Source organism: Pteronotus mesoamericanus, unplaced genomic scaffold (assembly GCF_021234165.1).
Source record: "Pteronotus mesoamericanus isolate MK-2021 breed Mesoamerican mustached bat unplaced genomic scaffold, CSHL_Meso_final contig_20, whole genome shotgun sequence".
NCBI classification, from domain to species: domain Eukaryota; kingdom Metazoa; phylum Chordata; class Mammalia; order Chiroptera; family Mormoopidae; genus Pteronotus; species Pteronotus mesoamericanus.
Genome location: NW_026555085.1, coordinates 89,568,742 through 89,798,399, shown reverse-complemented (window position 1 = coordinate 89,798,399; position 229,658 = coordinate 89,568,742). Strand labels below are relative to the sequence as shown.

The 229,658-nt window shown below is 40.1% G+C and overlaps 3 protein-coding genes across 5 annotated transcripts; all 3 read right to left on the bottom strand.

Annotated features, from left to right (window-relative positions):
• Positions 1 to 2,485: 2,485 nt before the first annotated feature.
• Positions 2,486 to 36,647, bottom strand: ZC2HC1B (zinc finger C2HC-type containing 1B). The gene is made up of 7 exons (XM_054568966.1): positions 36,620 to 36,647; positions 26,670 to 26,731; positions 24,237 to 24,356; positions 23,557 to 23,695; positions 11,829 to 11,968; positions 8,432 to 8,540; positions 2,486 to 2,556 (listed from the first exon to the last, which is right to left on the bottom strand). The coding sequence occupies exons 1-7, from the start codon at positions 36,645 to 36,647 to the stop codon at positions 2,486 to 2,488; spliced, it is 669 nt and encodes a 222-aa protein (XP_054424941.1).
• A 719-nt stretch (positions 36,648 to 37,366) lies between these two features.
• LTV1 (LTV1 ribosome biogenesis factor) lies at positions 37,367 to 48,665 on the bottom strand. The gene is made up of 11 exons (XM_054568964.1): positions 48,474 to 48,665; positions 47,352 to 47,483; positions 46,284 to 46,457; positions 43,479 to 43,566; positions 41,341 to 41,482; positions 40,724 to 40,982; positions 39,640 to 39,767; positions 38,567 to 38,706; positions 38,239 to 38,291; positions 37,846 to 38,046; positions 37,367 to 37,715 (listed from the first exon to the last, which is right to left on the bottom strand). The coding sequence occupies exons 1-11, from the start codon at positions 48,474 to 48,476 to the stop codon at positions 37,605 to 37,607; spliced, it is 1,431 nt and encodes a 476-aa protein (XP_054424939.1). The 5' UTR covers positions 48,477 to 48,665; the 3' UTR covers positions 37,367 to 37,604.
• Positions 48,666 to 63,839: 15,174 nt separating this feature from the next.
• Positions 63,840 to 220,776, bottom strand: PHACTR2 (phosphatase and actin regulator 2). 3 transcript variants are annotated; one of them, XM_054570060.1, is made up of 13 exons: positions 220,669 to 220,776; positions 132,580 to 132,747; positions 110,597 to 110,677; positions 106,205 to 106,363; positions 100,514 to 100,753; positions 96,241 to 96,772; positions 90,407 to 90,612; positions 89,010 to 89,166; positions 86,760 to 86,815; positions 81,576 to 81,637; positions 79,028 to 79,165; positions 75,692 to 75,768; positions 63,840 to 65,311 (listed from the first exon to the last, which is right to left on the bottom strand). In XM_054570060.1, the coding sequence occupies exons 1-13, from the start codon at positions 220,679 to 220,681 to the stop codon at positions 65,296 to 65,298; spliced, it is 1,905 nt and encodes a 634-aa protein (XP_054426035.1). In that variant the 5' UTR covers positions 220,682 to 220,776; the 3' UTR covers positions 63,840 to 65,295. The 3 variants fall into 3 exon arrangements, with proteins under 3 accessions (XP_054426035.1, XP_054426034.1, XP_054426036.1); XM_054570059.1 differs by lacking the exon at positions 220,669 to 220,776 and adding an exon at positions 162,527 to 162,768; XM_054570061.1 differs by lacking the exons at positions 100,514 to 100,753; positions 220,669 to 220,776 and adding an exon at positions 162,527 to 162,768.
• Positions 220,777 to 229,658: the final 8,882 nt, after the last annotated feature.

The window sequence follows — 229,658 nt, the reverse complement described above, 5'->3', positions numbered from 1 at the left end:
TATCGTACATATAATAAACTCTACAAATCCTGACTGTGGCTTGTTCAGTTTTTCATACAGCCCCACTGTCTCACCGCCCAAACGGGACACACAGCGTCCCCAGCTCCCTCGCCGGCTCCCTCATGCCCCCTCCTGGCCATTACGGCCCCCACAGAAACTACTAGTCTGACCTCTATTCAGCATCCACTTGAGACTTTTTTTTTTTTTTTGAGTAATATTTTCAATTAAGGTAGAAGCTTAAACGCTCCAGTTAAATTCATAGCGCTGAGCTTATTTCTTAACATTACTATATAAAATTCTGAATCCTTCTATATTATGAATTTATTTCTGATGGATAGGGCAGAATGCTAGCTACTGAGGTTTAGACTACCCTGGGCCAGTTATACAGTGGTGTTCACCATTAGTTTCCAGCATAAATTAGAAATTTACTCATTCCTTTGTGGGATTTCTTCACAAAGTATTCTCCACCCTCCTCCCTACCCCCGGTCTGTCAAGCCTGTTTACTTTGTCTGTTTTGCCTCTAAATAGGGTAGGGGTAGGTAGGGAAAAGGAAGCCATGAGTTCATTTGCCCCAATGTGAGAAACCTTGGCACACAGCCCTCGCCAGTGGCACCGATTGCAGGAGAAGCTGCCTGGGGTGGGGCTGGCCCTGTACAACCGACTTGGTAGGTTCTTAAACTTCCGCTAACCGGGAGGGAGGAAATAAGGGACACAGGTTACCCCATCGATAGGAACCCGCTGCTCTGCGCTGTCCCAGCCAGCGCCCGCAGCCCCTCACCTCCCCAAGGGAAGGCAGCCTCCCAGAGCAAGGGGAGAGGAGCCGCGGCTCACCCCGGCTGGGTCCTCCCGAGGCCCGTTTACAGAGCTTCCGAAACTGCTTTCCCATGGCCTACTAGTCTTCAGTCAGTTCCAGGACATAGACCTGATTTTCCTGAGCACAGAACCTAGTGTTTGATCCTTAAAGACAGATCTGAAGTGGTGTCGGTGGTGTGCTTGCTGCACTACACGTGGGAGTAGCTTGGGGTTCCCCTACTGAAATTTAGGTAGGAAAATGGCTTCTAATTCCTAACTGAAGTTCCCCGAGTTTAAGAAAAATAAAAATCAGTAGCCCTGGCTGGGTGGCTCCGTTGGGTGGAGCATCATCTCATCCACCAAAAGGTTGTGGGTTGGATCCCGGTGCGGGCACTGGCGGGAGGCGATGGATCGATGTTTCTCTCCCCTACTCCCACCACCTCTCCTCAAATCAATGGAAATATCCTCGGGTGAGGATTAAAATAAATTAAAAATTAAAAGTATTAGATTAAAAACATGAGCTAAGTATAAATGACTCTACAAAAAGAGTTTATTGACCCTTAAGGCAACAACAAACATGGAGTTGAACTGCCGCCTTCCCACTGAGCTCTATAAACCAATGATGAGAGGAACGCTCGCCCCTGATTTGGCCGTGACGGCTTCAGGCCACGAGGAGCATCTTGCCCACCGTGTGAGAAGATTGCTGCAATTGGTCCCCTCCACTGCCCAGTGTCTCCCCCCAAACCAACTGAGCACACGTGTGTATGTGAGACAAAGCTACGCGGGATACAGACGGACATTTAAAATAGGAGTTACTAATTACAGTTTAATGCTTATTAGAAGCAAATGTCAAAGCCAGCATTTCATGACTGTAGAACGAAGCTGGGGCTGGGGGGAGGATTTTCCTAGTCAGTAAATAATGCTAGTACTGCAAAAACCGTTTCACTGAAAGTTTCTACTATCAAAGCAACATTTTTTAAAAAGCCCATTAAATGTGCAATTTAAAAAATGCTTCAAGTGAATCTTTAAATCAAGCGTTGTACAGGTTAATGTGGTGTTTAATGATTTTGTTTTGAATATGTTGAAGGGAGCAAATAAGAAAATTGGAGAAGCTAAAGATTTTACTTGTTCTACGAGATGTCTCGAGAGGAATCATAGGCACTTAAGCAGACATCCGCTGTCCCTTCCTTTTGGGTGGCATTCCTGGGAACACACAGGCGCGTGGGCATCAGGAAGGCAGTCTGGAAGCAGAAAGGAAAGATATTTACTAGAACTTCACTGTTTCCACACTGAGAATGTTAGATAATATAAGCCTCTTTAAATTTTTTACTGTTTTTAACAAATGATTCACAATATGAAACATGTCTCCAGCTTCATACCAACCCTACGCTGTGTCAGTCTTAGGAACTATCTTTTCGGGGGCAATGCCAAAATGAAGAACCATTCCTTCTTCCTGGTAGATCAAGCATCAAACGGAATATCATTTTCAAACGATAGGTCTAGCACAAGAGTAACTCAGTTTGAAGAGCACACATTTTGCTAACCTAACTTAGGGCTTGCCCCTGTTTCCCTTCAGCTTGCTGGCTATGGGGTCATTCCCTTAAAGGCTCAATAACTGTATGTTGCATATTAGATGATCAGCGGCACCTGGATCAGAGTTGAAATCTTTCTTTTCTTACCTGGCCTCTAGGAGTTAATCTTTTTTAGAAGATTTAGTAAATCCTTGTTTGAGTTTTGCTCCAGAAGCAGGGTCCACTGCTAATCCTTTACAGACATAAACAGATTTGTTATTATGTAAAAGCAAACATTAGCAAGAAAAAAAAAAAAAGGATTGTGAAATCCTCACATTGGATCAAAGTCTCTGTTCCATTTTGTTTTGTTCTGTAGCTATAGACAAATACTCCGTTTCTATCCTGGGCCAAATAGTAAAGGAAGCCAGGGCCTGCGGCAGGGTTCCTCTCCCCCTGCCCCCAGCCTCCCCTGACCCGCGGATGGGCCCTTTGGCCGGCCGCCTGCGGGGCTCACCGTGTACACACGCCGGCTCTCGAGGCCTCTCCCCGCCACTGCTCTGGGTCTCAACACGCACCCTGAGGAGTTCACACCTTCCCAATTCTTCAGCGGCTCTCGTGCTCGGAAGGGTCCGAAGAGCCTTGTGAAAGCATGAGACGCCTCCCCCAGCCCCACAGCCCCTCCTCCCAGGTTATCATATGGCAGTGGACTCACTTCACAGATAGGATTCTTCCCTTTGCGTCCAGAAGCTCTCCTAGGTACGGAGAGGTAGAAGTTTATGGACATGGGCACACCCCAGTCTGTTTTAGACCACAGAGTATGAGGCAGGATTCTCAGAGAAACCATTTTTTGTAAAAAGGAAGAAGTCCCCTCTGTCCTAGAGGCCTCGAGGGTTTTATGAAGGGGGAGTAACCAAACCACCCAAGGAAACTGGGAATCAAAGGACATGGGAATAGAAAGAGCTTTAGTGTCATTTATCCGAAGATCTCCAAGTTTTATTTCTTCCAAAGGATCAGCAACTGACCCTCAGATACTCATTACATTTGCTCAACTATGAACCTAGGAGAGGGCGGGGTGGGGGCGGGGTTGATGCTGGTACAGGGAAGCCGCTTAATGGGAGCACCTGGCTGCAGATAGAAAAGCGGAGCACACGCAACGAAGTTACAAAGTGCAGTCCACTGAATATGTGAAGCAGCACAGCTCTAGAACCCAGCACTGAGATCCCATTTTCATGGCGATCTTAGTCTCTCCCTATAGAGGTAGTGGAGCAGCTGATGCTCAGAGGTACCTCCCCCACAAATCAGTCGCCCTTATGTTAAAGCCTTTAATAGCCACCGAGAGAGTGTGATGTTACATGAACTTTGCTGACTAGGCTATAACCTCACTTCCAACCTGAACTATGTATCTCCTTAATGTCAATATTTTTTTGACCCAGTTTCCCCAAAGCAAAGATTAGGTTGGCTCTGCCATTTCTTATTAAATCCCTTGTGCAAGTTGCTTTACCTCTCTGTGCTTCTCCCGTCTATTAACTAGGGATGTGAATAGTCATTTATTCCCTTGTGCGGATTAAGTGAGGAATAATATGTGAAGTGCATAGCAGAGTGTACAATTAAGTATGGACTATTGTCCATGAAGAAGGGAGTTATTTAGTATAGCAAAAAAGTAGACACAATTTACCTGTTCAACATCAGGAAAACAGCTAAATAGAGGACATTGTGTTTTTGTGATAGGATACTATGTTTTTACGAAAACTCTTTTGCCACAGGGAAGTGTTCAAAATTTCTTAGTGAAAAAAATCACCAAGGATGTATACACGGACAATGATCCTAACTTTGATAAAAGGAAAACAGAAAAAAAGAAGGATTATAAATAGAAAAATCTTTGAAAAAATATCAGTGTTAACAACAGTCATGTCGGGATGTGGAATTATGGATGATTTTTTTCTTTAGACTTTTCCTCCATTTTCCATTTTTTTCAGTAAGCATTAATATCTGACATGATAATTTTTGAAAAGCTCTTTCTCAAAACATTCTCACAGGCTACCTTAAAGTGGCCAGACATGAAAAGTCCCTCGGCTGTCGTCACTGCCTGACGTGCACAGCGTCACCGCTTGTGACACGGAGCCCTCCTTGCGCTAGAGCCGGCCTTCCCCCTAAGATTACCTCTCTTCACACCCCAACTCTTCTCTATGCCTTAGCCAAACGGGCCATGTATTTCCCTTGCTTGCCCTCTGCAATTCTCACATTCAGATCTTTGTTCATTCTTTTTGCAACTTTTCTCCACTGGTCAAAATCGAGCTCATCCCAAAAGTTCATTGCAAATGCCTCCACCTCCTTGGAGCTTCCTCTCTTAGGCTGACCCCTCCTCTGTAAACCCTCCTGGTAAAGTTGATCTCTTCAGACCTTTACATCCCATGGTTAAATATTAGTTTACATCCCACTGTTAAATATTGACTGCTATCCTCCTAGACTTTTAAGAATCCACAAGCATAAGGAACAACCATGCATAATAATTATGTGTTGAATGAATCTTCTTAAACATCCATGGCAGTTGTGTACCAAGTTCATGTAACATCACTTGATTCACAATTCAAGCGATGCACAAAAATGCTCTCGTGCATCAGATTCTCTTGCACACGCATTTTTTTCTCGTAAGACTCTAGGATGGTTAAGGATTGTAATTTACACACATGTGACTCTCCTAACTGTGAATTTAGAACGAAATGTTCTAAATGAGAGATGCTAAATGCATATTCCACTCAAGAAAGTTGAAGAATGGAAGCCAGAGTTTTAAGGGGTTAACTACCAGCTAGATGAAAGGACAATAATAGGATTTATGGGAAAGGCAAGGGACACCAAGTGGCCTGAACTGCTGATTATCAATCTAGATATAGCAAAGCTCAACAACAACAATTTTTAAGAGACCATCATATTACAAATAGATTAATACTGACCAAAATAAACAGTGGAGAGTAGATGTGAATCTGATTTACACACTGGCCTGTTTACATTAGCAAAAAGCACTCAGCGCTTTTCTCTGAGCCTTAAACATTTTCTAAAATCCATCCCCCATTCCCAAATACACTTCTGCTTCCTTCCCAGAACAGCTCTGAAGGAAACGTGACTAATTCAAAGGTACACTAACTGCAGTGATTTTTGTTTTAAATGTAAGCAGGCGAGGCCACAGGAAAGAATAAGAAATTAAACAGAAAATGCGTCTTAAGTCCACCCATCTCCTGCACAGGTGGACCATCAACCATCATTGTAAATTGTTTGAGCCTTAGCCAGCCATTCAAGCTAAAACAACGCATGCGTAATCTCTGGTCAGGGCACCCGAAACAATGAAGTCACCCTGATCCAACCATTCTCGTGTGTATTCCTCGGGTTTTTTGTCAACAAAAATTGTCAAAATCTTGGGGGAAAATGCATCTTATATAGCTATACTATATAAATATATCGAAATGCTCTCTCTTAAAGCTAATTAACATAACAATCCTATGCATAGGCCAATAACTGAAGTGAGAAATTATAGAATCAAGATATCTACTTTTTCTCATACAGTTCATTCAAAAAGCATTTACTGAGCACCTCCCATGTTCCACGAGCACTTCTAACAGGTAGGGGCCTAACAGTAAAATAAAAAATAGATAAAATAGACAGATCCATGCCTTCTTAAAACTTACATTCCTTTTTGGGTGGGGGATGGGGGAAACAAATACATATACATTGATAAATGCTATTTTCAAAAATTACAGAGGGAACTGTGGCGGGATTAATTAATTTTAAATATAGAGGTTGGGGTCCTCACTGTGAACGTGACACTCGGCAAAGAACTGGAGGGAGCGAGAGGGTGAGCAGCGCAGGTCGGTGGGGGAGTGTTTTGGTTTTAAGGAGCAGCAGCCAGTGCGAAGGCCCTGGAGCAGGGGTGAGCAGGCCTGTTATGCTCAAGGAATAGCACAGAAGCCACAGGCGCTGGATCAAGAGGAAATAGTGGAAAGTGAGGTCAGGGGGTGGTATGGAACCCAGTGTGAGCCATGGTAAAAACTTTGCCTTCTACTTAGCAACATTTTGGTGGTTCTAAACCACCACCAACCAGTCAAAAGTAAGTATAATACCATTTTGCCTAGATCTACTGGCCTACTAGTCTATTTTCTAATGTATCCAAATGGTGTTTTAATAATGTTCTGCTTAATGTACTCAGAGACCGGACTTCTGAGGCTTCACTTGGGCCTTGCTGCTGATTTTAAAAAATGACCTAGTTCCAGGAAGGAAATTCTTTTCTTATTTTCAACACTACACCTAACATGCTGTCCTCTCCCATTCCTAATCTCTTTCCAAGGTTACTAGACTAGGGAATGAAGGTCCTAGGCTCTGTTGCTGTACTTGGATTTGACTTTGCACATTGTCAGAGTTCTCTAATCCTGATGAATTAAGAAATATTCCCTCTTGGCAAATAAGCTTTGACCTCAAACTCAAAGGAGTGCTTTTTACTGGAAAGGAAGCATTGTAACATATTCTTTGAGAAAATAAGAAAAGCAACCATAAAATAGAAAAACTGTCTTTTTTGAAGGACATTAGTCCTTTTACTTTTTTTAAAAAGCTTGTTAGTGAAAGTTTTACCAAACAAGAGTGTGTGAGTGTGTGTGTGTGTGTGTGTGTGTGTGTGTGTGTGTGTGTGAAATCTAAAGTCTCCCTCATTGTTAAGTTTTCACAGATCAGGAAAAATCTAATGACTTGGGTTTACCAGGCTATGGGGAAATTTTAAAATATTAACTCACTTTTTAGCCCATGATAAGCAACACATGAAGAATTTAAAAACTAATAATAAACTTCCTTGTGCTGTTCATGAACTGTAAGGCTGGCAGTTCTGATGATGCCTCCAAAATAAGACCTCTGGCCAGAGAGGCCACACGGCCACGCACCAATTCGCATTGCTTTCGTAGTACACGCTGATTGGAAAGAGGAATGCCCGCTTACTAATGTAACTCGAAGAAGGGGGAGAGTGTAGCAGGTGTTTAATCCAGCTCTGTTGTTTACACTTGTGTGCTTAGAACAAATAACCAATCTTCTGAGCCTCAGTTTCCCTTTGAACAGATGAAAACGTTTGGAGGACTGCTGTGAGGATTAAATGAAAGGGGTCTGGCATATAGCTGAGTACCGTAATGGTGGTTATGTCTTTGTTATTCAGTTCTAGAAAGAAAACTCTTCCCTTTTTCTTTTTTCCAGCTTTAAGATATAATGGAATAGAACATTGTGTAAATTTAAGATGTACAGTGTGATGATTTGATACACGAATATATTGTGAAATGATTACCACAGTGACGTTAGTTAATACCCATCAGCTCACATAGTTAACTTTTGTGCCTGTGGTTGTGACAGCATTTAAGATTTGCTCTCTTGGCAACTTTCAAGTATGTGACACAGTATTGCTAACTATAGTAACCATGCTGTGCATTAGATCCCCAGAACTTATTCATCATATAATGGGAAGACTGTATCCTCTGACCAACATCTCCCCATTTCTCCCACCCCATCCCCACTGCTGGCAACCATCATTCTATTCTGTTTTTATGAATTTAACTTAGCATAATGGCCTCAATGTCCAATCATGTTGTTAGAGATGGCAGGACTCTCTTCTTTTTTTAATGATTGAATAGCATTTCATTGGGTATGTTATATATAATCTTTATCCATTCATTGGTCAAAGGATATTTAAGTTGTTCTGTATCTTGGCTATTTGAAAAACACTGTAATCAATGTGGGAGTACAGATTGGCTCTCTGAGAGAGTGATTTTACTGTCTTCCCTTATTCTCAACACAGCTGATCAGCTGTTACCTCCCATTCTTTATTTTTTTTTTCAATTTTACTAGTCAGAGAGTGATGGTTCTAGACCCTGCTGCTGTAACTGGGTCTGACTTTGTATTTTGTCAGAGGTATCTAAACCTGATACATCAGGAAATGTTCCCCCTTGGCAAATAAGCTTAAACCTCAAACACACCCTTGTAGCTTTGTATCGGATCATCGGAACATCAGATATCACAGCTTTTGCAGACTGCCCACAAATCCCAAAGCCAACAGTGGTCACCTCTGACCCAGTCCATTGAGAGTTGAGATGCTTACGCTGACTTACCTGGCCTGGTTGGGGCCACTCTTGTAGCCTCGAGGGCCCTGTTCTGTAGCAGAGCTCCCACAGCACTGGTAACAGTAGGTTCTTTTTTGGTACTCATCTGGGCCCTGCCCTAGGGAGAGAGAGAGAAGGAGGGAGGGAGGGAGGGAACAGGTCTCTAACCTCAGGGAGCACACACACAGGCAAAGCTTCCCACTTAACCAGCAGTGATGGGAATCCTATCTGGGGGACCTGCTGCACTTGGGGGGAAGGGGGCGCACACCCCCTGCCCCTCAGGTAGCCGGGGCCCTAACCTCCCTGCTGGGGCTCGAAGCCACCTCAGGGCTTAGGAGCTTTTACCCCATAATCGAGCCTTTAGGGGAATTGTGATATGCTGATCCTGTAAAATTAGCTGTATAGAGACATAAGAAATCGCTTCATGTCAAAAAGGATAGTTATGGAACATTCTAGTTTTTTATTACACTTGAACATGCCTTTGTTTTTAAATACATGAACAGAGAAGAAAAACAGACATTGGCAGGCAGCAAATGTTTTAAACATGGAATTCCAACATCCCCACACTGCACCCCTCCCTCCTGAGTGGCAGGAGCAGAATAGTTACATTAATGCAGCATGAGGAGCCAAACGTTCCTTGCTCGCTCCTCTTTACCCCGCTACCGGGCCCACCGACATCTCCATGGAAACTACATAAAGATAACCTGTTACTCCAAGTGAGAATTCTCACTTGGGCAAGGCTTGCTGTGAGATGATGGCAGGCAGTTCATCCCCAGCCAAACAAACAGAGCTATTTTCAGAGGGTAGAACACTTTTTTAAAGTTGATTTTATTTAAAATAGAAACACATTTCAGCGGTGCTGTTAACAGCCCTTCCAAACTGAAACCAGCCCTCCCTCTCTGCCCCACTTCTGAATAAGCCTCACTATGAGGCCGGGCCCCAGCGTGGCGAGGCTGGCATCGGGAAAACAAGCACGGCTGTTCAGACACACTCGACAGTGAGTTTACTCAGAGAGCAAGCAATTTTTCTTCTGTGTTCCCAATCACCACTTAGCTCTGCAAAACAAGGCAAGGAACGGGGCCAAGTCACTGGTTACAGTCAGGACGGCCAGCTGGCCTCCTTCAGGAATAAAAAGCACTTCCGTAGCTGCTTCCCAGTGCTCCCTTTGGCCCCACTAAACCCCGACTCACTTCGTGAACTGGCCAGAAGAACCGTTCGAAGAAATGTACCGCGCCCTGTACTGCTTTAGAAAGTGGAGGCAGGGTTATACTGAGAAAACCTTTCCAAAGCGAAGTTGAATTCAAGCCCAAAGCAGTCATGTTCCCTCAAAATCGGGGTGTCTTTCCCACCCACAGGAAAGGACTCCCAGAGAGGGGAAGGAGGGTGGGGTGAGGGGGACAGAGGACAGCTGGGGGAACCCCTACGTGAAGGTGCTTCACTTATATTATCTATAGTCCTCCCAATAACTTGGCAAGGTAAGGATGAAAGTGAGTCTCAAAGAATTTAAGTAACTTCTCCAAGTTTACCTGCAGATGGTGATTTATAGAACTGGCAGTCGAACCCTGACTACTGATTGCAGAATCCGGGCTCTTTCTACACTGCACTGCCTCCCATACTATTTCAGGGGTAAAGATTGAATCTCTACAACTATATTTATCATAACCACCCCGCCTGCTCCACCAACACACCTGCCTCCTCCTTCCCGTGCTCCCTTATCTAGATGTACAGTATTATTATCTGCAGAGGCTCTGGAGCTAAAAGCCTTCTTGTCAACCCTTATCCTCTTTTACCCAAAATCCAATCACCTTCTCAGTCCCATCCATTATTCCTTAAACTCTCTCCACACACCTACCCCCATTAGTCTTCTTATTCCAGTCTATGGTTCTTTCCCTGTTGTGTGGCTTTTAACTGGTCTCCTGCCAATCCACCTAGAACACTAATTGCAAGGGCGATCTTTCTAAAAAAAATAATTCCATGTCCCTCCAGCCTATACTGTCAACCAGTCAACACTGCCTGTGGAACGACACACAAGGCTAGTAAAAGACAATTAGACAGAAAAGCCAAGAAGGTCAGAGAGAAGAGGGAGCCGAAGCATAGTAGGCACAGGCGAGACAGGGAGATGGAAGAGGCCTTCCCCAGAACCCTGGGGACCTTACAGTTCCTGCTTCCAGGTCCCTGGGCTGGCTGGCCTCAGATTGCAGGGCATCCATCCACTTAATTCCGCTTCTCCTTTCCGAACCAGCTTGACTTGATGCCTTTCTAGATCTGACCCCGGCCCAGTCTGTCCCATCCCGTCACCCTCCCATAGACAATTGTGCTTTAACCTCCTGAGCTGGGCTCTTCGGGCCACAAGCTGGGCATTTGTGAAAAATGGCCTCCTTAGCCCCAACTCTACACTGCTGAACCCATTTGATATTTGAGGGGGAAATGTTGCTCCTCTTTGAAGCCATCCATGAATCCTAGTGGCTTCTTCCTGGCCTTGTGCTCCTATATATGGAAGCCACCACACGTTACTACTGCATCGTGTCCAAGTCCTCCTCTTCCTCGGAATGACAAACCCTTGATCAGTCAGCACCTAGCACAGTGCTGGACACAGAGAGGACATTCAACGCCTGACGGATATACCAGCGACGGAGCTCGAGGCCATAGGCGTGGGATAAGCAGTTGTTGGAGAGGGTCCCACCCCCATTAAGTACTGGATTTCATGGAAATGCTTCTAAACATTATTTCATACTTTTAAGTGTTCATGCCAATTTAATCTGTTCTTGGTGTCTGAGCCATGTCTCTAAACGAACAGTTTTCATGCTGTGCAGTAAGTTATGTCCCTGGGCGCTGTCATCTGTACAGAGCTGTTTGCTGGCTCTGGTTCCTTCTGTTTTTCTAAATCTATTGTCTTCCTGGGCAAGTGGTCATTTTACTTATTTGTATCTGTAACTGTTGCTTCCCTTTCTCCCCTTTAACTTGCTGAGTCTGTGGCTTTTAGAAAAGGCTGAACACCTTCCTCCCCGGAGCAGAGCACCCGGCCGGAGGGGGGGCCTCCTTGGACAGCCTCTCCCGCCCAGTCCTGCTTCACTTCAGGTTCGCAGTTCTTTCCTGCGTGGTCAAGGCGGATGACCACCGTCGGATAGGCAGTTTTACTGTAACACTACAGAAATACTACTTATATACTCAAGTCTTCATCCTGAGGAGCTACAAACACTATAGAAATAATTGTTCTACAACACCCAAAGGCATGGTAAGCTGGCAACTCAAAAGGAGGCCCCTCCCATGAGGATGAGGCACAGCGATCGGCGGCGGGGATCCTTATATTTCTCAGGATGTGTAACCTAGGGTCCTTATCAAACTTGACCCGCCTGTCCCAGGCAAGCAAGGGCACAAGGGCCAGCACCCAGGGAGGGATGTTTACCTGTGCTCTGGATGCCAGTTTGGCTGCTGTCTGGGCTGGATCAAAGACTCGGCGGGAAGACTGATCCTTGCAGAAATTAATATGCCGACTGGCTGCATTTTCATTAAACCTCCTCATACAATATGGGCACTGAATATAGTCTGAATGTAAAGATAACAACAAAAGACGATGAGCGTTGCAAAAATATTATCTCTTAAATGGACTATAGGAAGTGAAATAAATAGGATATGAACTCTGCTCCAACACAAAAGAACAAGGTCCCAAACGCTGGTGTGAGACAGCCTATTCCAGAAGGGAGGCTTGCAAGGACTCAAACGAAGGACATGAGAGGGAAAATTGTTCTGCTTGCGCACTAATTTCCATTAAGACTGTACCCTTAAAATGTTCACACTAATTAGACCTAGGAACTTCCCAAGTAAATGAATCATTTAGTGGAACTTTATGCAAAAAGCCATCCTGAAATCACAGATTGTTAGTATTGATGATTCCAAAGGGCATTGAAGATTCAAAAGCCCAGGGCACAGTACTGGCTGTGACAGAGGGACACACAAGAGCTATGGAGCTGCTCAGGGAGATAAGACGCTTCAGAACGCGGGTCTCAGGATGGGGTTCGAAGCCAGCGTCACTGGCAGAAAGACACCACTTCTGCAGTGGCTAGATTTTTTTCACTGAACTCTGCAGCGAGGAGGCCACCGTCCCAGGCAGCTCAGTGGGCAGCAGATCCTGTGTGAGTCTGTGGGGAATACCCACTCGTCTCAGCATGGCCCTCGTCTGCGATTACTAGACAATGAGAGAAATGGGAGGTGAGAAAGACGCCAGGTCTTCCTAGAATGTGGAGATGCTCATAGCAAAGCCAGGTTGGACCCCACCCCTCCCTAAAGCAAGCAGAGAGAGATGTGGGGTTTTGTTTTCTTTTAGGTACCTATCCTTAAGGGATGACAGAGTGGATATGAGCAACATAGGAGAATAACTCCCCCGGCCCCGCAACCCCAGAAAGCATCTGAGACAGCGTGGACCTTAACCTCTGCATGGAGGTTTGGGCTGGTCAAAATTCTCACATGTGTGGAAGGTATTTTAAGGCAGTGATGTCTTCAAAGTTAAGAGTCTTTTGAAGGCAACTTTTAAAGTACGTTGGGGAGCTTTCTATTTTAACAAGTCATTTCCTAAAGTGAATACTCATAAAATGCAAGAATTGGAAGAACTTGGAAGGAAATAAAAGATGAGCACTTATCCTAGCTCTTCATTTCGCACCCTGGAAGTCAGCACCTAATTATTAATTCAGTACATATTGAACACCTATTCCGTGCCAGGTGCTGTTCTATACTTGGCCGTTCAACGTGTCTGTAATCAAGGACTAGGCATTCCAATACAGAAGCAAAATTTTCCCACAGTGATAAATTCCTTGAAAAAAAGAAAATAGGGCAGCGTTGGGAAACGGTGGAGGCTCTGCGACCTGCTGGACTGGTTTCAGCCCCAGCCCTTCACTTGCTGTGTGTGAACATGGGCGAGTTACTCAACCTCCTTAAGCTTCAATTTCTCCAGTAACTGCGTATCACCTACTTCATCAGGTTGTTGTGAAAGTTAACTAAAATAATCCGCAGGAGGGCTTGGCAGGGTGGGCGGGGCAGAGCATGCTATTACCATAGGGAAACAAGCCCAGCAAGGTTCTGTTTCCAACCACCAAGCAAGAGCAAAACTGTTTAGAAAAGGTAAAACACAAAGTTCCATGATCATGCAGAGCTCACAATGGTGTAGAAAACCCCCTGGAACTTGGCTCTTGCCTGGGAGTGTATTTCTTCATTTTCACCAGCTGTAAAGTCAAGACCTAGAGCAGCAGCGCGGCTACCATGGACCGACCGGGCCTCGGACACAGGCAACGATTGCAGCAATGACTGTGCTGCTTGCTTAATTTCACTTCGTTCATTCATTGCTGCCCTTCTGTATGTTTGGCACATGGAGACAACCGAGCTGAAGTGTATTTCCCTGCCAACAAAAGCTCAGAGGGGACTGGAGGACTGGGCAAAGGGGCAGACAGTCACCATTCCAGGCGGTGGCGAGGAGGCACCGCGTCCTCCGGGAGCGCCAGGAGGAACATGAAGCCCGGACTTTGGGGGCAGAGAAAGGGAGCCTCAGATCTTCTGAGAACAGAACCAGTATTTCTCAGGAACAATAATCTGAGCACAGCGTGACTGGCTACATGCTCTACTCTCGTTTCAGATTCAATTCTTTATCAATCATAGTGTCACAAAAATCACTAGACTATTTTAATAGATGGTGGTTTTAAGTCTGACTACAAATGGATTTTTTTTTAATCCTTACTCAAGGACACTTTATTCATTGCTTTGAGAGAGAGAGAGAGAGAGAGAGAGAGAGAGAGAGAAACACCGATGTGAGAGAGAAGCTTGGGTTGGTTGCCTTCCGCGGGTGTCCAGACCTTGGATCACGAGCGCTTGGACCCACCACCTTTCCTTACAGGACAATCCTCCAACTGAGCTGCACCAGCCAGGGCAAAATGGATTCTTATGAGGACTATGGGGCGCGGGGGGGGGCGGGGGGGATGGTTAGATCTCATTGAAAAAGAAATAAAAATAGAAAAGCAAGTATCATTTAAAAGTGCAAACATTTTGTTGAGTACCCCTGTCTATGTAACCCTGTGAAATGGTGACCGAATGTCCCAGGCCTCACCGAAAATCCCAGTGATAAATATTTAATATCATTGTACCTATAAACTCTCACAACATCCTGGAAAGTTGAATGGTTGGCAGACTCACTTAACTGAGTAAGACCTAGAATGCATATATACATGTCACAAAAACGGAGTCATGAAACAGGGAATCATGCTGAAAAAAAGAGAAAATTACTTGCAAACTCATGCATGCTAGGCTGTATTCTATATAATTATGGTTACGGTTCTATGCATTTTCTACTATTTAAGCCTGAGAATATATGGGCTAATATAAAATTCCTGAACAATCAAAATAATTTTATACTAATTAAACTGTTCTATTGTATATAATTTTGTTTGGTGCATATGAGAGTACAGAAAATAATTTAATTATGAAACTGTATTTAAGCATGAAACTGATAGAAGCAGAGAAATAATTTTATGTTTGATGAGGTCTTACAAAGGAAATTATTTATTTAAAAAACAATAATCCCCGCATTTTAAGTTCAACATAGAAAATAATAGAAATTCACATGTCTGACATGGTTTCACTTATTCAGCTAAAGAACCATAGGGTAGTAATTCAACTGTAGTTTCTGTTATTGAAATAAAGTATTTCTCATAAGAGATGTTGTTGTTATATGAATCTTGTTGCCAAAGTATTATCAAAATCACAGTCATAGTATCTCTTTCTATGGAACATCTTAAGACAACACATTATTTTAACGACATCTTCATTAGCTCGCAGCAAAAGAAGCACTTACTAAAATTATTATCTAGTAAAGAAGATCAGATGATTTACTTTTCAAATGATTTTTATTTCATGATTATACAGTGGAATTTTGGTTTTTGTTGTTTTTTTACATTCAAAAATAAACTTTGAGAAATAATCTACATGCAATAAAAGCCATCCTTTTTAAATGTCCAGTTCAATTAGTTCTGATGAACGCATACTTTCATGTAACTACCACAATTAAATATAGCACCCAAAAAAGTTCCCTTGTGCACCTTTCAGTCAATAACCCCAGTCTCAAGCAACCAAAGATGTATTTTCATGTCACTAAAGGTGTTATAATTCATTTAATAGAACAACCATGATGTTTCACGTGTAGTAGAAATTTCTTACTGTTGAATTGTGTTCCATTTTAGAAATATTCCACAATTTGTTTATCCATTCACTTGTTGATGAACATTTTCAGAATGTTTACAGTTTATGCTGTATAAAGTTGCTATGACCATTAATTTTACAAGGCTATGTTTTGAGTTTTTTGCATTAATACTTTGGATTGGAGTTGCTGTATAGTTAAGTCTATGTTTAAGAAAATATCAGTGCAAAGTGCCTGTACTACTTTATATTCCCATGAGAGGTGTATGAGATTTGCCCATTACTCCACATCTAACCATCATTTATATCGTCAGTCTTTAATTTTAGCCATTCAAGTGGATATGTAGTGGTAGTGCATTGTGGTTTTAATTTACACTTCCCTGACAAAAATAATATTGAATATCTGTTAATGTGCTTTTGTTCATTATTTTTTTGTTTTTTTGTTTTTTTAATTTAATTTTATTTTTTCAAATACATTTGTCTCTGCCTCCCCCCCCCCACCACTTTCCCTTGCCCCCTCCCTCCTTCCCTCCCTCAGCTCTTCCCCTTTGGTTTTGTCCATGAGTCCTTGCTATATGTTCCTTGACTTTCCCCTTCCCTTCCCTTTCCCTGCCCCCCCCTTCCCTCTTGTCTCTCTTGATTTCTTTTCCTTTCAGTGTTGCTGGTCTTATTTTCCTTGCATCTTTGTATTGTTCATTATTTTTTGATGTGTTGGTTCAAATATATCTCTTGCCTTTTCCCTCTTGGTTTGTTTGTCTTATTATTGAGTTGTATGAGTTCTTTATATATTCTCGATGCGAGTCCTTTGACAGATACATATATTATAAATATTTGCGGCTTACCTTTGCATTCTCTTAATGGTATCTCTCAAGACTACAATTTTTAATTTTGGTGATGCCCAATTTATCAATTTTCTTTAAAAAAAGTTTTGGTGTCTAAGAAATCTTGACCCTGAGATCAAAGATTTTTTTTCTAGGAATTTTATAGTTGTTGGAATTGTGTTAGGTCAATGATCCATTCTGAGTTAATTTTTGTACATGGTATAAGGGTCAAGGTCCATTTTTCCCATATTGATATCCAGCTATTCCAGCATCATTTGTTAATAATACTTTCCTTTTCCACATTGAATTATGTTTGCCAAAAAGGTAGGGGAGGAGGCGTTTATATCTAGATTCCCTTTTATGTTCAATCGATACACCAATTGCAAATTGTAATGATCACTGTAACTTTATAGTATATCTTGACATAAGGTAGTCTAAGTTCTCCAATTGTATTCTTTTTCACAAACTGTCTTGGCTATTCAGACCCTTTGAATTTCCATGTAATTTTAGAATCAGCCAGTCAATTCCTACTTGGAAAAGAAAACTTGCAGGGATTTTTATTGGAATCACCCCAAGGTCCCAGATCAATATGAACAGAACTGACATCAAAACAAAATACTGAATCATCCAAACCATGAAAATGGGAAATCTCTACATACTTTCTGTTCCCCTTTGAGCTCTTGCTAAGCAACATTATAAGGTTTTCATTTTACAGGTCTAACATTTTAAAAAATATGTATCTAAGTATTTAATTTTTTTAATATTATTATAGGGTGGTATTTTTAATTTCATTTTTCAATTGTGTGTGCCTAGAATATGGAAACACACTCAGGTGTGTATATTTACCTTATATCCTGAGAGCTTGTTAATTCACTTTAATTTCAGTGGCTTTTTTTGTATTTTCCAAAGATTTTCTACATTTACCTGTTCATGATTTTGTTGTCTGTGAATAAAGATAGTTTTATTTCTTCCTTTTCAGTCTTTAAATGATACGTGTATATATCATTTATATCTAGTATATTTTTATGAATTATATATATATAATTTTTCCCTTGTTACACCGGGTACTATCTTCAGTACAGTGTTGCAGAGAAGTGACATTAAAGGACATTCTTTTTTTTTTCCATTTCTCAGTAAGAAAGTGTTCAGCTTTCACCATTAAACGTGATGTTAGCTATAGATTTTCAAAGACGTCTTTTATTAAGGAAGTTTCCTTCTATTTCTACCTAAGTACTGTTTTAAACATTTATGGGTATTACATTTTGCCATAGGCTTTGCCTGTATCTATTGAGATGATCATGTGCTTTTAAAAATAAAAATATTTTAAAATATTTTAACAAAATTAATGCGATGAATTGCATTTACTATTATCTTGTGTGTAATGTGCTGTTGAGTCAGTTCTGACTTCTGGTGACCCTCTGATGAGGGAGGTCCACAATATCCTGTCCCCTGTAGCCCTGCTGAGCTCCTATAGGCTCATACCTACAGCTTCTTTTATGGTATCAGCTCAGCTCCTATTTGGTCTTCCTCTTTTCCTGCTGCCTTCTATTTTTCACCAGCATTTTGTCTTTTCCAAAGAGCCCTGCCTTCCTATGATGTGCCCAAAGTAGGACAACTTCAGTCTTGTCATGTTTGCCTCCACTGGTATTTCAGGCTTAATTTGCCCTGGAACCCACCTGCTCACCTTTCTTGTGGTCCAGGGGACCCATACAGCTCTCTTCCAAAACCGCATTTCAAATGAATCCATTTTTGTCCTATCAGTCTCTTCACTAAACAACGTTCATATTTATACATAGTAACTGAGAATATGAGAGTGTAGATGATCTTAGTCTTGGTCTCTAAAAACATCTTTGCTCTGGGCGATCCTTTCTAATTCTTCCATTGCTGCCTCTCTGAGTCTCTGGCCTTCTCTAAATTTCTCAGCTGCAGCGTCCACTTGAATCGATGACTGAGCCAAGGTAAGCAAAATCTTTATTTCATTATCTATGCGATGTCTTTGTTAAAGTTGTGTATTTCTTCTGTGGTCATGATTTTTGTCTTCTTGATGTTTAAATGCAGTTCTGCTTTGGCACTTCTTTCACTTTCGTCAGCAGTTGTTTCAAATCATTAAGACTTTCTGCCAGTAAGATGGTATTATCTGCACATCTTAAGTTATTGATATTTCTCCCACCAACTTTTCACTCCTCCTTTCTGAGCCTAGCCCAGTTTTTTATATATGCTCCGTGTACAGAGTAAATAAATAGGGAGATAAAATGCACCCTAGTTTGACGCCTTTGGCAATAGGAAACTATTTTCTTCCTCTACTTAAAACTATATTCTTCCCCCTAGTTAATTTAGGTGTAATTTGTTCTTTTTTTTTTTTTTTTTTTTTACCTTTTTAAAGAGAAAATTTTAGGTAATTGACTTAAAGCTTTTTACTTTTCCAATATAAGCATTAAAGCTATAAAGTTCCTTCCAGTCATTGATTTAGCTGAATCCCACAAATGTTGATATGTTTTCTATTACCATTCAGTTCAAAATATTTTCTAATTACTATAGTGATTTCTTTTTAGATCCGTGGGTTTTTTAGAAATGAGTTGTTAATTTCCAGATATTCAGGAGTTTTCTAGGTATATTTTCATCATTAATTATTTTTATTTTATTTATTTTTATTGTACTTTTTGTTACCATTTATCCCCCTTATACCCGCTTCCACTTCCACCCATGCCCTCCCCACTCGCACAATCACCACACCGCTGTCCATGTCCAGGAGCCCTTTTTCTTACTCCAATATGGTCAAATAACACAGTCTGTATGATTTTATCCTTTTAGATTTAATTCTTTCACTTTTTTTAGTATTGTTCAATTACAGTTGTCCCAGTTTCCCCCGCACTGCCCCCCTCTGTCCTGTCCGCCCCACACGCCCACTCTCTCAGCCACTCCCCGCGCTGTTGCCCATCACCGCAGGCCCTTTATGCATGTTCCTTGACTAGACCCTTCACCTTCTTTCCCCCGTTATCCCTCTACCCCCAACCCTCTGGTCACTGTTTCTTTTAATCCTTTTAGACCCACTTTGTGGTCCTGCACACTGTCTATGGGTGAATGTTCTATATGTACTTGAGGAAAATTATATTCTGCTCTTCCTGTGCGTCACATTGTGGTTATAGATGTCAGTTGGGTCAAACTGGTTGATACTGCTGTTCAAGTTTTCTATTATCCCTACTGATTTTCCTGCTGCTTATTTCATCAGTTATTAAAAGGTCAATGATAAAATCTATAATTGTAAAATTGTCTGCTTCTCCTCCCGGTTTTGCCAGTTCTGTTTCATGTTCTTGGAAACTCTATTACTAGGTACATAAACATTTAGGACTCATGGTCTTCTTGAGGAATATACCTTTTAATCATTTTTTCTGCTAATAATACTTGCCCTGAAGTTTACGTTGCCTGATACTAACATTAGCCACTGCAGTGTTATGATTATTATTTGATGTATATCTTTTCCATGTTTTAAACATGCCAGTCAAAGGTCATTTGCTGAAAAAACATGCTGGTGTTTATTTCTCTTTTTTCCTTTTAATCTAAGAGGAAAGGCACAAATCATAAATGTATGGCTCTATGAAATATTCACAAACAGCACACAGCCATGTAACCAGTCCAGATTAAGATACAGAATGTCCCTAACAGTCTCCCGTGTGTCCTCTTCTGGTCATCCCCACCTCTTCAAGAAAACTACAATCTGACTTCTCAACTGAGATTCAGATTTGAACATGCTAAGAAATTGAGTCTCCAATCAGCTGTTCCTTAGCAAGTTCAGTGCCTCTCCTGGCCCATGGAGCTACCGATTCGTTCTGTCACTTGCCCAGTCCACTTGTTTGGGTCTTTATATTTAAAATGAATTTCTTGTAGAAGCATATAATCGGACCTTGCTTTATTATTCAGTTGGACGATCTCTGTCTTTCATCTAAGTTTTAGGTCATGTCTATGCAACTATCCATGTAATTAGATTTAAGTCTACCATCTAGCTATTTTTCTTTATCCCATCTGTTTTCTGTTCCTTTTTTCCTATCTTCTTTTGTGAATGATTTTCTTTTCATTTTATTTCCACTCCAGATATTGTCATATTAGCTATATGTCAATATTTTGGGGGTGTTCAGGGTTTATAATAGGCATCTTTACAATATAATGCTCTACCTTCAAATAATACTATGTCTAGTCATGTATAATGTGAACCTTTAAACAATATACGAGGTCTTTCTGGAAAAAATCCTGCCATTTTTAATATAATGAGAATGGTTTGCACAACACCTATGTAACTTGGCAGCCAACGAGAGTGGACTGGAATATGCAGGTGTGAACAATGACTACTTCACTATACTGGCCAGGGGGGGCAGTAGGTGTCATAGAGTGAGCATGTGTACTGTGTGGCCATCACATTCAAAATGACTGAGCAAGCTGTAGAACAAAGCATCTACAACAAATTTTGTGTTAAGCTTGAACATTCCTCCTCAGAAACTATTCAGATGATTCAGAAGGTTTTCAGGGACGATGCAATGAGTACAGTGCAAATAAAATTGTGGCACAAACACTTCAACGATGGTTGAGAATATGCTGAAAGTGATCCACGTTCTGGAAGGCCTGCAACAGGCAGAACACCTGAGGATGTTGAATATGGACAAAGCTGATCTGGGGATTCCAGAAACTACTATGTCTGAGGATTTTGATGCAGGATCTTGGGATGAAATGTGCTGTGGGCAAAATTCATTCCATGGCTCCTGCTACCACAACAGAAGGAACGTCGAGCTGCAGTTGCTAATGACTTGATTCAAACCACTACCAATGAAACAGATTTCCTCAAGAAGGTCATAACTGTAGATGAGTTCCCAAGGTGCCTACTTTGAAGGGGACTAAGGCGTCATTTTCCTATGTACCACATTTCTTGTATCTTGTATCTTCTTTAATAAATGTCTCTATTTTTCACAGTACATGGCTGGATGTGGTCTGGACAGGTCAATGTCCATTTTCCTCAACCTTGCCCTACTGTTTTCATACATTTCACTTTCACATGTTATAATCCCTTCAATATGCTATTATTTATGCTTAAATAGTCCATTACAACCCTCAGCTAACATTATATTCAATGGAAAACAAGAAATGGATGTCTACTTTTGCCAGTGTTATTTAACATAGTATTGGAAGTCCTAGCCATAAGATTAAGACACAAGAAATAAAAGGCATACAAATTGGAGAGAAAGAAGTAAAATTATCTCTATTCACAAAGACATAATCTTGTATGTAGAAAACCCTAAGATTCCACACCAGAAAAAAAAAACCCCAAAAAACAAACACCTGTTCACGTTAATAAACAAATTTCAGTATACAAAATCAACACAAAAATCAATTCTATTTCTATACATTAGCAATGAACAATCTAAAAAGAAAGTTAACAATTCTATTTACAATAACATCAAAAAGAATAAAATACTTAGGAATAAATTTAACCAAGGGTGTGAAAGACACATGCAGTGAATCTATAAAACATTGCCAACAGAAATTAAAGAAAATGTAAATAAATGGAAAGACATCACATGTTCATGGAATGGATGACAATATGGTTAAGATGACAATAGCACCTGAACAATGTAATCCCTATAAAAACTACCATGGCATTTTTAGAAATTAAAAAAAAAATTCTAAAAATTCATATGAAATCTCAAAGTTTGCCAAATAGCCAAAACAATCTTGGGGAACTCACACTTCCTGCTTTTAAAACTTACTACAAAGCTATGCTAATAAAAACAGTGTGGTACTACCATAAGAGAGGCAGACGTATAGACAAATGGAATAGCATAGAGATCCCAGAAGCAAACCCTCTCATGTATGGCCAATTGATTTTTGATAAAGGTGCCAAGATCATTCAATGGGGAAAGAATAGTCTTTTAAACAATTAGTGCTGAGGAGACTAGATAATCACATGTAATACTAGATATCCAACTTTCAATAAAGTTGGGATCTTACTTTACACCACATACAAAAATTAACTCAACCCGATCAAAGATCTAAGCGTAAGAGCTAAAACTATGAAACTCTTAGAAGAAAACATGGGGGAAAGGCTTCAGGACATGGAATTATGTGATGATTTTTTGGGGGTTTGACACCAACAGCTAGAAAACGAGAAAGATTAATTGGATTGGACTTTTATCAAAATTAAAACCTTTTTTGTATTAAAAGTTACCATCAAGAGAGTGAAAAGACACACCAAATGGGAGAAAATATTGGAAAATCCTGTATCTGAGAAAGGATTAATATCAATACTAATCTAATCAGGCTTCTGGCCTTAATTTCCAATTTACAGAAAGATGGGGGATAGAAGAACAAGTTAAACACTAATATGACTGAAAAAAAGAGCCAACTCTAGAACATGAGAAATGCTAAAATGTAATTGGCCTGGTAGAGGTGTTGTGCAGGATTAGAAGAGACTAAACAGACAACAACAGACAATACATGAACCTCGACTAAGTCTTGGATTGTGGTGCGGGGAAGAGGAGAGAGCGTTAAAAGATATTAAGATAATTGAGAAAATGTGAGCCTATATGTTAAGTGCAGTAATAGTATTGTGGTTATGCAGGAAAGTGTACTTATATTAACAAATGCATACTGACATATTGAAAGTGTTATACATTTTGAAACTTACTATTAAATAATAAGTTTAGTGTAAAAAAAGCTGTGGGACACTAAATGTCACAACTTAAAGTGGTTAAAATGGTGAAGTTTTAACTTCATATTATGGGAATTATATCTCAAAAAATAAAAGTGAAAAAGAGCTGTAGGTTGCTGCCACCGGGGAGCTACCGCAGAGCTGCTTCAATGGCTCCGCACGGCGCCCTCTCACCAGCCTCGATGCCATGCATCTCCTGCGGTTATGCGACGCCATGACACCGGGTGTGGCGGTGTTCTCATACTGAGATAGAGTCAGAAGGGAGCACAGAATCCTTAGGCACAAGTGAAAGAAAAGTACGAATTTATCATAAAATTACTTTTATAAAATTTAATTGCTATTGTTAGTTTTAGAGTGTACAGGAGGAATGGTTGCTTGGCCAAAAATCAAGCACCGCCTCCACTGGTTGAGAAGGTCAAAAGCAAACCAAAGTGGCCACACACCTGGGTTGATGGACGGAGGCGGAGGAGGTGGGAGAGGCCGGCCTTCCTTAATGGCTAGGGTGCACTGTTTTGCTGATCGAATTGCATTAATGAAGTCTTCATGTTGTTGTCTCCAGTTAGCTTTCCTCACGGGGGGAGGCTATAAAAAAATAAAATAAAACCGACAGATGCTAACCTATACAATTTATTTCTCCATTATAATTTTTTTTTTCAGCTGGGATTTGGATTTCCAGGAAACAGGACTGAGAAAATTTGGAAAGGAAAGGAGAATTTGTTTTTTCAGAAGTACTGAAAGAGGTTTGGAAAATACAGTAATAAAATTCACAAGTGACAGTAGTGAGGGAAAACACAAACTAATAATCAGAAAAAAAAAGAAACTACAAAAATTTAAAGAAGATTTAAATGTAAGATTAAAAGTGACTTCCTTCCAAGTTAATTGCTAGATTTAATGCTACTCTAATGAAAGTATAAACAAGATTCTTTTTTGCCACATCTGGAAAGTATCTGAAATACATTTGGAAATCTTAGTGAGCATGATTAAAAAGAAAACAGTAAAGGTGGATTATACTTACATGACATTACACTGCTCTATCAAGTAAAAATGAAGCCAGAGAGCCAGAAAGAGGCTTTAACGTACTTAAGGATGTAATCAAGAACAATAAGGAAGATACTGATAATACCTTGGATTGAGGAGTGGTCCTCACAGTGAAAATGTCAGTGCCCTGCAATCTTTGTTTCAAGGAATTGAAAGGTTTACGTTTTTTGTTGAAGAGTTTTTTACATATTGGTCCATGCCTTTCCTAGAAAAGAAAGAACATGGATTAAAAGTTTTTTAAATGTACAATCACCGAGTTTGTAACGCTGCAGTGTACTCAGGCAGCTCCCACTACAGTGACTGAGTTGCACCTTCAGAGCCAAGTTCATTCTCTAACTCTCAAATCACAGCAGAGCAAATCCATCTGGCTCCCCTCACCCATGTTACACATAACTAGATATTATGTTTGGTCAAGGTCAAAGAAAGGCCTCCAGAGCTAGAGAGACTTCCTTCAAATTTGGTTTTATACATTTAACTACACCACTTGGGCTGTATGAACGGTCTTAAGCATTAAATAATGTTGAAAAGACAAACTTTGTAGTTGAAACTGAAATAAATATTCCTGATAATTGAGCTGTTTTTAGTTACTCACTGAAACCAACAAAGTTTTGTTGACTACTTCTTCTATTCTGTTTCCTGCCTTCACTGTTACTGAATTTCAAAAGCAAGTCATCCAGTAATAAAACAGGAAATTTGAGTCCCAACAACTTTAATATTCAGTTTTACCATTCTTTTGAAATAGCCCTTTGCATAGAGCAAGGGGAAACGTAGTTTCCTATCAATAGAACCTTCTCAGAAAAACACTTCTTACCATTTAGTATTTCAAAATTAGTTTAAATGGGCCACTTTTCTACATACAGCAAATTAAACCACTTAACTCCTGAATAGGAGCAGAGTGGTTTCAAAGAAATAGCTGAGAACATCTGCAAAAGACAACTGGAACAACCATAAAATAAATGAAGAACACACCAGTTCCATTTAACTTATAAAGACATTTTCCTTGAATTTACCCAAACATTCCACGTGATTAGTGAAGTCATTTATTTCAGAACAAACCTAAGCTTATCATATTCAATTTAAAAATATTACAGTATTTGTAAGACATTCAGCAGGGAAAGCATTCTTTATTCCAACCAGGAGTCCTTAGCATTTCTGGTATAAAAACCAGGGAACCAACACATATTGCTCTACCCATGTACCAGCTTTATGAAGTCTGTTACTGCACCACCATGAGATTATACCAACATCTTTGCCTTCCACTCTAAATCCCCTTCCTTGGTGGATATGACACTCATAACAGCTATCACTTACATGGTTGCTTTGTGCAGACCCAACAAAATACAAGCGCTATGAAAATCACCGTACCTGTCTATAAACAAGCCATATCTTTTTAAACTAAGGAAAAGAGAGATAGCAGATCCGTTGATCAGATGCTCTCTGTAGTCTAGAGATAGGCCTAGGAAATAAAACTCAAGAAGACCCAAGACGCACTTCACACTTAGTGATCCCTCTCAGAGGGCACCTCGTGGGTCTCAAACCTTTTCCCATGGGCGTGGCCTGGGCTGGCCAGGCAAGGGCCGCGCTCTGGGGGCTGCCAGGCCACCGGGCCCTGAGAGTTTCCCTTCCAGATTCAGGAAGCTCTGGCTGCAGTTAATTAAAATAACAGACACTTTGTTTTTGAAATTCCCTAGAGAAATAAAACCTACAACTACAACCTCATTTTGTAGTCTTCTGCCTCAAATGCAGTCAGGTCTGTAGTCCAAATCCTGGTAGCTCCGTGTGAGTCTCCGTGATCTAAAATGTCCCCACTAACAACTGAATTATCATCATTTTTTTAAAATCATTTTTTCTTGGGAATATTTTTATAACTTGGGGGTCTAATACCTGTTTGATTCCCTAACATTGAAATAAATAAGGCTTTATTTCACTTCATAGGCATCAATCAGGAAACATGATATGCAGTTAGCTTGAAATTAGTTTAACAATTAAATCTTGGAAAAGGCCTCACATCCATTTTGTTCAAATTACACAAAACCCCTGAAATTGGAGGTTTCTGTCTGTATACGTGGCAAAGCAGGAAACAGAGGGAGGTTAAAGGACTTGTCAGAATTAGTGACAAATTTGAGGCTAAAAGCCAAGTTTCCAGATGCTCTAAATTCAATGTTCATTCCTCTTGACTAGCTAATTTCCCTGGTGCTTTGGCCTTAAAATTTGGATTTCTGATGCTTATAGAAAAGGCGAAAGAGCCAAAAGCTCTCAAGAGACAATCGGCTGTGCCAAGATGCTTTCATCTGGCATTCTTTCCGTTCAGGGACCCAGTTTAAGGGGCTCCTCTATGAATGGGGCAGCATCGGGCAGCCTTGGTGTCCTCCCGGCCTGCCAGCCATAGGTTATGCACTGCTCTTCCCTTGCTTTCCCTCCACATCTGTCTTTAATCTTTGCCACTGCGGCCTCCTCACTAACTTGACAGTTCATTTAACTCCAATGAAACACATCTACAAAATGTCTTTATGTTTACCAGAACATCTGCTGCAAAGCGTCTTCCACAGACTTCACAGGGAAATAATTCCTGATTGCCATCTGTATAAGATCCAAGAGCACATTATGTTAGTTTCATGGAATTGCCTGCCTGAGAAGAAATGACTAACTGGAGACCTCAATAGCTTGATATCCTCACTCTTTATTTTTTTTTTCCCTCCCCACCAACTACTTCCTTCGCCTAGAAAGATCCTCTGTAAACTCACCCGTGTTTTTCTCTCACTTCACGAAACAGGTAAATTCCGTATCCTTCAGGCCACCAGTATATAGTTATAATGATTTAACATTTAATATAGTCTTAAATAAAGCACCTAATAGCTTTGCTTTAGACATAAGTACAAAGTTAATACCTTAGTATGAAGTCATAAATAATCCAATGGCGATGTCTTGACGGTTGCTACTAGAACGGAAGGTGTATGTGTGTGCTAAGTGAAAGTGTGCCCATTTATCAGGGACTGCATGAAAAGGTCGCCTAATCATTGGATTCAAGGTAAACTTTCCTGGGAATGGCTTTCTCTCTCCTGATAAACTCTCTTTGCTGTAAAAAAACTCCTACCTGTGAGGAAGGAAGTAGGAGAGACTGACAAAATGGACCAAGTAAACTGGTGGACATTTTTTTTTTTAATCCTCACCCGAGGATATGTTTTTATTGATGGTGGTGGGGTGGCAAGTAGAGAAATAGAGAGAGAGAGAGAGAAACATCAATCGGTTGCCTCAACCATGCATCTTAACTGGGGTTGAACTGGCAACGTAGGTTTGAACCTGCGACCTAAGTATGTGCAATGACTGGGAATCAAACCTGTAACCTTTTGGTATATTGGTCAATGCTCCAACCAACTGAGCCCCCCTGCGAGAGCAGAACTGGTAGACTTTCATAGAAATCAGGAAAGAGGTGCCATTACCATGAAGAAGCATATGAGAGCAATGAACATCATCCTAGGGATCGTGTTCAGGGTCAGACCTCCTGATGGGGACCGTGAATAATATTCTGTACTGGTATTTTAAATGCAGTGGTGAATGAGTGAAGGATTATAATCATAATATGTTTAACTACTAGCTGTTGTTTCTATTTTAATATTTAACCATATAAGTATTTTAAAAGTTAAATGAGAAATAAACGCAATATAAAAGGAAAAAAAAGCTGAAACCGTGCCCACCATGTCCCAGCGCCTCAGAGTACCTGACCCATAGTAAAATGCTCAATAAATACTTGCTGGATGCATGGGCCAAACAAGAATTGAGTTTCTACCACAGGACCAATCATTCATTCGATAAATATCTGCTACATGCAACTCTGTGGGGATACTGAGAGAAACCATACGTGGGTCCAGCATAGGAAAGGAAAGTATGCACATAAATTAAGTGAAGTTAGAGACGTGTCACGAGAAAAGGAAAACATTATGGAATTCTGAAAGAAAAAAAGAGTTCACTTCATATTACTTCCTTTCTGTTCATCTGGAGTTGAGTATATAAAGATTTAAAAAGCAGTTTGATCATGGAGGAGACTTTATATTAGAATAAAAATCTGGGCTTTTTTTCTATAAACAAGGGGAGCAATCAGAAACATTGAATAGGACCCCCTGGCTGGGTGGCTCAGATGGTTGGAGTATTGTCCTGTACACCAAAAGTTTGTGGGTTTGATTCCTGGTCGGGGCACATATCTAGGCTGTGGGTTCGATCCCCTCATTGGGGCACATAAGGGAGGTAACCAATTTCTCTCTCTCTCTAAAATCAGTAAACATGTGCTCAGGTAAGGATTTAAAAATTTAAAAAAAAAAAAAAGCAAACAATGAGTAGGAAGAACCTGAACTGCAGAAGGCTCATGTGACAGGAGGCAGGAGGGATGAATGGTTGGTGGGAAGAAAAGATAGGATTTTAGTTAAAAAGGTAAAGTTGTAGTCCTGATATGGAAAGGAAAGAGGAAACGGAAGTTGCTGAGGTCAAAGAATTGACAACATGACTAGATTAGTGGGGAATCAGGGAGCCAGGCGGTGGCAGAGAGAGCATGCCCCAGGACAGGGAAGATGGTAGGGCTGTGGATAGTAAAGGAGAATTTGAAAAGTAGGGCCCTCTTAGTTAGAAAAATGACCTCAGCTTTGGAAATACTGAGTTTGAAAAGGAGTCAGCCAGCCAGCAGGATGGAAAGGAGGGAGGTCAGGGCTAGAGACACAGATGGAGGCTTTGTTTGGAGAGTGATGTAAAGGCATGATACTGCCAGAGAAGAGGTCGTGGAAAGAGAAGTACAGGGATGATCTCGAGGGAACTCCGTACTTAAGGGCCAAGAAGATGATGATGATAAGCCAAAAGGAGAAGCAGGAGAGAACAGGGTCATGGAAACCAAGGGAAGACAGTTTTAAAAAGGAAGGCCTGATTAACAGGAATCAGATGGTAGCTCATTACACACATTGTTGATTTAAATAATTTCTTCTCACATCTGCCAGATGGTATTGTATTTGTAACACAGGTTATCCATTACAGCATACAGAAATACCACTTATCCTCTCTGTTCTGTGGCCTCTAGCTCTGTAAAACAGGGTCGTTTTTTGTTGTTTTTTTTTTTTTAGCAACGATAGCCTACTCCTCCACATACTTGCTTGTTAACAAAAACTACTCATTCTAATTATAAAACTGCTGCTTCGTCTAAAACACTAATGAAGATTTATTGTATAAATATTACTTTAACATTTTATACTGTTTTCCTGTTCCCCAAATGCTTTTCCTATGTAATCTCATGTGCTAATCACAGCAATCCTATGAGGCAGGGCTGGTATTATTATCATCATCATTATTATTATTAGATAAGAAAACAGGTTCAAGTTTAGGTGATTTCTCTAAGATCACAGGTAATAAGTGTAACACTGACACTTGAACCTGATGCAAGTACTAAGACTATTTATTCAACTGTCACCATAAATACAGGGTCTGGTAGGAGTGACGCCTGGGTAAGTGTATTTGGTGGGGTAATAATATAGGTATAATAATTTATAGTTTTAATTTGAACATTTCACCTAAGATTTCATATAGTATGTTTAAGTGTGACATTGTTATGTTACAGAATTATATGCTTATGACTTACAATAAAAGATTTTGTCATAAAAAAAAGGTGTGCTATTTGTGCTGGGCCCTGTGTATGTCAGTACTAACCTGCAAAACAAATGAGTAGTCTCTGGAGAGACAATAGACTTTGGCTGAAGTCAGTGAGTTTTAAAGAGTTCAGTGAATTTAAAATAATGATACAATATGATCCAATTGAAAAACTAAAATACATGGACTACCACATTCTGAATGACATTCAACTTGGAAGCTTGATTACAAGGAAAGAAAGGGAAAAAACCTGCCTAAGTCAGTTGAACCAAACACGGAGACTAATGAGGTCTGTAGTGTTTGTTACAGAACGCTAAATCACACGGAATGGATGATCACTAGAACCTTAAAGGAATTCTTTGAAATAACCAAAACACCCTTCGCTGGCTGAATGGTTAAGTAAACAGTTATGCATACCCTGGAATATTACTCATCTGTAAAAAGAGAAACTGTTGATACATGCAACAACCTGGATGAATCTCAATGCTGAGTAATAGAAGTCAATTTCAAAAGGTCACATATTGTATGATTCACTTGTATTACATTTTCAAAATGACAAGATTATGGAGTGATTGCCGAGAGGTAGGGATGATTGCGGAAGGAGATGTTGTGATTATACAGGGTAGAATGACGAAGACCTTCAGGTGATGGAATAGTTCTGGATATTGTGATGGTTACACACATATAAAATGGCACAGAATGATAAACACATGTATATTTCTTGGTTTTGATATTGTACCGTAGTTATTTAAGATAACACTTGGGGGAAACTGCATAGAGGGTACATAGGATCTCTTGTAAGATTGTGAAACTTTGTAAACTATAATTATGTCAAAATTAAAAGTTTTAAAAATATCTAGCAGTTGATAAATTGTGGCCTATGGTCCATATCTGGGGCTGCCTGTTTTTGAAGATAAATTTTAGTAGTAAAGAGTCATGCCCATTTATTTGTTTATATAATATATATTGCTGCTTTCACACTACAAAAGCAGAGTTGAGTAGTTGTAACAGAGACCATATGGCTTGCAAAGTCAAAAATTATACTCCTTGGCCTTTACAAAAAAAGATCAGTAAATTTGAATGTAGTAATTAAAAATGATCTTGGGAGAATGCATGGAAAATGCTAATGATACATTATATTTAAAAATAAAGACTATATAGATCTATGTATATATATCTGCAGTAATTACCTCTGAGTTATATGAATAAAAGTGATTCTTTTTCCCACATTTTCAATTTTTCTACAAAGATTATACATTACTCTTTTAAAAATCAGAATAAAAGATTAAAAAAAACCTTGAGCTCCTTTCCCCAGGTGCCAGCTGCCAGTTGGGTGCTCAGTCCTTCCGAGGAAGCTAAGGTTGCGCGAGGGTGAGGCCCTCACTTCCACAGGAGACAGACTAGCACCTACCCACAACGCGGCCTCCAGCGGGGAGTTCACGTGTAGGACCTCGGCCCTCATCCTGCATGACAATGCGGTGACCGTGACGGAGGCTAAGGTCAACGCCCTCATTAAAGCAGCCGGTGTAAATGTTGACCCTTTCTGCCCAGGCGTGTTTGCAAAGGCCCTGGCCAATGTCGACATCGGGGGCCTCCTGCTCGAGGTAGGGCCCCCGGCATGGCGGCCGCCCAGGCAGGGAAAGAAGGCTGTCAGCAGCCTGCCGGTCTCGTGGGCTTCGGGCTGTCTGACTTTTGCAACATGTTCAATAAAAAGCTAAACTCTGAAAAAAAACAAAACAAAACAAAACAAACCCTTTTGATAGAAAAGATCCTAAAACAATGAGTATCAATGTAACCACTGGTATCTTTCCCCCCTCCAACTGGAGTCTTAGTCGATTTTTAAAGTAGCTATTACCTTTCTACATTGGTTTATAATCGTAGAGAGTTTGAAAATGAGGAAAAGAAAGTGATCTGGAAGTGATCAACAGTTTTGTTTAGCATGCGAACAGTGAAAAATAAGCATTCAGAATCTCAGCTCAAAAATTTTATAAGAAGCCTGGAGAGGATTATAGCTGTAATGAAATTGGAAAAAATGTCTACTTCTGACTAGACATTCTCTTTCTCAGCTGGAAGAATGCTTTATAAAAACACCTACTAATTCACATTTCCTTATAAAGGCATGGTAGAGCAGGAAAAAGGAAGATGTTTTTTTCATTCCCTTGTTAGCAAGTCAAAGAACTCTTAAATCCTTTACAATCCAGAACATGCAAACATTAGCAATTTCGACATCTTCCAAGGCCATATGGCAAAGGTGGTGGCATACTGATCTCAACTTATTAACTTATCTCAGGAACATGACTTATGACACGAGAAAAGGAATGAATTAGGATGGCAGAGAGAACACCCCATCAATATTTGTTTTCTCCCAAAGCCCCAAAATACTAAAGTAAACGGACAGGACATAGAGAAACATAAGGACAGGGCAAAGGACAACAATAAAAAAAATCGGAATCTGGAAAGCTGATGGACATGGTAACCAGCTCAGAGGGCTTAAAGGCACAACAAAATCCACTTCCTGGGCAGACAGGAGGAAGCAGCGAGGACCACCCAGCCTGGCCCTGCAGAACCGTTCGAAGTGGCAGGAGCCCCAGTGCAGCACACGCATCTGGGGCTGAGGCGGGGTGGATGGGGAGGAAGAAGAGACTGCGAACATGTGGAGGGTCAGGCGGCAAGTCTCCTCAGAAGATTCTTCAATGGCCTCACTCACTCCAACGCCTGCTGGCTGATGGCCTCTCCCCACCTCGAGCACACGTCTACCCTCCAGCAAGGGCACAAGAGGAGGTCTGTGCAGGAGTGAACACGGGGCACAGCTGAAGGTGCGGGGAGGTAGATGTAGGTACGGGCACACCTGTGGCCGATTCTCAGTATTTGCGGTAGTTACAGTCCAGGACGTCTTTGTGAGCATTAAGGGAGAAAACCCTGGACTTAAGACGACAAGGGGAAACACAGGATTAGATTCCTGTGAGCCTCTGGTCGCAAATCATTACCCATCTATCCATACATACTTTGTTTTATGTTTTTCTGTTTAAAGACGCCTTATTTAAATAAAGATTGTTGATTCAGTAACACTGATGTCTTGGCCAACACTGTACAACTCGTGCCTGAATGCAGCTTATCTAACAGGCCCATTTTCTCCATAAGACATGTCACAGCCTTCCTGGGCTCAGAAACACCTGGTAAGTTCAACAGTGTGCTTGGGGGCCATTTGAAACACTGAAATCACCAAGAGAGAAGTGCAAAAACATGAAAAATGTGACACCCAGGAGACTGAAAAGGACACCTGTTTACAGTAGGAGCTGAAACTAGAAGGCAGAGCATCACTTTGTTCTGCCTGGGCTGGGACCACGCACATCAGGCTGCTCAACGTTTAACTGCACGTCTGTGAACGAATGGCCAAGCAAGCGCCGTGAGCTTCGCTTTGAGCATTATAACCTTTAGTGAGGAGACATATTTGCAAAGAGTGACTCCATGATTAATGAGAATTACCTGCGTATGTACACATACGCGCATATACACATACACGCATATGTATGCATACAATCTAGTGATTAATCTCATAAAGAGTGATGCTGAGAGCAGAGAATACCCCACACCTACCTTCCTCTACTTGACTCACAGGACCCTGCCTCTAGTCCCTCACTGCCAAGGCTGAATAAAGTCTCTGGGAATATATGACTATTCCATGAGGACAGAGCAGACACTGACATTGGGAAGATTCCCAAAGAGCTCATCCAGACCATCCTAATAAAGCTCAGCATCATCAGATGCTACTCATCTGTTTGCGAGTTCTCAGTGGTTTCTTCCTCCAACCTTAATCATGGCCAGAAATGAGTTCCTCAAGATCCGAGGACAGTATCTAGCATGTGAGCCCAAAACAAAGAAAAGCAATCTGAAGGAAAATTAAACTTCTTGGAAAGACTTACAGGAGACATCAAAACCTCAAAGCAAGGTTGAGAGATGAAATTAGGGAACTCTCCCAGAAAGTAAAGGAAAATGACACAGAAATGGGAGAGAAACATAAGCAAGTTGGAGTACCTGTCCAAAAGGTTCTACTCTGAATAATAGGGATTCAAGAGAGATAATGAGAAAACACAAAAAAGGAAATAAAAATAATTTTTAACCATTTCCAGAAGTGAGAAGACATGAGCCCCCTGGTTGAAAGGATGAAAATAGGTCTATAACAATAAACATTACCGTAAAATTTTCAAACAGTGGAGACTAGACATTCTACCAACTTAGAGGAAAAAAAAGTAACATACAAAGTATCAGGGATCGGAACGGTTTCAGTTCCAAAGAGCAAAAATGGAAATGGGACAAATCCTTTAAACTTCTAAGGAAAAATAATCTACAACCCAGAATGTTATACCCAGCCACACCATCCATCAAGTATGGAGGTAGAACACATATATTTCCGGACATGCCAAAGTTTCAAAAAGTTTACATCCCGTGTAACCTACAAGAATTACTAGAGGACGTGCTCCACAAGGTGAGCAAACAGGCAATTCAAGACGGGAGGGAGAAGGGAACCCCCAGGATAACAGCTAGGCACTAGAACAAGCAAGCTGGCAGTCCAGGGTGGAGGTGTGTGATCGAAGACACAGACATGTTGAAAACTGTCATGCCCCAAGATATTCAGCGTCTTTGTAAGTGGAGAACAGTTAGGTCCTCATGTATCTGGCTCCCATTGTTCCACGCTGGACTTGTTTGAGCATGTCCCAATGAAATGCTTGCTCTCTACTTCACATTCTGATGTCTCCATTAGCTGAGGATACTCATTTCACTCCACGGGAAGGTTCTACATTGATCTCTTGAGAGATGGAGGTAGGTGATCTTAGAGGCAGAAAATATAAACAAGCATACAACCTTCACAATGTTTCTACAGGAGAATGAGGATGCTCCAACTGTGGTGACCTTTATTCCTTAGGGTTCCCTTATCACTTCGCTCATCAACATCTCCACATGGAGCTCTTGCAAACTCTAGAAGCTGACATCAGACTCAGAGACTATTGTGCCCACCTTCTCAAGGATGCCTTCATCAAATGGTGGCAAACATTGCCTTCACAGAGCTAGATTTACACTTCTCAGGCGTTCAAAACGGAACAAAAGACTGTGTTTAGGGAACACCATATAAGTGAGGTAGTCTACACAGTACATAAGAGAAGAGTGGAATGAAATTGAGGATGGACCCACATGGGACCTGTATATTCTATTTCTTAACTTGAATAGTACATGTTCACTATAAATTCTCCCCTAAGTTTCACAATTAAAATGTGAGGCCATTACAATTGTTACCTTCTCCTGTGTTATCTGGAACAAACAAACAGGAAGAACATAGTAATGCCAACACACAGGAAGAAGCAACACAAGTACTGAAGTATTGACAATGTAACAGTAAAGTTACAAGATGCTAGACAGAATCCTGTCCTTCACTTCAGGTGATTTGATGACATCACAATGGAGGTGTGGATACAATTGTTTATCTCAGGTCATATAAAAATAATGGTCATTGTTTTTGATACTTGTTTTGATTTGTAAAATAACAGTTCTAAAATATATGAAAAAGTGACTTTATACCACTCGTGGTTGGTGCTTAGTCCTTAAGGTAAAGCAAGAAAACTCACTTTGCCCCCTGCCCTTCTTTCTCCTTGCTAATAGTAAGGCTCTTGCCCATTGTGCCCTCTAAGTTAAAGCAATTCTTCTCTGAAAAGTCTTTCCCAGCTATCCCTTCATGTTATATACTACTTACTGATCCTTTACCAAAAGCCAGGCACCATTCTAGCCCCTGGGGATCAAGTGGTAACACAAATTCCCTGCCCCCAGTTTTAGCGAGACTGAAAAAATCTCTCAGATGCCAATAGGTAAGATGAAAAACATAAAGCAGGAAGGAGCATGAAGAATACAGGGGAGGGAGGTGTGTGTTACTTTAAAGCACATGGTCAGGGCCAAGTTTATGGGAAGGTGATAACGGAGTACGACTCGGGGCGTTTCTTTGCAGTAAGAGCACTTCAGGGGGAACAGCAAGTATCCAGAGTCCCATTTCAAGTGATACTTTTATCAGCGACTTGGCATTGGTAGTTGCCTTTTGCTGCACACACTGGCCCCTTCAGCTGATGCAGCCTTGCAGGCACACTCCCCTTGATCACTCTGAACTTCCAGTATTTAGTGCAGAGCTTATGTTAGGTTCCCAACCACTGTTTGTAGATGACTCAAATCATAAAAATTCCAAAATGTTATGAAAGAAATCAAAGTATTGTGTAAGAATTTGATCCCAAGAATAAAGTTAAAAATCTTTAAATCTGGAGGATAACCGACCTAAAGCACAATGTTTCACCAAGACTTGTGGCTTAGTCACATTCTCTTAATTCCAAAAAATGTGATGTGCTAATTTAAACCCTCTGGGTAATGTGCAGCAAAATGACAAGCTCCTGAGGTGAAATTTGAATAGCACCACGTCAAAGTAACATTCCATGTCTGTAAGATTCTTGCGGGTTTTGAGAAACTTCAGTTGACAGAGCTACCAAAATAATGGTCCCTTCTTTTAGGATTTAACACATTCCCAATACTATCATAAACCATCCGACCCCTCCTTTCTTCAGGTTAGCATTTAAATATATTCTCCAGCGTTCCACAATGCTGGGGAGTGTGTATTTAAAGCACTTGTAATGACAAGCTCTTCAGCCAAGTGTTTTCTGTCAATGTTGGTAGAGCACCTGATGCTACTGTTCTTCACAACTTTTAAAACTCCTGCAATGATTACTTAGATTTAAAATTGGTAACATAGAGAACGAGAAAACTCCAACTTTGGAAATGCCATAATCAAACGAATCACAGATGAAGACAGCTCACCTGCTAAAAATGGTTCTGGCCTAGCCATTCTGTTCCCAACTCAGACCAACAGTGCTCACAGATTTCTGTTCCAGAATAGTCCAGATAACATATTAGTCATGGACACATGAACAACTTGACTACTAACAACTTGTCTACTGCAAGGAAGTCACAGTTTACCAAACAATTAACAATTGTGATGGTGTCATTGCTTTAGCCCTGAAAATGTGTAAAGGAAAAAAAGAAAAACCCAACTCATTAAAAAAGCTGGGAGTTTTCAATTATGTATTTTAACCAAGTATAAATAGTTCCAAGCATTAAATAATGTTTAAAAGACAAACTTTCTAATTTAAACGGAATTAACTATTTCCTATTATGAGCCAGGTACTCACTGAAGGCACGGAAGTTTTCTTGATTATTTCTTCTGTTTCCTGTCTTCATTGTCCCTAAATTTCAAAAGCAAGTTATCCAGTAATTAAGGCCTAACAACCTATTCAGTTTTCCCATCCTTTTGAAATAACCTTTGCACCAGCGTCCTACCAGTGGAAACTCCTCAGAAAAACTCTTCCCAATCAGCATTTCAAAATTAGTTTAAATGGGCCACTTTTCTACATACAGCAAATTAAACCACTTAACTACTGAAAAGGAGTGATTTCAAAGAAATAGTTGAGAACATCTGCAAAAGGCAATTGGTACAACCATACAAATAAATGAAAAAGACAACAATTCCACTTAAATGATGAAGACATTTTTATTTAATTTGTCCATACATTTCACTTTCATAAAGTCATTTATTTCACAGCGAATCTAAGCTTATCATATTAAATTTTAAAATATTACAATATTTACAAACTTGCTGGCATAAATACACGTACTGTGCTGTTTTCTTTTCAGTCCATGCCAGTGAAAATGGCAGGCCAGTCCTGTCTCCCTGGAGACCCTCGCTCGCTCTTGAGCACAGTCAGGAGCCCCCAGGGGAGCGCGCCTTACCCTAGACGTTCCGCTGTCATAGCTTCAGACCCTCAACATTCTTCTTCAGGTTCAGCAGCTCCTTTTCCTGCCTTCTTTTCTCCAGTTTGAAGGCTAATTTGTTAGCTTTCTTCTCTACTCTCCGTTCCTGCACGAGAATACATTCATGTTATTCAAATCTTCAAACTGATGCAGACTAATTTTACAAGAGAACATTCCCATGCCTTCCTGCCACCAGCTCTTTATAAATCTCTCGTCTGAGAAAAGTATTTTCTTACCTTGCGCTCTTCTTTTATCGCTTGCTTTCTTGCTCTTTTATCTTCTCTGCTTTCATTTTTAGAGCGTGGCTGCACTGACACTTTGGGCAGATCGCTGTCATTAATCATCTGCATGCGTTCAACTTGCTTTGCTGTGAATCCTTTCTTAGGTAAGACATTGAGAGGTATTCCTGTTTTAGAAGATATTTGGATTTGTTTGGGCTGAAATAAAGATAAAATGGCATTAGCCTTATTCCCCATTCCTATTAAAAAACAGCTCACTTATGACACATTATCGCTGTTTTTCCTAGTGGTGTTGGTAGTCACCAGAGATAAAGTCACTGTGAGGAAATAATCTGCATGCTTCCTGGCCTGCACGGCCTGTTTCAAACAGCTCAGGGCATCAGAACTTACCTTTGGTTCATACTTGATAAGCTGTGGATGGTTATATAAATTTGAGTATGTACCTAAAAAAAAAAAAGAAAAAAAAAATCCTGTATCAAGTAAGTGCACTTTCAAGCTCAGCAAAATAAGAGTTCCTACTGTATTCCCAGCTTTAGTGTTTTTAAAGTTCAAATTAACACTGAAGTCTGTTATAAAGTTTTATATTCTTTATAACTAAGAAATATTTTTCCAAATTATTTTCACAAAATATATATCCTTTCAAAAAGTGTATGTACTTATTAATACTTTAAAATTACTGTTAAACTTTTAGCAGTGAAATGGACCCTAAGATACTTACTACAAATGGATTCACAATCCCACTTCTCCTTGCCTTCTTCAAGAACTACAGTGACAATCTCTTCCTCCTCGGACCCATCAAGTTCATTCACTGGTAGGTCCTGATCCTCGAATGGTTCAAGAGTACTCAATTTCACACAACTTTGGCCAAGTTTTCAAAACCGAAGATAAGGGGGAAACAAAGAACGCCACCCATTATTATACTGTATGCTACTAAACCTGCACTTCAGAAACTATGGATGTAAACAGCATTTTTACAAATCCACATACTCAAGTGTCCTGTTTGTCATTTCCTGTCAAAATTAGCTTTATCTAGCCCTGCCTCTCCCTTCCAGCAGGTTCTGGACATTTACTCTGCTGACAGGAAGGGAAAAATATATCTGCATCTTTGCAATGATGTAACACATTAAACAAAATAGCTGCTTTCCTAAAACATAATCCTTTTTAAAGCCGTGAAAAGCATTAGCCCATCTGTCCCTCTTAAGTATTCAAATAACTCACTCAAAGTATGTAGCTCCTATCCTGCTGCAGAGCTGCATCATGATAGCTGCCACGCGATATCAGACTTTTCTCACACATGTGAACGTCCCATTAGTTTTTCTCAGAGAAATCACCAAATGTGGATGCTGATTCACCAAATACTTGGCTGGAAATTTCTACTAATCCAGCTGGACAGATAAACTCTTATCTTTCTATAAGCCATAAATCTCTACTTCTCAGAACGCCTGGCACATCAGAAAGATTAAGAGTATATATACTTAGAAGTCAAAGAATTCTTCAAAGAGACTAGAAACACCATCCCATTTTCAAGGGGAATGTGACCTTGGACATCCCACTCAAACTGTTTTCCATCTTTACTCTTAGGACAAGTTACAGGGAACGTGGTTCTCAGTATGTTCCCGCCCATCGTTACGTTCACCTTCAGAACTCTTAACATTAAAATGGAGCCAAAGGTTATGGAACATGTTCCATCTTCTTAATATGGAGTCTGACTGGGTGATATTCGATTCACATGTACAATTAGACTTTATTTGAAAATGAAAAAAGGAGGCAAACCAAGAAAAGTCACCGTACTTCTCTGCCTTCTCTTTATAGTAGTCGTTCAAAACTTCCTCTAAGCGATTGCTGTCAACTTGAATGGAACCTTCCAATTCAGCATTATCCAGAGCTCCAATTTCATCATCATCATATTGCTCATAAAACTTGAATATAAAGAGAAAAGATACCAAGATGAATGTATTCAGTAAGAATATAGCACTTAATGCTATTTTTTTACATTAATTTTATTCCTCCCATGAGATCACTACTACCATTAAAATATTAGCAGGGATTCGGCACCCTAAGAGTATGACGGGAGGACGTTCCACCGCCCCGCCCGCCCCCTGCCGGCACTTCGAGGCTGCAAACAGGATGCCGTGGAAGGTGACACTGGAGGAAGGCAGTCACTTCATTTTGCTTGGCGAGCAAAACCCCAGGCAGAAACCTTTACCTCAGAATAGTTTACAGATACTTTCGAATTCATTACTCATGCAAACTACTATACAAATTCACTTCTTTTAAGTTTAGATGATGTTTTCTGTATTATTCAAATGCTGGTCACACTGTCAGGCTTTGTAAGAGAGTAATAAGCAGAGGGTGATGTAACTCCTGAACTGAGGTTACTGCAGTAACAGTTTGCCTATTTCGTTGAGGAAGGATGGAAACCAGTACTAAGCGAAATGTAGTAAAGTTAGAATCTTTGTCTTAGGAAGCCATTTATTCATTCCTCCATCAATCATTTACTGAACAGTTCAAAGTTAAAACTCCGACCACATGTCAGATAATACTTGAGGCCTTGGGATATATTGGTGAGCAAAAACACACACATACAAAAAACTGAAAGAAATGGAATGTTGTTTATGCTCAGGCTAAGGCTTGAGGAAGTAGCATAATCTTGGGGATTGTGATTGAAGAGGTTTGGAATCAAAATGTCAGCATTCTAAGAGGAAAGTCAGGAGTTCTGATGAGCCATCTTCTGACCTATGTGCATTCGTTCCAAAATTAAAGGGGGTCTGTTTTAATAAAAGTTACAGACTGTTTCTGAAGCTGCAACGTTCTAGCTTTGGGTTCCAGTATCATATATTAAAAGCAGTAAAAGATCCTTAATTGGGGACCTTACCTTCTCAAATCTTTCGTCATGTAGGGTCAGCTGTTCATTTCTCCTCATGACTGAGGATGTCATAGAATAGTCAGTAAAGCGACTTTTCGTTTCCTCTTCCCAGAACAAGTGATTTTCTAGGGCCCCGAGAGGCGTTCCCGGGGCTGATGCAGCCTCATCCGACAACGAGCCTACGGAGTCACAGTCCCTGCCATCGCTGCCTCCTGCCTTCTCATCATACACGTCTTCCCACTCGCTGCCATCTTCAACCTCAGGTTTCCTAGAGTCAGAGTCATAAATGCTCTGTCAAAACAACTTGAAAAACAACAGAACCAAATGACTTTACACAAATAAAATTTGAGAGGTTTCAGGGAGGAGTCTTGTTTAGGTGGAACAGCTGTACTGCTTGACCAGTCTGGCATGACTGGAAATATAATGAACTAGCAATCAGGCATCTTAGACTTTAGCCCCACCTACTGATGGTTTGTAAAGAACTGTAGTCTCACACTGTCTGCTCTGAAATACAGAATTCTCAGACTCAAGTCCTGAGATCCTTTTCAAATGTAACATTCTATGGTTTCTATCCTATTAAACCAGCGGCAGTCAGGTTATCCTGCTTTGAAATAAACCACACATACTGTATATCCATTCCCTCTTCCTCTTCTGTTGGTTGATTAGCCTGAAGAATAAAATCATCTTCAAGCAGGTTATCTGGATTATCAAAGTCAAAATCATCATCAAGAGCTGCAACAATGTCAGGATCAAAATCCAGCCGAGGTCCTGCATAAGAAACAAAAATTAAGTTGTAATTCCTAAGAAATCATCAGTCCTTTAACTTAACATAATCTGAGTTCCTATAGTACACCAAAGCATAAAACAATGATTAAGAACTCTAAGAAATTCAGTCTACAGAGGGAAACAGAGATGGATGAATGCAAGAAAATAAAAAAGGGGAAAAAAACCCCTTCCATTACAGATCTACAATATTAAACTCTCTACCTAGCAAAATTCAAAGCATTGACCTGCAGGAAGAAACTGGACTTTAAATTCACCTGTTAGAAATAACGCTCATCTATAAGAAGTCACTCAACAATGTTTAGCCTATTGAACTTTGTCTTTTCAGACTGTGAGATTTTACTAAATTGCAACTTGTTTCTTCAGCTATGTTCTTCTATAAGTAAAACACTACAGAGTTCAAGAGAAAGCTCTGAGTTCAAACTTGTAAACTGACATGGCTTCCAGCACTCCTCAGAATGTGGCTACTGATTCTCCAGCCACATTTCACAGTAACCCTTACCCTTTATTTTAGGCACGCGACATGCGTGCATTACCTACATCCATGCTGTTTTACTTTTGCAGTTTCCTCTGCCCAGAGTGTCCTCTCTTCACCACCCCACCCTTTGTCTGTCTGCTTAACGTATACCTAAGAAATCACCTTAGAATGATTTCCTCTGGGATGCCTTGCCCAACACCCCAAGGCTTATTTGGTGTTCCACCATTTGTTCATTTGTATTGTAATCGTGATTTCACATTTATTGTCTACCTTTACCAACTGATGGCAAATTCGCTGTGGTCAGGGATTATGCTTTATATTGGTTTAACCCAAGACACTGTCAAATAGTGGCAACTCAAAAATCAGTAGGGTAGATTAATAAATTAATGCTACATGGCAAGTGTTGAGGGACTGAGTGAAAGATGGAGAGGGTCAGGGGGTGAAAAAGTACAAATCGGTAGTTACAGAATAGCTATGGGGATGCAAAGTACAGCCAAGGGAATATAATAGTATTGCAATCACTATGTATGGTGTCAGATAGGTACTAGATCTATCGGTGTAATCACTTAGTAAGTTATATAAGACCCAATCACTGGGTTATATACCTGAAACTAATATAATACTGTATGCCAACTGTAACTGAAAAATAAAAAATTAAAGTAAAAAAAAGCTCTCATCACAAGAAAAAAATTCCGTTAACTATGTGTGGTGGTGATGTTAACTAGACTTATTGTGGTAATCACTTCACAATATATACAAATATCAAATTATTATGTTGTATATCTGAAATTAGTGGAATGCTATTATGTCAACTGTATCTCAATAAAAATATTAATCATTGAAAAAAAATCAAGGCAATTTAGAAGAAAATACCAAACATCACTTCTGTGGACTTCTGTGCTTGTTCTAAAGTACAATGTTGGTATTACAAACCAACCAAGAAACATGGCAATTTTTCAGTGTATTTGGAATAGATGGGTAAATGGGACTTCTGTAAAATACTTCCATGCTCTTCGGAGAACTTTCAAAAGCTAACAAATTAAGTAGTTTCAAGATTATACTATATGTATGTAAGGGTAATTGAATATCACTGTTCCCTTTGTAAGAGGTTAGGCCAAGGTTAAAATTCCCCCACTAGATCACCAAAAATAATTTTCCCAGCTACATCTCCCAACTGGGACTTCAAAGCTAGGAATTTGATGGTAATGAAAGAAAAGAGCACTGATCACATGCATCCCTTCCTAATGATCTCTAATCTGAATTCAGACCATCTCACTTGTTTCAACACTATCAGGAACAGAAAAACTCTGTGTTACTATACAGTGGTGGGCAAAAGCAGGTTTACAGTTGCAATACAATAAGCAATACAATAATTGATAAATAAAAATGCAAGAATAACTGTTCCGCATACTGAGAACTATAAACCTACTTTTGCCCACCCATGTGTTTCTTTTTGTAAAACATGGCTCTATCCACCTGGAGGGGTAAAGAAATTATACACACCTGAAACAGGAGCTGCTTTATTTAACAATCCAACGTCTTCCTCAAACTCTGATGCAAACACTGAAGAAGGCAGCTTAATTCCGGTGCTCTTGACAAAGAAAGTACACAAATGGTTAGGTTTACTTAGCAATACCTCTGGACTACTATACAGTTCAAATGTGTTACTCCAAAGTTCATGCCTACCCAGAAGCTCAGAATGTGACCTTACTTGGAAACAGACTCCTTGCAGGTAAAATTAGTTAAGGCGAGGTGATAATGGAGTATGGTGAGCCCTAATCCAAAGACTGGCCTGTTCTTACAAGAAGGCTGTATGAACACGGAGACACACAGGGCAGGACGCCGTGTGAAGGAGGAGAAGACTAGAGTGATGCCGGCGCTTAGTTTCTGACTAGTCATTATGTTTTAATCCATCTTTTCGACCAAAAGGTTAATAACGGGAGGGTGACCACCGCATGTTTTCTGTCTCCAAGCACCTCACCATCTACTCAGTCCTGAGCTGAGCAGCAGCACGAGCTGAGACGCACGCGGTGCCTGGCTCGAGGTCGGCGCGCTGCACCGGGAGCCTCCGAGGAGCCCTGAGCACAGCTGCACACAGCAGCGCACACCTAGCGGGCTGGCATGGCTTCCACACTCAGTTTCTCTGTGGCAGAGATCTGGCCTTCTGCGCAGAGTACTTCTGTACAAGACCGACTTACTAGATATAATTCACATACCATGCAACCCACCCATTTAAAGTGCACAATTTAATGACTTTTGGCATATTACATTACTAATTTTTAAAAAGTGCAGCAAAATACATATGTGGTCTTTTAAAAAGATACTCTCTGTGATTATTTATTCCTGAAATTTAGGGGTTTCAAAAAAGGGAGGATCACCTTGTTTTTTAGTGAATTTACCTTTGGAGACTGTTTTCAAATCTTGAGAAACAGTCAAAGAACCATATCCATAATTAGAGTTTAGGTAGTGATTAAAAACAGGAGTGGAATTCTTTTTATTGGTTGCAGTGATTCCTACATACAGCGGTGGGCAAAAGGAGGTTAAATTACAGCCATTACCAGAAAGATAAATCGTAAGTAAGGACACAAAATAATAAGCCAAAACACTACAAGAATAAATCAACTTGAGAATAAACTGTTTCACGCACTCACAGCTGTAAGCCTCCTTTTGCCCGCCCCGCACAGGGAGTTTGCCCAGCTGCTTTCTACCGCAGCAGACATGTGAAAATCAGGGGTGGCTGACGCAGTACCGATCTTTTGTACTGCCTTTCTGCAATGCCTTACTTTCTGTTATTAGGGCTTCTTCAAGATTTCTAGTTTACTCAATTTTGGTGGCTGGTTACAAATTACTTTAAGGTTAAAAAGAGCACATGGGACTCATCTATTTTTTTACATTGTGCTACAGAAAATCAATGGCAATTTTGTTTTTAAACATGCACTTAACCTTGCAAACATTACTGAAGTGTCCATTTAAGAGCTTTACTCTATTAAAAAGCCAATTAGATGGTGGTTACTTTAATACAACATGAAATAGGGAATAAAAGCTAATCCTGTAGTTGTCAATAGAGTCATCCAGAATAATGTTGGAACTTTTCTCCATTAGACAGAGAACTTGAGCCACTACTGGACGCTCCCTCCTCACTCAGTGCTTTGTAGAAGGAAGTCAGTAAGTACCCTATTATTTATCCAACAGCCCTGGGGAAGAAGAAGGTAAGCTGGTTTACAGGTTTCTGGTTTAGCAGAAATGAATAAACTAGAAATCTTGAAGAAGTCCTAAGTTAGAACAGAAAGTACGGCACTGCAGAAAGGCAGTGCAAACACTGGTACTGCTTAAGCAGCCCTGGATTTGCACATGCAGGGTGTGCAGCCTTACGAGAGAGCCGTGACCTAAGGGGCGGGCGAACAGCTGCAGTTGTCCCCTCTTTCTTTGGGGTGCTGCCCTGAAATCTAATCCTTCGGACTCTTTAAGCAAGAGGCTACAGAATGAAGGAGCTATGATCACATCTCCCCTGAGGGAAAAAGTGCTCAGACCATGACAGAATTACAGAATGAGAAGGAAAAAAATTGGTGTCCCTCTCCCCTTTGAAAATCTCTTCTTTTTTTGTTAATACCTAATAAGGGGATTCTTCTTTTTAAAGTTCCGGTGATATAAAAGTTTCACAGAGAGATGTATGCTAATATGAAATAAAAACAAGCCAACAAAGCCATGCAATGAGGGTATCCTTAATGTAAATAGGAGGAAAAAAACTCAAATTGGTAGCACTAATTTCACATAAATATGTGCTCTCAATTGTATTTATTTTTTAAAAAAGAGTTTATTTGTTTATTTTTAGAGAGGGGAAGAGAGGGAGAGAAAAATCAATGTGTGGTCGCATTCTGCATACCCCCTGCTGGGGACCTGGCCTGCCACCCAGGCACGTGCCCTGACTAGGAATTGAACCAGCAACCCTTTGGTTCGCACACCAGCGTTCAATCCACTGAGCCACACCAGCTGGGGCTCAATTGCATTTAAAAGATAAACTATTAAAGTGCTATCTAACATCACCACACCCATCAAAAGTTCTAACCCTGTCAATAGCTGTCACTTTTAACTGCCACCAGGAAAGAGATGCCCTCCTATCTGCTGACTGCACATCTGTGTACACACACAGACACACACCACTTTCGGTGAGGGCATGGCCTGCCTTTGTGCTCTTCAGATTGACGCCATTTCTAGCCCCAAACAGTTTCGGTGACTTTAAAATGGCGTTTCCCCTCACTCACCCACGTCCCCACTCTCTCTCTCATGTAAATTGTTGAAAAGCCTTACTGAAATTATTGAAGTCTCTTCGTTTTCATTTCTCCTGTTGGGTACGCTGACGGTACTTGTGGGAATAAGCTCCGAGGGCCCAGATGGTTCCTTCAGGTGCTGCAGGTAGTCATAGTCATCATCAAAGAACACTCCATACTTCCTCTGTTCTGCTCGTCTCTCTTCATCATTTATCTAGAATAATAAACACAATGGAATAGTACCTCTTCCAGATTAAGGCACCGGAACCTTCTAATGGGCACAGCTTTCAGAACAGGAGATAGATACCACATGGACATTTTGGCTGATAGGAATGAGACAACGAAGTTTTGACAAATCCAGGAAGCAGAAAACTTGTTAACCAGTGTGCCACATAAAATTAAAATGTAATGAAACAATTCCTCCTTTCACTAGACATTTCTGTGCAACAATTCAAGCCAAGAAACATAAAAACACACAGCAACTTGTTTTATCATGTACTTAGATGATTAGGGAAAGAGTCTAGGAGTTCCTGAAAGATTAAGTACAATTTCTTGTACTTTTATATGCAGAGACACTTCTCAATGTACAACACAGACTTTACTTTAAAGCTGAACAGGCCCAATGTTCCCCAACACTTCTTTTTACATCACCCACACTTAACAAATACACTGACTGATAATCACTAAATCAACCTTTTAAAGGCTCCCTGGCATCTTCTAAAGCTAAAAGGAGTCCCAATGTTTTACGCTGCATGAGATGAGTGACAAGGAGGCAAAATACAGTTCATGGTTATGAAATGAAAGGATGTCAGGGAAAGCAGATAGTGAATACTTGGCTGGGCCCTAAGTAATATCATGCAGTATTGTAGCTGACAGCTTACTAAATATTTACCATTACTCTACAGGATTTGCTTATTGAAACATCTCAAATGAAGATGCTTTATCCTCTTAATAAAAATAAATATGCACAATGTAAAAACCAGCACATTTGCTAAAAATTAAGTCACAGACTTTGTTTCCCTGAAGATCAGTTATCTGAGAATAGCAGCTAGCTAAAAAATTACCAACAGCCCAACTACAAACTTACTGGCTAAAGATCAGCACCTACTTTCTGGGTAGGCAGCAGAACTCTCTGCGGTGCAGTCTCGTCTGCCGCCAAAGGATCTCGCTGGCTCCGATGGACCAGGTGAAAAGACACAGCTTTCTTCTTTTCTATAAAGGGCTTTTTCTTCCTGTGAGGCTTCAAAGGAGAGAATCAGAACAAGCCATTAAAACAGAACCAAAACACCAGTGAATAATAACCATAGGCCACATAGGCACCTTCAGTAAGTTATGTGAAGGATGAATAGATTTTTTTTTGAAACTTACACGTCTAGGGCAGGCAATATCAACTATGTTCTCTAAAATGTATACTTACCTTCCTCCAATAACCATTTATTGGCACCTACTCTGTAGGCAGACCTTGTTATGGGTGCTGGGGACCCAGCATTGGGAAGTCAGACAAGCCCCCATTCCTCTTTTGATAAGCAAATTACCAAGAAAAATGATTTCACATAAAGAAAATAAAACATGATGACATGCAGATGAAGAGTTACTTAAATTGGGTGCTCAGAGAAGGTCCCCGACAGGTCGGCCCAGAATGACAACGAGCCTGCCACAAGAAAATCTGGGGAAGGCAGCTGCAAGCAGGGTACACACTTCATGTCTTAACTAGTACGTGAAACGACAACACAACAGCTGAAGTTAATAAGACTCATCATTCATTTCTATATTTTTATTTCAGTACCCAACCTTGATTTTCTAAAATGAGAAAGCATCATCCCAGTTGAGTAAGTCGCCTTACTTTGGGCAGAACCTCCCTCTCCAAGTTCCCCTCCCCAGAGTAAACTGATGGACAGAAACCGCCCTCTCCGCCCGACCCCGTGAAATCACAGGGTGGTAGGTTTGTGTTCTATGTCACACAGGTTTTCGGACCCCTTGGGGTAAAGGGGAGGACGTTCTCTGATTTCCATTCCCCAGGAAGACTCTTGGCCATGGGAAACACGCTCTAAACTTCAAGGTATGACCGAGCTGGTGGCTATGACCCACACCCGGGCCCTGCGCCGCGAACCGCCTCCCTGCACCTTCGGACCAGCCCGCCCAGGCCCAGGGTGCAGGGACTACTGACACCAGAGACACCGGCTCAGCACACCCAGAGGGCCCCGCCCCCTAGGAAGCCGGGCTCGCTCACCATGTTGCAGCCGCACGGCGCTCACACCGAAGAGCAGCGACTACACTCTCCGAGTCCCTCGGGTGGTGACACGCTACCTCCGAGCTGCCGTCAAGGGCCAGCTCTCAGCGGCGTCTTCAGGCCTAAACACACGTGCAAGCCCAGGAACCGGACGGGAAGTCACGCAGCAGGCCGTGGACATGGGCCAATCGCCGAAGAGCTGAAGGGTCGTGGCCGGTAGTTACGTAGCGCGCCCTCCTCCCAAAGATCGCGAGAAGCTCTTGGGAGGTGGGCTAGTCCCACCCCTGGGGAGGCGGGGCTTTTCTGGCCCAGAAGTAAGGCTGAGATGGGGGAAAGAAATTGGAGGCGCCTCCTCGGCGGTGAGGTGCGAAAGGGGGTTTCTATTTTGGTGAGAACTTGGCTTTTATAGCGCCCTCTACCGAAAACAGAGGCGACGCATTCAGCATCTCCGTCCGTTGTATTCCTTGCCTATTTACCACCGTAAAAAACAGAACAATGAACCGTGTACACAGAAGGTGACTACCCTCTTGGGTATCCGAGTTTTCAGGTTCCCTCTTTGGGCTGGCGCGGAGTCTGTTGCCTTAGCAACAGAGGATCCCAGGGCCTTGCTCTTTTAGGCTGCCCCTGGCATCATGAGGTCTTTATTTTACACCGTTCATGAACTGCATTAAAACGTTCAGTTAATCAAACCCCCAAGACTGTTGACAGTAGAGGCATTTGAATTAATAAAATATATTTAGAATCTCTCGGGTATTTGCACACCTTCTCTTATAAAATGGAAGTAGTTATTGTCTTCCAAGCCCTTCCTCAAATGTTTTAACGTGGTTTAAGCAACAGGCTAGAAGCACGCCCCAGGAGGATTCAGGCAGGTACTGGGGTACTCTCGGAGCTTTTCCTGGGCAAAAGGGAGTGGTAATGCATTCGAAGCAGACCTCTTTTCAAATTGGTGTTTCCCCGTCTCAGTATATAGAGTCTTGCCAATGTCTGAGTTATCTTGGATTGTGTCTTTATGTCCTAACTATTACCATTATATTTATGGACAATTACTCTTCTACAATAAGAATTATAGAAACAATTTAGATTAGGGCCACAGAACTTGTCTTGAGAGAATGCTTTGTAATGGAAATAAATACATGACACACTTTCATGTACCAGACATTCATTACAATTAAGCTTCATGAGAGCAGGTTTAATTCTAATTTGACCTGTTTTTATTTACTACTTTTGTCTATTCTCAGGGCCTAGAATTGTGCCTGGCACATATACTCAATAAATACTATTTGTTTAAATGAAGTAACGTTCTAGTACTGTATCTGAATTATTTTGCTCCTTCCTTACTACAATGTTATGAGAGAGGTGCTATTATCTTCATTATTTTACAAATACTAAAACTCAGGCATAAGAAAGTTAAGTAACTTTCTCAAGGTCACACAGCTAGTCAGATGGCAGAGCAGGGATATAAACTCAAGTCTAAAGACTGGCCACTGAACTGCATTGCTTGATTTTTTTTTAAATAATAGTCTGTTACTTTATATATATTTTTATATATCTAATATTAATACTAAATACATTGTGCTATGCACTTTGTGTACGTGATGTCACTTAATTCCTTTGATAAGCCTGTAAAGTACAGTTAGTTAACACTTAAACTACCTTACAAATGTAGAGTCTGAGGTGCAGAGAATTGAAGTGACTTGCCTAAGATTACATAGTAAGTGAAAGAGCCTAAATGTGTAGCCCATCAGTCTGGGTCGGAAGAGCCACACTACCTTGCTAAGGCAGTCAGCCAGCAGTTCCTGTCCATTCTGCCTTCTGAATAACCAAATGTATCACGTTATTACTCTTTTAATCATATTTATCCTTTTTAATACTTGAATCCAGTTGTGCAATTTCTCTGTATAAAATTTTCAATGTCTATCCTCTGGCCTCAGGATAAAGTCCAAACTCTTTTGTATGGTAGCCAAGGCTGTATCATCAGATCTCTACTCATCACTTTAGCATCTTGTCCCCTTATGACCCTACATATGATAATGGGGTGCAAAGCGGGGGTCCCAGAATATAGGAGAAATTCCCCACAGCCCAGAGTTGGGGGAAGGGGGAGCAGATGATATGGCAGTTAAGATACTTTTTCTAACAATGACAAGTTGATAGCCGTGTCCTTCCTGAACGGAAGTGGACTGCTGCCTAGGGCAAAAGGAGCTTGTGGTTCTGAGAGTGTCTAGTGCCTCGTGACATAGCCAGGGGACATGACTGCCCACCCTGGATCTCTCTGTGTCATGGGGAAGTCTTGCCCTGACTAAAGATGGCAACCAAAAGAAGATAAAAGATATGGGGGAACTGACATAAGTAGCACATTATAGGAGGGGCCAGATAGGAGGTCATGTAGGAAGTTCCAAGCATTTTAAAGTAAGGGTGGGCTGAGAGAGGAGAGGCAGCCATGAGGAAGGAGGCATGAAGTAGGGAGATTTGGCCATGAGGTCTGAGAGAGGAAGCAGCAAGCAGCTGTGCAATTCATAGTGAAGCGGTCTGCCATGAGGGCTAGTGTGTAAGGTGGAAGCCATGCAGGCCTGGAGTGAGAATTCTGCCATGCGGCCTGGGGTAATGAGGAAGGCAGCCATGGGGGCTGAGGAAAGGGTATAAGTAGAGAGCTGATGAAGCTGTGCGGGAACCTGCCTAACCAAGCACAGATTCACAGGAGATGCTCTGAAACTGAACTGTGACCGGGAACGTAGACTTCTGCTTCTCTGAAGGTCATTTAGAGAAGCCACCCTGTTGGGACGTGTGCCTCCCTGGACTCCAACATGATCCAGTGTAACACAGCACATTTTACTGAAAAACTACATGGAGGCTGAGGACAATGTACCCCAGATCCTGAAGGAGCGAGCTGCTGTAAGAGGATGCTGATTTTGAAACCACAGGATATGAGGAACTTCTGGGCATGGTTTTGGCTTATAGTCTTGGGGGGGGGGGTAGCAAGGGAAGTCCTGGATCTCGTGGGAGAACAGGGCTCTGAGGAAGAGTCTTCTCAGCACCCCCAAGGTTGGGATCCTGTAAATAAAAACCTGTTTCCTTCAACACTGATTGCTGGGTTGCGTATCAAGATGACACGTGGATGGGCCCTGTTTGCTTGGTTACAGTACCACTCTATGACCCAGCCTATCAAACTCTTTGCAGTTCTGAAATGTACCTAAAAGAGATTGGCTTTCTCATGCTCATATAAAAGGCTCTTCCTCTTCACTCCCTGTTCAAGTGTTAGCTTAGTTATTTCTGCCACGAGGATACTTATACAGGCATACCTTGAAGATGCTGTGGATTTGTTCCAGACCACTTTAATAAAATGAATATTGTAATAAAGTGAGTTGTAATCATTTTGCTGGTGGAGTGTCTTGCCTTTGCTTTGTGAAAAACACAACACTTGTGAAGCACAGTAAAACAAAGTGCAACAAAGGGAGGTATGCCTGTATTCTTCAAAACTAGGGCCCATCTCAAATGTTTTCACTGTATCCCTTAATTACACTATTCTACTCAGTTACACTAAATTGTAAATCTTTAGAATTAGACTGCAGTAACCTAGGTGAGGGCAAGAATTTTTGTCTTGATAATTGTACTTCCCCAGGATAGAATATAGTAAGGACTCAATAACAATTACTCTGTTCAAAGCCCTTTACATACATTTACTCATTAAATTCCTACAGGAGGACTTAAGGAGACACACTATTATTATCCATTTATTTTACAGATTAGAGATTGAGGAACAGAAAGTCAAGTGACTTTTGCCCATGGCCATGAAGTCAAAATGTGAACTCAGGTGCAGCTAGAGAATCACAGCCTTTATCATTATAATACCCCATTTCAAAAAGCCAACACTTGTGGTGAGTTTACAGGTGTCTGAGACTGTTCTGGGCTCTCTCTCTCTCTTACCTCATTTAATATTTTGGTGAATGCAATATCTAGCACTGTGCATTCATTAAAATGGTTATACATAAAACTCTGGCTTGTTTCAACACAATGTTATTTCCTACCATTAAAATCACCTAGAACTGAACTATTGTAGATGACCTGGAACTGAAATATTATACCAATGATAATCTATACCATACTTCTACTCTCTTATTAGCATGTTCTAATTAATGGCATCTATTTCAACAGGGTTATGCACAATTTCTCGCTTGGTTAAGGCTTTGAAAATTTTCTTATTTTTTCCACATAAAATCAGCTTGCCTGTTGAGATTGTGCTTATCATCTTAGCCTCCATTACATCACATTCAGCGGGGGTTCTCCATCAGCATCATTCAAGGGTCCCAAAGCATCAGGAAACCAATGTACCCCACAGTGGAGAAAATTTGCTAGACCTTGAAGCACAGACTTTAGGAATTATAAATGACATGCTTGAAAATATTAATAGAGCTTATGGACGTACTTAGTTATAAAAAGGAGATATCTATCAAGATGGATGTACCAGGATCGTCGCTGTAGCACTATTTGTAATAGAGAAAAAAAAATTGAAATTTCATTAGTAAGGGATTAATTGAAAAAAACCCACAGTCACATTGCAGTCTATTGTGAAGCTGTTAGGAAAGAGGCAGATCAATATGAATAGCTACTTACTAAGTTGGGAGAAAAGCAGGTTGCAAAACGTCATAGTAGATGGCATTTTTTTGTTAAGAAAATAGGAAAACATTTTACACAGAAAAATCATAGTGCATGCCTAGACAAATACCTGACTATGTATCAAACTGCCCACAGCAATTATCCACAAGGAGCTGGGATTGCAGGAAAACTTCAATTTCTACTTAAGGTATTTCTTCATTTTTTACAAGTTTGTAATGACAATTTGAGTTACTGCATTTGTATATAAAACAGTGAAGATAAAAAACCAAATGGCAGGTTAGACACTAATATAATTTGCTTTAACAAATATTGTTAAAGGATATTTTAAAATGGTCAAATCATGATATGTGTATATATGTGCATATATACACACACATATATGCATGTGTGGAGAGAGAGAGAGAGAATGTTAAAGATTTTAAAACATCAAGAGGGGGGAACAGGCAAGATGTTTCAATTAGTTCAGAAGACAATCCGAAGAATAGAAACATTTATAGAGCAGGAATGTTGAAAAGAATGTGCAAATAGAGACAAACCTGGCTTCTTCCCTGGTGATCTAGGGAAGACAGTTGAAACTCCACTAGCCAGAATTTACATACATGTCTAGAGACAAGAGTTATTGTCATTACTATCAGCTTTCTACAAATTACAAAATTGCAAAGTAGCTCAAAGGCAAGGAAAGGTGCAAAGCCCACATAAAGTCAGCATTGGAGTGCTTATCTAAAAAGTGCATCATTTTTCCTGAAGCACAGATTTTTCCCTCTAATATTAAATAACAGTCGTATGCGTGGTGTGCTCCTGAAATTAGTTTCTGGTGTTTGTTTCACTCTTAATGTATGACCTGGGGCAAGGGGCCTTCCATTACTCACCTTGGTGTAAAATGGGAATAATAGTCATCTCATAGGGTTTTGTTGAATTAAGTGAGAAGTTGTGTGTTAAATGCTTGGATCTGTGCCTGGTTGGTGGTCAGGGCTCAATGGAATGAGCAATTATCCTCTTCCCAGCTAAGTGTATTCACCTATCTTCACTGTAGCCTTAGGATGGCCCACTCCTGAAACCTGGGCCTGCCCCAGCATCTGGAATTTGTCAGGAAACACATGCTTTGCCTCAAACCAAGTCATCTTGGGACTCTGTTAGCTTGCATCTTGATCCAACTTGTTAAGCTTCCCCGCAACCCAGTCCTTTTGTTTCTCCTCAATTTCTGGTGTCTTTCAGGTCCTTCATATTATATGTTTACCTTCTTTTACTTGCTTCTGGACCCTAGTAATTGCATGTCCTTTAGGCTCCCCAAACTTGATATTGGTTGGCTTTCTATTTACTGACTCCTGTTCTCAGAGACAAAAGTGTGTGTTTCATTGGTGAATACTCTTTGGAAATATTAATTCAAATTAACTTTCTTTCCCATGACTTTTAAATTATAAAACATACTTTGAGTATTCTCGGATATGTTTGTGGTTGCACTCATTCTAGCTTTAGGCTATAAAAAGCTCAGAAATCATTATCCGTCCCCTTTCTCTTAAGTGACAGATGAAAACTTTTTACAGATATGGGGTAGTTAGATCATGCTTGCCTACAATTATAAATTTAACTCTATGCTTTCAGAAAATGAGAGAGTACCACGATTACCATTGCGGGGTTGCATTGCTATTGAGGGATTCTGCCCATCAGCGTCAATACATGGATGAGCACGTACTCAGACCGAGGGTGAGCTGAGACGTTTGCCTGCTTTTCCTTCATCACGCTCTTGCGCTTGCAGTGTGAGCCTCACTGTGTTGAGTGTAATTCTTATGCTTAAAGGTAAGTTATTTTTTTTAAAGACAACACAATATAGCACTAAATGTAAACCATCTTCTTCATCTGTGGCTTAATTAAAGAACCAGCCACACATTCCAATGATAAAGTAAAAAAAAAAAGAGCTATGTTGGACTTACTGAGATAGTATATCTATATATTGTATCTGGGGCATCGTAAGGTATTTGAAAATATAATTTTTCCTTTACAACTTAATCCTCTCCATAAGGTGCCTGCTATTCCATTTTATTTAAAATTAAGCTAACTGGTAAAACCCAGTTAAACTAAAAATTTCTAGTATCATCAAAGGCACTCAGATGACATGTAAATGACTTTTATGATTTAGAGACAAACTCAGGCAACAAAAATATAGTTTACTAAATTTTCATTGTAGTAATTTCTTCACAGTCTTAAGCTGCATCATTAAGGGTTTTGTAAATTTCCACAGCTTCCTCTCAGTCACCAAGAGGTTTCCTTTGACTTTCAGACTCATATCCAATGGACCATTCACATGAGGATGTCCCACCAGGCAGGTAACTCAAACACATGGAATTTTACGCCCACAACTGAATACCTCACCCCTCAACCCCTCTCCTGCCCCCGTCCCTGCCCCCCATTCCCATCTGACAACAACCCGCTGTTTTCCATTTCAGCAAGGGCATCACCACTCTCCATCTAGTTGCCCAAGCCAGACACATGGGTGTAGGCTTTACTCGTTTCCCATATGCAGTGATCACTTCAGCTGTCCCTTGATTCATTATATCTCTTCATTTCATAGTATTGGTTGAGGCCACCATCACCTCCCAGCAAAATTATAGCAACAGTAGTGGTCTGCACTGTGGTGTCAGGTGGGATCTAGACTTCTCAGGGGAGATCACTGCATATGTTTTATAAATATCTAACCATTATGCTGTACACCAGAAACAAATATAATATCAAATGTCAACTGTTACCAAAAAATAAAAAAAAAGTTAAAAGGAATAGTAAGGGTCTCCATGTTTCCAATAATACTTCTCCAATCTAGTCTCTACATTGTGGCCAGAATAATTAGGGTAAATCTGAGGATGGTATCTGAATTCAAAATGCTTCAGTGGGCCCCTCTTTCCTTAAGGATAAACTCCAGACTCCTTTACGAGTTTTACAAGGACCTTCAAGGTTTAACCATTGTTACGATCTTTAGCTTTCTGTCCCTTTACCTGCCATCTTCAGCTCATTTTTCATACTTAATTGCATCACCCTGAGCACAACTATAGAGTTCTGGCCTCAGGGACAGAGAAGATAAGACTTTGGTATGGAACAGGCACATATGTAATTGGATGTCACTTAAATGAGTTGTGTCTAGTCGGAGAGAAAGAATATTTTAAAAAATGCAAAATTTCAAGCAGGCCAGTAAAACAGTGCTGCAGAGAGTGATCTGCAATACTGGAGTACAGACTTCATTCTACCTCTCAGACAAAAGAATTTTGTCTGGGGTGCAGTTTTAATCTGGCTTAACCAAAGTCCATTGTTTCCATAGGCTGTGGATTTGGAGACCTCTAAAGGTATAGGGATTGAAAAATGGTTCTGAATATGTCTCTGTGGTTCAAGCAGATTCTTCCCAGAAGCTTGAGGCCCATAAAAGGTACTTCTCAGTCATAGGTTTTTGACCATTAAGCAAAAGGTGAATCGTCAACCCAGTAATTTCAGCTTGCCCAAGGTTTTAAAATCTGCTTTTCCTTAGTATTTCTGGAAGCCTGGGAAGGTTTAGAAATGTGGACACTAAATCAAAGCCCAAAGTATTATGCTTTGTAATTATGGAAGCAATCTATATGAACTTAGTATTAAAGTATTTATAATTAAAAAAAATTGGAATGTTGTAGAATCTGACTAGTTAGCCATGCAATTCCAATTTAAACTGGATAACTTATTTTAGACTTGTAAAACTGAAAAGGATCAGAATATTTTCAATTTGTAAATAATACTGAAATGTTTAAGAAAATTTGATTTACTATATTTATAATGAATTAGATTGGAAAGTGTTAACATGATCACATAGTCACATTTGGACATTCAAAGTGCTTATTAAAAAAAAGAAAAGAAAACCTGTTAAATTATTATACCCTATTTAACACTTTAAAGAAACTATAATGCAACAGCTGGAGCAGACATTTGAAACCTTCCTAGAAGGATGGGTGGGATGTTAATAAATAAAATTCCAGTTGGAGGGAAAGGCATGAGAAAAGTTGTAAAAGAGTGCCTAACGTATCCGAGGAATCTTGAGTTTCATTTGACTTGGCCCAAGTGAGCAATAAAAGGAGAGTAATTTGGAACTGTGGCAGTGTGCAACTACAGAAGACCTTGAGGCTTGATTGAGTACCTGGGAGTTTTTCAGTAGGCAGACGGGACTCACTGGAAAATTCTGAGTAGGAATAATATGAGTGGTCTGTTAGGAAGAATAATGAGGGAGCAGAGTAAAGAATAAATAGGTTGGAGGAGACTCAGAGAAGTTGTGGCCAAGATTTCAGGGGTAATCAGGGACTGAACTAAAGGCATGACAGACTTAAACGCACTGTGGGGACTGATGATGTACAGCTTAGGTCTGAGCTGCTGAGTATGCCTATCTCTTCCCAATGTTGAGCGTTTTTTACTCCACGTTGTCTGACTTGGGCCAACCAAAGTCAAAAGTCTATCCAGGGATAAATCCTTAGGCCAACGAGTATTGAAAATGTCAATTGTCTCCTCCCTAGAATATTTGTCTAATGACGGAAAGTGAGCACTGAACAGATTTTTTCCTCCTTAAAATCTCTAGTAATGCTACCTGTTTTAACAAAGGAGCAGAGAACACCACATCCTTTAGGTCCTTAGCCTTTCTCTAGAATTTTATGTGTTCATTATAGTCACCATCCTTTAAAGGGCAAAGAGTTCCAAACTCATGCACTGAGCAGGATTTGTCTTCTCTGTGGACAGCACTGTGGAAGGAGTGACACCATGCAGATGTCTCATCGGAGGCCCAGTGAAGCCTTCAATAAAAACAACTCCTATGCCATCGAAGCAGTAGAAAATGAAAACATTATCCATTTCTTACCCTCACTGGGTTTTAGGAAGTAATGTTTCAATGTAGAAGCTGCTTTAGTGTGAACAAAATTTAAAAGCAGTTGTTGAACTACTATACCTACCTTAGGGATGTACCACTAATTTTTGGTAGCGTACTTGGGGCCAGTTTCTCGAACACACTTTTTAACTTTTTGTTCCTAATCTCCTCATCATATGTCTTCTGTCTAGAATAATGGCACACAAATTGCTTTTCAACTTCCCCCTCATGCCTCTACCCTTGTCCTGGAGCTGAGGGAGAATAAATGACTATTTGTAACCAGTGTTGAAAAACACGAAAAGCATATTCCAATTCCTTGTTCTGCTCAAAATATGTTCCCAACCTCTCTCCTTGCTTATAGTACATTAAATAGTAAGCATAATGAGGAAGTTTATTTTCTATATTATAAGCTCTAAAGGGACTACCTTTTATTTTTATATATGTCATTAAAAACATCAATATAAAATATCCTGAGATATAAAAAGACAGCCAGTTTAAAAAATATACTGTAAGTTGTTTATAGTAGTAATTTTTAGACAGATTATTTTAAGTAAAAAATACAAGTCACAGCCCTTACATACAAAAATTTTTCAGTTAGGTGGAGTTGAAACAATATGCTATTAGAAAAGCTGTCTTATTCTTGCTTTACAGGTGAGAACTCTGCGAGCTTTTAAAGTAAAAAGACCGAGCATTGTCTGAATACAATAGAAATTGGAACAAACTAAAGCTGGGTATTTCCCAATGATTTTATTGAGGTAACTTTTCCCAATTTTATACATATATGCATTTTTATATACTTAAGAAAGCTAAACAATGTTCTAAGGCACTTGGAATTGTGCACAGCAAGGTATCCTAGAATATTATACAACTAAATAGAGCATAATTTTGCCTTTTAAATAACACAAACACCAGTACAGAATAAAAAAAGATAATACATAGTCTTTCTTTCAGGTTATGATAGTGGAATACATATACATATGTGTGTATACTTGTAGATATTTATACCCACATACTATAATACAGTACAGATCAAGAACAACAACAAAAAAGAGAAACTGTCATGTTAATCGGTGTACAGTTCCAGTTATTTACACTCACAGATAGTATACCTGTGCAATATGTAGGATTAGATCACTCAGTGGAAATCAGGAATCAGTCAGTCAGTCTGATAGTGATCACAGTTTACCACCCTCATCGCTTTAACCAAAGCTTGCAATAACAAAAGAACAACTATAGTTCTTGATTTAAAAATGACTGTTACATAGACAAAAAAATGACTACCTTGAGTTTTTGGTAGGTACTAAGTCTGGTGAAATTGGTGCAGAATGTTGTGAACATATTGGCACATTTCTAAGCCACAGAAGAAATATTTAAAAATATATAAAAATATGAGTGCCTATATTTTAAGTAATGAAAGTGGTTTGACCCCAGATTCATGCAGATTGTTTTTGAACCCTAGTTAGCATTGCAATGGCGACTTCTCCTTGTGGAGGCGCTCTAAGTGATGGAATGGAATAGTCAAACTATAACAAAAGCATCCAGTAAGGGAAAAGCCCCCCATATTGGCAAGTGGCACAAATATTATTGGCATTTTAATATACCATAACCTTGACCTGAGGGTGGAATGGCATTTTGCCTCATTTACTCCCTTCAATTTATTATTAAAAAAAAAATACTGGTATTTAATAGGATACAAATTCTTAAGCACCATCTAAAAGTTCACAATATTACCACCTTTATCAATTCTGAGTTGCTCTTTCTCAAAAAAGATTTTTAGAAATTTTAATAGTTAAAAAAAATTATAGTGGCTGAATTAATTTCATTCCATTAGCCACGACTCATCCAAAACATTTTAAGACACATTTACCATTCAGGTTTGGTGATAAAAAGCAACAAAGAGAATAAGTATATTTAGGTATTGGTAGTATAGTGTGATAATGTTTCCTTACGTAAAACTCATCCTGTTTAGGGCATGATCATCAATGAAGTATAAACAATGTACATGCAACCCACAGTTAATCCACATTTCCTTCATAATTCAATATTCACAAATCTTAGAACAGCTGAACCACACGACTGTATTTATACAGGGGCAATTCAAACATTGCATGCGGATTAAATGATTCCTTAATGGGATAAACAGGTGATTGTTTTGGAACACATGGGATGCAGCTTCCCAGGGAAAATCTAACAGTGATGTTCATGGGCCACGGGCTTTGTTCATGTGGCTTATCAGCCATCATGTTTGTGGCTAAGCCATGCAACGATCCTCATGACCTTCACAAGGATTATGAGCAAAGTGTTATTCTGAAGTACAATTCTGAGGTTGAAAAATGACAAAGTTTGCTTCACATGAAACCACTCCTTATACTATAGCATGAAAGTATGTACAGGGACTGTCCAAATGAACGTGCCCGTTAGAACCACCACGACTGCCCAGTAACCTCCTCCCTGAAGAACTGGCAAATTAAAGCTGCACTGAAGCAGAAGGTTTGAAAAATGAATGGTGACAAAATGATTCAGGGCCTGAAAAAATGGAGGGCGGCCGAGACGATGTTTAGAGACAGACACTTTGCCTGTGTGCCCTGACCTGAAGTAGGTAGTGGTACTCAGGGGAGGCGCAATCACCTTCCTGGGAGGGCATCTGAACATGGGAGCGGCCTGTTTGTTTGGTTTTAATAACTGGACATGCTACTGGCATTTAGTCAGCGGGGGCCTGGGATAGTGAACAGCTTATAACGTGTGGGATGTTCCTGTACAGCAGAGAATCACCCAGCGCCAAATGCCAACAGCGCCCCCACTGAGAAACATCAATCCACAGCGCTTTGCTCATATGCACAGCTGTGCTAGCAATGCGACACGAGAATTGCTTTTTTTTTTTCTTCCTGGTGTGTGTATGTGCAGGAAGTCCCAGCATAGCTAAAAATGAGCCTTGTCTGCAGGGTTGGCTTTTGGTGGGAATAACTGCCATAGGATTCTCCATTTTTTTTCTTTTTGCCAGAAATCTTACAGCCTATACAATGGCATTTGCTAATTTGGGATGACTCTGCCTTTGGAAAAGCTTAAGTGGACTATGTTTCTGTTGATTTCTAGAAATACTAATGGTGGCTCACGTTTCCATTCAGAGCTCAAGTTTAATGATTATAAAAAACAAAAAAGAGTGGTTTGGGGGTATTTACCTTTGTTCCTACCACCTTTTGGCAAATGCCAAATTATAGTAGAGCCCCATGCTACTCTGAAATTTGAGTTTGAACTGTTTGGAGATGTGCTCTCTCTTAGAAAAAGGGCCCTATTAATTTGTTGATTTTCCCCTCTAGGACATATTTCAGTTCTAGAAGCTCATTCTGCTTTGTCAAATAAAACAAGGTGATATAGCCCACCTATTAGTAGAGAGCAAATACTCAGTAGTGGAAGATTAACTCTTTCAAGAGGCCAAGAGAGAATTTTGTAATGAATTACATCCTAGTGGTTCCTTAGTGTTCACAGCATACTCTAAGGATGTGAAGAACTTAGCTTTTGTTTCAAAGGACATACTTTTACTAGTAAGGTTAGGCTTGAAAATGTAACTGGAATTTAGGAATGCTTGAGCTACCAGACTGATGAAATGTCACAAATTTATGTATCTTATACGAGTTTAATTCCCTCTCACCTGCTCTGAAGATTTCTCACACTAGTGAAATGTGCTGCTGGGACCACTTAAAAACAGTAACAGATGCAAGAAAATTTTGAGCAAGAAAGGAAGAAAAGAAACCTTCCTTGTTCAAATGTGGGCATACTACTAGGCGGTAGACAAGACTGCCCTTTTCTATTGTGAATACAGCATAATTTTCGAAAGTTGTGTCTGCCTAACTCCATTAAGTATAAATACAGCACCTGTTATGTGGTAAAATGTGGTACCTAATCAGGATAGGTAGTATTAATGCAGATTTTTCTCTTTTAAATGTAAGCTACTGTATTTTTTTTAAAGTGCCAGTGCAGCACTGAATTGCAGGGTATAAAATCTGAATTATGGGTTTTAAAGACTTATCTCTCATTTTCAATATTAGATAATTTTTGAAGGGTGTTTGCAAGTCTTCTACTTCCTTAAATAGATTTTCACTTAAATTTCAGAACTTACTACTTACAGAATATATTTACTAACATTAGAAAAAGATAAGTAAAAAATCAGTGTGCTAATAAAGGATATAAAATGAAACAGAAAGTCAGGTTTTCTGGGTAAATCAGAGAGAGAGGAGTTTGCCTTTTCCTCCATTTAAAAGTTATTAAAATACCCCAAATGGTTCTCTGAATATTATTCATTTCATTTAAAGCATTTAAGGGGTTAACATAATGTCTCGACTGTAAAAAATACGAGACATTTCACACACACAGGAAATGATCAGGCAGGGCCACTTTAAATTAATGCTGTTCACCAGAGATCTAATTTGTCAGATTGATTGATAATGGCCACAAAGATGCTGATAAAGCCCATGGAAAGAGCCACTAACAGTCTGTCTCGTTCTTTCCTGCCTGGAGCCTTCCTAGAGATGAGTTTGTTTTTTTCCTTAATCATATCCTGGGGACTCAGGAAAACCCATGCACTTCCTCTATGTCAGCCTAATGTTGCACTTTAAATAGGGGAAAACCTGGAGCTGTTACAACATGATCCACACACACATTAATCTTCTTTCTAGAACTGTAGCTTACTGGGTAGATTGCAGATATGCTGAAATTGCAGAAATGCTCAGGTAGAGGCTTAATTATGGGGGGCGGGGGGGGGTGCATTTCACACCTTCACAGCCATTCAGGGCTACCAAGCAAAAGACCTCTAGATGGGTTGCTGGGGTGGAAATGAATTGTTTCTGCCTTTTAGAATCAGCTATTAAAATGGAGCCTATCCTGCAAGATATAGCTTAGTTCACAATCCTTCAATTCTCTCCACAGCTTTTTATTTAAAGAATCAATCTAGTGAAGTAATTGATGGTTCCAATTCTTAAATATTAGACTAGCAGTGGTTAAGTTTTTGGACTTTAACACTTGTCGCTTTTAAAGGTTTATCTAATCATGTAAACCAGGATAAAGAAAAAGTGTGGGTAGGTCACAAATCTGATCTATCATACAAGAAAAACAGTATCTTGAGGTGCCAGATTCTCATTTTTGTTTTGGGTACTTCTCGTTGTAGGGAATAAAAAAAATTGCATCACATGCACCACCAATGGGAAAAAAACTGTTCCTTTTATCAACCAATTAGGGATTTTCTATGATACATATATTGAGTGATAAAACAGAGATGTCTTATATTTACCATTTTTATGGAGGTGAGGTCTTTTTTGATTAGAAATCAAAACCATGTTCAAAAATCATAAGTATAGAAAATTAAAATAACATTACAGTCCTTGGTATTTTCCCCAAGACAATAAAATAAGGAAGAGGATAGCTTCAACAGAAAATTACAACATAGATAATGTCTATGGCTGTAAACACTATGAAATGAACAAAACCTCAGCCAGACAAGGACATGCGGGAATGCAGAAACACTTTTCCAGAGCAAAATATGTCTTATCCTATTAATGAAATAACACCAGTGCGGAAATCTACGTTTATTTCATTAACGCACATGGCCAAGTGCAGTGAGGGGTGCAATAATGCTGGTCACTTTTCCTAGTTATTAATGGTCCTGGTTTTTTGTAATAGACTGATGGGGGCCAAATTAGTTTTACTTTTAAGCAAAATCATCCCAATTTCAAGTGTGTCTTTAAAACATCAATAAGAGGCAGGATCCAAATTTATCCTCCAGATGAAATGTTTGCTTTTTTGGTGGAAATAGAAAATGATGGTCTTCCATAGTAGGAATCAGAATCATTTCAGAAAATTCTAGTCCAAGCTCTGAGAATAAAATTAAGTCTCTTTAGGTCTTGTCTTGTTATACAAATCATGTGTTTTTAATAAAAGGGGAACAAAATAACTGTGGGGAAAAAAACAATTAAATGAAAGGGAACATTTACATATGGTCATATGGATTTGCGAGCAGAAGCCATGCTTTGCCGGTGGCTCCATGGAAAACAGCGAGATAACGGTGGAGGGTCTGTGAATGTAAACAATACTGACTGTAGGCTCATAGGGAAACTTCCACAACTCTAAAGTCACCTGTTTTTTGCACTGAAACTCAATGTTGTACTTATGGATGCAACCTGCAGACTCTTAATACACAAAATGAGATTCTCCTCACTCTCAACTTAGCAAAAATCTTCTGTGTTCTTTTTATGTCTTTGAGTGCTTTGTTGATCCACATGCTTAATCTTTTTAAATAGCAGCAATCCAACTTAATGCAGCATGGAAAATAAGTAGTCCTTTGCAGTCCTATTAAGAGCTAACTGCTGGCAGAACACTTACATTTTGCTTAAGTTTTAATTCTGGAATCAGATTTTTAAAAAAGATGTGATTGTCGATACTATCTTCCTTCGATCAAACATGGTTGTTTCAACTTTGGAGATAAGCTAGGGAAAGACCAAAATATTTATTTCTAAAGCTTGCTACAGTTTAATAGGGTCACATCTCATCTGACTTTATTCCCAGTCCTGTTATCCTTGTGGTAAGGAGTATTAAAAAAAAAGTAAAGTATGTATATCTATGCTACTTAAAGCATGCAACAGAATTTGGGTAAGCATGCTTGTTAAGAGTCCATAAAAGCCTCTTGCATTTAAGAAAAAGATGCATGAAAACACTCAGACTTATTTCTGGCAACTGGATTCACTGGCACAACATAAAATAATGGTACTACACAGTACCAACATAATGGTGAAAAGATATTCCTCTAGGATTAGGTCTCTAAGGAATCCACTCTGGGTGATTAGATCCCCAAATCCCTTAATAACTTCTTAGCTATCAAAAGCCTACTTCAAAAATACATTTATGCTTCAATTTTTTCTTTGCTTCATTAACATAATGAAATTTTTCTCTTTCTTTCTGGTTTTCAACCCCCACCCACCCTCTTCCAGTGCCCAGCCATTCCATTCCCCATTTTTCTTTTTTTTTAAACCCGCACTCTAAACTTTGGCTTTCTGGTAACAGGGAGCCAGTGATTGTCTTCTGCTGATCTTCTTTGATTAAAACCCTGATGAAGAATAACTGGTGTAACCATTGTGTCCCTTGCCATCAATACACATGCTGGACAGCAAGGTCACTATACCCGTCCCTTCGCTTGTTGGCCCCGTCTGGGCTGTACAGGTGGGGAGCAGTCTCCACACGCTTCTTCTCCGCCAGTTAAATGGAAACACACATCATCAAATCCCAGTGCAATATCAGGTGTTCAGGAAGCAAGACTTCCCCCAAAGATGATCAGTCTATGTTTCCAAAGAGTCTCACACCTCATTACGGACGATGAAACCTGAAATAAGAAGATGGAAACTCTGAGTCTGTTATATAGAAGCACAGACTGCATTCAGTGAACTGAATAAGGTATGGTGATGTCTGCACTCAGAAGTGCTCTAGATATCTCCCAGCTGAATTACTGTCATAACAGAACACTGTTACAAATGTTATGTTGGAAATTAGAGGCAGACCTTGTACAAAAGACGCTGGTTATATCATCTGGGATATAGAGCAATTAGTACACAAAGCATCACGATCCTTCAGCGTCATGTTCTGACCTGTACTGAGCAGAATGAGATGTTTCATGAAGGTTTTGGTTACACCTGGTTTGTAGCGATACAAGAAAAACATCAACAAATAGTCACTATTTCATTAGCTTCAGCCTGTCATCACCTCTCGCTAAGGACTCCAAATCTACTTTCTACACCTGAATTGCCAATTGCCTGCTGGGAATTTTCTTCCAAATGTTCCACAAGCATGTCCACAGCCACACAGATGATCTTTTCTTGTAAAACTGCCTTTGCACTTTCTATCTTGACATTTTACCTTTTAAAATGTCTTTAGTCTAAAACCTCAGATTTGCAACTCATATCTCTCCTTCACCTTCCGTTTCCCATTAGTCACCCAATTCTGCCTCCATTGCCTGTCTCGGAATTCATGACAGGCCTCACCCCCTTCTGCTGGCACACTTTAGCAGCATGCCAGATAGCTGGCTGGCTTCATTGCCCTCCATGCGAGTTCCTGAACATTCCTTGTGACTTTGCAGATTGTGCTTTGAACATGCTGTTCCCTAATAATGCAATACCCTCCCTTCATTTTTCATCTGTGTTTTCACAATCAAGACCAAGGTCAAGGCCATTTTCTCCATAGGCCTTATCTGATCTGCCTCTTCAGCCTGTTTCTGTGAGTACACATTTTTTTGTTTGTCTTATATAATCTAATGTGCTTCTGCCCCAGTAAACTAGTCTCCTAATTCATTCCCTGTCCAGACCCATAGATTTGGAGATAAAATCTGTGTTTCACATAGTCACTAGCATTATCATCATCAATATTCATCTGATTATTCTAGTTCTTTGTTAATACCATTGTATTATTCTTCATTCCCTACAAAATATTATTTAAATTTCTTAGAGTAGTGATTGAGGTCTTTTAGGATGTGGGCCATCTTTCTAGATATTTGGGGGGGACCTCCCAAAACTGGTTTATTTACAGAAAAGTGTGTATTTATTCTTACATGTGTAAACTTCAGTTACTTTCAAAGTACTCTTCATCTGATGCAATACACCTATTAAGGGATTTTTCCTGCTGCCCAAAACAGTATTTGAACTTGTTGATTTTGATGCCTTTTAGTGCTTCTGCCATTTTTTGTTTTACCTCTTCCACATCAGCAAAATGCTTCCCCTTGAGGACTTTTTTCATCTGGGGAAACAAAAAAAAGTCACTCGGGGCAAGACTGGGGATGAATAGGGAAGGTGGGGCACGGGGGTCATGCCATTTTCGTCAAAAACTTTGGAACTCTCAGCGCTTTGTGGGCCAGGTGAGCTCGTAAATCATCCATCATGAAATGGGCAAACGCAACAAAAGACTCTTAAAAAAAATTCACTAAAGCTGAACGCAGCCTCTCACAGTGTATGCCAGCTGGTCCACCGATACAGTTGGATTCCTAGAACACTCGCCTAGCAGGGGGAAGCCTGTACTGCAAGAGGCCTGCTCTTCAGAAGATAATTCCGGTTTTTGGGGGGGATAATCCCTCGTATCTCCATCACTACCCCTAAAATACCCTGTTTCAATCCGTTGCCCTCAAATGCTCCTCAATCTTGTGCTCATGCATAACAACAGATGAAACAAGATTGGCCATAAACTGACATTTGGAGAAGGTGCATGATGGATGCATAGGGCTTGTTATATTACTTTTTCATGTTTGACTATCCAACAGTCAAAATAAAAATAAGATATATCAAGGTTTCCAAAACATGTTGTGACTAAAGTAGAAAGGCGTCCACTTTGAGTTCTATTCTTAACTCTACCCCGAACATAACCTCGGGCAGGTGTGTGAACTTTGATGGTCTACATTTGTTAAATGGCGACAGTATTACTGTTTCAGTCACAGGGGTCTTCTTTTTACCCTCAGATCATGCAAAATTCTTCCCCAGGCCCTTTGTCCTAGCTCTTCCCTTAACCTTCGTTGATCCGTTTTGGGGGTTGAATGTTTTCCTCTCTTCCAAAAGTGCTGATGGCTCTCTCCTGTCACTTAAATCACAAAATAACTTTTATTTCCTCAGTATACCCCTGTCCTCACCATCATGTCTATACTCACCCGTGCCCCTCCCACAGAATCCTGTCACATTTTCATCATAGTACCTAACACAGTCTGATATTATCATATTTGTTTGTTTGCTTGTTAATGGTTTGTCTTCCTCATTAGACAATAACCACGTGAGATCAAGGAGCTGAGAGTGAGCACCTTATCTGACTTGCCCTAAATTCCCAGGGTCCAGAACAGAGTCTGGTTCACGCTATGTGCTCAGTAAATGTCTGGTGAATGCATAAACAACTGAATACATATATACAGGGGCACTTAGAAAGTTATTGATAACTCTTTGTATAATTCTCTATAATTGAAGAATCCAATTATGAAGCCCCTAAAATCAATTATAATTAAATGTATGTTAAGCCATGATAACCTATCTGGTCAGACATTGTGTCATGCTTTCCAGGAAATCGACCATAACCTGAAGAAAAATATAAAAATTCTATAAAAATAGTACAAAAGAATAATTGAAAACCTCTTAAATCAAACTACTCTATAAAATATGAGGCAGGTAATTAAAATGACAGTTCAAGTTTAGATCTATATCTCTATCTATCTCCTAATTGAATCCTGAAAACAATCTTACGAGGTATGTATTCCTGTATCCCTTCTGTACAGGTGTGGAAACTGAGGCACAGGGATGCTAAGGCACGCACCCAAGGTGGAGAGCTGGTAAGCAGGGATGCCAGGCTCCAGATTCTGTGTCCTAACCTACACCAGACAATGAGATCAAAACACACCTTCATCCCTACTTCCATTCCAAGGGTTTTTAAATTAGTTTGGTGCTCTGTGGGTGTAATGGAATAAAAAAGGTGATCAGTTGGATTTCTACATCCATCAGTCAGTTTTGATCCATTCTGACCACAGTCCTGTTCCGCCATAGCTACAGTTTGATGGTACAGTTGTCTCAAAGGCCTCTGCCTTTTGTCACGTAGAAAGCTACATGAGAATGGGCCCAGCACAAACTTCTCGCAATTACCAGAGAAGCAAGTCCAGTGAGGTCCCTGTTTGAAACCAGCAGCATCAGTTCCCTCCATGCGGGAAACAGAAGTGCTGCCCTCGCCACACAGAGGAGCAGGGGCCCCAGGGGCTCCGTCAGTACAGACAGACGCACACCCTGCAGCATCTTTACACCACGAGCCTCCAAAGGTTTCCCTCTGTCAGGTTCAGCTTTACAGGAATTACATACTCCTGCAATTTAGCAATTATTTTAGCCCTCTCCTTATTTGCTGGGCTTCATACAACAAACCCTCCACCGTGTCCTAATCTTTTGGCCCTGGATTCAAAGGACACGTTTGGGGACACGTGACAGGAGAGGTTTTCTCTTTCCATCGATGTCTGTGGGATGAAAAAGGTAAAATAAAAATTGGGTTGGGGAACAAAGTGAGTAGTCAGTGGACCAGGAGAGATTTAGAGCCTTCTAAAGTCCAGCATTTTTCTGGAATGTGTCCTGTAAAAACATTTCTAAAAATTGGCAGGACACTCTAAGATTTTTTGTTTTTTGGGTTTTTTTTTTTCTGCAGACACAATTGGCCCATGGATCCCATTAGAGAGTGAGTTCCACAGTCTGGATCGCATGGAAGGTCACAGGCCATTAGCGCTGCTTCAAGGGCTGGCTAAGAGAGGGAGGTGACCAACTAACAGCGGGAATGCTCTAACACGCTGACAAAGCCGGGGGTCAGAATTGTGCCCTCTCTTTGTATGGGCTGCCCAGATCTGGCCCAAAAAAGTGTATATTTTCTTGTACTATCCAATCAGAGAAGGGTATTTATACATCCTTTTTCAAGTAGGCATCCTGTCTTCAAATTCAGCTCTAAAACCTCATGTTAGAGGTACTGAAATTGTTCTGAAGTTTGTTAACGCAGTGGTTTGTGTTCATTTTGAAACGTAAGAGGTGTAGCTTTGCCTACTGAGAAGTCTGCCTGCCTGATGGAATGACAGTTTGGGCTTTGGGTTTCTGGGTGATGGAGCAATAAATACATCTCCTGTTCCCTAAGAATACTGAGGTTTTTCTGGCTGCTCTTTATTCCCCAGAACTATCCAGAGACTCACATGTGAAGTTATCTATATTTTCTTCCTCTTGTTAAAATTGCAATACATTTTTCTTATTTCCATGCTGTTGAGAGGGAGTAAATGGGGGGAAAGCTATTTTTAAGTTATGGGATTAAGGAAAAAATAATTCTTTTCCATTAAAATTCTTTTCCATATGGTTCCTCCATAATTTATTTTTAAAAAGGCACTCATATAAATTCATTCAGATAATACAAAGTATAAAATTACTCACGAATGTAAAATATAAACTTTCCTATACTTGCCTATTTGTTATATACAGAAATCCTGCAATATTTCATTTCCCCTTTATTTAAAATGGTTTGTTTGTCCGGGCATACACACTTAGGGTAAACAAATATGGAGAGTCTCCTAAACAATCGCTCCTTGCTCTTTCCCAGAAAACAGACCACAGGTTAGGTGGGATTTCGTTATTTTGAATGCTGAGCCATGGTTTCAATCCTGGTGCTTATGTAGCATTTTGCCACTCTTTTAAGTTTTTGTCCAGGTAGCAAGAAGTGGAGAACCCCTGAAAGAAAGTGCCTCTGCGGAGCACCGTTCATTTTTATTTTGGTTCCAGGTTGTAGTTTCTGCCATGTCACATTTTGATAAGCATATCTAGAAGCTGAAAGAGTGGTTTACTTTATCAGTAAATACACATAAGATAGTAGTACCAAGAGATGGAATAGAATGACATAATTGCTTTAAAAGCATATACATATACACAGACAAACACATACACATCTCAACCTAGCTACATTAAGAAAACACCTGATTGGTGTTGCTCCGTGGGTCAGGTGTTGTCCCACCAAAAGCACCAGGTCACTGGTTCAGTTCTTGGTCATGGCACACGGTGGGTTGTGGGTTTGGTCCCCAGCTGGGGGATTGTGAGAGGCAACTGATCGAAGACGTCTCTCACATCGATGTTTCTCTCCCTCCATTTCTCCCTCCCTACCCTCTCTCTAAAAATAAGTAAACGAAATCTTTCAAAAAGAACATTTGGAAGGAGAATAAAACTTATAACCTTACTCTGTAACAAACCATTAAGAGTTTTTGATTTTTTTCCCTATGCATTCTATTTTTTTTCTTTGCATCTGAATTTTAAATAAAATATGCCATTGCTATATGTGTTTAGTCAGTATCTTGATCTTCCCACTTAACATTATGCCAATAATCCCTTGAGGCCCATTTTCATTCTAAGAGCATCAATTCAAAGATCCTATGAGTCTTTCACAATATCCCCTAATATAAGTACTACATTGCACACACTAAAAAAGTCCTTATTTACAAAACTTAAATAAGGACTTAAGTATTATTTTAAAAAATAATACTCCCTTGATTACAAATCTGATATATATTGACACAAAATAATTGGAAAACAGAATTTCCAGAAGAAAAATACAATTGTTCATAATCTTATACTTAGCTGTAACCATTTTCAAATTTAGTTTTTAAATAAAATTTGACCTTTCATACAATTTGCCTTTATCATTTAGAGAATGATTTTGAATTGTAGAAATTCCATTTACTATGGAATGGGAAGTGGCTTCTCTTTGGCATGGCACTCTCCTTCCAGAACACAATGGCCCTGCACATGGTCTTTGAGATTTTGAACAGTGGTCCAGGTGGGCTGTTGCTGCGCCGAGGAAATGCAGGTCATGGCCAGATAAGCAGCAAGTATTCTAAGGCCCAAGGTTAAGGCCTGGCACCTAGCAGGACACAGAATGAATCCTCACGGGGCCCACTTGTCCTCACCCTTGTTATGTGGCCCTAGAATGCACTCCCGTTCCAGACAGCTATCTGCAAAATCCTGGGAGAATCTTGGGGAATTAGATGAAAGAGTGGATCACTATGATTCTTCACCACTACAGATCAAACATGCCTCAGAACATATTCCATGATGGGGGGCTCCAGAGTCGCCTTGTTGGCACACCAATGACAAGAGTGTCACAATTAATGCCGGCACTTGCAGCACATTATTCAAGGAAAGTCATCCTGATGAAATTCTTACTTACAGAAACAGTAGGGAACAGATCCTTTATGTTTCTTTAAAGTGTTTTTTTTTTTTGACTAGATAATAAATTTTTATGTTTCAAAAATTCAAAAGGTTCAAAGGGTGGGTAGTGAAAAGAATCCCTTCTATGCCTGCTCCTAGTCACCCTATTCCCCTTGCCAGCGGCACCCAAAGTAATCAGCTTTTTGTGTCTCTATGCAGAGATGCAGACGCAAACGAAGCTGTATACAAGGACAGATACTTCCAGTGTTGGCTGGTAGATACATCATTGTGTGGCAGATTATCTCTGGATAAAGAGGTACCTTGGCAGAGAGAGCACGGCTGTCTCAAACCTTTTAACATGCCCAAATGCCCAGGGAGTTAATAGATTTAGGTTTTAAAGAAAGACTTCCTTGCTATAAGGAGGTAATGTCTGACACTAATAAGAAGAGCTAATAAGCGAGCTGTTCTGTATCTGCGTTGCACTTAAGAGGCTGGGTAATGATCAACAGCATGTTTATTTTCTCCAAGGGTGACTGGTGCTAAGAGCACCACTATCTTCTACATGAGCAATTTTCTAAATGTAAAACATTATCGTATTCTTGTATTATTTGGATTAGACACAGCAGTGTTTGCCAAAACATTTCCTCTTAAAAGATATATGGAGAAAAAGGGGCGGGGGGAGGTAGGAGAGAGTAAAGGGAGATAAAGGGTGATGGAAGGAGATTTGACTTGGGGTGGTGAACATTCAATACAAGATACAGATGATGTATTACAGAATGTACACCTGAAGCCTAAATACTTTTATTAATCAATTTCACCACAATAAATTCAATAAAAAATAAGAAACACTGAAATCAATTTGAAAATCGTAAGCATGATTTTTATAAGCTTCTAAGCCAAAAAACATTTCGGTACCAAAAAACAAGTCTAATGATGTAATATAAATTAATGGAAAAACAGCAGTAGACGTTTGCTTTACTGCCAAGTTTTTAAGAATACTTAAGCAAGCCATCTTTATTTTAGTGATATGAATATTTAATTTTTCCTTATCTGGAAAGGCATTTGAAATAGTGTTAATCAATATATTTTTTGGAAAACTTTTAAAGCTTACTGGTGATATCAGCTATTACCAAAAAAAGTCTATAGTTTTCTTTTGAAATTCAGCTCATCCCTATTTGCATCTATTAATATTTACTTAAACAATGAAGATATCAGTAGACTATTTTATGGAAAACAGGAGGCATACTCTAAAAGTCTGTAGATGAGCAAATACAGAAAAATAGCCAAGAGAATTTTCAAGGTGAGAAAATACTCCACCAGATTAACCTATCCTAATTAACAGTGTGACACAGTGCAAGGACAGACAACAGCTCGCTAGAGCACGTTCCAGAATCTGGAAATTGACCTGTGTGTACATTAAAAGAAGAATTTCACATTGAGGGGATGACAAGTGGCAGTGGGACAATTGACTATTGATTTAGAGCAAAGTAAAGTTAGTTTAATCTCTTGAATCACACACCCAAATAAATGCCCAATGGATGAAAGATCTAAGCGTAAAAAAAAAGCATATGTAAAAATTAAAGGTAATATTTTTATAATCTTTGTCTTCCTCCATAGGACACAAAGCAATGGATTAAAAAATTACAATACAGATAAATTTAAATAGGCAGATACTTAAACAAAAGGCCATAAAAATTAAAATGTTAGCAAGAAATTGGGGGAAAGTATTGTGACATGTAGCAAATGACAGATATCTACAATGCCTGAGTTTTTACTAATCCATAAGAAAAAGATAAACAATGCAAATGAAAATTGATCAAAACAAATCAAAGAATAAAAAATGAACTGTCAATACAGGGAAGTAAAGATGCCCAACTTTACAGAAATCAGTTAAATAGGATATTCATGTTCATTCTATAGAATATAGACCCCTCACCACCATCATCCACCCCAAATGCTGAATAGACCAGGCATGCTTGTCAACTTAGGTCACAGACCACATCTTACAAAATGTAAAAACTAGACCGAGTGACCTAGCAAATCCATTTATGGGACTAATACAGAAATACTGGTGTGTGCGCGCAAAGGTACATTTATAAAGAAATTGTCAAGACAGCATTGTTTTACTAAGGGAAAACTGAAAATTTCATAAACATCTATCAATAGAAGAAACTGTTCAATAACTTATGATATATATTATCTATGAAATACCATAGAGTCATGAATGAGACATATACTAATATGGAAAGATTTTCTAAATGCTGTTTTGCGTGTGACTGAGAAGGTGTACTTATATACAGATGCATATACACAGATGTTTCTAAATACATGAAAAAAATGTCCAGAATGTAGAATACTCACACCAAACTCTCACCAGTGGTTGCCGGTGAGAGTGGGAACGAAATTGGGGAGGGAGTAGAGGGAGTTTTCATTTTTTCTTGATAAGTTTTTAAACTGTTTGAATATTTATTTAGACTATACTATTTGTTTACATTAAAAATACATACCTAAAAAAGAAACAACTTTTACTTTCCCCTGCCTATTTTATTTGTTTATTGTGTCCAACAGAAGAGAAAGAAACTCTTTTGGTATAAATGCTTATTTTTCATAAAATGAGGACTTCTATAAGAAGGCATTTTAAAACTTTAATTATTTTTTATCATAACGTATTATTTATATAATGCAATCAAAAGAAATGAGGTGATCAAACACTACAATTTCTAGGAAAACTACAAAGTCTGGGTTGATGCAGTCGCTACATCTCAGGGGTCAGGATTCAATGAGACAAAAATATGCCATCTTCCCAGTTGCCTGGAGGTGCCAGCCAGCTCAATGTAACCATAAATATCCAGCCACCTTATTATGATCAACTTTACTAGAGAAGCGTGACCACTGGTGTCAGATATGAGCATGAACGTTTTCTGACTCCAGGAGTGGAAGGGAGAAAAAGAGAGGACACAGGTTTGGCTTGGTATTGACATGTGACATGTCTGTGTGTAGATTAGGATAGGAGAAAAGTCCTATACATTAGGGATGTCTGAAAGTCCTACGTGTGTTCACACACACACACACACACACACACTAAATAAATAAATACTATTCGAGAAAACAAAAGAAATATCACTAGAAGAAAGGGGAGTTTCTTCTGCCTACCAGGCATTATTGTTACAGGAGCAATATCTATGAAGCAAGGCAGGCCCCACGCACTTCAGGCAAGAGGCTCGCTGCTAAACCCTACTGCCATCCTGTGACACACTCCCTGACATGGAAATCCCCCATCAACAGGAGCCACTGCAGCGACCGTGGCACCACGATGTATGGCTGCCCTCCAGAGGCTGTTTGTAGCCTAGAGGATCAGTACATGTTTTCCAGAAAGAATTCTTCATATGATTATCTGTCCTGGTATGCTTTTTAACAACACAATTTTTAAAGATTTGATTGGTATGCAAATCTTTAGGAACACACCTGTTATGTAAAGCAAAGCACATAAATCCGTGAGAGAGAAACACAAAGAACACCTGTGAATTGTGGGGGGGTCAGACTACATGGTCACTTAGGGCTTATTAAAATGAAGGGTGCTGGGAGGAAAAATGGTGGGATTATAGCGGGCTTCTGTGGCACCAATAAAAGCTGGACTCCTACTTTAAGTTATTGTGCATATTCTGAAGTTTGAGGTTCTATCCTAAGTTATATCTATGGTGAGTCCAAAGCAGACACACACATGTCCACACTGGCTCTCATCAGCATCTGTCCTGGACATAAAACTTTAACTGAGTCTCTTCAAAAGCAGAGTCACAGATCCTGGTGCTTGACTTCTGGCCCAGAAAATAAAACTACAAAGAAATCAAAATGTAGCTCTTTGGAATGATTCAGACTTCTTTGGGAAAAAAAAAAAAGCACCTTAATTTTAGAAATGTTCATTAGATGGTGTTATGCTAAACCGTATATTTTTAAAAATGTAACTGTGGTAAAATACACATAACATAAAATTTACCATTGTAATCACTTTTAATATGCTAAACTGAATTTTGTCTACCAACCTTGTAAACTGTCGACTCTCTTCGTGAACTTCCATTTCTGTGCTTTTAAATTCATTTAGTTCTTTCCTTATTGCTGCCTAGATAGGAAAAAAATAGATAAACAAAATTGTTACTTAGGACACATCTTTCCTTAGCATATACTGCATCAACAAAGCAGGGGATTCCTAGTTTCTACTAAGTAACGGTACGACGAATATAATGTCATGCTAACTAACAGCAGCATAGATTTCTTTCAAGTGTCCTTGACCAGGTGGAGGAAGAGGGCTTTTCCTAAACTCGTCCTGGGGTCTGATCTATGAGTTACACACATCCCCCACCGCCGATGACCACAAGGAAGTGCAGGTCATGAGACTGTCTGAGATACAAATCATTTCCCTATGAAAGTTCTGCATTTCATTACACACAGTGACATGGCTCTGGTCAGAGCTGCCACAGAGCTACTGAGAAGGCAGTTGTCATTTATTCTTTAATATTGAAAGTTAAGACAATTTCAGCACAGCACTTTAAAACTACTCAAATAAAATAGAACGCTATTACTATTGACTATTGAATGAACACATAATCCAAGCCATCTAAATACTGGGGTTCTTCAGGTTGAAAAGCTGACATACTAACCAAAATGTTGACATTAGTTGTCTATTGACAATAGTGGCTGGATCACAAATGGGTTTTGGTTTCAACTTTGTGCGTATCTTTATATCTTCATTTTTCTACAAAGAATAGTGTCCTCATGTAACTGTATATTTATTAATAAAAACAGCTCCATAGTCTCTTTGTAAAATGGACTCTTCAGCCACAACACGGGATGACTTTACAAACCACAGAGAGTCACGTCACTGACGGAAAGGAAAATCTACTTCGTGGTGGGAAAAGGGGGCCTCTCTCCGGCTTTCCCCTGCCACCGTCACTCAGCAATACACACATTTTTCTCCCTGCGCCCCTTCCAAGGTGATAGCTGAATCCTGTTGCCCCAAACTGCCTCGTCTCCTCAAATATGTTCCTCAGCCCCTAGTTTCTAAGGGGAGCCTGTAGCTGGGAGGTGATGGCCGGAGTGACTTTTTTTTTTTTTAAACAATTCTTGCTACTGACTTTTGGAAGGGATGAAGCAAGCAGAGCTATTTGTGGGCCTGAGTCCCCTGTGATAAGACTGCACGTCTGGCTGCCCAGGTGAGAGCAACAGCAAGGATACTTTGTTTTCCTCACTGAAAATCTTGGTACCTAATACCAGGAATGAGATAGTCAAGATGCTCTGTACGACTCGTCAATTCATGTCTATCAAAAAGTCTTCCTGGAAAGGAGGTATTTTAATATGGATAGTGGCAGAGAATCCTGTCCCTAAGTTCATCTAAAATTTATCCTCTGAATGTTCTAGCATCAGTGGAGGAAATGGAAAGGAGTCCGCTCAGGGTCGGAAGTCATGGATTCTAGTCTAACCTATGCCTTCAATAGCAGTGTGATCCTTAGCGAGGTACTCTACTCCAAACCTGCTGTCTCATCTGGGAAGTGGGGATGAGAATTCCTCACAATGTTATGAGAATCAATTAAGAGCATATTTGAAAGTGCCTTGTATATTGTAAGTATTCGATAAAATGTCATTATGGTGATATTTTCAAAAAATGAGTTAAATTTTAGTTTGTGATTGTGATGAACAATTATTCCATTTTATTTTATAGAGAGTCTACTATGGGAAAGAAGATAATGTCATTGAAGGAGTCTCAAGGACAATTAAGGCAAAGTCCTTATTCTCAATGGCAGGTTGGCTACTAATGGAAGAGTCTGGCAAAAATCAATGCAAACATTCTTTGAGAATCAACTGGGATGTAGAAGCTACAAAAATAGTACAGTTTATTTTTAATTGTAAGTTGTGTGCTACACATTCTTTATATTTGTAACATAATTCACTTATGACCATATACATAGAAAGCCAATTCAATACTTATAGGCATATCCCACATGCTCATCTGCAATGTGACCTTGCCATTCCCTCATCAAGAGGTGGAGTTTATCTCTCCAGCCATGCATCTGGGTAAGACCTGTAGCTTCTTTAACAACAGAAGTAAGCAGAGGTAACACAGCAGAAGTCACACAGCAGAGGTAAGGCTGTGCCAGTCCGGGATATAGCCCTTAACTAGCCCAGTATCTTTTGCTTCCTCCTTTTTGTAAGGCAGCTGCCATGTAAAAAAAAAAATGCCCACACTCAGGAAACCACACTGAGAAACCCAAGGTTGAAGCAGAGGTGCTGGAGGATGCGATGCCACATGTATACAGAAAGAGGTCAATGAGCAACAAGGAGCAAGGCAATGATGAGCTAGTGGAGACTCCATCTCGGAAGTGGATTCTGTAATCCCAGACACCACCTTACATGATGCCACATGGATCAGAAACAAACTGCTAAGCTGACCCCTTCCCAAATTCCTAACTCACAAAACTGAGCGAAATAGGATGGTTGTATCAAGTCACCAAGTTTTGTGGTGGTTTGTTACAAAGCAGTTGATACTCCGAAAACTCCTTTAAGACTTTCATCTCACAAGTGATGAAATGGAGATCAAGTCACTTGCTAGATACAGAAGGGACATTAAGGGACGGAGATGAGGCTCGTGCATCTGCCTTCTCACCTCAGGTCCTCTGCTCTTCCCAATAAAAGGAGCTTCAGAGCCTAACACATCCAGACAGTTGCCTCAGATCTCCATGTTGTGTGTGCTCATTTGAATTTGAAATGATGAGTCAGTTCCAGGCAATGAATGTGATGTGAAATTATAGGAACTGGCTGCTTGAAAAAAAAATATGTCAGCAAGTTCTGACTACAGCCAATTAAAGAAATGTAATACTCATTTTAAAAAGTCCACTAACGAATGACCATACTTTTACTCCAAGAGTTACTTCCTCTTACTATCTAAAGAGATTTCCTGAGATTGTTATGAGAAGGGGAGAAAAGCAATCGGGACACTCTATATTAGTGAAACACATCTACAATAATCTTAACTCTCTTCTGTGCAAAGAAGACCAGAGTTTAGGCCTAATAACTCTTCGCATTAGTGTAAATGGGGCTTGTTTTGTTGAAAGACATGGGACAGAGAGAGGTGGGTTGATGTAGTGGGACTGAAACCTGAATGGTGCTGGGTTGGACCATCAATGGAAAGGGACTGAGTTGAAACTAGGTATTTTTAAGACTGAAAAAAACAAGCCCCAGGAGACACTACTGAGGCCAAACATGTAGTCATTTTTGATACTATGAAAATTATAGGTTTTCCTGAGGCAAAGTTGAAAGAACTTCATTGATATTACTAATCGGATCATAAATAAGGGAAATCATGGTTAAGCCACTGGAGTTCTTGCCTTGTCCGCAGGTGTCAACCTGGCCCAGGGCTTGTCTGCCCGGCGATCATAGTCGGGAGAATCGGTGACTTCCACATACTCGTTGAACCGCAGGATCCGTCGAGCTTGCAGCTCTGCCACTGTGGGTCTCAGGCTGAGCTGCAGGAGAATAGGGACAAAGGATGAGTTCAGTAAACCATTTACAGCCCCAGGGTGGCACGTTTTCTATACAGAACTGCAAAATTATGGTTAAATAAGGTCACTTTCAGATATCAAAAGAAAAGAAAAAAAAAGGCGGCAGCATCTTGGGAGTTTCTAATAAGAACTAGAAAGCAGTGTGCCCTAATTTTGAGACTATAAAAATCGTCACTGTTAGATAGGTCACAGTCTTTGGCAACCGTCTGCATTATGCTATTTTCTCCAACTTGCTTGGCATTGTGATAAAGGCGCCTGTCATCCCTGACACAGGAAACATGAAGCAACACAGGCACAATAAAAATCCAGATATGGGACGGCTGATTTGGGGATGGAATGATCAAGACCAAAGCCCTGCAGCTTCGGGACATGAGAAGAAAAGGCCTGGTTCCTATTTTATTAAACCCGTATATTCAGAAATACACAAAGTTATGACAAAGAAATGGTCCAGTGAAGGGTCTGCCTACGGGCACTCTTCCATGAGAGGCTAAGCACCCAGGCCCAGACTTGGCATTTACAAGGTCTTGGCCACAAAAGCTGATACGCAGGAACAAGGCGGGGGGACTCGCTGGAGAACTGCACTCAGTGGGGCGCTCACTACTTAAAATCAGCTGCAGCCTTTAGGACACTTGTAATAGTGCGGGTCCCTCCTGTGGCCTTCATCAGATTTGAATTTAGAGTTGTATGTAATCTACCCGGCCCTGTGTGCATTTGCTTTCTTCTTCGGGTCCTTTCTCAAGCCCCCAAATAAGGCAGAGATGGTTCTGAGACTCAAGAGACACGGCCCCTTGGCCAACAGACACCACCAACTCTCTGCCGCTGTGGTTAAAAACATCCCCTTCTCTGGGCTATTGTTTCCTCTTGAGTAAAATCAGAGGCTGAGTTCAGTCAATGCTCTAACCTTTGAGGCATTCAAAGACCCGTAGAAGGCCTGGGTCTACCCCGAGCCCACCTGAGCTGGGATATGACACCTTCAGCCCCCTCTAGTTCATAACGCCCTGGTGGGCCAGGGACAAAGGAAGGAATGATCTGAGTGGTTCTATGATGCTCTCAGTTACTATATCATCTATACATTCTTGCTGCCTCTCCAGGGATGTGGGGTTAAGGAGGTGGAGAAACCCTTGCCTCTGGGGACTGCCCAAAAGCCAAGTGACCAATGGCCTTGCAGGTTAGAAATTCTCCATCCAGTCTTGCCCTTCAGGATTGTGCCAGTGATAGGGCAGTGATAGTCCATTAGTGATATGGACTGTCCTGCCCCATGACAAGGAGCTCTGTATAGTGGAGGCGCATGGGGACAGGGGTTAAGGGCAGGCTCTGTGGCTTCCTGGAAGGGCCCAACTGGACTGAGAGGACTACAGGGGTGAACCTGGAGCAAGGAAGAGGGGCTACTTTTTATCTGGAGCTGCCACCTACCGACCGCTGAATGCTGGAAAAGCCATCTCTAGAAACTCAGTTTACAGCCTTTTTCAGCTAGATGATTATTTGAGAGAAAAAAAAAGAGGTGAAGAAAGGATCTTTCCCCCTAAAAATCAAAACCAAAACCTCTCAAAATACAGTCCCTAACTTTTCCATGGGGATGGGGTGTTTTGTCCAACTGTCTTAGGATGCTTTTGTTGGGACTTGCCAGCCAGCGCAGAGAGATGTGGGTGAGGTCGCACACTTCACCGGGCACGTCCTGCTTTGCTCCTCAGGCCTTCTGCCGGGGGCGGCGAGGGAACGACACACCCGAACCAAACAGAGGTTCAAAATGAAATCAGAGCTCTGATAGTGCTTGTTTTTTCCAGAGACTGTTATTATTTTAACACACAGAAAAAAGCGGTAGCCCTGGTATCAGTTTTAGGTTTTGATAAATGGTGGAAACAATGGCCCAGGGTAAGTCATTTGTCAATTTGGGTAGCGCTGCAGTCGGCAGGCTGGAGGATCAAGTCCACTTACAAAAATTACTCACGGAGCTCAGGTATGGAACAGTGTCAACTTTCAGTAGTAACAAAATATTTATTTAATATTTTCAAGACTGCATGGGAAGTGTGAGCATTTTAAAAAACTAAACATTAAATGGTTAATAATGATTATCTCTAAATGGATGAAGTTTGTGTTTTTTTTTCCTTTTGGAATTGAAATTTTTTCACAGAATATATGTTTCATAATCATTAAATGTACTTTAAAACTTTCGATTAACATCAAAATTAACATATCATGCTATTGTAAATGTAAAGATAATCATATTGTACTCTTTGCATTGATTTTCATTTCTATGATCAGTTAGTCAACTATAGGGAATAATTATTCCTAAATCATGTAGAAAACTGATTTGCATTTAAAAAGTGAAGCAAATCTCAAAACACACAATCATTAATGGTCATAGTTTCATCACCTTTCTGCTGAGTCTGCGCTTAAGTTCCATTTTTGCTTCTTGTTCTTCTTCTTCATTCTTTTCTGTTTATTAATGGAGAGGGAGGCATGGAGACTTAGTTACTATAAATGACTTTACAATCAGAAAAGTAGATCAGGTCATAATTATTTGACTTTAACAGAAATTAATCCAACACTCCAACATTTTACAAACCTTGTCAAAAGATTTTGCAGAAAGAGCAATCATTTAGATATATAAAATTACATTAATTAATGTAAAGAAAATTACATTAATTAATGTATACATATATATTATTTTTTTCCTTAAAGGACTGGCTTATTTACTAATTGTAAACCTTTTGGCTTCTCGATTTCTTATTCTACTCCAACAGAACCACAAGAGTACCCATATTCTGGTGAAAGTCTCTCATTGCTGATCATCTCGTGGGCTTATAAGCACAGATGATCAGAGTTCGGATAAACATGTGCTTCTAGATCTGGTCTTCATGTGAAAATCTGAGATATATCCAAAGAACAAATTAGAACCATCTGATGCATGTATGAGTTGCTGATTTCCAATCAAATCCAACTAAAATACTCAGTTTCTCTGCTTTGATTTCCACAGGGGCAAAATGTAGTCATTTCTTTGGACTCTGCCCTCGACCCAGAATGTTCTGAATGGGACCGCAGTGTACTGTTGGTGGAGATGATTTTTTTCTCTCATGACTTTGCCTGTCCCAAGTCTTCTCTTTTTCTAGTACTTCATAAAGTAGTATAATTTAATGGCCAACTTAATGAAAGCTGTCTAACATATAGGATTAAGAGAAAAATATCCAGAACTTTTAAAGAAATAAATACCATTCAGGTTTTAATGGTTGCTTATTTGATGAACTTCTCTCTATTGCTTCCTGTAGCTCATTATTTGTTCAATAAATGAGCATGGATTTTACACATTGACTATTAATACTTACAAAAAATTACCTTTTAGAAAGTGCTATTATGAATTCAATTGAAGGAAAACACTGTGTAAAATCTCAATTAAAAGGGTGAACAAGAAGTCTCCTTTCCGAAAAGATAATTATACTTATTTTTAAAATGCATATAGGCCTCTTACCACTAAGAAGCCTATAGGCACTAAATGCATATAGGCCTCTTACCACTAAGAAGCCTATAGGCACTAAATGCATATAGGCTTCTTACCATTTAATGATTATTTTTATCGTTAATAAACTATTAGAATTCAATATTTGCAACATCTGTATTTGTTGGTTGAACATGCTAAATCTCTACTAGTTTTCCTTATCTTGACAGGGAAAAGTTTCTACATATTTCTGAAATACTAATTTTAATTATAAGAAAGAGAATGATTAGTCTGATTTTTTAGACAAAGAGTGAACATGAACTGAAATCACTGGGCAAGACAAGAAACAACCAGTTAGCATGCTTTTATTAGGTGTCTGAGAAGTGTCAAACAAATCTGATTATAACTCAGATTTCTTGCTATGAAAATACTCTTGGTATCATTAAAATACATCCTTAGGATCAAATAATTATTTTTGTGAGTTGGATAAAGCATGTGGGTTGTACAATCCAAACACCAAACTTATGGTTCATGTCATTCAAACTAGGGTTTCACAAGATCAGGCCTCTAATGATATTAATAATAAAAATATATATCTTTGAAAACACTTTAATCGATTATTCCTATACAGTGATTATGCTATATTTTTAAAGGTACTTTTCAAAGACAAAAATATTAGATATCTAATACAACTCAAAACTAATGCTCCAATTTTTGTGAAATACATAAAATGTCATTTTTTTGAAGGGAATATTAGAAAAAATAGCCTATTGGGCATATTGTATGTCTATGTGACAGCCAGTCAATTTTTTTTTTTTTTAAAGAAAGGCTAATTACAGTTAGGGGAGTTAAATAAACATGATTTTACCATTTGGGAATTCTTTCTTAACATCAGGAGCTGACTTTCTTTCATTTCCCATATTTGAAATTATGCTTCTAACAAAGTTAGAGGAAGAGGGTTATAGGTGGAGGGAAGTCAGCGCAACGGTTCTTCTGAGTCTCATTAAATAGTCACTGTAAAATCTCTTACAAAGACTCAAGGTTAAACCTTAAACTTAGTTTTAAAAAATTCACTGAGGTTGTTTGATGTTTCCTCCTTTTTTTTTTTTATTTATTAGAGGGCTAATTATAAAGTAGGATGTAAATAAACCTTTCTGGTCCCTCCAAACAGACTGGAGGAATATTCATGAAGGAAGTGATGTGGCTCATTGACAAATCTTGCCCTTAGTAACTCTCACCAGAGCAGAGAGCGGCGGATATTTCAGAAGAGCCACAGGAAGCATTTGCCATAAACACACAGGCCATACAGGAGGTTTAACAGGGCAGGCACCACGGGGGAGGTGCCTAGTGCAAGGGTTGCCCACAGCATTTTGTGGATGAGTGAAAGAACAAAGAAAAACAATGAAACACCAGCAACTGAAGCATTATATTCTTGAGGCATCAATTCAGATAAAATGGATATTAAAAGGCCATTTTTGTGGGTTTGTTTCTCTTTTGGCTTTTTAACATGTTTCTGTATGGGTGTTTTTAGCAAATGAAAATATACTTATAAACCTACTTGAAATACATCCAAAAAAAAAAAAAAAAGAGAGAGAGAGAGTGATAGAACACAATGTGATAGAGCAGATGTCAATGGCAGAATATAAATGGTAGATACACGGGTGTTTACTGTAAAATTCTTTTAACTTTTCTGTATGATTAAAAATTTTAATATAAAATGTTATATGCATAACTCAATGGGCTTTAATACATTTTTTTCCCTATAGAAGATATAGCTGGAATTACAATCGCAGCTACTTAGCATAAGAGGATTTTTATCTTTCATCCCTGCCCTGTAAAAGGTGCTCCATCTATATCACTTTTCTTGATAGGCAAGAGTTGACCTTTTAAGCATCAAAACTTGCCTTCTATTTTAACAAGTTTAAGGAACTGGTTCTAAAGTGTACAGCTAAATATAACTTTACATGTATTTTAAAATGCTAGATGCACTAAAATAGGAAAGAAATAAAAATAATAGGTTGTGATACAAGGAATGATATTAAGACATAAAATTTGTCCTGTGTCACCAGAGTTACCAGCTTTTACTGTCATCTGACTTATGTTTACTGAACTAGTGATGGACTTGAATTCGAAAACTGCTGAATGTTTTATTCTGTGAATTTGTTCCCTAATTTGTCAAGAAAAGATGACCTAGTTAAACTAAGTGTCCTTAAAAACCACACCATGTCACACAAAGACTTTTCTCCAAATAAGACAATCATACTGCGTTGGAACAAAAGCTGGCAATGAGACATACAAACAAATGAAAGAACTGAAAGGCAAGCAGGGCTGAAATAAAGTGTCCTCAGCTCTGCCCTGGATGGCCTCCACCAGGTCTCTTTTCTGCTTCCCTTGGCCATACAATATTATGTCAGGAGATCTTCAGCCAGTTATCGGCCTCTCCAGACTGCAAATGTGTCTTTTGTTTCCAGAAAAAGCATGCTTAAACAAACTGAAAAGGAAGTAAATAAGGGCTGAAGTCAAATCTGAAGTTGACTTTGGCATTTCACTCTTTCCCGAACCTCCAGGAAAATGGGAGATAAAAGCCAACACAGCACTTAAGATCAATGTGCGATAAATTTCTAGATCCATGATACAGTTCCTTAAAAAACCACGCACCAACGTGGTTTGGCACTATTTGTCTCACAGGAGCAAGAAAAAGTTACCCATAATTCATTCTTCCTTTTTGTCTAGGTATTAAATCAGGCATCCAATAAAAATAATCTGTGTTTTAAGAGCTCATGATCTGCACTTGAGCTTACCTAAAAGTTAATTCAAATATTTTCTGGGAACCTATTATCAAATGCCATGAGCTTTTTGCATTTGGTTTTGTTAATTAGATATTGCTTTCATCCTATTTGAGAAAGCTAAAACATTTTTTTTTCTTTTCTAGCCATGACGTTTTCCCTCTCCAAACTGGCTCTTGTATACATTGATGGTCATTTAAGTCCTTTCTTGGGTTCTATCCCAGTTATGCTCGCAAACGGCCAGACAAAAAACATTCCAAGGAAAAAATTCCCATACACTGGCAATTCCTCTAACTCTTCAGTCCTTGTTGAATTGTTTTAGTAATAGTAACTGCGGTATAACTGTGCTATTAAAACCCTTCTTTCCTTGAGGAGAGAAAACAACTCAGATTGGAAAATAGGGATCATCCAGGCAGGCCACCTCGACTCTAAAGCCTGGTTGAAGATTTACTGCGTATCAGTAGCTCTTTACTATGGTGTTACTATCTGGAGTTCTGCCCATTCCTGCTTTTTGATATTTCATACAACAAAAAGCTCCCTTGAAACTGGATTAATAATATATAAAACTACAGTAGCCCAATTTAAAAATACCCATTACTTAACTCTCTGTACTTAGTAACCACATCGATACACTACTACGCAACAAACTGTGCTTCCATTCATTTTATAGCTTTAACATATGAACTTTAATAACTTAAATATGACTGGACTGGTGAGTGAAAAGACAAATCAAACAAAATAGAGGGAAAAATCAAATGGGAAAATGAAGCGGGAAAATGAATGGAGAACTCCGTAAGAGCTGAAAAATTATAAATAACTCAAGAGGGAAACAGTTATCATAACAAAGGAAAATGAAATGGATTGAAATGAAATGGATTGAAAAATTGCTTTTACCACGATTCTGTTTTAAATTGAGTCATCTGTTAAACCTGGCAACAAACTGTATTATTAATAATAATATAGGAATGTTTGATTCATTTCCTTGTGGAATCTCTGGCCTTTTCTTTGACATGTATTTGCAAGCCGACTAGAGCATTTTCTTTTACTTAATAGTTGGGTGAAAGAATACACGGAATATATTTCATTGTCCTTAGAAACAATTGTCACAAGCATGACTCTGGTCTGGTGGATATCAGGCTCAAAGCCATGAAATGAAATGCAAACTTCAAGAATCTATTTTGAAAATTATATAAATAATGACACATAAATGTGATATGAATGGGCCATTTCAATCATTTGTGAATAAATATACTAAGGTTTCCTATTGATAAATGGATTGTCTCTGGAGGACGCTTGTTAATGGCTTACAAGGAATCACTGCCTAGTACAGGATACTCACGTTTTAGGATATTTCTTTGCTCTAATTCTTCAGTTGTAGGCCTCTGGCTAAGTCTCCTATGATGACAAAAACGATAGACTGCAGGTTACAACAAGGCCCCCCTTAGCAGGAGACACAAAATAAGACAATCAACAAAGCTAATTTTTTTTCATGTTTTGAGAAACAAAAATCAATTTTTACACTTATAAAAGTGTCCTTTCTGTTAATTTGGAGACTAGGGAGTGTGGCTGAGACTGCTAACTATGCCCCGTTATCCATTATCCCTCATCCTTTCAGGAACAGAAGCCCCTGAGCTTTGGCTCCCCCAGCTGCAGCCCTCCGCCTCCCGAGCAGCAAGCTGTGCCTATAGGACCAAGTTCTTCCAATGGGGTATGAGTAGAAATGGTGTTTGTAATTTCTACTTTTTGCCTTTAAAATTACTGTGTGTGTGTTCCCTTCTTTATCTCTTCTTTTTCTAAAGGCTACAACTTAAACGAGGTCAGTGAGCCAGCTTGTCTCATGTAGATGAGAATATCCAAGAGGAGGGAAAAGCAACACGAGAGCAGAAACCTGGGTACCTGGCTTACTGCAAGGAGCAATTCTCCCCAGCCATGCTGGACAGCCCACCTACCTCTAGATGGTTATATAAATAAGAAATAAACATGTGGAAGTGCCTTGTTTGGACCACTGCATGTTTTCATCTCTGTTAAAACAGCTTAGCATTTCCCTAATTCATGTACAGTCATTTGGATATAAAAAAGGCTGCTGCTTGAGTTCACATCAACTTGGGAGATGATCAATCTACACTGCATAGTGTTTCAAGCGAAATACTGCTTTTGTGACCTGAAATGAATTTCTAGCACAGTTATCTTGAGATATGTAGGTCCTTCCCGTCTGCCTTCAAGACAAGCTGGGCTCATTTGTGATTAGTAGCTATTTGTATGGAGGAGCTGAATGTCCTATGAGCCCTTTCTCACTTTGCCCTTGGTCTTGTTTCCATTACTAATTTGTTGTTAATCACAGACAAAAACTTCCTCTGGATGTAGTCTGAGTTTGTGCAAATTAAACTAATAATATACATGAAAAGGTAATTTTAATGTAGATACTATCAATTCTAAATTTTTATGGCTGTGACAGAGAGGTTAGGAAGAATTGGAATCAATAACATTTTAAATATCTCTTAAAATTTTGTTAAAGTTTAATCTTCATCTGAGCTCCCTTGAAATTAACTTAAGTAATTGAGAGCATAAAAACCTAGTGACCATCTCTGCCAGACAGAAGTCATACCATCCATGTACCCATGTATCCTGTACAACATCTGTCCGGTGTCACCCCCAAACACATCATCCTTCCTTTATTGTAGAGTTTCCTCCCTCTAGGATGACCTTCTTTCCTCCAACTTCTGATATCTTATAACTGATTAAAATGGTAACTTGAAGGTGGGTGTTAGATTTCTCCTGAAAGAGTGAATTAAAGACTCCTGGTTCTTTACCCCTCTACGACATTATACAAATCCTACTCTGGTCTTCCAGACTGTTCCCTTCTCCCAATTTATGCACCCTGTTGTGAGAGAAGTCAGAACAATACCCCATACTGAAACATGCTTAAACTGGTCATAAAAACGAGAGCTTCCACACTCATTTCTATTTAAACTGCCAGTGAAACAGACTTCCAGCTTCACTAGTAGCGAAAGCAGATACCATCCAAGAGCTGGAGGCAGGAAGAGAAGTCAGATGTCCATTATCTGAAGTTAAAAGAGGGAAGTTTTGATACCGAGGCTGTGGCTACCTGACTTGGCTGGAGCTTGCCATCGAAGCTAACTACTACTTTCCAGTCTCCTGGCCCACTGGACAGAACTGCCGGGACAGGAATGCTGGTAAGTCCTTGAACGAGGCCTGCCGCCTGTCTGGATGAATAACATTTCAGTGGAACGCAGCCACACTCGTTTGTTCATGTATTGTTTATGGCGGCTTTTGTTGAGTAGCTGCAACAGAGGCCCTCTGGCCAGCAAAGCCTAAAATATTTATGAACTAGCCCTTTATAGAAAAAGTGTGTCAGCACTTGGATCAGGCCTTGGCAACCTCAGAGGCACTGACTAGCTGGACGGAAGGGCAGGTCCTTTGAGTGGTTTGCCATCGAGGGCCAACTTTAAAAGACCAGATAGGCCATGTGTGTCCTTACACAAGAAATTCACAATGACCTCAGGTTGGAAACTACTGGAGGGGGAAAAGTATGCGTTAGTCAGCGCCGTACTGGAATTTCAGCAATTACCTGACTAGTTTGGTTCCAATTTGTTGTCGGATTTCCTGCCTCTCTTCTTCAGAGGTACACTGCAAGATGTTCTTGTCCTCTAGTTCTTTTTTGGATGGTCTGTTACCAAGTTTGATAGCAAGGGTGTCCCGTCGTCGGATTTTACTTGCCAGAGCACCTGAGGATTAAAAAAGGCAGAAAGGCAGAGACAGAGGATTTTAGCAAGTGGCACTCAAGTTACAAGTGGCATGGACTTTAAACTGAGTCCAGACCAACTTCTTTGTCCACATGTGTGAGGGGAATTTTAATTAGCTCAAGGGGAAAAAATAGTTTTGAGTTGGATGTAGTTCATCTTGAAAAACTGAAGAACTATTTTTAAAAACGTTCTGGAAAATGTTGGGGCACCATGAAAAACTTGGAAATATCGCCACATCATTTGGAAAGTGATATTTGAAGTCTATTTTGCTGAGGTGGCGCACCCTGGAAACTACTGATTGCACAGTGCCTTTTTTTTCTTTTCTTTTTCGGGTCTTAAAAATTTAGTCCCTTTACTTACGCTGTACAGGAAATTCCTGTCTTCCCTTTTCCTCTGCCCAGAAACCACACTGGCACAAGTCTACCTTTGATACTCAAGTTTTAATCCTAAATTACCCAGAGATCCCAGACATCTCTACAAATGACAGTTAATACCAGATGGATGATAATTTTTGGTGTTGTTCAGTAGAAACTGAAAGAAATTTGACAAACTGATGTTTAATCATTAATATGCTAATAACTTTTCAGAATCTATAAATTTAACTCTACAATGAATCCCTCCAAAGTCATCCTGCTTAGAAGATGATGATGATGTGTGTGTGTGTGTGTGTGTGTGTGTATAATTTTCTAGTTCCCTAATTTACTCATAAATGGTTGGCTTTACCTTCTTTACTATCATTTCTTACTAGAAAGCATACTATCTTATTTATGTGGATGAGTGTTTTTAATTTGTAAAGAGTATTTGTCACTTTTGACTTATTCCTCCCTCCCCTCTCTTTAAACCCCAGCATAAGAATAACTGAAACTCTCAAAACATTTCCAATGAGTAATCCAGGGAATCCAGCACTGATGCTTTTTATTCAAGAAAAGTCCCCAGGAAGGGCTGTCTTAGACCATCCTGAGAGAGGACTCTGTTATTAGGAAGCTTTGCCTCTTTGGACAAACACAAATGTGCCTCTCACCGCCCACAGAATCATCGTTTAGAAAGGCCTTTTATCAAAAGCTAAACCTTGGGATACACACGTTTCTAATTTGAGAAAGGAGTACAAGGGGAAAGCGAATGTCAGAAGTCTAGCTCCCGATAAGGCTTTTATTCTTTACAAAACAAAGCTGCTCCTGCCCACCACCCACTTCCCTCCCTGCCTCCTGAGAAAAAGTCTTACTTTCACCACTGCCATCCTCGTCTTCATCCTCTTCGTCGTCGTCATCATCGGTGTACAGGATAGGCCCATCCGAGTCTGAGTCATTGGCCCGGTACTCCCTTTGGCTTTCATCCTCCAGGGCACAGAAGGATTCTGAAGATTCTCCCATCAGCCCTGGAGCCAGCAGCTGAGGTGCTGCCTTTCCCAGCTCATCTTTGGTTGTGAAACTGTTAAAGGCACAGAAACACAGGGGTGGTGTGAAGCTGGGGGCAGCCTCAGGGCCACTGCCCAGACCGTAAGAAGGAGTGCTGGTTTTAAGAGCATCCTTCCGGCTGGCGAAAGGCGAAAAGCAGACATTGGGCAGCTAAGCCACTGAAATGGAAGACCAGTACGTATGACTTAATTCTCAAAGTTTTAGATTTTTCACCTGTAAAATGAAAAGGATTGACTGGTGGTGTCTGATATAGTTAGTACATGGATATGGTAAAACTATATTTTGCAAATTAAGTTTTCCGTAGCAATGGGGGTTGAGAAAGACCAACAGGCCGGAAGCTCCTGAAGAGCTGACTTAGGGTATCCTTTTTCTGTGACCTCTACCTCCTACTTATCCTTCAAGGCTCCGCGAAAGCCTCAGCTCTGCTGGGCCTCTGTCACTGGCTGTCAGACTAGGTCCTTGCCCTTCCCCGCTGCTTCCACGGTGACCAGAGGACAGCCCCACTGCAGCAGCGGGCGCACTGCACCGCAGTCACCATTTGCTTGCCTTCCCAGCCTGCAAAGTTCCTGTACAAGTAGGACTCACATTGTTTTGCAGGCCAACACCTAGAAATGTAGTGACACAGAAAAGTCCATCTTCTTTATTTGCCGTATGAATTAATCCTATTTTCCTCACAGCCAGTGTGTCAACAATGAAATAATCATGCATCTCTCTGTGCTTAGCTTCTCCATTTATAAACTTACTTTAGTAAAGCTGAGTTAAAGTTTATCAACTTTATAGTCTTAGGACTATATTAATAATATGAAGTGGAAAGTGTGGACGTTAAACCTGTAGAAGCTAAAATTTCTTTAGAAGAAGTTTAGGTTAAGGATGCAATCATTTTCTATTATTTAGCTTGGTAAGAGCCTCTGGTTTAAAGTACATACACACAATGGAATATTACTTGGCCATAAATAAGAATGAAATCTTACTGGATGGACCTAGGAGGTATTATGTTACATAAAATAAGCTAGCCAGAGAAAGACAAATACCATATGATTTCACTTATATGTGGGATCTAAAAAACAAAATAAATGAACAAACATAAGAGAAACAGACTCATAGATCCAGGGGAAAACTGAGGGTTGCCAGAGGGGCGAGGTTTGGGGAACAGGTGAAAAGGTGAAAGGATTAAGAAAGACAAATTGGCAGTTATAGAATAGTCACAGGGATGTAAAGTACCGCATAGGAAACATAGTCAATAATATTTAATAACTATGTATGGTGTCAGATGGGCACTTGAAATATTTGGGGAACACTTTGTAAAGTATATGCTCATCTAACCACTATGCTGTGCACCTGACACTAGTATAATATTGAATGCCGACTGTATATGAAAAGTAAAATTAAAATATAAAGTTACTATAAATATGCAAAGCTTGCCACTTTTCATAGACTAGTATACAAATATATACTTTATATAAAAAATCATATAGAAAACAATGTAATCTTCATTTTAAGACACAGAAGATCCTCAAATTGCTCTCTGATATAAACAGAAGAATCCAAATTTGGATGCCACAATTCTGAAAGACCAGTCAGTGCAAAACATGTGCTTGCTGTTCTCACTAACTAAGAAAGACAAAACCAGTTTTTTGTATAATTAAAAGTCACTTTGTCAGAATCCAAGGTGCTGCAAATTCTTTGTGGTTACAAGCCCAAGTGCTTTCAAAATTCTCTATTTTTCACATTAGAAAAATCCTACAACCAGAATACTTGTTTTCAAGGAGAAAATACAAAATTTCATTTTGATTGTGTAAAATGTACATGGCGAAAAAATGAACATTTTAGCCATTTTTCAGGGCATAGTTCAGTGGCATTAAGTACATTCACACTGTTGTGCAACCATCGCCACCATCGGTCTCCAGAACTTTTTCACTTTTCCAAACTGAACCTCTGTACCCGGTAAATAAAAACTTCCTATTCCTCTCCACACAGCCCCTGGCCGCTACCCTTCTACTTTCTGCCTTTATGGATTTTACTATTCTAGGTGCTTCATATAATTGAAACTGTACATTTGTCCTTTTGTGTCTGACCTACTTCACTTAGTATGTCTTCAAGGTTCAGCCATGTTGTAGCATGTGTCAGAATTTCCTTCCTTTTTCGTTGACTAATATTCCATTGTATGTATATGCCACATTTTATTTATCTGTTTATCAGTCAACAGACATTTAGGTTGTTTCTACTTTTTAGTTATTGTGAAGTATGCTGCTATGAACACTGGTGTTCAAATATCTGAGTACTTGCTTTCATTTTTTTTGGCAATATACACAGGAGAATTACAGGATCAGATGGTAATTCTGCATTTAATTTTTTGAGGAACTGCTATCCTGTTTCCACAGTATGAATCTCATTTTAAATGAGAAAAGATCTATTTTATGGGAAAACTTCTCCTCTGTCTGGATTTCCAGTCGATTGCCGCTGGAGGCCATTCTTGTTTGCCACTGTGGGTGACTCCAGCGCATTTAGAAGGTGTGCTTGTTAATTAACACATTCTGAAGAGCAGAACAAAGATACCTCAGGGGTGAGCCCTGGTATGTGTCTTGCCACGATTCACTAATTTATTATAATGTTATCTATTGTTATTTTAACCTCACTTTTATAATATTCAGTTTTCAAAGACTTCTGCGTACATTAACAACTTACAACTGCCCTATAAAGCAGGCAGGTAATTTATAATTCATGGAACCCAGGAAGGCAATGAGTCCTTTTCCCTGCCATGGAAGCAAGTCCAGTCTGGAACCCAGACTTAAGTCTCTTTGTCTACCTATGAAATATTATGCTATTATTATACTTTGTTTATACTTATTATAAATTATGTTAGGGTTTATATTTAATGTTAAGTATTATACTTCAAATTTATATCAATCAACTCATGACTTGGCTCTCCTACTTCTCGAATGTTTCTGGGTACACTGAACAATACAGTGCACTCCTCCAATGTTTGTGGAAATGGACTAAAAAGACTCAAGTCCCTTTTGAATATGGGCTCCAGATGGGCTTATTAGTTTCTGCCTTCAATTATACCAGACGCACACGTTACTGATGAAGCTGCCAGTGAATAGAAAATCTACCAAATAGTTACTACCCTGTAATATGTGAACAGAGGCAGATATTTTTACACATGGCCATGTGTCTTCTTTAAAGTTCTGATACTGGGATTCCAAACAGAAGCCTCTTCATAAGATGACAGGATTTTCACACATTCGTTGACTAAACATAACTGGGGGAAAGTTCTGAGTAAAGCGAGTAACTGAGAGCCAGAAATTCTAATTCAGATATCCACTTAAAAACAGAAGAAAGAATTTGGATGGAAATTTGAGAGACTACTTATTTCAGGCTCATTAACTCAAGAGCAAACACAAACCATCCCTGTGGGATGGACTGTAATTTAACTTCTTTATTTTGAAGAATATACAGAGAAGAAAAATCTCTATGCTCTCTTCTAGGGAAGCATGCTAGTTACCTTGAGTGACAGGAAAATCTATTATAAAAACCTCGATGTCTAATTATGTCCTAAGCTTGCTCTCTCTGATCATAGTCCCAGTGGAAATGGAGAACAGATGCTCTGCTCTTTTGTCTGACAGTCCTGCGAATACTTGGGCTGAAGGCTGATATTAAGCCCCCAGTGCGGTGCTTAGCACAATATAGTGTCTTCCCTAAATGTCTGTGGAGATGGGCTGGACACTCAGGTCACCTTTGGATACTGGCTCTCTCAGTGCTTAAGGCAAGGGAATCACTTCACATGCTGTACCTTGTTCTTCAGTATATTGAAAAATAAATCCATATACTCAATCTATTTCCCTAAATACAGGCCTATCTTAAATATTTATACTTCATGGTCATGTTAGATGTTATTTTGGTAAGAAATAATGTTAACTATAATGTCTTTCTCACTTTAGTATCTTTGGTGCTTGGTACACTGCCCAGCACACAGAGAGTGAGCGAAAATATATGCTGAAAGAATGTCTGTTTGGATCTAAAGGTTGGAATTGATTGCAATGCTGGAAAACACTCATTATAAATAAATGAAGACATTTGCTAAGTGCTCGAAGTGTTAGGGATACCATAACCATTCATTTCAAAATCACCTTTTCCCATAGCATTTATTAAAATGCCAAACAAAGTAATTTGCATTTTAACATCATTTATCACTCCTTGGCTTTCCTTCAAATGATGGTGCTCAAGATGATAACCGCGCCCCCCCCCCCCCCCCAAAAAAAAGCAAGAAACGAACACACACACACAAATAGCAGAAGTGGAGGCAATTGCTTTGGAAACTTATACAATTAAATGTGGCACGAACTTCCGTGTGTGGCTCTGGATTTGCTTTCTGGCTCTGCCGCTCCTGCCTGGGGCAATCTTAGGCAAACTATTTTGCTTCTCTCACCATCAGTTCTCTAACCCATTAACAGGAAATAGTTCAGGGAAGACTTACATGAATTAAATATCTGACAGTTCCTGACATTAAATAAGCATTCAATAAGTGAAGGTTATTATTATCAGTAATTGAACCAAGTTAATATTGTAGTCTATTGCTCCCAATCAACTTAAATCAATGTACAACATTTTTTTTTTTTACCATGACTAAGATTATTTTCCTTTGAAAGAGGAAATATTAAATTAAGTGATTTGAAGAGTGAATTTGGTTTTATTCTTAGAAACAAGAGAAGAGAGGCTGGAATTAAGAGGTCAAAGTCTTGCCTGCACAGGATTGGTTATGGCGTCTATACTGTGGCAGCCCTTCCTTCATACCTGTGGGACAGGGGAGCCGGCGTGGTTTACTTACCTTTAAGTAGAACACATACAACATACAGTACTCTGTAACTAGAGGCAATGAACAAAGGAGAATGAAAACCCTAGGATGAACGGGAATTGATTGGGCTTGGGTGCTAGGTGACGGCACGCCTGCGGCATACCAGCTTCCGTACTGGTTGTTGGGGATAAAGAGGTAAATGTGACATGTTGGTTAATTCTGTCCCACAGGCAGGAGAAAGGGCTCTCAGAGCAGAATAGATGCAATAACAAATTCTGTCTGGATGAGCATCCTTAGGCTTCACAGAGCAGGTAACATATAAGTTGGGTGGGGAATTATGGAAGAAAGAAATGGAGCCACTCTCAAGTGGGAGGAAAAGGAGATGGAATTTGATACAGTTCTTCCCTGATAATTTTTATTTTCTTGGAGAAGAAGGCTAAATAACTTGTTGAAATGAAGGTAGGCAAGAGTAGGTGAGCCACTTACACAAGTGGTAAAGATTTAAAACGACCACTGCAAGGAAGGAGAAGGGAACGAGTTAAGGAAAAGAAAAAGGACTGCTGAGCAGCGGTGAGGTAGGCTCTAAAAGCACTTGAAAGGCATAGATCTGAAGTGTATATGTCAGGAGGACCAATGTCATTGTCTCCAGCAGCCCATGGCATTCCTGAGGCAGGGCTATGAAAAACCAATGGCTGGATGACATGTGTGTTGATCTAACAATCACTAGGTTGAATTAGAAAAGAAAACAAAGTGAGCTCCTCCATCTCCAACAGAAGGGCTTAGTGCCCGTTAGTACTCAGCCGCACAGGGAGCGCAGGCGGAATGTGGGGCTGGGCCCCGACTCACCATTTTGCATTTTCTCGGCTAACACTTAAGCCAGTGCCTGAGTGGACAGTGGTTCTGCTTGTCGGCTCTTCAGTCCAGAGAAGCTGGCTGGGGTCTAAGGCAGGGATGGGCAGGTCGGCTCCATTGGTGACCAGGACAACTGGAGTGTCTGAGGCAAAAATGCACTGTTCCTCCAGAACAAGGAGAGGGGCGGGGGGCAGCGGGGGAGGGGCCACCGGGGGTGGAGGGACTGCGGACTTGGATTTGCCCGGGGTCGGCTCCGGCTCCTCGGTCCCAGGGACAGTCCGCTCAGTCTCCACCTTGGTCTCTGAAGGCTCTCCTTTAAGGTCGCAGGTTCCAGAAGTGGTTGCGTCTGAGGCGGGTTGAGGCGTTGGCTGCTTGCCAGTTTTTTTCTTGCCCTTAGTGATTCCCACTGTCCCTGTTTTGCTAGAAACTGTCTCCTTTGAAGTCTTGCGAGAAGATGAGGTGGAGGAAGTAGATGGTGAAGCTGAGGCTTTGGAGCCAGTTGTTTTTTTTGAATGAGAGGAGCCAGCTAAAATAGAGAGGTTTTGTATTAAAAGTCAAAGAAGATGACACTTTCAGACTAAACTAATCGAGTTGCAATGGTCGACAACAACACTCCCTGTAACATTTTTAAATGTGGTGAATAAGTGAATAAAATAAAATAGGCCAATAATAATAACGGTTTTGTTTTCTGCCCCTTCCCTGCCTCCAGTCCAGGGGGGTACATGATGCTTGAGGCAAAACCCGAAGGGACAAGAGTCCTCAGCCCTCTCTCTCCTCTAGGCTTTATCTGGGCCAGCCAAAGAGAAATCCTCAGCTCCTTCTCCTATGGGTCACCTGAAAAAGTCCCCTCCTGCTGCAAAGTAGGGACATTATCGTGTGTACAGGACAGACACCGGCAGCTGTCTGTCTGGGGATGATACAAGGTTGAGCTCATCACAAGTTAAACATATTCCACGGTGTCTCCCTGGGCACAGCGTGGCCGACATTCAGGGAGGCTGGGGTATGTACCACCAGCTCCTTTCTGGGCCTAAAGCAATTGTACTCATCCTAGTGCTAAGAGAGAGCTCTAACTCGGCTCTCAGCGTGGCTCCCGGGAGAAGCCTGCCAAGCCGGCCCGTACCTCCATGGGCAGTGGTGATGGGGCAGAGGGCAAGCACAGGGCCACAGAAAAGACAAGTCCCTGCAAAGCATCAAAATTCAGAAAAAATTCTTTTCTACAAAAAAATGTCTAAGTGATATTGTTGACTAGTTAGAAGGAAGAGAGTATCATTGTCAGAACTTCTGACAACTGCTTAGGCTCCTCAAGGGGCTGGCTGCATGGCAGCAGGTTTGTTGCTTCGGGAGAGGCCTGCCTCTAACCAAGCCATTGGCCAGCCCCCCTTTTCTTTATATATCACCTTAGGACATATATTTAAACTCCTATGAGAACACACACATGTTCTGCAACCTTTGTGACCTCCTTATTTCTCCTAATTGCTTTTTCTGTTATAATGTTGTATGTTCCTTTTTTTTTTTTTTTTTTTTATGAGCAGTAAACTGTCTTCCACAGAGCTATCAGAAAATATCTTGTTAGTATTTTGAGGCTAATCTGCATTGCATATGCATGTTATTCTAACTTACCTCTGATAACCTTAATGAAGTCAATTGGCAGGGTCAAGCGATGAAGAACAAGTAAGACTAGACAACAGACATAAGACTTCACCAACTCTGATATATAAGAAGCCAGTCTCACTTGGTGACAAGATCCAGGCTTACAAGAAGTCTCTATAGCTAGGGGCTTTATTATTTTATATACGCACAATCACTAGAATGACCCTCGTCCAAGTCTGGGTCTGTTAATACTATTTTTTCCATAGTTAGTTCTCTCTTTATAGACTCTGGCCCTAGGAACAGGTTGCCTGGAGCCAGCCAGCCCTGAGGTTAATACTATTTTTTTGAAGTTAACAATCTTCATTTGCTTATAAGACAGGTATATTAAGCAAACTCCTACAACCTAAGTCGATTCTAAATTTATTTTTCACAACAGAGATGCTAATGGTTTGATGTCTACACATGCTTAATTATTTTCTTAGGTAAACTGAGCATAATCTCTTCCACATATCAATTCCAATAAATTTTTTTAAAGAAAATTTTTCCTTTTCTAACAACAAAGTTGACTTTAACCTGACTTAAAGGGGAAAAAACCTTTTTTTTAAATGTCTGGAGAGCAGATCCAAGCCATATTACATTTTTATTCTAAAATGACCTTTGCTGAAGTCAATGATGTTGCTTAAGTCATTCTAAGATTATGACTAAAAAAGTGCCACCTCTCCTCAGTAAACTACTTTTGTTGTTAATACAGTGCCTAACACTGTATGAGAAAGAAAAAAACAGGACATTTTGTCTTATTACACTGGTAAAGCAGCTGAATATGCCAAACAGATACCTGCTCATCTGGAGATGTATACTGATTAAGCAATGAGGCGGAATCTTAACTGATACCTTTCGTTAAGAACTTAAAAACATCTGACTGAAAATCAAGAGCATTTGCAATAACTTCCCAAAAGGTCAACATCCGAATGAAACATTACCATGTAGAAAGTTCTAAATGGTTACAAATGGAATACCAGTTGGTTTCTGATGGAGTGTTATCAATATTTGATAAAAAGATTCTTGTGCGACGGATGGCCTGTTAGTGCACTTCAATGCAACCCGTTTCATGAACAGCAACATTCTTATATATATACTGTGGACGAATCAGGCCTCTTAATACAATGGATAACATGACCATACTATTCTCTTAGGAACATCATGAGTCTGTAAAAAAATCTTCAAGCAAAATATCTGGAAATAGCTCAAAAATCTTTCATGGAAGCTGTCCCCTGTCCTGACATTCATTGGCTTGCTTTGGAGAGAAGGCAGAGTCCAGGCTGAGCCAATAGCGAGCTGCTATCATGTGGGGCACGAGGAGAGGGCAGGCATGTATAGGCGGGGTCTTAATTCCTAAGGATGGGGCAACAGTTTGGGGCTTTTCTTTACGAAGTGAGTCAGAAGCTGCCTCACTTCAAGCACCAGTACTAGGGTGCGCTAGGAAGAACTCAGACACCCACAGGAATGGACGCTGACATAGAAAAGCATCTGCTCCTGAGGAAATGGCCTGAGCACACTGTTGGCACAGCGTTCTGAGACATTTCCGATTTGCCCTTTTTAGAAGAGACCCAGACACACAAGGTCAAAAGCAGAAGAGAGGGGCACGGAGAGAGAGACATCCATTTACACACAGAGGTCCGTCATAACGTCCACTAAGCCATTCTCTAAATTTGAGCCTTAAGGGTTATGGATTACACAGGGGAAAAGATCAATACCAAGGCAAATCCTGGTAGCCAACTGTGAGAAAGTTGCTGATTTTAGGGAAAACAAGGTTTGCTATAACACAGGAGGATTTTTATGTATGTGTTAATGGAAGAAAAAAAAACACCCAGCAGGTGTACTTAATTCATGTCTTTTTGAAGCTGGATGGCATGGTAGGCGTCTTCATTCCACTTCACTAGGGACTCCCTCTGGGTTAAGCATATCTGATTTAAATGGAAAGCAGATACTGTAGGTCACCGAGCAGTCCAGTCCTGGTGATTGGTAACGACGACTTGTAACCACACCACTAGGATGCTTTCCTTCTAACAAATTGAAGTCTTTTGTCTGGGGAAGCGGGGACCCTGAGCATTAACTTTCAACTCTGCTGAAATGATAATGACTCAATATAGAGTGGTGGGCTGGAGCTGAACCAACCTTTGTCATTTATGGATAGAGAAATGACTAGGCATGCGGAGAGACTTAAGACATTATGATACAGCAAATATGTCAAAGATATGTGTCATATTCTTATGTGCAAACTTAAGACATTTTGAAAGAAAATCCAAGCCAGAAGTCCCCCCCATCAACTCAAACAGGCAGAAGGCCAGTCGATGTCTAAATAATGGCCTGTCAGATCTTTGCCATTCATCAGGCACACTTCTCCATTTCCTTCTAATGCTCCTTGTGCCGATAGTGGCTACTCAGGATGAAAGAGGTCTATTCACCCCCAAACTAATGAGGTCAACTGATCAACTGGTTGACTTTCTTTTGATGGAGAGCACAACAAAGGAATCTCCTGAGCTTTCTCTGTGTCAAAGCTGAATCCACTGGTGCTATATCCTAAGAGAGGAGACATCAAAAAGGCCATCATCCCTAGAAAATTAGCCCCACCCAGAGCCAAGCACCCTAGACTCAACCCCACCAGGGGCATACTCACCAGCCTCTCGGGTCGTGTTTCGGCTTGTTGGCTTGGGTGGAGGGATGGGGGCCTGCTTACCAGGAGCCTTGGTATGTTTTTTAATAGGAGGCACTTCATCACCCTTGGGGCTGGACCCAGCAGCAGCCCCTTTTGGAGGCACAGATGTTTTGGGGGGCTTAGGTTTGGGTTTAGGCTTAGGAAGAGTTGAAGGAGGTGGAGCAGGAGCTGCCGGTGTCTCAGAGTGGTTTGCAGTATTCTCTACAAATGAGAAAGTGAACAGAAGCAGACTGATGCAGACACACACCACATACACAGAAGAGGCAAGACACGCAGTGACAGCAATACAAACAGGTGCTGCTTGGCCCTCGGAAACCAGTGTGACGTTCTGCGCCGGAGAGAGCAACGTTTGAGGTCAAAACAAAGGCCGAAAGCCAAACCAGGTACTGCCAGGGGACACTAATCTCTCCTGTGATAGCTCAGGGTTGCACTTGTCACCCTGATGACGTTATGGCGAGGACGAATACAAATGTCCGCCATCGGGGCCAACACCAGCCTGGACTCGTGAGCATGAGCACTATCTTGAATTTAACAAAACGGAAGGGCTTCTGAAAATGGCAGATCAGTGCGTCACACACGCTGCCATGGGGTGAGGACCGACTGCATGGCGATGGCCGGACTCAGTTACCTCCGTCCCATCCACAGAGAAACTGGCTCTCAGGAGAACTCAAGCCCTGTCAATAGAAAGGGACTTGTGCTCTGTCTCTCTGTGGTCAAAACCCAACATTTTTCTCAGCTAAGGGAGCCTCTGTCGCACCCTTTGCAGGAAGTTCAGTGCACTGAAGAATAAACCATTTTCTACTGGTATAAAGTTTTCTCAAGCTCTCCTGGTGCAGTCGGGAGAACTGTTTTACAGTAACTCCCCTGGACCTTTCCTAACAGTGCCACAAGTAGAGGTACAGAATTAAAAAAAAAAAAATCAAACCAGTTTTGTAATGTGAACATGGGAAACAATTTTGAAAAGACAAAGGTTAAAATTCATTTCTTAAAAATTCATATCTTAGAATATGAAACTGTCACCAGGTTTTGCCTAATTAAAGGAGAAATAATATTTGCCTCTTGTTACGGCAAGTGGAGATAGCTGAATGTTTATTCATATAGCCACATCTGCATTTTTTTCTAATAGTGGCTGATTGAAATTAAAATACAGTTCTGGTCCAAAGAGCTAAGCAACATTTCTTTAAACATAGAGCACAATAAAAAAACATAAGACAGTGTTAAGACAAGACTAAGCCTTCACTGGCTATAACCTCTCATTGCTGAATGACCAAGAAAGTCTTTTAATATTAGAATGCATCACATTTTATTATTTCCTTTGTTTCATTTCTTGTCCTAGTCAGTGTGAAGTGATGACTTAGCCTTCCCCCTTTTTTCTACATCCCCTTCAATCTACATATATAATGACCGAGTCATGGTAGGTAATCAGTAAAACTTTTCTTTCTTCCTCCCTCAGCCATGAAGCCCACCCAGTCACTGTAGCCCAAATTGACCCCTCCTGCATCTGAACTTCATTATAGCTACTGATTCAACATTTATCAGAGGCTACCTTGTGTTTGCCTTTCTGTTTATATATTATGTCTCCCCAGCTAAGCAGTGACTCTCCTAACCTACCTGGCCTGAACCAGGAGGCCACTTAATCACAAAAGTCAGTTAGATTGAGAGCACAAGTTTGCACACCTCAACATTTTAACATAAAACATATAAATACAACAGACATTGACTTGCCGGTTTTTTGACATGGGGCAGCAGCCTATTCTTTAAATACTTCTTTAAGGTTAGCCCCTAGCATAACACTACCCATGATATTCAAGCCCAATAGTATTGTCTGGTGAGAGTCCTCTGTCACACTACCAAGCCTCACAATCTTTTCCTCTGCCTTCAAGGCATATGACTGAAGGATCTCTTTTCTTTCTGCCTAAAGTTTTAAAATCTAAAGTTATACCCCAAAGAATCCAGCTTCACGGTTTGGGGAGGAGGAGATGTTTTGCTCTGTGACATCTGGGAGTGACAACCCTTACTGGCTTGAAAATGAACACGCTGTGTGCAAACTGTCAGCTGGCTCCTGGGGAGGGCTGGTCCGCTCCCTCCCCCGCGAACTCTGCCAACTCCCGGTGGGTGCTGCCCCATGGCCATGCTTGTGTCTTCTCTGTGGTGACTCCTGAGGGGCGTGTGCGCACACACAGTATGCTTTTCTGACTATACTATGAACTTCTTTTATTTAACACTTTATATCCCATCAAGCCTAATGCTTTAAACAGTATGTCTATTCAAAGAATGTGACCGATTGGCCGATAGTATTAACAACACACATTAATAGAAAATAAACTCTTCCTTTTATCTTGGAGGCAGTGAATTCAGTCGAGTTATGTATTTTTTATGATTGCCATATGACCTGAAGACATGATTAAATTGATGGTGTCTATGAGGATTATTACCTTTTCTGGAGGAGGTTAATCTATACAGGGCTGCCTATTCACTCTGGCTTGACAAGGACACCTTTTTCACACAAGAGTCTGGGGCATGGCTGTTTATTATACTTCTACATTTGGCTCCTTCCATCCCATGGAGAGTTTAGTTCAACAACACTCAGAGCAAACCTGAGATCTGCATATGCCTTAGCCTTGCCTAGAATACATTTCTGCCCTCACCCCTCTCCTTCTCCTGACTGCCTCCTTCTTGCCCCCTTTAAATCTTAGCTTAGAAATACATATCTTCCTCTAAGGACCAATGTTGGTCCCACTGGAGGCTCCCCTGACTTGCCACATTCACAAAGGCACTAAATCGTGTTACTTCATTGAAAGTCCTCTATAATAACTCAACAGAAATAACATCAAATGATTGTCAGCTTTCTCATGTTTAATACTAAGCTATGCTTAAGAGATTGCAGACAGGCAGTTTTTCTGCCTCTTCTATGTTGAAGGGCACTTGCTGAGGGAATAATGGGACACTAGGTCCTAAAGGCCTTAAGGGAAAAGTCTCCAGGGTGGGGCACAGGCGGCCCAAGGCCATTTAGCAACTCCAGGGGCAGGTGCCTTTGGGAGCCTCAGGAACACCCAGTGGGTCTTAGGTGAAACCCATCCACAGAGCAGTGTGAGGCTACCTGTTACTTATTTTGTTTTCTTTGACACCCATGTTTCAAATACTCAAGTACTGACACATGGTCTTAAAAAGACATACAAGCAGCTGGGACTTTAAGGGTATGTGATGTGGTTCTATACACATAACCAATTAATAAGAGGAATTAATGCTCTTGGATAAGCTGGATAGATACTGTTCTTTCAACAGGGAAGGGAGCACTGCATCCCCAAATCAAGGGTGAATTAAGCCCATGGGGTGGTGGATTTGCAGAGCAGTGAGCTCAGATAAGGAGTGAGATCAGAAGAGGAGAGGACGTAAAAGTGAATCTCGTGGTGTTTTTAAAATTAGAGGATTCTTTACAGAGAAATGAGTATCTTCATAAGGTTCCTATTCAACATAATTACGTGTGATATGAGAAGTGACACCCATTGTCCTCCCTGGAAGTGGCTTCCATGTTGACTGCTTCCTCCGCTCTAAGAGAGGCAGTGGTAGGGAGAGGGGTGTGCCATCCGCACAGTGGGCGGAAAGCTCTCTGTCTTAGTAGTGGTGGGGCGGCAGGTCCAGCGTTGCACCTCCTTACATACAGACCAGCCAAGCAGGACGCTATCTTGGACCTTATTTGACCAAAAGGAACTGAATGTACTAACTCTAAGTAAAGAATAAGAAAACAAAAACATCTCTCAATGCCTTTTTAGAACATCAAGGCCTGCTGGATTAATTAACATAAAACTGTCAGCAACTTCTTATTAGGTTGATAAGGGACACACTTCCTTTGAAGTCGGGTCCATGCACTGACTGACACCCCACATGCACCACACAAACACTGGAGATGGTACTGCTACATGATAAAGGCGGTGATTCTTCAATGCAGAAGGCTGAACAAGGTACAAACCACAGATGGGTTTGAAATGTAACAGACCGGTGAGAGAGGGCAGTTGGAATAAAAAAGTAAAAATGAAAGAAATCGCTACTTGCATTAACATTTTCAATTGACTCCCCTTAACACCTATTTAGGTCTGTTTCTCTTTATGTTCCAGGAATAGTAATAGGAATTAATATCATGAAAATTTTAATTTCTTGTAATCAGTATTCATAAGCTTAACCAAAGTTTTTCAATGAAACAAGACTAAGTAAACCCCCACACTGTACTTAACATTGGCTAAAGCAAAATAATAAACTTCTAAAAGATTGTTAATAGAGCCCTAGCTGGTGTGGCTCAGTGGACTAAGCACCGGCCTGCGAACCAGAGGGTCACCAGTTCGATCCCCAGTGTAGGGCACATGCCTGGGTTGTGGGCCAGGTCCCCAGCAGGAGGTGCATGAAATGCAACCACACACTGATGTTTCTCTCCCTCTCTCTCTCCCTCCCTTCTCCTCTCTAAAAATAAATAAAGTTTTTTTAAAAAATAGGAAAAGATTATTAATAGAGGGTTCTAAAATTTTTAAAGGTTAATTTACATGCAAATAATAGGGGCTATGGACTTACAGAGTAGATGATTTTAAGTTGCAATGTCTGTAAATTGCTCTTTTGTTCCCTTTGTCTTTGAAGGATTTGGATCAAGAACAGAGAAAGGGAAGTCTGCTTCCAGGAGATTCTGAGTTCCCAAAATGCCCACAGAACCTAAACTAGGTTTGACAAATTTTTGCCATCCACCAACTCAGAGGCAGACATTCTAGGAGAGGAAATAGCCTATTTCCTGAGGATTCATTTTTATGCTGTGTGGAATCATCTAGAATTTCCCAACAACGCCTTATGTGGTGGGAGTTTCCATTCATGTTCCCATGAGTCTGAGGCTTGGAGATTCCTGCATGTATAGCAGTGGTATTGAGAGGCAATCAGTCAGTGCCCAGGAATTTGTGAATGTTCTGGGGTCCTTGACAGTCTACCAGAGCGCAGCCACTCTAGAAAGTGAGGTCTCTAAAGAAGCTTTCAGGGAATGTCATAATTGCCTCTGGCATACTTTGAAATTTCCAACCTTACAGACACCTCATGGAACAGAGCCTATGGCCAGTACAGTAACCAAAATGCTGGGGAGCATCTCTGGGAGCTCTTCTTGGGTCTCTCTTAGAAATGTCTAAACCCTGGACTAGAACCTACAGTGTTGGGTGTGTGGATGCCACCAGCTAAGCTCCCACTCACTGCTGGAGTCAGTGCTGGGCTGGAAGGGCCGCCTTGTTTGACACTGCTCCAAGCTGAGATGCTTACAGGGGCCACTTCCAAGCAGCAGAGGAAAATGTTCAGACTGCTGGCATTTTATTTTTAAAAATACTGCAAAAAAGCTCCCAAGGACAAGAGAATATTTCCAGACAACTCCAAAGGCTGAAAGGGCCAGCCCAATCTTACCAATAATTAGACTTTTTTAATAAAAAAAAAATTAAATGATGTGTTTATAAAATGGATGCATCTACTTGAGGAAATTATCGAATTTCTCTTCTCTAGTTATCGTTTCTCTCCTCTTCGTGTTTGCAAATTTCTTCTCTGCTGGTCTTAAGGTCACTCTTTGGAGCCTAAGACCTGATTCTCGACATTGAGCTGTGCTGAAGTAAAAGAAAAAGGGGTTTCTCTTGATTTTACCTGTCTTATCTTCTGCCTTTTCCTCCAGAGGTGGCGTTTTTTCAGCTACAGAGCCATTACCTTCTTCAGATTTGACTACATTTTCCTCTCGGGTAGATTCCTCTCCGATGGGTATCATGTGCCCGTTTGAATTTTCAAAGTTAACTGTTACATCTCCATCTAAAATAGGGAAAGAAACACCTGGATGTCTAATTTGATGGCTTTCTTAAAACCCAGTTTTCCATTTAATAGGACTGGAGGGTTCAGGTTTCAGGCCCTGGGAACCCAATCCATCCTGTACTGTTTCACCATGTTTTACTAAATAATTAATTCACACGAAAGAACTACAAAATCCTGAGTCATGGGTGAAAGCAGCTATGGACAGGGCATCCAGGAGCCATTTCAAGACAGTAGAATAATTATTCCTAATTATAGAATATCCTGGGGCAGCAGAATCCCTCTCTTCTTGTGCTTAGGTTGTGTTGACGTCAATACTAGGAGTCTCTTTGTCATTCAGAAACTGAACCTAAAAAGGTGTGATCTGAAAAATGGAATAAACATTTTAACAAGCACCAAAAACACAAGGTGAATGTGAATACACAGTAACATGAAATGTAATTACACATACAAACAATTAGTGAGAGAATATGAAATTTTCCAAGCACCTCCGTCTCCAAAATATCACCTTTATGATGTTAACTTTGCACAGTAGTACAACTACTACTCTGCACTCAAGGAATGATGGTAGCAAGGCTAGTTGTAGTTTCATTTTCTTATTTATGAGAATATTAAAATGAACTCAGGTAATTTGATCAACGAGTCTTTAAATTGGCCTATTAATAGCTTGAAAACATTAGGGGAAAATGAAAAAAAAAGTACAGACAATTTTTTAAAAAATAGTACTTGTTATCTAAATCATAAAAAAACAATATTAACCCCTGAGCATTCACAATTCCTAGGAGTTTCTAAAGTGAAAGAGATTTTTCCAGAAACTCTTAATTCAACAACCAAAATGCTTGAATAGATTACCCCTAGTTCATACCTGGAAAATTTTAAGAGGCTTTGCTACCATTGTAAAAGAAAAATTAATGAACTGAAGTTTTTACTTAGAAAACTTGAAGAAAAGCATAATCAGAGGTGACTTATGCAATTTTGATTAATCTTATTTTGAAAACCATTATAAAACAGAGACCATCTGCCAAATTTTCATGAAATATGAGTGAGTGGCTTTGGCTCCACAATAAAATCTTCTGGCCTTATTAACAAAAACAAACATGACATTTTAATAAGTAAAAAAAATTCATATCATTAAATTACATCATGTTCAAATTAAAAAGTACCTCTAATCTCACTTGTGTATAAAAATAAAACAGACAATAATTGAAGGCAATGTCACTGCTAGTAAATCTTAACTATTTCAATAAAATTAAGGCAATAAATTGTTAAAGAATATATGTAAAACTGAAAAGAAACCGAAGGATTCTTAATTATTATTACAAGAAAATACTGGATTATCACATGACAGAGGGAAATAGTTGCCAATGTGAAAGGATACTCACTTTGAGATATGAAATAAAGTTAGTACTTGTAAAAAACTGTAGAAAAAGGAAAACTATCTGTAATAAATATGGAAATTAAGAATAAAACAGAGGAGATTGAAGTTACTAATAACTGGTGTATGATTGAGGTTTTCTAGTTTTGTATTTTATTTTAAAATTAAAACAAGTTAAGTCCTTGATATAGTTTATGTATGCAAGTAAAATATAAGCTCAGCAAACGATGCTAAGCTAGACTGCAGGTTACAGTCAGAGAACCTTGCCAAGTCTTATAGGAACATCTGCAAGCCAGAGAGAGAGAAAACTCAGAAAAGATTTGTGAGATTAAAGTAAACCAAGAGCTAAAGCACACACAGAAATAAGTGGTTAAGTAAGGAGCATGAGAAAGTTTGAGGGCTTTCCCTCTTTCTGGTAAGCAAGCGTATGTGAGATATAGTTAATAAAGAAACAGAGACCAGGAGAAAATCATCTATGAACAAAAGGTGAGTGAATCATTAGAAGGTCAGAAAGCAAACGATGAGAGAAAAGGAAAGGAGGTTGGCAGGCAAGCAAACACTTCTACATGCCCTCATGTTAAAGCTAAGGGAAAAGATGGAAGGAAAGACCAGAAGGTGAGGACAGAACTTGGACTTAGACCATGAAATTCTCAGGAGAGAAGATCTACTGCTCAACTTTTAGACTGAAGTTAGATCTTGGTGTAAAAAAATAATTTAAAAGGAATAATAATAATAGCTGGGAGGGAGGGTAAGGGCTGAGATGGGACAAGGTCAAACCCAGGGTAGCTAGACAGACTTTAAAATTCTATCTGGATCACTGAATAAAGGGCCTAATTGGCAAGCACTGTCAAGAGCTAAGGCAAGGTCAAGAAGATCAGGGCAGAGAATGAGTCTTCATTGGCAGAAGAGAGCAGGTTGTCACCAAGAGCAGCAGCCTCTAGTCTCAGGCTAGAGCTGAAAACAGACTGAAATTCTCAAGGTAATTGTTTATGGAAAATTGGCAGAATTTTTTCCAGCTTTTGGCAGAAGATGGGAAGGACTCTATTTCAAATAGGCATCACTGGGAACTTCCAAGTATTAGGTAATTTCTATAGTTGTATATAGGGATGGTGCAAGAGGTGGAATGTGAAATTCAGTAATTTATAACTTCCCAAATATTAAACCTAAGACATTATGTTTTGGTTAAAAATTGTTTTGCTCTTTTGTTCTTGTGTTTTAAAACTGTTAATGTTCAGTATGTAAAAGTTAAATGAAGGGTCAGATAGGTCAGATATTTTAGGAACTAAGCATATCAAATTATAATCCATCATGCAAATAATTTAACAGATTAGGAAGAATAAAAATGAAGCAATATTAAGCATTTCTTTAGGTGGACAAATGTCACTTGTGTTTAGAGAAAATAACCTCTTCCTTAGCTATAATTTTTAATTGGATAAAAAAGGGGACTTTAACACGTATCTTCAATACTCATTAACAGTTTCGATTATAAGTTTTCCTTTTCCCCGTTCTTTAAAATATCTAAATAGAGGTGACTGTGCAGAGTTCATCTTTTAGTGGATTTGTAACTTCTTTACTGCCTCCAGAGAGATTAGAGAGGAGATAAATTTTGATATTGTAAATTGACCTTGAAAGAAAAAAAGGTTAGAGATGTGCATTTTTTTATTTTTAAAAGTATCAGGCAGGAAATAAATAGCTTGACGGTAATAGAAAATTGAGGAAGACAAAATTCATTCATAAAATGGAGTGAGTAATGTGTAACGGGGCAGAAATCAAAGTAAAATACTTAAAATTGTGAGGGCTAAAAAAAAAAAAAGGTAGTACCTTTGAAGCAGGAGTAATATAGTAAAGTGCTTCCTAGCTCCACTGGGATTATTCAGATGTTGGAAACAGTGTTGTCATTTGGATTTATGAATAATGAATGCCAAAAGATATTAAGTTCTTTGCAAGGAACACATATCAGGAAAAGAGAAGTACTATTTTTTCAATTCCAATTTATCACTTTTTATATGTTCTCATAAAAGTACAATAATAATTTACTCTAGTAAATGTTTGGGGGAAGACAGGAGGTAAACCAACAATGTTGCAACAAATATTTTCTTTAGTTTCAATAGTAGTGGGAGCAATGAAAATTATTCAGTATTATTTATTTGGAGAAATAACCCAACTTGGTGTCTTCTTTTGAGGGTCTATCTCAGTTTCCATCTAACCCTTGACTTTTTTTTAGTAAGATTCCCCTTTGGGAGGATAGAGAAAAAAAAAAGAAGTGGATTAGGAGTAGGGGAAAAAAAGATACTTGGAAATAATTGTTAGTGGAAAGATGAGAGACATAGATCCAGAGAAATGAAAACAGAACACTGGGAAAATTACTTGAGAGGATGATAAAGCAAATTAATTTAATTTGCCCATTCATACCTTACTGATTGTACATTTGAGTGTTCTTTTACTGGAAGGCTTAAGAAACCAAAAGCATGAGCCAAGCTAAAACTCTGCAGTTATGTTAACAATTGAGTTAACGTGTATGGAAAGATTGAAGCTCAAGAGTAAAGATGAGAAAGGAGTCACGTAAGAATTTGTATCTTATCTCTATCTTGAGCTACAGTGTACCTTTGCAGAGCTTTAGGTTGAAAGAGTGACATATGGTGAAAGACTCACCAAAAAGGTCACTGAATTTCTTTTCTGGAAGAACTCAGATTCTCTGCAGCCCACAAAGGCATGCTGAAATAAAGCAAGATTCTCCGAGTGAGGTGCTTACTGCTTTTATCTCCCAAAGACCATGATCATTTTAAATTTCAAAAGAAAATGAATGAAAGACCAAAGAATGAAGGATCAAATTATTTTAAATGTATGATTAATTTCCTCACCTTGATCAGGCAATTCCTTAAGAACTCCCCTTCTTATCAGCTCCTCTCTACTTTGTCGTGTGGATATCTTCCTTTCTAATACTTTTAAAAAGAATAAGCACAAGTAAGAATCAAGTCATTGCTTAAAATAATTACGAAAAACATTCCAAGTAGAATTGAGCACACTCATACTGTTCACTGGAGGGCCCAAACCCCAGTTTTTCTAGGTGTCTAGCAAAACATGTGATTGGAGTCCATATAATTAGACCACTGTGCCTGGTCTTTCACATGATGATGGTTTGCCAAGAATCCAGACAAATTATTTCATACCAACAATGCCTCACTTGAAAATATTCCTTTCTTTGGTAACAATGCATTCGAAAACATAGGTTTCTACGAATATGCAAGGTATGCAGAAAATATGTATACGTATAGTAAAAAAAAACAAATAAACTTTCAGTAAATATTCAAGTAAACCACAGAGAATAGACTACTTTTTCCGTGTTTTCTCTCTCTCACATGGTCTATTAGGAGAGTGACACATCCGATTCCTATAATTCTTTTTCATACCGTACTCAAAAATTATCAAAACGGAGGAGGATGGAGTCAATTCATGCTTTCACAAAAGGCATGGCAAGGGACGGGAATCATGACACTGCTTTTTCCTTCTTCTGGAAGAATCTAAATTCCAGTTCCAACTTCAGAGTGGAGCCGAGGAGCTCAGAGTGCTGCTTCGCTGTTCACCTTACACATGTATAATGTTTGTTCCCCAACCCCACGTGTCTATGTAACTGCAAACCCCGTTGCCCACTTCAGGGTCCAGGAAGGTGAGCAAGTTAACACGTGGTCATGTTAACCAATCCTCTAAGCCTACATTCCCCAAAGTATATTCCACAGAACTCTCTTCCCTCCGGATACCCTGTTCCAAAAAGGAACTTGACATAGTATAAAAGGGCCAGAGACGGGGCATAGGGCTCTTTGGGGAGAAGGAAAGGTGCATAAGTGGGGCCTGGGGAGCCACGGCAGGACTGGATTCTGACCCTCCCTGCAATTCCAGTTCTTGTCCTTAGAATCTGCAAATCCCAGAGACACCCTGGACAACATAATTTTGTGACCCAAACTACACGCCATTATTCCAAGCCACACCCTGACACATACAAAGAACCAAGGATAATGTTAAGAATATGGTTTTCATTTTTGCGTGGGGGGTGGGGGGACACCGCTCCAGGCGGCCTAAAGCAAGGACCCTTTGAAGAGGGAGAGGGAGGGAGGGAGGGGTGTCCTTGGGCTCAGCGTTCTGTATTAAGCACCAGAACGTCCTCATCAAGTGTTTAGCAACACCGCCGAGCCCCAGAATAGCAACACTTCGTCTCTCTTGAAGAAACTGTATTTTTTTCCTCTTTCTGATAACTAGGATTTGTGTATTTCTTTTTTATCTGGGTTGCCAGAAAGGCCAGAGTAAAACTTGATATTTACAACAGATTCCATATGACAGTTAAGGGGTGAAATCTGTTTCCCCCTCCTCGGCGACCTGCCTTCCTTTATATTCTATTGACTGCATATGTGCTCTTTGTTTTCGGTTTTGTCAAACATTTTTTTTTTTTTTAAATAGAATCAGAATGTAAACCCACAAGGAAATCAATGACGAAGTGAATAAAGGAATAGTAAAAAAAAAAAATATGGTAATTAACATCTTCTTGGTCCAAATGGAGACACACACAGAAGCATCCCCTCCTCCTTTAGGTGACCCCTGCCTCCCACCCTGACCCTCCCTTCTAGCAGGAAGGAACAAGAGCTCACTTAAATGCTGGAGATTTCAAAGGACAAAGTTACCTGGGCGTGGGGACCAGCAGGAGCCGTTCCTTCCTGGGAGTTCTTTCATGTAAAAAGTGTGATTATTTATTTAAATAATAAATAGCTTCAATGTGTTCGGGGTTCTGTTCAAGAGGAGGGAAGCCCTGTCCGCAAGGAAGACAAACAACAACACCCACAATGATATTGTGGGACGCTGCTGGGATTGCGCAGGCGGTTGGAAGGACCTGACCACGCAGCCTCCCCAGGACTGTACAAACCCGCGCATGCTCGGCTGGGACGCAGGCCTTGAAGGCCTCTTACAGCCCGGTCTCAGCCCCCCTGCTCCTGGGGTCAGGGACAGAGACCCCAGGCTGTGCTGCTAAGTGGGAGGGACAACCTGGGCCTAGGGGACAGCGGTGGGGGTGGCGGAGGAGGGCGGGGGGGCGGGGGGAGGGTCATGGCACGTCCTAGGAAACCAAAGGCACCGTGGATGCAGAATACAGTCTGAATTGTATTCTGTGGCTGTCTGCTCCTTGCTCTTAGGAAACAACTTTCAATTGTTTGCCACTTCTGTAAAGTGGCCAAAAACACAAAATGGTCATCAAGAGTCCTGGATTCTAGGACCCGCACTTGGGCAACCGGTCATGTGACAGCGGGGGGGGGGGGGGGCTCTCTTCAAATTCCAGGGCTTTTGATCCGCTATCTGTAAACTGAGGGATGGAATGATCCCTAAAGGGCGACTTATACAGCTCTAATGCTGTGTGATCTTGTATCGTTAATCAAGGCTATTCTGTAATCTCTGCTGGAAGCACCTTGAAAAGCTTTCATTCTTGCTCTAAAAAGTCATCTGAGAGCCCAGAATGCTTCTGCCTTTCCATCACGGATTCCAGAGCATGCTTTAATTTGAGTTTTAAGCTTTCTGTTGCTTTAATTCTAACTTAATCTCAGCTCAAAATCCCTCCTCTTTCTTCCTTGTAAATCCTAGAGCTTTGAAGCAGCCAGCTTGGCTTCCTGCCAAGACTCAAATCCAACAGCTTTGTTCTTTGGCTCTACCTCCTACCAACAGGGCCCCGATAGGAAAATGCCTTTGGCTATTTGTTTGGTCTTTGGCTGAGCACATTTTTAACACATAAAGCAGATAACTGTGTACGGGGCCAATGAGAACAAACTGCAGGCACCCGAGCGTGGAAGGTATGTTGTTAGGGCACTAAGTTCCAACCACTGCTCTCCCAGAACAAGTATTTCACTCTTCATCTTTTACAATATTTGCCTCCTGTTTATATAGTGCCTGTATGTTTGCAGAGCACATTCACTGGACACTTTTCATAGGCTCAGAAAGGTTTTGCATTGGAATAAATCTGAGAGTTCATTCTAGTCCAACAGGCCACACAAAGCAAGAGCCATTTCAGGAACATTCCTGAGATGTGCTCACCTGATTGCAAACATTTGGAAGCAGGATGGCGCTATGGCGTAGCCCACTCTAGCTATCCATTTTTAGGAAGAGAGTCCTCAAAAGGAGTCGAAATCACTCTAACCAAGCCCATGTTCTCCATAGCTCTAGACCAGACTAAGTCCTCTCGGAGGGGAAAACAGCTTGAGGTAGCTCTGTGTTCACTGAGAGCAGAGCAGGTCACTGAAGCGCCCCAGAATCTGATCCCAAATATCCTACCAGCTGCTCTTTGACGCTGAAGCTCACACTAATCTTTGCAAGAACAGCAACAGTGTTGTGGTGTGGGGTGGGGGTGGGGGGATATCATCCTTCCTCACAGCTGTAGCAGGGTACTCATCACTGGATGTAGTAGCTAGGTCTGTCCATGGAAGTATTCTCTCCAGCTGAGTAAATGGCTTGTGGTTACTTTTATCCCAATTTAAAAAGGATGTGTGGTTTTTATACAAAGGTCAAGCAAAACTAGGATTTCTGTTTCGCTGTGCACTGGGCGAACTGAAGTTCTAACATTCCAATCCCAATGACGACAGCCCACATTTTCTTCTCTAAGACACGATGGGTGCATGGCCCTCATTTTCCTGACCTCATGGCCACTCTGGTTTTTCAAGTGTCTGAAAAGGGTCAACTTTCCAAAAACTTCCAATGGCCGTCCACCGCACTTTGCGTAATATCTCAGGTCCTTGGCATGGTCTCTAGGTGACCCCTCGGCTAGCCCTCCACACCTGCCTCCTCTCTTTACCACGCCCTCCTGGCTTCCTCTGCTCCAGCCCCTCCAGCCCCTGCTTCTCACCTGACACATGCCCCTGCATGGTGGCCCTTGTCCTTATCTGGGATGCCATCTCCGTAGAACCCTCACGGTTTAACTGTGTCTCTCTCTTCAAGTCCCTGCTCTAAGTTCGCCTTATTACAAATCTATTTTCTGCACCCCATTGCAGAATCGCTTGTACCCCTTCCTGTCTTAATTCATCTTCTTAATCTGCAAAATATGTCATCACCTCCTGACACAGAACCTATTACTTTGTGACAGTGTAGTGTTGGGGAGAATCAAAACCTTGTTTAGTTTACTCCTGTATCCCCAACATGCGGGTTGCTGGCACTCAGAAAATGTGCATTTGTTGAATAAATGAATATAAGAAAATAGGCTAAGAATGATAATGGCCTTCTTGTTTTCTGTCCCTTCTCTACCTCCAATCTAAGAAAGCGAGTTAAGCTCGTGGCAAAACTCAAAGAACAAGAGTCTTCTGTCGTCTCCCCCCTCTCCTCCTTGACTGGGCCAGCCAAGGGGAAAATCCTCAGCTCGCTGTCTATGGCTCATCTGAAAAAGTCCCTGTATGCTCTGAAGAAGGGAGGTTATAGTGTGAAGAGGACATCGGCCAACTAGTAGGGTGTAACACACGAGTGGGCTCATCATAAATTACAAGTGATTTATGATGTCCTCTGGGCACAGAGCCTGCGTTTGGGGGCAGGAGGCGGGGGGCTGGGGCACATGCCACCCGCTCCTTTCTGCAGATGCATGGCCAGGATTTTCTAATCCTCTGCAAGTATCTGTGTGAGTAAATCTTTCAGTCCACAAACCACTTGTGTTTTCATTTGGCCAGCAAAAGGAGTCCTAATTTTCAATTCTAACACCGTTTAATGACGGAACAAACCAGGAGAGCAAATAGAAAACGATTAACTAAGCGTGCCATGTTATCTTCTTGGGTCCAAGTCCTGAATGGCCTTACTGTAAAACTGTGGCAGGAACAGAGAACTGCTTGTCCTGCGTTGAAAGCATTCTATAAGCCAGGCTTTGCTTTACCTCTCCTCAACAGCAGTGACAGAAAACAGAATGTCAAGAAATGGCCTCCTTTTTCAAAGGCCTTTCACTGAGGTGCATGTAAATCATTTAAAGAAACTACCACCAAAATGCCACCCTACAGGACATTTGCAAAAACCTTCCAAAACATCTCAAGAATGTAAGGCAGAGAAAGAAAGCCAACATCCCCACCTACACGCCCTCAGGGGTCTGGCCATTTTCTTGTTTATCCACGCCACTCCCCTACTCCCAGATCCACAGGCTACGTTTGCTTAAGTCAAACTCCTCGGCACAGCAGCCAAGCTTCACAACCGATCCCCTCAAACCGTTCTTCTGCTCACTTTGCTTTTCCATCTCTTTTTCACAAGGCCAATACTGAAGTCACACTTCACTTCTTGGCATTTCCTAAATACCTCCTGTACCTCCTGGGCTCCGTTCCTTCCTTTATTGTTTCTCCTTTCTACAACTGGACCGTTTCTCTATCCCCCTTGGGTGAAAGTTGTCCATAGGATTTTTAGGTCCTCCTCATACAGCACCCTATGTTGGGTCTCACTCTCAGTACTGGCAACAATGAAGAACTCTTTACGTTCCTAAAGCCATTTTAAATAACTTCTCTGCCTCAGCATCCTCATCTACAAAGTGGAATAGCTGCGCCCTTTCTGGTTCTTTTGGAGATTAAATGAGTTAAAACAAGGAAAGTGTTTAGACTGGTATGTAGAATCTGGAAAGGGTTCAGTAATGTTCGCTATTACTATTATTTCTGTTATAGCACTTGCTACATTTTTCATTGCTGCATGTGTACATAGTTGCATGGCTCTAGTCTAAGTGCTATGAGGGATGCCTTCTTTATTATTCCATTCTCATAATACCAAAAATAGTTTACTGCAGAGGAGATAGTGTGCACTTAAGTGTACTGTGGGTGGGGAACCCTGGGAGAGAAGGCATGTCTCGTGTTCTTCTCTACTTCTTTTAGCAACAGCCCTCCCGAGTTTTAGCCTTTGAGGAACAACCTTCCCTCTCTCTTGGTCCCTGTCAACTGTGTGAGGCTAGCCCCACCCCTGGGCTCCAGGGCTCCCGGGCTTATCCGTTTGGAGCCCAGTTATTTCCCTGGCCTTGGTACTTGCCTGAGAGGGGGTCATGTGCCCAAGTGGCACTGAGATCGAGGCCCAAGTATTTTGCCACAACAATAGGAAGGGAAGGCTTCTTCTCTTTTCTGGAGCTGTTAAAACTAGCTGAATATAAGCTTAGACTTGCTCGTAGTTATTTTGCATCCACAAAGGAGAGCCCAACTTAAAAAAAGAAAGAAAGGAAAAAAGGCAAATACAGAAGGACACAGACTCAAAAGGAAAATACAGATTCTTAAACATAGCTTCTAAGCACCTGGGTCCAAGCACATGTGGAGGTCATTTGTCCCTGGCTTTTCGCTTACATGAAGCAATGAATTTCCCCTTTGTTAAGTCTGTTATCATCCTTTACCAGAAGTGAAGAGGTCTGATTAATCAAAAAAAGGTGTTAAGTAGATGCTTTTTAAAAAATGGACATGTTTTCCAGCAGAGGTTAAAGATTTTCTAGGTTTTCAAGGCAGAAGTATGAAAGAAGAGCTACATAGGCCCTCTTTTTCCCCTCAAGAGTTTGAAACCTGACCAGGCCTTAAGCAAGAGGAAGATGGAAAGATCTACACCCCCCTCTTGGGAAACCTGTGTCACAACGTCCTCTAGCACCCTGATAGTCATCGTCATTCACTTGCTGCTTAGATAGCATTTTAATATTTATTTTCTCATCAGTCCTTCCATTATTCTTGAAAGAGAGGCTAGGCAATTATTTTTATTTCCTTAGGACAGAGAAGAATATTGAGATTTTAAGGTTTTCCAGTCACCTACTCAGAGCCTGGTTGAACCCAGATGAGTCTAACCAGAACCCTACCACGTGCATTCTCCAATGCAAGATGACAATTACAAAGCCTTCAACTTTCCCAGGAGAGGTACAATGCTTTCCAATTTTCCTTCAAGATGTGAGACAGGACAGCTTTTCAAAGTTACTTCTAAATGGTTGATTTTTAGATGGTAGTACATTCCCACAGTTCAAATTCTAAAAGGATACGGTAAAAATTCTGACTCTCACTCTGCCCCGCCCTCGCCGGCTCTCACCCTGTCCACCACCTATTCAAAATGAACCTTGCCCTTACTCCATTAGCAGATAACCACTTGGATTCATGCCTTGTTACTCCTTAGACAAATTCGATGATTCTTTTTAATTTTCCCCTGTTCTTCATAAAAGGTAGATGTTTTACAAACTATCTGGCATCATGCTTTTTCATCAATGTATGTAATATGTTGAAAATTTCAGGTGACAGTAAACGAGGTGATGATCTTTGTGCCGTGCAAACAGCCGGAGCTGAAATCACTGTTTCCAGATGGGGTGAGCTGGGAACGGCCCTGGCAGACCAGCCCCGGGGAACTCGTGGTTGTTACTCCCAAGGGATGCTCAGCACTAGAACAATGGGCAAGTCCCTGACCCCAGATGGGCCTGGAGGTAGAAGTAATCACAGGAGAGTGATTAGAGGCCAAAATGCGTGAGCTACGTGAAATGCTGCTTGTCCTTCCTTCTTCTAGTCTGACTCTAATAAACTCATGAAAAACGCACATGCGTAAGACTGGTGCTTTCAGATTCATCTAGTTGGATGAAAAGTGTCCATTTCTTGCGTGCTTCCATTTCTTGTTTCCTCACATTAAAAGACAGTAAACCTGCCCTGGCTGGGTTGCTCAGTTGCTTGGAGCATCGCCCCATGCACCAGAGGGTCACAGGTTTGATTCCCGGTCAGGGCACATACCTAGGTTGCAGGGTTCAAACCCTGGCTGGGGCACGTACCAGAGGCAACCAACCAATGTTTCCCACTCACAATGATGTTTCTCTCTTTATTTCTCTCTCTTTCTTCTTTCTCTCAAGCCAATGGACATACCCTCAGGTGAGGATAAAAAAAGAAAAAAAAGATAGCAAACCCAAGATAGGATGAGACCACAAAAGGGACAGATATTTAAAATTAAGATAATGACAACCATCCTTAGAGTAATTAAATTCTAACTTCACACTAAGGACAGGCTAAAGAGCTGATATTACAATGAATCCCAGCTCTGAATTGTGAAGAATTTTTCCAAGTACAAGATCACAAACAATACCCTTTCAGAAAAGAAACTCCTGATTCTGATACACTTCCTTCTAATTCAGATACCCTTCCCTCCTCATGATCTACTCTAAGGCAGCCTCACACATTTCACTCAACAATGCTGACTGGCAGGGCATAATGTCCCATTTCACCACTGCTCAGGCAGCCAAGTGACAAGCAAGAGGGGATATGGAAGAAATTTCCGTAATACTAAACTCTCCTAAATCATGACATCCTCGTGCATTTAAACAAGTTCTATTGTCCATAATTGAAGGTCTCTGAAATTATTCATATCTTAGGCCAATTTTGTTTGAGGTGGTTAATTTATCATCTTTAACAGCCTATTTTATTTAGTTAACCTATGAACAATACATACGAAAACACCACCAACCCAAGCTAATAGGCTGAGTAACCAGTCTTAGTAAGACAGTTGAGTGGGCATTTTCCAAATCCACGTTTCTTACTTTCACATACATACCTAAACACAACAGGTTTCTTCAGATGGTTAAAAAGTTTGTTTTCTTGAGCATTTTAAACATTCCTTTTCTCTACCTATGATCTTGCCTACACAAGAGAATATACAGTATTTGTTTAAAACAAAACAAAACAAAAAAAATAAACAGTCTTTCTTTGGTAAAACTGGCCCCGGAGGAATAACTGACACTTGATTCCCGCTTGACCCTGCAGTAAGGAAACCAAAGGCAACTGCAACCGAAGTTTATATTTTCCAAGACAAAACACCAAAACAAAATGTCGGTGCACCTGACACTACGGTGCGTAAGGTGCGACGGCAATGCCCACTTTCCGCTTCGACGCAGTGCCCCTCTTCGGTCTCCCGTTCCACTCTGTTTCAACATTCCTGGTTATTAAGGTGGCATCAGCGTCTCATAATTCTTCTTGAAGATTGAAAAAGTTTGAAAATGGGAAATGGATCGGGAAGTACATAGTCTAGCCCTTTGAAGAATACAGCTTGAGTCCAACTCCAGACCTTGCAGCAGGCGACCACAGACAAGCTCCTACCCGCCTCTCTGTCTTTCTTATATGAAAATAGAGGCAGTAAAACCTAACCTGGATGGACATTAGGATTTTGAAACCATCTTGTGAAGTGTTTAACACAAAGTAGTACCATATCAATATGTGAGCTTTTCTTTCTCCCCAACTTTCCACTGTCACCTGTCAATACATGTATGTGTCCCTTTGGTAACAGTCTATTGATATTCTGACCTAAATATGCTACTGGTCTAGAAGGCGGCATAGTGCAGGGGTTAAGAATGAAGACTCATGCCCGGCTTCTGAGGTTCAAAGATAGACTATGCTGCTCACAAGCCCTGGAAATTAGGACAAGTCATTTAACTTTTCTGTGCCTCCATTTCTTCCTTACTGATATGGGGATTATAGTAGCAACCTACCTCAAAGAGTACTTGGGAAGATCACAAGCATTTAAAACAGCACCTGACGCTTGGGTTAGTTATCATTATTGTTAATATCCATGTATCCTGTTCAAACTTCCAGTTTAATCCCAAATAAAACTTCAAATGAGTAACAAATAAGTTTTTAGCTTTCATTAAAAAAAAAATCCACTTCATTTCATACATTGCACATGTAGCAAATTATACAAAGTATTCGAAGGGGACATTTTCAAACTTCATGTAGTAGTATCTAAATTGGACATTTTAGTACTGAATTGAGAAACACAGCAAACAGAAAGGACTACAGAGCGCCGGCAATATGTCAATATCAGATTTAAATAGGGGATTAAGTTTTCGTTGGTGTACACCTGATATGCCCAAGGTTTTCTTTAAAAACAAGTTAAAGGAGGTGGCGGGGAGAGGAAGTGGGGAGCTGTTGTTAAGTTTTTCAAAATGAAAAGTTATGGAGATGGGTTGCAGTTCAGTATAAGATGCTTAAAAATGGTTAAGATGGTAAATTTTATGTTATGTGTTTTCTACCACAATTTGAAAATAAATTAAATTGTAAGACATTTTTGGGCTACATTAATGCTGAGAGCCATATATCTGAGATAACAAATAGATCACAAGGACTTTTCAGACATTTTAACCACACTGATGTATACTGTGTTCACTGTGTTTCAGAATCCAGGCTTCTCTCCAACGATGTTTCTATTCTCTTAGATTTCCCACATAGCCTTTCATGCTCTGTCTCATAAAAGGGACTGAGGAAACACTTACACTTGGGAACAAAGACAACTTCAAGAGTATCCGTTTCAAAACCTAGAAAGTCTGGGTTTAGGAAAGCAGTTGAAGAAAACCCAGGCCAAAAAATAAAATCTTGTCACCTAACAAAAGAAGTAAGAATTAAAACTACAATTTACATTCCATGTGGGAAACAAATCAGGAAAATGTCCAAGCCAAAAAGCGGTCACTTTCCAGGACTTAGCCCTTGGTGATAAAGACCGGATTCGTATCACAGGATGAAAAAACAAAACAAAACCAGCAAGGGAAATAATATGCAAAGGAAATAAAATAATGGACTTTCCTGACAGGAGTTCTCTGACCCAGGCCAGAAGGAATTCTGTAGCACCTTTAGAAACTGTTTAAAAGTGGCACCGCTCCAGAGGAAAATGAATTTAGGAAATTATCCACCCAAGTAAGGCGTATAAACAATCAGATCCTCTCTTAAAGCAACACAAGCTCACATCGTCTCATCCCCGTGGAGGCCTTGTTTGTTGAGAGGCTGACAAGGATGTTCCTCCCTTCCTCCAGATCCCGCTTAGGAATTAAACGTAGCAAACAGAAGAGAAGCTCAAGTTAACAATTCTACATTTCATTCTCGTGGGAGTGATTCTTTAAAAAAAAATGTCCTTTATAATCAGAAATCAGCAGTCCATAGCATCCATGGCTCCTCTGAGAATGTTCCTACAGGATGCTCAGGGCAGTGCCTTGCTTATCTGAGTTCACTCACGTGCCCTAGAAGGACCTAACTCCCCACAGGACAGGGTGGAGGCCTGAGAGTCTAGTCATCCGTATGGCTCCACATATTGCAGCCTAAAGTGCAGCGTGGATTAAACAAACAATATCGTGTTTTCTAGACCGTACAGGAAGCAAGAGTCTCCGTTTAGACATTGGATTTTATGGATTATATTTATCTGTAGAAGGTGGGTCCTAACAGTTAGTCTTTCCAATAAATGGGTTTTACTCTTATAATGAATAATACATTTTCCATAAATAAGATGGTAGGGTCATAATGATTCTTTCCATCCACCCATGTGTAGAAAGATTGAACCAAGAAAAAATTCACTCTACTGGGAGGAAAAAAAAAATGAAGAGGAATAGTCTCCTTCATATTTAATGCATATAGAGAAAAATGTATTTTAATAGCATCATGTATATTTAGGAAAACAGAATAAAAGAATTTAAGAATGTATGATAAAATTATACATTATCTCTCTGTTCACAGAATTTCTAACACTCATTTGGTCTGATTAGGTTCAGTTATAAAATACACATTCACGAAAATAGTTGAACTAAACAGAACCCCCGCCCGCCTCCGTTTTGTGTCAACGATGCCGCTACGGCAACCTTTGACACACTGCCATACTGCACAGACAATAGGGGCTCCTTAAGTTCATCATCCATTCATAAGGGAACCAGCACCTGCCCTGCCCATTAAATTTGGTGAAGTATTCATCTTGTCTATTTTGGCTTTTGAAGATTCCTTAATGCTCTTAAGCAGTTCTCAGTGATAGGAACACAAAGGAGGAATTAAAAGTAAGTATTGTCTTTCTCTTTCCGGCCCCCACCCCCGGAATTCCAGCATTTTCCAAGTCAGAAACATGCACTTGCAAACACCCCATCTATGGGACGGCATAAGGCTCATCAAAAGCCTTTCATTAATTCATTCATCCATTCTACAGACATTTACTGAACACAAGCTAGGCATGATTTATTCTAGTTGCTTTGGGATCCCTATTCTCATGGAATTTATAATCTAGTCCGAAGGGGGACCAGATAATAAACAACAGACAGAATTTGTAACTGTTAGAAGGTAAAATGTACTATGGACATTTAAAAAGTAAGGCAGAAAAAGAGGAACCAAGAGTGCCGGGGGTCCTACTTTACACCCACCTGGATGGCGATAATAAAAAAGACAGATAATGACAAATGTTGCCCAGAGTGCGGAGAACTCGGAACCCTCACACACTGCTGGTGGGAATGTAAAATTGTGCAGCTGCTGGGGAAAATGGTCTTGGCAGTTCCCCAAAATGTGAAACACTGAATTACCATGTGACTCAGCAATTCCATTTCTAGGTATATAACCAAGAGAAGTGAAAACATGTGTCTACACAAAAACTTGCATGCAAATATTCATAGCAAGTATTAATCATAATAGCCAAAAATAGAACCAACTCAAATGTCCGTCAACCGACGTATAGATGAATAAAGTGTGATACATTCATACAAGAGAATATTACTCAACAATGAAATGAACTTAATTTCTGACGTCTCATGGGAACAAACCTTGAAATATTATGACAAATAAAAAGAGTCAGTTACATAAGACAATGTATTTATTATACGATTTTATTTACATGAAACAGAGAGAATAGACAAACCTAGAGAGAGAAAACAGAGCTGGGGGTTCTGGGGGAAAATGGGGAACAATGGCTCATGGAGTGGAATCTCTTTTAAGGATGATGAAAATGTTTAAAGTTGATACTGACAATGGTCGCACAGTTCTGATTACTAAAAACCATTGAATCACACACATTAAATGGATGAATTGTGTGGTATATAAATTATGTCTTAACAAAGCAAAAAAAGAGTGCTGCAGGAGAGACAGGATGATCAGGTTACACCTAAAATCACACTAACCTGTAGTAAACGCAGGAACGCACAAATAAAGCCCAGATGCTCACAGGCTCAGGTCGAAGCTCCGGGGTTTGACGCCCAGATGCTGAGCCTGGTGGGCCCCCTCCCTGCTGGGGGTGTGCCGCCTCTGTAACTGCTGCTGCAAAACAAGTGCTGAATGCTATTTTCACTTTTTGCCTCACAAAAGACTGAATGTAGGTCTTTTGTAAAAGCGAAGGGATGCGAAGTGAATTTTTGAAAAGTGGGGGATACCTATACATACACACAATGGAACACCATACGGTCTGAAAAAGGAAGAAAATGCTTTCAAAGGCTTCAACATGAATGAACCTTGAGGACGTTATGCTAAGAGAAATAAAACACTTAGAATAGGATGCCTACTGTATGCCTCCACTCATATGAATGAAGTATTCAATACAGTGAAATTCACAGATGTAGAAAGTAGAATGGGAGCAGAAATGTATCAATAATATAAATTATCACTGGGCAACATTCACTTTCCTAGACATTTACAAGATACTTAGTTCCTACTGATAAATTCTTATTTTAAAAACAAGATGCATTCCTAGCCTAGATGTGATTCTAAGCAGTAAAAATGAGGTTAGTTAAGTGCAATAATAAGAATTTGGGGGCAAGTCATCATGCTATCTGAGCAATAAAAGTAGCCAAGAATGGGACCACGAAGTATGGGCAGACCCACAGGCTACACTGTGGGCTCCATCGGAGCAGGGACCTCTCCAGACTTGTTCATCACTCTGTCTCCAGCACACGCTGCATTGGGCCTGTATTCAACAAAAACTCACTGAATAACCTGGACAATGTAGTATGGTTCCATGGTGAGAAAGTGAATTGCAAATAGATCAAAGGGATGAAAGAACTTTAGGAAAAGATAGAAGGATCATCATGAACAATGTGAGTGGGGGGAGAGAGAGAGAGAGAGAGAAAGAGAGAGAGTGTTAGTACCAGGAGATAGTTAGAAAAATTGGAGAATTTGTTTCAGGTCAATGTAAAAGACCATTTGTATTCAGGGTTGCTGGAGACGGGGTGGGGAGGTTCTACCCTTGAGACAGACTTACATGACTGATAAAGTCCTTTACAACCTCAATTGAAGACTCAGAAAGTGGTTTAATATAGTAACAATTAACAGTGTTTGGCTGTATTTGGATAAGTCTTAATTGTATTAGGATTCCGGTGTATTGTGGATCAAACTGACTTTTGTAAATTAACTTGGTTACATTCTCGCCCCTCCAAGTAATCTAACAAAGGAGAACTGGGGACGCTGCTGGCATGTAAGTTAGGCACTGTTTGAAGACACAGGCAACAGTGCATCATTATTTCAACTCACAAACACATTCTTTGTGCTTTGGGACTTGATGCTTGGATCCACCAAAAAACAGCACCAACAAACGAGGGATTCTAAACTTGGACTCCATGAAGGTGGCTTTCTGATGGACCATCAGAACCTGGTTCCTGGATTTGAATTTAAGAAAGGAAGCCATAACAAACTTTCTTTACAGAGTTAAATCTCTTTCCTGGCTTTCCACTCCTCTTCTGGGAGAATCGCATAGAGTGAAATTACGTGATTTGATAGGAGCCATGGTGCCGATGGTAAAGGCGTGGGCAAAAGTAGGTTTACAGCTGCGAGTAAGGGACACACAGTTTATTCGTGTATTATTATTTCTTAATTACTGTATAATTATTGTATTAACTGTAAACTTACGTTTGCCCACCCCTACAGATATTAGAATTAACAATCATGAGGTTCCTGTATGTGGGGTATTTTAACTGTGAAATTATTGGATAGAGAAAACTTTATAATGGACCACCTTCAAAGTGTGTTAACGCCATTATTAGAAAAGAGGAAATGCATGTGGTTATTTAATAGGATTTCCGAATTTCCCACTTCTCCTCTTTGCTTAAATGGTGTTTGCCTTCCTGATAAAGTCTCCCTAGCCATCCTATTTGAAACTGCAACTTCCTCTTGACGTTCCCTATTTCTTGCTTTATTTTTTCTCTTCTCGCGTCCTCACATACTACCTACCTTACTGGGTTTACTCTCTGTGAACCCCTACTAGCACACGAGCGCCGCCACACAGAAGGCGGCTCTGTCCCTTTGGTTTCCTGTGGCACCCCTGTCACTGAGCCTGGCACATCGTAGAGGTAGGTGCCCCAGGAACATGTGAGAGGACAAGTGCGTGTTGACTAAAACACAAGCAAGGAGCTCTCTGTGGGCCTGGCTGTGCTGTGTGGTTATGGAAAGAGAGAGAGACTCTCTTCTCTGCCTCCGATACGGTGTGAGGGTGAATGACGCGTGAAGGTACTTCCATCTTCTGAGAGGACTGACATAAATAAAGTCAAAATGATATCATTTATTACTGCAATGAGGCCAGTCTTTAATACCACCCTGGGCAAATCCTCTCATTTTGCCCTACTTTCTAAGGTATACAAAATCATTCCTAGCAGCAATGTTACGCCTCTGTGGTTACAGAGAATACTATTTTTATGAAGACCAAACATAGGTTTGATCCTTGCCAACCATTTTTCTATGGGTACACTGTGGAAATCAAGCCAGTCAAGAACCAAAATAATTCATGAGAACAAAGCCTTCTCACAGCAAAAACTGTAGTATATGATGCAAACCAATGCATTAGACTTATCTTCCAGTGAGCAGTCCTTACTGATTTAGGTAAGGAGGTATCTTCTAGAGAAGCAATCTGGTGTGATGGTCAAAAGTATTGCTATGGTGCCAGATTGCTCAGGTTAAAATACTGCCTTTGCTTCCTTATCTGGTGTGTTTCCTTAGGCAAGTGATTTGAATTTTCCTGTCTTAGTGTTCTCATGAATAAACCTGGAATAATAGTAGCACTTAAACTTCTTAAGTTTTGATGCTTAAATGAGTTACTGTCAATAAAGGTCTTGGAGCAGGACCAGGCACATAATAGCATTCAGTAAAAATTAGCCATTCTTATGATTAGGAAATGATGAGCACCTTCAGTAAATTAAAGTTTTTTTACCAGATGACTCTACAAGTTACTCTGATTTGTAGAAAGCCAGTAACTTGCGATGATGTTATTCAAAAATCTAAACTGGCATTCCTTCCCCACGGCTAACAAAACAAAAAAAAGTCATAATTTTAATGAAGGTAAGTTGTCTTGATTTTCTTTATTTAGAAGTATAACTGATTTTAAAAGTACGGGCAAAAGAGAAAAGTATTTTTTCCCTAATTATTTTATTGGCTCCTTCATAACTGCACATGGTTGTCACTGTGGCACATAAGTATCTGGTTGGTATTTTACATTACTCTCTTTTTCTTTCCATTATTGATTTTTAAATCTTCAGTCTCTTTGATAAAGTTCTAAAGCACCCAGTGCTCTATTTTTAGTTACAGTGGATGGTCACTAAATATGCAATTCAAGGCACATTAAAGTGTACACACCAGGTACAAATGATTACATAAAGCCCCTGAAGTGGAGCGAAGATGTGTGTGATAGTCTCTGCCCTTCAACACTTGACACAGTAAATCAGGAGCAGACACAGAAACAGGGAAAGAAGTCAAAATATTTACGTCACAACAGCAGTACGTGCAAAGGAGGGGAGCTTCCTGCCCAGCTGATGCAGAATCCAGGCCAACATCTTCAGAATGAAGAGACGTGCTCTGACCCTCGTACAGATGGGAGTCTTCCCCCAGGTGTGGCTGTGGGAAAAAGGTGCTCAGAGGAACAGGGAGGGGCAAAAAGAAGGGCCTGGGGTCAAAGCAGGCTTAGGGCATGCTCCGTGGGTGACCCTGTGTGACTGAAGTTCAAGGCTGTGACTAACAGAGAAATGTCAGCAAGGGTCAGTTTGGGTTACTCCAAGGAGAGCTGAGGAACCTGGGATTCATTTAGGAGACCACATGGGGTCAGTCACACTTTTTGAGTATGATGTGACAGACCAAAGTTCCACTGTGGGAGGCTCCCTCGTGGTGGCATCAGGAGGATCTGGAGGGGAGAGGGGAGAGGTGGGTGCTGTGCCTACCTGTTTCCCCCAGTCCCTGCAACCTCTGCTCACGCCTCCCTCCCAGGTCCTGGGCTGTGACATGCGAACAACAGGAGCTCCCAGCCCTGAGGGTGGGGTCAGGGGAGGCTACTCCCGAGACCATTCTGTGTTCCACTTTCTAGAGGGAGTTTCTGTCCTGAATCCTTTGGTAACTTCCTGTCCTAGTTCCTAAAAAACACAAAGAATGGGGGCCCTATCAGAATCTTTCTGCTTCCGTATGCCCATCCCCATCTGCCCAAGAACACTGCCAAGTGTGGAAAGAATGCCCCGGCCACAAAGGCCTGCTGGGACTTCCCCACCTCACGCCTCTGGATGTTCTGTCATTCTACCCGACCTGCTGGAACATGTGCCATTTTGGTGCGAGGTACCCACTGTGCTACTTGCCTGGCCTGAAACTTGGAAAAGTATCATCTTGCTTACTCTGCGGTTCCTGACAGCCATCCGGAATCCTCTCTGTCAGCTTCACCAGCTGGGTCAGGTCCTCCTCGTGGGCTTCCTGTCAGGACCCAGCCCCTTCTGCCTTCTCTAGCATTCCATAGCTTTCTACAGCGAGTACAGCTAATGACTAAGTACAGCACAGAGGCTACCTGCAATAATTGGACAGAGAGTGAGGAAGACAAGACAAAGGGGATTGAGAGGAATGGGTGACATTAGAGACCCTCTAACTAGGAGGAAACAAATAAGTGGTTTTTGGAACTAGCCGAATAGGATGATGGTAGCAGGCAGGGAGAAGTCAAAGAACTCCATGGTTCAACATCTGGATGCCACACAAAGCCACACCTGCAATGGCCAGGATAGCTGGGGTTGGCAAGGGATCTGTTTTAGTTTGGAACATGTTTGTACACAGTACTTCCTGTTCCCACGTCCCTCACTCTCCATGCTCATTCATAGCATTGATCAGTAGCTTGCCTCTCTAGAATGAAAGCTTCGCAAGAGCAGGACCCTTGCTCGCTTATTTGCTTCAGAGGGCCCAGCTTGAGCACAGTGCCTGGCACGTACCATATGCTCAGTGTAGAAATACGCAGGCCGTGGGAATGGATTTTGTGTGGACACGCAGTCCTCAGGCAGTGCTGTCCAGCAGGTGCTTGGGGAGAAGTACCTGGGCCTCAGCTGGAACTGGGGTTGAAGGGACGTGGCTACTAAGAAAATAGAGTGCGATGAGGAAAGACACAGTCAAAGGATGAGAAGGGCTAAGACATGTAGCAACCCCGCCTCACAGATTCAGGGGAGATGAGAAGGGGCAAAAGAGAGCAAGAAAAGTCAAAGACAGCCAAGACAGTGACACTTTCTATAAATCACGAAAGAACTCATCAGTAATGGCGAATGTAGAGGTTGGAATGGATGAACATGAGGGAGTCATACTAAATTCATGATTAGGAGGCTTGGGGTAACCCTAGGGCAGTGCTGGGTGCTGGGGTGACTACAGTGGGAAGCGGAAGGAGAATGTGGGGAGAAAGTGGGAGCAGATACAGGCTGGGTTTTCAGGGCATTTGGTCTGGAGAGTAGCAGTCTATGCAGAAGTTAGAGGAACATCTGTGTGGAGATGGGGTTTGTATTCTTAGTCTTGGGGAGATGAAAGCATATTTAAAGATCCAGAGAGAGGAGTCTTCCCCTACCTCCCATCCCCCCCACCCCAAAAGAAAGAAATGATTATGTAGGAAAAAAGAGTATAGATGACATTTTGTGTTCTAGAGAGAGAAGGGCACAATCTAGAGATTAGGTGGCCCTCTCACTCAGGAAAAGTAAAGATGAGAGGCACTGGGGAAAGTGAATGGAAGAGGGGCCTATTCTCCTGCCCTAGGGCCTAGCAGCCTACAGACCAGCCTAAACCAGAGGTGAGAATACAGGTAATTTTTCTGCTTAAAACAAGGCCAGGGAACTGGAGGTTGGGGCTCAGGCCCAGCCCACCTTACAGGACAAGACGACTTTCCAAAATATAGCTGACCCAAAGACCACCACAGTTGGCTGAGGACAGGATCCTTCCTGCCTCCTACCACCACAGTAAACATGTGATTACAACGGCATTTATTACAATGGCATCTATAAATCAGCATTGCATCCCATCTACTACCGATGAAAAATTCCTACAGCAGAAGTCCAGGCTAGGAAAAGTGGTATTAATCACTGTGTAGAGGAACAGAGAAAGATTCATGTCCTTGTGATTTAAAACCAGGAGTTTAAGAGAAGGAAAAACATAGAAGAATTACTTTTCTTGGAAGGAATTCATCTTCTTTCATATCCCAAGATATTGTGGGTGTTGCCTAAGGTATACTTTATAGTTTGCCAGATAGCACATGACCTTGGTCATATCCAAACAGCTAGATTTCCTTGTTTCTGACATAATTTATGAAAAGAAGAAAATGCCTTTCTCTTGGTTATTTCCAACCACATCGATTTTTCTCTGCATGTGACATCTTTCTTCGATGTGAAAAAAGAATATGACCTACCATTTTGTGCTACCCTTTATTTTAGGCTTTACTTATACATTCCAAAGCTCAGCAGGAATTTAAGCCTTAAAATAAACATACATTGAAGGTGATGATAAAATACTTTATAATGGGACACTTGATAACCTCTTATAAAATTCAAGTAAAACATTAGTAATAATGTGGGTTTAAAAAAATGTGCAAGTAAATGTAGGAGGCAAATTCACAAAGAATTGTTAACACATCTACGTGGCTCGTTTTTATTCTGTCACAATTTTGATTTAAAAAAACAATGAGTCATCTAATGACTTTTTCAGGTTTTTAATGTAGTTTGGTAGTCTTTAGGAACTAAGGATATGGTATCCACCAAAAACTTCTTGGAGCTAAAATTATACAAGATCCTGTGTGAATTTTTAAAATATTTTATTTATTTATTTTTAGAGAGAGGGGAAAGGAGGGAGGAAGAGAGGGAATGAAACAGTGGTGTGAGAGGGGAACATCGATTGGTGGCCTCTCACATCCGCCCCATCCGGGGACAACCCACAACCCAGGCACTAGTCCTGAACTGGCCACCATTCGCTTTGCGGTATGATGCCCAACCAACTGAGCCACACCAGTCAGGACTAAACTCCTGCGTGAGTTTAAAAAGGAAAGAGAATACGAAGAAGGCCAGGCTATCCTCAGAAAATATGGGATACGTAAAATAACACTTACGGCTGTTTACAATCACTTTTCTTGAATATTCAGAGTTGGTGGAAATATGTTATAGCCTCCCTACTGTCAAAGTAATTAAACAGAGGTGACAAGGAGAGATGAAGGAGATATTTCTTTGTCGCTGTCTTTCCTACTTCAAGAGAGGGAGCATTAGCAGCCCAGATTTAGGTAAAGAGCTAGAGAAACAACTGAAGAGATTTTCATCCTCTCTTCTCAGTATCTCCTTAATGCTTTTGTCCAGAGCCCTACTCCCATCTTCAGTAGTCATGGGAACGAGAAGAGCCATATTCTCCCAATGCTTAAGGAACCATGAGAGGAGACACTTAAGAAGGTCACTGCAGTCCCACTCATAACCGAAGAACAAGGGCGAACAAGTGCCCAGCCAGGGTTGAGAAGGAGTCAAGGATTGACAATAGAATCTGGAATTGAAAGCACCTTAGAACTCAACTCATTAAACTCTGATCTGACTTGCTCAAGGTCACACAGCACCTTGGTGGCAAGGACACTACTAGAACCCAGAGGCCCTCACTCAGCACACCACTCTCTACCCCACTTACTTCCTACTGCCTCTTAATCCAAGCAGCCAATTAGGAACTAAAGGGGATTCAATAACCAAGATATCATTATTTCCCTCTAGGCCAAGTCTCTTTTCTGTTTCTATCTTTTTATTAAGGAAATTTCCCAATATCTATGAGAGATGAGAATAGTGAACCCCACATGCCCATTACTCAGCTTAAACAATTGCCAACTTGTGGCCAGTCTTCTTTCATCAGTACTCACCCCCTTTCCAGGATTATTTTGAAACAAATCCCTGATATATCATAATTTCTTTTAAAATATTAAATGCTCAAAGAAACTATATAGCTGTGAATGCATCGGCAACCTTTTTTTTTTTAGGAAAGCCTAGTGTCCCGTGTTCTGTGACCTCATGCTACTTGTATATTTTTTATCGTCTTTCACAGCTGTAGAACCAAAGGCGCCGGCCTGTAAGACATGCTCTACGACCCTAGAAACACAACGACAATATTAGGAATTTTGATGAAGTGACTGTTTTGGACAATAAGCACAGAAAAAGCTAAACTTAAAATATATTAACAAAATACCACTGATACTGAACTTGTTTAAGTTGGGCTGAATTCTGGCCTGAGATTTAAGGCGAGCTTCCTCCAAGAGTCCGTACAAAAGGTACTACACGATATCATTCTTAAGATCTAACCAATCCACAAAAATAACAAAAAATGTTCACACCAGTGGGGTTATAACTCCCCTAAGACAGAGACCAGTCCTAGAGACGTGATGGAAATTTAAAATTAAACAATAAATGTAGCAAAATTTTTCTTGTATACATCCATTCAGATTTTTCCCACAGAACAAATACATTCAAAGAAGACATTAAAAAATTTTAAGTTAACAGACAGGATTGTGCTACTGGAACTAAGTAGATAGATATGTATCTGTGTGTGTGTATGTGTGTGTGCATGTATTCTTGCAGTTACAACATTGGCAAATAACATGTCTACTTCTAGTTTTCCATGTTACCTCCCCTTACCTACACATCAGCTTTTTACATGAATTTACAAGTATATATTTATAAGGCTATTTTAGAAAGCCGAAATGATTAGAAAAAGAAGGCAAATCAGAATTCGAAGTGGTTTCATCCTTAAGTGAAATAATGTCATTATAAATATGGATTAATTTTTTCCCAGGGGAAAAAACCTGCAAGTCACAATTTTTTTTTTTTTTACCTTTTGATGAATTTAACAATTTATCTTCTCTTCTAAAAAAGTTCTGATATTCATACCTGCTGAGGTTTCTCTAAATTTGTCACTGGTCTTCTTTTTCCTCCATTTCCAAGGCTTAAAGATTTTGCCAATGGTGGAGAGTTTCCCTTTTCTCTTGAAAGGAGGTGTTTGGGAACCTGCTGCTGGGCCATCTGAGTTTGCTACCGAAGCTTTGTCCAGTCCATCAACTGCATGAAGAAAAAGAAAGTCAGAGAAAAGCTGTAATACCAGTTTGAAACAACCTCACCTATTTCTTCCTGCACTATTAATAGCAAGCACACCCACTTTCCTGGAACCTCACATAAAGTTTATTTTGCCCATTTCCTAGAACTCCCCTGATACCAATCTGTGTAAATCAATCAGAAATTACAGTCCCCTTCGATTATCATTTTGTGGAAATAGAGAACAAAGAGGCTTATTTAATAGGTAGGCACAGACAAATGTGGGTCACTGAGACAGCTGCATCCATGTGCAACAGCTATGTCAGTATTTTGTGCAGAAATAGAGTAGCCTAAGTACTTCTGAACTATGATGTTTCCCCATAGGCTAGTTTGGCATTTTCGGTAATGAATATTATAGTTATGGTTTCTCCTTCACCAACTGAAACTTAGCGCCAAGCACCTAAATTCTAATTTTCACAATACTTAAACTATCTTTTGCTTTTATTACAAAAAAGTTTTCAGCCTGAAATAATTGACATCTATCACTACCAAGAAGAAATACATGGAAAATGTAGGTACTGTGTATGAGAGAACATATCTTTAGGCACTTTAGTCGTATTATTAATCAGAAGAAAGGCATAAAATCCATGTCGCTTTCTACTATGTTCAAAGCAGAAGGAAGATAATGATGATATATTACCCCAACTATCTAATTTTAATGGCAAAAAAAACTGGAAACAGCCCCTATTGGATAAACTATAGTGTTATTTCTGCAGTGCAATAGCACGTAGCAATTTAAAAGAAAGAGCCATTGAGACATACATGCTTGTATCTCAAAAACATTCTGCTGGGGGAAAAAAGAAATATGCAAAATGTGAACCCTGTGCCATTCTATTTATAGGAAGTTCTAAAAGAGACAAAATAAACTTATGGCCACCTCCCCCCCCAAAAAAAGAAAAAATGAAAAAGAAGAAGAAAAAAAAGAAGAACAGTAATTGCTTCGTGGGAGTGAGATGATGGTAAGAATTGAGAAGAGGCGGAGAAGAGGAACTTCTCCGGAGGATGGGAATGATCTCCGTACATGACGGATTGTACAAAACCAATCGAATGGTACTTCTGATATTGTGCGTTCCACTTTATGTGAAATTTACCTTTAAAAAAAACCTTTAAGTAGTGAAGTCTAATTAATAACACTCATGCTGATGTGTTTAGGGGTGAAGTGCACTGATATCCTTTAAAAGTACATGGATGGTTAGATGGAATGGACAGATAAATACAGGATGGGGCAAGAGTAGGTTTACAGTTGTAAGTCTGTGAAACAGTTTTTTCTTGTACTATAATTTATTAAATATTATATTATTTTCCACACAAACAACTGTAAGCCTACTTTTTCCCCACCCTGTATACAACAAAGTAAAATATAGCAAAATGTTATGTGTTCAATCTAGGTGATGGATAGGTGGTGGTTATCTGTACAATTGTTTCAGTTTCAAAATTTTCCTAACAAAATATTGAAAAAAAAAACCACCCCAAAACAAATAAAACAAAAATGGAATGGGAAGGACTTCTTAAAGGAAAATGAAGCAGACTTATTTTTAAACATTCTTCTTGTTAAATACAACCAAAAAACCCAGGGTGTTACACATAAAACCAACATAAGAAGACTCCATAAGGTGAAAACCAAGTAGACCAGCCTGGGATCTCAGGCCCGTAGAAACAACATGGAGGTGAGATCCTTGGATTTTCTTTTCGTCTCATATATACCAAACTTATAGTTGAAGCGGTCGCCAACCCAGAAACACCAATGTTCACAGACCAAAAAAGCCTCAACAAAAGCCAAAGGAGCAGGAAAGGAGCAGCCTAGCAAGACAGGAAACTTATAAATAATAGCCACTCTATTCCAGCCAATCGCCACGAAAGAAACTATAACCCTGCATGTCAGCAAAGGCTGAGGGGTGACACTAGAGTTCTACCCTCACGAACCTCTAACAAGGAGTTCCAACACCCAGAATGATGGCAGAGTGATGCCAGGTGTTCCTACCTGGCAGTAATGAGGCGTCTCTCCCTTCTTCCTTCCCGAAATATCGGGGTGGTGTCAGGCCACTTCCCAGTGGGAACAAGACCATTCCCACCCACTGTGGCGTCAGTGGAGACCAGGTGGGAATCTGAAAACCTCACTGCGCCTGATGGTAACAAGGAGTTACCACCACCCCCATGGCCACCACCAGGGAGCAACATAGGACGAGGGGGGAACCTGGATTTTCCCCTCCACCTGGAGGTAATGAGGTGGCAACCCGTGCTTCACTTACTGGAGAGATGTCAGACAAAGCCAGTTAAAACAAAAGTCTCAGTACAATTTAGAGTCTTATCACATAATACAAAAATGTCTAAGTTTCGATCAAAATTACTTGACATACCAAGAAGCAGGAAACTCTTAAGCTGAAAGAAAGAAGACAATCAGTACACATCAATGCCTAAATCCTTATGAGTACTCCTTCCAAACAAGATGGATAAATCCCATTCTTCCCACTACTGAGGCCTACTCGAATTTCAGGCAGAAATGCCAATTCTTCTGTGTATGGCTCCTAACCTACTTTACCCTTCCCATGTTGGCCACCATGCAACAGGCAGAGGGAGAGGTACAACAGACTGATTTTGAAGCTAAGCCAGAGTAATGGAGTAAAATTCTTATTTATTTCACTTCCACTCCTGTCCAATTGCCTTCCTTAGACTCGGGGAAAACCCAGGGAGGAACTAAATGTGTGGTATTTCTTCTTCATTGAGACTTTATGCTGAAGGGCTCAATTCAGAACATTTTTAATGTTGTGAAATATAGAAGGGCTGACTATTACAAACACTGGAAGTTAAGTTTCCATCTCAAATTCACCATTGTAGCTACAGACACATATCCTAGTTCTCTTTTTTCTCAACCCACGTCCCATTCCCTGACACTCCATAAAAATTCTGCTTTGAACTTGAACCATTCAAGAATAGTTTATTTTTCTCCTGAAAACAAAAACAAAAAAAAACAAAGAAAAACAAGAATCAAATCATTCCCTCAGTGACAGAAGGTGACAGATGGAAAGATTGAATGAGGTAGTTGATGAGCAAAACCAACCTTTATTCCCTTAAAATATTGTTTCCAGGCTATTTGTGTCTTTGTAATTTATGATGCTTACATAATATTATCACTGCATTTTAAACTTGCATTAAAGTTTGTGTTTCCATTAAAATTCTGCCACTTGTCCTTTAAAGGCACAGAACATATGGCAAAGAAGCATTAGAACAGTGCTTAGGCATGCTATAACTTTCTATCCTACATTTACGTGAGGCTTCCCTCTTGACCGGCACAATGACTGTGGAAATGTGTTGTCATACACAAGGGCATATTTCTGGGCATAAAACCAAGTAGACAACAAGGTCAGAGTAAACTGATTCTGAGAGCCATCTCAGACGAGATAGAATAATGGCTTCTAAGGAAGTCGGAGGGTTATCTTTGTCTTGAGTTTTTAAAGGGGATTCTTACTCTCTTGATAGTAAGTGTTTACATTGGGTTGGATCAAATCCCTAGTGGAAGGGAAGAGAAAAGGAACAGAAAAATCAAAATGTGAGTCATTACATGGGGATGTGAGCTGAAACTGTATACATATACTCTGGAATGGAACAAATGAGCAGTGAGTATCGGGAGCCAGGTTTCTCACTCTGGGAAAGAAAGGTTACAAGTAAGCAAGGGGGAAGCTAGAGTGAGCCAGGTGGTACTAGATTAGGGTTGGAAACATCACAATGACCTTTTGTTTGGCCACACAGATAAAGAGCTCAGATAGATAGATAGATAGATAGATAGATAGATAGATAGATAGATAGATAGATAGAAAGATAGGTGGGTGGGTGGATGGGTGGATGGATGGATAGATAGACAGACAGACAATGTGTACTTTGGCTGGGTATACACACGTTTTTCCTAGCTCTGTTTGCTCAGAGGACCCAGGACCAACAATACCCCTGTGAGTACAGCAAGCACTCAGGTCTTGGGTTCTAACAGTGCTCTCCAACAAAAGGAATCCAATCTCTTTACAGAAATGGCTGCCTCCTGAGCTGGAGCAAGGAAAATACTAGATGAGCCTGGAGCATGTCATAGTGCTAGAAAGTAAGCCAGTGCTCAAATATAAAAGTATATCAAAGCCACACAGGAACCAACTGAAAGAGTCCCAAAGGCCAAAGCTGAAACAATTTGAGCAAGAAAATAAGTAATGTATTAGATCATAATCCAAAATATAAGATAAATATGCATGAGTCTGTACTGATATAAACATTGAATAAGGAAATGTGGGAGAAGAGGTAAATCTGTACAGAAGAATTACAAATAATTTATATAAATACTCCCTCTCAAGGAGGTGGGGCTTTGCTCCCTACTTCTTAAACGTGGGCTACACAGGATGACTTCTTTCCAAACAGCACAACAAAGAAAGGGGAGTGACTGACTTTACAGTGGAAGAACCTAACACACACCTCGGCAGAGTGATCTTGATTAACCTCACGAGTAAGAAGCCATATCGACAGCATCTACCCTTGACATGATGTGATGAGAACCATACTTCAAAACCCGTAGCCCCACTGTAACCATGAGAGAAACACCCGACAAAACCACACCGAGGGATGCTTACAAATTACCTGATGAAAAACACCTCAAAACTGTCCAGGCCATTAAAAACAAGGAAAGTATGAGAAACTCTTACAGACCAGAAAAGGCTAAGAAGACATAATGAATAAATATAATGTGGTATCCTGGATGGAATCCTGGAACAAAAAGGACACTTGAGAAAAACTAGTGACATCTTGGTAAACTGTAGGATTAGTTAATAGTTATGCACCAAAGCAACTTCCTTGATTGTAACAAATGTATCATACTGATATGATATGCACAAAAGGAGAAACTAAGTTGGGTGTAGATGAGAACCCTCTCCTATCTTGGCAACTTTTCTGCAAATGTAAACCTATTCTAAAACAGAGTTCCTTTGTTAATAACACATGTGGCATGGTGATCAATGAGGATTTGGGAGATTCACAGGGAGAGGATATCAGCTGTAGAGAACCTCAGGGCACACTGTCCTTTGTCAACAGTAAAGATTTCTGCTCCAAGAAGTATTGGAAAGTGATATGCTTTAAAATGGGCCATTTTTCTCTCCAAAATCTCCCTTTATCAATACTTTAAATTCCCAGTATTTTATTACTACGAGAATATCTGCAGGTCATCAAACTGCTATTTCAGTACTTCTTAGCATGTGATAGACCCAACAAGGCAGTTGTGTTCAACATCCTGCAGTAGCATAGACAGCGGGTCTGGTTTCAGAATGGCAGCAGGAAGCACTCACCCCCAGCTCCTGTGACACCACGCAGAGGAGAGCGCTGAACTCGCCTCCCCCCACCGCACACCAGCCTCGGGTTAGTACTGTGTTCTGCTAACATGAAATAGCAAGTTTGGGAATAAAAATCTAGAAAGTTCCCTGTGCTTTATTTTGAAATCATTGAAGCTGAACTGGTTTTAATAATAACATTTTATCTGGGAATCAAAAGTACATTTAAAGGACTTAAATGTATTTATGACAAAGGAGGGTGCATTTTCTGGCTCATCCATTCCCCACCCCCCACCCCATGGGGGACAGGAGAAGAGTGGCACAAGGCGGGGACACAAACCCCGCGGCTCCCGCTGGCAGGCAGGGTCTGCTGGGCAGGCCTCAGCACCGAACTAGTCGCTGACCCACCCTGGGCTCCATTCTCTCCTGAAGTGGAAATCATGAGCGCTTTATTAATAGAAGAATTGATCGCCTATTTCCTGGGTGTCAGGCACTGTGCTAAGCACTCTATCTGCACTATTAGCCTCATGCTAATTCTCACAGTAGCTCTAAATACAATTATTAGTCACATTTTGGGGAAGGAAAAACAGAGTTTGGCAGAGACTTAAGCATCTAACGCAGCATCAGGGATAGTGTGTGTGTGTGTGTGTGCGCGCGTGCGCGCACGCATGCATATAGAAAAAGAGTAACTAAATATTTATTGGTTAAATTACATGGCTGAGTCAAGAATAAATATCTTCCTCAAGTGACATGCTGACTAAGGGGCTGAGCTTGGATCAGAAGTCAGGCCTGGCTGCCTCCAGTAATGGGCCTCTTACCTACTGCCTTAACCTGGGGCAGGGACTCACCCCACATGGTCCAGGGAGGTCATAGACAGGGTTCTCGCCCGGAGAGAGCCCACGGCATGGCCATGGCGGGGGAAGCAGACAGGGTGATGGTCCATCATGCCAGCCCAAGGCGGGGAGGCTCTGGAACAAGGGCAAAAGAAGAGCCGCCCAGGAGGGAGAGGGTAGCTCTGGCTCGAGAACCTCTCACAGAGAGAGGGAGACTTGAACTGGGACCACAAGGATGAGCAGGCTTTCCAGTGGAAATCAAAGAGAGAATGGCCTGAGAGCAGAGCAGCCAAGGGCGGCTGACCTTTTAAAACAATGCCAAGAAAAATGTTCTCATTATCACAGTGCTGTGCTCCTAACAGAGACGATGATACATACGAAAAAGACAAAAACAGACGGCTAAAGTCGCATTTTTTAATGTGGGACGCAGTTAATTGTGAAATTTTAAAAAGGAATTAGAAAATTTCTAAACTTTCTATACATAAATGTATCTATCACTACTTAAAAATCTGAGAATAAGAGAATTTTAGAGTTAGCAATGACCTTAGCTGGTACAGAAGGAAACTGCTTTTCCTCAGATAATGGTTCCTTTAAAAAATAAGCGGCAGTAAGGTAATAGTCAAGGCTAAAAATATTTTTTAAATTATTTAGCCATCATCTTTTTAAAATCCAGCAAGAGTAAAAAGAACAGAATGTAAACAGAAAATTGAATTTAAAGAAAAATAATAGACTGTGAGAAACGTTGCTGTACCAGAGTCAAAAGAAGGCGCACGGCCCCCTCAGAGGACGACCGCTCTTACAACGGGCCTGCAGATTTGCCAATTTCCGTTCTTCTGTCGCTTGAAAGAAACTATAAAGTTCTCTAAAGGGACTGGGGATAAGATCAGTACTTCCCACTGTCATTACAGTTAATAATATGGAGCTTTCTTAAAATAAACTTTGAGGTAAAACATACACACAGAAAGTAAACGATTCTGCACGGGCAATCACCATCCAGATCAAGGTCTAGTTCATTTCCGGGCCCAGAAGCTTGCTCCTGCTTCTTCCCGGTCACTACCTACCCTCTCCTAGCCATTCCCCCAGATAACCACTGCTGTAACTTCCATCGCCACTGACTTGTTGTATGCGTTTTTGAACTTCAGCTTAGTGTGGTACACAGCATTTCTTTTGTGCCTGTCTTCTCACACGGAACATGACATATATGAGAGTCATCTAAATACATGGGCATTTCAAAGTGAAGCTACCTAGTTACAAAATGAGAAAAATGCTATCTTAGCAAGACTTCAGATAACAGAGTTCTTGAAAATGGTGAGCTTTATAAGCAGCTCTTCTTTTTAGAAAGGCTACCAGTACCACTTTCTTTACCTGGAAAATGTAAATAATATCTCCTTTCCCTTACTAGGTTTCTAGGAGAGCTAACCTACCTTTTTGCCATCTTTTGAGGTTACCCTGAAGCTGTGCTAAATTAGAAGCAAGATTAAAGGGGGAGAAGTTTATTTTCAGTAAATAATGACAGCTTCATGTTTATTCTTACTCCACATAATAGAGCAAGCAGCAGTTCTGAGCCACGTAATCCACAGAAACATTGAGTACAGCATTACCATGTATATGAACAATCAAGTTTAATAGTTCTACATTTTATATTTACACACACACACACACACACACACACACACACACACTCTTAAGTCCTATATATAAGGAAACTGAGACCTAAGAAGGCTATGTGGCTTTCCGAACCATTAAATCATGGCAGAGACATTGTCTCGGTCATCTGATTTTGATGAAGTCTTTTTTTCCCCAACAGTACAGGCCTGTCCTCATTGGAATATGACAGCTGAACTCATGGTGAACCAGTAGCACCTCCTAGTAACTCTAAAAGAGCAGTAAGACTCTGTTTGTAGAACAAAAAGCAAAGAAGACGTTGCACAATCTGGACAAGCAATAAATCTCAGTTAACATTCTGGGTTTTGACCGTCCAATTGAGATGGTGAACTGTTAGCCAAGAAGACAGCCGAGTCCCCGACCTCACTCTGCTACTTAACTAGCCCTGTGACCTTGAGCAAGGACCCCAATATTTCATTGCTGAAATTAGGAAAGTAGGTTAAATGATCTCTAGGCTCTTGCCCACTTTAAAATTTCTATGATTCTTATACTGCTTGGTGCTGTATATATCAAACTTTAGGTTACATTCGGACCTATTCTAAGTGCTTCATGAATACTACCTCATTAATTGTCACCACAACCCTGTGAAGTAAGTGCTGTCAGTATTTCTACTTTATAAATGAGGAACCTGAAGCCCAAAGAGAACGAGCAAGTTGCCCAAGGTCACAGATGGTAAATGGGATTGAAAGTCAACCATTTGCCTGCAGTGTCCTTTGTACAAAATGGGTCAAAGGTTCATGGGTGGGAATAGGGCTCTACTCTAAGAGAAGGCAAGACAAAAACCCTAATGAATAATAACTTACTTCCACCCCCAGCCACTTCCTTGGACTAATCCAAGAGTTGGGCAAGCACTGCTTTGCCCTCTAGGACTCTGTCCGTGTCGTCAACAGTCCAGCTCATGCTGAATGCAGGCAGAGTGCACACCTCCCTTATATTGACTGGTCATTTGCACAGAATCCTTATTTACCATAGCATGAATTTTAGAAATTTGATACCATCAGTTTTTTAACTTGTTTTTCTAACGGAGGCAGCCATTATTTTTAAACTCCCCAAGGGAAAAGCTACTAAAGACTTCCATCTGTCTGCAAGCCCTCACAGAGAACTTCAGAGTTTCAACTTGTGGCCAATAGGCCTCAGAACAAGAGTGTGTTTATGCAGCTGTGTGACATCCTGATGCACTGACACGAACAACATCCCCTAGACTTGCTGCAGGATATTCAACAGATTAAATAATGCCACTCATATTTGGGGCTTAGAGAAATGCTGATTGAGTGGGAAAAGGGTCACTTTGTGAATGGAAAAATCAATTTTAATGTAAGCAAAAGCATCTTGAGTTTTGAAGATCATTGTTACTATTACAAGCAAAAGGGTCTATGAACAGATATGATGGCTGTGCTTAAGAATAGCAAGAAGTCTGCTACAGAGATGGAAAATAAGAAAGGAACCAACCAACTTTCTACCCTTCTTCCCTTTCCAAGAGTCTTGGCATGTGGAGGGTGTGCTGTGTTTGTGAAAAGGAAGAAAAAGTCGATACATCTCCAGTGGACACATCATCAAGTAAAAGAAAATTTCATTTCCTCTGCTGGGTCACTAACCACTTGGTTTATGCTGAGCAAGCACATGAGGATGAAATTTTAGGGAAGAAGTTGGCAGACTGTGTGTATAAATTGTAAAATAGAATCAAATGCAATTTCATGACTTAAGTAAGCAGCTAAATTTTGCATCAGACAAAATTATTAAAAATTGTCATAGAGGATGAAACGTAAGAGAAGTATTATTAAAACAAAACACTAAATTTGAATCTTCAGGTCAATAGGCTGGTAGATAAATAAGAGCCCTGAGAGTCTCCATATAATGTGGCTACCTTGTCCCTAGTCCAACAGTCCCTTGGCAGGCATAGTAAGCTCCCAACACTGACATCTGTGAAGAGACTGGTGGCCCCATGTAGAATCCGGGACTCTCTTCCCAAGGCAGAAATGAAATCTGCAGGCACCTACAATGGAAGGCAGGATGGTGGAAGGAGAACTTATGTCAATTAGTCATAAAGAGTCCCCAAGGTGCCCTGATTTATAGCCTTGTCATTCAGATAAGAGGTGACTGTGACAATCCAGGCGTCTGAACTTGGACGAGAGCAGTAAAAATCGGTTGGAAATGATGAATGGACCCAAGGGTCATCGAGGACGAAGTAAGGAAACAGACGTGCTCCCTAGAGAAGTATGGTGAACTACGTGGCCTGAACCTCTCTGAGGACGTGGTGGGATGTCAGGAGGAGAAGAGGACATGGAGGAAAGACCTATGGCTTGTGTCCAGGCACCATGAACTCCAGGTGTTGGCAGGAAATTCAGGGGAAGATGTTCAGCAGAGTCAGAAACACATTATTGGCACACTAGCAAAAAAGTCGGTGTTGAGGTGATTTGAGATAGTCATCTGAGCAAAAGCAGCAGTTGAGGACCAGAAGTAAACTCTTCAAGGATGATCACACTTAGGAGGAGGCAGACTTTATGCAATGAAGAGCCCTGGACTTCTTTTGTACTCAGAATCATCAAATATAGGAAAGTATTTTTGTTTATCTATTTGTTTTAAATTCAAAAGTGTGGGGGGCACTGTTTACGGACTGAGGGGCAAGAGCCTGGAGAGGAGGGACAGAGTGAAGATGCCAGAGAAGAGACGAGCACATGGGGACGGAATTCCCCCAGGGTAATACCAGCACCTGGGGTGGGGAGGACAGCCTGGACACCTGGCGGTGGCGAGGACTGGCCGGGAAGTCAGGAGGCGAGGACAGCAGCAAAGGGATGTGAACAGGGCCGCAGCAGGCGGCTCGGACTGTAAGTGGGAATATACACAGCTCTGGAAGCAAAATGGGCAGGAGTGGCTTGGATGTCACTGGTGAGACGTAAAGAACAGAGCCTCTCATATAGACAGTTACCAGGACGAACTACCACAGAGAAGTGCATTTCAGACAATATGAGAAAGAAGAGCAAAACTCTTAAAAAAAAAAAAAAGCATTTAGAAAAATCTGCTTATTGTGAAATGCAGTCATTCATTCATAATTAATTTACTGAGCCACTATTATAAACAAGGTCATGCCCTGGGCCTCTAATAGTGTGCCAAATGCATTGACCTCTGTCCTGAGGAGGCTTACAATCTGTGAGGGAGGCTGACATACCATTCAAGCAACCATCCGTTCCAAGGGAGAAACACGGCATGTCATGACAGCACAGGCACGGCGGTGACTGGGGGGCTCACACTGTGACAGCTGAGCCGTCACGCGACTGACAGGCACGGCATAAAACGGTCTCCAAGTTCTGAGGTAAAGTTCAGGGTAAAACTGTTGAGGGTTAGGGACAGTCTATTTTGCTGGTGTTGTCTAAGAGGTGGAAATATCCTGTCTAAATTAAGCAGGAAACCATTTAAAAATCACTGAAAAGCAAAGGATTAACATTCCTTGGTTTACACACCTAATTGCTAGGGGGACAGAGGCGGGGGCGGGGGGAGGGGGGGAGAGACAGAGAGAAACTTCCACCAGTTGCTGTCTTAAAAAATTATTTTATAATAATGGTGCCTTTAGGGTTGATTTTGATTTTTCTCTCCAGTGTAGTCACTGAGGATATCCTGCTTACAAGATGTTCTATTTCGGTTTCGTTCTTTCCAATGACAGATGTGTGTGAAGCAAGCATTCCGGAGAACACACTGTACCCCCAGGACTTGGGTATAACACCACACAGAAAGCCTTGGAATCCAATTAGGCCACTATCAGGCCAACCAGCTTATTCCAAAATTCTTTTCTGATACAATTTTATTAAGATTTTCAATATTGGCATGAGGGGATGTTGAATGCAGAAGAGAATGAAGGAAAAAAGCCCACAGCTGAATTTCAGAAGTAGCTAGATGCAGTGCACCGGCTTGTCCAGAAGCCTTAAAAATGATTGTTGTTAGTCAGTAAGGGAAAAATACTGCCTCTTTGAGAAGCAAGTATAAAAAGAAAAAATAATAGTCCTCCCTACTAGATGAGGAGTCCCATGAGGATAGGGACTAAAAGGGTTTAGTTCCCAGTGCGTGGCGCCCCCACCCTGTACTTAGGCCACAGAAGGTACTTAATAAATATTTACAAAATGAATAACTAAATCATGGACAAATGTTTGGCAATAATGTACAAGGTCTGGCCTAAATAGGCAACGATTTATTTTAGCTTGAGGTTTTTCACCCAGAGGAAATTGTTTCCAATAGTGCCTTCCTGTAGAATTCCAAATATTTTGAAAGATAATATAACAAACACTGAAGTTTGAAACTGAGAAAATATCAAAGCCAGCAGGAAGGATGATTAACGCTCCTAAGAATGGTACAGACATTTTGGACAAATCTTTCAGGTGAACAAAGACTGAAATGCTGCTTATTATATAATTTTAAAGAGATAATCAAAGACAACTGAAAAACAGCTGGAATAATTTACAAGGTGAAGTAATCTTTTAAAAACTTTCTATTTTCACACAACTATGAATAGAGAGAATTAATATTTTCAGGAGCAATCTCTCCACATACACCACATTCACATTTCCTTTCTTCCTCTCTAAACATTTAAACCACATTATGCATCTGAGATTTTTCTTCAGTCTTCACTTTCTCCTAACTGTGGAAGTCAGAAACGCAATTTAGTTCCACGGTAAAGAAACTGGGAAAGGTGAATTATCTAACTATACTGGAACTTAATCCAAATCGCTTTTGGGTTTTTTTTTCCCCCATGGCTTTTCAGGTATTGCACATGAGAATTTGAATCTCTCAGAAAAGTATGGAACCATATAGAAAACTATAAAACCGTATTTTTAACCTGAAATCAAATTCTTTCATAATATCACTATGGATGTTTACCTCTGGATTGATACTTCGGAACTTTGATTTACTAAACACATCAGAAACTGGTAGAATTACAAGGCCCTTTGTCGTAGTAAATATCTGACTAAATAACGTAACATGCTCAATTACTAGGAATCATTAAGACTGGCAACCAGCAGCAACTTCTTGTTCCAGTCTAAACAGAAAACACCACCTCTCCTATCTCAGCTTTCAACTGGGAAATATCTCCTGTTTACCAGTGATCTTAAGGGAAGCTAACACAAATGGAGAGATGATCAATATATTACTATGTGTTAAAATTGCCAGAGAAGCAAATGTTTTGTTTGGTTCTTTAGTTCATTTGGCACCCTGTGAACACTGTGTATACTTAAAAAAAAAAAGAATTAGTCATTTTAAGTATAAACACAGACCTGTCTGAGAATACTATAAAGGAAAAACAAGGGTTTTCAGGCTAGAAAGACTTGAACTGAATAATCTCTCCACGTGCCATCTGGTAACCTTGAGCAAATCACTGAACCTCTCGGAGCCTTTCCCTCATCCACAGAATGGGATCATAAGGCCTACCACCTGGGCTGCTGCTAGGATGAGCAGAGCTCATACAGGGGAAGGGCCACACCACCTTAGAATATTCAAAAAAGGTCAACTCCTTTCACTACCTCTGCCCCTCCTGCCCACCCAAGCAGGTGGAAGGGGAACTATTGAAAGGTTGTGTGGGGAACAAATGATGAAAGTGGACTATTTATAATCTGCAGCAACGGGGGCAGTAAAATTTTTTTTTGAAAGATATTTTCCTGGTCTTCTAGAAGTCTCCAGGAAAACAAAAACAGCCCCCCACCCTCCGCCCACACACACAAATAGACTCCTGCATAGAGCCACCTGCATTCTCCTTTGGTCTCGAAATAACTGCTGGGCACTGCTGAGACCAGCTAGCACCCAAGGAAATCACCATCATCCTGCCCAGAACTGCCCTGGACTAAGGAAAGGCACAAAGCAGGAAGGTGGGCATCACCTGCAAGAATGGGAGAGAGTAGCTAGAGCCAAACTTGGCTCTATTTTCCACCAGGTGGCAAGTTGCACAATTTATTTTTATACTTCACCTGCAAAAAATTAAAAATTAAAAAAAACGCACAACTATTTGATTCAACAGTCTGGTTGCTTCCTTGGTTAATACAACATTTCGTAAACCATTTTGAAAATACAGTTATGGAACTTTTTACATTTGGTTGGGCCAATAAGTTGTTGTTGCTTTTTTTTTTTTTAAACTCCTGAACTATATAAGATGTGCTGCCACAGCTGCCAAACACAGGAAGTTGCATTTAATCCTGTTTCCAAAGATGCCTAATGTTGAAATCTAAAGAGAAAAGTTCTGTTTCATGATTCTGTTAACCCCAAAACCTCAGGTTCTTTACAGTTCAAGCACCTTGAAGTGAAACAGAAATACCAAAGTCCTGGGGACCCGTGCATGCTGAGAACTGTTATCCCCTGGACTGGCCAAGAAATCATTCTCAAAGATGCCTCTGTTTATTTTGCACCTTTTCCTTTTTTAAGGTCTACCAGGGACTATGTGCTCTTTCTCTCTACCCCTGGAACTGGAGCACCCAGCAATAAAAATAAGGTTGGACTGCGCTGCAACTCACAAGTAATTAGTACTTAAGGCCTTGGCAGTTATTTCCATTGCATATAGTTAAGACTTCATTTTTAGGCCTTAGGATATTGACTTCAGAGTCTGAAATATCAGGGTGTTGGAAGAACACAAATGTTCTGTGACCTTTAACCTTCCTTAGATTGAGTGGTTAGTTGATTCTAATCTGCAGAATGTTTTAGAAAACTAAGTGACAGAGTCACCACTCATGCGTATGGAGGCGTGGCTAGGAGTTCCTACGTGCCCCTCAACAGCCATCCCATCACTATTTTGGATTGAGATCAGGACCCAACAAAACTGAGTCTTGCAGGCAGCTTTTGGGAAATGTTTGTTTGTTTTAACCTCAGCCATCTCTAGTCTAACTTACTTCTAGGAAACTTCTGGTCCCCCTGCAAAAAAACAAACAAACAAAAAAACACCATTAAATAATTTCTGAGTTTAAAACTGAAGAGTTTTAAATCCTGGGAGAGGATCACCCTGGCTGGCGTGGCTCAGTGTACTGAGTGTCAGCCTGGGAACCAAAGGGTCGCCAGTTGATCCCCAGTCAGGGCACATGCCTGGGTTGCAGGCCAGGTCCCCTGTAGGGGATGCATGAGAGGCAACCACACATTGATATTTCTCTCCTCCTTTTTCTCCCTTCCCCTCTGTCTAAAAATAAATAAATAAAATCTTAAAAAAATTAAAAAGGATAAATCCTAAGAGAGGATCTAGGATTGTTAGATTCTGATGCACCCAAGTCTGTGTGCTTAAATGGCTTGAAGGACCTGTTCTATTTAAATCAAGGAGTTTTGAACCTAAAAGAGGTGGGGGTGCTTTTGAAGCACTACCTTCATATCTTGTGACAAGATGAGCAGGTCTGCCCAAACCGTCCATCCCAGTGAAGAGTATCCTGAGGAATTTAACAAGAGGGAGGAAGCCATCACTGAATGCCTGCCAGGCGCCTTGGAGTGTGTATGGAACACAATACAAATGCAGTCACACGTGAATCATCTCTGAATTACCAACTCGACTCAAGGAGACTACTTCATTTTCTGGCAAGAACATTCCCGTTCTGGCTTTACTTTGACAGGTGTTTAAACACTATCTTTCTTTAGCATCCTTATTCATTTTCTTTCTTATTTTAGCAGTTCTTTGTGAAGAGAGGTGTCATTCTGGTGGATATCAAACACATCAAAGACAATGAAAGCATACAGAGTAAAGGAAATCAAACACGGAAAGAAAAGAAAAAAAATGCATATGTAGTGACATTTGGGAACAAAACAGTTCCCTAAAGTCTCGTGCCTCACATTCAGGGACCTCAAAGGAGACATAAAACTGGCCAGGTGGCACAGGGCTGTTGACCACGCTGGGACTAGAATCTTGATAAGCATTTTTGTTTTTGTTTTTCTCAGCATTACGTAATCCATTTGGTGTGCCAATCACAAGAGTATGATTTCTTTCACAATTGTGGCAGAAATATCATGTTCACATAGACCTGTTTCTGACTTTACCCCTCACACTCTTTCTATTCTATGCTTCATTTCCTAAGTGGCACTGTCTGGTAACACCGGTTGATTCCCATTGCAAAAATCACTTTCAAGGCACACTTGTACTCACATCATAACTACTAAATATTTGGCATTGTTGGAGGTGAACAGGGAAGAGGCTGTAACCTATTTAAGGAATGGAATTGGATCCAATCTGCTTGCAGGCCCCTGTAAATGGATCCTAGTTTTTGTTTTAAGGACATGGTCTTGGGCTATATTGGGTCCCCTAAAATTCGTATGTTGAAGTCTTAAACCACAAGTCCCTCAGAATGTGACTGGATTTGAATATAAAACCTTTAAAGAGGTGACTACAGTAAAATGAGCTCATACGGGTGGGCTGTAATCCAGTGAGACTGGAGAAGAGGAGGAAGCTCGGGCATGGACATGTGCTGTGCAGAAGAAGGACCACGTGAGGACACAGGGAGAAGGCAGTTTTCCGCAAGCCAAGGAGAGGGGCCTCAGGGGAAACCAGACCTTGATCCTGGACTTCTAAGCTCTTGGACTCCAGAACTGTGAGAAAATAAATTTTAGTTGTTTAAGCCACCCTGCCTGTGGTACCTTGTTACGGTAGTCTTAGTCAACTAGGGCAGACATTTGCTGTTGTCTGTAAAGCTACTTATTCATACGCTGAAGGTAGAGTGAAAAAGGTCACGAGGCTTTCAATCTCATCGCGCCCCCAAGCCACCTAAAAGAGGGGAAAAGAAGGGTTCTTTAAAAGCTCTGCTACCATTTCTTTATAATGACTTTATAAGTTAAAACGATCATTTGAAAAATGAGGTATATGTGTTCTCTCACATTGTGTGGTTGGATGACTAAAGGGGATTCAGTTTTTACCGAGTGCAGTTCTAGATTCTTTTTAAAAATCTCCAGTTTCATCTTATTCTTTTTATGTGTTCTCGAAAAAAACTGGCAGCCAAGCATGTCCCGAGCAACAGAATACCAGTTGCGCACACTATGTATACACTTCCACTTTAGTGGATTTTAGGAAAATGAAACTTTGCTCAGTTAGGCCCACAGAAACACCCAACATGAGCTTAGTTAACACATCCTGGCTTATTCCAAATTCCCATTCTCAGGCAGCACCAGGACATACAGCTTGGCTGGGCAGACAAGTTCACTTTACAGATAGGGAAGACATTTTGGAAAATGCAAAATCCCTTCAAAGAAAGGAAATTGGCCATAGCAACCCCAAATCATCCTCTCAGGTTGTGAGAAACATTTCTTCTACCTGGTAGGAAGGTCCAAGGCAATGCTCGGCAGGCCCCACTCAGCACACCTTAGGCAAACAGGGGCCTTCGGCTGGGGGCCTGAGAAAACTCTTCAGGAAGAGCTTTGAAGAGACCACAATTAAGACCAACTGGAACTGATTTCACATTGGGCAATGCATTGCAAATAGGCATGACATTGAAAGAGAAGACCCTGAAGTACAAACCAAGGTGAAAGTAAAACGTCAAACATTGTCCAAAAAGGAACACAGGAAAAGAATTTTTAAATAAAAGATTGCTTCCTTTTGGAGTTTTCAGAATTTGCTGCCCACATTTCTAAAAGAGAAAAAAAGGGCTCAGTTTCCTTTTTAGAAATATATTTTACTAAAATCGTTCCTGCAGTTCCTGCCACTCATTATTAAACATCTGTTTTCGTTGAATGCCCTGTTCTCTGACTTGGGTTCCCCCTTAATTATCAAGCCGCTGCCTCAGATGAAGTTCACAGGGGTCTTCCTGAAAAAGCAACAGAGTCGAAATTCTGAGTCCTTTCCTTAAACAGTAATTACCATCTGCTCATAGCCTCTTTTTTTCTTCCAATGTAACTACAGTAGACTCAAACCTGGCTATTGTGGGAAATGAGTTATTTTGCAGCTTATAATACTAACAAAATGTATGTAGGAGTCTGGCAATGATTTTGCCAAAATTGTACTTGACAATGGAAATACTTGTTTGGGAACAGGACATGTTAATGTCCAAATTCATCAAGGCACTGAGTACACAATATCCATGTTTTTGAACTGGACAGTTTTTAAATTTCTACCTCGAGTCACGAGAAGATACACATTGCTAGTGAAGAGAGATTTTCATCTGAAGCTATCTTTTAAAAACTGCTCATCTCCAGAAGATGTATCTCACCTTGAGAATCTTCTGGAATGCTTGTTTGAAAACCCAGATTCTGAGATCTCTCTCTAAAGGACCGAGTTTGCTGGTGTACAATATGGAGAGGAGAAATGAGTATTTTTTACCAAGCACTCAAGTGATTCTCACAATTGGCAAGTCTTTGAAATACCAAACAGTTTGTAATACCCTAGGATTCCTTCAGGGCCAATACCCTTTAAGGATGATGTGGCCTTAAAATAAAATTCACAAAAGTAAAGGAATTATATAATTATTCTATACCAACGATTTTCAACCTTTTTCATCTATGACACATATAAACTAATTACTAAAATTCTGCGGCACGCCAAAAAATATATGACATTTTTTGCCAATCTAACAAAAAAGAAATAGGTATAATTTTGATTCATTCACACTGGATGGCTATTGTTGTGTTGGTTGTTGTTGTTGCTTTTTGACAATCTAAGGGAAAAGAGGCAGTGCCCCAGTTGAAAATCACTATTCTATACAGATCTTCAATGCAAATCTTTTTTTAAAAAATGTTAGCATGCTATTATCACAGTAAATAATGTTTACTCTATTCAGCTATAAAACTTATAAACTTTCATGAAACATTTTTTAGATTAAAAAAACAAAAGAAGGTCAAAGTAGATTTGTGTGACAGCCATCCAAGAAAGTATTTTGAAATTAATTAAAAGCTATTTGCTAAAGTGAAAAAAATAGTCTTTTACATAAAGGAAAAATGTTGATCATGATTCATTAAAAGTGATGATGGCTGTTAGTGCATATTACAGCAAGTTTGCTTTGCTACCTTATGACCCAGCCAAGTGATGAACCAGGTAGGGGGCCAGAGTAAAGACATTCTCTAATACAAAAAACAAAAACAAAACAAAGCAAAAATACGCCCCATGAGCCTTCCTCAAGAAGCTACTTGTCTGTCAAAATAAGGAAAGAGATCCATAAAAAGTAAGGCATGAGGAGAGATCCCAAGGCAACAGCTAGCCAGTAGACTTAGAGGAAAAGGGCAAAGGCCTCGGACAAACTTCTTGAAGACAAACTTGGAAGAATAACAAAATTGTGTGACCTTATCGAGATCTATGTAACTGTGAAAAGGTTTGGGGATGAGTACATAGGATCCTTAGCAAGCAAAGGATCCTATAACAAAAACAAAAACACGAGTAGGGAAAGCAAAAGCTATGCAAGAAAGAAAAGTAATCATGGTTTGCATACACTTGGCTGCTGTTAGTTTTGTTGTAATTACATGGAAAACCAATTTAATCAAAACTGTACCGTAAGAATGTTGGGAAGATGAGAAGATAAAAGGTTGGGAAATGTGTGACTGGGACCAGAGGAAAGGGAGCTAGAGCTTCAATTTCCACACTGTGAGGTCAGTAAAAATATGTCGGCTAAACAACCAATAATTAGCAAGGTAAGCATGCTTGCTAAAAGACAGGCGGTAGACACTAAAGAATGAGTTTCAACAACTCTGCAATTCGTGGGTGCAACTTAACTTTCTACTCAGTCTCTACCACTCTACTAATATATGACCTGGCCAAACAGAGCTCTTCATTTATTCAACAGACAATTTTTGTGCCGGGCATATATATCTAGGGATAAGAGACATTCAATAATATATGGGGGGAAGATAGCTAACCTTTTAGTTCTTGTAGCTTAGGTTCTGAGATGGGAGACAATGAACAAATAAACACGTCAACAGGATAATCTGAGTGATAACTGCAATGAAGGAAGAGACAACTGTGGCTGGGGGTGGGCAGCCAGGATCTCTACGAAGCAGGTGCTGCTGGAGCTGAAACACCGAGCCAGCTTTGTAAAGAATCAGGGGAAGAGTGTACTGAATGACCTGGACACACAGGGGGCAGCAACTGCCAACGTCATAGGTAAGAATGAGCCAAGCTTGTCTGATGATTAAAAAAGAGAGTGAAGCTACAGCACAGGGGTAGGGATGGAGAGCGGGTGGGACATGAACTGATAGGAGAGGAAGTCGGAGAGGTAGTTGGGGATCATGGATCACAGAGGATCATATATGGCCTTGAGGGCCCAAGTATAAAATGTGGATTTCATTCTAAATGCAATGGAAAGACACAGAAAGGTTTTGAATAAGAAGCATCATGATTTATGTTTAAATGTATGGAAAATGAATCGCAGAAGGTTGAGAACAGAAGCAAGAGAGCAGCTCGAGCCCACTGCAGTTGTTTACGCAATGGGATGCCATGGCTTGGATGATGGCAACAGAGGCAGAGATAAGTGAGTAGACATGTGACCTATTTTGGAAGAAAAATAGACAGGACATGCTGGTGGACCCGCATGGAAAACCCAAGGATGACGCCTAGATTTCTGGCTACAATGAGGGCGTGGGTGGAGGTATCCTCTGATGAGATGTAAGAAGCCAAGCTCAAGGACTGCTTTGGAGGAGAAAATCAAGTCTTCTCTTCAGACCTTCCCCTGTGAGCCACCCAGTAAGAATTCAGGCAGACCTGCCAAACTGCATGTTTGAATCTGGAGATCAAGGAGATGGCAGCGAGGCAGAAACAAGCAGCCCACCCTCAGGGTGGCCATCCATTTCACCTTCTTGGATTGCTGGTCCTGCCTTCACTCTCCCCATCAAAATCGATACTGTGTGAAGGCCAGTTCACCCCCTTGAAGCAAAGCTCTTTAATCATTTCTCTCATTTGATTAAAAAAGAAAACAAACCTTCAGTGGCTCCTACTGCCTGTGTCTTACAGTCTTGCCTTCCACTGCTCTCCAATTCGGAGCCTGAATTCTTCTCGCCCTTCGATACTTTTCCCCCTCTCTGATTTGTCTCCACAGTTCTTTAGGGTCCCTCCCCTTCTACCCTCATTTCTGCACATCTCCACTTAGCGCCTTCTAGGCTCAGACCCTTGTTGGCAGGGTCTGCATATGGTTTATCTTGGAATCTTACCTCACACGTAATTGCTTTAACTTAGGAAGTGTTTGCTGGGAGAAGATGCCACTCTTTCTCCTTCTTAATATCCCCTCAATAATGAGGCAATTTGAGGGATATACCTGCCATGCACATACCAGCACAGTTTTCCAGAATATTCTTAAACAAAGTACCACGTCAATCCTATGTCAGCCAAAATTTCCTTAGTGCTCAGGGCTGGAGTGTTATACTTGCCAGAAGGTTAATCTGTATAAAAACATCTAGACCCTTGAAATGAAAATAAATGGAGGGGTAGCTTACAAGTTTAAATGATAATGATTAGACCAAACTTTTAAAAGTAATGTTATTTGCCCATTCCCTTCTGGGGAACAAACCCTGTTGTTTTTGTTTTTTGTCCATCTGCTTCAAATGGGGGCAGAGGGAACTGGAAAAAACAATGTTTATTTTCTGAAGACTATCTGTACCTCAGTATCACTTCTGCGTAAGTTGAGTCCTCACTAAACATGACTCTTGACTCCCAAGAATAGAGACTCACAGCCTGTTACACTAATGTTCCTCAAGAAAAGAGGACTTTCTGGAACTTTCCCTCTATCTGAATTAAAGAGGCTTAATGAGAAGACTGGCACTCCAGCTCTTAGTTCTTAGCTCTTTCCCTGCTGCGTTGACTCAGCAACAGGTGCAGCCTGACTCGCCCGCTGGTGGCTACCCTTTCATTCGGCTGAAGAGAAAATAAATTGAAGATACAACTATTTGGGATATTACTCCTTGAGCAGATCTATTGAGCTATGGGCCCAAAACAAGTAAGTGAAGTTCAAATTGTGCTTTCTTTTTCTCCAAGGGAGTGACATTTGCATTATGATCAAACAGACAAAGAAGAAAATTAAACCTAAAAAGAAATGGCTATAGTAGAACCTCTATTTTTGTTTTCATCATTGAATTCACAAGAGAAAATAAAACTGGTCGAAAACAGCCGTATGAACTGAAAACTGAGTCTTCCTCCATGACCACCGGAGAAAAGCTAAGGCAGGTCGACTCGTGGCTTTAGTGCCAATGGAGGCCCAGGCGCTCACTGGATGGGGAGCTGGGCTCTGGTCACGTCCAGAGCAGGGCAAAGCCACCACCGTCACGCTGCCTCCACTGAAATGAAACCTCCCTCTTTCTGTGTCCTTTATGCACATATTTAAAGAATAGAATCATATTACTTTAAACCTAATGTTTCACTTTTTTATGGTTTTTATTGGGAAAATCACTTTTCACAAAAAAATTTTTAAGTGGATTATTCTGTTACACAGTTATGTCCCAATTAATTCAAAATCGTTGCTGTTTGACTATTAGTTATTTTCAATTTGTTAAACATTGCTCCAGTGAGCAAGTAATTATTTCCCTCACAACATGCTTCTGGAAGTCCATCTGCTGGGTCTGAGTTTAAGGTTTTTAATACATGTTACCAAGCTAGGGGATCCCTGATAGGCTGTACCAATTTAAATGACCACAAAACAACCATCTACTGGGAGTCATTCCTTATAATTTTTACTAAATTCATAGGTGATCAATGGCATTTTTTTCCATTTAATTGCTTCAACTTTATTCCATACACCAATTGGTCACTTATGTTTCTTCTTTAAGTAATGTGGGCACGTTACTTAACTCCTATGCTTCAGTTTCCCTCATCTGTAAATGGGGATATTAATTAATGGTGGTTACCCTTGTCGCTAAGTGAAATAAGTCAGACAGAGAAAGACAAATGCCATATGATGTCACCTATATGTGAAATCCAAAGAACCAAAAAAAAAAAAAAAAAAAAAGAACAACACACCAAACAGAAACAGTCTCACAAAGAAAAAACTGCTGGTTGCCAGAGGGGATGGGGTTGTGGGATGGGTGACAAATATAAAGGGATTAAGGAGTACAACTTGGTTAGTTACAAAATAGTCGCAGGGATGTAAAGTACAGCGTAGGGGGATATAGTCAATAATGCTGTCGTAACTATGCATGGGGCCAGGTAGGTACTTGAAATATCAGGAGGAACCACTTCGTAAAGTATATGATTGTCTAACCACTATGGTGTACACCTGAAACTAATATAAAATAGTATTGAATGTCACGTGTGCTTAAAAAATAAAATTTTAAAAATTGTAGTTACCCTATATGGATGTTGTGAAAATTAAAAAGTTAATTCAAGCAAGAACTGAGAATAGTGATTAGATATTTTTAAAAATGCCTCCATGTTCTTCACTCATTTTTCTATTTGAGTGTTTACCTTTTTCTTATTGATTTATTTTTTCTTACAGATTTTAAGAGGTTTTAATTACATTAAGATATTAAGTTGTTTTCCTTGTAAAATGCAAATATTTTGTGAACTTTAAGATTTATTTTCTCAATTTTCTGGTGGGTTTTTTTACCATCTGGAAGTTTAAAATTTTAATATCATTAAATCATTTACTTAAAATCAGAGTAAATTACAGAAATCTAATATTAAATATGGGAAAAACAACAAAGTAAAGCATGTTTCTTAGTAACTCTAGTTTGTAAGAAAGAAAAAACTTGGTAGATTTGACTCCATAAAAATTTAATGTTACATAAAAAACATAAACAAATATAGGAGGTAAGATAAACATGGAAAAATATTTACTATATAATATACATAAGTGTAATATCCTTAACCTACAGATCTATAAGAAAAGAAAACATAAGGAAAGGTTATAAATAGGCAATTCAGAGAAAAAAGATGCCCTTCTTCACTCATAATCAAAATAAGAAATTACCTATTTAGAAATAGATTTACAAAGATTTTTAAAAGTTAATTAGGCACAACACTGTGGTCATGCACAGTTCAGAGTGCTCACTGCAAGGACATCAAGGCAAGGAAGAAATGGAACTGAATTTCTTCCTACTAATGTCCCACATATTAAACCATTTGGCCGAGAACTGCCTCACACAAGAAGAATGACTTCTTAATTCTCACACAGCTCCACACATAAGGGTTAAGGGAGACCCTGCTAGGCAGTGTTGAGAGAGAGTGCAGAAAAAGGAATTCTCATATATTGAGCAGATACACTGGTACAGCCTCAGTGAGAGTAATTTAAGTCTATCAAAATAAAATATACAAGTCTTTGACCCAGCAATTCCACTGTTAGGATTTTCCTGGTACATGTAGTTCAAGATGTGCAGATAAGGGTGTTCATTCAGCATTGTTCATAACAGCATACACACAGAAAGAACCCAGAAACAATATAAGAATATAAACATAAAATAAAAAAACAATGGAGTTGTTTTAAAGGAAATTATGATATATCCATTTATAATATTTTGTTTATAAGATTAAAACCATAAATCTGGAAACATTTTAAAGTTTTATCACTTAAAAACCTCAAAGTCTGGAGTAGAAAGTATAATATGTCTTGTTTGTGTTTTAACAAAGGTGAACGATACATAAATGAAAACTATCTGGAATAAAAAAGAGTTGTACATGCTGGGTTATAAGTCTAAGAGGGAGTAAAATCATTTTTATCCTGAATCTTCACGTAAAGTTTGACTTTTGACCATGTGCATATTATTTTCATTAAGGAAAATAAACTCTATCCATTTTTGCCGTAATGATTTCTTCTTATACAGAATTCGCAAGGAAATAGGTAAATATCCTGAGCATGATAAATATAAGGCCCCAATCAAAATATGGAAACTGAGAAACACAGATAGATAATGGTTCTATCATGGCCTAGGTGTAATCCTGCATATTTTATTCACTTGTGTTCCCTTGTCTCCTAAAAATGAGAATAGTGATTTTGTCTGTGCTTTCAACCCCAGCTCAAGGCTAAGCAGGCAAGAGCTGGTGTGTGGCACAGCAGGAATGGGCTGGGCTTGAAGAAGACTGGAATAGTTACTAGATGCAGGCACTGCCCTTCAGACAATAGAACCAGAGTAACATGCAATTCTTGACGTAAAAAAAAAAAGAAAGAATATATATCTCTCATTCACACAGTCATTGGCTTAAAGTAGTCAGGTTGTTCATTGAGAATATTTGTTGAGTCATTCACATAGTCAACATTTATTGTGACAAATCTACTTTGCCTTGTACTTGGCAATGGGAATGCTGGAAGTCTTAACCTCTCTAGAGCATGAGACCAGAGGATATAGAAACCACATTATTTGGGAGCATACCTATTTAGCCTGTACTTAGAAATAATGGATCCAATCCCCAATGAAATACTAACAAACCAAATCCAGCAAAATATTAAAAGTATTACATATCATACCCAAGTAGGCTTTATCTCAAGAATGCAAGCTTTGTTTAACATCTGAAAATAAATTAATGTAATATGCTATATTAATAAAAAACAAAAACCATTTTATCATCTCAAGAGAGGCAAGAAAAAAAGCCTTTGAGAATATCCAACACTCTTTCATGATAAAGACACTCACAAACTAGGTATCGAATGGAAATTTTTGATCAAGGGCATCTATGAAAAAAACCATAGCTAATATGACATTTAATGGTGAAAGATAGGCGGCTTTTCTCCTTAGATCAGCAACAAGACAAGAATGTTGACTTCTATTTAACATTATACTGTAGAAGTGAGAGAACATTATACTATATAATGACTGAGAGCAATCAGACAAGGAAAGAAATAAAAGGCATATAGATTGAAAAGGGAGAAATAAAATTACCCCACTTGCACCTGACCTTCTATATAAATCTTGTATATAGCATGATCTTGTATATAGGAATCCACTGAAACAACCATTAAGACGAAAAATGAGTTCAGCAAAGATGCAATCTACAATTTTTATACACCTATAAACTAGCAAGGGACATTCTGAAAATGAAATAAGAATACAATTTCAGCCCTGACCAGCATGGCTCAGTTGGTTGAGTATTGCCCTACGAACTGAAAAGGCTGCAGGTTCGATTTCAGTCATGGCTCGTGCCTGGGTTGCAGGATGGTCTGTGGTTGGGGCACATGGGTTTGAGAGGCAATGGATTGATGTTTCTCTCCCTTTCTTTCTCCCTCCCTTTCCCTCTCTCTTAAAAATAAAATCTTTTTTTAAAAAAAGTGTATAATTTCATTTATGATAGCATCAAAAACAATAAAATCCTTACAGATCAATTTAACAAATGAGGAGCAAGAATTATACACTGAAAATGATATTGTGGTAAGAAATCGAAGAAGGTTTTTTTTTTAAGAAATCAAAGAAGATTTAAATAAATGGGAAGACGTCCATATTTATGGGTTGAAAGACTTCTGTTAAGATAAGTCATATTACTCAAATGGATCTACAAGTTCAACGCAATTCTTATCAAAGTCCCAGGCTGACTTTTTTTTTTGCAGAGATTAAAAAGCTTATTATAAAATTCCTATGGAAATGCAAGGAGACCAGAATAACCAAAAGAATCTTGGAAAAGAAGAACAGTGTTAGAAGACTTATATTTTTCTGTTTCAACACTTACTACAAAACTACAGGAGAAAAATAGTATGGCGTGTTAATAGATGTCTAGGCCAATGGGACAGAATTGAGAGTTCAGACATAAACCCTTACATATATGGGCAATTGATTGATAATTGACAAGGGATTCTGTAACACTCTGAGCTGCAAACCATACTATCAAATGAGTAAAAACACAACCCAGAGAATGGGACAAAATATTTGCAAATTATACATCTGATAAGGGACTTATATCCATTATATAAAGAACTCTCACCCTGGCTGGTGTGGTTCAGTGGACTGAGCACCAGCCTGCGAACCAAAGGGGTCGCCGGTTTGATCCCCAGTCAGTGCCTGGGTTGCAAGCCAGGTCTGCAGTCGGGCGGGGATGGGGGGGCACCAGAGGCAACCGCATATTAATGTTTCTCTCCCCCTCTTTCTCCCTTCCCTCCTGTAAAAATAAATAGATAAAATAAAATAAAACTCTTATAACTCAATAATAGGAAGGCAAATTGCCTAATTAAAATCACTTTATTTGGGCAATTGCACTGTTAGATATATATCTGAGAAAGGAAAACATATGTTCATCAACAGTCAATACATGAAGTTCATAGCAGCATTATTCATAATAGCCAAAAAGTAGAAACAATCCAAATATTCATCAAACTGATGAATGGATAAGCAAAATATTGTATATACATACAATGAAATGTTATTTGGCAATTAAAAGAAAGTACTGACGTGGTGCAACATGGATGACCCTGGATCACATCATGCTAAGTGAAAGTAGCCAGCCACAAAAGGCCCTATGCGCTATGAGTATATGAAATGTTTAGAATAAGCAAAGCAAATCTATAGAGACAGAAAGCAGATTATTGGTTAATTTGGGGGTGGTGATTGTGAAAGACAGGAATAGAGATTAATGACTACACAACACTGTAAATGTACTAAAAAACAATAAATTGCACCCTTTCAGTAGGTGAATTTTACGGTATGTTCATTATGTGACAATAAAGCTATTTTAAAAAACAGAAATAATGGGCCTAACTGCATGTTTTCAGAAATAATTTTTAGTGGTCTTCCTAGCTCCCAGAGAAATAGATGCAGCCTTAAGCTGATTGGTTCAAAAAAGCCTGGACTCAAGAGGGTGAAAAGCAAGTGAACATGTAGCCTATAAATGTGATTCTTACAAAAGTCCAAATGCAGTAACAAGTGTGAACTATTGGGACTCTTGGGATACTGATTCCTGAGACTCAAACAGATTTTCTCCCGCTGAGTGTTCAAGATGAGAATCATCTTCACCATTATGACCCCTAGCAGGTACTCTAGGCTTACAAGTAGATGGCTGAGACCAAAAAGAACAAAAATCTTTACACTTTTTATAAAGCCACAGTTAAACAGCTAACAAGGAGACAACAAAATACTTGGAAGAGTAGAGGGTTTGACATTCTCAGAGAAGAACACCAACATGAATATAAACCTTCGATGTGACAACCAAAAGTTCTTTGGTCATTGTTGGTTTTATATTTTCATTTAGAATTTGATGATGGTAAAACTTCAGGGAAACGGAGCCATAGTAATTGACTTAGAGAACCCAAGTGGGTAGCGTGAGAAAATTACTCCATTCTTCCAATACCAAAACCTGAGTCATAGCCACTATCATCCCTTAACCAACAAAACAAAAACAGAACTGGAAAAATCCTCGCTACTCATGATGTGTGGACTGTCACTTCTACACATACAAGCTCTTAAACAACTAAACAGAAGCGCCACCATTTAAGTAAATTCATATCGTGAGCTATTTCTCTGAAATATCTTTTATGGTCAAGAATAACTTTTTGCCGAAATTACTTTTATCTAAATAAATGGCACAATCTCTTGACATGATTAGCCATTTCACAAAGGAGAGCAACCTGGGTGTTTTTTGTCCTACTGGATAAGAGCTAGGAAAAGTCTCATTTTAGGATTCTGTCCTTCTTCTTAGTCATCATTTATGGAATATTCCTTGATTTTTGTAAACACAAAATTCACTCTTCTAATAATAACTCCACCTTAATACTTTGTGGCAAAAGAACTATATTCAGGGTAGTACTTTATACTTGAGATGCTAGAGTACTGACTTAGTTCTCTGCTTTGCCAGCGCAGAAATTTAAAAATATAACTCTTCCTTGAAATAATAGAAGTCACACTGCTTCAAAGACAAAGGAAACTAAGTCTATGTGCACAACATAGTTTTCTAAAATTAAGATCCCAATCAACACACCCTCTCCCAAATCTCCAAAAAGCCATCAATATGAAGTCTCTGATGTTCTGGAGCAATGTACAACCATGTCAGTAAGGGAAGGTGTGACCTTTTGGGGTTCTCGTTTCTCTCCATGGCAGAGGGTTCATTCTTTTAGGGCATCAACATAAGCCCCAGCAAAATGTATGATATTTCAGGGAGTGAGGCCCTGGAGTGTAATAAACAAACCCATGTGGGGAGAGGTTGTGATGATAGAAGTCTATCTAGTTAGAGACATCCTGGAGCTGATTAAAAAAAACCTTCATCTATGCCCTGTCATTTCCTCTCAGGAAGATCCTGTAGATGCTTACACAATTTTAAAAGTGTATCAAATATCTCAAGGAAAAATGGAAATGGCCTCTTTGAGGCATCTTTAATTGTCTATGGAAAAATATCAAAATGGTACCTTTTAAATTTATTTCATTCTCCAGACACAAGTAACACGACCAAAAAGTTGTTTATCCCTGCACTCCTGGAGAAATGCCACATGTACCTTCCTACGTTTTCTTTTTTGTTTAATTAAATGGAAAAAAAAGAAGCTTAAAACAGGGCATTATAACTCAGAAACGTTACACACGTTTCCATAATACAAACTTAAGTGCTCGGTAGCTGAGTTCATGAGATATATTCCCCCAAATCTTATAGCTTGTGTGTCTAACATAAACAACACAAGAATCATTTGAAACAATTAAGCATTTCTTTTTTGTAGTTAGTTACTAAGTATTCAGCAGTCTACCAGGAGAAGAGAAAGCACGTCTACTCCAAAAAAACAAACCATAAATCAGTTGAAATGCTTGAAAGAATTCAGTTCTGGTCTGTCCAGAAGCCAAGTGTAACTACAGAATAACCTGTTGGCACGTTTATCTTACTCTCTAAGTTAAGCGTTTTAAAAACACAGCGCTACGCAAATGGCGTTTCTTGTAAATTTCAGGCTCAGAAGTAACTCAGATAAAGACCTAAGGGAGGCATCCCGTGCAGAAAATGGAGCCTGTGCCTTTAAGGTAAAATCGGCTGGATCCCAAAAGGCATTCCACTTTTCCACGACAAAGAGTTCGGGGGAGCGCTACCTCTCGGGTTTCTCGGAGGGACTCGCGGGTTCGGGCAGAGCAGGACTAGTCGAGGGGCCCCCGACCGTCCCCGCTGCCCCAAGCGAGCCCAGCGCTGGCCCGCGCCGCGGGAGCGCATCGCGTGCGCCCGGGACTCACCGCTGCTGGGCTGCGGGGACAGCGTGGAGACCGAGGTCTGGCCCATGTCTAGGGTCGCAGGGCCAGGTCCGGCGATCACAGGGCTCTTTTGGTCCTTCGATCATGGGTCCGCTCGCAGAAAGAGTTCCAAGCGCTCATCTCCCGGTCTGTGCGGAGCTGCCCGCAGGGTCCCTCACCTTCTCCCAGCGCGGGTCTCCCAGCCCCGCCGGCCACAGCCGGCAAGGCGGATCCTGCCCAGCGGATGCCTGTCATTCCTCTATGCAGATTAGCCAGGGTCAGGGGTCACGGAGGAGGAGTGAGGGGGAGAGGGCGAGAGGGAGGGGGGCAGGGGGAAGTGGGGGCGAAGGAGTGGGGAGGGGAGAGGCCCGGGTTCTAGGAGGCCAGCACATCCCCCTCCATCCATGGCAGTAGATAGTTCAGGCGACTCCCTTTTAACTTAAAAGGTCCAATGTCAAATGATCCTTTAGGGGTGGAAGAAAAGGAATTACTTAGTCAGGGTACTTAATTTAAGAAAATTTGTTTCTTTAATGTTAATTTCCTTCCTGACATAGTGTTTGCAGTATTGCAGCACTGTTAGATGTCTCCTTTTTTGTGCATTTTTTTCTTATTTTAAAAATTATCTCCCTTGTAACAAATATAACTAAAAAACAAACGGACGACACTGGTGGCCTCAGTCAGGCTGCACAATAAACCTGAAAGCTGGGTCTATGGATAAGATCAATTAAAGCACACATTCTACCACCTAAAGTCTCTGACACTCACCTTTCCTATATTACAAACAAATCACGGTGAGGACTAGGAGACCATGTGGTAAGGTGTTTAAAACATATTGACGCGAAAGGTAAAGACAACAAAAACAATAGTAATTTATTTTGAAAGATAACGTTGCCTCAAAGTTGAATTAAAGTCTACTATAATATCCTATTAAATAGGATAATCTCAGTCGTCTTCAAAATACGAATATAGCCCTGGCTGGGTTGCTCAGTTGGTTGGAGTGTCTGCCGGTTCATCAAAAGTTTGCAGAGTTCTGGTTTGATCCCAGGCAGAGCACCTATCAGAGGCAATGCATCGATGCTTGTCACTCTCTTCCGCACTCTCTCTTTAAAGTCGGTTATTATATCCTTGGGTGAGGATTAAAAACAAAAAAAGCTCCAAACTCCCCAAATATTAATAAATACTCTTGGTATTTACAATTGATGATGAATTAGCATGATGAAACATCTAGGACATACACACACACACACACACACATATATATACAGGGGTTGGCAAAAGATGGTGTACCTGTTATGAGTGCTCAAAACAGAGCTTATTCTTGTGTTATTATTTATTATTGTATTATTTTCCACACAAACTATAAACCTACTTTTGCCCCCACCATGTTATCTAAAGAGGCAGAGCACACTGAATCACAACTGATGTATCACCATAAACCACTGAAACTGGGAAAGAGTGCTAGGTGCTTTAAAAAATCCCTAAAACCTCAGGAATCCATAACTTGTGAAAATACACTTCAAAAATAGAAAAGCAATAGTATTTTCTATTTTATATATAAAAGATAAAAAGCAATATGTATCTGTGTGTTGCTTTATTTTTAAAAGATATTTGCTTCTTTATTTCATCATAATTGCCCTAATTTTTAACACCCAAAAAGCCCACCTGATTGTGGGCAAGATCCCCACACCCCCCCGGAATAGTGTGATCAACTATCTACTTCCCTTTGCCTAATTCACTCTTAAGAAATCATGATTTTTTAAAAACGAATGGAGGATTAAGATGTGAGTTTTAATTAGAATATTGAAATTACTCAACTAAGTTTCCTTAAAAGTGCAAAAATGTTGTGTTTTGGGGGCTCTAGCAGTGAAAGTAAGCAACGGTAGTGATTTTTCCATTTCTTTGCTTTCAGTTGCCTTAAAACAACAACAAAAAGCCCAGGTTAAGTGTCCTTCACCCTCAATTGAGAGAGGGGAACTTGTCGCTCTCTCTTTGGCTGATGGAATCTAATTAATAATGGCAGTCATTGATTAGAGGAAATCCATATTAAATGTTGTACATTCAAATACATAAATGTAATGATTTTCTAAAACTGACAAAAATTCAACTGGTGTGGCTCAGTGGATTGAGCGCCAGCCTGCGAATAAAAAGTTCGCTGGTCTGACAGCCCGTCAGGGCACAAATCTGAGTTGTGGGCCATGTCCCCAGTAGGGGGCGCTCAAGAGGCAACCACACATTGATATTTCTCTCCCTCTATTTCTCCCTCCTTTCTCCTCTCTAAAAATAAATAAAATCTTTTTTTAAAAAAAAATCAACTTTGAGATACAATATTTTTGCTCTCATTGCTTCTTTTCCTTGAGAAACAATAATGTGTCTCCTTTATTTTCTTCTACAGATTCTTATTTCAAACATCAAAGTGGTACTACTCCATAGTTCCAGTCTTTCAGTATTTGCTAAATCCATCCATATTTACTTTATTCAAAACCTTTCAGGATTTGCTAGTTAATATAATCTTAGCCTCATCTGGGATTCTTATAATCCCCCGATCAGGTTACGAACTTTTCTCTGAAACTTTTCCAGTTCCATTACATTATCCGTGAAGCATGTCAACCAAAGCCGCAGGAAGTGTGCACCGGGTTCCGACAGACGGGTGGGGCCCTTGTTCTATTCGATTTCCAGACCATCGGATGGGCTTGGCGCTCAAGCAGCCCTTCTACCACAGCTAACAAATTATTCTGATGAACATAGAAAAAGTCTACAGAAAACACTAAATTTCATTTCTAGGTTGTAATATACAGGTTGGAACTTGCTTAACATGGGTATTTAAATATAATTTCCCCCCAATTTGCCTTACTCTTTCCTTATCCTGCTATTATTCAGCCAACTCACAGTTTTCTAAGAGTTCTGGATGTTAATTCTATGGGCCTAGAGTTTAAACTGTGGGAATGTTTAATGTTATCTGAAAAATATGGATAGTTGTCTATTACCTCTTTCCAGGGGATTTACAAAAATGCTAAGCAAAATTAGTGCCAACATTTAACTCTGAAGAAACCATCCATAATTCTTCAGCATTTATCTCATTGGCCCTGCTATTTGGACTATATTTCTAAACCAGCTTCTTATCCAGCGATACCCTGACATTTAATCAGTTTTATCTGGGGGTAGGGGACAAGACTGATGTGCAATTTTTAGTGTTTGCCAGTTTCCAAGGTGTACACACTCCTCCAGTGGCCAGTTCAACACGTGGTCAAGCAGCTTGCAAAATTTATGTCAACTGGTTTGCAAAATCCCTGGACATATAACAACCGGCCTGTATGAGCTGACTTCAGCATGCCACTACTTTCATCTTTTGTAATTTGCTGTCACCAAATCATACCAGGACAGCGCTTGAGGAATCAGTGATGTTAAGCCTTCCTAAAAATACAGAGTGATGGCATCTACTGATTTTTCCACTAACAGTCTATCTAAATATTGTTTAATACTTGAAAAAACTTCTGTGAGTTCTTCATTTAATTGTGGAAAGAAACTAAGAGTGGATTAGACAGAGTTTCCCCTTTCTGAAACCGGATTGTCTCTTAACAAGGAGGTATACTTACTGAGATTTTCAAGCATTCTACCCTCCCACACAGACTCCCTTGGCCAGTCTGATGTAGGAGTTATCAAGCTCGCCCCCCTGGGGTACCCGATGTCACGCTTGCCCTCCTAACACACGGAAATCACTGTATCTAATAGATTCAATAGACATAAGCCTAAACTTGGCCATCTGTTGGTGGAAAACTCCTTTCCTACTAGGTCAAAGTGCAAATGGCAGGCCTATAATATGGCGGCTAGAGAAGGTGGCTTCCAATTACTACTATCACCACTACTAAATCCTGTCACTGAGGGCACTGCCAGCGCTCTCCAGAGGGCCAGCTTAAGTTTGGAGTGGGAGAAAGACTGAGCGCTTCCTCCCTAAGAGCACAAATGCCATGAACACGCATCCTGGGCCTTTGCTTTGCCCAGATGCTACCAGCTGTGCTAGGACCAATTTTGGGAAACCAGCATTTGGAGGAGAGAAGGGTTAGGAAGAGTCTCAGGGAGACAAGGTGATTGATCACGACAGTGGTGGCCGTGGTAGCAACAGTGGCTGGTAGCGGCCATGTACAAGCAGGTGAAGATTCTCTTACTTGGCGCCCTTATTGCTGAACTTCGTTAGCCATGGAGATCCAACGAATGACTGACATCTCCTTCAGTAATGGAAACTGCAGTCCTAGAAAGCCCTTTCTTAGTGGGAAGGAAATGGAACTTAGTAATTAAAACTTAGAAATTGTCCACATAGGATTTTTAAAAATATGTTTGTTTTCCACATACAATGGTCAGATGAAGCAACAGAAATTCACAGATTATCTAAAGCATCACTTTAGCTGATTATTTTCTTTCTCCTTACTATTATCAGATTTATTAAAAAGCAGAAAACTGTCTTTTCTCCCTTCCTCTGATGGAGGTGCTAGAGGGCAATTTTTAAGCTGCCTATTTTAACACAAGAGGTTCTAATAATCAGGAAAAGAATATATAACTCAGAAACTAAAAACTGATGTGCAAAACATTTTAAACATTAAGGTAGTTTTTTAAATTAGTACATCTGCTGTTTTTTAAAAACTTTGTATTACCCCAAAACTTGATTACATTTTGTGAAAGACAGTTTACTTTTGAAAAAGTTAACTTACCAAAAGGCAAACAATTTTACTATATCTTATAATTTTACTTGAAATTCTGTATATGTGGCTAGTGTTTACTTTTAAAAGATATTACTCTGTAGCAATTGCAACCAAATGTTTCCTATGCCATTTGTTTTGACAATTCTGAGAGATTTTAGTTTTAACACGGTAATATAAACAGATCAAGGAGAACTTTGGTTAAGGAAAAAAATTACATCTTTGGACATTTTAGTTATATTAAGCATCAGTAGGAGAGAAAACCACATTCCACGAGTATCAGAACAGGAAACAAACCTGTAAGACAGGCTTTTCTTTCCTATTGTTCTCATATTTTTATATGATTTATTTCCTGAGTTTTCCTTCTGCTGCTTGCTCAAGCTAAAAGGATTAACAAAATACCTTGGTCCTGCCTTTGTGTAGAGGGCGTGCTGGGTCTCACGTGTGCTTACTTACTGATTGAGCTGGACAGTTGGAAGATTTACTCTGGCAAATAAAGACCTCAGGGGGTGGTGCTGGAATTTCCTTTTCCAAAAACTTTGCCCCGTCCCAGGAAAAAAAAAAAGGATGCAATTTGCTGCACATCATTTCATAAGAAAAACAAATTACTCATTCACTGTACATTAAACTCTGGCCACTGATATACAATTAATAATCTTCAATTTATTCACCAAAAATCTATAGAGAACAGCACTTACAGACATCTTTAATAATTACTGCCCAATTTACAGAAAATAATTGCTTTAAATAAGACCCAAACCACAGTATTATTAACCATTGTATCCTTCCCTAGAATATAACAAGGTGTTGGGCACAGAGAGGGTGCTTCACTACATATGTGGTAAATAAGAGAATAAGCATTTAGGTTATCTCCTCAATTATAGCAACTTCAAGTGTGGATGGGGAAAAAGTCCATTAGGACTGTATGTATAATTTTGGTAATCGTATGTGGACTCCACTGCAAGACAATATCAAGTCTGGGAGTTGACTGTACAGTTCCTTTTACGTGCCCTTTCATTAACAATCCTCTAGACATTGAACCAGAATTCACAGAGGGCCTCTCATGGGGACCAGTACCTCTAGTGTATGAACAGGAAGTGATGTATAGACCCTCCTCTGGTAGGATTTATAGTATATACAGGATGGGGCAAAAGGAGGTTTACAGTTGCTTGAATGGAGAATAATACAATAATTAATAAATAATAATACAAGAATAAACTGTGCGTAAGGTACTCACAACTGTAAACCTCCTTTTGCCCCCCCCCCATAGAGAAGTGACCCCTTGTTTGGGGAGGATCCGTTCCAAGATCCCCCCAGGGCATTCCTTAAACTATAGATGGTACCAAACCTTATATGTACTATGTGTTTTTTCCCCATATATACAAACTTACAGTAAAGTTTAAGTTATAAATTAGGTCCAGTAAGAGATTAACAGTGATAATAATAAAATAGAACAATTATAACAATATATTATTTAAAAAGTGATGTGAGTGGTTTGGGGGTCACTAATAAGTAAAATAAGAGTTACTTGGATATAAGCACCAGGATCTGGCCCCAGTCAATCTGATAACCGAGAGGGCTACAGCGTATAACAGGCAGGGGGCGCATTCAGCCTGTGTACACTGGACAAAGAGGTGATTCGGACCCTGGGCGGGATGGAGCGGGACAATTCATTTCCTCACGCTACCAGAAGGGCAGTAATGTGAGATTTATGAATTGTTTATTTTTGGAATTTTCCATGTAATATTGTCAGACCATAGGTGATCATGGGTAATGAAAATCGCGGAAAGAGAAACCAGTGACGGAGAGGGGGCGCCTGTGCGTGGGAAGGGCGGGTGCTGTGGCTTACAAGCAAACGATCACAACGGGGAGCACCGGTAGAGGTTTGTTCGGCCGAGGGTCAAGGATGAACGATGGGCTTCTAAAGGGAAGGCTCTGCATTTTACTAACTGCTAAATCCAAATCTTTCCAATACAAAGTCAGCAGTTCTTTCTGAAGATGCCTCAAGATCGTAAAGTGCGTCTTAGATCAAAGAAAGATTAAATTCTGATAATGCTCTTAGTATTACCTGTATGTGTTTATTTATTGCTTGCAGCTTTATGATGAATCATTTTAAAACCCTACCATCTACCCACTTCAAGTACACAGTTCGATGAATTTCTGCAAGTGTATTGTACAAGCACCACCACAATGAAGTTTAAGAAAGCTCTGAGGATGCTGAAGAGTTCCATCATGCCCTCTGCACCGCTCCCCGGCGCCGGGCAACGACCGGCTGCTTCCCTTCCCTATCGTTCCGCCTTCCCTAAAATTCCATACAAATGGGATAACACCATGTGCAGTTTTTTATATTTGGCTTCTTTCACTTAATATTTTTGATATTTATCATGTTGTTGTATGTATCAGTATTTTGTTCCTTTTTGTTCTCATTATACAGTTATCCCAAAGTGTGTTTCTCATTATACAGCTAACCCAAAGTGTGTTTATCTCTCTACCAGGTAATGGGCATTTGGGCTATAACTGTATTTCAGTGCATTCCTAGTCTGTGAAAGTACATAAGGGTCTATATTATATCTGCATGATAGTTCTATGTGAGTAGGAATTCATTATTGATTCGTCATTCAACCAACACACATCTATTATGCATGTCCTGTGTACCAAGCTCAGTTCTAGGTACTTGAGATAGAGAATTAAACAACAACAACAAAAATACCTAAACTCATAGAATTTACATGTTAACGAGAAAGCAGAAAATAAGAAATTAACATAATGCATCAGTAAACTTTATAGCAACCTAGAAGATGAAAAGTGCTCTGAAATAAATAAAGAAGGGGAAGTAAGACTGGACTGGTATGTGATGGTCAAAGCAGTCCTTCCCGAAAAGCTGATCTGAGCACAAACTTGACGGAGGGGATAGAATCAGCCATGTGGCTACTTGAGGGAAAGGTGCGCCAAGCAGAAAGGCCAGTTACCCTAAAGACAGGGGCTTGCGTATGAGAGTGTGGGAAGGGGAGATAAGATGATTATAAAACATGTACGTTAAATATTGTAGTTGACCATAAGGACTTCGGCTTTTACTACAAGGGAGATGGGGAAGCAAGGCCAGTTTTAGAAAAAGGAATGACGTGATCTGAGTCATATTTTAAGATCATTATGGCTTTTGAGTAGAGGATAGAGACAAAGTTAGAAGCAGCGAGGCCAGGAGAGACAACAGGAATTTTAAAGTACAGCCCAATTTCTTCAGAGGTTGAACGTGAGGCGTGGGAGAAAGCAGCTGAAGCAGGGATGGCTTCAAAATTTTACGTCAGCAACTAGAAGGGTAGAGCTGCTGTTAATTAAAATGGGCACCACAGTGAATAGAGTGGCTCAAAATTGGAAGTTTAATTTTGAGATGTTCAGTAGACATCCAAGGGGAGAATGAAAACAATTCTATGTGTCATGAAAGAAAAAAATCAATCTATACCTAGGCAACCCTAGTGCAATCAAGGATCAAGAATATGGAGAAAGTAAAAAAGCAGTGGGTAGAAAAGACAGATTCTTCTTTGAGGAATCATAATAAATCCAAGAAAATAATGGACATTCTAAAAAAGATTTTTCTTATTTATTTTTAGAAAGGAGGGAAGAAAGGGAGGAAGAGAAAGAGAGAAATATCCATGTATCTCAGTTGCCGCTCACACACCCCTACCTGGGGACCTAGCCTGTAATCCAGGCATGTACCCTGACTGGGAATTGAACCGGTGACATTTTGGTTCACAGGCCAGCACTCAATCCACTGAGCCAATCAGCCAGGGTGAAAACAATAGACTTTTATTTTGGGGGTATTATAGAGAAATAACTTTCAACTTAGAATTCCATACCCAGAGAAACAATCATTCGCTAAAATCACTCACTCACTCACTAAAAGAGATTGATCGGTAAAAGAACTACAGACTATTTTTCAGCAAGAGAGAGAGTGAGCCCAGATTAAGGGTGGGATGCAAGAAACAACAGTGAGCACAGAAGTGGATAAAATGAGGTGAACTTAATAAACTCTTGACTTTGTAAAATGGAAAACTAGTCGGGAGTTTTTAGCCTATGTTAAGATCTTGATTTTGACCAGAAGGAGGTCAGACAAGCTAAAAATTTTTTACTTTGTCATAAAAATGTATTGTTTCCAATAATAAGAAAAACACAATAATAAGTTTCCAAATCAGTAATTAAAAGAAAGGGGGATATAAAAAAGTCTCACTAATTCAGATAATGAGAAAATAAAATGAGAGCAAAAATTGAAAAAGAACATAATAAAAAAGATGACACAAATTAAGATGATGAATGCAAGTCTAACACAGTAAATGCATTAAATATGTAAGGAATATTCTTATCTAATGACAGAGACTAAAAGTTGAGGGGCGCAGAAGTACAATACCTCTCTCTCTCTGCCAGTTTTAGGAGATACAACTAAACAGCAAAAGCTAGAAATAAAAGTATAAAAGAAAAAAGCAAATACTAAAGGAAAATTAGTATATCAATATCAACAAAAGATTAATTAAAGTTGAAGTCAAAATAATAAATAGCATAGAGGTCCTCTCATATAATGATAAAAACAATAATCTAACAAGAAGATAGATAAAAAGTTATCAACTAGTATGCTCTGCATCAGAACCTTGAAATATAAAAAGCAAAAACAGAATTACAAAGATAAATTGACAAAGCCATAATATATGGAGAGATTTTAACAAATCAAAAAGTAGTAAGACAAAAAAGACAACATTTTTAAGGTTACGGATTTGAACAATCTAACTGACAACCTTGTTTCAATAGACATATGTAGAGACCTGTATTCCAGGAATAGTAACTATATATTGAGTAAATACTGGGTGATAAGAGAAATCTCAGTAAATTTTAAAGAATTCATATAATACAAACCACAATCTCTGACCATAATGTAAACAAATATGTTGATTTCTTAGAAATCAGTAAGAAGTTGAAAACAGAAACCAAAACCCCTTACATTTTTTTTTAAAAACTAAACATTTGTACTTCTATGGAACACAAAGAAATCAGACTGTAACTTATCAAACGTTTAGAATTAAACAACAATGAAACTACTACAGAACATGTTAGATGGTGCTAATGTGGTAATTAGAAGTATAGTTAAAGGCTTAATTGAATTTATTATCTTTTTAAAAAGAGCCCTGGCCAATGAATACATTTAAGAAAAAAAAGTGGAACAACAAACCAATTTTTTTCCTCTCTCTTTCCAAAAATCAAGATATGAAAAAAATTATAAAAGATTTATTCGGGAAGAAATAATATACCACACATATAAATTGGTAAGTATTAAACTGATGAAGCTAAAAAAGAAAAGAAAAAAGAAAAAGATGGTCAGAATAAAAAAGGAAATAATAAAAATAAGGACACAAACAAAATAAGAACTAAAAAGTCAAGAGAGATGATTCACTGGATTGGTATCTTTAGTGCCTTCATTCATCTGAAATGTGTGATGTGAAAAGTGAGGGTTGATTCAATAAATTTAGAGAACATTCTGCATTTCTGAATGGAAAACGTAATTGGAATGTTGCTGAAGAAAATCCAAGATGAAGAACAGAACTACCTGGTAAGTTATAAGAACTGAAACATCACTAGTGGAAGATGAATTTAAAAGTTATTATTTTGCATCCAGGAAAAAACACGGATGCATTTCCAGTGTTATTTAAACCATGTCCATTATTAAATAGCTCAGCATTCTATAACTAAAAACAGATGAACAACTCCTATCTGCTGCTTCCTTTTGTTTCCTGTAGAGTAAATACGTCTCTGTAATATTTTTATTTGTAGCACGGTAATATCTTTAAAACTCCAAATGATATCTTAAGTTAATCACAGACAAAAGAGTAGTTTCTCATATCTAACAAGCTTTACTTCAACTCTTCTTTACGTGTATGTTTCTGGTATTTTAAAACACGAAAAAAAAAGCAGTAAGATTTGTTCCTAAAAACATATTTAGTTTTATTAGAACTCAAATCTGAATTTAAGACATGCTTCCAAGTAAAACAACCCTCTAGAGAAAGTTGTGCATATTGAAGACACCTTATAATACAAAACAAATTTCAGTCACTACAAGTCACTTCTCAATTAAGGAAGGTTGACACATTCTCCAAATAGGTGAACAAGATGGGAACCAAGAAGGGGGGTGAGGCAACCTGCAGGTGTTCAGACTTAACCTTTCATCAAAATGAGATTCATTCAGGGAGAAATCACACAATTAACAAGAGGATACACAGTGGGCTTGGAATATTGCCACTTTAAATCCACATACCACTCTCCAAGCATCTAGAGACTTTTTTATGAAAGGGTTTTCATTCCCCAACTTCTCTAAGCAGCAGGCTTTCAATTATGAGAAAGCACAAGGGAAATTTCTATAAGTTACAGAGGGGCCCAGTATATAGTAAGAAGCAATCTTTACCTGAAATATTTGTGGTTATACTTTGTTTATTTACTTAGCAAGGGAAAATGCTGTGGATTTTGCTTTGCTCTAGAATATTCCAAGACCCACAAAAAGTGCCAAAGATTTCACTGTTTCTTCAGGTTATTTGTTATCTTCTTTATAGGTTTGTATATTGTTTTGTGAACCAGTAAGACAATGATTTGTTTCTGGGAACCAGTGCTGAAAACAATATTCAGCTACATTTATTAAATAAAACTGTCAACATTAATATACATTTCCCACTTGAGTCTGATTTTAAGGTGATAATTTGTGCTTTGTTTTCAAGCTAAATGTTACCCTGTTTTATCTAGAATTTTTCATCTTACACAAAAGCACTACAGATATTTAGGTGTATTCCATTATTTATGTCAACATAGAAATACCTAGTGCTTTACCCTGAAAATTCAAATTACTGCCTGATGAATAAGACTTTCTTTCACAGCACCTAACACGGCAGTTACTAAAAATTCAAGGCATATTTTTTCCATCTTCTATCCAGGTTTCCCCTAAAGTCTTTTTTATGAACACCCCTCTCTTCTATGAACACCTAGAGGACACATCCTTCCTCGGGTTTTATTTTTTTATGTCTAATTTGGTTGACTGATTCTCAATATCTAGCCTCTGATTCTCCTATGTTATGCTTTCAAAGACACATTGGCTTAGATGTCAAATTTTCTAGTACCTAAATTTATGTATTTCCACAGCAACTTCCACCATGGAATCGTTCCTAGAGGTGACTCCTCGAATGTCTCCTGCACTGGACTTGAACGGGTTTTGGAGGCCCATGTCCTGTTTACCAACAAAGTGCGAGCACCCGGGTAAGCACTCCGAGGGCATGCATTTTCTATAGGAATGAGTGAATGAATGTAATCTGTATCAATGAACTCTTTCGGTCTGTGGGTACCAGGGGAAACAGGAAAAGGAAAGTGAGGATGCAGTCAAAGCTCTGTGGGGTGCACTGTCTGCCCTAGCAGTAAGCAGTAGTGTCAATACAATACCATTTACTGGTCAGGACTTATGGGTTTTTTGTTTTTTTGGTGTGGTTTTTTTATTCAGTAATGGAGAAAACATAGAATCCAAATATTGCCATCGCCTAAGGAATATATACACTTAAATTTTCAATACCCTCAAAGCTTTGTTCAGTTTCTCCACATCTTGTAAAAACTGATTTGGTTAAAATGTAACAGCACTAAAGCTAAAAGGGGATGTTCATTAACACACAAATCACTGCATACGGTTAACAAACTGGAGGGAGGCTTCTAATTTACTCAGCTTTTGCAGGGAGGAAACATTTGACTCAAGTAATAGAGGAAATTCAGAACATTGGGGGTGTGGTGGGCAGATGCTAGGGTGGCCCCCATGTAGTCACACATTGTGCAAGCCCCTTTCCTTGAGGGCGGGTGGGATCTGACTTTCTTCTAACCAACAGACTATGGCAAAGGCATATGTAATTACATGCATGTGCTTACATTACATAAAATTGGATTATTTGTCTCTCGAGGAGCTAAACACAACAAAAGAGAAGCCAAGAGAGGAGAATGAAACGCTCTCTTGGTGGCTTTGAAGAAGCAAGTTGCCGTGTGGAGAAGGCCGTCAAGAAAGCATCTTCTGAAGAGGACTCGGGCTCACAGCCCGCAGGGAGGCGAGGCCTTCCGCCTGGCATTCTGCTAGGAATGGGATGCTGCCAGCAGCACGTGAGCTCGCAAGCATGTGCTTCCCCAGCCAAGCTGCAGATGAGACCACAGCCCTGGCTGACACCTGAGTTGCAGCTTTGTGGCATTCTAAGATTCTGAGCAGAGGTCCCCACGAAGCTCCTGATACACAAAGCTCTTGACACACAGAAATGGAAAGATAATATGTTGTTTCAAGCTGGTAAGTTTTGGTAACATTGTTATACAGCAATACATTAACTAATACAGGTGGAAATATAGATTATTTCAAGGGAAGTAAGATATACGAGAAGTTTAACTGGAATCGAGGGAGAGGTATAGCATGGAATGGGAAGATCTTAGCAGCTGAGGGGGATGCCGGAAGGTTAAGCTTACCCTTTTCCCATTTTGGCATGATCAAAGAGAGGCACAGCCAGAAACATAGACTACAGACAATAGTTGAGAGGAGAGGTAGTTCGTATATCAAAATAGATGGCTTTTATGAACTTATATCATTTCCCATTCAAAAATATTATACTGGCATAGCTGAACTGTCCAGCCCACCCAGGATATCTGAATTACAGAAGCAATTCTTAGGAAGTCACCTAAATAGTTTAGAAACCAAAGTGTGAGTCTAAGCTCCAAGGACTGTGACTGTGACCCATTCTCGACCCTCAAACAATTATCTGGACCCACATCTGCAACTCTTAGCCAGTTGTGGATGCCTACTATACATATAATGCCTAGAAGTATAATAATATAGTATAATGTATGGATATATCATTCTATCCAGTTACTTTACAAAATTTTTAAAAATACAGACTGAAAGCACAAGAAGAATGAACCTATATCTATCGATCATCTATCTATCTCCTATCTAACTTTCTATGTCCTACCTCCTTCTATTGGAATGCAAGTTCTATGAGGAAAAATATTTTTTTGTTCAATACCTTATCTCCTTGCATGTTGGGGGCAATCAATAAATACTTGTTGCATGAATGAAGCAGCTCCATCTTTCCCTATTGTTTCCTCATTTGCAAGATGGGGGTGATAATTATATTATCTGCCTAAATTACTCATAAGGATTAACTGATATGATGCCACGTGATATGATTAGCACACAGCCTTGCAGACAGTAACTGATCAGTACTATTAAAGCACATTATTTAAGTACACTTTATTGAAGGAATCTGTTAGGAAAAAGAACCTAAGCACCATAATTCATATTCAAATACAGAAGAATATTACCATTAAGGAGGTTTAATTTCAGATTAAGTGCACATTTAAGTTTAACATGCACTTTCCGAATTCAAACTAATTTAAAATAAGTTTGGATATGGCAGTACACCTCCAAAATAAAAAAAGGATTTAAAGTCAACAGCTTAAATGTGATTTTTGCTATAAAAATGTATATGAAATTGTGCTTTTTTAGTATCATAAATTCTGAACTGATCTAGTCTAAACTCTAACCCGAACAGAAATCCCTTCTAAGATTCCAATCCACATGGTTGAGAAAATTTTCAAGTCTTTTCTATAATTAAAAAGACTAGACACCAGGTGTTGGTGAGAACATATAGCAACTTGGACTTTCATTCACTGTTGGTACAAATGTAAAATGGTAATTTGGAATTTGGAGATTTGGTCTGGCAGTTTCTATTAAGTTAAACATACACCTATCCAATGATTCAGAAATTCTACTTCTAGGCATTTATCTGAAAGAAATGAAAACATATATCCATTAAAAAAAAAACAGTTTAAGAATGTTCATAGCAGGTTTCTTCATAATAGCCAAATATCCATCAACAGGAGAGTGGATAATATATATAGTGTTATATCCATCAGTGGAACTCAGCAATGAAACTCTATGACGTGCTGCCCGAACCTTCTCAGAAATTCAGAACTTACTCGCGTTCTGCTCCGGTGTTGCTGGAAGACAGCCCTTGGCAGTCGGGGGTGGGGAGATTTCCTTAGCTGAGACAAACATCCTTCCCCAAAGCAGCCCCTATCCAAGGCCTGATCAATAGCAGGGGGCAGAACTTGCCACAGCTTGGGACTGCCCTGACAGCCCTCCAGCTCCAGCGCGCCCACTGGTGGACAGTATCCCTGAATGTCCCCTGCTCCAATGGCAGCCCTCACTGAAAGCATCCACTGGGACCAGCTGAAGCTGGGGTTTGGCTTCACAGCTCCACTTTTCCCTTTGCTCAACCCTGCCTCTTTGGCCTCCCTTCCAAAGCTGCAGATCCCAAGGGGCTTCCTTAATAAATGCCCTGCATGCTAATCTTTGTCTCTTTCCAGGGAATCCAACCTGTGTGAAACTACTGATAAACCCAATGAAACGGATGACCCTCAAAACCACTTTACTGACTGAAAGAGAGTAGACAGAAAAGAGTGTATAGTGTATGATTCCACTGATAGACTTCCAGGACTAGACGAACTAACGGAGGGCGAAAGAAATCAGAGCAGAGTTTGCCTCTCAGTGGGGGCTGACTGGGAGGGTCCATGAGGAAATTTCTGTGAGGATGTGACTATTCTATCTCTTGGGTTGAACAGGTGTACGCAATTGTCAAAACTGAATGGTTCTCTTAAATTGTGCACTTCACTGTATGTAAATTATGCTCCAAAAAATGTAAAAAATTAAAAAGTAACCACTTCAGACTCAGTTTCAGATGAAAGTTATGGTCATTTAACATTCCAAGTATTTAACATTTCACTATGGTCAATCAGGTCTCTGTTCTGTGGAATCTGCCAGTTAGTTTTTTGAATCTAAGTTTGGAAATTAACATGTCCGTTGTGCATTCTTTTGTGCACTGCAAAACTGATAGACATGTTCTTTCTATTTGAGTCATTCATCGGAAATGCTTCAGTAATCAGTCATTGCTGTGGAAGCCTGTTGAAAATTATGAAATTGCTTCTATTATGACTTCTATTCATTCATCAAAACTTACGTATAATATTCATTCCACCACAGATTCATCTACCTAAATGCTCCTATAGCATTAACCATTAAGAGAATTCCAGATCAGACTATGAAATCACAGAGTTTTAGAACTGGGAAAGACTTGCGATCCCTTACGGGATCGTAAGTCTTAAGCTTAAGCTCTCGGAGGTAAGTGAGTTGTCGAGGTCAGTTACCCTGGGCTGGGTGCGAGTAGACTGACCTCCCAGCACACATGCCACCAGGTAACCCCGCCGCTTGCTCTGTGTCTGCACTTCTCCGGAGTCGGCTTGGAGAAAGAAACCAAAGAATGTATTTTATCCTGTGATTTCCCTTTTTCTCCACCAGTTTTTAAAAATTTATTGATGCTTTTGCGAGAGAGTGGGAGAGAGACAGACAGACAGAGAGACTGAGTTGTTGTTCCACTTACTGATGCATTCATTGGTTAACTCTTATATGTGCCCTGACCAGGGATAGAACCCACAACTTTAGTGTATCAGGAACATGCTCTAACTGGCTGAGCTACCCAACCAGTGGCCCACCACCAATCTTTCCTTAAAACATTTAATCTGTAATCAGCTTAAAATAAGAAGTTCAGTTAGGAGAATAAAGAGCTCTTCCTTGATCTTGACAGAAATCTAATTTCTGCTATAGCCCCTTTTTTCCACCTCTCATATGGCAACGACTTGGGAGAGAGTTTGGTGAAAAGTAAACTATATTTGATTCTCAGTCAGCAAGTTTGGCCAAGAAACTGAGGACATTTTATTAAAATTCTAAAGAGCTTTCACTTCTTTTGAGACGTAACAGCTAGTATGTGGTAATGGGTACAAATTTAAGAACAAAATCTGCAACATGAAAAGTAAAACATACATGTAAACTCTCTATTGCAATCATCTCTTTCTCTCTAGATTTTCCTCACAAATTCTGTGGTTTCCACACAATGTATTATTAATCTTATTTTTTTCCAAATATTTTCTTCCTAAGAAACACCTGGGAAAGCAGATGAAGACCAAGAGAGGAGAATGAAAAATACAGAGAAAGCCTATAATTAATGACATACTCTATCCCCTCTACCCATCTATTTTTTCATGATTGTTTTATTATAACATCTTAATTGAGATACATTCCCATAGCATACAATTCACCCATTTAAAGTATACAACTGAGTGTTTTTAGTTTATTCACAGAATTGTGTGACAATCACTACAATTTTAGAATATTTTCCTCACCCAAATAAGAAACTCTGTACCCATTAGCATTAGTCCTCATTTTCCCACAATCCTCCAGCCTTAGGCAACCACTTATGTACTGTCTCTAGGTATTTGTCTGTTCTGAACATTTCATATACATGGAATCATACAATATGTGGCCTTCTTTCACTTAGCAGAATGATTTCAAATGCGATACATGCTAAAGCGTGTATCGGTACTTCATTTATTTTTATTGCCAAGTAATAGTCCATTGTACATATATACTATATTTTATTTATCTATTCATCAGTTTTATGGACATTTGGCTTACTTTTACCTTTTGGTTATCATGAATAATGCTGCTTGAAATTCATGGACAATTTTTGCTGACCATATGTTTTCATTTCTCTTGTGTATATAACTAGGAGTGGAATTGCTGGTCATATGGAAACTGATTAATTGTTTGAGGAACTGCCAGACTGTTTTCTAAAGTGCCTGTACCATTTTATATTCTCATCAGCAGGGCAGGAGGGTTCTAATATCTCTACATCCTTACTAACACTAGTTATTATCTGTCTCTTTGATTATAACCATTCTAGCGGGAATGAAGTGATATCTTACTATAGTTTTACATGCATTTTTCTGATGACTAATAATATTGAGCATCTTTTAATTTGTTCATTGGCAATTTGTATATCTTCTTTGGAGAAATGTCTATTCAGATTCTTTGACTATTTTTTAATTGGCTTATTTGTCTTTATATTATTGCATTTTACTAGTTTTTTATGTATTCTACATAGAAGACCCTTATCAGAAAAATGATTTACAAAAATTTTCTCTCATCCTCTGGGATACTTTTTCATTTTCTTCACAGTGACCTTTGAGGCACAAAAATTTTTAGTTGGAGGATGTCCAGATTTTCTATTTTTCCTTTTGTTTCTTATGCTTTTGGTGTCATAGTTAAGAAATCATTGCCTATTCTAAGATCATGAAGATTTATCCCTATATTTTCTTCTAAAAGTGTTATAGTTTTAGCTCTTATATTTAGGTTTTTGTTTAATTTTGAGTTAGTATTTTGCATATGGCGCAAGGTAGAGTTCTCAATTCATATTTTTGTACTTGCATGTCCTATATCCCCAGCACCTTTTGCTAAAAAGATGGTTCTTTCCCCTCATTCAGTTGTCATGGCAACTGATTTATCCTCAATGAAAAATCAACTTTCCATAAATGTGAGGGTTTATTTCTGGACTTTCAATAGTCTTTCCTTTATTCCTTATATAAATTACTTCTAGAAAATAAACTTGGCATGTGGAAAGCTACCTCAGTTCTTTCTGGTCATTAGTAAACTTTGTCCTGAAAGCATCATAAAAAATAGCTTGGAGATTATACCTTCACCATCTCCATAGAAGATAAGGGGTTTGGCAATAGCAGTATGGAAGCATCTCATTGTCTCACTGAAGGCCAAGTTCATGGTCAGGAGCTAGAGCATGAGAGTAGAAATACCAACTCTCTTTGAACGGCTTCATTATATGAGGGTAGAAAGACCAACTCTCTTTGGACAGCTTTATCAAAATCCAAAGAGAAACCTTACAGCAGCCCGAGTTTCTGACCACGAGTCAGTTTCCTGATATGTCCTGTGACTGGCCTGGTCTCCAAAGGCCCAAAGTGTAATTCCACAACCCACGGCTGAGACAGCTAGGCCCAGAGGCATCAGGACAAGTGCTCCTATAGTGAGACAACAATCATGCCCTGTATAACCAAGAGTGCCTCCCCTGCTTTGGGAAACCTGTCAATCACAACTTTTAAGGAAGAAGAAGGAGACTGGTGCTGTGCATACCTGGTGCTTCTCTATTGTCTGCCAGGAGCTTCCAGCCTAAATCTTGCTGGAAACAACACAGATGTTCCTGAGATGGGGCTGGGTGCTGTTCCTGCCCAGGGCTCATGAATTACCTACCTGCTTAGACTGGCTGCTGAAAAGCAAAGGAATTTCACAGTGCCATGAAACTATTATAATTCTCTCTCTCTCCCCCCTCCCCCTTTCTCTCCCCCCTCCCCCTTTCTCTCCCTCCCCGCCCCTCATACTCACTCAGTCTACCAGAGTAGACAAACGGTCAGGGTGTGACCGCCCAGGCTTAGCTCCAGGTGGGCGTTCAGCCCTTACTTCAGCCCCTGGGTGTGAATGTCACTGTTTCTGGTAAAACTACCCTCCGCTCTGCTTACCTCACAATAAACTTTCTGTTTATCCTGGAATTGTGAGGGCTGCTCACCTTTATCAATAGGAATTAGCAGCCCTCTTGGATTCCCGAAACTCTGAGCTTTGTAATAAGAACTGAAAACTGACCCGGCCTAGAGGGAATCTCTCTGATGGGGAAACAAAAGCAGTGCACATATGTGTACTCACAGGACTGACAGGTAAATCACATATCCCCAGAGAAAGCCCAGGCTGGAGTCACTGTAAAGAGATTTTCATCTGAGAAATGCTGGCTCAAATGCCCTTGGGCTCAACGAATCCAACAGAGAGGGGAAAGAAGAAGACAGTCCAGTACCCTCGTTTGGCTCAAGCCTGCTAGCTGATGCAGTTAGGTAAAGGGTTACCCTTGGAAGAACTTAAAAAAAATTTTACTTGGGCTTTTACATTTAACCACAAAAGATCCCAACAAACTCATCTGTGCTGAATAAATGCATTTCAAGATGTGAGCCTCTCTGGTCGTGGCTTTCATCCCTTTTGGTCAAAATATCCCAAGGTTCCCCAGCACATGCGCACACACATTCTCACACGCAGCTCTTTAGGTATCAATGACAACCGACAAAGTCTACTGACATTTTAAAGTCAGGGCAGCAACCTCATTCTTGCACTTCTTAAATGTTTTCTGACTCAGGCCCATTTCACACTCTCCCTACCCCTCATACTTCTCGGATGTGAATGTTACTGTTTACAAACATACATGCAAAAAGAAAGGAAAAAAGGAAGGAGAGGCTGTTGACTTTGGATGGTGGTTGGTTGAGCACAAGCCATCCAAAGCCAACAATTCAGAAGCCACAAGGGGAGACAAGATCTAGTGGGCTTTATGTGACAACATGCACATGCACCCCCACACCAGCTCTGGGCAGGGGGGGCAAGATCCCCAGTCAGCCTGCCTCAGGAGTACAAGGAGCTGGACGGCACAGAACATGGTGCTCGCCAGCGTGCCACATTAGGATGTTAGTGCTTCACAGCACTTAGAAACTCCACGGGCTCTTCGCTCCTTCCCATCTCAGCTCAGTCTTGGTGAGGGACTTCGGACTTCTTGCCACGCTGTGTCTCTCGTCTTTCCTTCCTTACCCACTGATCACAGCCTTCCCTCTCCATCAGCCCTGCCTTGCTTTTTCTATGCCTCACCTTCCTAACCTCTTCAATTATTCCCAATTTACAGACAATCAGATCCATGTATGATTCTCTTGTCCTTTGGATTTAATTCATTTGAGAACTCTATCTAGAATTACAATGAACTCTTACTAATTAATAAGGCAAATTGGTGGCTAGATGAACTCTCAGGGAAATGAAGATGGGGCTGTAACAGCCTTCCCCCATTTCAAAATACCCATAGGTCACCAGTCCTGCCTTCCCCAAATAATATGCAGGAGATACCTGGAAGAATTTGAGGCTGACAATGAAGTTCTTAATTGGATGTTGCCTTTATTGTTCCACTATTCTGTTGTGACATTTGTCCACGTCCCCAGTTGGATAATGATTCCCCTGACCTTTAATTCTCAAAATAGACAGCAAACGCCGCACTCAGCGGCGCCCCCACCTCTCTGCCCTCTGTAGGCCACCGCATCTCTCTGGGGCGTGGCAGCATCCTCCGAACTGCGCTCCCTGTTTCAGCTATGGACCCACAGTCTGTTCTCCATACAGAGAGACCCAGGCTCTCCCCAAAGGCCAACCTTTCCTTAGGTTCCCATCACACACTTAAAATAAAAAACTGTAAATCCTTACGTTGGCCCCCAGAGCCTCCCTGAACTGGCCCTGGCTGGCTCTTTGTCCTCACTTTTCCTTTTGCTCTCCTGGACCTCTCCCTTCTCCAGCCACACTGGCCTACCTTGTGGTCCTCCAGCACAAGCATATTCCTGCCTCAGGGCCTTTGTACTTGCTGTTCCTTTTATGCCAACTGCTCTCCTCCCCAAATAAATGCTTGGTTTCCTCCTCCCTTGTTTCATGTAAGGTCTCCCTTCAGCGAACAAATTCCCAGGGAGGCCTTTTCCGCCCCTACACATAGCTGCACCTCTCATGAACCTCTGTCCCTTTATTGTCCTTTATTTTTTCCCCATATCACTTAACTAATATGAAGTATTTATTTGTTACAATCAGTTGCACCCCCAGGAGGGCAGAGGCCTAGCCTGTCTTCACCACTTTATCCCTAGAGATTACACTAGGGCCTCGCATTCTGCGGCTGTGCATGAGCACAGTAAATTGTTTTCATTGACTGTTGGAATCTTGAAAGGAAAAAAGGTCATTGGTTCATAGTAAGGTTTGGAGCTGGGTTGCTCTAGGGATGAATCTTGCTGGTACTTATTAGCTGTGTGACCTTACCAGATTTTATAACCTCTCTGAATCTCATTTTCTCATTTGAAAAACAGAGGTAATATCACCTGTGTGAGAAAAAAGAATGTAAAGTGCACATTACAATGGGTATCGTTTAATCCCAGTTCAATAAATTGTAGTATTTCCAATTATCAAGGGCCGCCAGCAACCAGTCACCATAGAATGTTCTATATTTTATTTTAATTTATCTTTACTGGAGGACACTTTTCCATTGCTTTCAGAGAAAAGAGGAGGGGAGAGAGAGAAACATTGATTGGTTGCTTGACTTGTGCACATGGACCAGGAATCAAACCCACAACTCTTTGGTTACAGGTCATCATTCCAGCCACCTGAGCCACACTGGCCAGGGAAAAATGTTCTATGTTTTAATGGGGACCTAAAATAATTGTTTTGTTTTGTTTTGTTTTTTACACCTTAGAAAAATGTCTAGTAAGAGCAAGGTAAAGGTTCAATCTTTAGAGCCTCGCTAAAAACATTTTAAAATTCTTAAGAAGCAAGCCCTACCCAACTGTAGGCACTTAAGAAATGTTGATTATAGAGAATAATAATCATCACAAGACTGTTATTTCATCACAGGCATTACAAAGAATAGGAAAATGTTGTCCGTAGTTAGCATGCTGAACATAACTTCATGTCAAGAGAGAAGAAGGCTTTTCTTGCATATTTTTTTCAGGCTCTTCAGATATTAGTGCTTGAGGGAACATTCCTTGAAAAGTATGTTGAACAGCCTCAAGTCCTCCCATATTCTTGGTTAAATATAAAGCTGAGGTCAGAGTGCAGCTGCCCTTCTTGACGTTTCAAGAAAAGTGGAATTCTAACTATCTTCCCTTCTTGTTCCATGAACACAGGAAAGGGAGCTGTGGTTCAATGATAAATCACACAAAGAGGAACACCTTTTCAGCTGTCCTGGGAGGATTTGGTCATGTCTAAGAAGTGACTGTACCAGAGTAAAATGCACGTGCGTGTGTCTGCATGCATCTGCCAAATGAAGTTAATTAGATCTCAAAGGTCTGTCACTCATTATACTACTGATATTTCGAAGCAACTTAATTAGTTTGAATAGCCAATAAACCTTAAGGATCTATGTTGTAATATTAATATTAGATAATGCCTGATCTATTTAGAAATGTTATAGTGGCAAAGAGTTTTATAATTTAAAAATAGCTATTTATTCTCATAGTCATTCTAACAACGGAAATGAAACTCTAGATTTGAGGCTCTTGGAAGAACGCCATCTGAGTCAAATCTGTACCTTTCTTGTATTTAACCTATGACTGTAGACATATTAGATGCTCATTTAAACACCTGTTAAAGGGCTGGTGAGTACACATTTTGATACAAAAGGTTTAAAAGAGTATTTATGGCATTGTTTCTGACATATTTATCACTGCATAAATATTTTCCCCCAGTTTTTTAAATTTATATTCTCTTATAGAGTATTGCTTTATTATTATAGGTACTCACACCTTTCAATCACTTCTTTTATGGTTTTCTGATTGCTGTATTGCAGATTGTCTTTCATACATTAATGGTATAAAAATATACATTTTTCATATTTTCTTCTGGTACTTTTTATCTTTTACATATAAATTTTTAATTCATCTCTAATTTTTTTGTGTGTAGTGTATGAGGTAAGATACATTGCGTCTCCTTCAAATTGTTAATTACTAATGCTAACCACTACTTATTAAAATTTATTTGTTCTCTATAAAGAAAATTATCATAAAATGAAATTAAATCATATCATATGCCTATATTCTCAAAAGTGGGAAAGAGAATTATAAATGCCAGCACAATCATTCTTAATATATTCACTAGAAATTTTTCCCTTCCACTGGGAAATTCACCCCTCAGTAATACAACGCTTTCACTACTTTCACACCTTTCTTTTAGCTTGGGGATGCTGGACCTATGACATAAAATTAGAAACAGCACTTTCTAGCACTAAGTCTAACTTAAATTTTTTAAGAAACCCATATGTTCTATTATGAAAACAAAAGAAGCCTAAAATATTCATGAGACCAAGTAAATGCCACGAAAAGTAATTGGGGTCTAAATACCTCATAAAAAAGCAGCTGGATAATTGTACTACTGTGCAAAATTTTAGTGTATTTTAAGCACTCTTCAGCAAATAAGTTGAGTTTTACTTTCAATACAAAGGAAAAGTGTGAATAAGAGCTTGAAGTATCAACTTATTAAACATTTAAGGAACAATGTTTCCTTAAAACTGCATTTTCTTTAGAATTCTGTTGAGCTACTTTTAAATGATATATATATTTTTTTAAATTTGAAAACTCTGGCTTAGGTAGATGCACATTCTTTGGTCTAAAATCATGCTGCCTCTAATCTCTTTTGCCATCCAGAAGCATGACATGAGGTACTCGTAGGGGCTTGTACAAAGGAAAAACAAGTTGTGATGGATTACTCCTCTTCGGTGCTTTATTTAATATCCAATATCAATATCAATCATGGAAACAGATCACTAAATTGCTGCCTGTAAACAAAATATTCATTTCAAGTTAAATATTTACCATTCTAAAGAGGCAGATTAAAGCTACTTAGACGTCTGATTTTAAATGGCAAGAAAGGTGGGAATTAAATGTCATTATTTAGATCTGAAAAGTTGCAAGTCACATACATCATGAGTTTTATACTTTTACTTCTCTTTACCTCTAGTGATTCCATGGCTTTGTGGAACTAAACATTAAAATTGACTGAGGTATATTATCCGGCTTCAATGTTCGTGACTTAGATATAGATACATGAAACAATTCATTATAATCAAGTGCCATAATCAACTGATAGCTAGAACACTGTTAAAATCAACAACTTGATGCCACAGAGGAATGTTACCAAGATTTCTTAAATTCCAAACTGAGCTCAACCCAAATGACAATGGGGCCATTTTTGAACTACAGATCCACCAGTTTGCATAAGTTACTTCTTCACAATATGACACCACCTATTGTTTTTAAAAATACTTCTGAATTGAGCCACAAAAATATTCTCCAAGTAGAAGTAATGTGAAACTTGATTTGAGATTATATCTATTCCAATGTAATTCTGAAGCCAATGACAGTCACTGGATAGATTATTTATGAAATATTTTGCCCTAAGAAAGACGTGTTTAAGTAGAAACTTATATAACTTGTTTACCAACAATGTGTCTGTAAAATAATGATGCATTCCATTCATTATTATATGTGCAATATATATTAGCATTAATATGGTTACTTCTAAAATAGTTTAGGATGAAATCACCTGAAATATAGTATTCTAAATCAGGGTTTTTTCCCTTCTATTGTCCTGAGCTGCTCGTGAACAATCTCAAGCAAGTTAACAGGGAACAAGCTGTACCACATCTGCCTGCTAGGACTGCTGTAACGAAGTGCCGCAAACTGGGTGGTTTAAACATCATAAATTTATGGTCTCACAGTTCTGGAAGCTGGAAGCCCAAGAATCAGGGGTCCTGTGGAAAAGAATTTGTTCCAGCCCTCCCTCAAATCCTGCTGGTTTGCTGGCAATCTTTGGCATTTATTGGTTGTAGAAGCATCACTTAATCTGTGTCTTTATCTTTACATAGTATTCCTATGTGCATTTCTGTGTCCAAATGTCCCCTTTTTATAAGGACATTAGTTATATTGGATTCAGGCCCACCCTAATGACCTCATCTTAATCATGACATCTGCAAGGACCCTATTCCAAATAAGGACATGTTCTGAGGTGGAAGAGGTCAGGACTGTAACCTAAGACCTTTGGAGGGACACGAGTAGATCCACAACACAAACAACCCCACAAGCCATGCCCAAACCAGAACCTTGGACGGCAGTAGAGTTGTGAAGATAAGAAGGTTCAAACTCTTAACTCAAATGAGAAATGCTTGTTTTATTTGTGAATTTCATTTACTTGTGTTCACATAGCTGCTCTTTGCTCTGGTCAACTGATCAATTTCTTTATCTATTTGTTTGTTTGTTTATTTATTTATTTGGTTCTCACAGTGCTTCCAAAGCAAACCTATTTGTAATTCAGGCAGTAAAGAACTGATCCCTAATAAAAATGTGTTACAGACAGTAGTTCTAAAAACAATAGAACCTTGGTTGAAATACTTTCCATTTTTTAATGATTAGTACAACGCTGTATCTAACTTCACCTAGGGTTTAGGGTGTAGTGTGTGGAACAGAAAGGACATTCTGAATAAAGGAACCGGTGACAATGGGAGTGATGCTACTGTGCACCTGACCCCAGAGCAGCTGCAGCTTGTCACTGTGTAGCTCTGGCCACACATGGGTGGATAAATAGCAACATTATCCAGTCATGTGCATGAATCTCTAGGCCTTCTTTAGCATTACAAAAAAGAAAATGTAAAATTAAATTTCATGGAAGCAACTCGTATCAGTTTCCTGTGGCTGCCATAACAAATGATCCCAAACTTGGCCACTTCAAACAGAAGGAACTTATTCTCCCACAGTTCTGGATGCCAGAAATCTAAAATCAAGGCTTGGGAAGGGCAACAAAGCTCTTCCTGAAGGCTCTAGGGGTGAATCCTTCCTTGGTTCTTCCAAGGTTGTTTGGGTGTTCTTGGCTTGTGAGGGCACTACTCCAGCCTCTGCCTCTGTCTTCCCTGCCTTCCCTGCCTTCCCTGCCTCCTCCTGCTGTCCCACTCTCTTCTCTTCTGTCTCTCGTAAGGACACTTATTGAATGTAGCACCCATGTGGGCAATCCAGGAGGATCTCATCTCAAGAGCCTGAACTTAAGTAGACCTGTGATGACCTTTTTTCCAGAGAAGGTCACATTCACAGGTTCTTGGGGTTAGGATAGTGACATATCTTTTTGGCGGGTTGGGGGAGACACTATTTAACCCAATACACAACTGCAAAGAAATGTCTTAAAAATTTTTTTCAAAATAAGCTCTGGTATATTAGTGTATTCGTAGTAGTAGATTAGTTGACAGGAAACAAATGGGAAGTTTGTTCCGAGGCTAAATCAGGGGGAAGACAAAATCTATTAAGTTTTTCTAGCTTTGACCAGTTCTGCTGGGTATGCTTTACTTTCCAGCCTCGTCTCTCAGTTCATGTCTCTTCTGTCTCTGAACTTCACCTGGACAGTGAGTTGCTCTTCTTGTGTTTGTCTTCAAGGCTTTTGCCCCAGGGTCTTAGTCTGTTCTGCTGGACTCTGAGTCTCCAGGTTAACTTTGCTCCCCTGTCCATCCTTTAGGCTTCAGTCCAAGAGTCACTTTTCAGAAAGTGGTCCTGACCCAACAATTCTGTGTTAAATGTCTTTCCTATGGGAATTTGTAGGGCTGTGTACTAGTCTATCCATACAGACAAATATGAGAACAAATAGATAAAATGAGAATATTAATAACTAGTTTTATCCAGTCTAGGAACCACAACATATCATCATTAGGGTAGCCATGCTGATTTCTAATGTAACGTCACTAGAGTCAAAGAATGTTTTATGCATCAAATTAGTCTTCTAATGTTCTTACACTTTCTTTTGTGACTTAGTAAATAGCCAATGTTTGTTTATTTCTGTGTGTGCCTAAAGAGAGTATATAATATTTACCTATTTATGTACCTATGTGATCAATTAGATCAAGCTTGACAATCATGTTACTCAAATCATTTCTATCTTTACTCATGTTAGAGTATTCTCCCATCCATCAACTTATTTTATTACCCCAAAACTCGAAGACTTTATCCCCAGAACAATTTGATTCTTTTTTAAGGGGCCAACTTCCATTTAGAGATCAGAAATGAAAATAGGTGATCTACATGGACATAAAACAAAGTATGAATGCAACATAATTCCATTTTCCTTGTGTCACTTAGAAAGTGGCACTGGATACCTTTTTACTTGGGAACTTTTAAAATGGTCTGAGCAATGGTAGGCATGTTGGCACAAATATGAATTCACAATGTGGGGGAGCTAAAGATTAAAACTCTTTTGACTCTGTAAAGTTCTCTTCTGTTTGTTTCACAATGTCACACTACCGTGGGCCCATCTCACCCATGACTCTGTTCTGGAAAGACAAACAGTACTTCAGACTACTTCACAGCAACTGTAGTTTCATGAGCAACATTGCTGAGGGCTCACAAAAGCAGAAAGCTATGACTCAAAATTATTCAGTGCAAGAGAGGACACTGTCTAAAATCCATTCCTACTTAGGTAGATGCAACAGATTTTATTAGCCCTTGGCTGAGGCTCTTGATGCTACACAGAATAGTTTTATTTCTTGACACCTAAGTGTAGAGAAAAGTACAGTTCAAGAGATAATGTCATTCACTGGTGTTGGATAATCTTCATACTACCTAAATTACAATTTGGGAATAGGATAAATTATGTAAACTTGTGATTATTGAGGTCAAATATGCTATTAAAAAAAATTGAAAGGGTAGAAGAAAGGAATTTATCCAAGCTTCTAGAAAGAGCAATGAACAATAGATGCTGGTACTTTCCATGTGCAAAAATGTTGTCTTTGGGTTAGGTATTTTTAATATGTTTAACAGAAAAGTGTGGTGAACCTGCCTGCTAAGTAAACATTCATCTTCTAACTTGTCTGTTTTTTTTAAAGTACTTTGTATTTTCACTTAAGCTAATATATATTTGAGAGAATTATTACTTAATAGAACTGAAAAATTAACTCAAAATCAGTGTAATTATATTAATCATAGTTTTATTTCTAGCATTTGAGATGAGGACTAAAATACTATATATAATATTAGTAATATTAAAATTACTAATATCAGTAATAATAAAATACTAATATATAATAATATATTATATATATTATATATTATATAATATATAATATATAATATAATATATAAATATTATATATATTTCCCAGACGCCCTGATGCACATTTTATTAGTTTTATGTAAGACTCTATTACAAACACACACTACAATCTAGGAGTCCTTCTTCTGTTTGCTTGTTTCTGTCACTTATTATTGTCAGAACTCTTATAAAAACCCCTTATCTACTCCAAGTAAAAGCCAAAGACCTTCAGTGACAAAAAGGCCTTACAAACGAACCCCCAATCCCCCATCTTTTAACTCTCAGCCTCAGATCTCCATTCCAGCCTCAGAGGCCTCTTTGCTGTTCCTCATAGAATGCAATTCTTCATCAGAGACTATTTATTGCCTCTACCTGGAATGCTCTTTAAATTAAAAAATCACCATCACCACCATCATCATCTTGGTCATCAGTGATAGGAATGATCTTTTTGCAAATATTTACCTTGATCAATGTAGTCAGATGGATACATGAGCAATTGGTTGGGTTACACATTCAGTAGTTTCTGCCGTTTCTGCTTCTCCTTGGTTTGCGAACCCAAGCTTGCTGGCATAGATCACTGGGAATGGTAGCAACCCTTTTGGGGTTCTGTCTGTCAGTACTAGATATTCAAAACAATCATTGAGCCAGGAATCTTGAGATTTCAATCTTTCTAACAAATACTGTCCTGTCATTTGATACTTTTGATAAAGGAATTTTTAAAAATAGCTTTTTCTGCTTCCCTTGTTTTACCATGCAATTGTTCACCATTTCTTTAACAACCCTTTTCATAGTGATAGCTGTGTGGAACTCATCATTCCTAGGGCTTTTTCTGTGCTTCTTTTCTAACCATGATTGTGGTTACTGAATGTGTGATAGGCAACCAAGCTCTCAGAAATATGACTTACGTCTCTTTTTGCTACAAGGAGGGACTCAGTACGTTGCCCCCTTCTCTACTAAAATAATTCATCATGTACTGAACATATTATTTTGACCTTGTTCTTGAAACATTTTATTTTTATTTTTTTACCAGAAACGCCATTTGTCTGAAATAGACATGAAAGCTTGGCTGACTTTGCATTACTTTTGGCAGACACTAAGAGGGTCCCCGTAATGGCTGTATCCTGGTGGTCCCACCTTTGTGTAACTCTCCTCCCCTTCAGTGTGGGTAGCAGTAGGGAGTTCCTTCTGGTCAATGAACATGGCAAAGATGATTGGATGTCACTCCCATGATTATGTCACCTTATATGGCAAAGGTGGTGGGACATTTCTCTTGTGATCATATTGTGTTGTGTAAGGCTTCTGCTTTGACAGCAGATTTGCTCTAGAGACTTTGAGCTGTTTGTGCTGGCTTTGAAAAAGCAAACTGCCATGAATCCTACAGCTGCCGAGAACTGAATTCTGCCAACCAGAGTGAGCTGGGGAGCAGACCCTTCCCCACTCAAGCCCCCAGATGTGAACCCAGCCCTGGCTGACATGTTGATTGCAGCCTTGCAGAGGACCCAGCTAAACTGTGCCTCAACACCTGGTGCACAAAGACTGTGAGATGATCACTATGTGTTTTAAGTGACTAAGTTTGTGGTCATTTGTTATGTAGCAAAGAAAACAAATACACTACTATTTGGCAACATTTATCACTGACAACATAATGAGGACTAGGAATAGATGGACCAACAACTAACAGCCAAAGAAAATCTAAACATTATTGTTATTTTTTTATATGTTCCCTTCTTTTTTTCATCTCTTTTGGCCACGAACAAGAAAAATGTTTAACTTAAACAGAAAAGGAAATAATTGAGAGGATATTGAGTGGCTCATGGATCAAGATCAGGGCAAGAACAAGGGAACAAGACACAGCAAGGACCTCTCAGAAGAACCACCTGCTTAGGACAGTGGCCCTTGCAATGCCACCACAGGACAGTGTACCGGTCAGTCAAGCAGCTGAGCTCCGAAGCTCCCAGGCCCTCTCCACCCACTGCTGGACACTCAGCTCTGTCAGTGCCCATGAAAAATTTCCCAAAAGACATTTACTTTATAACAACCCTCAAGGTTGAAAACCTGGAGCAAGGGCATCTGATGGTGACATCATGGCCGCACGCCCGAGTGATAACTGCCAAGGGATGATGGCAAAGGGAGCATCTGTCCCACATTCAACTGGAATCCCATTCCTCAAATAAGAACGGTGCTGAGACATGCAATAGCTAAAAAGACTCAACATTTAATGAATTACTGCAGGGCTGCTCATCTGTTTTTGTGACTTGGTAACATATCATAGCCCAACAGAAATAAGAAAAGAAGCAAATTTCATAATAAAAATAATAATATACCAATAATAACATACCTGAAAATTAATTGTTTATGATGAAACATACCCTGTTAAACATGCTAGCCAAGATGAGCTAACACATGGGCAATGTTTAAAGACATGACAAAAAAATGAGAATATATATGTATGTGCAAGTATGTGTCAAATAGTACTTTAATTGTTAACAATTAACTGTTCAACATACATTTTTAGAACAAGTGAGGTTAAAATAAAAATTAAAAATAAAACAAAAATTGGATTGCCATGGAAATCAGAATTTTATATTGTGCTTTTGTAAATCAAATGCTACAGTCATACTTTTCTTGGAAACCATCTGCCTGCAAACTGACTGATAGACAACAGATTATCTTAAGTGATATACTGATTGTTATTTGAGAAACGATGACCTAAAGTGTTCAGAAATAGGTCCTGTGAAATATGGCAAGTAATATATAATAAAGGTGATAACTCAAATGAATCAGGAAATTAATCAATGCTGTGCAGAAGTGCATTGGTAAAGAAAATAAATGGGGATCCCTACCTTACTCTTTGAATAAAAGTACATTTCACATGTATAGATAATACATTTCTTATATCTAGCAAAATACATAAAACATTTAATAAACATAGCAAAAGAGAAATCAGAAAAAGCATGGTTCAGTTAAAAAATAAATAAATTAGAATGAGGAGAGTTTTTCTAAATGCAATCCAAAAACTCAGAAGGCTTAAATTTAAAAAAAAAACAAAAACAACTTTATAAATGTGATTGTATAGAAATAAAAAAGGTTCAGTATTTGCATCGTTTATAAAAGGCATAAAATCCTCAATATAAAGAGCCATTAGAGAGCAATAAGAGAAAGCTAGAGTAAAATGGGCAAAAGCCAGAATGATGAAGAGACTGGTCACTTCAAGAAAACAAGTACATGTGACCAGGACTAAACAAAAACAAAAAATAATTTCAAATAATCTTTCACCTTTTGGGTGACATTTAATAATATTAATTGTTGTAAGGGTGGGAGAAAGGGCACTGCCATATGTTGTTTATAGGGTATACATTCATGGAACACTTTAGAAGGACAACTTAGCAGCATCTATTGAAATTTTAAAAACATGTATCTTTTGATCCCACAATTTCCCTTTGAGGAATTTGTCCTATCGACATATTTAAAAGAACAAAGATTTCTAAATATGTGCACTTTGTGTGGCAATTTTGTAACAGAAGACATGCACGCACACAGAAACACCCTAAATACCCCAAACAAAAATGGACTGGTTAAATACATTTGGGTATGTCCAAGTAATGGGATATTTAAAATATCCATACATACCAATATGGATAGGTAACCAATGGATATTGTTCAGTTAAAAATTGTTATTACATAACTCTATCTATGTAATATATAATCCAGTTTGGGCTAAAAAAGAAAAGATGTACTATATATGAGATAACACTTGCTATCTGCAAATAACAAGGTGGAGAAGATAAATGTCATACTTGGGAACATACAAGGACTCTGTCTAACATCTTAATGATAACAGTGAACTTAAGGGTCAATGTCCTTTAGTAAATAAAAGTTCTGTGTATTGAAATTACCTGTTTCTAGGTTTAGCTAAATTAGCTTGTTCTTCCTAAAACTAATGAAAAAAAGATTTTAAAAATTGGCACTGATTTTTAAATTTGTAATGACCTGCTAATTTGTGGCTATGAGATCCCATGGGGACAAGACCATGTTTTATAACTCCTGCAATATCTGTTTCCTTTGCCTGCCAGACCCAATGAGCAAATATCTGTGGCACGCAAATCACCCAGGATTTGCCTGCAGCAATCTGCACGCACCCAGCTGCACAGTCATCAGCTTGACACCTTATAACACAGATGCTGTTGGCCTTTATCATCTTTGGCGTGAATTCAAGGATCACTCTCCAATGGAACAGACAAGAGATAAATCATTTAACTGGCTCAGTCTCACTCTCATCAGACTCCTTTGTTATGAATACTTATCACACAATGACCACAAAACTCATCAGCAGCATGAGTCACAGCTGGCCTCCGCACCTCAATTTAAAAATTGGACCACTTCTTCTTCGATGGTCTCTAAGTATATAAATACCATCTTCAAATATATAGGAGATTATACATCAAAATAAAAATGCAAGTTTTGTTTTCAGCAAAACTGCTCTCTCATTGAATGAGCAGGACTAAGTGTCCTCGTTCTGGCAAGATCAGACAGCAAGAAAACGTTATTTGTTTAATCACAACCTGTGGAGAGAACAGTACATCCTGAGGCTGCAACTTTCTAGAAGAGAACTTAGAACATGTATTAAGACCATCCTTGAAACAAGTTTCAATTCAATAATCATATTGTATTGTTGGATTTCCTGGAAGAAAAAGAGTACTGTTCCTAAAATTATTACATAGAGTAAGGTGAACATGGGACTTGGGACTTAACATTTTCTAGGTGATTTTCTACATGAGATTATTTTACTTCCCTTGTGAAGACCTACTCTAGTGCAGTACGAATGAGGTCCACAGACACATCTGCACTCATTAGTATTTTATAAAAGTGAGATGAAATGTAATTGTCATAGTGATTTCATGAGACTGCCTTGATAGGTAAAATATTTGTTTCTAAAACAAGACTGTTTCTATGTCACTTTTAAACATACATTTTATCTTAAAATCTTTAAAAGTTCATATTAAAAAGAACAACTGGATAACCATATGCAAAAAGATGACTCTAGACCCAGATCTTACATCCTTCACAAGAATTAACTCAAAATGGGTCATGGACCTAAATGTAAAACACAAAACTATAAAACTAGAAGATAATGCAGGTGAAAATCTAGATGACCTTGGATATAGTGATGAATTTTTAGATATATCAACAAAGTCATGATCCATAAAAGAAACGATTGATAAGTTAGTGTCATTAAGTTTAAAAACGTTTGCTCTGTGAAAGACAATGTCAACAGAATGAGAACCCAAGCGACAACCTGGGAGAAAATATTTGTAAAAGATCTATCTGATAAAGGACTGTTACCCAAAATACACAAAGAACTCTTAAAACTCAATAAAGAAAACTAACAACCCAATTAAAAAAATGGGCAAAAGATCCAAATAGACACCTCTGCAAAGAAACACAGATGGCAAATAAGTATATGAAAAGATGTTGAACTTTATGTCATTCGAGAACTGCAAATTAAAACAACAATGAGATAACTGCACTTATTAAAATGGCCACATCCCAAACACTGACAATACCCAGTACAAGGAAGGATAGCAAAGAGCAGGAGCTCTTAGTCATTGCTGTCACTTTGGATGACAGTTGAACTATTTCTTACAGAACTAAACACACCTTGACCATACGATCCAGCAACTGTGCTCCATGAAATTCACTCAAATGAGTTGACAGCATATGCCCACAAAAACCCTACATATAGAGGTTTACAACAGCTTTGTTCATACTTGTGACAATCTGAAGGAACAACATGTCCTTTAATAGGTGAATGGATTAATTGTGGTATATCCAGACAATGGAATATTATTCACTACTAAAAAGATATGAGCTATCAAGCCATGGAAAGACATGAGGAAACTTAAATGCAAAGTACTAAATTAAACAAGCCAATCTGAAAAGGCTATTATATGATACCAACTATATGACATTTTGCAAAAGGCAAAACTACGTTCACAATAAAGATTAGTAGTTAGGTTTTGGGGGGCAGTGAAACTATTCTGTATGATAATACAATGGTAGATGGATATCTTTACACATTTGTCAGAACCTTTTGAATGTATAACACCAGTAGTGAACCTTAATGCAAACTATGGACTTTGGGTGACAATGTGTCAGTGCAGGCTCATTAACTGTAACAAATGTACCACTGGCGCAGGACGTCGATAATGGGGACAGTTGTACATGGGAGCTCTGTACGTTTTTTCCCCCGCCACCACTTTCCTCCGCCCCACACACCCCCGCTTTCCACCCTCATCCCTAACCCCCTTAAGCTTTGTCCGTGGGTTCTTTATACATGTTCCTTGACGACCCTTCCCTTTCTTTTCCCCGTTATTCCCCTCCCCCCTCCTCTGGTTACTATCCGTTTGTTCTTTATTTCAATGTCTCTGGTTATATTTTCCTTGCTTGTTTTGTTGATTAGGTTCCACTTATAAGTGAGATCATATGGTATTTTTCTTTCACTGCCTGGCTTATTTCACTTAGCAAAACGCTCTCCAGTTCCACCCACGCTGTCGCAAAGAGTGGGAGCTCTTTCTTTCTTTCTGCTGTGTGGTATGCCATTGTGTAAATGTACCATGATTTTTTGATCCACTCATTTATTGATGGGCACTTAGGTTGCTTCCAGCACTTGGCTATTATAAATTGTGCTGCTATGAACATTAGGGTGCCTAGGTTCTTTTGAATTGGTGTTTCAGGATTCTTAGGGTATAATCCCCAGCAGTGGAACTGCCAGGTCAAAAGGCAGTTCCATTTTTAGTTTTTTGACAAAACTCCATACTGTTTTCCACAGTGGCTGCACCAGTCTGCATTCCCACCAACAATGTACTAGCAGGGAACTCTCTGTACTTTCTGTTCAATTTTGCTGTGAACCTAAAACCACTCTAAAAAATAAAGTTTATTAATTAAAATGAGCCAAACATTCAAAAATATTTATCTATGTTTATAAATTCTGGCCAAATTATTTTAATAAATTTGGGGGTGTCTAAACTGCTTTTTCAATAGCAAATATTTAGATAAAATATAGATACCCGAAATAAGATGTAAAAACTTACTCATTCTCCCCCCAAATAGAAGCAGTCTAAAGAACAATATTTTGTGAACCTCAAAAAATAACTCTAAGAGAGTTTTAGCCAGTGTTTAAGGCAGGGGTAGAAAAACAGCTTAAATTTCTCCTTTGGGTGCTTAATGTACTTTTGGTTCTCCAATTCTGGAAGAATGCCCATTGAGCGTTGGCTGGTCAAGGGAAGGTCAGACTGAAGTGGTTTTGGGGCTGTGGGCAGGCCTGGGAAGTGAAACATCTCAGTTCCTCTCTCACGCTTCCAAGGCCCACCCATGCCGGTGTGTTTCCAGCTTAGTTCCATCCCTATTTATTTTCACATGTTCGTGTCAATCTTCCAGAATAAATGCCACTGTGCCATAACAGAGATAGATTCAGAATCCTAGAAATAAAATGGGTTTGATCAAAAAACACTGCAGAATAAAGACTCTTAGGGCTTGTATCCTTTCTGTCCTCTTCCACTCACCCTGTCTCTTAGTGATGCTTTTTAGAGTGCAGGCATTTTATGAGAAGCTCAATATTTCTAAAATGTACACAGAGTTCTCAGGACCAGGCTGCAAACTTGCCTCGGTTGCTGAAACACAGTTTTGCGGGGTTTGGAAAGGCAGCTGGACATTATTGGTCAGGAACCCAGGTAGATTCAGGACCTTCCCCTTCCCTGTTAGAGTGAGACAGTCTTCAATGCAATTTACTGCATACCCCATAGGTGCACCCTCGGTGCGGCACCCGGTAGGCTCAAGGTCAAGGCAGGAAGGGGTCTGGGAGCTGATTTCTTTGTAGGAGCTTAAAACTCCTTGAAGTGAGCCTGCACATGGGAAGTGAGATACTATATAAAACCCCCTTTTATTAAAGTATAACGTGGTTGTTCAATTTTTGTGTGAAGTACTTCATTTAATTCCCTGCTTCATGACTTTCCACAAGGAAGGTTGGTGCTGAAAGGAAAGAAGAAAGGATTTGTGGTATAGCGCATTACTATAGGTTGTGTGGCTCGAAGCAACCACTAAAACATGATTTGCATGAGGCATTGGTTATTCAGACAACCAAAGGGTACTGCAAAGGGTACAGACTTAGGGGGCAAAAGATCCCTTCTTTGCCACCCCATGTGAATTAGCATGATGTAGATCTGCTCTGTTAGGTTTCCATTAAACAAAGGAATTCCCTTTGCCTTCTCAAGAATATTGAGTAAGTGGAATTCTTCCTCATGATCTTAATTCATTTTATAAATAATGTGTCAGGAATGGGGTTTTAAAAATATTAACACATTTAACCTTTGTAACAACCCATAAAGAAGGATAGTTGTTTACAGAGTCAATATAGTTACTACAGATTTTTAAATTCATTTTTGAGCCATAATTAGGGGATGGATGTTTCAGGTTTGAAATAAAATTTGGGTAAAATTAGTCAGAACTGGATATACAGTAGTTACCGAGATTCTACCACTATGGTTAATTTAAACATGTCATCAAAGAAAAGATTTTATATATTAACACGTATTTCTTAAATTTCCTCTAAAAGCAGATAGTTAATATGCTTGACTGTGGCTTTCTAGACAAGACTTCATTTCCTGTTTGCATCCATACAAAACAAGAGGATTTTTAAAATGATAGTAAAATAAAGGCTTTTAATTATTTAAGCCTAAAGAATATTTTTAAACACTCATCTCAATACAAGACAGAGAGTCTCAGATCCCTTTGTTGAAGTTATTTTAGCCACCTACCCACGGCTTTCATCTTCCCCTTGCCACAGAGATCGCCTAACAGAAAATGCAAACCACAAGGAGGTGAACACTTTGAGGCTGCCACCCTGCTGAACATTCTGCAGAGGTCAGCTCGGATCACGCCGTCTGGATCATGCTGTCCGCTGGCTCACAAGGCCTGTGATGCTACGTGTTGCAGATGGCACGTTTTACAGGTTGTTCCCAGCAATGACTCACACATTACAAACCCTGCAGATGAAGCTGAGCAGCCTGAACACTCCTGGAGTTTGAATTTCATTGTCTTGGGGCTGAGAATTCTTTTCCTGGAGGAGTGCACTGCACTGCTTTGGACTCCCTCTCAGTGAGCATGACCTCGGATTTTTCCTTCTTCTTGGCAGCCCACCCAGCAAGTAAATAGCTCCTCAGGACTTCTGTGCCATGATACGACACTGCAAGCAAAGGCCACCTACGCACAGTGGAGCCCACTCATGCCCTGTGAAGTGGCTGGTAAAATCTTCAGCCTCCGAGGACCCCTGGCTCTCACTAAGCTGTGTCACCTTCCATCCCAATATTCAAGGACATTTTATGGCGGTACCATATGGTGCCAAACGGTATTTCTCCATCACAGAGAGGTACTGGTTACCTTGGAATAAGGCGCAAATCACATAATTTAATATTTAGCTGATCCCTTGCCAAGAGTGGGGATTGATATAAATTCAAATGCTAAAATTTCACTTGTTTTTAAAAATACCACTGAAAGGAAAATTTAGACCGGGCACCAGAAATATATTCTGCTCTTTCTGAGATGGTAAAGTTCTGTCTCTCTCAGTAGACCTGGAAGGCCACCTTCTACCCTTTTTTTCATCAAAGACATATTTTGGGAGAGGGTATATGGTCAACATGATTTTCATATAATAGATCTGTATTCATACTTGGAATTAGAGAACTTTATGATTTCCATGGGCATTGCTAAGAAAACTAAAATGACACTCTCCCTCACTACACAATGTAACCCTCCCCACCACCTCCTACATGGATGGAGGATGTGCGTTGGCCTCTGTCAGGTATTAGTGGAAAAGAGATGAATGAGACCATCTCTTCTGCCCTCGAGGATTTGCAATCTTAACAATTTTTTGTGTTTAAACATTTATCTCCTTACCAGAAAGAAAAGAGAAAGAACCTGGAAAATAAAACGTTCAATAGTCAAAGTATAGCCTAAGAATGTTGGAACAAGAACAGCTTAAAAAAAAACAACAGACTTTGATCAAGTGGTCTTTGAGAAAGACCACTGTGGTAGGCGGAAGAAAGCTCCCTTCTGCCATGTTCTCATCCTGAACCCTGGAACCTGTGCATATGTTATCTCCCATGGAAGGAGAACCTTGAGATAAAAGCATCCTGGATTATCTGGGTGGGCCCAGTGTAATCACAGGGGTCCCACTAAGGGAGAGGCAAGAGGGCCAGAGGGAGAAGATGTAAAAGCAGGAGCAGATGTCAGGGATGAGAAGATGCTGTCTATGCTGCTGGCGTTAGAGATGGAGCAAGGGGCCAAAGGAGCCATGGGCCAAGAATGCGAGTGGTCTCTACAAGCCAGTAAAGAAGGAAAATTGATTCTCCCCTAGAGCCTCTGGAAGGAATGCCGCCCTGCTGACACATCTTAGATTTCTGACCTTCAGAACTGTAAGATTATAAATCTGTGTTGCTGAAGCCACCACATTTATAACAATTTGCTACAGCAAATATGGGAAACAAACATAGTGAACCAGAAGCCAGACCTGGTTTCCAGTATAGAGACAGGTAAACTTGATCCTTGGAATTCTGAGTAAGTCTTTAGCACAGGCCTGTTTTACATGGTCTATTTCTTTGACCTTATCTCTACCCATTCTCCTTTGAAATTATCCCACTTTGTCCCTCAAATAGGTGAACCTGTCCCTCACAGTTTACTCCCTTCCCCTGATACCTGCAAAGGTTCTCCAGGTAGCTGCTCTTCCTCAGAGCAGCCTTCCTTGACCGCCCTTCCTTCCACGGCAGCCCATCAAGCCCCTCACATCTTGTTTTATTTTGTTTCATTAACACTTACAACTACCTGATATATTTATTCATTATTCATTTCTTCTCATGGAATGGATGCTCTGTGTTTGGTTCACTGCTATATTCCTAGATCCTGGACAACTCCTGAAATGTTGTCAATGCTCAACAAAAAATGTTCGAATACGTGGGAGTCCTATGGCGGACACTGGTTGCTACAGCAAATAGTGTTGGGGTCGTCTTTCTTTCTCTGGACACAGAACATTGGCTTTAGGCCTTTCTTTGTCCCTTTGTATAACTATGAAGTTATGAAGAAAAATGAGAAGCAACTTTCATTGGGAATATTGAAAAAGATATATTTCACTTTCCAGAGAGTTTTATTTCTGGTGAAGCAATAGAATAAATATGCTGTATTAAAATAATTGTTGAATTGAATTGTTGAAATCTAACTTCAATATCCCTCCTAGTCCTGAGACATTATTGATATTTTGTGTATTTCATAATTTCTATACCAGCCAAATCTATACATACAATTCATAAATATTTGGCTAGTATAAAATTTATGCAACTATATCCCACAGGCAAAATCTTTAACACCACCACAAACTGCTATGAAGAAATGGGTAGATCATAGATCTGGCTCAAATTCAGTAACTTCTTATCAGACCCAAGCTATTGCAGAGTACAAGATAATGCTTATAATTGAGAAGACACTCATGAGTTCATATTTTAACCAATGTAACAAGAACTGTGCATAATATAATTAATACAATAACAATTATAAAATAAGATTAGTTTTTAAACAATCATGCCATAATTTTCAGAGTCAAATGACTATTGTCTGCCTAAAATAAGTCCTCTTGTGAGGTGTGTCAGTCATTTTAAATAGCTATTATTGCTCAGAACACTTATATAACTTCATTTGTTTGGAATTGCCATCAAAGTTGGAGGAAAAAAGATATACAAACATTCAACAAGCATAAGAAAGAAAGCACATCATCATCAGTCATAGGGAAATGTAAATCAAAACCACAATGAGATAAGTCTTCACACCCACTTGGATGGCTATTATTTAAAAAATGGAAAGTAACAAGTGTTGGCAAGGATGTGGATGAATTGGAACCCTTGTACAATATATTGCTGGTGGGAATGTAAAATGGTGCAGCCACAGTGGAAAACAGTTTGGCAGTTCCTCAAAAAGTTAAACAATATACATGATCCAACAATTCCACTCCTAAGTATATACTCCAAAGAATTGAAAGCAGGCAGTCAAACAAACACGTGTACACAGATGTTCATAGCAGCACTATTCCCAGTAGCTAATGGTGGAAAGAACCCAAATGTCCGTCAGTGGACGAATGGATAAACAAAATGTGGTATAGCTCTACAATGAAGTGTTATTCAGCTGTGAAAAGAAATGACATACTGATACATTGCACAATGTGGATGAACCTTGAAAACGTGATGTTAAGGAAAAAGATGAGACACAAAATGTCATATATTGTATGATTCCATTTATATAAAATATCCAGAATAGGTAAATCCATAGAGAGAGAAAGCGGACTGGTGTTTGTAAGGGGTGAGGGTAGGGGAGATAAGGAATGACTGTATAATGGAAAGAGAGTTTTCTTTGGGTGATGCAAATATTTTGGAACTAGGTAGAAGTAGTGGTTGTAAAAAACTGTGAATGTACTAAATACCACTGAATTGTACACTTTGAAAGGGTTAATTTTATGTTGCGTGAATTTTACCTCAATAATTTTTTTTAATGGGAAAAGCCTCTGTTGAATTCTGTAAGGTTACTTACATAATGGCATAGAATATTGCCTGTGGCTAGGTGCCCAGTAAATATTTATGGGATTGAATGGTAGAAAATATTCATGTCCTGTAAGTAAAATTTTTTTTAATTAGTCAAGATCATTCTAGGCCATTCCGTTAAATAAGACAGGTTATCAAACTGCATCATGCCATCTTAGTTTTGAAACTAATAATGTGTAAATACAAAGTAAGAGACTGCTGCCAGAAATTCACATTTCCCTCTGCTTAGCAAACGTGAGCCTGTTCTTCAGACCCTCCGGCCCAAATGCCGCCTCCCCTTGGAGGTTCCCCCACCTTACGCAGCAGAGCTCTTCCTCGGGCCTTCTACCTCCTCCTGTTCCTAGTTATCTAAGCACCTCCAGTGCTACAAGTTCTCTGTCTCCCCACACCAGTGTCTGCTCAAAAGAAAGCAATGCCTCTCATTAACGAACACATATTTAGCAAGAAGAACCACCCTGACAGGTAGAAGTCCTCCAAAATGCCTGTTGAATGACAGATTGAAAGAACTAATGAATGACCGAATAAGTACAGTTTTGGTCTGGCTTGCAAACTAGCTCAAAGGGCAACTCTATAATCAGAATTCTACACATTTGTTTTGAGTAATACCAAAATACTGAAATGAATGTATACTTGTCCATCGTGACTCCTGTCTGGCTGTTGAACTCTAAGGTCTTTGCAAAAACCCATTCTGTCCTTTAACTGACACACCTTATACCTTCTCCCTGGGATGACCGGTGTGCACAGCATAGTCAGGCAGATGCTACAAAGACCAAAGTTTTTCCGAACAAACGTGTGCTAACTTGTTCTCTACAAGGGTAAACAACGAGTCTTTGTTGTGAAGGAAGAAATGTTTTAAAATTTTTGTAATCAAGCTGCCAGGGCAAATCTGCCAGGCCTCTCTTATCTCCTGGGAACGCCCTCTGATAACAATGTAGTTTTGTGCTAAATTTCAAACAAATCTGGGCCATGCAGGTTTGTCAGGGGTGGGGGCGGTCATGTAATTATGTGCCTTCATTCTGTCCTGACACAAAACAAGATGGAATTCTTAGCATTTTTTTTTGACCTTGGGGCACTTCTTGAAACTTGAAACAGCATGAAACTTAATGGATTTAAGTAGACTGAAGTAAGAAAACATAGCATAGTGTTCACCTGAAACTACACCAACTGATAAAAGAAGATTTTAAAAAAGCTATGCTTAAGAATCCCCCCCGGTTTGGAAACCCAGTCCGATTTAGATGGCCAACCATGCAGACGACACTCACATGACCTAAAACAGCAGTTCTTCACCCCTGCTCAGCCATCTGCTTTATCTTCTTCCTAGTGTTTGATCATATTTGTGTGATTATTTGTTTTCTGTCTGTTTATCTCAATAGGATGTGAACTCCTGGGTAGCAGGGACTTGTTGGATCGTCTCTGCCACACTTTCTGCAGCTAGAAGGGTGCCTGCGACCCCCTTGTTGAATATGTCTGTCATCTAAATTATTTTGAAAAACTGAGATCCTTAAAGGGGATATGAAAGAAGTAGTTCAAAGTAACTCAAAACAACAAGCTTCATTTGGTCATCTTTAACAACTGCAAAATGCACACACTCACGAGCAGGACTAACTTCGTTGCAGACGCACGGGCATGGCATGCAGAGAGACAGCAAACGGAGTGCCTGGGTCTCCTGGCACATGGTGAAGTTAAAATCAATATGGAGCACAGACTTATTTGATAAGTTATCAAATAGTATTTGAATGGCCTGCCCAGGCAGCAGTTTAGTTTAAATTCTGAGTCACCGAGTAACACTTTGATGTATCTCAAAACAAACACAATTCTGGCACAGAACTTAGCCCATTCTATTGTGTGTATGTGACCGTACTTTTGACATGAGGCCAACACTGCACTCATCGAGCATTCATGAACGGAGTTCCCACCACGTTCCCTGACTCCTGCTTTATTATGACTGTGGTCTCCACCTCTCTTTTCCACCGCTGCTGTCAGCTCCAGCATCCAATAAGAAACTCGGCTTCACCTCCCAGGTCGAGCCTTTACACACTCACCCTCTGGCTTCCCCGCTCAGCACTTCTCAGGAGCACCTGCCCTGACTCCGGGCAGCCCAGGGTCCTACGGCTGGCCAGGAGCTCCTCCGAGACAGTTTGAACACAGTGCCACCTCCCAGACAGACACGGGGTGCAGCATAGCTACATGAACACAACTACATGCTATGAAAATAAACTGCTTCCTACTATGTAAAAAAAAGATTGCTGATATAGTCCCAAATTTCTCACTGTACTCATATAGCTCAGATCCACTCTCAACATAGGAAGACAGAAGAAAATCCAGTTAAAATGATTTTGTTGTGATAATATTGCATACAAGTTAACCACTATGACCAAGTCTTAGTGGTAAGAATTAACATTTTACAGCTGGTTTGGACTAATAAAAGAACAATTTCAATAAGAACTTGTCTTCGGAGCAGGGTGGGGAGAGTATAGAACCTTCAAACCATTTATCCCGGGTTGCTGAGGGGTTGGCACCGCGTCACAAGCATCTGATGTGTACCTAGGACACAGTGCATCTCATACGGTAATGCAGTATACGTGCTACTCTCCAGTTACCTGATTAAAACATAATTTACTAGCTTTTTAAGCACTTCTAAAAGCAGTGCATGCTTATTGTAAAAAGCAAAAGCCAAAAGACCTCAAAGAAAATAGAAATGTATGAAGTAAAATACTAAAATGCCCCTTTCATTCCCCAGGGAATGAGGACGAACATCTTGGGATATACTCTTTTCAGATGTTGCTCATGCACACACAAAATATTTTTATAAAAACAAAACCAGCTTTATATGCCATAATCACATTAACTTATCTTCACCAATAGTTCCTAATTATCTGTCTCCTCTGGGTATCATGACTGAGTTTTATTTCCACCTCCACATAGTAAGAGCAGGGGATAATTTAAGCATATGATACATTTGAGAAAGAATTGAAAAAGAATTTTGAAAAAGAATTTCTCTTTCTAGAGAAGTTAATTGGAAATGTTCAAAGAAAATGAATAATAAATATCACTAGACTGAGCTGATTTCCAGGTTGAAGGCTGATCCCTTTTTACCCCCCACTTATGGCCAATTTTTATGCCCATCATGCACATCATACAATCAAATCTCCCTTAAGAAAAAGAAATTTCTTTAGGTAGATGCTGCCGTCTTCTTCATGAGCTATCACATTCAATACACTTGTTACTGCAATTATTACATCTTCCATCTACCCCTGTAAGGAATCCCTACAAAACCATACATTTTAAAACTCTAAATTTAGTTTAATGGCAATTAAACAGGAAAAAAAATCAATAGTCACAGGAATTATTTCTGAGTGTATAAGGATTTTACCAACACCCTCAAGCTGACAGCAATATTTTGCATGTCTGCATTCAACTGCATTTCCATCAAACTATCTTTTTCTTCTTAAACTTTTACTTACTTTTTGAGTGATGAGTTTTTATTTTTATTTTTTTAATATAAGCTTTTTTCTATATATTTCATTTTATTTTATCTTTATTGTATTTTTTCCATTACCATTTATCCTCCTTATATTTCCCCCACCCCACAATCACCGCACTGTTGTCCGTGTCCATGAGTCCTTTTTCCTTTTTGCTCAACTTCTCCACCCTCTAACCTCCTCAAACTTTTAAACAATTATATAATGAGAATGTATAAATACACCATCATGCTACTAGTACATTTTGCAGCTTGGCAGCAATGGCACAAGCAGTGAGTCAGCCAGCATGTATTAAGCACTTACTGTGTGCCGTGTACTACGCTCGGCCTTAAGGAAACCAAGGAGAAGACACCTTTGCCCTTGAGCAGTTCCCTGCTGGTGGGAGAGAGGACACGAAGGATCAATGACAACGGTGACAATGCAATGATATGTGTGCCAGGTGAGCTCAGGCAGTAACTCCCCCTGCCCTGGGGAAGAGAAGGATTTCCAGATGGTGACAGTAAGCCATGCATCCTAAAAGACAGATAGGAACTCACCAGGTGAAGACTAGGGAAGGAACCGTAGGCCAGAAGAACATGAGGCCAAGCAGAAAAGCAAGAACGCAGTCATGGGGACAAGATGAGAAGTATGGGGTGCTGGGGCCCAGGGCTATGTGACTAGAGGTAGACGATAACTTTGGTGACACGGTGGGGTCCAGGCAGACCAGAGCTTTGTGTGAGACCTTGAGTTTTCATTTTATCCTGAGGGCACAGGCAGGACCACTGAAGATATTGTCAAGAGCTAGGAATAAACTAGACTGCCACTTGGTCCAAGTAAAAGAAAAAAAAAAAAAAAAAAACTCATGAACTCCAGCCCATACGCATGAATCATAGGAAAACCACTCAGGCCCTCACTGGGGTCAGTGTGCTATTTGGACAAAAGGATAACAGTCTCAATTATTTGGTTTCCCAGACCACAAAGATAAGAAACAGTACATGTAAACATTTTTTTGTATTGCTATGAGATGATAGATTAATAGATGTTAACTATAATCATTGTGAAATAATCACTTCATGATATAGGTATATCAGGTCATTAGGCTAGACACCTTAAATTTATTATTTTTTAATCTCCATCTGAGGATATGTTTTATTGACTCCAGAGAGAGAGAGAGAGAGAGAGAGAAACATCGATGTGAGAAACATGGATGGGTTGCCTCCCCTAGGAGCCCTGAAGGAGGATCGAACCTGCAACATTTTGGGGTACGGGAGGATGCTCCAACCAACTGAGCCATCTGGCCAGGGCAGACAGCTTAAACTTCTTCAGGGCTATATAGTAATTATATCTCAATAAAACGGACAGGGGAAAAACAAAGAAACAGACCATGACAAGGGAAGAAAACAAAAGCTGCTAAAAGAAAGTACGGTGACAGCAGCACGAAGGGCAGTGGCGGGTCTGGAAATGAGGAGGAGAGTGCGGGGCCCCAGCAGGCCCAGGGCGTGGCCCTCATGGCCCTCCCCGCCTTCAGTGAGATGACTGAGAGGGTTGAATGGCTTCACACTTGCAAAGATTGAAATATCATGTAGGCACTAAATGGGCCTGCTGCTATGTTACACTTCCGGCAGTGCCAAGAACAATCAACCCTCTGCTGAGAGGAAGAGAGCGAGGCCCATGCAGGTGGCCAGGCAGAAGAGGCTCAGCCAGGATGCGTGTGCCCCTTTCCTGACTCTCACTTCCGTGCGCTTCTGCACACTCTTCCAAAGGTTAGAGCGTGCTCAATTTGTTAGAGCGTGCTCAGTAAATGTGACTAATGTAAGAAAGAGTTGCAATTTAAGAATGATTCTCATGTAAGACAGGAGTTAAAAGAAAATGTTGGTGGTAGAAGGGTGAGTCTCCTCACAGCTGCTGGCTGCCTGAGTCCTGTGCTGTTCCAGAGAGAGGAGGAACTACGACAACAAGCCGCTCGTCCACACTTGAGGGGGCCGGAGGGGACTCGGGTGTATGGGAGCTTGTCCCTGATCTCTTGGGTTTGCTTTGTCGCCAACTCACACCAAATTGGATAAGCCAGAATAAAATCCAAGTGTCCTCCCTGTCTTCCCTCAACCTGTCTCATAAACTAGCATCTACCTTGGTCTCTCACCCTCTCTCTAATTTGTCCAAACCCCCTACCCAACGATCCAGCCCCTACTGTGGAACTGGATTGCCATGCTCAGTCTCTGTGGGAAAATAGTAGGGCTGCCTTAATCTTCCTCCTCTCGTCATTTCCCTGGTGATTTATACTGTCCCCTCATCCCCTCCCCACCTTCCAAATAAACATAGGCCCTTCGCAGGCAGGGTCCTCGAATTAATGAACCTCTCCTGAAATTTCCAGCTGATTTCCAGTCCTTTGTCACCTGACTGGACATCCTAGGACAGACAGCTTTGAGACAACAAATGAGGACAGTTGTGTGTGTGGACACTGTGGCTAATGTCATTTGGCTGCCCTCCCTTGAGACAGCCTTTGCAGCCAGGACAAATATAACCATGTTTCCCTGGAAAACAATACTGCATGCAACCCTAAGGGTAAATTGTGTTTGGCTTTCCTTCTGCATAAAAGTCAATGGGAATCAGATTTGCCGTGGCCCAGGCATCATGAGTTGGCAGAAGGCCAGGCATATACTCAGGCGGACACGCTTTTCCTGTATCGGTGCAATGTTTTCCATGTGCAGTTAAGCTGTGCACAAGGCTGGCCCCTGAAAATAAATAAATGCAAGCCCTTCTTTGCCTTCGTTTCATATCTGTAAAAGAAGAACCGATCATTGGAAATGTTCACACCATTCGCTGGAGAACTGTGAGAAATGAACTATATTTGTAAGCATTTCTGAAGATGAAAGGGATATTACTGAAGAATGTTCAGCATTCTAAAAATAAATAAATAAATAACTTAGTTCCAGTCCTGCGTTTAAAACATAGTTTTGTGGGACTTGATTTTGTTTTAAAATAACCCAGGCGCCCAAGAATACATTAGGAGTTTTTATAGTTTTAAGGCTCCATGAAAACGTTCCTTGGAACTGCTGGGGACAAAGCCCGAGTCTGTTAGCATGAGGGACACCTTTGTTTATAGAATGGTAGTGTTGTGATAGAAGCTGACACAAGCCAGGACGTGCACAAGCTAACGGTGGTGCTTCATTCCAAATGCGTGCGACAGGGCTCCGCTTTCCACCAAGTCTGAATTTTAAAGACAGAGTTGGCTTTAATTTTCAACTCTCTGGCTTTTTTCAATTAGAGTTATAGTCACACAGCTATTTAAACAAATGTCTTCAAACTTCCTTAATATAAAGAAGTGAGCCTTGGGTTAATGAATGCTGGAAAATGCTTATTGTTTGAGCAAATGAATTGACTTCCCTTCTGTAAGTGGGTGTGGTGAAGGCTAACCCTCGCAGAGGAAACCTAAGATATTTTTATTCTTATATCATGCTGACCATTCACAGGTCAGGATTGACAAAATTTCCTTTTATCCCCTTATTTACAGTGCCCTATGTTAAGTTGCTCATAAAAAGTGGATGGTGGTCGAATTTCCACTGCTAAGAAAATAACAGCCAAGTATAAAAAATGCAAACGGATGTATGCGGCAGGTGATAAATGAAAGGCAAGCTGGGTGGAGGAGATTTAAGCAAGTCTCAGTTCATGATATGGACCCGAGAGAGTGTCTCTCCACAGTGAGCAAGTGGATGAAGGAAATACAGACTTCGCAACCATTTTTATGCACAGTCTCAGAGACAGATGCTTCTTCACTCACTGGTCAATCCAAGCGTCCAACAGGATATAGAAGAAGAACTTTGAAAATGTCACAAGACCTTAATGATTCTGAATAATAATGTATTTTCCTACTGGCACCACACAAAACAGCAGAAATCTGCTTTGTCTGAGCGGCTTTAAGTCCCTTAGACTGACAATGGGTCTCAACAGAGGTGTGCAGTGAATCACCAGGAAACATTTTTTAAAAATACAGCTGTCTCTTTTCCCCCGTGGGAGAATCTAAATTATAGGTCTGGTGTGGGGGTGGGATGGTGATGGATGGATGGTTGGATGGATGGATGGATGGACAGAGTGACAGATAAAACTAGGTAATAGATAGATGATAGGTAGGTAGACGAACAGATAAATGGACAGGGAGATGGACGGGTAAATAGAGAGGGAGACAGACTCATTTTAATTCCATAAGCAATTCTGATGGAGTCCCCACTACTTGTCTCAAGTGGTATGTGGCCACATCATCCAACTGCCAATAAAAATTAATTCATAGTTTCTATGCAACTATTAGTGCACAACAAAGATACACACCAGGCTTTATTTCAGCCAGTTTACCCAGTGGCCCTCTTCCACCAGGCCAGGCTGCACTAGGTGATGAGTCACGCAGAAGACAAGACCCTGTCCCCGAGGAGCCTGTGGTCTAGTTGAAGAGGCAGACAGAAAATAGCATCACAAATCACATGATAGGAGCCGTAGTAGGGGTAAGAGAGTATTGTGTGGGAGTAGGCGGAAGAGAACACTAACTCTGTCTGGAGGAATTGCAGAAGGTTCCACCGAGGAGGGAGCATGTGAGGAGCCGGGGCTCATTTAACACGGAGGCTTTCCAAGGAGGTAATGGGGGATGCAGCCGGAGCTGTCCACGTGGAAAGACCAGCATGTTGCAGTTATGTGTGTTTCTGGGGTGTCTTGGGAAGTGCAGAGTGCCCAGACCATGGCCCAGGTGCGCGAAGGGGACGGCGAGAAGGAGCAGGAGGCGAAGCAGGAAGGGCAGTGAGGGCGCGGGGAGGAGGTGCATCCGGCAGGGTACAGGCAGGGCAAACAAACAAAAACAGAATGAGGGGCCCCTTGAAGCCTCCTTTGGAATCCCTGGGGGGCCCCCAATACTGAATCCTTCATTTGTGAAAACATTTAGAGTTTTTTTCTTTGTTAAAAAACACCTCTGTCAATGACATTTTTTCAGATGATCCTTGTGACCATATTAAGTCACGTATCATAAAAGGTGGGTTATTTTAATTATATGGTTTCCATTAAAAAGTATACATTGAGCTTAGTGTAAAAAAGATCATTTACCAAAATACTCAGCAGAGCAAGTTATCAAATCGCCTCTATTTAAAGTCACCGTCAGTTCAAAATGATCTGAAACTCACTGTGAGACGGGGCTGTGTGTTTGGAGGGGGGAGTGTAAGGTGAAACGGGACCTATTTCTCCACCACTGAAAAGCAGGCCACCTGTGGTGAGTCACATGGACACAGCAAATATAGCATCGGTGTCTCATAGTGGCTCTGACCCAGCCGCTTGGCACGGATACACAGTGAGTGAGGAGTAAGCCATAGCAGGGCTCTTTGGGGTCTAATAATGTACCTACTCTATCATAAGCACTTGTCAAGGGATGTGTAGCATCTCTTATTAGTTTAAAGCTTTACATGTTAAAGTCTCACCAGGAACTGTTTCTGCCACTGTAGTGAATCTTCACTCAATGTTTAATTTATTTGAGGGACACTGGGGGAGAAAACAACTTTTCAGATTAGGAAGCAGAGGGCAGGGCCCCTCCATCACTACCTTCTTTGATCAGGTGCACATAGTCCCAAAAGACGGATTGTACAAAGCCTGCATTCGCTCCACTTTGTTCCTATTCTGATACATGGTCCAGAGCCTCTACTCCTTTGTTTTCACCTTGTTTCCTTGGAGGTTTCATTGACGGTCATAGCCTCACATTGCACCTGGAAACAGATGATTCCCAAGCACAAATTCTCAGCTGGATTGGCTTATTCGGAGGGAGGGAGGGAGAGGAAGGGGCAGAGAATAAGAGGAAATGGAGAGAAGCTGAATGCTTCCTTCTACTTGGTAGCTAATTCTGAGTGTCTCTAACACTAGTTCTCACCCTGGTTGCCCATTAGAATATTCTGGGGAGCTTTCAAACAAATACCAATAGTATGACCACATTCCAAGGATGCTGATCTAATTTGTTCAGGGTGGGGCCCAGAGTTTGTATATTTTGAAAGCTCTCCAGGTCATTCTAATGGGTGGCCAAGTTGAGAGCCAGCACCCAAAGTCTTCGGAGGATGCAACAAATGTCCAAGATGCCCCCACTGCAGTCAAAATGCGGAAAGCCTGGTTGAGAAGAAAAGACTGTAATGAAGGAGAACCGCAGGTAGACCGCTGCTGAGTACAAACTGTGAGGCGAGGTCTGTCAGTGCCCTGAGCAAAGGCAGGGCTTTGAGACCAGTCAGAAAGAGATCATGAAAACAGGGTATGTGCTCGGACTTGAAACGGCTAGGTTTTCATTAAGTTCCCGCTCCCCATCTGTACCGCCACCCCAATCAAAAGCCTTCTAAGGATTGCATTCTTAAGAGTTTCTGTTCTTGCCTCTCTCCCATCCATTGTTCCCATGATTAGGCCTTGAAATCATCAGTCCTCTCCTGTCATGCCTCTTCCTAAACCTAAGGCTCCCTGAGAGCTTGTAGAATAGAAGCCAAACCTCAGCCCCTTCATGACTGGCCTGAGGCCCCTTGTTCATATAAAATGTATGAATGTTTGTGAAGGAAACACTGAATTACATTTTCTCTAACCCATGTGCTGATTTCTATCTAAGGGCGTAGTCAGATATTCAGATGTGATACAATCATCTTTGACACTAATATTTAAAAATGAATTTCCTTTTGGAAAAATTGCTCTCAATTAATTAAATGGCATATTCAATTTCATTTTAAAACATATATTGTATTATATGCTGACTACATCCCAGGTACTGGGAAGATGCTGCGGATGATATAACGGTGAACGCTCCCCATTCTCAATGGAAAATGACAACATAAAAAAGCTGGGTTGAATTTTGCTATCGTCAGAAAGGGCTGGATTCCAGTTTATAAATCACCCACTTCTTTATTGAATGAGCTCTTAGTTAGCCTCAGTTTCTCATATGTAACTTGGGGTAAACAATGTTTACTTGCAGGGTAAAAGCGACTGCAAGAATTAATGATATGTCATGTAAATACTGAAGATGATGCCTACAACATAACAGACATTCAAACAAAAGCAAGCTCCCTTTCTTTCAAGACACTTAATATTTAGTTAGATATGGTTTGCCTTTGGTATATACGTTTTTGAGGTCTGACTTACACAAGAGAACTTCAAATTTAACTTTTTACATATAAAATCTCCTATCATCAATTTTTCATGGGAAATCTTTGGATTTTAAAAATCCACCTATTAAGCATCTTATGCCTAATCTCTCAGGTGTAATTGACTTCCACTCATTTCCAAAGCAGGTTTAAATCCTCACTCCCTTTCCCTCTCTCCATTATCACATTATCACATGGCGATGCTAATGACCAATGAAATGCCTCAAAGGCTAGAAACAAAGAACAAAAAGAAATCCTGGACAGAGATGACACAGGTACTTAATTCCAACATAATCAAGTTTTGATATTTATGCAAGTGAACAGTTGGCTAGTTCCCAAAAATGGCTTTCTACGTCTGGAAACAGGAAGTTGAGAAGAATTCAAAAGAGGAAGAGTAAGGTGAAAATGGAAAGCTTTCACTTTATTTTTATGGTTGACACTATTTCAGATGTCCCCTTTTTCTCCCCCCTTGCCCACCTCCACCCAGCCCCTGCCCCCGCTTCCTTCCCTCTGGCCTTCACCGCACTGTTGTTTGTGTCTATGAGCTATGCATACATGTTCTTGGGTTAATCCCCTCACTCTCTGTCATCCAGTTCCCCCTCCTCCTCCCTTATGACAGTTGTCAGTCTGTTCCATGTAGCCACGCCTCTTGTTTCTATTTTGTTCATCAGTTTATTCTGTTCATTAGATTCCACATATAAGTGAGATCATATGTCTTCCTCAGACTGGCTTACTGAGAATGAAGGGATTTTAACTGTGGTCCCCAAATGTGAGCTGTCCCTTTTGTAATTAGGCACCCCCTGGAGAACCTGTGGTTGATACGACTAGGAAATGCTGCATTCTACAGGCTCCAGCATAAATAATGCCCTGTTTTTGTTATGAAATCTTGTATTACAGAATCATAAGCATGTAATTCTGTAACATAACAATATCATACTCAAGCACACCATATGACATTTTAGGTGAAATGTTCAAATTAAAACTATAAATTATTACACCCATATTATTACCCTACCAACCACACTCAAGCAGTTACTTCTGCAGGACCCTGTATATCTCCTCCTGGGAATTTGCAACACATGTTAGCACAGCAAGGAATTAGCATGTTACAAAACTGGTTTTACACTGTTAAACTCAGCCATTTCCCAAATTGCCTGAACACTAAATTCTTTATGTGTGAATATATATGTATTGGGGGGAATTAACTGATACGCTATGGAATTATTGTGCAGTGGCTTGTTGACTTGATTTCTCTTCTCTGCCACTAACATGTATTCTTGCTTGTTCTCCATATCTTTTCTAATGATTCTTCTTGACCCAAGCAAGCCATTTCACAAGTATTTCTATTTTATCTTATCAATAGAGGAAAATCAGAATTCATTTGTCCTCTGGAAAGATGGGTGGTTACAAAGAAAATAACACTCAGAACTAATTTTAATTAGCTGGGAAAAAAACCCCAAAACGTTGTTTTACAAATAAAAACTTGCTTCGGCACACTCTTAAGCCAAATCTGTTGGTTTATTCTCAGGAGGTTAAAGTTGCTCTACAATTAGAGTGAAAACTACTAAGAAAAGTTAATGCCACTTTTAGAGTACTTTTATGTTTTAACATGAACCTATTTTCCTTCTGGCATTTTGTTTTAAAGGTAGAGTGATTTCTATAATAATACTGTCATTTTGAAAACCGGTGTTCCTAAAAGCAGATCACTTATCAAATTTTAGTCTCTCCTTTAGAAAAACATATTTACGTGAATCCTGGGCACTCAGAAATACTTGCTTGATCAACCATAAGGCACTACAAGAGCACAATGGGCTTCACAATAAATTCAAAGGAAAATACTGTAATTACTTGTTTTATAGCTAACAAAATGTTCAATAGTAACTACTTCTGCAATATAAGAAATGTTTCAGAGAATAAGTACAAAATTTCTTTTTTAATTAAAAAGAAAATCTGTTCTAAATTTTTATTAAGTTCACTCCCCTGCATCCAGGCAGATAACCCTCCACCTGCGCGCACGCGCGCACACACACACACACAAATATATATAAAGATCTACTGATATATGCAAATATATGCATGTATATAATGTATAACTATGCATATACATTATTATATTTCTAAAAAAGTGTCATGGTTAACAAAATTCTAGCTAAGACCAAGATATCTTGAAAGAAGAAAATAAAAGAAAATATTTTAAAGAGCACCAAATAAAGTTTTTAAACATAGCCACATGTCCTAGAAAGCTTTCATTTCCAAGCAAATTAATTCCCATCAAAAGTCTACTCCATTAGGTAACCATTCTCCTGAATCACCATCTTCTGTTGTTCAGGAACTTTGCTAGGGCAGCCTGAGCTGCCAAAGTAGATTCTACTATTGAAGTTTTGAACCAGTTTGAAACAAAATGTCTTGGTGCTTACATTTGCTTATATAACAATCTGGCGTTTGCCAAAATTACTTCAGTGCTTCGGGGCCTATTTCTCTGGGTCTGGTCTTATCTTCCTCTGTGCTGAAAACATTTTCAAGGAGGACTGGAAGGTCTCCGTTCTCTTCACCACCCCCGAGGACCCCCGCCAGGCTCGGGGAAGAGCGGGCAGGGCAGCATTAGTTGCTGGGGGGCTGACAGCACTGAACTAAAAGCCTATGTAAAATAGAAAAGACTTTAAATTGGGGGTAAAGAGAAAGCCCAAAACAACCCTGTACTTATCTTAAATCCATGGTGAGCAAGGAATTTCACGTGCGCACATGTGTCATGCCTGTGTGCGCGTGTGTACGCCTTTCAGTGACCTAAAAGTCATCGCTGAATAGTTACTAAGGCGAGTGGGTAACACAGAAGTGTTTCAAACCCGACAACTCCAAAATGGAACTCACTGTCTTTCCCCTTTCCCGTGAAACGCCTCTGTGATCCGTAGTACAAGGCTATTATCTTAGACTGTCAAACCAGAAACATCCAAGTTCTGCTCCGACTGGTCTGCTTCCCGCCTCCGCCTCATCTCCTCATCGTGCTCTGCTGATGCACGTCCACGGCATCGCGCCACCCCATTCCCACTGCACCACCCGCATCGGTTTCCGGTTACACCCTTGGGACACCCACCTGACTGCTCTCAGTGTAAAACGGCTGGCCTTGCCACCGCGTCCTCTCCCTGCTACGGTCATCCTGCTAGAGGATATATTTGTGCATAATGCAATCCCACTTCAAGGCTTGGAAGGTTCTTTAAACAGTCAGTGTGCATTGAGTACTACCATTACCATATGCCAACTATTGTACCAAAAGGTTTACATATATCATCATATTTCCTCTTCATAACAACCCTGAGATGAGTACAATTACTGTTACCACTTAAACAGATGAGAAAATAAATGGCTACAGAGTTTACAGAGCTTGTTCATGGTCACTGGGATGGCAGGTGGCAGGGCTGGTTTTCATCCCAGTTTATTTAATGTTCTGATCCCTCCATGATAAATCTTTCCTCTACTGGTTCCCAAATAATTCTCCAGTCTCTTTGGCAAGGAGCTCGTAGACTGTGAACTTCTCACATTCAGTGATCGTACATCAGGGGTCAAAAGCCTTTCATCCACTGGGACAGAATGTAAAGTGAGGACACAGAGGCTCTCACAGACGCCACCTCCCCGCCCAAATGCATGTGCCTCCCATGACACATGGTAATGGAAATATCTTGGTCTCAAGCAAAGAAAAAGTAACCCAACAAATGCTTCAGAACTTGTGATACTACTCTGCCCCAGTATAAAAAGGAATGATATTTCAAAACCTGGGCTTCCTTCTGTGTTCATCACACACCATTGATCAGCTTGGCCTCAGCATTCCCCTCCACTGCTCATCCTCGAGGACACCTAATGAAGTCTAGGTGGAGAAATAGCAAAGAGACTAAAACCTGGGAACAGAATAGCGTGGACTGTAGTTGTAGTGTCAGACTTGCTTGCTAAAGGAACATCCCTATCAGTTATAGAACTTACTAGAAGAAACAGTCACAAGAAAAGAGAAGAAAAGCTTAGATATTGCTAAGACTGCCCTGATATATTCCACACACACTGTTTGATAAATATTTTATTGTTATTCCAGGAAAAGCTTTTAAAGGAATACATAAGCCAGCAATTATGGGGAAGGGATGTCTCTTTCTCAGAGAGGGGTGGAAGGCTGGCTCTTGCCTGCTAAGGAGAGGGTAGACTGGACCGCCAGGGCCTGCTGGCTGAAACGTGCTCACAGACACCGCAAGGGCCAGAGTCCCGGGCAGCAGCTCTCCCTTATTTGTTAACAGGAAATACAGGCAAATACCTCCTGTGGAGCTTCCTGTGTCATTTGAAGAAATCAGAGGCCCTCAGCTAGTGGGTGCACACTGTGGGTTTCTGCCCGACAAGTACCCCAACGCCTGCAGGCAGAAGGCCTGGCGCCTGGGAGCACGTGGCCGTACTGCCAGGGCTGGTGTTCGGCCCTGTACTGCTGGCCTCTGACGTCCAGGCCTCAGCTCGCTTTTGGCTGGCCAAGTCAGGCAGATTTTCAATATCATTATCTCACTTAAATTAAATTGGTGGAATTGCAGTATTCCAAGTTAATTGGGTGTCTTGGTAAAATGTTAAAGGTATTTTGAGCTTTGTTTTTTTTTCTTTTTTCTTGGACACTTACCAGTACTATCTTAAATGCCCTCCTTACAGTCAATACAAGCTATTGAAGAGTGTGTGTGTGTGTGTGTGTGTGTGTGTGTGTGTGTGTGATGGATGCTCACATCTCCCTCCTGTGAGAGAGGCTGCTTATAGCATCAAAAAGTTACCATGAAAAATGATCACTGACAGCCAATTAACCATCAGGAGAAAATTGTTATTTCTGAAATACTCAAATAATGCAATTTAAAAGCCTGTTATTCTACCCAAATGTATATACATCTACATCTGATATTTCATCTAAAATTTGAAATGATATAGATATTGCTGCTTCAAAAGCCACTTGGCACAGTGCACAAATATTCTTAAACACATCAGAAGCAGAGGTATTTTATTAATAGCATCTAAAAGCATAAATATAAGTACAAATTGTGAAAACCCTTATCCCCCTAAGCTACAGTAAGCCAAGAAGTAAATCCTAACCCTTGGCATTTTTTGAACCAACCAAAGGGCTGCTAAAGTAGTTTCATTCCATTTTTTAAATGGCCTTTAAATAAATCCATGCGTCAGTTAAGAAAGGCATTTACTTGAATTAAAGTGATAATTCTGCCAGAACCTCAGCATAACTAATTGTGGGTGGCAGAAGTTTTAAATGGAGCTAAATTGGGGATTTTCATTTATTTATTTATTTGTTTAGTTTTACTGACTCTACTGCTGTAATTAGAGAAGGCTTGGGCTGATCTTGAAATTGTGCCTTGTCATGGAACATCATACCTACATGCTCTTATGACAAGCCCTATTGGCATATTTTTAATGACCACAAATGTGGAGTATAATGCACATCCCTCAGTCCAGCCTCCTTTCTCCTATGCACACAAACCCCCTGTTATATTTGTTTTGTTTCTTTCATGACCCTGACATTTTCACCCCTAATACTCTAGTGTTCCCATGTATTTCTATCTCCTCGCTATCAAAGAAAAAATTATTTCAGTCACAGAGTTTGGTTCCTGGTAACTTACTTCATAAAAGGATGCAAATCACTCTGCCTTCAAAATCTCTGCCTGCCTGTGCTACCTGACCGAGGGCTGAAATAGCCACCTCTCACAAACAAATGTGGTTTCCTAAACATGGGTGGTCTTACTGTGCGGGCTGTGTGGTAAAGGATGCAGCCTCTATGCAGAGATGACCAAGTCTGCAGGCCGAAGGGCACCTCTCTCTAAAATTGCAACTGGCGGAGCAACTGAACTAATAAGCTTCAGGAGACAGAGAATCCATAAGACGTGTGGGAGCTTTCTGCATTTGGTGCCCCTAACACCAAAATGGGGAGTAATCCCCCAGTATAGGTCTTCTAAAAGCTCAGTACAGCAAAGAAAAAAAGAAAGTTCTGCATAGGAAGTAATTTTTTGCTAATCCTTTAATTGGCATTAGAATACTTCCACAGTCATATTTGTCTAGCAGAAAGATATTAAAAACAAATACATTTTTAAAAGGTACCCGATTGGCCACAAATATCCATACCCTGAAAATAATATCAGAGGATATTGAGACATTTTCTGCCTCCCATCCTAACATGAGACTAAGCCTCAGACACAAGAATTCATGCTATTACACAGTTCATGTTGTAACACTGAAAAAAAAATTTGTCCAGTCCATTAACTCCATTTATCTTTTGCCACCCTTTAGTAAGTTGTTTCATTAACTATATGAATTTTCACCCACTGTTCTGAGCACAAAAGGATCCAACAGCACTCCTTCTGCAGCCTAAATAAAATAATGGTATAGTCTTCAAAAGGGTGACTGTGGAATTAGAATCTGCGTTCCCAATTCCTGAACTTCAAAGCAAACACCGACTGCCTTGTGCACAATGCAGCAAGGTTAACGGATTACATGTCTCCCGGTCCTGAACATTTAAGTGCAGAACAAGACCAACACACAGACCAACATTCTGCAGGGAAGGATGCAGACAGCAAACGAGCCAAGAGGGTGGGAAGATTCGTGCCTGCTTTACCTACCGGCATTGTCCATGTCTCAGGAGCGGCGAGGCGGTTCTGTAGCCTGGCAGCCGGGAAGCCCGGCTCTCCTCCTGGCTAACGAAGCACCCTGCCCTTCTGCCGATTATCAGTCCTTGCGGGCACACACAGCATACTTCATGCACTGTCTGCAAGAGACACCGCCAGGAAATTTATATCTCCAAGGATGACAAACAGCCATTAGCTCCATTACAGGCTGATTAAGAGAGACTGAGCCTATCAAGTGGATACTTGAGTCCACAGGGGTTTTCACCTCTGTTCTAAGCAAAGGAGGAAAAAAAAAATCACTGCAATGTGGAGTGTATTGCACATTTCAGAAAAGAAGTACACATGCTATGCAGAACACAGTGCTGTTCCCGAAGATGCCAGAGCAAACATGAGCAGAAGGAGGCAGAGATAATTAAAAGGTAAAAAGGAATCTTGAAAAATACAATAAACTATCCTTTCTCTGGCGCTGGTCTAAATGTGGTCCAGCCTTTATCACTGATATCACTGAATAACTGAGCAACTTTTCCATTTAAAATTTTAAAGTTGTCTTTAAAAAAAATTAATAGATATATTTATTGATTCCAGAGCAGGGGGAGAGACAGAGAAACATCAGTTGATTTCCTCCTGTGTATGCCCCAGCCGGGGACCGAACCTGTAACCCAGGCATGTGCCCTGACCTGGAATCGAACCATGACCATTAGGTTTATGGGACAACGCTTTAATCAACTGAACCACACTGTCCGGGGCTAAAGTTGTCTTGTAGTTGTTATTGCTATTGTTGCTGGGGGTGAGCAATGAATAGCAGATAAAACATTTTAAAATAAAATGTTTTATTTTAATCTTCAATATTTCTGCTCTAAGTATATGCTAAGAAGCTGAGTCTTGTCATTCCATTTTTAATGTTTTCATCATAACCAAGTGTTTCTGTTTCTGGTCAGAATTTGTGTCCACCTAGCCTAACAGAGAAAGTCAGAGGAGTCTCACCAAATGTCACTAGTAGTACAAGACATAATCATCAAAAGCTGTCAAGGGACTCTAGAGTATGCCATCATCTTCAGCCAACTCAGTAACAGAAATCTGAGGATCAAGTAAAATGCCTTTACGAACACGGGAAAACCCATCTCTCTTCTTTTCTTTAACTTGGCTATGGAAACATGGCCCTCCAAGACACCTACAATGTCAAGGCACAAGGATAGGCAGAGCTGAAGAAATCATACATCACATCCTGTGGCTGCTGTGATATTAGAGTGTGGCGATAGCATGACCCTCTATTTCCTCAGACATAGCACAAAAAATTACAATGGCTTCATCTGGCCTATGATACAGTGAGTCCATGGTACACCAAGATTCTACAGGTTTTTACTTTGACAAGTTTTTAAAAAATACTTCTTAGTGCTATTGTTCTCCAGGGTTGTTGAATTTGAAAAGCAATTCATTTATTTAGCATTTCTTTATGCCCTTGGAATTTCTAATGACAAACCACTTGCAAACATTTTATAATCTAGTTTTCCATTTCAAGAGCTTCTGATATTGTTGTTGTTGTTGTTGTTGTTGTTTTTAATATAACTTCAGGTTTACTTAGAGATTTGGGGTTCCCCTATTGTTTAAGCAGAATACTTCATTTGATATCAGTATAAGTACAGAAGCATTCTCCTCACAGAAAAGGTGAATTTCTCAGTGATTTTGCCCTGAGATTTTTATTCCCATTATTTTAATCCTGTCACACAATGTTGAGGATCTATCACTCTATCAATTTCAAAAAATTCTTCATGTTTTTAAAAATGCTTGAATCCCATAATACTGAGATCACTGTGGCTTCCATGTCTCAATATCTCATCTCCTTGCCCTGATTAAGACTGCCAACTACCCAGAGTGTCACCAGTAGAAAATCTAGGGCAAACTAACTTTTTTTTAAGAGAAGAGTTAGGGAAATACAAAATATAAAAGAGAGAGGAGATACATCCTGAAGTCTGAGATTTTGGTAAGGAGTAGCTAAGAAGTGTCATCTATTGGCAGTGCCTATTGACAAATAGGAATATATTTCCATTGGCTATGTACACAATTCAAAATGTGGTTTTTGATTATTTTTATTAATACAGTTCTCAAATTACAAAGGATTGTGTTTCAAATGTTTGTTGTGTTGGTCTTTTGAAAAACACTTTTTCTCATAAACACAGACTGGGTTCCAAGGATAGATCATTAAACACTACTTAACTCATGATGTGATTTATGTAAGAGCCACAATATCATACACAATTCTAAAATCCAGAAAGTTCTGAAAATCTTAAGTTTTTAAGTTTGGTTCTCAAATGTATCTGTGTCACAACCTGAATTGAATTGATATGAGGTTTTCCTTATTTAGGATGAATAATCATGTTTTGCTACAGAAATTTTGATGTTAGCAGTGATGGAAATCTGTTCAGACCCTGCTGGAGTGAAATGTAATATATATGGTGTAAGCATTATATATAACCTTTCAAAAATACAAAAAACTCTGAATTTACAAACACTCCAGTTGACTCCAAGGGTTTCAGATGACGGACTATGGCCATTTGGTACAATTTTGCAATTTATAAGGATAGAAAATAATCCTTTCTAGCGTTTTGCCACGGGATCCCCTTCCTTATTTAGGAACTCATTCTCTCCATCTCTCACTGGCTAAGTACCCAAGCCTCTCTAACTACCAACAGTGTAAAACATAAACAAGGGGTAAGCAACATAGAGAGAGGTCTAAAAATAATGACACTAATGCTGAGTGTCGATTAGGGGTCAGGGTATAGAAAAACTGCATAAATTGCCAAGGGCACATCTGCTTTCTGTCTCCCTGCATTTGCCACCAGCACTGCCACTGTCCCCACTTGGCACCAGGGGAAGGCAGCGTAACACTGAAAACTCCCAGTGAGTGGGACATTCTCCTTAAGCTCCAGGAGAATCCACTCCCTCCCCTGACTTAGTTCAGACCCACAATTACTACGCTCTCGCCGGGGAAGGGGAAACTACAAAACTTTCACCAGGCCCTTTCTACCTGTTCCCCCAGAAGCTGTATGGCAGAGCAGAAGCATCAATGAGCCTAATGTCCAACATCATGTTTTAAATATGAGTTTAGTTGCAATTTTTATTACTTTCCCATTTTCCTCAGCTTTCGTAGAATCACTACTTACCTGTTTGAGGCCAATGGTAGTTGGAGCACTTGCATCCAACATGCACTCAGTGCTATTCCACCTGCAGAAAGAAGGCTACCACCTGTCACTGCCAGGTTTTTAAAGAATGGTTTGTCTCAGGCTGGTTGTAAGTTGTTTGTGACTCTCGGTCTGACCAGCTGGGGTAGCAAGGGCAGGGCCACCAGGAGCATCTAGCACCACCTTCAAATGCATCACTGGGCACCTGGTGATAGATAACCTGGCCATTATCATATCTTTCTCCAAAAAACTTCATTGGCATCTCTCTCTCTCACACACTCTCTCCTTCCCGCCCTCCCTCTCTCTCTCTCCCCCTCTCTCTCAATTTCAAAGTAGAAGAGAATGTTGTTAGCTTCCTAGAAAAGTTCTTATTTCATATTATTTATTAACTTTTCTGTGAAAAAAGTTATCTGGATTTTGGGGACACAGGGAAGGGCTGGTGGTCATCATACCGTGCCTTTTCTGACCTTAATCTGAGCCCAGGTAGACCAAGAGCCATTCACATGCATGCCATGGAGAACAAGAGGAAGAAACACTTTTCTAAGAGGTATAGCAACTCCAGAATCATAGGCTGAAAATATAATGGTTTGGCTTTTGGGGGACCAACTGAGACCCCTCTCTACAAAGTTAGACTCTGGCCCTCAGAATGAAAAAAATTAAGAGAATAAATGGCCCACATAGTTATATTGGTTGGCCCAGCAGACCTCTTGGACACCCAGATCAGCCCTTCAGATGATCTCTCTCTCTGATTCATAAAAGAAATCAAGTGCCAGAATACTGGCTACCATTTAGGAAGTAGTCAAGCTCGCTCCCAGTTCCTTTGGGAACAGATTCTACTGGAAATCTGTTCTGAAAAGACTTGGCCACTGCTTTTACAAGAACAGCAATCAGATACAGATAGATAGTTTCAATGAGCAAAGTGCTTAGATTTATAACTCTCTTAAGTACTAAACCAAATCCCTGAACTATTAAAAATAAAAAAGTTCACAGGAGAAAGTTTTGCAACAGAAAGTATTTCCTGGAAAAAACTGGGCAAAAAAATAAAAAAAAAACACAAAAAAACAAAACCCAATTACCCATTTAACTAGCATTCTATTATCTGGAGTTTAGGACAATAGTTGCGTGACAGGCCTCTGTTTTTGATTATTCCTAACTATTTTCCTTTTGAGATTTCTCTTCTGGTGTCACGGGGGAGGAGGGATCTCCTGAATTACTCATTAAAGTTTTTTGTACACAGGCCTTCCCTACATTGTCTTCTATTCACGCAGACTGAAATGACATCTTAAAGCAGGGGCCATGAAATGTTTTGGGACACTCCGAGCTTTGCCTGGCATCTAGACCTTGATGAAGCTGTCGCCATCAGGCACAGTCTTCTGACATGTTTGCAGTTTTGGTCAAGCTGGTTTGGAGGGGTCCATGCTTGGACACCACCCTTCTGCTCCAAACACAGAATGACAAGAGATAAACTATTAAATAGGCAAGTCCCAGCAGGGCTTGAAAAGCTAGGTAATGACCTCTATGAATGAACTGATGCTCTCTCCAGCCCCGCCCAGACTCATGGTTCAATAAAGAAAGGCTGTGATGTTCCAGTTATCTAGACAGCGTGGAAAGGGGGAAAGGTGTGGGCTGGGTCTTAACGAGCCATTTCTACAGGCTAGGAGGGCAGCACCACTTCGCAGCTCAAAATAGTTTCTTCATTTTGGCCGGGTTTCACTGGGTTTAAGTCACTGTGCTCTGAGTGACTTAAATTTAGGAAGCTAAATATTAATTTAGTAACAAGATAACAAGATGTTTCTTACCTTGGAAAATGCCTTATCAATCATAAATTGATTACCTCTGCTACAAGAAACAGTCCATGAAAGCAGGGATGTAGTCAGTCTTCATATCTCTGAGAACAACAACTAAGTGCTCAGCAGTTGTGTTTAGATTGATATCTCACCACCTAAGTGATGCATCAATAAAGAAACAAACACAGAGTTCCAGGCAGAGTCCCACTCTTAATTTTAGCCATTTCACCAACTGGAGAATCCCATTATGCCTATAAAGTTCTGGTCACATTTTCACTCATTCATCAATTTTGACCTGATCTCCTTAAATGGTCCAAAGACAGCTTTGTGTCCTATACAGGTCCACTCTGACATCTATTAGTAAACGATGGCTAAGTACAATTACTTACTGAGCCATCAGATCAACTGGAGAAATGATTTTGTGTCACCCTGTTGCTGTTAATCCCTTATCCAGGCACATATTGGAGAAAGAAGTGGCAGCTACCTGAGTCTTTCATCAACCCAGGACACCTAGACCAACATGCTGAGTACACAGAAGGTAACTAATACAGGCCTGGCTGATTTAACTGGGAACAAGTTTTCAGACTTCTCTCACTAAGAGAAGTGAAGAAGAAGTGAAGGACAAGATCCTACGTATTAATTACTAGCAATCTCATGTGCTGATGCGTCACATCACTAAACTTGGCACAACTAACAGTGAGCATCATCACCAGACACCTAAATGGTTCTAGAAGGACTGTTAGGACCCCAGCAAACACCTAGCTACAGTCTTTTTAAAGCTATAAGGCTGAGTGATTCCTCCAAGATAACTGTGGGAAAGTTCCTGGGAGACTGGAGGTAAAGAAAAGAGATAAACATTTGTCTCTGATAGGAGGGGCAAAACAAGGAAAGACACAAGATACCAGGCAGGGTTTAAGCAGGTCCTAACTCAGAGCAGGGAAGGGGGCCACGGCAGGGAGCTCCTGCAGTGGTTCCGAGAGAAGTAACAGCCATCCTCTGACTGCTTTCTCTACCCAGCTCACCGTTCTGCTTTCAGCTCGCTTTTCCTATTGTCTTTCATCTGTGTTAGCTTCTTGTGGCAACTACAGTAAAATGCAGTACCACAGATTTAGTGGCTTATAATAACCTAAATTTATTCTTACTGTTCTGGAGGTCAGAAGTCTAAAATGAGCCTTATGGGGCTAAAGTCAAGGTATCAGCAGAGCTAACTCCTTCCGGAGGCTCCAGGGGGAATCCATTCCTTGTCTCTTCCAACTTCTAGAAGCAGCTGATACTCCTTGGCATATGGCCATATACCTCCAACTTCTCTTTCTGTTGTTACATTGCTTTTTCTTTTTCTGATCTCCTTGCCTCTCCCTTATAAGAGAGTTCATAAGTGTGATTACCTGTGTGATTACATTGAGCTAAAAAGAACAATCCAGGATAATTTCCCCAACTCAAGACCCTTAACTTAACTGCATCTATACAGTCCCTCTTTCCCAAGTCACGCAACTTATTCACAAGTGCTGGAGATAGGATGTGAGGGCCATTATTCAGCATACCATATCATCATCTTCACAAACTACATGTCATTGAGCAAGTCATCTTAATAAAAGTCCCCTTTCCCTGGGAACTGTTCAGACAGCCAAGGCCCTCTTGCTGCCCCCTGGGTGCACCTGAGGTGGGGTAATAGGTAGAAAATATGGTAGGTGATGGGAGGTGTACCAAAAAGGGCCCCTGTAGTGGGATCTGCTCAGGTAATGAAAGTGTGCTTAGTAGGAGAAAAGAGTAAAGGAATGATAAAGAAGAATGAACTTGGGCCTTCTAAGAGTCTAACTCCATAAGGCATTCAGAAAGCTGGGTCCAGGATGTCCCTGAGGCTATTGCCAAAGTGTTTAGGCCAACGCTGGATTAAGAGTTTAAGAACCTTCAGCACGTGCACAGCTGAAACTGTATGTTATGTGAGAGGGAAAGCGGGAATCATATCCCCCAAACCCTGTAACACTGGCTCCCCACCAGCAAAAACAGGCAGCAGAACAAAAATCTAACAGTCAGAATTCAGCAAAGACAACATACGCAATACATCTTATTCTGACCTTGTACGTCTGCACTGGTGTGTGGACTGTAGGGAGTAGGGATTTTACTGTATTTTTAGGAAGATCTACAGGTAGAAGGTGATATTCACCTAGAGTAAAAGAAATCATAATAACTTTTCAATGAAAATGCATGGAGACTTCACTACTTTCCTGGAGGCCACTATTAAGTTTCCATGGTTCAAGGAGAAAGAGCCACACCACTGAGGAGCCCTTGACCTCCACAGCACTCCATGAAGGAGGGAACCACTATCAGCTCACAAGTGCATTTCTGTCATTTCTTGGGGGCTAGAGCAAGGAACTGCCTTCCTGGAGGTCATTCCTCTTCCTCCTGGGCAATGGGTTTTCCTAAGATAAAAACGAACGTGCTCTTCCACACAAGAGTGCGAACACAGAGGAAAACCAAACACAAGGGGTGGGAAGAAAGATCCAGAGTGTACAGCAGAATGGCATGGCTTTCGTGTGGATACCAGGGGCAAAAGCAAAGGACGGAAGAAGGCAGGAGTGAGAGCGGTTCTGACAGGAATGAGACTTGGTAACTCAGAACCAAAACAGAGACAGAGAGCGTGAGGGCCAGCTGAGTGAGTTCACAGGACTCGCAGCAAGCCCTCAGCATTGGGTGCTGTGACTCATAGACTGATTTGGTATCTCTATAGCCATTCCCTGGTTGAAAACCTACTATATTATCCACTCAGACACACTTGCTGTAAATATATATTACTGATACTCTGATACAACTAGGCAAAGATGACATATGCAATACATCTTATTCTGACCTTGTATGCCTGCACTGGTGTGTGGATTGTAGGGAGCAGGGATTTCCCTTTATGTTTCGGAAGATCTACAGGTAGAGGGTGATACTCATCTTAAGTAAAAGAAATCATATTTAATTATTGAATGAAAATGCATGAAGCCTTCACTACAAACTAAGTAATACAGTCTCTCTGATAGTGAAGCCCAGAGAGACGGAGCCTCTACAACCGAATAACCACCAAGAGGTAAACCTTCTGAGAAAGCACAACTGGCTTAGCTAACCTACCTCAGCTTGGAAAACGGAATCTGTGCTAAAAAAGACAGGGTATCAAGACTGAGCAGTGACACGGAATAGAGTGAGATGTTTTGCTGGGGACAGGGAAAGAATTTTTCATGGTCAATTCTGCAGGCCTGATGATCAAGATTCAGTTACCATTTGCATAGTGCTATAAAAGATCTGTCATCCATTTAAGACAGTTAACCTAAATTACTTAAGTGTGATGGTTAGTAAACTGTGTTAACTTTATATAATCTCTGCAGACTGGATAATTCTCAAATATGCTCTTATTCTTTACAGTACTATTTTAAGAGCCCCCAGTAACTATTGCTTACATAAGAAATAGTTTGAACCATGGGAAAACTTACAAGGAGTCAGACAGGAACAAACTCTTCCTCTAAGTCAGTCTACCTATATCCCACCTACTCTTAGACAGGAAGGGAGAAGGAAAGGTTGCGGAATTAACATTAAAATAGTAACATCAGCATGCAATGAATCACCCGTGTGTTTATCTTTAGAGGACTAAATTAAGTAGAACCTTCTGGCAACATTCTTTTTCTTTATTCTAACAGCATTCTTTTTCTCTTCAAAAAACAACAGCGAATCAAACTCTAGTCTTCTTCATGGGAGCCTTCTCTGGGAGCTAGAATTAAGGTAGGGCGCTGTTCCCTTAAAATCTGGATAACATTTTAAATTTACAAAATGCAATGTAAATATCAAAATAAAATACACAGCATGAAACTTTCAGTCAGCATCAGTTCATCAAAGCATCCCGCAGTGTTTGCTTTGGGCACATCTTACGGCTTGCTCTGTGAAAGTCTGAATTAAAAATATGTTAGCTCATCAGTCATTTGAGTCTGGAAACATTTAAATAATTAAGCTCCAAACCCAGTCAGCAACGCAGAATGCTCGTGAC

Bases quoted from the DNA above. Each gene is read 5' to 3' on its own strand.
- ZC2HC1B (XM_054568966.1), bottom strand. From the start codon at position 36,647: ATGGCTAGGCCAGAACCATTTTTAGCAG. The intron at 23,696-24,236 runs GTATTATCAGTA...ATTTTTTTATAG, and splicing joins GGACCACTCCTCAATCCAAG to CCTCCCCCCGTGAGGAAAGC. The intron at 2,557-8,431 runs GTAAGTCAGCGT...ATGTCTGTAAAG, and splicing joins AGTGGCCCCAACCAGGCCAG to GATTAGCAGTGGACCCTGCT.
- LTV1 (XM_054568964.1), bottom strand. The intron at 43,567-46,283 runs GTAAGGCTTTTC...TTCTTTGTCAAG, and splicing joins AAGAGACTTCAATAATTTCA to AGCACCGGAATTAAGCTGCC. The intron at 41,483-43,478 runs GTGTGTATAATT...TTTCTTATGCAG, and splicing joins TAAAGCAGCTCCTGTTTCAG to GACCTCGGCTGGATTTTGAT.
- PHACTR2 (XM_054570059.1), bottom strand. From the start codon at position 162,572: ATGGGCCAGACCTCGGTCTCCACGCTGTCCCCGCAGCCCAGCAGCG. The intron at 96,773-100,513 runs GTGAGTATGCCC...TCTCTATTTTAG, and splicing joins AAACACGACCCGAGAGGCTG to CTGGCTCCTCTCATTCAAAA. The intron at 75,769-79,027 runs GCAAGAACTCCA...TTTCCTATCTAG, and splicing joins GGTTGACACCTGCGGACAAG to GCAGCAATAAGGAAAGAACT.